General features: G+C 39.2%; 2 protein-coding genes across 5 annotated transcripts; both read left to right on the top strand.

Annotated features, from left to right (window-relative positions):
• Nucleotides 1-3,513: 3,513 nt before the first annotated feature.
• Nucleotides 3,514-22,547, top strand: hsf4 (heat shock transcription factor 4). 4 transcript variants are annotated; one of them, XM_057836913.1, is made up of 14 exons: nucleotides 3,514-3,638; nucleotides 3,858-3,997; nucleotides 4,498-4,606; nucleotides 4,693-4,820; nucleotides 4,911-5,035; nucleotides 10,884-10,959; nucleotides 11,442-11,509; nucleotides 12,210-12,309; nucleotides 12,860-12,978; nucleotides 15,840-16,067; nucleotides 16,136-16,256; nucleotides 19,796-19,861; nucleotides 20,023-20,116; nucleotides 20,574-22,547. In XM_057836913.1, the coding sequence occupies exons 2-13, from the start codon at nucleotides 3,872-3,874 to the stop codon at nucleotides 20,080-20,082; spliced, it is 1,326 nt and encodes a 441-aa protein (XP_057692896.1). In that variant the 5' UTR covers nucleotides 3,514-3,638; nucleotides 3,858-3,871; the 3' UTR covers nucleotides 20,083-20,116; nucleotides 20,574-22,547. The 4 variants fall into 4 exon arrangements, with proteins under 4 accessions (XP_057692896.1, XP_057692895.1, XP_057692897.1 ...); XM_057836912.1 differs by having other exon boundaries at nucleotides 3,531-3,997; XM_057836914.1 differs by having other exon boundaries at nucleotides 3,531-3,997; nucleotides 20,023-20,092; nucleotides 20,576-22,547.
• A 15,465-nt stretch (nucleotides 22,548-38,012) lies between these two features.
• LOC130915650 (guanine nucleotide-binding protein G(o) subunit alpha) lies at nucleotides 38,013-229,911 on the top strand. The gene is made up of 8 exons (XM_057835613.1): nucleotides 38,013-38,603; nucleotides 39,139-39,181; nucleotides 68,210-68,351; nucleotides 145,815-145,975; nucleotides 174,475-174,603; nucleotides 182,122-182,251; nucleotides 217,797-217,950; nucleotides 224,273-229,911. Exons 1-8 carry the CDS (start codon nucleotides 38,486-38,488, stop codon nucleotides 224,458-224,460), a joined length of 1,065 nt encoding a protein of 354 aa, XP_057691596.1. The 5' UTR covers nucleotides 38,013-38,485; the 3' UTR covers nucleotides 224,461-229,911.
• The last annotated feature ends 13,882 nt before the right edge of the window (nucleotides 229,912-243,793 follow it).

A 243,793-nucleotide genomic window follows, 5' to 3' on the forward strand; every position in this document is an offset into this window, starting at 1 on the left:
CTGCCATCTTCCTTTCCTGCTTTTATAGCTCTGGGTTGCTCATGGGTTGATTGGCCAATGTCTTCCAGCTGTGCATCGTTTCCATAGTGCCTGCATGCCGGTGATTTTCCAGTTGATGCCCTGGTTGTCTGCTCAATGCATTTTTGTTGATGTTTATCAGGGTTTGACTTTACAATGCGTGAAAAATCATTGTCCATAATACTCCCATTCCTCGCATGGGTTCTTCAATATGAAGAAGTAAGAGTTTGTAAAAAGAAAAAAAATTTGAAACAAAAAAGCACCTGTCTAATTTACTCCAAATGTAAACATTGGTCTCATGTGTGATGTGGGGAGAAAGTTTGTCGCAGCCAGTGACGTTTCCACAGTAATTCACCGCCATACCACTAGATTGGTGTGGCTTTGTCATTGTGTGGTTTTGGGGGACTCTTGTCTAATTCCTTTATTTTCCACCGGTCATTGACAGCAATGGCAATGGAGATGAAACGTGTGCATTTGCAGCTGCAGCTGATTAATATTAAACAACAAATGTTGTCAGTACAAATGTTGAAGCGTAGGCGACACAGATGTCGTTTAAGAATGTTTTAAAACGGTGTTGTTGTTGTTGTGCTGAACCAGAAACAATGTTCTGAGCGGACCAATCACAGTCCTTCGACGTTCACGTCAAGCGCGTTGTCGTGATGTGTAGTCAGGACTTTTTGGAGACTTCAGGCTATGGCGTAGGGCACAGGTGTCAAACCGATTCCAGAAAGGGCCTAGTGGGTGCTGGATTTTGTTCCAACCGATAACACGCAGAGAGTTTAACCAATGAACTTCCTGCTGAAACAAGCAGCACCTGACAAAGTTTAACTGATTACACATGTAAAAGATCGAATTGGTGAAAAGGTGTCCTCTGCATTGGTTGGAAAGTAAACCTGCACCCACTAGGCCCTTTCTGGAATCAGTTTGACACCTGTGGCGTAGGGTCATAATCGGGTCTGTGTTGATGGTGTAGGTCCGCTTTCACCGCTACACAGAAGCATAAATCAGCCTTCAGGCTGATGGAATACTACAATTTTTGGAGAAGGGCCAGTTTAGATCAGAGTGGGGATACAACAAGAAACATATAACATATGAGTACAATAGAATGGAGGCGACGTCAAATAATATAATATATCCTATAGGCCAACAGAACATCCAGTCTGGTGTTTGCGTCAATGTGATTGTTTTGTAGTCTGAGGCTCAACTCCCATACATCATCCGCTACAGCTAACGCTAATACATTTAGCTAACATTTGCAACATCAAAATTTAAAACTACTAACAATCAAAACATAAACAAAATACATATAAATATGAATAAATATATAAATTTATTAAATAAATAATAATATAAATAGAGAAACAATTAAAAATAAATTTTATCATATTGTAACTCCACTGTTGGATACATATGAGACACTCGAATTTTGCCTTTTTAACCGCTCACTGGCAAACACCTTTTATTCATTTCCCCAAAAAATTCACTTAGCTGCATCTTTTGCAAAACAATAGAAAACTGCCCTCTACTGGCACTCCAGAGGAATTAACATCAATATTATATATCGCTATCCAGCAATCCTCAGAATTTTAATTTAATATACAATAATTTAGTCAATATGAGTAAGACTTAATTAACTCACCGTTTATAAATTGGTACACATAAATCCCAATATAAGTTGAAGAACAAGCACTGAAGAGCAGCAAATGTCATCTAAAGTCATCCTCTGAAGAGTCTCCAACATCCAAATTATGGCTAAGTATGTCCTCCAGGATTTGATGGCAAATTATTTGCGGTGTCTAGTTATTTTAATTTAAATTGGCAAAAAACATAGTCTATATTGCCACAATGTAAAAGATGTCAGATTTCTGACCATGCTCCAAATTTCCAGTCAAAACTCAGTTTCCAAAAAATACGGTAGTGTCATGGAATTGAAACATTAACATACCGTTTACAGCATTTGTCTTGTTGCTTTAATGCTGGTAACCCACAATGCATTGCTAACTACAGTAACAAACTGTTAAACACAAAAACGGTATTTTTGTGTTCAAAATTGGCCGTAAATTTACAGCAATTTTTTACAGTATGATCCCAGTGTCTGACATAATACAAAATACGATGTTTACTCACTTCCTCGTAAGTCCAATGGTCCGACAGTTGTCAGATTTGTTTTGGCCAAGCTTGGGGTGGGGGGTTTTGAAACCCAAAACCTAGTGCAGCAACAAAACCCAGCAGCACATTTGGCTGGCGTGGTGCAAAAAATAAACAAATTAATCTGCAAAATCAGCTGAATCCGCAGTCCATCTGCATGCTATAAGGCAGGGGTCCCTAAACGTTTTCCTGTGAGGGCCACATAACTTTTCCCTTCTCTGATGAGGGACCGGGGTCAGTTTGTAACAGAAAAATTGTGACGATTGCAGGAGTGCCAAAACGTAGAAAATTGTTGTTTTTCAGAAAGCCACAATCAAATAACCCTTTCTGGATTCTTCACGGAACCCAAGTAAATAAAATAAAAATAACAATAATATATAATATAATATAATAATAATAAATAATAAGAACACTATTAATTAAATAGATAATAACCAAATAACCCTCTCTGGGTTCCTCACAGAAAAAAGCCAGGAAATAAATAACACTATGAGAGAAAAAAAAAAAATCAAAATGCTCTCTGGTATTGTTCAGGGGGCCGGACAAAATGTGGAGGCGGGCCGCATCCGGCCCACGGCTGTAGTTTGGGGACCCCTGCTATAAGGCAATGCTGTATTGTGAGATGCTGACCCGGATGATGTCCCATTCGCATTCCTCCTAAAAACAGGAAGTTATTCATTTTCATGGCATGGGATTCAAAAAATTGAATAAATAAAACAATCGCTTCCACACACATCCAAGCGGTCCATTTCATTCACGGGCATAAAATACCATGTGAAATATGAAATAAACATGCTTTTTGCTGTCAGGCATTTTAAAAATCAGAAGATAAATGATTACAGTTAATCATCAATACAGTATGTATGTATTTATTTATGTATTTTTATATTGACCTTCATCTAAAATTAAAAACTGTCTAAAGAAGCTCCATGTGAAATAAAAACCCTTTTCTTATGGATTATTAGTATATAAATCATTACACAAATTCATATTTAGTCCCAATCCTGTGGAGCCATAACCTCTCGTGACTCAGTTATAACTTGATATCTACTGTACAACAAGACAGAAGCATGTTTTCACATCTCACTAACACTAACTTTTATACAACTCTATTGACATTATACTATCTGGGGATTGGAAAATGGCATATTATCTAATCATTTGTATGGATGCTGATTGTTTTAGTTTCTACAGCAAATTGTTAGCTGGAGGCCAGGGGATTTCAAAGCTTGTGTGTGTGTGTGTGTGTGTGTGTGTGTGTGTGTGTGCGTGGAGGGGTGGGCACGTATTGTGCGTATGTGTGTCAGGGGTGTTTGGTGCTGACAGGGACCTTCTGTGATGACATTCAGTTGAATGATAATGGGGCAGAGAGAACAGAGAGGGGGCAGAAAAATTATGGGAATAACTGAAAACACCTACTGAGAGATTCATATAGTTATTTTGAGGATATTCGAAAACCCAGTCAAGGCAAGGTAAATACAAAGCTGGACTTAACAAATTAAGCTTTGCTTGGAAGGCATGGAATTACATAGACTCAAGCAAATTTGGGAATATCAGTAACGGATTTCCACAAGTGGATTTCTCCAACATGGACTAGTGTCAGGAATTGGCACACATACATATTGTATACAGGTGTTCCTCATTCTCAAGCAAAAACATCTGTTTTTTTTTGTTCTGACCATCTGTGGCAGTGGGCTCAGTCAGCATGCAGGAATCTCCAGGGGCTATGGGTGTAGATGGCAGTTACACCAGCAATGTTCCAGCTTTTCTCACCAAACTGTGGACTCTTGTGGAGGATCCAGACACCAACCACCTTATCTGTTGGAGTGCTGTGAGTATCCAAAAATATCTACTGGACAGTTGTAAACAAAGAACTAATATGCTGTATGCTTTTTGTGTACAGTTAATATAATTAATTCTAAAACTTCAATTTCATGTGACAACTACGGGCCACACAAATGAATAGTTGCTAAATACCAAAGAGGACAAAAAACAGTCAGTTCAAGAGATTACTGTAGGTTTTTTATGAGAGGGCATAATGTTTCCATCCTAATCCTAAAAATAACAATTGCGTATGTACATGTTAGTCTAAGAGCTACCTGGTAACGGCAAATATCTTGATTACCCAATGTGATATCGATTCACAGGTTACTTATCTGTCAGTGCATTCATGCATTACTTAATCATTATTTATTTGGTATTCTGGGGATTTCCACAATATAATTACCTTAAAAATAGAAATCGGAAAAAGCAATAGCATTAAAATCATACAGTAGATTAGATTAGATGAACTGAAATAGGAAATGATGACAAATTATTTGTCTCTTTCAGACTGGAACCAGTTTCCATGTGTTTGACCAGGGTCGATTTGCCAAGGAAGTTTTACCGAAGTACTTCAAACACAATAATATGGCAAGCTTTGTCCGGCAGCTCAACATGTGTGAGTCTTTGTTACTTAACCAGCCATCCCTTTCCCCCCATCTTATCCCCTAATGCATTTCTATTCTATTTTGGCTGTGTGTCCAGATGGCTTTCGTAAAGTTGTAAATATTGAGCAAAGTGGTCTGGTCAAGCCCGAGAGAGATGATACAGAGTTCCAACATTTGTACTTCCTCCAAGGGCATGAACATATGCTGGAACACATCAAGAGGAAGGTATTTTATGGATGTATAATGGTCAGAGAAAAAAAATCAGGACTACTCGTCCAAAACAAACCCTGTCTCATAGTATGACCATGTACGCAGGTATCAATAGTGAAGAGCGAAGAGACCAAAGTTCGTCAAGAGGACCTCAGTAAACTACTGTATGAAGTTCAGTTACTAAGAACACAACAGGACAACATGGAGTGTCAGATGCAGGACATGAAGCAGTAAGTAAACATCTTATGAGTGCCTCACATAATCACGGAGCAATACTGGTTGACTAATCCAGACAATATAACAAATCACTAAAAATGCAATTAAATAATTGATGTGCTTAAAATTATCTGATAGGCAAGATATTCCAATAATTTTTAAAAGTAAAAATAAATTATTTTACTGTCATTTAAAAGAAAACGGGGGGGAAAACAAACGCATGTTACTCCTGTGAATATGATAGAACACGTCAACCAGTACATTTCTATCTCTCTAGAGGCTATTGTTGTTCAGTTGCCGCTGTGTCCTTTGTGTGCTGCTACTTCATTGTACTCAGCATTGTTTGTTAATGTGAGCAGAGAATGTTCACCTGCTCACCTGACTAGCACACACACACATACATGCACATACACAAGTATAAACACAAATGCATGTGCACGACATTTCGTCGTACAATATATTCTTGTGACCAAACTAAAATGATGTTAGAAACAACGATGACTTGACTTCAACCATAGCCATGAGCTATTTATAGTAATATTAAGCTTGGCCAACATGCAAAATAATACAGCATAATTAAATATGCGCAAATGACTTCAAAGACCACATTTATAGGGGTGCACTGATCATAATTTTCTGGCCATTTTTTAAAAAGCCTTATCTGCCGATCCTGATTTTTGCTGATTCATGATTCAGATGTTTTCCCAAACAACAGCATACGCCTTTGATATTCACTCTGTCATCTTTTTAAAAATTGCAAAACACTGAACGTTACCTGTGAAATGAGACTACCGGTATTTTTTTTTTTCATTGATGTAATAGTTTTTTAAAGTAATTCAAAAGTTTAAAAAAAAAAAAAGTTTTTCAAACTTCTAATGTATAACTTCATTTAGTATCACATTTTTCACCTTCGAAAAACATGCTGTGCAAGTGGTACAGTGCTGGCCAAAAGTATCAGCACCCCTGCAATTCTGTTAGATAATGCTCAATTTCTTCCAGGAAATGATTACAATTACAAATGCTTTGGTAGTAATAGCGTCATTTATTTTGCTTGCAATTAAAAAAACACAAATGAGAATGAAAAAAATAATACATCATAATCATTTTACACAAAACTCCAAAAATAGGACGGACAAAAGTATTGGCACCCTTTGAAAAATAATGTGATGCTTCTCTAATTTGTGTAATTAACAGTGCCTGTTACTTACCTGTGGCACATAACATGTGGTGGCAAAAACTAAATCACAATTGCAGCTAGTAAAAAATGGATTAAAGTTGACTCAACCTCTGTCCTGTGTCCTTGTGTGTACCACATTGAGCATGGAGAAAAGAAAGAAGACCAAAGAACTGTCTGAGGACTTGGGAAGCAAAATTGTGAGGTAGCATGGGTAATCTCAAGGCTACAAGTCCATCTCCAAAGACCTGAATGTTCCTGTGTCTACCGTGCGCAGTGTCATCAATAAGTGTAAAGCCTATGGCACTGTGTCTAACCTCCCTAGATGTGGATGGAAAAGAAAAATTGACGAGAGATTTCAACGAAAGATTGTGTAGATGGTGGATAAAGAACCTCGAATAACATCCAAATAAGTTCAAACTGTCCTGCAGTTCGTGGGTACAACAGTGGATGTTCTCTGGTCAGATGAGACAAAAGTAGAGCTTTTTGGGATAAGGCATCAACATAGAGTTTACAGGAAAAAGAAACGAGACCTTCAAAGAAAAGAACACGGTCCCCACACTCAAATATGGCGGAGGTTCCCTGATGTTTTGGGGTTGGCCTCTGGCCTCTGGCACTGGATTGCTTGACCGTGTGCCTGGCATTATGAAGACTTCCAACAAATCTTGCAGCATAATGTACACTACCGTTCAAACGTTTGGGGTCTAAGCGACCCCAAAGTTTTGAACCGTCGTGTATCATATGTGATTTTTCATTATGTACACGACGGTTCAAAAGTTTGGGGTCGCTTGGACCCCAAACTTTTAAACAGTAGTGTAAGGCCCAGTGTGAGAAAGTTGTATCTCCCTCAGAGGTCATGGGTCTTCCAGCAGGACAATGATCCAAAACACACTTCAAAAAGCACTAGAAAATGGTTTGAGAAAAAGCAGTGGAGACTTCTAAAGTGGCCAGCAATGAGTCCAGACCTGAATCCCATAGAAGACCTGTGGAGAGATCTGAAAATGGCAGTTTAGAGAACGCATCCTCCAAATCTCAGAGACCTAGAGCAGTTGGCCAATGAAGAATGGTATAAAATTCCAGCAGAGCACTGTAAAAAACTTATTGATGGATACCAGAAGCGGTTGTTCAAAGTTATTTTGTCTAAACGGTTGTGCTACTTGTATTAGGCTGAAGGTGTCAATACTTTTGTCCGGCCCATTTTTTGAGTTTTGTGTAAAATGATAATGACTTTTTTTTTTTCATTCTCTTTGGTGTTTTTTCGTTGCAAGAAAAATAAATGAATATATTACAACCAAAGGATTTGTAATTACAATAATTTTCTGGGAGAAATTGAGCATTATCTGACAGGATTGCAGGGGTAATACTTTTGGCCAGCACTATAACTGTTAACTTGTTTTGAACTCTTCACCAAAAATATAAGTGTAGCAGTATTTTGCTTTGCAAAAAGAAAATCACATGGTTTAAATTAATTTTTTTATAAATAATCTAGAGAACTACAAAATTATATCAGGTCTATAAGCTTTTTAAGTCTTTGTTTTCTCACATCTGAATAACTTTTAATGCTGAAATAGTTTGAAAGTCCTTGGGGAATACTCCTCTTGTAGTAAAACTACTTTGTTTGTATCACGTCATGCAACACCAATTCATTTATAAGGTCTACAATGGCTTCCATGCAAAAGGTGAGTGCAAAATATCCATACAAAAACAGTTTTAACTATACTGAAAAATACAATACAATATCCAAAAATTATATCCTATAGGTTTATATTAAAGAACGTGCTGTAAAAAATCATTTTTTGGTCAGTAACACCGTGTCTTGTTTTAGTGCAGATTTTACAGAAAAACTTTTCACTCATAGAACATTTTAATAGAAAACTCAAAAACAATACTAAAAATATTAGAAAAATCTTTCAAACTACAATGAATTAGATTTTTGAAATGTTCATAAAGCCTACTAGTATTATTAATGCAAAATGTACATATAGTTGGTTTGTGAACGACCACGGGGCTGCCCCCCCTACAATCATGTGGAGAGTGTGGAGCTCTCTGGTTCTCATTCACCCAAGCATCATTAGACTCATGCAGGAGAAACCTCTGCGCTTTAGGAAGTAGACACGATCGGTGACAAGATCGGTTATATTTTTAAGGATCGATTGATCACTAATCTCCCAAAATTAAAGCGGTCATATTTAGTTATTTCAAAATGCTCTGTTTGGATGGCGGTAAAACAACTACTTTGAAGTACTTTAAAACTATTTGATCATCGATACCCAACAAATAACATGAATTTCGGAAGATACCGAAAATTACTGTACACCATTATAGCGATTGTGGCATTAACATAAACAGTTTTGCTGGTATATATAACATCGTCTGAGTTGTTAGTACATCCTCGTCACAGTTCTGAGGTCTTGGATTCATATCTAGCCTCAAGCGTTTTGAGTTTGGATTGCATGTTCTCCCTCTTGATCCGGAGGTGATTGAAAAGTAACTCCCGTTTTCAAAAATACTTATAATTTATTCAAATGTTTTAATATTGTTCTCAGTTGTTTGTGTATGTCCCTTGATTTAGTATAGCAGTTAAATCTGTGTTCTCATTTTCTCTCCAGATCTGATCATTTGTTTGAGATTTCAGAGACCTACAAAAATGACTTTTTCAGGCTACTGGTACATTTCTTGAACAATTTGCACTACCCTCAGGTCTCTGGAAATTGAAGGGCGACCGCTTCTTTGGGTATCAGCCACAGATCCTGTGGTTATGAGTTTTTATGACAAGTCCTAATCGTCTTAGTCTCAACTTAAGAATTTCTTCTTTTTAAATGTTCTCCACTATCTTTGCACTTGAACAATGGATCTCCAAACCACGTCCAGCCATTGCCGTAGGGCTTTGAAATCTCAAACAAATTAACAGATCTGAAAAGAAAATGAGAACATGGATTTAATTGCCATACATTAAGGAACATACCCCAAAAAATTGAGAAGAATATTACATCTAGATAAAGTATGAAGGATTATGAAATAGGGAGTTATTTTTCAATCTTTTCAATATGCTGGGGACAAGGGCGTAGGTTTGGTCTCAACATTGGTAGGGGCAATATAGCAGCATAACCGGCACGTACACTTTTTGCTGGGTCCGAGACATTAATAAGACCAAACAGATTGGGTGAACGGGGGTCAGGGCTACATTTCTCACAAATAAGAACTGAATTCATTGATAGGCTAAATGATCAATGCAAAATAAATCTGTATTGACTTATACTAAATTTCATGTGGATTGGTTCAGGTGGTACACCATTCGATTCAAACCTTTGTTTTCAAAAACTCTTAAAGAAACATTTTGAAAACTTCCACAGTAAATGTCTGGATGTATTAGCAAATTTAGATTGCAATATTTAAACATAGATTATATTAACATATACAATATACAGTATACACACTTGTTAATAATCTAACTAATCTAATCTAATCTAATCTAATCTAATCTAATCTAATATAATATAATATAATATACTATAATGTAATATAATCTATACTAATCTAACTATCCAGGAATTCAAAAAATAAACATTTGTCTTGAGACGCCTCAACATTAGCTCTCTAAATAAATATATAACTGAAAAAACTTAGGGTAATAAAAAAAAGTACTGCTTTTGTTCAAAAACACTGATAAACTCAACAAAAAATGAAAACTTTTTACCTTGACTATGATTAATGTATGATTTTCTGAAAAAATGTCTGCATAGGCTGCAAACAAAAATATTTTTAAATAAATAATGTAGAAAATACAGAAAATAAAAAAAATTAAAAAAAAATAAAAAAAAGCAAGCCATCAGCCAATCAAACACACGTTTGAGGGGAGAAAATGGACCAGCACATTCTGCAAGTGAAAAATGGTAAATGCACGTCTGAACATAATGAAAATAAATCACTTAATAATGGTATGGTCAGTTCTCTCCCTACAACATAAAAAAATCCAATCTAAATCACCTATATAACTGAACGCATTACAAAATGCAAACAAGGTTACTTAAAAGTTGGTGGGGACAATTTGAGCATCATGAAAAGTTGGTAGTGTTATGCCCCTACTGTCTCTATGCAAACCTACGCCCTTGGTTGGGGATGTCCCGATACAATCACATGATCGGAAATTGGGCTGATCGCGGCATATTTCAGAGGACCGGAATTGGGTTAAAAAGATCAGGTTTTTAAGAAAAAAATATGTATTTATGTTTTTCTGCTTCGCGCTCGTACAGCAGCACAGCTTCTACTGCTAAGCATTGCGGCCAAACTGCCTAGCTTGCGTTTGGTACTAAAGTTAACGATGAATTATAGGTTTATAACTTTGATCTTGCCAGAGAGGCTTGGTATCTTTTTTATCATAAGCACAAACGTGTCAATCATCATTAAACTTACATAATTGTGCTGTGGCAACTCATTGTGTAAGTGAGAGCATTACACCGTGAATTTTAGTGGACATTTTTTTTTTTTGGTATCGCATTGGGACTCGATATCAGCAGATTCTCAAAATCAGGTGACTAGGACTGGGGTGCAAAAATATGCGATCGGGACGTCCCATATATATGTACTGTATATGTTGTGTGCATATGTAATTTATATTGTGACATCCAAAGCAAAGCTCTATGTTTTATATACATGGTGATCAAAACTTTTTCCTGGACTGTTTGCAGGCAGAATGAGGTTCTGTGGAGGGAAGTGGTCTCACTCAGACAAAATCACTCGCAGCAACAGAAGGTCATGAACAAGGTCAGTCTGTAGGGAGGATAGGGCAATTGCTGAACTTGATGTTGATTATTCATAGGGATTTGACTAAACCTGTTTGATTTCGAGTGACTATTCTGTAAAATTATTAGCTATCTAGCAGATGAGTGAATATGTAAAATTAACTACATTAACTTTATTTAACTTTATGTTCTTTCTAAGACTGTGAAATTGCTTCAAGATGCCTTGACAAAAAAGTTCTTCAGTTTTAACTCACTTTAACCCGCATGGTATTCGAGTCCTGACCCATGTTGTGGGGAAAATGGGTCCCATAGACCTGTATACCTTACAAGTGTTATACCTGACTACAGTCGTTACTTCACCTCTGAAGTAAATATATTAAACTTTAATATCCATGGAGTATGTGAACGTTGTGTGTACTGTATATGAGAAAGCATGAGCAATAAAGACTGAACGCTTAGAAAGGATTGCTGATTCATGCTGTGCTTTTTTTTTCTCTTTGCCAGCTAATTCAGTTTCTGTTCAGCCAGATGCAGTCCAAAACACCCGGCACTGTAAGCTTGAAGAGAAAGCTGTGAGTACTGACACACACATGCACATGCACATCAGCGGGGTACCAATCAACAAAAGTCAGACAAACGGGGCCGCGGTGGGGCAGTGGGAAGGGCTGGCTCAGCTGACAAACTGAACCATCAAGCTGTATCAATGGTCACAAGTGCTGAATCAGTCAGGCACCCACACACAGAGATGGGAGGCAGAACAGAGTGCATGACCCTGCTACAGCCAATGTATGTAAAATGCTGGTTCAGCCTTGCCACAGCAGTGGGAAAGGCACGTTCTCACACAAAGGTGCCAACAGAACAGGCATTTCAGGGTCAGCATGCTACCTGGCAAAGTTGCAAGATGCTTTGCCACGGTTTGACTTGATTGGGAGATCACTGTTATCTCAGATGTGTATATAAAATATTTTTGTCAACTTTTCTGCTGTCATATTAACTACTTATACATCTGTAGGCTCTAATAATAATAATAATAATAATAATAATAAATAAATACATCTAAAAAACATGACATTTTCAGCTATATTCCCTAAATTTAAGACTCCTTCCACCCACCCTATTTCAAATATGACTGTCACGTACTGTCTTCCCATAGTCAATGCAAATAGACATAAAAAACAATATGTGTCTGCTTAGATGGAGATTGACAACATACTACGACAGCTGTGAATTAGATATTTATCATACTTTATCAAAACTTCATTATTTTTTCAGGCCATTAATGTTGGATGATGGATCTGTTAGCCCACCTGCCACCAAGTTCAGCCATAATAACCCGATGGAACCAATGCAGGAACCGTTCTACATCCAATCGGTGAGAGAATATGTACAGTAAAGCTTACGTAATACATTTCACATTAATGTTTTAGATTTTTTTCCAAAATTAAATGTGCTGGTACAAACATTAACATGTGTGGCAAGATAGTGTGCTATTGACACAAAAAAAACTTCTTTATATATACACCTACATGCACAATGCAAAAATTTGCACTTCAAATTTACTTTTCACACATAGACAGTATGCAGTATTTAATGTTTCTATAATGTCTCTTTTAAATGAACAAACTACAATAAACCCTTATTTTTGTGGCACATAGATTGCGCGCATGACCAGAGAAAATTTGCTTAAATCCTTTATTCTCTATTAACACATGCTGCAGTTGTTACTATATTTTATGTCAACACTAGATGGAAGCACTGCTTTGTAAAAGAAACATTCATTTGTTGGTGTGTGTCACCACACACACATCATCTCTGATCACTTTTCAAAGTTTCTTCCTTAGGATTTTGTTGATATTTGCAAATTGCTGGTAAAACTGAGGATTTTGTACTGCAAACAATCTTGACTTGACTTTCTTTGTCAGCCATCTAGTGATGTTGCTTCGTGTTCTACAACTGGGCTAACAAGTGGACCGATCATATCAGATGTAACAGACATGTCCCAAGCCAACATGTCTCTACAGATGCAGTCTGATGAGACCAGGTGAGTGTTCTTAATAAAGTGTATTACATTTGTTAACATAAACAGTATTGATGTCCCGATCACATATTCGATACTGAAAAAAAAAAAAAAAAGTTTTTGTTTTTTTTTGATTATTTGAACAAAAGTTCCAAACATATTACCGTATAGTACTGTACTTTTTACTTTTTACAGTAGCCTATTTCCTCTTCCGCCATGTGGTGTAACACAAATGTACCGAATAATCAGGGTGGAAAGCAAACACCCATTTTAAAGCATAGATAGCCCTCATAATCTGCCCAGAATGGTTTGCTTATACTTTACTTCTTAAAACCAAGCAGGGGCGTCACTAGGTTTTAAGAACAGGGGGGACTTAGCCCCCAGGAGATGCACAGGATGTAAGTGAATGTAGCGTAGAAGCACAAAACTTCACAAACAGATAACAAAGATTGATCATTTATTCGTTATTATTATTGTTAGTAGTATTGCTGTTGTTGTTTCAGTCTATTTCTTATACAGTAGAACAACTAGGGGGAAAATGGTTGCAATTGCAAGTTACTTGGTAGATGGAAGCATCGAAGAATGTCGACTGTTTTTGAGGGTGGCAAATCGGTCTATCACTCTGCTCTGACTCCTACAGGTCAATAAAGGTGGTCAATCGATTATTATTATGACTATCCACTGATGACAATCAAAAGTGAATGAGCTCAGCTCCTGTACTCATCTATGCGTAAAGTGAGAAACACAGCTGATACTCCAGAAGGAAGTCACCTTAAAGATAGTGATAAAAAGAGTGCGCACTTAACTCTATAGACAACCAGGACCTTCACAATGCATTTCAGACTAATTAGCTAGCTAAGTAGCAGCGTTATTTTAGAGATGGGTTTTAACTAGGTAAGACGTGCGCAGAGATTGTCTGTAGTGTGCGAGCCAGCTTTTTATTTGTCAAACACGGAGCAGTTGGCTTATTAATCACGTGGGACTTTCTGCTGTTAGTCAGGGGCTGGAGCTAACTGTTACTATCAGCAGTGATAAACACTCATTTTCTTGGAAAACCTTCTTATATCCATCCTTCATCCATCTATCAACGTTCTGCTCTGTGTGCGTCAGAGGTACACACACATGCCGGTAGTCTGGTACCAACTGCGGGCAAGATGACAGGGAAAACGCGCACTGGATTTTCAGTAATGTAGGCGTTCTCTATATGAACAAGTGGAATGGATAGAATAACTACGCACTAAAGGTTTTCTCTACCTTACTCTATGAAGTGAGGGGAAACTGATAGGTTTATGATTATATTTACGTTAATCATGATAGGTTATACAATTATTGATTTAAACTAATATCCTGGCAACTTCAAAGTGAAAACGTCAGCATTTTTAGTATTTTTTTTTTTTTTTTTTAAATAAAACATCAACAAATTATTCAGGGGGGGTGAAACCACCCTATAATACCAGTTTGTCCTTTAGTTAAGTACAAGTCAAACTGCATAGAAAGGTTTGCTGGTGTTTTAATGTAATATAAAGAAGCATGCTTATTGGGGTGAAGGAGTCAGTGTTCATGCCTATAAGAAACACATCCCACACGCTTTCTGAAGCGCATAATTACATGGCCATAAAATTACAAAAACCTGGTTTAAAAACGTTCATTTGTTTGGAGCATATTTGCATTGGACTAGATTTGGACTGCATACGAAAAGACTGCTCCTTGGGTTTATTTCCCCCTGAAGCATTTTTTAGCATTTTTAAGCAGATTTGCCCTTGGATTGCTCATCTCGTATCATATCATCTTTACACTATGAAAGACAGAAGTGTGAGATATGTAATGGGGTCTGCAAGAGAATTTGTTTGTGTTTGTTTATTCATTTTTTTGAACGGTGTCATTTCGCCACTCAAATAAAACATGACAATGTTGTAGAAAGACTTAAAAATGTAGCCTATATACAGTGGTACCTCTATATATGAAGTTATTTCGTTCCAGGACCTTATTAGTAAGTCAAAATGTTTGTTTGTCGAGCAGGTTTTTCCTATAAGAATAAATTATATTTCCATTAATTCGTTCCACAGCCTTAAAAACCCACACTAAATCCTGAATAAATACTGCTTGTACTATTACAAATGGCAATTACACATAGCAAAACAAATAAATTATCATAAAAATCGGAATAATAATATAATAATGCTAATAATTCCTGTAATAATGTAACGATTTGGGTTCTAATGTGGCGGACGTTTTTTGCTGTACCTGAACGCACCGCGTAGCTGACGTGACAGTGAGATAAGCAGTTCTATTTTACTTTCTCTTTTAATGTTTTTTTGCTGGCTGGCCGCTGGTGTCAACTGCAGCGGACAGTAGGCGTGTTGTGTTGCACAAGTTCATGGAATAAATGATTAGAAACCTGACAAAGCTGGCGATTTCTTTGGCGATGTTACCACAATAATATTGTCACCTTAACTTACAAAGACTTACGAACCGAGGTCAGTGGACGACCGTCATGATCGACATTCTACAGACGTATTGTCGAGCCAGTTCATGGATGCACACACCGTGCTCCTATTTTCTTTGGTTTCCACCTTCATTTCAATGGTAAGCGTCACCTTTTCCTCTTTTCCCCACCTGCACTAACCTTCTTGGACCCAATGTTGATTTCTCTCACAAAAAAAAAGATCTGCCGTGCGTCTGTCTTCCGGCAAAACAAAGAAGCTGCGGCGCTGTCATAAATTGTCGTATTTCGAGCATGTAATCAGATGTAGAAACAAATTGTGAGTCAGATTTTACGTCGGATGTCGAAAAGATTGTGTGTCGAAGCGATCGTATGTCGAGGTACCACTGTAGTTCACATACTAACTTGGTGGAGATGCTCCTAATTTCTTTTTAACTCATAGAGAAAAGTGCCTGATGCTAATCAAAGAAGAGCCTGTGAGCCCAGGAGTGAGAGGAGTGAAAGGAGGCAGTGTTGGTGGAGTAGACACACTAGCATTGACCTCCTCCTGTGAGGTCTGCCCCTCAGAACCTCCCGTCCTTCCTGTTGCAATGGTGCAGTCTGTCTTGGAGGGAAGAGTTCCAACTTCATCTATGACAGAGAGGAAGACTAAGAGAGCTGCTATAGAAAGGTAAGAGCTTTCGTGCCGTAGATGTTTATGTGCACACAACGCATCACTAAGGGTATTTGTGTTTGCAGAGTGGATTGTGCTACTGATGCAGTGGAAAATATGGACATGAGCCTGGAGGAGTTGCAGCAGCTCATACTCAGGAGCCATCCGCAGAGTAATATGGATCCAGGGACCAGTTCTGTTATTGATGTAAGGACACACAAGTATACACACAAATTTCATGCTTACATGACAGAATCACGTAATGTAAAAATAATTTATGTAAAAAAAGATGTAAAATATGAAACAAAGTTGCGTGATCTTAAAATAGTACCATATTGCCCGCAGTTGCCATTGTTGTCAGTCCGTCCGCATGCACAAATAGCTTGGTTAGCAAACCCCGTCAAGTACGGTGGGACAAAATCATACGCAGAGATTGAGGAGAGGCAGGTGGGGCAGTGCCCCTCCATTAGTGCCCGAAACATGTAATTGACTTTCCTACAGTGTACAGTGCCCTCCATAATTATTGGCACCCCTGGTTAATATGTGTTTTTTAGCTTCTAATAATTTTCTTAAAATTCAAATAATATGGGACCTTAATGGAAAAAAAGAGAAAAATGCAACCTTCCATACAAGTGCATTTATTCAGTGGGGAAAAAATCCCACATAAAGAAATAATTATTTGACATCAAATAATGTGTGTCACAATTATTAGCACCCCTGGTGTTAATATTTTGTACAACCCCCTTTTGCCAACAAAACAAGGGCTGGGGACTGAGATGGCCATGGGAGGAGCTTGATTTTGTGTCTGGTGAACCATTTCTGTGTAGATTTGGCCATATGTTTAGGGTCAATGTCTTACTGAAAGACCCAGTGACGACCCATCTTCAGCTTTCGGGCAGAGGGCAACAGATTTAATTTAAAATGTCCGGGTATTTCAAAGCATTCATGATGCCATGCACCCTAACAAGGTTCCCAGGGCCTTTGGAAGCGAAACAGCCCCACAGCATCACTGACCCACCCCCATACTTCACAGTGGGTATGAGGTGCTTTTAAGCATGCGCTTCTTTCGTGGCACGCCAGACCCACTTAGGCTAGGTTCATACTACAGGTCTTAATGCACAAACCCGATTTTTTTGTCATATCTGTTTTTTTGGCGTGCCCGTTCACTGTCTTTGTCCATTGAGACCATTCAAGTATTACGCATGCGCACTAATTCGCAGTCCGACACGCGCTGAGCAAGATGACCCGCATGCGCAGCACCATCAAAACAAATGACAACACATGCTGGCTATCATCCGTCATTCCAGGGATATCATATTTTGCTTTTTAAAAAGAGGACACAAATAACAGACATAAATAATCCCAGTTTAGGCTTATATTCAAAGCATGCACGCACTGTCCGTTCATGTCACACACACATATGGGCAGTTTGCCCCGACTCTCGGCTGCGTAAGCAATGTTGAAATATTGCTTACATGGAGCAGACAGAAAACTGATCATTCTCAGGCTTATCCTCAACCCATTTTTATTTTTTTATGACTGTTGTCAAGTCCGACCCTTCCTAAAAGCCATGTTCAAGGCAAGCTAGGCACTAATAACATATAGCTGCACCGCTACCGTAGCATCTCTTTTTCATCATCTTTTTGATGACGTAATTGCTGCATGAATTCCCGATTTGAGAGACTGGACAGTACAGACCGCCGCGACAGTCTGGAAAAATGTGGGCCAGATCGGATTTGAACCACATACGAAAGTGACCTAGATCAGATTTGAAATGGTCCAGTTCTATGCGACTTGTCACGTTCAGACCGTCAAGTTAATGCCTCACTCGAGTCGGAAAAACATGAAAAAATCAGATTCGTGCATTAAGACCTGTAGTATGAACGTAGCCTTAGAGTGTTTGGTTTCAAAAAGCTCAATCTTGGTCTCATCTGATCAAAGCACACGGTCCCAGTTGAAGCCTGAGGTTGTTAAAGCGACAAGTAATTAGCGTGAGCGGAGAATGGAGATGCTTATTCAACATAGCTAGCACGAGCCATGTTGACTGTTGTCAATGACTTGTTTCGATGTGTTTTTGGTAATTTAAAACTGGTTTTACCGCGGATTGGAACATATTCTCGGCTCTCCCGTTCGCCATCTGTGTTGTTGTAGAGACGACTTTCGGCGCGCAAGAGTGACGTTACTCGTTAAGAACACGTCACGCAAATAAACGAATCTGATTGGTTTTGTACCTTGCTCGAGAGGCCGTTAATGGGCTGGGTCCCAGACTATTTCTCACAGTGTTTGAAAAATACAGGGAGAAAAGTCTGGCTGTGCCAGGAAATATGTTGATGCCTTTTCCCAAAAAGCTCTACTTTTTTCTTCCAAAACATTTTTGGCTTTCTCAGGTAAGTTTTGGCAAACTCCAGCCTTGCTTTTTCATGTCTCTTGGTCAGATGTGGTGTCTTCCTGGGTATCCTACCATAGAGTCCCTTTTCATTCAGACACCAACAGATAGTACGAGTTGACACTGTTGTACCCTCAGACTGCAGAACAGCTTGAACTTGTTTGGATGTTAGCCGAGGTTCTTTATCCACCATCTGCACAATCTTTCATTGAAATCTCTCGTCAAATTTTCTTTTCCGTCCACATCTAGGGAGATTAGCCACAGTGGCATAGGCTTTACACTTATTGATGACACTGCGCATGATAGACACAGGAACATTCAGGTCTTTGGAGATGGACTTGTAGCCTTGAGATTGCCCATGCTTCCTCACAATTTTGCTTCTCAAGTCCTCAGACAGTTCTTTGGTCTTCTTTCTTTTCTCCATGCTCAGTGTGGCACACACAAGGACACAGGACATAGGTTGAGTCAACTTTAATCCATTTTAACTGGCTGTAAGTGTGATTTAGTTATTGCCACCACATGTTATGTGCCACAGGTAAGTAACAGGTACTATTAGTTACAGAAACTAGGGAAGCATCACATGATTTTTAAAAGGGTGCTAATACTTTTGTCCGACCCATTTTTGGAGTTTTGCGTAAAATTATAATGATTTTTTTTTTTTTTTTTTTTCATTCTCTTTTTTTTTTTTTTTTTTTTTTCATTGCATTGGCCTGATGGAATGTATTTTGCAACTAAAATAGCATGAACATTCCTTGTGTTTATCTGTTTAGAGTAGTTATGGAGCGAACAGATTTGGGGAATTTACTGAGTGTATAAAGTACAACAAACAAAGTGTAAGTATTATTAAGGATTTTACCTATAAGTACAGAAAAGTGTTGCCATCAAGCACTTGCTAACTTTTGGTTACAATTATTCCTCCTATTCTTGATTGCTGTTTTTGTTTACCTTACATTTGTTTAATGATCTTAAATATTTAAGTGGGGAAACTGCACCAACAAAAAAAAGAATTTTAGAAAGGGTATAAATTCTTTTTCAATGCACTGTACTGTATATTCAGTATGTTTCTTTACAAGACTTGTAGAATTATTTGTATTTCAAATAACTCACTGAAATGAACCAAAGTGTTTAAGTCAAAATCAGCAAATAAAATGTATGCATGCTTAGATATAAAAAATTGACCATGTGGACCTGAGCATGGGTTGAGCTATTTACATTGTTGTTAGACCAAAAATGTCCAGTTTGGCAGATAGTTCTTTGGCATTTTTGTTTTAAATACGGTACTGACAATGGACAGTATATCTCCTGTCACTATTCCCTGCCCTAAAAGCAAAAACACTCATTTGTCTTCCTTATGTTTCAGCCCTTCAGTGTTAACCTTCCTCTGCCTGAATGGAGCTTTAATGAGATGGAGTCCAACCTTAAATCAGTAAGTTGCTGAATGCCCATTTTGCCAGTCTTTACTAGAATAAAATTCTGCCCTATCAGGTGTCTAATGTCTGTTTCAGGGACTATCCAAGTCAGCGTTTCCATGTATGATTGAACATTGATATTGGCCGCATTGTGGTGCATATTTCTGTTACTTCACAGTATGTGTTCCAAAACCATGAACCTGAGGCTTTTCCAGCATCTGCTTGTGAAAAACAGTGATGTCTGTGCAGTGAGTTATCCTTTTTCAAATGGAAGTTAATAATGTTGCCATGTTATTTAATGATTTTTTTGGGTTTAGATGAATGTTGTTTATTTTTAAAATATTGTTCAAATATGGTGCCATGATTAAACTCCTAACAAAGACATTACGTTACTTTTAAAATGTAACATTTTTGCTGAACAGAATTGGATGAAGTAATGCAGCTCAAAACCAATAAATAAAATAGGCCTCCGAACTGTGAAGACTTCTGATTTTAATGTGTAATAAGCTACATAACATTAGAATTACAAAAATTGTTTTTCCATGTTGAAAGGGACTTCTGGTAAATATCTTGTAAGAACTGACTTTTATTGAAAGCCATATATTTTTACTTGTTCAAACACAGACATTCTCAAGACTGTTGTGCTTATACTATTTAAAAAGTTACAATTATTTTCAATATGATCGATCGTCTTTCTCTGTGTAACACTATTGATTATATTTTCTCTTTAGGCCGCAGATACATCTTACCCTGCATGAATTTGATCCTTCCGGCCGCCCAGGGTATTTATTTGATTAGCATTCTTTGCATAATATACAACGAAATGAAGACTTTTTCATATTTGTACCAGTTATGTCATTTTTTTCTTCAATGGGATTGATTTTAGCAAATCAAGATTCTTTTATCAGCTAGGTGCACACAGTGCATGCTAGACTCAAGCACTTTAGTCTTTCTGTGAGAGGGAATTCCTACTTATGGAAGTGACTTATTCCTTCTAGAATCAACTTATTACAACTGTACACAAGAAAGCATTTGTACTAAATACAAATCAGTGTGATTATCTGAGTGAGTAAACAGGATGTGACAGCGTCAATTTTTTTTTTTTTCTGTATTAGTATTATATTTTAATTTGGTCTGAAAAAAAAATTCAAAAATAACTTGTGTGTTAAACTTAATAAAAGGCAATTTGTCATTACTAAATAGGGATATTTTATAATGAAAGTATGGAATAAAGCCACTCAAAAATCAATTTTTAAACAATTTTAAGTTGTTTTACAGCATAGGAGGTTTAATAAACATCCAATCGATGTATTGTACAAGTATAGGTCTGACACATAGCTAGGGTTAGTTTGTCTCTTTACATGTGTGGTTTCAATGACTAAGATTACTTTTCAATTTGACTGAACCAACAAAACTACTGCATTTTTGCACAATCTACAAACAGTTATGGTCAAGTATTTGTTGATTCTTAATTAAGGGCATTCTCCACTTGCTTGTTTACTGTAGATTTGGACCACCTTAAGAATATGCATCCATATGAGACATTTAAACATTGCCTTTCCTAGCTTCCAAATTTCCTCCTGTATTTTCGTCTGGGTTTAGTGATATTCAGCATTTCATGACTTATACAACTATATATGAAATAGTTAGGGTATTATTTGCAATGAAAAGAAATCCTAAATTATACTCTTCTGTAAAACCATTCAGTTTAAAATACCAACAATGCATAATATATTGTATACTTTTACTTACAGTGGTAGTATACATAATTTATATGAATTGTGCAATACTGTACAGAATGCAATATGTGGATGACCATAGGAATGTAGGAAGAGCAACTGTTAGCGGTGGAGTGGAGCACACCAAAGTAAGATGCACAGCAGAAGGAGAATCTGCTTGTCAAAAAACACTCTGGTGTGAATGAGAATTAGGGGCTCCCTAAATTTGGCTAAAATTCTCCTGATTAAACTCTTACACTGATGATATTATGATGCCTTACAATAGATCATTTGTCTGTTTTGATTTGAACCTATTGGAAGTAAAATGAAGTGGTCTGTTTTTTGAAAAACCGAAAACAAGTTTATGGCTTCTCCTTTGAGAAGACAATAGTTATATCTGAGGTAGACCCTCCCTCCCTGTGCAATTTATCTTTGGTGTATGACATGTTGAATTGCACTAAAAAAAAAAAGTTATTTGAAAGTGTACGGTATATTTAAGACAGCATTTATTTTCTTGTTTTTCACAACAATTGAATTTTTTAAGGGGTGGCTCGATACGCATTAAGCTGCTGTTCTTTATTTATCCTGTTTTCATTTTTAATTATTTGCACTGGAAATGAATGCATGTGGGTTAAGTTGGATGCTGCTAGTATGAGTATGAGTATTTGTAGCAAACAAAGTCAAAATATGGCTGCTGTAAATGACTGCTGGTATCCCCAAAAAGCATTGTTACACTATGAAAAAGAAAACACAATTGAAATTATGATATCTCAACATTGGCCTTAGAAGCATTTTTAACTACTCCCCAAAATATATTATGGCCACCATTAAACACAAATTAGTGCTTCAATGCTTTTCAAAGGGGCCATCATCAGCTGCAAATGAATGTGTTAAATGACTTTCATGAAAAGACTAAAGTGCAATGTTACACAGGGTTGGGCTGAATATGTATTTCACATGTAAAAATCCGATCAAAATATTAATAAATGAAAGAAAAGAGATCTCTTGAATGATTCTTTTTTTTGTTTTGTTTTTTATCATGAACATTTATTAGTTTATTACGAATGCGTTTTTGTATGCCGTTGATCGTTTGAGCCTTGCTGTGTAGATTTTGCCAGTTTTCTCCCTAGTATCTGTTTTTCTTTTTTTTTTTTTTTTTCCTGTCTGGGTTCTCCAACTTGCATGATAACAAAGAAACAGGTGTGAATTTAAGTAATTTCTGTACCTGTTCTGAAAATATGTATCAATCCCAGCAATCTACAGACAGGAGGCGGGGTACAACCTGAAGTGGTTGCCAGACAATTGTTGGAGAAAACACTCACTAATACACAGTTCAGCTATTTTCTCAAAAGCAGACAGTGCGCCTTATAATCTGATGGGCCTTATACTGTATATGGATCAGTATGGTTGCTCATGGCATGAATGTCCCTTTAGTGCAGCACCATCTAGTGGATGTATAGGGCAACACCAACCATTACTACTACTACTATTGCACCTTACGATTCTGTGCACCCTATATATGAAAACAGTTTTAAAATAGGCCAATCATTGAAGGTGTGCCTTATACTCCGATGCGCCGTTTAGTGCAGAAAATATGATAGGTGTAACAATTGGTTTGAACATATCCATCCTTTTAAAATGTCATGTTTTTAAAAATTGCATTTTATAGTATATATAGTATACATATAGTGGTGTTTTAATTAGTATTGCACCGATATCAATTTTAGATATGGCAGAATACACAGACAAGACTGAAAAAGCAGTTTCTGCTCTTGCACTCCTCTTTAAAAGAAATTGCTGTATGTCAAACCAAAACAACTGCTGTGTTTGATAGAACAATATGTCTATATGCTGCCATAGCAGATTCATGACGCATTAAGCCCCCAAACTATTTCTAATTTGTCTGTTTTACCCTGGAAACACCTGTTTACAAACGTCGCGCAACCGCTTTTGTTTCAACCCAGCCATAAAATGAATCATATTGATTATTCAAAATGTCATTTTTAGCTTAGAATCATTAACTGATGTCCAATATTTAGTTTAAAAAAAAAACTTTAAAAAATTATTCACTCACATATTTTAAATTTTTAAACAAATTACATCACAATGAAAAAATTGGCGTCTGCAAAAAAAGTCACGAATATCCTTCTCATAACTATTGCTTATTTGTATTTTTTTCGTTACTGTCACATTTTCCCCAATATTTTAGATGATAAATAATCGATTCAAACAAAAAAAAAGAAAAAAAAAACAGTTTAAATGGGTAAATATATGAAAATATAAATTTCGACCACTCCTTAATGTCTGCAATTTCTGCATCGCGGCCCTTGTTAGATTAGCATGTTTCACCCAAAAAGTCCCCAAAAAATCCAGCTCTTGCCATCCATAGCTGTGTCTTGACACTCGGTGATACGTGCTACATGGAGTTTTTGGATCGAAACAAGGTAAGTACGTGATAATATCTTGTTAAAATCCTGGCGTCTGTAAATCTGCTCTCGCGTGCTCTCACCTCCAGATTAGATTAAGATGATACAATCTTTTGAAGAATTATAGCAACCTAAAACCACCAGTGACCATCACTGCAGTACACAGAGTGTGTGAAGAGGCTGTGCTATTTGTCAGAATGCACATGTGCCTATTAGTGTTTCTTTATATTTTCTTTTCCCATAAATAACATCCACGTTTCTCTAGAGACCACTTAGGCAGCTGCAGCTAAGGAAGGCTTGTCTACAACAAAGCGTTGTTTTTTTTTTTTTTTTTTTTAATTTATATCTACTTACGTCTTTGTAAAACCAAGGTTGCATTGTTGTAGGTTTTCAAAGCTGTCGTCGCTGATATGATGTAAACAATGAGCCGATTGGGGACCTGTATGCATGCTCACAAAAACGGTCCAAACCTTTGCAGGAGAAGTTTTTTAGGACCACTCATAGAGTCTGGAGTCTTCCTGTCAGCAATTCATCGCTACACATCAGGTGGCATGACGAATCTCGCGAGTAAAACCCAGAAAATGTTTGCAATATATGGCGAGGATAGCGTGATGCTATATTTCCGTGTTCAGAGTGGTGGCGAAGCTCCCTGGAAGTTACGTCATCAGGTAGTGGTCGGCAGGGCGGCGCGTCCCTCTTTGGCATTACTATGGCCATAACTCAAAAACTACGCGGTCAATTATTAGTTTTTTTTTTTTTTTTATGTGACTTTTTGAGACAGCAAATGATGCATTTAATACAATTCAACTGAGTAAAACACACAAGAGCGAAATCCGAAAAGCTCTTCAGTTGCCCTTAAAGTATTTTTATGGGACAACATTGACAAAATGACACTTTGACACTATGAAACGGTACACAAGAAAGCCTGCAAACAATTTGCTGAAGACAAATCATGTCAACAAAGCACATGGATTACTGGAACCATGTCCTATGGTCTGATGAGACGGGCAGGCTTTCTTGTGTACCATCTTGAGAAGATGGTACACACCCTGTCACCCCCTCCTGGGGTGACAGCATTGCACACCAATTTGATGTAGAGTGAGGCGTATGCTCTGAGCACTAACAGGCTGACCCCCCACCTCTTCAATCTCGTCAGCAATGCTGACAGCACTCCTGTAATGAGTCACATGACATTTTGGAGGGAAAATGTCAAGCAGTACTCAAATTGGACATATAGGGATGTACGTAGTTTCTATGGGGTGTACTCACTTTTGTTGCCATGGGTTTAGATATTAATGGCTATATTTTGAGTTCTTTTGAGGGGAAAATAAATTAACTGTATTATATAAGCTGCACACAGACTACTTTTCATTGTGTCAAACTGTCATTTTTGTCAGTGTTGTCCCATGAAAAGATATAAATATCTGCAGAAATGCGAGGGGTGTACTCACTTTTGTGATATACTGTATATATACACACACACACACACACATATATGTACACATATATATTAGGGGTGTCAAACGATTAAAATTTTTAATCGAGTTAATTACAGCTTAAAAATTAATTAATCGTAATTAATTGCAATTAATCGCAATTCAACCCATCAATAAAATATGCCATATTTTTCTGTAAATTATTGTTGGAATGGAAAGATAAGACACAAGATGGATATATACATTCAACATACGATACATACGTACTGTATTTCTTTATTATAACAATAAATCAACAAGATCAAGATGGCATTACCATTATTAACATTCTGTTAAAGCGATCCATGGATAGAAAGACTTGTAGTTCTTAAAAGATAAATGTTAGTACAAGGTGTAGACATTTTATATTAAAACCCCTCTTCATGTTTTCGTTTTAATAAAATTTGTAAAATTTTCAATCTAGTAGCCCGCCATTGTTGATGTCAATAATTACTTACACAAAGCTCATGGGTGCTGAAGCCTATATAATCAGTCGCACCCAAGCGCCAGCAGAGGGCGGCATAACTCCGAAAAACACAACAAGTACACCTTTCACTGTGCATTTTAATCTGTTTGAGCGGGGCATTTGTGCGTTAATTGCGTGAAATATTTTGACGGGATTAATTTGAAAAATTAATTACCGCTCGTTAACGCGATAATTTGGATATATATATATTAGGGCTGTCAAACGATTAAACGATTAAAATGTTTAATCGAATTAATTACAGCTTAAAAATTAATTAATCATAATCACAATTAATCGCAATTCAAACCATCTATAAAATATGCCATATTTTTCTGTAAATTATTGTTGGAGTGGAAAGATAAGACACAAGATGGATATATACATTCAACATGCGGTACATAAGGACTGTATTTGTTTATTATAACAATAAATCAACAAGATGGCATTAACATTATTAATATTCTGTTAAAGCGATCCATGGATAGAAAGACTTGTAGTTCTTAAAAGATAAATGTGAGTACAAGTTATAGAAATTTTATATTAAAACCCCTCTTAATTTTTTCGTTTTAATAAAATTTGTAAAATTTTCCATCAAAAAATAAACTAGTAGCCCGCCAATGTTGATGTCAATAATTACTTACACAGTGCACATGGGTGCTGAAGCCTATAAAATCAGTCGCACCCAAGCGCCAGCAGAGGTCATCAAAACTCCATAAAACACAATTAACAAGTGGGCATTTCACTGTACTGTCATTTAAATCCGTCTGAGCGGTGCATGTGCGTTAATTGCGTCAAATATTTTAACGTGATTAATTAAAAAAAATAATTACCGCCCATTAACGCGATCATTTTGACAGCCCTAATTATATAAATATATATATATATATATATATATATATATATATATATATATATATATATATATATATATATACTGGACTGTCTCAGGAAATTAGAATACACAATATTCTAATTTTTTGAGACAGTCCTGTATATACACAGGACTGTCTCAAAAAATTAGAATATTGTGTATTCTAATTTCCTGAGACAGTCCAGTATATAAATATATTTACAGTGCCTTGCAAAAGTATTCGGCCCCCTTGAACCTTGCAACCTTTCGCCACATTTCAGGCTTCAAACATAAAGATATAAAATTTTAATTTTTTGTCAAGAATCAACAACAAGTGGGACACAATCGTGAAGTGGAACAACATTTATTGGATAATTTAAACTTTTTAAACAAATAAAAAACTGAAAAGTGGGGTGTGCAATATTATTCGGCACCCTTGCGTTAATACTTTGTAGCGCCACCTTTTGCTCCAATTACAGCTGCAAGTCGCTTGGGGTATGTTTCTATCAGTTTTGCACATCGAGAGACTGACATTCTTGCCCATTCTTCCTTGCAAAACAGCTCGAGCTCAGTGAGGTTGGATGGAGAGTGTTTGTGAACAGCAGTCTTCAGCTCTTTCCACAGATTCTCGATTGGATTCAGGTCTGGACTTTGACTTGGCCATTCTAACACCTGGATACGTTTATTTTTTAACCATTCCATTGTAGATTTGGCTTTATGTTTTGGATCATTGTCCTGTTGGAAGATAAATCTCCGTCCCAGTCTCAGGTCTTGTGCAGATACCAACAGGTTTTCTTCCAGAATGTTCCTGTATTTGGCTGCATCCATCTTCCCGTCAATTTTAACCATCTTCCCTGTCCCTGCAGAAGAAAAGCAGGCCCAAACCATGATGCTGCCACCACCATGTTTGACAGTGGGGATGGTGTGTTCAGGGTGATGAGCTGTGTTGCTTTTACGCCAAACATATCGTTTTGCATTGTGGCCAAAAAGTTCAATTTTGGTTTCATCTGACCAGAGCACCTTCTTCCACATGTTTGGTGTGTCTCCCAGGTGGCTTGTGGCAAACTTTAAACGAGACTTTTTATGGATATCTTTGAGAAATGGCTTTCTTCTTGCCACTCTTCCATAAAGGCCAAATTTGTGCAGTGTACGGACTGATTGTTGTCCTATGGACAGACTCTCCCACCTCAGCTGTAGATCTCTGCAGTTCATCCAGAGTGATCATGGGCCTCTTGGCTGCATCTCTGATCAGTTTTCTCCTTGTTTGAGAAGAAAGTTTGGAAGGACGGCCGGGTCTTGGTAGATTTGCAGTGGTCTGATGCTCCTTCCATTTCAATATGATGGCTTGCACAGTGCTCCTTGAGATGTTTAAAGCTTGGGAAATCTTTTTGTATCCAAATCCGGCTTTAAACTTCTCCACAACAGTATCTCGGACCTGCCTGGTGTGTTCCTTGGTTTTCATAATGCTCTCTGCACTTTAAACAGAACCCTGAGACTATCACAGAGCAGGTGCATTTATACGGAGACTTGATTACACACAGGTGGATTCTATTTATCGTCATCGGTCATTTAGGACAACATTGGATCATTCAGAGATCCTCACTGAACTTCTGGAGTGAGTTTGCTGCACTGAAAGTAAAGGGGCCGAATAATATTGCACGCCCCACTTTTCAGTTTTTTATTTGTTAAAAAAGTTTAAATTATCCAATAAATGTTGTTCCACTTCACGATTGTGTCCCACTTGTTGTTGATTCTTGACAAAAAAAATTAAATTTCATATCTTTATGTTTGAAGCCTGAAATGTGGCGAAAGGTTGCAAGATTCAAGGGGGCCGAATACTTTTGCAAGGCACTGTATATATATATATATATACTGTATTTTGAATGAAGCAACTTTTTTTTTTTTTTTTTTAAATTGAAGCAACTTTTTTTTGATTGAATAATAAAGACACAAATCTATGTCCATATTGCTCCGCCCAGGGGATACAATTTTTGACTGGGGTAACTACATTTGCACGACTCCGGTGGGTGTACCAAATTCAATGGATGACGATTTTGGCGAAAAGTATTGCCTAAGCAGCCTGATTTAGAATTCCCCTCAAGAATGATGGGAAACAAAAAAGGCTCATTGTCAATTTATTATTTTAAATATTCTGGTAAGTTAATTTTATTGCTGACACTATGTTTTGGGGTCATCAACATGTTGTGTCCCCCCTGCTATGTTTTCAAGCCATAAAATGTGCTTTTTTTTTTTTTTTTTTTTATGTCAACGCATTGCACGCCACCTGTAGGTCTGTTGTACTTCCTCATGCCAAGTGAGAGTCAACCTTCCACTGAGAAGCACTCAAGCAGTTGAAAGAATTGGAAAGAAACCTGTAAAATGGGGACTAACCAGTTTAAAACACCACTTTGCCTAGATTTAGTCAGCGTCCAAAAATAGGGCCCTGCGTGTCTTAACCTTCACCGAACCCCTTAGACTGACTCATCGAACCCCTGGTGTTCGATCGAACCCAGGTTAAGAACCCCTGGTCTAAGGGGTTCGGTGAAGGTTAAGACACGCAGGGCCCTATTTTTGGACGCTGACTAAATCTAGGCAAAGTGGTGTTTTGAACTGGTTAGTCCCCATTTTACAGGCTTCATTCCAATTTTTTCAACTGCTAGCGTGCTACACAGTGGAAGGTTTACTCTCACTTAATTGGTATGAGGAAGTACAACAACAGTCCTACGGGTGGCGTGCACTGCGTTGACATAAAAAAATATATATACTGTATATTTGCATCACATTTTGTGGCTTGAAAATGAGGCTAGTGTGCGATAATATGAGAATATCCACATGAAAAGAAAAATGGAAACTAAAATGAGTTTAATTTCATTTTCCAATGTGAAAAGCAAATGAAAAGGCAAAATTATTTGTTGTAATTTAACACTGTTGTTTGTTTCTTGGGTTTTTTAAAAAAAAAAAATTAAACTTCTTTTTACTTTGTGTACAAATTTGGTGATCATTTTGTGCAGGGTGTTTCAGTAAATTTGATATTTGAGATATAAACAAGAAACTGCACGGTCAAGGTTAATGCAACCAAGCAGTTTGATGTTGAACGATGTAAGATATATTCCTGTTTTTTTGGTGAAATTGGTAGAACCAATGTGGGCATCTCGTGCAAAACTAAAGTGAATACTGCAGCCCAAAGTAATGGCATAAGAGTGGTGTTTCTTCACACATCTATTCAAGTAAAAGTATAAAGTCTGGCATTGTAAAACTACTCATAGAAGTACATTTTTCATCAAAAGTTACTCAAATGTAATGTTTTACTATACAAACTCATGGAAACTATCAACACGTGACGATAACGATATGGTATGATATGGATATGGAAAAACATTACGTTACGGTTAAGTTACGGTGATTGCCAGAATTTTACCGCTGAAAAAACAAAAAATGTAAAATACATTTAATAACCGTGCCAAAAAGTACACCAGTAACCATAAAGTGTACTGTAGATTTTTGTGATTTTTTCTTTAACCTTAAGATCGTGGAAGGAAAAATAATAATAAATATTTCATTTTGGGTTATATTTGTAACCAGTCTTTATGGTAGTAGTGACATCACTGCACTCCTTTTCTCAAGCTGCCCCCTCTCCAACATAATTCAAACTAGAGGTGTGACGATCACTATTTGCTGGCCGATCACCGATTTTTGAAAAGTCTGACTTTAAAAAACCTTCCTACATGAGATTTTACAAAAGTGTACTGGCTGCTCAAACTAGACTGAGCTATTGGCTCAATTGTCAGCATGCTTAACTTCCACGGTTATGGTGCGGATTCAAACGATGGTGGAAGTGGTGGGAGAAGGATTTATGGCATGCACATTTTAGGATAATCGAAACGTCAATGCTTTAGAGCCCTGCAGTAGTTTGACGTCAATAACTGACTTCACTGCCAGCTAGTTTGTATCTTCTCATCCTTTGGATATCTATAAAAAGATTTTTTTCATGAAAAATGCAAAAGTTCCATCTTGCTGCACCAGTCGCATTATAATTCCCGCTTGCACATTTAAATCCCTGATTTTCTAGGAACACGCATTTCAAATGCCCTCACAGTTATTCATCAGGTCAGACAAAAGCCAGAAATTTACAAACGTTTTTTGCTTCTGTAAAATGATCCTTTTTTTGAGTTGCTCTGAAACAATATTATACACAACCCCCTTAAAAAAATTACTTGAAATGAGATAAGCTTATAACAAGTAAGAACATTCTGCCAATGGATCAAGCCATTTTTTTCTTGGCATGAATTTAAACTAAGACGTCCATTCAGTTATATTAAACTAGTTTTATCTTTAGGATTATAATAAGCCTAAAAATAGTATCACAGTATTACAGTATTACATAAACCCAATACACAAGCTATAAATATATATATATCAGGGGTCGCGTTAACCTAATATTTTCCGTCGTTGACCGGTTTTTTAAAACGGTGACGGAAAAAACTGAAGTCCATCTGTCATTTTGACAGGTTGCAATTCACACCCCAGACCACAGGGCGGCGAGTGAGCATATTAATTAGCTATTGTCTCTCTTGATGCATGACGTCGTTGGCCTTACTCGGAAAAATGTCAAGGCAACTGAGTGTCCGAAGTTTCTTCAAAAAGCCCTAAAACGACGATGGTGTTGATAAAAGAGGTGAAAAAAGAGGGACTGATGCAGTGGAGGATGAAGGACAGCCTCTGCAGCAATCCCACTTGAGACATTTGATCATGCACAAGCGGGCACGCAATGGCGTACCGCACGCAGGCTATTTTTAGACCGTGACGTCGCATCGTAAAGCGGAAGTAAAGCCGAAGTGGGACATTATACTGTAGACCCACCCTCGCATAGACCCAACGTAAAAAGTGCTACTTTTCTCCGGTAATCTTTCAAAAATGAACATGCCGATCACGCATTGCTTTTTTGGAACTTGTAGAAACGACTCTAGACATTACGACACATGAAGGATGTTTTCTTCATACGTTTCTGGAACCAAAAACAAAGGGAGGAAAAAATGTGAAGACCGAATCAACTTGCGCGGACTTTAACAACAGCTTGGCGAATCCATTCACGTTTCATATGCAGTAAACATTATGTTGGGTTGGCATGGTCTTTCAGAGGACAAAGAGGTAAGCCATTTTTATATTTTTAATTAATTTTTTTAGCGTAACGTTGTGCCGTACTGCTTCTGTCTGACAATGAATGACCTGAAAAGAATTACAATGGTACTGTATTTGACTGCCACTGTTACCGTTTCTGTTATATATATAAAAAAACAACTTTAGTAAGGGGGAAATGTAAATAAATTATAGGATTAAGATATGTTATCAATGAAAAAATTACAAGTGTTCGTTGGCTGTCACTGAGTAGCATTTGCGATCGCTACACAAAGCTAACTAAATTACCCCCAAGAACGGTAAGAGACGTAGGACAACCAGAGGATATATAAGAAAGACAGGGCTGATGGTAAAGGATAGCTTGTTGAAACAGTACAATGTCATTGTCTGTCGCGCCGATACAAAAGCTAAAGATGTGCTTAGGTCGGCTCGTTTTTTTCGTCTTTTTCAACCTTCGACACTAAAGCCATCTCTTTAACTAAACATTTTTATGTGGAGAAAAAGTTACATATTCATCTGCTTGACGTGTGATGGCACACAACCAACCAACCAAGGTAGACAGAAGAGCATCTCTGAACGCACAGTACGTCGAACTTTGAGGCAGATGGGCTACAGCAGCAGAAGACTACGGAGAAGTGCCACTCCTTTCAGCTAAGAACAGGAAACTGAGGCTACAATTTGCACAAGCTCATCGGAATTGGACAATAGAATATTGGAAAAACGTTGCCTGGTCTGATGAGTCTCGATTTCTACTGCGACATTCGGATGGTAGGGTCAGAATTTGGCATCAACAACATGAAACCATGGTTCCATCCTGCCTTGTATCAACGGTTCAGGCTGGTGGTGGTGGTGTAATGGTGTGGGGAATATTTTCTTGGCACTCTTTGGGCCCCTTGGTACCAATTGAGCATCGTTGGAATGCCACAGCCTACCTGAGTATTGTTGCTGACCATGTCCATCCCTTTATGGTCACATTGTACCCAACTTCTGATGGCTACTTTCAGCAGGATAATGCGCCATGTCATAAAGCTGGAATAATCTCAAACTGGTTTCTTGAAAATGACAATGAGTTCACTGTACTCAAATGGCCTAGACAGGCACCAGTTCTCAATCCAATAGAGCATATTTGGGATGTGGTGGAACGGGGGATTTGCATCATGGACGTGCAGCCGACAAATCTGCACCAACTGTGTGATGCCGTCATGTCAATATGGACCAAACTCTCTGAGGGACACCTTGTTGAATCTATGCTACGAAGAATTGAGGCAGTTCTGAAGGCAAAAGGGGGTCCAATCCGTTCCTTGCATGGTGTACCTAATAAAGTGGCCGGTGAGTATATTTATATATATATACTGGACTGTCTCAGGAAATTAGAATACACAATATTCTAATTTTTTGAGACAGTCCTGTGTATATATACAGGACTGTCTCAGGAAATTAGAATACACAATATTCTAATTTCCTGACTGTCTCAGGAAATTAGAATATTGTGTATTCTAATTTCCTGAGACAGTCCTGTATACAGGACTGTCTCAAAAAATTAGAATATTGTGTATTCTAATTTCCTGAGACAGTCCAGTATATATTTTCAACCCCCAAAAAGTAGCTTAAATAAATTCTAAATAAATATATCCTGTGGGATAGCGCATTGTAGCGAGGTGTACACATAGGTCTATACATACAAATTGCTAGCTATGTCTAAGTCTGATCTTTTTTCTCGCTTTTAGATTCACTTTGAGTGAAGTGCTTGATATTTTGGGGGTCGGTGATGGTCCAGACAAGGCATGCAACATTGCAGTTATCCCTCAAAGTGTAAAAGATGCCATTTTTCTGTGATTGTGATGGATCTGATACGGATTATGAGGGAAGATGGGCCATTTGCCAGCACAGATGTTGAATGCATAGGCAGAACTTGTCGGCAGAGATGATGACAGCGACAATATTGATTGCAACCTCCACCTCCCACAAACTACCAGCATTACCTTACCACCTTTTGATCGAGGAGAATGTATGGCCTCTACAAGTAATGCCAATCAGCCTCATGATGTGACCAAAGCTAAAACAGCCGAAAGAAACATTATTTATCCTGATTGTCCTAGCATCACAAGTGCCCCTTCTCAAACATCCCACACTGTTGAAGAACTGACATCCTCCAGCCACCATAACATCCAAAAAGAACCACAAAGGTTTTCTAGCCGACTGCAGGCCATGGCAATAGAAACTGTAATGGTGTTTAGTCGCCAGAGGAGCGAAGAACCTCTGTCATCCATCCGCCAAAGGGACAAGACAGAAGACCCACCAAGGTCCTCTAGCCGACTGCAAGCCAAGGCTAAAGAACCTCTGAAGATCTTGTGAAGCCAGAAGAGATCATTTGAAGAATCTCTAAGGTCTTCTAGCTGCCAGAGGGTTGAGTCAGAAGTTCCACTGACACAGCTATAGTTGGTTAAAAATAAAGGCAGTGTTCAAACGATCAAAGAGACCAGCCACCTCCAGTCTTCCAAAACACACGATATACAGCCCAAATGCTGCAGAATGTGTCAAACAAAGCGGTCCCAATCCAATGACCATTTTCTTACTAATGTATCCACCCACTCTGAGACATCACCATTGAAATGTCCAATCTATACTCCACCCAGACCAAGGCCAAGCAACTGAATATGGGTATGGATGAACTCCTCACATTCAATGGGATTCTTTTGGCATCTGGCTACAGCACTGTTCCACCAAGACACATGCACTGGTCAGCTGACACTGATGTACATAATCTATGCATTTCCAATGCGATGCAGAGAAATCATTTTGGCGACATAATGGCCTCAATACATTTTGTGGACAACACAAAGATCACTGAAGATCCATTTTTCAAGGTTAGGCCAATCTTCACTGAACTGAACAAGTCTTACAAAGTCATGCCATATCCAGAATGTTTGTCAGTGGATGCATGATAAGATACTATGGGCGTCATGGATGTAAGCAATTCATAAAAGGTTAACAGATCCGTTTTGGCTACACGATATGGAGTCTTGCATCATCCAGCGGATACATGCATCATATGGAGCCACATGGGGGACGCCACACGCTTCTTCCAAAGACTGGCTTAGGCCAAGGGCCAAGTGTTGTTCTTGGTCTTGCAGAGCAGGGTGAGGTGCCTCCAGGTTGCAAATTCTACCATGACAACCTCTTTACTTCTCTATCACTCCTTGATGAAATGACAAAGAGGGGCTATGGGAGCTGTGGCACGATGAGGCAAAACCAACTCTTTGATGTTCCCTTCAAACCAAACAGTGAATTCATGAAGTTACATCGAGGAACCTCAGAAGTTTTAACACAAACCGAGAAGCTGTTGGTCCGCTGGAAAGATAACAATGTTGTGACTATAGCAATTGTTGAGGTAATTGCAGCTCAACGTTGCATTCGTAGGAAGAATTGACGGAGAATAAGTTGTCTTTTAGCCAAAACTTGGCGTGTTTAATTTCCACTGACATGCGGATACATCCTCTCTCATTGCGGTCTTCACAGGCAATCCCACAAATCAACGTCATCAAAGTCAAACACAAATAAGTAATAAATGTAGCAGTTTAGACAATTAGGTCCCATCCTGCCATCTTGTGGCGAAAAGATAATATGTCAATAATAACAAGCAATAGGAACATTATTTCAACATCAACTGAGGACACATTTATGAATACAAAACATTTCCTCCACCATTTCTCTCAACACCCCCACTTGTTCTCATGTTGATGCCTTTTTTTAACAACCAAATGAAATTTTACATTTCAAATTCCAAAAATAACACTGTCAAATTTCTTCAATTTTAACTTTGTTACAGGTTTTGTCATGATATCAGCTATCATGTCATCCGTTGTCAATCAGGTAGCACTCCGCGTCTCCTCTTTTGAGTGCGACTCCACTGCACCGGGTACCATCTGCCAACTCGACGCTGTGGTTCTCTGATTTGAACGTCTCCTGGAAGCTTTTGAATTTGGTCTCGTCAGTGATGATATGAGATGTCGCTCCCGTGTCCACCATCAGGCCTCGTTCCCGGATGCTATGTGTATCCTGCCACCTGGTGTCGGGCTGTTCATCTCTCACCTTGAATGCGAAGTCAGGATCTCCATCTTCAGCAATTTTTCTCGCTCCGTCCGGTTTTTCCTTGCGTCTGCAAGTGGCGTCTTTGTGCGTGTCAGTTTTACAACGACTACACCATGTCTTTTGTCGACATGATTTTGCACGGTGTCCTTTGATCCCACATTTGAAGCACACCAACTCTGTGTCGTCTTTGATCCGGTCACGAGCGTTTGCTTTTGTGGCTTGCTTCGAAGCTCTTGCTTTAGTCTTCATCACTCTGTCGCTTGTTTCTGCTGCATTTAACTTTTCCGTTTCTTCAAAACTTCGGAGTTTGGTGTTGAATTCTGCCAATGTCATGTTCTCATCGGTATGCGCCACATGACTTGTAAATGGCTTGTAACTTTCTGGCAGCCCCTTCAAGACCACTGCGATAAGTAGACCATCTGCCATTGTTTCACCTGCATTTCGCAATGCTGTGATGGCGGTCTCAGCTCTTATTATGTAGTCCACTATGCTTTCTTCTTTTCCCTTTTGAGGAGATTTTAGCATGGTGTACAAGTTTATAATCCTGGGTTTTCCCTTCCCAGCATAATATTCTCTTAATATTTTCAGAGCTTTTCTTCCGTCATTTGGTGCATCTCTCATTATTAACCAGAGGCTTTTATCATCAAGAAGTTGTATCATTTCAGCATACGCGTCCGCATTTTTTATTTCATCATTTTCTCTCTCGGCTTCAGTGGTTGGTCCTACCAGCACTGTCTTCTTTAGCCCGATTAGATGAAAATGTCCCAACATTTTAGTTTCCCAGAGTTCATATTTAGCTTCATCTCCGTCAAATGCCAGTCGAGGTAACCTACTTGTTCCTCGTGGATCCATTTTGCTTGTTAGCTTTTTCCGCTAATCAGCAGTCCGTGAGCACGCTGTCCTTCGCGACCTTCTACACAGCGGAAACTGACTTTACCTTCGAATGACTCCTGGGCCCATAACCTGTTGAGGTGATTGCAGCTCAACGTTGCATTCGTAGGAAGAATTGACGGAGAATAAGTTGTCTTTTAGCCAAAACTCGGCGTGTTTAATTTCCACTGACATGCGGATACATCCTCTCTCATTGCTGTCTTCACAGGCAATCCCACAAATCAAAGTCATCAAAGTCAAACACAAATATGTAATAAATGTAGCACTATAGACAATTAAGTCCCATCCTGCCATCTTGTGGCGAAAAGATAATATGTCAATAATAACAAGCAATAGGAACATTATTTCAACATCAACTGAGGACACATTTATGAATACAAAACATTTCCTCCACCATTTCTCTCAACAGCAATAAACACAAATAAAACAAAACTAACTGTTGACATATCTTCAGTTTTAGCCTGTGTTCACTTTCAGAGCTTTAAAGTGCGGTACAGCATATTATCCCACCGGTCACAATTGTGACCAATCATAAAACACACATTTTGACCTATGTGTCGATATTTCTTTAATTTTTTTATTACTGATTACTTAAAAGGGCTACCAATGACACATGATTCTGACTTTAATATGTCTGGGAAAAAATTGGGATTAAATGGGTTAATGTTAAACAATATAAGATATTTTCCTCCAAATTTTAATTCCAAGATATGCACATTAGGCCAGTATTAGTTTAGTGGTCTAATGATGATTCAGGAATAAAGATAAAACATACATTTTGGCTTGTCTAGAAGCATGCTGTCTAAATCAGAAGAAATTTGAATGGATATTCAGTTACGTTTTACCTTGCTAGCTGGGATATTTCGATTTTGAATATTTTTCTAATTCCAAAGGGTTCGGTTAATGCACGTGTGAAACTCATGGGGTTCGGGAGATTTTGCAAGGTTAAGAACCACTGATCTAATAGTTTCCTTGTGATGGTGTTCACGGGCAAAAATTTAGAACGCTCTGTACCTCAGCTGCGCCACTAAGCCGCGCCACTGAGAGAACCCAAGCCCCTCCCGCATCTCCCTCTCCCCTCATCTTCTTATTGCACCCCTCCTTTTCTGACGTCAGCAACCTGCAAGTGAACGAATGAAGTAGCGAAGCTCTGACTGAGCCCCAACGGGAGATACCGGGAGGTTGTGGCTTTCTACACATAGTGAGTCCCTGTCACCAGAGGATCCGAACGGAGGAAGGTCGACGCGAACAATGCAAGCAGCTCAATAACGGAGTGGAGACGAACCGAGCCGGCTGTGATTTAGAAGTGAGAAAAGAAAAAGAAGACGGACGGACAAACGGATCCATTGCAGTCCACGTTGAGAGACTAATAGGTGCGGAGGCTACGTGGGTTTGGTCCGTGGACCAAAACGTGTGGAAACGACATTTAAATGTTCTAACGGTATATCGCCGCTTTGAAAGCTCCTGAGAGAGAGGCATCATAGGAGAGGATAACGGGATTTGCAATAAGATTCCTGCCTTTTTCATCGCTTTCCTCTTTTCGTGGGTGCCAATCCCGGTTACGCTATCAAGCTGTGTTCTTTAACCATGGGATGTACTTTGAGCGCAGATGAGAGGGAGGCTCGTGATCGGAGCAAAGCCATCGAGAAGAACCTCAAAGAAGACGGTCTCACCGCGGCCAAGGATGTCAAGCTGTTGCTGCTCGGTAAGAGAACCACGCCGGGGCTTCTGTGGAACCACGACGTGGGTGGGGACAGGCGTCGTCAAAGGATCAGAGTCAGGGTCTCTTTTCATATTGCCCGATTACCAATTTGATAAAGTACATTGGTTTTGTTACTTGAGTACATCTGAATACACCCTAATTTGATGTTTTATTATGCATGCATTGAACCTGGGCCTGCGTGTTCATTATAAACCAGGTACATGGCAGAGCCAGCAACGTCATCTTGTCGGTTTAATAGATTGTAAATTGATTCAATGATTAGCCATTAATTATTCGTGCAGTGTCAAGTTCATGGAGATGATCTTGTAAAGGATGTTTGAGGAAAATGGTTGCACCCTCCTTCTGCCATCTCCACCCAAATCGTTCACTTAAAAGGAGGATGCGCTCTCTCTCTCACTCGCCTCTCCCCTCCCACCATTGCCCATTTCCATTCTATCAATTTTCCTCCCTCAAACTTGCTCACACAGAGGTGTTTAAATCCATACAGTTTATATTGTATTTTCTCTCAATTCCGCAGGGGCTGGAGAGTCAGGGAAAAGCACCATTGTGAAACAGATGAAGTAAGTCTCTTTAAAGCATGGTCAACAAAATCACTTCATTTTCCAGAACATCACAGACGCCATCATTTACAGCAGTCATTGAAGTGTAATAAAACATTTTACAATTTTGAAAGCTAGCCTTTTTTTTTTTTTTTTGACCCCACACTGCTCATTTCAACATTAACGTGAAATGTCAAACCTGTGTCACACACTATGAGCTTGGATTTGTGAGTAAAAGTAAAAGGCAGGAGATTTGATTTACACGTGCACCAACAGCAAATGTGTAGAATGTTACTATAATGTCACAAACAGTGCAGTAATCCACTCGCCTGAATTCCATGCATGCAGATGGCATGGGTTTGTTCGTGACAAGGAATGTCAAAGTGGCTGGTTGTCTGTTTCTATGTGCCCTGTGATTGACAAGATACAAGCCCAGAATTTAGTCTGATTTATGCCGGATGGCTCCCGACAGCTTCAGGATAATCGCTGAGTAATGACTAGTAATCAATACATGCTACTTGGTGCAAGCTTAGTGACGTTTTGAAAATTGAGTCGTAACGTTGCCTCATCTGGGTGAGGTCAATATTGCAGCCACACAAATTTATGACACGCCGGAAGTTAATCCAATCATCATACTGTAAAGAGATGCTAATCGGTCCTCACTCAGCCTAGTTTATTACATGAATTAGGACCCTGAAGATACTTGAAACCGGCATGAGGCACATTTGGAACACATGTCTGACAAGTATAGTAAATGTCTGACAAGTATAGTATAGTATAGTATAGTATAGTATAGTATAGTATAGTATAGTATAGTATAGTATAGTATAGTATAGTATAGTATAGTATAGTATAGTATAGTATAGTATAGTATAGTATAGTATAGTATAGTATAGTAATGATAAATATAGTATTCAAAAAAGTATAATCCGTGATCGCGGGATTAACTGCACATTTCAGTGCCATATGTGGAAATTCAAACAGTCCAAAAATACAGGGCCAGGTGCAGAATGTTTCATTTTACTTGTAGCTGCCTTAGATCACTTCTCAGTTTTTGCCTGATGATTTGGTCCCTTTTGAATGCTGGCTGTACGTTCACTTCAGTGATAGCATTAGAAGGAGTCTCAAAGCCACAAAAGTGTCTCAGGTGGTGTAGCTCACCCAGGGGGGCATATCAATGCAAGATGTGGCGTAGTGTCCAGAGCAACACCCTAATGCAAGACAATGCTAAACTGCATGTGGATGAGGTGGGTCATCAGTTCCTGCAAGATGAACGCACTGATGCTATGGAGTCTGGACTAATCTGCTTGTTCCCCAGACCTGAATCCAGTTGAAAATTTTTGAGGATACAATATCTTGCCTCAACCACCAAAGCAATCTTTCACCACAGACTATGCAAGGAGTTAGTGGATGCTTTAGTCCAGGAGAGGAGAACCCTCAGGAGACCATCCACTGCCTTGTTAGGAGCATGCCCAGGCATTGTAGGGAGGTGATAGAGGCACGTCTAGGTCTCACATACTAGTGAGCCTCATTTTGACTTGTGTTGAGGACATCACATAAAAGTTGAATCAGCCTATAGTGTGTTTTTCCACTTTTTGAATAAGACTCTAAATTCAGACCTCCATGGGTTAATAAATTTGATTTGAGTGATTTAGTTGTCAGCGCATGCAACTATATAAATAACCAAATATTTCGTAAGAATCAGATGATGTTATTTTAGTGTTCCTTTAATTTTTTTAGCAGTGTATATTTGAAAAAAAAAATCCTCAATTATATTTTGCCCAAAGGGTTTAGCTGTATTTTGTTGATTTATGTTTTTTTTGTTATATTTCTAAATCATTCAAATGACCATCCTGCTTTATTAACAATTCATTTATCCTCTAATCCAGTCTTATTGCATCACTTTACAGACACTTCAGTGGACATAAGCTGTTAATAGGCTTTGGATATGCCCATAGTGACACATGAACACATATCACTGGAATACATGATTCACTGGATCCAGATGAGCCTGTTTCTCAGATGTTAATGACCATTCTGGCAGTGCAGCACATTCTGCATGCTGAATGAATGAAAGTCCCATTGGACTCAAATGAATATACAGTATATACTAGTTAGGGCTGTCAAATTTATTCGTTAACAGGCGGTAATTAATTTTTTAAATTAATCACTTTAAAATATATGACGTAATTAAAGCATGCGCGGGATGACCCATTCATGCGTTGCCTCAAATAGTTCACAATGACGCCATTTTAGCACATTGAAGGCGAAAAGCAGGGTAATACGAGTGCACACAGGCACGCTTAACTGAACACAATGCAGAACATACCGTTTTGCAGCCACTACTGACAGTCATGGTTGCCCAACTTCCCATCATGCATTTGGGCGGAGTATGAGACGATCTTTTTCTTAACACGTCGAATTGAACACACTGCAGAACATACTGTATACCATTTGCAGCCACTACTGACAGTCATGGTTGATCAACTTCCCATCATGCATTTGGGCGGAACAGTTAAGTCGCTACAGTATCATTTAGTGAAAGCGCAACAAAAATAATATTCCTATCTCTCAAAAAAAATAATGTTCACAAAACGAAAAGTGCTCAATGCAAAGAGAACTGGCATTCCCAATAAACACTTTAATATAAAAAACTATAACTTGTGCTCAAATTTATCTTTTAAGACCTACAAGTCTTTCTATCCGTGGATCCCTTAACAGAAAGACTAGCCACGTTTACATGGAGCCAAATATTCCAATTGCAATCGGTTTAGATGTTCAAACCGAATAAATGTGTTCCATATAAACACCTCATTCGGAATGAACAGGCCCAAACCGAATGGAATTTCATTCCGTTTCACAGGGGTGGAATATTCCTTTTCCCAAACCGATTAGAAGTAAAATTATATCATGTAAACAGGGAAGCGGAATGGTGTCTGGTTGCGTTCTTTCTGCACATGCTCAGTACTGATGTGGTGACGTCACTTGGTGACGTAAGTAACGTCACTTGCAACATGGCTTTCAAGCACACGCACAGCGCACCTAATTGGAGTCCGGCGGAAAGTTTATATCCATGAATCCCTCCACCAGCCCACACAATTTTTTAAATGAACGGCGTGTCATTCTGAAGTTTTGTTTCCACTCGAAAAGTTAAAACAGCAGCTGATCTGACGATCGATCTCCATGTTTTGCAACATGACGCTTTGTTTTGATTAATCTGCGCATGTCAGACGGCAGTTGTCAAACGTCCTTTCGGAATAAAGGCAGACACATGTAAACGCTGGATCGGAATAGATGAAGTGACATGTAAACAGCTGATCTGAAATTTCCATTCGGAATTATTTGAATCAGTATGAATAAAAGTCAGCATGTAAACGTGGCTAATGTTAATAATGTTAATGCCATCTTGTGGATTTATTGTTATAATAAAAATTTTAAAAAATCCAGTACTAATGTACAGTATGTTGAATGTTTATGTCCGTCTTGTTTCTTATCTTTCCATTCCAACAATAATTTACAGAAAAATATGGCATATTTTAGAGATGGTTTGAATTGCAATAAATTACGATTAATTAATTTTTAAGCTGTGATTAACTCGATTAAAATTTTTAATCGTTTGACAGCCCTAATATTAGTATTTTACAGGCTACTCTTCTATGCATTGGTTTTAGTGTGTTTACTGTATTAAATTACTGAAGCAATTGAATTGTCTTCTCTACCGATAATAGAAATTCCCTTTGTAATGTTGTATTTTCAATTTGCGCTCATTGCGTACACATGGTGTAATAGGATATTAATATTATTACGCTTCTGAAGGTGCCAGTTTTTGTCATCTGATTCATTCCAATTTCCTCCAGCTAAGTTCCTAACATTTAAGGCCTGAGAGCATCATTATGCAGTGTTTCCCAAGAAAGTGTTTTAAAACATAATTGCTCTAGTTCTGAATCTAGGAGAGTGCTATGATGTATAGATACTCTTATACTGGACACCTGCAGTCAATGGTTTTGAGACAGTTCAACATTCAGTGTCTCAAACCCCTTGACCAAGGGTACTATACTAGTATACTTACTCATATTTCCCTTAAGAGTGACTCTCATCAAGTTCAGGGATTACATTCAATTGATATGCCTTGACCGCATTTTCTGCTGCAGAGATTTGAACATCTGGGGCACACTAGAGTGGCTGCATGTGTTGCACTGTGTAAGTGTATACTCCAGAGAGAGATAAGGTGAATATTTGATCATTAGATTTAGATTGAGATGTTATACTGTGTGTCAAGCGACACTGTGCGTTTCAGCTGCTTATGAGCTCAGTAAAGAAAAATAGGGGCCCAGAGAATACTATTACTGATAGTTTTGAGTGTTTTATTAGATTGAAGGTCTACTTGGACCAGGTTAAAACTTTTCTGCCACTGCAAGTTATGTCTCTTTGGAAACATATTGGTTCTTTGGTTAATGTAATCAGTGTGCGAGTGATGAGTGACAAGAGCTTGTGACAAAGCACTGATAACATCTCTGCCGCGGTGCACAGATGCAATATGATTCTGAGTATTGCTTATCATGTGATACAGTTAAAAGAGGGAAACTTAAGGTAATTAAGTCAAGTGATTAAATTGCCATTGGAAACCTACTCATGACAGCATTATGTATGTAATTTACCACATTATTTCTAATATCTGGGCTACTATATTATTCTGTGAGCGTGTTTGTGAGATGCTGCTGGATGCACCATCCATTTTAAATTACTGTGTTCATGGATACGGAGAGGTTCTGTGACAGGACAATTGACCACGCTCATAAAAAGTATGTTAAAATAACGTAACGTTGGAATTTGGAACTAAAGCTGCAATAACTAATCGATTAATTCGATTACAATCGAATAATAAATTGTTTGTCAACGAATATGTTGATAGATTTTTGCCGGCATCAATGAGCAGTCCCGTCTGTGTCCCTGTTTGTGTGTCATGTGACATGAGGATTCGAGGATTACTTTGAATCCTAGAACAAATCACTCCTGAGACAACCCATCCTGTTTGTATGAGGTACAGCTTTTGTACTTTTTCAAAAATCCAAGTTTAGGCTTGTAGCGTGTTCTGTCTTCAACTGACTATCACTAAATAAAGCGGACTTTGGTACAGCCCCCTACGGGAAGGCGTGACACAAAGAATGACGACGTGTCAATAGATTTTTTAAGTCTATGGACTAGCCTACTTTTCCCCATTTTACATGTATCCACTATTGATAGTATTGCCTAGATACTATTGATAGATTTAAAAAACGGAAAAAAAAAAGACTGCTAAAAAAGCAGAATAAAAACTCTTCTGCTTGGGTCAAAACACCAGATGACTTTACTCTCTCATTGGCCGTCTTACAAGAATATTAAACGAGTTTTAGCTATTCTTTTTTCTACCTTTAATGAATTCTTCTGTTTCTTCTGCTTTGTTTTTTTCTTCGTTTTGTTCTTCAGCGGCATTTGTAATCAGCAGACTTAGGAAGGACAACTGACGGTTAGAAACGAAGTCTCAAAGAGGACATATTGCGCAGTGTTGGTCCATTATTTATCAGTACTCACAATACCTGCATTTTCGTATTGCGTATCTGGGCCTCTCCGAAACTAGTATTGGTGATGCATTAATGGAATTATTGCTGTTTTGCCGATCAGAATGATGGGAGATAAGTTCTTTTTAGTAAAGGTTACAAAAAATTATTGTCTTATTTTCATTTCAATGAACACAATAACTAATATTTAACAATATATTTATGCCTTCGTAAGCATTAAAAATACATGTTTCTCAATAGAAATCATTGTCAATTTTGACAATATTTTCCAGATGATTTCTCAATAGAAATCATTGTCAATTTTGACAATATTTTCCAGAGCCAATTCCGAAGTGCATTCTGGGTAAAGTATTTTTTATTGAGATTGGTGTCAAAAGCAGAAGCAAATCCACCTGTCCCAAGGAAAAAATTCAGCCCACACCAGAATATGCAACAAAACACTTTAAGGAACATTTAATTATCCCCCTGTTGGACAAGTAAAGATTACCATATCCAGGGGCGTTACCAGGCAGGCAGGGGAGGGCAGTGCCCACCCGCGGACACACTCTGCCCACCCAAAGAAAACTGGATGTAGTACTAAAGGCAGTCTGGGCACCGCGTATGGTATCCATTCATATAGTACTGATGTGTTCTAAGTTTTAATCTTTGCGTTGTTACCTCCTCTTTCACCTTAAATTAATTTAAAAAATAAATAAATAAATAAAATAAAGAAATGAAATGTTGGTTTTGTTCCTACGGGGCGCTATGTTTTCACCAGTGTTCACCTGGATGTTGAGTTTGATGAGTTTTGAAGCATTCTGAGGGGCTCAAAGTAGGGCTCAAAGCGTCGGCGGGACAAAGAATGACTGTTAGGGGGTGCTACGTAATCTATTTGGAATTTGTCTTTACACGGTATCGAACATTGCACCGGTCTTGACCTGCCTGCCGATTTTGGTGCATTTTGAAGGATTCTAAGGGGCTCAAATAGAGCTCAAAGGGGCTGCTGAACAAAGAATAAGTATAATAATAATAATAATAATAAAACCGAGGAACCACAATAGGTTACCTAAAAAAAAACATTCTCCCCTAACATAACTATTATGTGATTAGACCAAATCACAACAACAGCTATCTCAAGGACAAAACAAAACAAAACATGTTTTAAGGTGCAGTAGCCCTACGGTGGATTACGACCTACTTGAGAATTTTAGCTTTTATTTATTCACCCCCCCCACCCCCCTAGGTAAGACTAATGCCCATTCACAAGTGGCATCCTGGTAACACCACTGACCATATCCCAACTCATATTTGCTGCTCGATAAAAAACAAGTTTAGAAGCTTCTTTTGTAAACTTGGTTAGATATTTTACTGGAGAACCCTTTCGGGAACAGAAACTGAAAATGTGGGCGGTTGAAAATATATTAAAATGTGTCATTTGTCAGAAAAAAATGTAGTTTGTGGACTGTATGTAGTGATATACTTTGATTCGATGAAATGTGCTTTAGTCTGACATTTGGGCGGCCAGTTTGCCTGTTTGCCATTTTGATCATTTCTCTGGTCTTTGCTTACTGCCTGTTAAAAGTTATTATGCCATGTTCAGGTGTAGCAGAATAAGGAAATAATATCAAGTACTCCAGCAGGCACTGCAGTAATATCCCCTGAGGCTTTTCCCCCAAGGTGTCACCACAGTGAAACAGACAATCCATATGATAGATTTGGTATGCAAGCTTTTACGCCAGATGCTCATCCTGATGCAACCCACAATCGGGAAATGAGCCCAGGCAGCGGGGCACTCAGACCACTGAGCTATGTAATTAACCTGTGTGTCTGAAGTAGAATATTACAGCTTGTTTAAAGACAGGAACGCCTACATCTACCGCAAATTATTCGGAATGGGGACTAGGTCACTAGTAGGGGTGTAATGAGGCATAATCTGGATATATGTATTGATTAATTAAGCATGATCCAAATTTATGGATCGATATTAAATTAATTGAAGTCACTTGTATCCAATCGAATGATAGCAGACTTTGTAATATCAGCATATATCATATTGTTGTACAAAAAATTGATATTGTATCGTATTATCCTGAAATTAGTGCTTTATACCTCTGGTTGTTAGACTGTAAATTACCATGTGATGGATGTGGTGTAAAGTGAACCAGCAGATTCTGTTCATACACAAGCGGACATACCTGAAACACCATCACAGAACACAGCTGAAAGTGGCTAGAGTCATTGACAAGGGCAATGAAGGGCAATGTGCTACTATGCCATCAGTGTAGTATTTCCTCTTGACACCTTCAATTTGGCTTTCCAAGGTATGTATGTATTTGCGTCTTGCTGACCAGATTAGAGGCGGTCACCCAGATGGAGAACAAACATTGGTCCCATACGGTTGCGATGCTTCCCACAGGCTTTTCCCACTGTGAAAGCTGTGAAGTTGTGTGTGTGTGTGGTTTCTCTAGAACAGGAGATAATTAGGTCTGGGCCTCAGAAGAGGACAATAAAAGAGAGGTTGCGGGGGGAGTTGAGAGAAAATGGGGCTGTGTTTTGTGCTGAAAGGCTGGGTGCTATAGAAGATGAGGCAGAAAGTGGGGCTGGGAAAGAGTTTTAGTGTCCACTGTCTAGAATGAGTGAGACAAGCAAGTTTGTGAAGACAGGGTCCAGGCTCTATGGACAAGTAAACAATTTGTTGTTGAAGCAGTGAAGTTGCCTGAGGGCTTGGGAGAGCTCACTTGTTCAGGAAAACCACAGAGGAGTTAATTGTTCAGACACCATACTAAAGTAACCAGGATTGAGATTTATTAATTGGAAGGAAAATTGATGTGGCATGTAAAAAGAATAAAGAAAAAAAAGAGTACAGGCTAGTACATGACTGAATTATTACAAAGTAAGTGTAGAAGGAAAAAAAAAAAACATTTTTGAGCAAGACACTAAGAGTAGCTATCTTCATTTTTAAATTGTGCGTGGCAAAATGACATATGACCAAGAACAGGGATGTCAGCTGGGCTTGCAAGGCCATGCCTTCAGTGGACTTTGCCCTCCTCTGATAATCATTAGCCTCTTGGTCTGTGGAGCAACTGAAACAAAAAAGCCATGAGGGTGGTGGTTGGAAATAGAGGCGAAGCGGGGCATGGGGGCTTGGGGGCGGGTTTGTTGGCACCAACTGTTGTACATCTTACTGGTCATCTGAAGGGGTCTGTCAGCCAGATAGTCATCCTTCATTGGTTAAATATAGCCTTGGGCGTTCTCATCACTGGAATGATTTGATTGGCCGCCTGAGTGGGCTGTGAAATAACAGCTTGTTATCAGTGCGTGTGTGTTGTTTTATGTGTATGTGTGTCGACTTAATTGGTGTTCGTTTGCACTCACCCCTTATAAATAAGCAGTTAGAGCAGTTAATTGAAATAAAAGTTTTTTTTGTTTTTTTTTGTTTTTTTTGTTTTTTTTTAAAATTATCATTAGTTTGTTTTATTTATATTTTAATTATACTGATATTATACACTATATTAAGTGGGGCAGTTTGGAAGTGATAATATAATGGTTTGAATTTTATTATTTATTGTTATTGTATTTACGAGTTGTATGCAAACAATACATGGAAGATAATAAAAGAAGTAGCAGGAAGAAAAAAAATAGAATACAGGATACATATTCATATAATAAGTGTTACAATTGCCTTTCATAATAACGTGCTTAAAGAAAAAGTTGATCAAATATTGTATTACTGAATCGGCTTCAGGTACCAGCAATCGGCTGATTTTTTTTTTTTTTTTTTAAATACCGTATTTTTCGGACTATAAATCGCTTTTTTTTTCATAGTTTGGCTGGGGGTGCGATTTATACTCTGGAGCGACTTATGTGTGAAATTATTCACACATTGATATATCATTTCACATGTTATTCTGGTTGTTTTGGAGTGACACTGATGGTTTCGTAAACTTGTTAGCATGTTCTTTATGCTATAGTTATCTGAATAACTCTTAATAGCTATGTTACGTTAACATACCGGCCACATTCGCATTCGTTGTTCATGCACTATGTAACATTATCATACTGTACACTTACTCAGCATGTTGTTCCCTGTTGTATTTTTATTTTAAATTGCCTTTAAAGATGACATACAGTATCTGTTCTATGTGTTAGAGTTAATCAAGTAAATTTCCCCCAAAAATGCGACTTATACTATGGTGCGACTCATATGTTTGTTTTTCCTCTTCATTGTGCATTTTTGGGCTGGTGTGACTCATTCTCAGTTGCGAACAATACGGTAGGTATCCGCATCGAAAAAAAACAAACCTTTAGAACTTTCCCCAATCCTTTTTATATGCTTATTTTGGGCCAATGGATAAAGGTTTGTTGAGCGCATAGGCGGACATTCGGGGTGGCTGTGCCCCCTCAGTGGCTGAAAATGTCATTGGGAAGTTCAGAATTTTTGACATAAGGCTTAAATCTTCGAGTTAGCGGGGGTTTACCGTATTTTTCGGACTATAAGTCGCACCAGCCCAAAAATGTGCAATGAAGAGGAAAGTCGCACCGGAGTATAAGTCGCATTTATAGGGGAAATTTACTTGATAAAATCCAACACATAGAACGGATATGTCATCCTTAAAGGCATTTTAAAATAAAAATACAATACATAAACACATACTGAATAAGTGTACAGTATGATAATGTTACATGATGCATGAACAATGAAATGCAAACGTGGCCGGTATGTTAACGTAACATAGCTTCTAAAAATTAATCAGATAACTATAGCATAAAGAACATGCTAGCAAGTTTACCAAACCATCAGTGTCACTCCAAAACACCAAAATAATAAGTGAAATGATATAATAATGTTTTAATAATTTCACACATAAGTCGCTCCTGAGTATAAGTCGCACCCCCAGCCAGACTATGAAAAAAACTGCGACTTATAGTCCGAAAAATACGGTAATTAGTCGGTGGAGTTCATTTTAAAAAACAACATATGCACGCTTGAGAATCACCGATGACCCACGCAATCAATAGTGTTGGCTATGTTTTCAGGATAAAGTTCTTAAAGCTTACATGTCGTTGTACCAACAGCAACATTTGTATTCCAGCAGCTCTGCAGGGAACAGGCTGTCGAGGCAAACAGGGCAGAGTGATATCATATCATATTTTTTTTTTTTTTTGTGGGAATGAATGGGACTCCCCAGCTGACTGAGCACGAGTGGCCGAAGCACTCCTTTCTATTATGGTTGCATTACGCAAAAAACAATCCCGCAGACTGAAATGAATTACGGTAGTTTGGTGTGACATTGTTTTGGCCGCTTGGGTATTTTGGACAATAATCTGCATTTTAAATCTATTTGTTAGATCTGTTAATATCATTTCTTATTTTTATAAATTCTTAACTTTCCCTTTATATATACAGTGAGGCAAATAAGTATTTAGTCAGACAACAGTTTCGCAAGTTCTCCTACTTGAAAAGATTAGAGAGGCCTGTAATTGTTAACATGGGTAAACCTCAACCATGAGAGACAGAATGTGGAGAAAAAAAACAGAAAATCACATTGTTTGATTTTTAAAGAATTTATTTCCAAATTAGAGTGGAAAATAAGTATTTGGTCACCTACAAACAAGCAAGATTTCTGGCTGTCAAAGAGGTCTAATTTCTTCTAACGAGGTCTAACTAGGCTCCACTCGTTACTTATATTAATGGCACCTGTTTTAACTCATTATCGGTATAAAAGACACCTGCCCACAACCTGAGTCAGTCACACTCCAAACTCCACTATGGCCAAGACCAAAGAGCTGTTGAAGGACACCAGAGACAAAATTGTAGACCTGCACCAGGCTGGGAAGACTGAATCTGCAATAGGTAAAATGGTCGGTGTAAAGAAATCAACTGTGGGAGCAATTATTAGAAAATGGAAGACATATAAGACCACTGATAATCTCCCTCGATTTGGGGCTCCATGCAAGATCTCACCCTGTGGCGTCAAAATGATAACAAGAACGGGGAGCAAAAATCCCAGAACCACACGGGGGGACCTAGTGAATGACTTACACAGAGCTGGGACCACAGTAACAAAGGCAAATATCAGTAACAATATGCGCCGCCAGGGACTCAAATCCTGCACTGCCAGACGTGTCCCCCTGCTGAAGAAAGTACAAGTCCAGGCCCGTCTGAGATTCGCTAGAGAGCATTTGGATGATCCAGAAGAGGACTGGGAGAGTGTGTTATGGTGAGATGAAACCAAAATAGAACTTTTTGGTAGAAACACAGGTTCTCGTGTTTGGAGGAGAAAGAATACTGAATTGCATCCGAAGAACACCATACCCACTGTGAAGCATGGGGGTGGAAACATCATGCTTTGGAGCTGTTTTTCTGCAAAGGGACCAGGACGACTGATCTGTGTAAAGGAAAGAATAAATGGGGCCGTTTATCGAGAGATTTTGAGTGAAAATCGCTTTCCATCAGCAAGGGCATTGAAGATGAGACGTGGCTGGGTCTTTCAGCATGACAATGTTCCCAAATACACAGCCAGGGCAACAAAGGAGTGGCTTCGTAAGAAGCATTTCAAGGTCCTGGAGTGGCCTAGCCAGTCTCTAGATCTCAAGCCCATAGAAAATCTGTGGAGGCAGTTGAAAGTCCGTGTTGCCCAACGACAGCCCCAAAACATCACTGCATGGATGAATGGGCCAAAATACCAGCAACAGTCTGTGAAAAGCTTGTGAAGAGTTACAGAAAACGTTTGGCCTCCGTTATTGCCAACATAGGGTACATATCAAAGTATTGAGATTAACTTTTGGTATTGACCAAATACTTATTTTCCACCATGATTTGCAAATAAATTCTTTAAAAATCAAACAATGTGATTTTCTGTTTTTTTTTTTTTCCCACATTCTGTCTCTCATGGTGGAGGTTTACCCATGTTGACAATTACAGGCCTCTCTAATAGTTTCAAGTGGGAGAACTTGCACAATTAGTGGTTGACTAAATACTTATTTGCCCCACTGTATATATTAAGATATATAGCGGAAAACACTCAGGTGACTTGAAGTTCCACTCTGAGACCCTAAATTTGGCGAGATTTCAAAATGTTCCTATATCATCATTGGAACGCTTAAAAATCTCAATTTTCTGGGGGAAGAAAAAATTTTGAGCATATAAAAAAATACATTTTAAAACCCCCAAATCCTAACTCGACGTGAGAGCATGAGAGAGCATAATTAAAGACTCCATGATTTTAACGAGATGTTATCACGTACTTACCTTGTTTCGATCCAAAAACTGTGTAGCATGTCGCACCCAGTGTAAAGACACAGCTGTGAATGGCCACAGTTATATATACAATATATTTGGGGGGATTTTATGTGTGAAACATGGTAATAAAACAAGGGTTGCCATGCAGAAATCGCTGACATCAAGGAGTGGTCGAGATTTTCTTTTTCAAACTTTTACCCTTTTAAACGCTTACACTCCCTTTAACCCCTTTTTTCCCCCCCCTTTTTTTTGTCTTTGTTTGGATGGATAATTATCATCTAAAATATCGGGGAAAATGCGACAGTAACACAAAAAAATACAATTAAGCGATAGCTATGAGTTAGATATCGGTGACCTGTTTACAGACACTATTTTTTTCATTGGGACCTAATTTGTTTAAAAGTTTAAAATATGCTAATGAATAATTTTATTTAGTCGTTTTTTTTTTAAACTAAATATTAGACATCAATTAATGATTCTAAGCTAAAAATGACAGGCATTTCGAATAATAAATATAAATACTTACCTTCTTTTTATGGCTGGAATGAAACAAAAGCGGTTAAGCGGTGTCTGTAAACGAGGGTCTCTAGGGTAAAACGGACAAATTAAAATTAGTTCGGGGGCTTAATGCGCCATGAAACTGCTATGGCAGCATATAGACATATTGTTCTATCAAACACAACAGTTCTTTTGGCTTAACATACGGCAGTTTATTTTAAAGAGTGGTGCAAGAGCAGAAACTGATTTTTTAGCCTTGTCTATGTTTTCCGCCACATGTATGTATGTATGTATGTATGTATATATGCATGTTTGTACTGTATGTATGTATGTATACCGGTATACATAGAAACATACATACTGTACATATTGTACATGTATGTATACCGGTATACATAGATACATACATACTGTACATACATACATACGTACATACATACATACATATGACTGTAGTCTTCTTGGTTACTTTTGGGGGGGCATGTTGACCCTAACCCTGCCCCCCCAAAAGTCAAACCCCGCCTATGTTTGAGTGGGGACTAAAAAATATGGAATTAATATTCTGAATAATAAAATTTAATCAATCCAAAGTTTGTTGTTTGTAGTTGTACAGTATGTTTACTAGGCATGTAAGTTTATTTCTAAATACATATATATGTAGTACTCATTGCAGACCCCCTCATCCACATTTGATTTTTATTACTGCACACTTTGATCCCTCCCCGTTAATTGATCTGATGAAACAAACTATAAAAACTGGATTTTGTTTTCTCGTGCTGTTTTCTTATGTTGTGCTAAGCTTCTTATTGTGATTACCTGGGATTCTCTTCCAGCAGCTATTTCCTCCTGGCTTTTCTGGCTGGCTTTGAGCCTTACTCCTAACACATTTGTTCAAAATTCTTTGTGAATTTGCCCATATTGGTATTTGTGTGCTAATTTTGATTTAGCCACGAGACTGTAGTCTTCTCGGGTTACTGCTTTGGACCCATTTGCCTGATTCAAAACCTGTCACACTGCTGGACAATGTAGACTTTTTATTTGATGTTGGACAGCTGACAGAAGTGCTTGTTTGGCTCGTGACTGGAAGAGCATCCATATGCATGCTTTTTTCTGGATTTGCCTCTCTTGTTGCTGAGATGTACAAAGTACACTCACGCAAAACGACAATGCAACTTTGTTATTTTTGATATTACAGTACACGAAAATAACAAAAATAATGTGCAGTTTAATATGTAAATAAACTGTATTAAACACTTCACCATAATAATTAACACTAAATCCCTGGTTGTCAGTTGGGAAATATATGGGTCGAGATGAAAGTAAATGTTGCTTTACTGATTAAAAAAAAAAAAAAATCTTTAAAATTGTTGCATGAGACAATTTTTTTTACATCAGGCATGTAGGGCATAGAGTCTGTCCTTATAATAGCAATGTCAATTTATAAAGAACAAAAGTCTGTGTTTAGTTCAGTCCTAAACAGTATAGTTTATCCTTTACAGTTTTAAATGTCAAAAATCTAAATCGATGCATCACAAAAGTTTGAATGTTTTCTATACAGCATGATGCAGTCCAGAGCAAGGCTATCTTGAAGTCATGTCTCGATATTCCCATGAGATGTCTTTTTAAATAGTTATTAGAACTCTTTCCTTGAATTGCACATCGTTACATCATATCTGTTCCTTTATTTCTCATATTTGCCGTCCCAGATCCAGAAACCCACATGAGCATTCAGTTTTTTTCTATGATAAATTGGATGCTGTACAAAAAGTGCTGGATTGTAAATTTGTAGAACTGAGTTCTTTTTTCTTTTTTTAATTACTTGATAAAGTTTCATATCATTATTCATGTATCCATCTGTGGATCACCTTTTTTCCTTCTTATCCTGGTGAGAAGGAGCTGGGGCCAATCCAAGTTGATCTATGATGAAAATGGGAAAACATTATTCTGATCAATCACAAGGCTTCTCTCTGTAAGTGGGTGCGCTTACATGCACAGTACATTTTGGTCGATTCCTGAGGGTTGCTTGAACTGTATTGCCATTTATGAGGACAAATATTTTTTGTGGATTCGTGTCACATTGGCAACGAAGAAGTTGGTCTCCGTTTGTCAGCCCCAGTTACAAACTGAAGTTGGGCGATAGCTCCCCTCGCAGTAACGGTTGAACATCTGCAGTGCACACATGCGCGTACCTGAAGTCTATAATAAGAGGATGTGGTTTAGTAAACACTACAGTAATCTGGGATATAGGGAACAAAATAAGGAAGTTAGTTTAGCATTTATGTGTGCATTTGGATGCAGAGAAGATGGCAAGTGGTAGCAGAGCTACATATTTACTGGTCTGAGACTAATTTTGTTTTATCCGAGATGAGGAATTAAAATGTCATTCACATAAAGATCGACAAAAATGTAGGAATTCTGATTTGCTAGAAGCCATTTTTCCATCTAAAATGTCAGAGGCTCACTTCTTCAAAGCGGTCGAGCAGTTCCAGAACCGATTTTGAAGTTCCTCCAAGGCTTGTAATCACAGTGTGGAGAACAGCAACATGTGAAGTAGATATATAGTGATCCCTCGCTACTTCGCGCTTAAAAACTTGGCGCCCTCAGTCCATCATGGACTTTTTATCCAATTAAAAAATAAATAAATAAATACAGATGAGCTGTCCGAATCCGATCACGTTGTTTCACTCTCCCTCCTGCTGCTTTCATTGACCAGGCATTGCACTGGAGTTGCTTATTAAAGTTAATGATGATTGACAGACGTTAACATTTGATCTTGGTATATAGACCCTACTCACCTACGTCACAAAATGACGTGTCGCTGTATCCGGCCGCCATATTGTCCGTATTTTTTAGACCTATTCTCATTGTTTTCAATTAGTTGTGCAAGTTATAGAGCAATTCATGGAAGCCCCGGTGTTATCTGACGCCGTAAACTCATTGAATGCGTTGCATAAAAGGCGTTATGTGGAAAAGCTTCAGTTTATCCATTCGCCAGATCCATATTTGATGGCTAAATCGATGTTTTTCGACCCGCTGTCTTCGCCATCTTTGCCTGACCCTGATATTTACAAATATCTTGTCCACACAAAATCAGCCTATTCTCACGAAAGTTTGAAAAACTTTAAGAGCTTGGAGGCTTATAAATGCTACGTTGCTGGTTGGGTGAAACAGGTCCTCGTACACGAAAATTCGGCAGGAATCTATCTTGTGCTCGGGAAGGTGAGTTACAAAATTTTCAATTCAAAATCTTTTGTTCTTGCTAACATCCACTGTCAAGTCTAATGTATTTCATGTCATTTGTCAATGGAGCTAGGGCTTTTAATGTTTATATGGTTTAGCGATAGCACTCTCACTACATACATATATAATATGTAATAAATTTGAAGTGCGATAGCTCCAGATTGTCCCTAGTTGAATTTATTTTTTGGCTTTTGACCTCAATAGTGAAATTGTAAATTAATTGTATGACAATTGTCTTATTATCCCCTTATAATTATATATTTTCAGGTAGTTCATTCACAACGTCTGAGTGTATGTTGTCGGCGATTAGCCTAGCAATGATCTTAATTGTGGTTGTCAGCCCAAAACCCTCTAAATATATATTAAATGCATCTTACCAGATATAAAATGACTACTACATAATCTGTGGTAGTCGTTTGGAGCCCAGTTTTCTCGTCGAATTGCAGCAGTCAATCTCGCTCTCCTCTCCGGGTCTCTCGGAATACGATAAAACTTCAAGTCTCTCCATCTATCTTCTCTGTTTTTGCAAACGACCGCCACACACGACTTCACCATTTTGATTATTAATGTTAACGAGCAGAAAAACACGCCATAATAGGGGGAATTTACGAAGCGCTAATGCATTAACATGACGAGTATACGGACAACATGGCGCGGGGGCGTGGCTGTGACGTCACGTGAGTAGGGTCTATATGCTTGGAAGCCGAAACAGAGTGCCGCATGCGTCAAGCATCGTTTGGCTTGTTAAACACTTGTTGTAGCAACTCGTTGTGTCTAAGTGAGCAGCTGGAGCGGATTTAGGTGGACTCACTCAATGAAGCATTTAATAAAGACAAGCATTTGTCTACGTTATTCTTGTTTAAAAATAATTCGGTAGGACAGTAACATGTTTAAAATTTATCATAATTATTACATTTGAAGTGCTTGTAAACCATTTATTAATATATATGTGTATATATATATTTGCATGGATCACACCTAGAAAGTCGATACTTTTTGTGCATGTAAACGCCCGTTGTGCATTGACTTAGAATTGACATAACAACAATTGTATAACTATTCTAATGCCACCATTATCATTGTAGGTGTTTGCTGAGTCAATTTTGAAAGGTGAAATGCACTCTTTTTCTGTTTTCATGTTGTGATTTTCATTTTTATTTTTGTTTGCAAAGGGCCTAAGCATCAAGATTTTGAATTTTACTCTTGCTCACATCATGTATTTTTTTTTCTCAAGGAAAAAAAAACAGCGTCCGTGTAATGCCCTTTTTTCATCCCCAAACCTGAAACGTCCCCATGACTTGGTATGACTTAAGTTACAGGACTGGATACTATCCAGCTCAAAGGAATATGTTACAGTAGTTTAAAAGAGCTCAGGTACACTAAATCCTAAATATTTATGCAATTGTTCTAATTGTTTTAAGTGGTTGTGAGGCAGTTATTGTAATAGTTTTAAGTGGTTGTGGTGGGATTGAGTAGACATTTTAAAACGCATTTTGGTGATGTTTGCTGTTTTTTTTTTTTTTATTATTATTATTTTTTTTATGAAGCCAAGTTAAGCGTTTTAGACAGGCGCATCAAACAAAAGTTATTTTTTTTATTTATTTTTTTTTTCTCCATTTGAGAGGCCCTTTATTTTCTTTTATTTTTTCGTATATCACTGTTCTTTAAATAAAAAAAAGCCATGCAAACTTACTCACACAATATACAGTATGAGACATGGCAGTTACTCTTATGTTTTATGTACATTGAGTAAATGTTATTTGACTGTCCCTGTGATTCCGATCCGTTTTTTTTTTTTTTTTTAACACTATGGTAATTAAACTGTATGACAGCGCTTTCTTTGATTGCTGTTATAAATGTCTAAAGTAAGTAACTGACTTTGACACTTGGGAGGACAGAGGAATTGAATAATTACAGTTTGACCTTGAATCTGGGACATCTGGGAAAAAATCTATCACCTAATGTCTGCCTCTTTATACAATAACTGCCTCTCTGGGTATTCATTGTATTATTCCCCACCTCTAATTATTCACATTGCCTATATCGTTAGAGTGTACTGTTTAGTGTTTCACCTATGACACTATAGTAGCACTATGCTGTCACTACTTCACAATATTTTAACCATGCAGACTCAAAATACCACCAACATGGACCAAATGGGTGTTATCCACAATGTATTTTATTAAGCATTGTATCGTTGTTATATTTTCATATTCATGTTTTTATGGGGTGACATGTACATAATAATCAGTAGAGATAATGGGTGAATAGATATCAAAATCTGATCATCTTAAAAAAACTGTGTGGCAATCAAAGGGGCTGTTTACATGGTGACACTGCGACACCAAGATGCGACGATTGTGTTGTGGAATGGCCACGCCTTTACACAGCGACGGTGAAAATGGAAGGCGAAGACGCAAAATTTTGTTGTCTTCCAGGCTGAGGAGGTTGTGGTCAAAGAAGTGCACCGTTGGCTGTCGCCTTGTAAAACTGCACTGCCCCCTAGGGCCTGGCATGAATAGTACATCATTTTCACATGGAATTGTGACATTGTTCAAAAGGAGACGAACCACGTAAATGCAAACATGAAATTTGTCATATTCTCGGAGCGTCACCATGTAAACGGCCCCAAAATTGAACTGTTTTAAAGACCTTGAAGACTTTTCCCCAAACTTTCCTCTTTGTTAACTCGTCAATGCGTTGATTATCATGGCACAAGCCAGAAACTATCAAAGTTCTAGGTGGCAGCACAGGTTGTTAGGCATTGGCCGATGTCAGATATTTCCAGTGGTTTAATCGGAATTTAATTTACCGTAATTTTATTCGAGTGATGTATCTGTAAACAGGAATTATTAGAAAACACTATTTTATATTTTTTCATGCCGCTTATTCTAATGTGGTCCCTGGGGGTGCTGAAAATAGATAACACCCTGAACTGATAGCCAGCCAATCATAGAGCACAAAGAGATAAACAATAATTCACACTCACATTGACATCTTTTGATAATATGAGGTAGTTCATCAACCTACCATGCATGTTTCAAATGGGGAAGATAACCGTGAAACCCAACACAGGCATTGCGAGAAGATGCAAGCTCCACACATGAAAGATTTAGCCCGGGATTGAACCCTTTTATTAAAAGAGGGAAAATTATAAAATTGGAAGATATATTTTTAGACCTTTTTTTAAACTCTATATTTGACCATGAAGAATTGACCCCATCATTTTATAATTTGTAAGACAAGACAATAGGCGTGTCTCAGGTTGTGGTTGTTCTCAAGTAGCAGTTTAATAAACAGTTAGGACAGGCGCTCTCTGAAACTGACCCTGTTCTCCGGGTTGAATACTTTTTAAAAAAACTATTTGATCATGCAGAATTGGAACAAAGCATTTTAATTTGTAAGACAAGACAATAGGCGTGTCTCAGACTGTGGTTGTTTTCAACTAGCAGTTGATTAAACAGTTACGACTGGCATTTTATGAAACTGTCCTTGTTTTCCAGCTTGAAGAGCTGTATTTATATCTTTAAATAACTTTTTTGAACAATAAAAAAAAAAGTGGTGTTAGTGACATGTGCTCATGAATTAAAATGGTATATTTAACACACTCTATGTAGTGTAAATTTTTAGGTTAAATCGAAGCAAATATCGAACTACACCGTATTGCCAATGTCAAGGGATCACTGTCGTCCTTTTTGTTCTTTGGAGAAAAAAAAAAAAAAAAAAACCCCAAACAATTATATCAAACTAAGCTTTTTCCCAACTCTAGTACTAAGGACACACAAAAGACCGTGTCACAAAATAATTAATTAATAAAAACAAAAAATTCTCACACCAGGTATGTCACCAAATACAGTGGTTTTAGAAATTCACTGCTCTGCCTGTTAGTCATGACCATAAAACCATTGGTTTTATTAAAATAAAGACATTTAAGAAAGCATTCATATTCATTTCCATGGCTATATAATTTAATGTGATGTTTTTAGTATACAACTACACATCACATTTTAGGATGGCTAGTTATTTCCCTCAACCCAACTTCTTACTTTATAAATGTCTATCAATTAGTCTATTAATTATTTAGTTCGAATAATCGAGTAATCGGATTACGAACATTTAATGTGTTGCAGAATAAATGATAGGATATGTAAAACAAATTAACAAGTGTTTATGCATGCGATAACATTTATTTCTGGCTTGTTAAGATACACTTCCAAAAGAGCATTAAATGCAAATACAAAATTCCGGAATGTTTCTTCAAACTATGCAGAATTGCACTTTCATTTCACAAGAGCACATTAATTTAATAAATTAAAATACTCGAGCCTAGCCTCAAACGATTTAAAAAAAAAAAAGAAATAAATGAAGATGTAAATACAACAAAAGGACAATTGGCTAATTTGGATAGCAAAAATCCAATAGCTGAAATGCTATAAAATTAGGGCTGTCAAACGATTAAAATTTTTTATCGAGTTAATTACAGCTTAAAAATTAATTAATCGTAATTAATCGCAGTTCAAACCATATATAAAATATGCCATATTTTTCAGTAAATTATTGTTGGAATGGAAAGATAAGACACAAGACGGATATATACATTCAACATACGGTACATAAGTACTGTATTAGTTTATTATAACAATGAATCAACAAGATGGCATTAACATTATTAACATTCTCTTAAAGCGATCCATGGAAAGAAAGACGTTTAGTTCTTAAAAGATAAATGTTAGTACAAGTTATAGAAATTTTATATTAAAACCCCTCTTAATGTTTTCGTTTTATTAAAATTTGTAAAAAAATTCAATCGAAAAATAAACTAATTGCTCGCCGTTGTTGATTTCAATAATGACACCATGCTCACTCATGGTGAAATCATAAAATCAGTTGGACCCAAGCGCCAGCAGAGGACGCCAAACACCAAAAAACAAGTAACAAGCGGACATTACACTCTGCTGTCATTTCAATCTGTTTGAGCGGGGCATGTGCGTTAATTGCGTCAAATATTTCAACGTGATTAATTAAAGAAATTAATTACCGCCCGTTAACGCGATAATTTTGACAGCGCTATATAAAATACAAACTTTGTTTTTTACAATGCTCTGAACAAACCGTTCAAACATTAATTCCCACAAAAACTGCTTAATATACTTCTAAATGAAATAACAAATGCACAAAAAAACATATTAGCTCAAAGAAAAACATACCTTAGGTTGGTGTTAACAGGGAGCAGCTGGATTCAGTCATGTTAGATGAGTAATGGCATATTTACTGTTGCCACAAGAGGGCAACACTTTCAAAAACAACCATTACAACGTCACTCACAGCAAAATTTGACTCGAAGTGTTTTTAATAATAGAATTACTTGAGTTAATTGATTAATCATTGCAGGACTAATAATATGATCCAAATTGTAATGGACACAATTGCTGATGTAAAATTTTGGAAGACATGTAGTCTTTTAGTGGGTGTGACTGGCATCTGCCTTTTCATATACAGGACTTATCTACAACACCTCAATCACATGCTCAGATGTGATTTTAATCACCTGTCTGTGGCTACCCCTAAATGGCCAAATACTGTTGAATGGAACATGAATCAAATTTGATTTATACATCTATTAGAGTATTTTTTTATTTCAGTTTTATAATTAATCACGTGCAGTGTTGTCACTGGTATTTATACCATTGTCAATGTGAACTCCCCAAAAATTACTGCCATTGACGGCAATAGATGTACAATTGATTTTGACTCGGATCGTACGATCACTGCCAACCCCCCAAATCAAATTGGTTTGGACGTCTATTGTTGTCAATGGAAGTGAAACATGAACACTCAACGTCAGTCTTCACAGGTGAAATATTTGAGGCAGACGATCGTTCGATCACTGCCAGCTTAACCCCAGTCTAATTGGATTGGATGTCTATCACTGTTGATGACAGTGAATGACTGAGTTATTTTTTATATAGTTCTTTTTTAATATTATGATTGTTTTTATATAGTTCTGCCTGAAATAATGCTTTGCAGGATATGTTTTTAAAAGAAAACATACTGTGCTCAGAGAACAGAGGTGTGTTTGTGCAAGTACAGAATGTGATGTTGCTGTTTGAACCTAATGTGTGACACCATTGAGTAATAGTGTATTTGCATCGGGGCCAAGAGCTGAATTAATGACACTTGTGTTTATTTTTGTCTCGTTTTTATAATCATTCTGTTGTACCATTCTAGAGATTATGCCCATTAACAATAATTCCCCCCTATAGACACAAACATGCATGAGATGTGGCAGTAACTCTGTCCAGAAGTGTTGTCAGGAGACCATCAGCATACACTTTGTCACAAAGAGCTCTGGCCACAAAGACTACAAACAATGGATATACTGGACAGTGATCCTACCTAAGAGTTGAGTGTGGTTTATTAGACTAAACATTGTTGTCAAGTGACAATGCAGAACAGAACCAAGATAAAGCCCTAATTGCACATTGTAGTGTGTAGGCTTGAAGTGTATGTGTGTGTGTGTTTTCACATAAGTAGGTGTAAGGATAAAATAAGAGTGGAGGAGATGATAGCAAATACAGTGACGAGAGGTTGACATCTGTTTAGTACTTCTCTTTGTAATAGAGTAGTATAATTGCACAGATTATAAGACAACATTACTCATGACTAAATCAGCATGTCCAAAATGAATCTGATGTTCTAAATTTGACTGATATTTGTATTTGACCAGCTTCATTTATCTTGATAGTGTGTTTCAGCTAAAACATTAAAAATACACAATAGCTTGATAATGTGTAATTTTACATGTTTTGTAATAACAGGCAATGTGCAAAGTTGACGTGGTCCGTCCTGATATTGTGTTGGCTTGAGGTAAAATAAAATAAAAACAGAATAGCTCTCTCTTGTATTTGACCGAAGAGGAGGAAAATGTATTTACCCATTATACCCATTTATTTCCGTAGATATTGTAGAGAGAAACAAATTCACTACTGGCTATTTAAAAACCTACAGGCAACAATAAGTCCGAAAAGAATGAATGTAATTTATCAGCCCTGAGACACACACACAAAAATCAGAAATCCAGATCAGAGGATAAATGCAAATACATCCCTAGAATATACCTACCAAATTTCTTTCTGGAATAATGGAGGAGCTATGTGGCCAGTATTTCTTGATCCTTGGAGGCTGATCCTTTTTTTTTTTTTTTTTTTAACAGGGCTGAATAATTACAGTAATTGCGGAACTATTGGTGCCTGCGTTGTGCCTCTAGGTTACAAGTTAGCATATAGAGGGCATGCACTCACTGTCTTCGGCCTGTAGTATGCTGTGGCACACTCATGCTTGTTAACTAGAGGTGTAGCGCACGAATTTCAAGGTGATACGGTTGTGTATCGATTTTTTGGACAACAATACAATATTTGCCAATATTACAAAGTCCGCCATGATTCGATTCGATACAAGGGCCTCGTTAATCTCGATGGTATATCATTACATCCCAAATAAAAAAAATAAAAAAAATCTGCGGTTTGCCAACTGGGCAACCTACCAGTTGTTCACACTAAGATTTTGGAATCATTTGATGCTGTGTTTGATTGGTATAGTTATCTACGGAGTAAAATCAGTTTTAAAAAAAGAGGGAAAAAAAACATTTAGCGAAGAAACACTCTGGTGACTTAAAGTTCCGCTCTGAGACCCACAATTTGGCCAACTTTCAAAATTGTCCAATATGCATGTGTGATACATCATTAGAAAGCTTAAAATCTCAATTTTCTGGGGGAAGAAAAATTTTGAACAGGAGGGCAGTTTTTGAAAAACAAAAAATATATATAAACAGCAAAACCCTAACTGGAGGCGAGAGCACGCGCGTGTAGAGTTAAAGACGCCATGATTTTAATGAGATGTTATCACGTACTTACTGTACCTTGTTTTGATCCAAAAACTCCATGTAGCATGTATCACCGAGTATCAGGACACAGCTGTGAATGGCCACAGCCGGATTTTTGGGGATTTTATGGGTGAAACGTGGGAATATAACAAGGGTCGCGATGCACAAGGGTTGCGATGCAGAAATCGTAGACGTCAAGGAGTAATAGAGATTTTCATTTTCATATAGTTACCCTTTTAAATGTTTTTTCTTTTTTTTTCAATTTTTCTTTGTTTGGATCGATTATTTATCATCTAAAATATTGGGGAAAATGCAACACTAACGAAAAAAAACACAATTAAGTGATAGTTATGAGGTAGATATCCGTGACTTTTTTTACAGACGCCAATTTTTTCATTGTGACGTAATTTGTTTATATGTTTAAAACATGTGAGTGAATAATTTTTTAAGTCATCCATCCATCCATCCATCCATCCATCCATCCATCCATCCATCCATCCATCCATCCATCCATCCATCCATCCATCCATCCATCCATCCATCCATCCATCCATCCATCCATCCATCATCTTCCGTTTGGTCCGGGGTCGGGTCACGAGGGCAGCAGCTTTAAAAAGGAAGCCGAGACTTCCCTCTCCCCAGCCACTTCAACCAGCTCCTCTGCCTGGATCCCAAGGCGTTGCCAGGCCAGCCGAGAGACATAGTCTCTCCAGCGTGTCCTTGGTCGTCCCTGGGGCCTCCCGCCCATGGGACATGCCCGGAACACCTCTCCAGGGAGGCGTCCAGATGCCCGAGCCACCTCAGCTGGCTCCTTCCAACGCGGAGGAGTAGGGGCCTTCCGAATGACCAAACTTCTCACCCTATCTCTAAGGGAGAGCCCGGAGACCCTGCGGAGGAAACTCATTTCGGCCACCTGTATCCGAGATCTTGTTCTTTCGGTCACAACCCACAGCTCGTGACCATAGGTGAGAAGAGGAACGTAGATTGACTGGTAAATCGAGAGCTTTGCCTTTCGGTTCAGCTCCTTCTTCACCACGACGGACCGGTGAAGCATCCGCATTACTGCAGACGCTGCACCGATCCGCCTATCGATCTCTCGCTCCCTCCTACCCTCACTCGTGAACAAGACCCCAAGATTCTTGAACTCCTCCACTTGGGGCAGGATCTCATCCTTGACCCAGAGAGGGCACTCCACCCTTTTCCGACTGAGGACCATGGTCTCGGATTTGGACATATTGTTCTATCAAACACAACAGTTCTTTTGGCTTAAAATACAGCAGTTTATTTCAAAGAGGGGTGCAAAAGATACTGCTTTACAGATACAGATACTGCTTTTTCAGCCTTCTCAGTGTTTTCCACAATATGCATGACCAGGCATTTGTATTAGTATTTTTCTGTCCATACCTGAGTCTGCTTTTGCATGGGATTACGAATTTAGTCTAGAATTGTTTTTAAGTGACTACACATCTAGAATGCGATTTTTGAATAGGCCTCAGACAACTTTTCACTGTAAATGATAAGCCCCATGGCCAAAAAGGTGAAGAAGCCTTGCCTTAGGACATATGTACAGGGATTGTGTTTCCCTCAAGTGCAGGGGTCAACAACCCACTGCTTTAGAGCCACATGCGGCTCTTTAGCAATGCCCTAGTAGCTCCCTGGAGTTTTTTATAAAATGTTTGAAAATGGAAAAAGATGGTGGAGGGAAATTTATTTTTTGTTTTAATATGGTTTCTGTAGAAGGACAAACATGATACAAACATTCTTCTAATTCATTAGTATTGTAATGAAGTTAAACTTGCGGCATTATACAACAGAATAGTCATGTGGTGCGTCATTCTGTATAGACCCTACTCACCGACGTCACAGAATGACGTGTCGCTGTATCTGGCCGCCATATTGTCCGTCATTGTTTATCCGTATTCTCAATGGTTTCAATTTGTCGTGCAATTTATAGTCCAATTCATGGAAGCCCCGGTGCTTTCAGACGCTGTAAACTCATTGGATGCGTTACATAAATGGCGTTATGCGGAAAAGCTTCAGTTTATCCATTCACCAGATCCATATTTGATGCCTAAATTGATATTTTTCGACCCGCTGTCTTCGCCCTCTCTGCCTGACATCTGCTACCCTGATATCTACATCTTGTCCACACAAAATCAGTCTATTCTCACGAAACTTTGAAAAACTTTAAGAGCAGCACTCTAAGCAACATTACCCCGTGTGACCCTTTCCTTCCAATTTTCTAAAATGGCGACAATCAAAAAAAAAAAAAAAAGTTGGAAGGTGGATAGGTGGATATTGGACTATTTCTTCAATAAAACACGCAACAACTGTGTCTGCTCATTTGCAAAGAGACAGTCGCTGTTTTCAAAGAGTTCGATGTGACGCGATAATGATATTACCGAACAAGACACGCTGACATGTACGACAACATTACAGGGAAGATACGCAGAGAGAAATTATAGCAACATGAAGCTAGTTTAATTTCACAGCAACAGTATTTCGCAAGAGCCAGAGTGCCGAAAGAGAACGCCACAAAGACGAGACTGTTGAAATTATGAATTAAAAAAAATATACAGCAAATATGACACACAGAAGGCCTTGCTAAAATTTGTTTAAATATATTGTTCTATGTAAATCAGTGAAGGTATTCAAGACAAAATCAGTCACCCCCCCGCATTTTTACCACACCAAATCTGGCCCCCTTTGCAAAAGGTTTGGACACACCTGTTTAACTGATGATCCGTAGACGAGGCCAGCTTCTTTCACTTGGTACCAGCTAAATATTATTCAAAATATAATGATGGTGGAAGAAATAAGCATCTTGAATTTGAAACTGTATGTTGTCGGCGATTAGCCTCGCAATGATCTTAATTGTGGTTGTCAGCCCAAAACTCTCTAAATATATATTAAATGCATCTTAAGATATAAAATGAATACTACATAATCTGTGGTAATCGTTTGGAGCCCAGTTTTCTTGTCGAATAGCAGCAGTCCATCTCGCTCTCCTCTCCGGGTCTCTCGGAATACGGTAGAACTTCAAGTCTCTCCGTCTATCTTCTCTGTTATTGCAACCAACCGCCACACACGCCTTCACCATTTTGATTATTAACGTTAACGAGCAGAAAAACACGCCATAATAGGAGGAATTTACGTAGCGGTAATGTGTCAACACGACGAGTTGACGGACAATATGGCACGGAGGCGTGGTTGTGACGTGATGTGAGTAGGGTCTATAGGATGCACATCAGGGAAAATAAACATTTAATCATGAAGGCTCATTATGTATTTGTAGCCAACTTAGTTATTTTGATAGTAGGCTAATATAGCTCATATAGATACATACAGTATGTATAGGCTTTTAATTTTTTTGCAGCTCCTGACATTTTTTTTATTTATATATATATATATATATATATATATATATGGCTTATAATATGGCTTTTTCAACATTTTGGGTTGCCGACCCCTGCTCTAGTGTAAGAGAATTGGCTCTTACAGTGTTTACCCGAAGCCAAAAAGACTACTTGCATAAGGTTCAGTGATACCCTGATACGATCATGGTGTAATATCTTGGCTAAATTGCCCATATGTCTCCATGTCTGTCCATCTGTCTGGCTCTGTATGAAATTAAACTATGTTTTAGGTCAGTGTGCATACTATGCCAAAGCAAAGAGAAGATGTACACACACACGTTGATGCTTGCACATGCAGCTCTTTGCTGACAGAAGGGCTTGCAGAGTGGCTAATGAGAAAAGGTCTTCATGCATGAAAACTCACATCAGCAGGCCAGATTCTCACGCACACACTTACACACGCACGCATATTTAGGCCATTGCTTCCTAGAAATGGTCTATGGTTTTCATTGTGCTAAAATTGAGGCAAATTATGTTAAGATGGCATTAAAACTAAAAAAATAGAAGACTCATCCATGACAACTAGAAATGCACACAGTGCATTAAATGGAGGAAATGCTTTTGGAAATGATTCATGTATGATGTGATAAATGGGCAATTCACTCCATCTAAATTTCCTCACAACTTTATTATCTAAGAACACCATAGATGAGTTGTTTCTGGAAAAAAAAATATACACAGTGGGAGAACAAGTATTTGATACACTGCCAATGTGTTTTCCCATTAGCAGTGTATCAAATACTTGTTCTCTCCACTGTATATATACATATATATATATATATATATATATATATATATATATATATATATAAATAAAGCCCAATCTGTAGCCTACCTATTTGGCTTTTTCTGAATTGTGTTGTTCTCTCAGTTTCCTTGTAATGGTCTGTCTGCCTGGAAAACTCTCTTTTGACTCGTTGTGCTTGTGTTACTGGAAGGGAAAGACTGCATGACATTTAAAAACAGACCAGGCTGCTGCTACCGCTGCAGCCGTTGTGGTTAAATGTCATATTTCTCCTTGCTGTTCTTTAATTGTTTATAGCCACATGTGTTGCTCTCACCCATCCTTATTGATGTATTGTTATTATTATTATTGGGACCCTAAACCTTTATGTGAGCCCAGTATACACCACACATTTAGATATCAATGTTGTAGTACTGTAAAACTGCATACGTTCTTTCAATAATATGCTGCATTTGATTGTTCTTACAATTTTTTTTGTCTGTGTTTAGGATCATTCACGAAGACGGCTTCTCTGGAGATGATGTAAAGCAGTACAAGCCTGTTGTTTACAGCAACACCATCCAATCTCTGGCTGCGATTGTCCGTGCGATGGATACTCTGGGCCTTGAGTATGGAGACAAAGAGAGGAAGGTAAGGCAATGTCCTTGTTCTAAAGTATATACAGTATATGTCTTAATCACACATAAATTGATGACATATTGTAGCTGAAAGCTGAATGCCATTATGTACCAAGCTACTGACTTGTTTCACAAACTGCCATCAAGTTTCATGTTCTTCCATGAGAAATAACGCTTTGGGTATTCCGGGTCAAATGTTCCTGCATCTCATAAAAGCTTATCTTGTTATATGATGACTCTTAACTCACAGGAGTGTGACTTCACTTACAGCTAGTCCATATCTACGATACAATGTTACATAAAATATCTAATAGATTTATCTCTGCCTTGTATAGAACATTGGATAGAGGGATTTTGTTTAATAAGTAGGATTTTGTTGTGCCTAATGGAAAACTACCTGGCTACTATGCAAATATAGTCATTGATATTTTTACTGGTTCAGGACTGTGACTTGTTGATTGGGCAATTCCATTTCAATCTTGAAAATATTCAAAATGGATCACGTTCTTCTTATTTGTAGGACATGGTCGGAATAGAAAAAAGTTAACAAAAAACTTCTTCTATTCTTCTAGTATGAAATTTTGAAATTGCATTGACTGTTAGTTTATGCTCTGTCCATGTGTTTTCCTTACTGTACACAGATCAAGATGCTGTAAGGTTCATACATTGATGACTCTGCTCAAATGCAGATATCTCATGAATGGTATTGGTTGCAGGATGCCCCCCCCCCCCAAACACACACACACTCTAATGAAGAAATATGTTGACTGTTATGTATGCATGAGAACATATCATACACATATCATACTGTGAAATATGCCTGCTTACCACAATGAGGACAAATGCTCCCCTAAGTGATCCACTCTCTATTGAGTTATATTCAATCATCTACCCACATGCAGCAATGTAGCAGAGAGGAGGGTGCACTCCCAATGCAGCCACCATTTGCCATAGGCTTACAGCGAGCACATGATTCAAGGAACCTTGTAGATAAACAGTACAAATCAGTTACATGTTGATGCACTTGCAATGTGACTAAGAAATCTTGTTATGCAATTTTGCCTGACTAAACTTTGAAATATTCATAACCTTTAATTATCATGAGAAATCATTTGATTGTTCATAATAGTAACACTTTCAGATATTTTATTACCTCAAGTAGAAGAAGCGGATTGAAATATTTGCCTCGTAGTTTAAAAGCAAACACTTGTAACTGTGATAAATTGAAATTGAAAGTGCTAAATAAGAATTTGTGACATGGCATTGTTGAAAAAAATCGAAAGTTGTTCAGCGAGATTTCGACATATGAGCCAAAAAGTAAGAGTAAAATAAGAAATAAATTGACATTTCCTCATTAAAACTTCCATAAATACCTCTATCAATTCAAAGTTTCATTATAGTGGAAAAAAAAAACATCGCAAAATGTTAAAAAAACACATTTTGTAAAATGTCTGCCACGATGTGAGATAATTTCTCATATTTCTACATGACATCCCCATCAAATGGGATCTGATCTTTGTCAAAATCACACAGATGAAAAAACAGTCAGCTTTAACTATAACCACACAAACATTTATAGGTTTTCATATTTTAATGAGGATAGCATGCAAACAATGACAGAAAGGGGAAAAATAAGTAAGTGAACCCTCTGCCTATGGAGACTTAAAGAGCAATTGAAACCAATTTTTACCATACAATTTAAGTCAGGTGTGTGCCCAATCACTAATGAGAAGTTTAAAGCTGCCCTGCCCACTATAAAACACACAACCGGTAAGAATTGTCTTGATGAGAAGCATTGTCTGCGATCAATGATTGTTGATTTGTATAAAGTTGGGGGAAAAAAAAAAAAAAAAACATCTCTAAAAGTCTGGATGTTCATAAATCGACAGTCAGAGAAGTTGTCTACAAACGGAGAGAGTTTGGCACTGTTGCTTCAATCCCAAGGAGTGGCCATCTACCAAAGATGACGCCAAGAGTTCAGCACAGAATACTCAGAGAGGTAAAAAAAGAACCCTACAGTGTCTGCTAAAGACTTACAGAAATCACTGGCACTACCCAATATCTCTGTGCACACATCAACTATATGTAAAACAATGGTCAAGAATGGTGTTCATTGGAGGACTCCACGGAGGAAGCCACTGCTTTCTAAAAAACATTGTTGCTTGTCTAATGTTTGCAAAAAGGCACTTGGACACTCCAAATCCAAAGAAGTTTTGGCAAAATGTTAAATAATATATAAAATATTTAAATGATGTTCACTTATTTATATTTCCCCCTTCTGTGATTGTTTGCATACTATCCTCATTAAAATATTAAAACCTATAAATATTTGGGTGGTTTTAGTTAAAGCAGACACTGTTTTTTCATCTGTGTGATTTTAACAAAGATCAGATCATATTTATTGGTGATTTTATGCAGAAATGTGAGAAATTCCAAAAGGTTCAGATACTTTTTCATAACGCGTACATACTTAAGTATCAGTATAAAGATAAAGATTCCCATTTGCTAATTTGGCATACATTTTAATAATTCTATGTTGTCATGAGCTAAAAATAGGCCTTAGAAAAGTGAAGGTATTTTTCAACAACTCTAGCATAAAGTTGTCTATCTGAAGATTCTTTTTCCAAAATGTTTGGGGGTCTTTTCTACTTCCAAATATATGGGGCAAAACCTATTCTTTGCACGTGCATTTTGGGATATTGTCGCAAACACGCTCTGTGACTTTTCTACAGATTCCCAACAGATTAAATATATACTCTGTATTTTAGTGGGCAATTGATTCTTCAGTGACATATGTTTATATCCTTTAAATTCCAAAATTTTAAATGCCAGATTGATTTATTCTATTTAACCGACTGCCAAAAACTACTATTATTCCCCAGCCAAAGGTCCATCCTTCCAATTAGTGTAAATCAATCATGCCTCTAAAGCCACTAAATCCTAGATCACACAATTTCAGTATATGATACACTCTTTGCGGATTATGAATGTAATCCCTAGAAAATTATGAATTCCAATGGCCTAAGAAGCAACGGAAGGATGGTGTTGTTTGGTCCTTTCTCGAAGACTGCACCTGTGGGCTGCGGCATAAAACATGTTTGAGTTGGTTGGGGTGGGTGTTTGTGGAGGTGGTTTTCAAATACCCATTTCACATTCTCCTTGGCCATTTCAAGTCATTTGCTTGTTATGTCTGCTTGTACTTCCTTATATCAAGTGCATGTCCACCATGAGAAACTGATTTCCATCAGGTCCATCCTTTAGAGAACCAGTGGCAGGCTTTAAAGGGAATGCAAGCAAGTGTCCGTCTTGCTGCGAATGAGTCAGATGTGTTCACACCTGTAAGTGACGCATTTCGCCTTTTATCCTAATCGTAGGATCGTCCAAGGAATTACTAAAACCTTAACTACAACATCCTTTCACTGGATACAACACAGTATGTGAACATTGGTCGCCCAAAAATATATATCTATGAAGTCGAAAATTCAATATGCACTTTATACATGTGGAATTGCTTCAGTTTTAAATGGCAGAGAGAACCTTGTCTACCTCAGGGAAAGTATAATAGATTTTATGTGGGAGTATGCATTGTAAGTATTCAGCAACGCTGGTTGCATATCAAGGACCCATATAATTTGAATATTAAAACAAGGTGAGATGCATTTAATTCAACAATACTATTAGTTATCCATCCAGATTTCTTCCCAGATGCTGGTTAACAATCAAATCAATCCATTAAAATTGTATCGTGTTTGTTTGGATTATGGTTTAGGTACAGAATACATGATCTAGTCTAATCAGCTTTCCAAATAGAACCCATTCTGTCTCGCTCCCACCCTAACTAGGGATGTACCTACTACATATTTACAAGATTACTAATCCAAATTACCTCATTTTGAGGATCTGCCAATACCGAGGCAATATTTTACAAAGGAAACAAAACATTTTTCCTTGTAGGTTCTGTTTGGTTTCTCCAAATTATATAACTTTGAGGATCTTTCGATACCGAGTCGTGATTCCTAGGCAAAATTTTACAAAGAAAAAAGTACAGTGGTACCTCGACATACGATCGCTTCGACACACGATCTTTTCGACATCTGACTTAAAATTTGCCATTTGTTTCTACATCCGACGACATGCTCGAAATACGACGACATGACAGCACCGCGGACGGACGCATGGCTGACTTTCTTATGACAGAAATCAACACAGGTTTTAAAAAGGTTGGTACAGGTGGTGAAACAAGGAAAAAGGTGATGCTTACCTTCTAAATGAAGATGCAAATTATAGAGAAATATGAGCGTGGGGTGCGCATCCGTGAACTGGCTCAACAATACGTCTCCTCGGTCCTCCTCCGACTACTGTTCGCCAGTCTTTATAAGTTAAGTTGACAATTATTATTGTGGTTACATCATCAAAGAAATCGCCAGCTTTGTCAGATTTTTATCAATTATTTCAGAACTTATCCAACACAAAACGCCTGCTGTCAGCCGCAATTCACTGTGTACTCAGGAAAACACTGAAACCGAAAGTAAGCTCAACTGCACCGCTCCTCTCTCTTGTCACGTCAGTCGCAGTCAGAACGCAGTGCGTTCAGGTACAGAAAAAAATCGCCCGCCACATTAGACCCAGATTCGTTACATTATTACAGGAGTTATTATTATTGTATAATTCCGATTTGTATTTATCATTAATGTGTTTTGCTATGTGTAATTGCCATTTTTAATAGTAACAGTAGTATTTATTAAGGATTTAGTGTCGGTTTTTGGGCTGTGGAACGAATTAATGGAATTATAATATATTCCTATCGGAAAATCCTGCTCGACATACGACCATTTCGACTTACAAACAAGGTCCTGGAACGAATTAACTTCGTATGTAGAGGTGCCACTGTACATCTTCTTCTTTAACTAAACTACTCAAACATTAGAGCCCTATAAAAAGATTTGTGCAGCAGTAGTTTAAACCAAGGGGGGAAAAAAAGACAAATCAATTTTTGTTCCACTTTAGTTCTGTAGCATAATGTTACAAAAAAATGTGTTTGAATATTGTTTCTTATATTACGGCGCAGGATTAGGGCCAAATAAAGGAGGGGATAAAAAGGACTCAGAGATTAAAGTCAAACTGGTAATATGAGAAAAAAAGTCGTATTATTACATAGGGTAAACCGCGACGCACTTTACGTACATGTACCTTAGCTGGGAGCTACAACGAAGCATCAATATAAAGCCATCTATTGATTACAATTTCATGTAGATGAGCCAAAAGATAAAGGATTTCCTTATTTATGAAGCAGATTGTAAAACATTGACTCAGGAGATGCACAATATTATTCCAATTCGCTATTACGTCACTTTGTCATATACCTACTACGTAGCTGGGAGCTACGATGAAGTGTTGGTGGCCTATAAATCGTTCTATTAATAATAATTTGATGTAGATGAGCCAAAATGTAAGGATTTCCTTTTCCTTACTTGTAAAATGGATTCTAAAACACGAGATGCATTCATTATTGTGGATTTTAACGGAGGCAAAGCGCTATGTAAAGTAAGTAGCAGTTTATTCAGCTACATTAGCACAACGAAATAATATGACTTTTAGAAAAAGGAGAAAAAAGGCATACTGTTACTACGAGAAAAAAATTCGAACTGTTACGACGAGAAAAAGGACGAACTATTAGTACGAGAAAAAAAGTCATACTATTTTTACAGAAGAGGGAAATATCTTAACACTTAACACTCCGCGCATCATCTTTCCTTTCTGTTTGAGCCTCCCCTCACCCAACCACGCCCACTTTCTGCCCGCAAACCGGGCCCCTTAGAGGCCCGGGTACGATCGCACCCCGCCCCTGCCGTAACCATATCTAGTCATTGTCCTTAACCTTACTGAAAGGCACTTTCTGCTTCTAATTGCAATGAGGTCATTGATACGGAGCAGTTAAGATTAAAATAGCACCGCTGCTATTGATTTGTACTTAACAGTGTGTGCATATATATGTATAATAGTGTAGTATTGCATTTCCTGATAGAGGTTAAGATAGATGATCTTGGCCTGATATACTGAAGGTTTGTTGATGCAAAAATGGGATGCTGCTCTTTTCATGGAGTGCACCTAGGATTGAACTGGCAATATTGCTGCAAAGTTTAATTTTTGTAGGTGCACAAGGAGGGGCACAAAATGTAAATCAACTTTCAAAGAACATTTTCATCTCATTTATTCCCTTTATTAATGAAGCTATGGAACCACTGGTCCCAAAAGGGGAATTTACCGCCTATTTCTATGACTGTTTCATTACATGACAATTTGGACCCTTTATCAGAATTTGTTTCCTCTGGCGCACTAGGTTTACAGAGCAGAAAGTAAACGCTGATGGTTCTCTTTACCATTGTTATTTACAAGAGTTATGTGAAACCTGTATGGTCAAGTCCTAAAACCAACCTTTTTATAGCCTGAAGTCCTGTCAAGTCGCTGTTCATGTTGTTGTTGGTGGTGTGTACAGTATTTTTATTTTTTTTTCCGTTTTTCCGTTTTTCATGGATGGATCACAAATCTGGTTGGTATATGGTAGGCTAGGGATGTACACGCATCGATCCTCAGAGTCCATTTTTTTTCACACATTACGCTGGCAAAGTTGGTACGAAGGTCTGTTGCGGCCGCTGGCCTTGTGCCACTGGAGCAGGAAAGCTGTCAGGTGGTGGACGTAGATCTTTTGCCGCCAAAGCAGAGATGTTGGGTGGCGCCCACTGGCTATGCTCTGTCGGAGCAGAGATGTCAGCCGCTGGCCATGCGCCGCTGGAACAGAGACGTGAAATTATAGGGACAAGAAACACTGTGAACATAACCCACAACATAAACTACAATAATATACAAATCACAAATTTCTTAGAATGAGGATAACGGAAAAAATGTTTGAACGCAAAATGAGATCACTTGCGCTTGTGCCCCCATTGTGTGACAAATGTGACAATGTGCGTATAGCACGTAAATGCTGATATACTCAAAAAGGGTAGAAGGTAGTAAGAAAATAGGTACACAGTTCCTGAACCTGTGCAATCTGTCTTTTTGTTCATTCTGGACTCAGGCGAAGTCTGCTTGATCAAAGCTTGTTTCTCCAATAGACACGCATGCTACAGTAGGTAGCCAATGTGTGACCAGTAGTCGGGACAATTTGAAATACTTGTATTTGATTAGCTAAAATAGTACTAGGTTTTAAAAATGTTTTACAACAGCTATTTTGCCCACTTCTTGGCTTTTATTTTATTTTCTCCACTATTACACATTATAAAAATGAATTTGCAGGGGTTTTTTTTAAACAAGATTATTTCTTCTTGGATGCAACCTCTTCTTATGCTTTAATACATTTGATTTAAACAATATCAAAAATAGCCCTACATTTGGCTGGCAATCAGTTCCAGGTGTACCCCGCCTACTGCCGATGATAATCTGGGATAGGCTCCAGCACCCTGCCATTTGTTCATACTCAATCATAGATATAAATTTTTATTTTCGCCTGTTCTTACCTTTTCCGATAACATCTCAAATCTGGTCCATGGCCTTGGCAAGTTGCTGTGGCAACCGGATGTTTTGCCTTGGTCACAACACATTCCGCAAGCCTGTGTCCAAGGGCAGAGTGACAAACACACACATGAACACCTCACACAACGACATAATGCTGTAAATAGACTGTTGTCACAGCAATCTAAAGCTGTTGTCATGGAGGTACCAAAAACGAAGGTTGAAAAAGAAGTTATGTTATGTATTGATGACCATAACATACACTTAAATTGCAATGCACCTTTACCAGACTTATGATAGAAGTTATAAAATTGGCATGAGCAAATTATTTATGGCCAGTTTTATGTGTGTATCCTTAATACAAGTTATCAGATATGCAATATTGATGCAATATTAGCCCAACTGAAGAAGCTACGGAAAGGGCGCAGCTGCAGTTAAATGCATGCAAGCATGCAGAAAATGACAACACAAAAACAATTTGTGTCTCAAAGGACTTGTGAAGGGAGTAATGACAAGAACAAGGAAAAGAAAGGGAGGCGAAATGGAGAGATGCATGTGAGCGAAAGGCAATGCATGTAGGGATTTCAAAAAAGAAAAAGGAAAATGTGGGCGAGAGCATGCGGGCAGGTGGATATTCCTCATGGGTAGGTTGTGTCAGCCTCAATGTGTTGTAGTTGCACACTGTGGGTACATTTTCCCCTCTACTCATTATATTAAAAAGCAACCTACACGTAGAAAGCCATTTTCTTGTTAAAAGTCTTAGTAATATGTAATTACAGGTTTTCCTCACTTGTTTTGAACATAAATTTAACTTTGCACTAGCACTTGCAAGTGCTGAGGTGCTCTGACAATGGAGAATGGTTTGGTCGATTTTTACATCATTCCACAGACTTGCTAATAGGGCTGTTCGATTTTGCCTAACAAGAAAATCACAATTATTTTCTCTCAAACCTGGTTTTCCGGATCGATTACGATTTTCTGGCAAAATAAAAATGGTGATTAGTAAAGTATTTGGATTTTCTTCTATCAAACTTGTTTTTCTTTATTATAGCTGAAAGTGCCAGTGAATTTAATTCTGTTAATACACAAAGCACAATCCCATGGGTTTAAGTGTTTTATTTTAACAGCAGACTCCAGCTCTGTTCTTAATTAAAGCTTTAATGAAAGAAGAAAGTGCATATGCCATTTGAAACAAAATCAAACATGAGAAAAGGTAAGCAGCCATGCTCAGGGTGATGTGCTGTCATATTTTTCTCTGGCCTTACTTGCATTAATTAATGATTAGTGGCAATCACCTTGTCTTAACGAACACAAATATGGACCCCAGTGAAGGTAACAAACAGAATGATCCCTTACGAGCACCTCATCTTTACAAAAGACGCCAGGTCAAACCCATTAATGGGCCAATGAACAAGGAGCATATAGATTCAGTTTTCAAATGTAGACCTATGCATCTTGCCAAAATATATTATTGTACTAAAACAGAGAAAAACAACATGGCATGCTTTTAGTTACTGAAATCTAGTAGCAGCAATCTTGACAGGAAAAGGAGACAGAGGAACAGACACAACCATGTAGGAGTGGGAACCTCAGGGCACCTCACGATACGATACTATTCGCGATACAAGGCTCACGATAACGATTATCGCACGATATCACGATTCAACGATTATCGATATATTGGTCAGAAATTGGATACATGATATTCTACGATACAACTGTTGAAACAAAAAAAAAAAAAAAGAAATTTCAAAATAGGAGAAAATACTTTTTAAGTCATTTATTAAAAACTGACACATTTTCTGTGCAACATTGTTGTAAAATATAAATCTACTGCAAATTGTGCACCTGCACATATAGAGGAAACAAACCACAACCACTGATATCTCATGGAGAGATCATGATGAATGGCACCCTTAATTTCTTTAAAGTTTTAAATCTTACAAAAAATAAAAATAAAAAAACTGTGCTGTAGGTGTCAGTCAGCAGTTGAGTTTGGAGTGGGGCAATGATAAAATTGGTGGGTCTTTTCTTCGTATATGACCTTTGTTGCCAAAAGCGTTGGTTTGAGCACTTCCACTATCTGCTTCAGCATTTCAGATGTCAGACTTGGTCAGTCACCTTCTTCCTCATCTTAAAAACTAAATAAAACAAAAAATATTAGCTACTGAATAGCTTTTGAGTTGAAATCCTGATATTTTTTTTGTTGAAAGTATTGAGTGAATTAAAAAAAATAGTTAAAAAAATATGAATTGAATGTATAGAAATAAAAAATGCAATAATTACCTATTTTTATGATGTAGGCTACATTAATTATCATGCACATCACTTTATATATCTTGGAAGCCATTCAAACCATTTTTGTAGCTTATTGTATCAAAATGGCAGTAATAACAGTTTGTGTAGTCAACTAGATGGAAAGTGGTTCTCAACTAATATCAAATAAATCGGTAAATTCATGTGGGCTTGTTCGATATTCATTTTCATCCAGTTTAGGGTCCTGGTTTATTTTATATGATTCAACACCAAATGTCATCAAAATAATACATGTAAATTAAAGATCAATTACATTGCAAAACTTTCTTACCTCAAGTGATGAAAGCGAAGCAGTGAAGAAATCCGCTGTGCACTTCGTCACCAGCTGCCAGTCAACCTTATTTTTGTTTGACAATTCTTGCATACAGCAAAGTCCTTGTTCACCTTACTTGTTTGTGTAAAATCTAAAGTGTGTCCCCATATAAGATTTGTAGCAATATTTTTGCCATTTTTTCCTCCACCGTTCTCACGAAGCTTTATTTTTTTCAACCCACTTGGAGCTTCCTCTCTTCTTCTCTAGACAACTTGTGCGCACTTTACCTTCACCACCACTCCCGAGCGCCCCTAGTGGACCGCCAAGAAATTGCTCAACAAACATTGAGCAGTTTACAGCATCCATACTCCATTGTATGGCCAATATGTTAAATAAAAGTATCGATACTTGGCGGAGCATATCGATAACCGATCGGGTTGCAAAATATCGTGATATATCGCTGTATCGAGATATTGTCACACTCTTACACCCATGCATACACTTTCATGCTTGTAGTATAGTGCAATATACCTGTACACTCAGCCGGACGTGGCGCTATTTTACTGTCTGTCATTGTGTTGTGCATGAAAGTGTGACAAAGACGAAGTAAATGAGGAAGTGTTGAGCGTTTCAATGTTGCAATCTGCTTTGACAATCCACTGCAATCCTTCTACATATACAACACTACTTTAAGTACATAATTATATGGGGCTTTGTATTGCGGCCTGGGTATTTGTCAGCTGCCAGTACTGAAGTGTAGCTTAGTGCAGGGTAGTCCAAACTATTCCACAAAGGGACGCAGTGGGTGCTGGATTTCATTCCAACAAAACAAGATGACACCTTTTCACCAATCTAGTGTCTTACAAGTATGATTACCCAGATAGCAAAATATAACTGGATCGGACATGGGCCAGATGTACTGCAAATTTCGGCCAAACTTCGTAAAACGGATCCGCCCCAGTGTCTTTTTGAACAATGGCCCAAACTCAGTAAGAAGTCACTTGCCGGATCAGCAACCAATTATGGCCAGAACTGGTCCAAAGTAACAGACAAGACATTAATGTATGGCCCGGATTTGGCACACATGTTATCCAATCTGGGCCATATTTGTATCAAAACAGTTTTCAGTATTAAATTTGGGGTTCATTTTGTTCATCGTATCATACCTTAATGTGTTTATATTGTAAATTAAATGTGTCTATTAAAAGCAATAGCAATGTCTTAATGCAAATATAATAATGCAACATACAACAACATAACAATACAACATTGTTTTTTTCACAAAATATTTTAATTGGAACAAGCAACTCCACATTAAAAATTACCCATTTTTAGACTGTAAAAAACATATGGCATTTGTTAAGGTTCTGGGGTAACAGCAGACCTAATTCAATTCGATGAGAGGTAGTGGTAGATAGTGTCCGAAGAATCCGGTGGGTAGTTTGGTGATCGAACAGGTGAACGGGCAGGCAGGCGTTTTGCCAGGAAAGGAGTACAGGATCAAGGTGGCACAAAAATGAGCTCAGTATCAGGATTACAAGATTCTTTGCTAGCTGAAAATCATACACCAGTAGGTGAGTAACGGGAGTTGTTGATCTGGTGATGATGTGAGGCCAAGGATCGGTTTAAGTAAGCTGCTGACGATGATCAGCGGCACATGGTCCCAGGCCCACCCATCTGTGCAATCAAAGCAGTGGCACAAATACACAAACACAAGGAGGAGGGGCTGAGTTTGAAAAATAGTATTCAAACAATAAAACATTTACCATTCAAACATTAAAACATTTACAGCAACACAGAGTAAATGCTTTCTCCCTCCATATGTTGCTATGCAACAAATTTTTAATTACTTAACTTGCAGACATGGCAGATCACCTAAATACACCGACCATTTTATTAACGCTCGATTGAATAACTTGTTTAGCAGTCAAGCAGTGACTTCAAAACGCGATTATGCCTTTGAACAAAGCACTTACCATACAAATTTGCCGTCTGCTGAGGTGTCGTGACTCCTGCGTGCTCTTCTGTTTAGTTGCCTTTCAGGTGCGCGCTTACAGTGACGTCACATGTCAACTGTTAAATTTCAGAGTTTGAGCGCGTCCGGTCTGCACGGTCCGCCCCAGAACAGTGCATAACCTATCATTTGGACTGTCGTAGTGCTGATCCGGGCTTGATCTGGTGCACTGATGTTTAAGCAAGTGTGATTGCTATGCGGATCTGGCGAGCTGAGGCCGGATCGGGCACGCAGTCGCCTGCTATTGGGGTAATTAATTGAAGTCAAGTGCTGCTTGTTTTGGCAAAAAAACTTCATTGGTTAAACTGTTTGTACTCGAATGGTAGGAACAAAAACCAGGACCCACAGCGGCCCTTGAGGACCGCTTTGGACACCCCTGGCTTCGTAGTTAGATAGCTCAACTCCCGACTGCACAGCGATCAGGGCTGCAGCTATCAAATAGTTTAGTAATCAACAGTGTATACATTAAACAGTGTTCGTCTTGGTCTTCAGCTTGAAATGCTCCCACACTTTTGATATTTTCTGCTTTTTCTTGGTGCCTTTGTCTTTGCTTTCGTTGGCCTCTTCGTCGTTACCTCTTTATTCATGTGTGGTTGAAATCAGATATATCTGCTGCTTCTCCCTTCCTTCTCTACACACATGACGTCAGCGCGTTGTGCCGCATTAAAAGTAGTCCAGGTAAAACATCATGGTTAGACCTGGCAAAATTTAAACGATTCCTTGAGGCGGAGAAAAGGCCTCGATCAATTTTTAAAATCAAGTTACTTGAATTATTAGAGTAATCATTTCAGCTCTAATGGTGACATCGCGGATTTGCAACCCAAGTGGGTTCGAATAGGACATAGCTCACTACTGATACACTGACACCGGTTAGTGGGGAAACTGTTGGTCATTCACACTTTTGTTTACACCATGGATGATCACTACTGCAGATGTTTACAGGACAGGCAGGCCTCATTCCAGACTGGTAGGAGAGATAGCTGGCTGGAGAGGAGTCAGTTTTGAATGAAAAATAAAGCATAAAAATACAAAATGACGTTGCTTAAATGAATTAGTTGTCGACATAGTTGCCGTGAATAGTTGACTAATCTTGGCAGTTTCACTCAGCACGAAGCAATTAGCTGATGAGCATTCTGTGGTACCCCAATTCAGACAGGACAGGCTCCAGCAAACCCAAGACCCCAGGATGATTATAAGTCATCTAAAAATTGGATGGAGAGGCATAAGCTGAGTTTAAGGGGGGACCAGGCCCCCCTTGTGGTCGAAAAGTGTCATTGCATGTAATTGACTTTCCTATATATAAAAGTTGTAAAGCAATAAAACAAACAATAAAAATGAATGAAATGAACAAGAAAAAGATATTTTCATAATGGGTCAAAGTTATTTTTCGAACAGATCATGTGACTAGCACCTCAGACTGTCATTTGCTTTGCATATTATTTTTAAAAAATGGGGGAGGGCAATTTTATTTTTCAAATGATTTTTTTCTTTGTTTGAATTTTTTTTTTTTTTTTTTTTTTTTTGATTGAAGCAACTTTTTGGGGGGTTGAATGGTTTAGACACAAATGTCCTACCCAAAATATGGCCCAAACACAAAAAGGATTCCTAAAATCAAACTTTTTTAATGAAAAATTAAGTGTACAAATGCAAATATTTAATATAAAATATATTTGCATTCAAAAACTTTTTTTTCTATGTATGAAATTTCTCTTATTTTGATTGAAGTGATTTTTCTTTTTGCTTCAATCAAAAAATAAAAATTACTTCAATGAAAAAAAAATTAAAATCATAGAAAAATAGCTTTCAAATGCATTTTTCAGCTTCAAATTTATGTTTGCATTCAAACATTTTTTTTATTGAGGTGACTTTTTTTGATTGAAGCAACTTTTTGTTGATTGAATAATGGAGATACAAATCTACCTCCATATGGCTCTGCGCAGGGGATACAATTTTTGACTGGGGTAACTACATTTGCACGACGTCAGCGGGCGTACAATATTCAATGAATAACGATGTTGGCGAAAAGTATAGCTGTCCTAAGCAGCCTGATTTAGAATTCCCTGCAAGAATGATGGGAAGCAAAAAACACTCATTTTCAACTTATTATTATAAATATTCTTGTAAGTTTTTTTTATTGCTGACACTGCGTTTTGGGGCCATCAACATGTTGTACCCCCCCTGCCCCAAAAAGTCAAACTCCGCCTATGTGGAGAGGTGACCATTGCATTCCAGCTGCACTGATCTTGCTTTGATAGCCCTGTTTTTTTTTTTTGTTTGTTTTTTGTTCACCCACCTTATTTCAGCTTCCTCTCTGTCACTTCCGCTTTCCTCTACAGTGATCTCTTATTTCAAAGCATGAATGTCATCATCACTTACTTCCTCGTTTCATTGTTACTTTATTATTTGTAGTCCTCATATGTGGCTTCACAATTTGTACTTTCCTATTTATATACAGACTTGGATTTTTTCCGTGGCCTTTTTAATCGGTTCCTGCCTATGCCAAGAATATAGTTGGTTTTTTTCTTCCATGTTCCATTTTGAAGTTCCTCCACACAATTAATGTAAAATACTAAACAAGTTGCTTTAAGGGCATACACAGAGGGGCCGGGATAAATTTAGTAATCCAAAAACAAGTCAGATTCATAAATGTCAGTGAGAATGAACTGTATCCTAGCAACAGAAAGAATCGTGATCCTACACCTGAAATGCATCGATTTGTGTCGGTGTCTTGGAGTTAACATGGTTTAGGTTTAAGATTTAACCAAGACATAGTGTGTCAGCGTTTACAACACATGCAAGATGGCAATTATTTATCTACAAGAAGTTTCAGTTTGAAGGCCTTTTCGTTTTAGCCAAAACAATGCTCAGTGCCAGTTGACAAACCATTTACTGAGAATGTGGTGAGAGGGCGGTATTTAATGCAAAGGAGGGTTGTGAGGGTTTATGAATGACTTGGCCAGAGTAGATTTGCATAGACGGGAGGGTGCACAAATAAAAACATGTTTTATTCCAAAGTGGCAATACTCTGGCCTCATAAAACACCACCAATAGGAGAGGGACTGGCAGAGGGATACAGTATTGTGCTGTTTTGGTGGACGAATTCACCACGGGGCAATGGAAGAAGCCTTGATAATTGCGCTTTATTAAGCTTTCCTCCAGCTTTGGAACACTATGAAAGAGGCTTTCACAGTTCTCCTTGCTCAGATTGCTCGAAATGAGTGGAACAATCGCTCGCAAATTGGTGTTATACTTGTATAGCGCTTTCCACCTTTCAAATGATATTATACTGCGTAATATACATATTTATGTATAAAATATATACATGTACATAGACTTATGTATTTAACTCATTTGCTCCCAAAAACGTATAAATACGTTCTATTTTTGCGTCAGTGTCCCAAAAACATATTTATATGTCTTTTGCGTTTTTTATTTTTGATTTTTATAAAATGCATCTATAGGTTCCGATGTATCTAAGATACAATGCAAAAAGCTCAAAACCCATTTTAAAGCAATAAAACTGGCCACTGGAGGTCAGTGGCGCATTTGGTAAGAACTCATTTTGGGCCAAGAAAGGAAGTGAAGGAAAATAGTCAGGAAACGGAAGTTGGAGAGATCTTTTAAAGACGCGTGTGAATTTGAGAAAAAAGTGGAGAGCGATCAAAAAAAAAAAAAAAAAAGGCAAAAGACACTGGAGGAGTGTTTTGAAAAGAAAACAAAAACATCGTCAAAGAAGGATTAAAAAAAATCTATCTTGTTGAGACGGACTGTGACGTCCACAACAGTGTCAGGTTCCACACGCGTTCTGCGGAGCTCACGTTGCATCACTCCTTATGCCGAGGTTGAAACCAACGATGAAGATGATGAAAAAAGTGAAACCGATCGTGATCCGGACTCATCAGATTACTGAGCCTTCCCCGTTGTTATGTGCGCAAATAGTTCAACAGTTCAATAGTTTAGTTATGTGTAAATAAATTGTTCCTTTGCGATCAAAAGCTCTATTTGTCCGTTTGTTTGTTATTTTGTAGAACGAAAACATTCTTCAGATGTTTGGGATGTCACAGAAGCAAAAAATAGCTGTGTTTCATAAAAAGCTCAATTTCTGTTTTTTCATCAGAAATTGGAAAATTGCTCAAACTAAGCTATTTTCTAATGCTGATTCCTAAAGAATGGAAAAAGATATGAACTTTTTTTTGTCTCCTGAAAGAAGAGAGTCTAATCTTTCTTTTGGTGGGGTCCATGTTTATTTAGCAATAAAACAGAATTTTCTGTGGGCCTTGCAAAATCAGTCAAAATCCAGTAAAACGGCCGGGAGCGAAAGGCCTTGCTCCGGTGAAAATGGCTTGGAGTGAATAAGTTAATATACTGTATGCATTTAACTGACAGCCATATATCAATTAATCGATTAAATGGTCGAAAGGCTTATGTCATTTTTAAAAAAATTTAATCCAATACAATTCAACTGTATTTGTATAGCGTTGTATAGCGCCTTGCACAACAAAACATGATTAACCCGTACGTTCCCTGGTCTATTTTTCTTGGCCTTTTTTTTTTTTTTTTTTTTTTGCTAGAAACCCCAGCAGCAATATTGCATAACAAAACATAATTAGAAGTGACAGAAAGTGATTAGAAAGCTTGTTTATTTCATATTACACGAGGTATTTTATGCTCCTGAATGGAATGGACCGCTTGTATGTGTGTGGAAGCGATCGATATATATGAGAATGTGTGACTTCCGGCTAGAGTCTCAAGTTTAGGATGAAGGCGAATGTGACGTCAATGAATGAGATCATCTCCACTATAAAGCCATACTACTGTAGGCAGAAGGACTGCGGATTCAGCTGATTTTGCGGATTAATTCATTTTGTATTTGCGTCACGCCAGCCCCATGTGCTGAAGGCTGTTGTTGATACACCAGGGAGAGAGGAGTGAGCCTTTCTGGGTTTCCAAAAGATCCTGTTCACCTCGAAAAATGGGCAAAACAAGTCTGACAATCAAGGGACCATAAATAATGTTTTATATTATGTTGAATACTGGGATCATGGCATACGTTTTAATAAGGAGGTGGCTTGCATTTTGTGGGTGACAATGTTCCCTGTCCGCCGAGAAGGCGGGAGTGGCCGCCTCCCTCGGCCAACGACTGGCGACTTGTCGCACAACATGGTCACTGGCCAATGAAGGCGGGAGCACCTGTGCTCAGGCAGCCACGCGTTCTTGTCTCCGGTTCTCGATTGTGTCGAGAATTCGAACCTCTTCGCGTGCCCGCCAATAGAGCGCTATCCTCGATTTGGGCCCGTGGATCACCCCACTCCCGTCTCCGGTTCTCAATTGTGTCGAGACTTCCACCCTCCTCAGCCCTCCTCTCGTTCTGAATCTTCCTCCTCCTCCAAATACGACTCAAACATATATGGCTGCCATAGGCTTCTTCTGGATAAAAAAATTCACCTGCAAGATCCACACTTTCACCAAAATTGCTAAAAAATGCTTCCTCCTCCATTGGGTTCAATGCTAAATCCACTGAAATTGCTCATTCTCTGACGTCATCACCAAGATGGATGCACCCGAGCGCTATAATGACAGGAGCTAAACGGCTTATTTCAAGCCGCATTTCTCTCACCCGCGCTTTGCCAAATTGTTGAATATAGTTTAATCGTCTCTAAATATGATTTTAATTCCAATAATAATGCTATTTAAGATTTTTTTTGTCATGTCACATACACTTTTAGCCTTTTGATGCCCCTATCTACCCATTATAGCACTGCAATCGACTCGTAGATCATGGTCAACGTAACGAGCACCCCTGGTCTACACTGTGCGATATGTCAGCTTTTGTGACTCTGTACAAGGTAGAATTAGAAGAGAATAGAAAATCTTTTAATTGATGACCGCATCCAACATTTACTCAATTTGTGGTATTATTGAACTGTTCTTTGTTTTTTCTCAAGCCTTTTGTCCAGACTGAAATCCTACAATAATTACAACATACTTAAAAAGCCCTGGAATTTGCAAAAACCCTCTGAGCCATTGGAGGGAAAAAGAGTTTAACGTCACTCATCCCATGACTTTGTCCACAGCACAGCTGTAATGTTTTTTTGCATGGGCTGTTCTTTTACAAGCTGATTTCAACCCTTACCAACACTAATCATGACTACATAATTAGTTGATTATTTGTATTTAATGGTGTTTCGTAACCAGCATGTTTTTGCTTGATGTTCAAAATAGGGTGACAGCTTTTTCCTAATGTGCCTGGGTGTGTTTGTGTGTGCGTAAGTGACATAGAGAGAGAGAGAGACCGAGAGCGAGAGACACTGAAACCATGCATAACTTGGCCCGCCCAATTTACTCAAAAATGCGCGCACACACACACGCTCAAAGTCTCGTTTACTTCCCTCCCTGTGTTTACCAGACTGGCGCTCCTAGTGTCATATGACTGGCACATGGCTCTGCCAAGCTACTGTCCTATTGAGAACAGGAGTGTGATGCATTGGTCCTGTCGCTACAAGGCTGGTTGAACTAAAATGCTGTTTTGCAAAGCATGGTTGTCAAGGAATAAAAATGCTTTTCCATTTACACGTTCCCAGAAAAATGAAGTCTGCACGTCACAGCTTTTAGCAAAAGGCTTCTGTCTCTAGCACAGTCAACTAAGAGGGAGTGACTTTGTTGGGGGAAAAATATATTGATGAGGAAAAAATTTTGCGATAAGCATGGGTCTTTCTGGCAATCATTGATTGAGCTGCTAACTGTTGATTACACTATCACTAACAAGTTAACCAAAATGGTGTAATCTGTCTCCAGTGTTGTTAATAACGGCGTTAGAGTATAATGGCGTTTTTTAACGGCATTGTCTTTTTCAGTAGTAAGTAATCTAATTAATTACTTTTTCAATCTTTGCATCGCTGTTACCATCCCTGAGGATGTGAAGGGGCACGTTACGGGAGAGCGTAGAGCAAGAGGGGGGATGGGAAGGGGACGGCGACGCCGTTGCAAGCATGATAATGATTGGCTAGGTGGCTCGGAGCGTTAGCATAGCATTCCTGTTCTTGTTAGTATTGGCATTTAGCGTGGCGAGCGTCATCTTACACTCTCGGGCAACTTTTTTTTTTTTTTTTTTTTTTTTTTTTTTTTTACATACAGTTCGTGGCATTCAGGTGGGTACAATTATTTGAAAATAATGTACTATTTTCCTGCTGAGTGTGCATTATCATCACCAAGTTGATGTTGTCCTTGTAGATGCCACAATATAATATATATTTATATATATACATTGCGGAAAGCATTCAGGTGACTTGAAGTTCTGCTCCGAGACCCCCAACTTGGCCAAATCTCAAAATCTCAATTTTCTGGAGGAAGAAAAAGTTTGAACACGAGGGCATTTTAAAAAAAAGAGAGCATAATTAAAGACGCAGCTGTGACCACAGCCGGATTTTTGGGGGATTTTATGGGTGAAACATGGTAATATTACAAGGGTCACGATGCAAAAATTGCAGACATCAAGGAGTGGTCGAGATTTTCATTTTCATGCATTTACCCTTTTAAACTTTTTTTTTTTTTTTTCTTTGTTGGGTTCGATTATTAATCATCGAAAATATTGAGGAAAATGCGACAGCAACGAAAAAAATACAATTAAGCGATAGTTATGAGATAGATATCCGTGACTTTTTTACAGACGCTAATTTTTTCATTGTGACGAAATTTGAATTGTTTTTTTTTTTTTTTCTTTTTTGTTTTTTTTTTAAATATTAGACATCAATTAATGATTCTAAGCTAAAAATGACAGACATTTTGAATAATAAATACGATTACTTACCTTCTATTTATGGCTAGGTTTAAGCAAAAGCTGATGGGCGATGTCTGTAAAAGGGGGTTTCCAGGGTAAAACCAGGGTGGACCATGTTTGATGTTTTTTAATCAAAACAACTAGAGCAAAGATAGAGGCAGGAGATTCAGAGCTTCACCTGCATATTGGAAATATGTCTTTATATATTTGGGGTGTGACAATGCACACAAGTCACGGTTCAGTACATCCCTCGTCACGGTTCGGTACGGGTTCAGTACAACAGGAAAAACAAAAAGGCTTTTTTTCTTACAGCATTTGAAAGTTTAAGAATGTATAACATTACACTCCTATTTAGGTGAATTTAAAAAAGAAAAAAGAAAAAAAAAGTAAAATGACCTACATTGTTTTTTTCCCGAATGAAAGAAATCAGTTCAATTCAAACAGTTAATATAAACGTTTTTCATGTAAAAGATGTTATAGAATGTATAATATAATAAAGTGCAAAACATGAAAAGTAACGACAGTCACTTTGCTGAATAAGCCATTACTTTTAAGCCTAATTTATGCTTCTGCATTGCGTTGAGAGCGTGGCGGCGTGTAGAACATTCATCGTCAACGAGCATTTGAAGTTCTGCATCAAGTGAACGCATTGCTCTGTAATTCACCGCCAAGCCACTAGAGGGGTGTGGCATTGTGTTGGTACGGTTTTGGGGGAATTTTGTCGAATTCCTTTAAGGGCCGTTTACATGGTGACTCTCCGAGGATACGAAAAATTTCAAATTTGCATTTGCATTTGCGTCTCCATTTGAACAATGTCGCAATTCCGCATGAAAACGATGTAGTATTCATGCGGAGGGGGCAGTGCAGATTTACAGGGCGACATAGAATGATGCACTTTGACCCCACCAAGCTCCCTCAGCCCGGAAAAAAATATGCCCGCCCACTCGAAGCAATGGCATTTTTCTTTTGTTCAAAAAGGCACAAAAATTGAAACATTCAACATATTTAATTTGAAAATATTATTAAAACAGTAAATTAAAGCCGACATTCCGCCATATTTGCTGTTTTTAATGTTTAGTAGCACCGCTGCGCATGCCCAATGTGACGTTTACGAGTGCTGACGTTAACGGCACGGTCTCGCACCGCGGGAGCCTTTGATATGCATGCCAAGGAAGCCCTCCTCAATCCCTGGCAATCGGATTCTTCCACTTTGGAGGCAGGATTCAGAATTTTTCGTCTTCGCCGACACCATATGCACGCGAGGCGAGTCCGCTACTCAGTCATTGTGTCTTTTTGTCGCAGAGTCGCCATGTAAACTGCCCCTTAGTTTTCTTCTGGTTAGACAACAATGACAATGGCGATGGAACACTGAAATTTACATTTCCAGCTCATCAACAATGAACAACAAATGTTTATCATACAAATGTTGAGGCATAGGCAATGCAAAAGATGGTTGCGGAGGTGGTCTGTCTGACTATTGATGCCGCACAGAGACTGGCAGTCACATTAGGAATTCTAGCTTCGGGTGCAAGCCAGCAAGCTGTGGCGGCTAACTTCAAAAAATGTTTTGTCTGAGGTCTGCAAAACATTGTTGACAGCCCTCAAGCCCGATTTTTTTCTGTGTCCTACAACAAGAGAGTGCGAAGCCATAGCGGCTATGGAACCCCCCAAATTGTGTTGGAAGCCTTAATGGTAAACACATTATCATAAAAGCACTCAATCAGTGATCATGTATGAAGTGTGTAAACTGTCTTTTAAAATTAAACATCAAAACTCTAGACCACAAACCTGTGCTTAATTCTTCATATACTTGAAGTGTAAATATAAGTCATACACTCACAGCAAACATTATTGTATTGACCAAATACTTATTTTCCACCATGATTTGCAAACAAATTCTTTAAAAATCAAACAATGTGATTTTCTGTTTTTTTTTCCACATTCTGTCTGTCATGGTTGAGGTTTACCCATGTTCACAATTACAGGCCTCTCGAATATTTTCAAGTGGGAGAAGTTGCGCAATTAGTGGTTGACGAAATACTTTTTTTCCCCACTGTATGTACAAAATAAAAGGTAAGCCAACCAAAAATACGACCTCAACTGATAAAAAGCTGGCAGTTTTTGGCCGGCTGGGTCATCGCTTCGTGTGGGCATTCACTTCCGAACACGCACATACTTGTCTCGGTGGTTCTTCCATTTTTTTTTTTATGCATTCGCTGACCTCCAGCTCCGTATTTCCAGCAATCTTCTTCCACGAATTGCTTGCCATTTGGCAATCTTACATAATGCCTTGACGAACTCAATTACTCAACTCAATAACTCAATTACTTTTTGGGGAGTAGTAATTTGTATCTGTAACTAATTACTTTTTAAAGTAAGATTACCAACACTGTCTGTCTCATGAGCCATTCTTGTGCATTAGCAAATGAGAAATAGAGGAGGAAAAATAAATGACTTCCTAAATCGAAAGGGAAGTTAGCAAACAAAAAAAAAAAAAAACCTTTTTGTCACATTTGTTAAAATAGTCATTATGACCTGATAGCCACAAATGATCAACATGCTCTGTGAAAAATCAGATGTCTTCTCTAATCCTGTGCCATTGATTTGATGTACATGAAACCCCTGAGCCAGAGGAAAAACAACCAATCAGAGAAAGAAGGCCTGATTTACGAGGTGTCAGTTGTTTTTATCTTGCTGTCGTTGTCACAAGCATTGCAGGTACAACCCTGCAGCTGTGCGCTGACCGGTCACTATATTACCACAGAAAATCATCCTACAGTGTATAGAATGGTATATTACTGTCAAATGTTATCAATTTGATGTTTTGGGAAATATGTTTTCAAGGCTGTGTGCATATGTACACAATGAATGTGTGGAGGCTGCAAAAAATGATCAACAGCATTAGTGGTGCCTACTGTCTCAGATTGTGCCATGTATATCAAATTAGAGCCAAAAGATGGACAAGTCTCAGCTGAAATGGATGGAATTTATGAAAATGAAATCAAAATTGTTTGAATGAATAACTGAAATGACAAAGATTGCTTTATTTTAGAGGTTTAATCACAAACTCCCTCTTTGAATGGCAACAAAAATAACACTGTGTATCAGTGCAACAATATTTTTCTCCAGGGTTGTGTGTTACCTCTGGGACTGAGCGCTTGGGTGCTGATAGACTAAATGCAGACTGTAATCGCTTGTGAGAAACACATATGAAATTATTTTCCTGATGTGTAATTGTGCTAAAATGATGGAGATGCAGGATAGGGGCTCAGGGAGAATCATGGATATATCAGAGATTGTGTCCTATGTGTCCTTATGTCCCTGCTTTAAAGGTGAGAAATGCACAGAATGTCCTTTTTCGGACCATTAAATTTGGTCATTTTTGATTGCAGTTCAGTTACAGTTCATAAATAGGTGGCTGACTGGATCAGATTCAAACAAACTTCAACCAGGTAACACACTTTTTTTTTTTTTAATCAATATTATACATTAATAAAAAATGAAAACAAATTTGGAATTCCATGCAAGGTCTCCTTTAAGGAAAGAACTGAACATCATGTTTCATTCTTTCGTGTAGTGTGCACAAGTATAGTGGTACCTCGACATACGATCGCTTCAACACACGATCTTTTCGACATCCGACGTAAAATTTGACCCGCCATTTGTTTCTACATCCCACGACATGATCGAAATACGACACGTCAGTGCCGCAGACAGACGTGCGGCGGATTTTCTTGTGAGAGAAATATACACAGGTTCCAAGAAGGTTAGTGCAGGTGGTGAAACAAGAAAAAAGGTGACACTTATCACCGAAATGAAGATGGAAATGATAGAAAAATACGAGTGTAGCATGCACATCAGGGCACGTCAGCTAAACAAGAGGGCCATAGAATGTCTACGATCTCCACTGTCCTCCTCCGTTCGCCAGTCTTTATAAGTTAAGGTGACAATTATTATTGTGGTAACATCGCCAAAGAAATCGCCAGCTTCGTCACGTTTTTATCATTTATTTCAGAACTTGTGCAACACATCGCCTACTCTCTGCCGCAGTTGACGGTGTTCTCAACAAAACATTAAAAGAAAGAGTAAAATATCAACAGCACCTCTCCCTTTCTCTGTCACGTCAGCGACGTGGTGCATTCAGGTACAGCACACACGACACATTAGAACCCAAGTCGTTACATTATTACAGGAATTATTATTATTATAATTCCAGTTTAGTTTTTATAAATAATTTATTTGTTTTTCTATGTGTAATTGCCATTTGTAACAGTAACATCAGTATTTATTAAGAATTTAGTGTAGGTTTTCGGGCTGTGGAACGAATTAATGGAATTATAATGTATTCTTATGGGAAAATCCTGCTCAACATACGACCATTTCGACTTACAAACATGGTCCGGGAACATATTAACTTCGTATGTAGAGGTACCAATAGGGATGGGAATTAATAAGATTTTTACGATTACGATTATCCATTATCGATATTGCTTAACGATTCGAATCTTTAGCGATTCTCTTATCGATTCTAATTTGGACTAATGGACTGTATGAGGTTCTGGGTTCAATATGTTTTATGGATCATTCACCTCGGAGTGTCGGTTAGAACACAAGGAGCGGATAGTGAACTTGGTCTTTGGAACTTTTAATCCAACTTGGCAACAGGCACAACTATATGCAGGCAATGGCACTTGATATGACAATCACTCAATGAGCAGATGAGAGCATGCGTAGACAGATGTTGATGTATTTGTATGTGTGTGGAAGAAGACTGGAATGTGTGGGTATATGTGTGGTTCTGAAAGGAAAGAAAATTACATCATATTAGTGCTGATGCAATAAACAATGCAAATTGACTGTAAAGCAGTCAATAACACACATACATAACTCGTAATATTATAATGACACAAAGGTGGGGGGCGCGAGCGCAAAACCCGGAAGCACGCTGCGTGCACATGCAGTCATCATGGCTATAAAAGTGGCGAAAACTAAGCACTTTACACTCATATGGATGTACAACATCATCTTAAGATGCTAAACTAACACATTCCATCTCAACACAAATGTGCAACGCAAATATAATGTAAACAACGCTCTCCTTGACGCAGCGAGAACGAGCGGGAGCAACCAGCCGACGTAACAGTAAAAAAATGAAACGGTCGCGCTGATAACAGCTCTAACTTATCATAACAACTTTATGGCATGAAGAGGACGCACACAGATTAATACATCCTCTAACAGGTGGCTGTCCTCTGCTCGAAATGCGCACCTTACGTCTATTCTCGGTCCCAGAATTCTCAGCGCGCATGACGTAGGACAATAACAGGAACTAACTGACTGGTTGCTATGGGAACGAATGCATACCCATGGAATCTTTCTAACAGCAGTATTAAAATTGCTAATAAAATCGTTTAGGATTTCTTTAGATGCATATATGTTATATTTTTCTTAGAGAGTATTCAACGAGGAATACGATAGACCCATTAATAGACTTTTTTGGAAAAAATCAGCATTTCTTTTAGTAGTCTCATGAATAATGACTTGGCCTGTAAAAGTCAACGCAAAATCACTCGGTAACAACTCTGTCCAGGTTACACTTGATGACAAGGCTCTCCATGGGAAATTATATCGCCGTGCTTGCCGAATCGAACGTGTGTAACATGCGTAAATTTCAAATCGCAAATCGTGCTGGTTAGAACTGATAAGAGAATCGTTAGATAAAATGCCAAACGATTCCATGAAATCTGAACACTTATAAGAACCGGTCCTCGATTCCCATCCCTAGGTACCACTATGTTTAAGTTAAAAAAAGATGATTATAGTATTTATCCACTGCAGAGACTTCATTTGGTTCATCTGCACAAATCTGACGTAGAAGCTGTTTTAGAGAAAAAATTCCTTTACTAGAATGACACTCAGTCAAATACTTGAGCGCAGACCTCTTCCATCTATCAATGCTCACTAGGGCTTAGATGAGTTTGAGCTGATTCCAGCTGACTTTGGGTGAGAGACAATGTGCACTTTGGCACCTTGTGCACCGGGCGCTCTTCTTTTGAATCAGAATCAGCATTCTCAATAGGGCTCACAGACAGAAAGAAATTACTTTTTTCTATCGTAACAATTCTTTACAGCAGATTTCCTCCTCTTTTCATGTGGTATCTTGCAATATAATGTCATGCAAATAATAATTGTACCCATTGTGACGTGACCAGAATTCTGTGGTTTGTAGGTTCTGGTAATAGCAGAAGAAAATGTAGTCAACTCGTTAATTATACAGTACTTCTCTTAAAATAGCTACTAATGTAATTACAGCATATTTGTGTGGCTACTTGGCAGTTTGTGCTGTGGTAGAAAAGTATGTTTTAAGCCTTATCTAGACCCTGAGATATTGCATGTATGCAGTTGACAAAAATCATCATCATTATTAAATGAACATTAATTACTTTACTACTTATTTTGTTGAGCATTCTACACAATAAGAGATTACTTACTAATTTTTGTTGAGTACAGTGGTACCTCGACATACGATCGCTTCGACACACGATCTTTTCGACATCCGATGTAAAATTTGACCCGCCATTTGTTTCTACAGCCGACGACATGCTCTAAATACGACGATCTATGACAGCACCGTAGTTTCTTTGTTTTCCCGCAAGGCGGACGCATGGCAGATTTTCTTGTGAGAGAAATAAACATGGGTTCCAACAATGTTAGTGCAGGTGGTGGGAAAGAAAGGAAAAAGGTGATGCTTACCGTTACCACTGACACGAAGACAGATATGATAGAAAAATATGAGTGTGGGGTGCGCATCCATGATATGGGTTCACCCAACAATACAGCCGTAGACGGTCTTTGACGGTCCTCCTCCGTTCGCCAGTCTTTATAAGTTAAGCTGGCAATTATTACTGCGGTAACAATGCCACAGAAATCACCAGCTTCGTCAAGTTTCTAATCATTTATTCCATCAACTTGTGCCTAGTGTCCCCTGCCCGCAGCAAGTAACAAAAAGAAAGTGAAACTAAAAAGGCTCGGGTCAGCCATGCGATGCGTTCAGATACACCACACAAACACATTCGCCACATTAGAACCCGGTTTGTTACATTATTACAGGTATTATTATTATTATTATTATTATTATTATTATTGCTATTTTTATATAAGTATTCCGATTTTTATTCATAATGTACTTGTTTTGCTCTTTGTAAATGATATTTGCAATAGTAACACCGATATTTATTGAGAATTTAGCGTTGGTTTTCGAGCGGTGGTTTTAAATTAATGGAATTGTAATGTATTCTCATGGTAAAATCCTGCTCAACATACAACCATTTCCACTTACAAACAAGGTCCTGGAACGAATTAACTTCATATGTAGAGGTACCACCGTATTCTACAAAATAACAGATTGGGGTAGACATTTTTCTGTCACAGTATCTCTGAGCACAAGGACAAATAGCAAAGTCTGTGTTTGGATGCCTTTAAATGTGAAAAAACACTAATATCCTGCCTTAGTCTGAACTGTTTAGCGATGGTTACGTACAGTTCCCTTTTTGTTCTAATATTTTTCCCACATAGTTAGTGTACAGGATGTACTGTATACGAGGGCTGAGGTTTGTCCATTTCACTTCTGTTAGACTATCTCGATAGATTGCTCAGCTGCTTTAACCGCATGCTCCACTGTACGGTAATAGCTATGGACATAACCGTCACAACTGCACACTAACAAAACTGTAAATATGAAGACGGAGAGTGACTTTGTTGTTGCGCTTACCAAGCACTAGCCCAGTTACACTACCGCTGCACGCAATTGTCTTTAAGACTGAACCTCATTGACAGTGCAGAGTACACAGTGAACTCGCAACATAAAAGTACATGAGTCACCTGTACAAGTTGGGTGAGAAAAGGAAAGGTTTTGTAGCTGCTGGGAATAAAAATTGAGACAGTTTAGAGACATGCACTTGGACAAAAAAAGGGTTCAGATTTCTTCTAGATCTGTCTTCAGTTCCCCTCTCCGTTTTTTTTTTTCCCGATTCAATTTTTTTCTTCTTAGTGATGTACAAATTTTCACACATGCGGTATTTAAACAAGAAGCTATAGTGTTCGGGTTTTCTCTGCGTATGTGTATTCTGTTCCTGCTGTGGCCTGTAGATCTAAATTATGAAGGACGTTTAATCTATATTTGATGAGTACCTCTTATTTAGACACCAGTCATTTGGAAGAGTACTGTGGTTGGTGTGTGCATGTGTGTGTTGATGGTGTCGGGCTGTCTGTTGTCTGTCCCTGTATATTTTGTTCTTAAAGGAAATGAAAGGGGAAAAGGTTACAAGCTATAATTGAATCGCGATTGTGTGTTGTATTGCTTATATTGTGTTGTGACATCAGCGCTCTGGATTGGTGCCTGTTTTTTCTTTGTTAAGAACAAAATTTCCATTATTTGATGATTGGTTCAAAGCTGCTTGCAGAATAATTGGTTTGCAGGACATGCACACTAACAACATACTGTACTGTAGCCGCACGGAGCTATTTTCCATAAGAGGCACAATTTTGTCAGATATTTCATTCAGGTTTGTATCGCCAGACAATGGACATAAAAGGAGCCCAGTGGAAGGCAATCAAGACACAACAATTGCAGTGCACAGACATGGCAGGGATTTTAGCACAATGTGTTACAGTTCAAGTATATTTTTCGCCTACCCACGCCTGCGTGACAAGGAAATTGCCTTTTTCTATTATTATTTTCATTATTATCCCAATTTATTTTTGTTACTTGGACCAGCTTTTGGAGATAATGTAGAAATGTACAAGTATATAGCAGTAATATCGTTTAAATGATTAGAAATATGAATAGGGATGTCCCGATCTGATTTGTGTGAAGTCAGTGGTGATTGACAGGTTTGGAGCTTTGATCTTGCCAGAGAAGCTTGGTAGCTCTACGATCAAAAACACAAATGTGTCAATCATTGTTGAACTTGTAGCCCAGTCATAAGTGTGCTGTGGCAACTCATTGTGTAAATGAGAGGCTGTTCTCAGCAGCGTGAGTGTCAAGGCGTGAGTGGTTTTGAGTGGACTCACTAAATGTATCTGAACCTTTTGGAATTTCTCACATTTCTGTATAAAATCACCATCAAATGTAATCTGATCTTTGTTTTGACACAGATATAAAAACAGTGTCTACTTTAATTAAAATCACCCAAACATTTATTTATATTTATTTTTCATATTTTAATGAGGATAGCATGCAAACAATGACAGAAGGGGGGGGGGGGGGGTAAGTAAGTGAACTCTCTGCCTCAGGAGACTTAAAGAGCAATTGAAACCAATTTTTACCAAACAATTTAAGTTAGGTGTGTGCCCAATGACTGATGAGTGCTTTACAGCTTACCTGCCCACTATAAAACAAGCACCTGGTAAGAATTGTCTTGATAAGAAGCATTGTCTGATTTGCATCATGGCTCTTTAGCTGTCTGAAGACCTGCGATCAAGGATTGTTAATTTGTACAAAGCTGGGATGGGATACAGTCAGAGGAATTGTCTCTAAATGGAGAGAGTTTGGCACTATTGCTTCTCTCCCAAGGAGCGGCAATCCACCAAAGATGACGCCAAGAGTTCAGCGCAGAATACTCAGAAAGGTAAAAAAGAACCCTAGAGTGTCTGCTAAGGACTTACAGAAATCACTGGCACTGTCCAATATCTCTGTGCACACATCAACTATATGTAAAACTATGGCCAAGAATGGTGTTAATGGGAGGACTCCACAGAGGAAGCCACTGCTTTCTAACCAAAAAAAAACAACAACAAAAAACATTGTTGCTCGTTTAATGTTTGCAAAAAAGGCACTTGGACACTCCACAGAAGTTTGGGAAAAATGTTTTGTGGACTAATGAAACCAAAGTTGAATTGTTCCAGAGTAACACAACGTCATGTGTGGAGGAAAAATGGAACAGCTCACCAACATCAACACCTCATCCCCACCGTGAAGCATAGTGGGGGGAGCATTGTGATTTGGGCTGTTTTATTGCCTCGGGTCTGGACAACTTGCGATCATTAATGGAAGAATGAATTCCAAAGTTTATCAGGATGTTTTGCAGCAAAACCTGAGGCCGTCTGTCAGACAGTTGAAGCTAAAAAGAGGGTGGATGCTGCAACAAGACAATGATCCAAAACACAGAAGTAAATCAACTTCAGAATGGTTTCAGAAGAAGAAAATACACGTCCTAGAGTGGCCAAGTCAAAGTCCAGACTTGAACCCCACATCAAAAGTGTGTGGTCAATGCAACCTCAACCTTTTGAACCTTAGTGTATCATATGAGATTTTTCCTTATGTACACTACGGTACACTCAATACCTGCACAAGGTAGAGGATCACAAAACAAAGTCAGCTGACGAACATGATGGCAAATACTAAGCGACTCGAAAGTAGTATGTGTCAAATGGCAACCAGCAAGCTAATATCCTGGCACCGTTGTCTTGGATCGCCGGCGTTTATATACTACTGTTGATTAGCTGTAATTAGACTCAGGTGCGATGTCAGGAACGCCCTCACAGCCGGCTCTGTGACGAAACAAAATCTAACCAGCAGCAGAATGTGACAGTTTACTTACATTACAAATATGTTTAAAATTTTACAAATTTTGTATAAATAGATAAAGGTTTCAAATTATTTTGAAAGAACATTGACAGACGAGCGCATTTTAGCGTCTACAAGTACAGTGCCAATGCAGTGATAATTCACACTCAGCAGGAAAACAGTACATTATTTTCAATTAATTATACCCACCTGGAAGCCGTGAACTGTATGTAATAAAAGTTGTCTGAGAGTTTAAGAGGACACTTGGCATTAGCATTAGGCTAATGCTAATGCATTAGCGCATAGTGCTCAGCTTATGCTACGAGTTATAGTACATTTAGTGTGTGATGATCACTCAGCACAGGCCTTTAAAGGCTAAAGCAACATTGCATATTCTTTCCGGGCAAAGATAAGAAAACAAACCTGACACTGTGTGTAAGCCTTGAGAGGAGAGGACACTGGCGAGTTGGGAGCGGAGTGGGGGATGGCGCTGCACATCACATGAGTGACACAACTAGACACTGCAAAGATACATACGACACATAAAATGTCACACATTGCGAACATGTTGCGAACATGTGACTGTTACTCTTGTGCATTTTCGTCTCGTTCTCGTCTCAACACACAAAAACTGGCACTCGTCTTGTTATGTTTTAGTCTACCAAAATACGTTTTTAGCTTGTTATGGTCTCGTCATCGTCATGAAAAAAGTGTTTGTGGACAAAATGTTTTCCTTTTTGTCATCATTGACGAAAACAACACTGTACATATCCAATTCATATCCACATAAGAACTTTTCAGGATGCCCAAATTGTCCCCACCAACTTTTAAGTCACCTTATTTGCATTATATAATGGATTCAGTTATTTTGGTAATTTAGATCGTCTTCCCATATGTTGTAAGGATAGAATAGTCTCTACCATTCTTAAGTGAGCTATTTACATTATGTTCAGACTTACATTTATCCTTTTTCGCTTGCTGAATGTACTGATCCATTTTTTTCCCCTCAAACGCATTTTTGATTGGCTGATGACTTGTCCCCCTGACCACTCGACGCACACTCACACAACCCCACTGACAGATATACAAAATGCCGCCAAGTTTTTTTTCGGCCAGCACAAGCCACTGTAAGTAATGTAAAAAGACATCAATATTGTGGAGGTGGGGGAAACACCACTAATTTTACTACTAAAATCTGACCTGCATCAGACTTACCATAGACTTTATCTCTGTGACTTTACTAACATGCAAAAGGCCAGCCTCCGCAAGGAACAACGAAGACAAGCTAGCCGTCCTTCATTTGGATCATTGTTTGCTATATATGCATTACCATAATGCAACGCGGTGGCTTCAGAATGCAAGTTCCAAGAATTGGTCCACTTCAGATGGACACTGACATGGACATGAACTGACATGGATAAAAAATATGTGAAATGAAATCACACGTCAGAATTTAATGGGAGTACTTTGGTTCAAGTCTTGAGGTAGTCTAGGATGCCTCAGATGTAGCTCGGTCCTTGGATATCTCAGATTTTTTTCATGATTTTTTTTCCCAAATCGTTTTTACATTACAATACTTTAGTTTGAGTCTTGGGGTACTCCAGTGTCCTTCAGAAGTGGACCCATTCTTGGATAGCTCCCCATTTTTTTTAATAAAGGGACTTGCACTTCAAAATGTTTCTTTAGTACTTTTTGAAAACAAAGGTTTGAATTGAACGTTGTATCACGTGAACCAATACACATAAAAGTTATCATAAGTCAATACAGATTTATTTTTCTTTCATCATCATTTCGCTTACCATTTAATTAGGTTCATATTGGTGATAAATGTGGCCCAGAACCCTGTTTAATAATCTGTTTATTAATGTCTTATTAATGTCCTGTCCCCAGCAAAAAATGTACATGCAGGTTGTGCTGTTACTGTATATCATCCCCACCAATATTGAGACCAATCCTACACCCTTGGTGTGATGGTAACCAATACTACACATTAATGTAGTGTGGAATAAAAATCTTATATAAAACCTATTTGATGAAATGGCTGCAGAATGAATGTTATCTTCACTTGTGGGGAAACTTGTGACACCAGCATATAATGCTATGAAATTCTTTTTGTGTGTGTGTGTGTCTGTGTGTGCACGCTTGTGTGCAACAGTGTGCCTGTATGAGCCAGTATGCTGTGTTTGTCATTGTGTTGTGGCATTTAAAAGCTAATCAATTCCCTGCTGGCAACCGCTGCTTAATTGAAGGTTAGCCGATAACTATCAGCATGACACACTCTCTCGCTCCCTTTCTTTTACTTTTTTCCTGCCTTTCTATTTTGCATCTATTGGTGGAAGCCTAGAATAAAGGGCTACGAAAGTTAACATTAAGGAATCGGAATCTTGAAGATTAATTTCAGATACCAGAATCAATTTATCTTTTGATCAACTGCCACTGCATATGTGATGCATTTGTGTGGCTAAACATAAATGTTTTGTTTTCACAATACATTGCAATGTCAGGCTTTCACAGTGTGCACATGTGTCCTCCTTTGTATGAAAGGAAAAATGAAGCATTCTCATTGCTCCTGCTGTTGCTACGGTAACAGGAACACCTGGGAAAAAAGACGCAAAGGGAGGGACACCAGCTGTAGAGAAAGTGAAGAGCAGATATTGGGAATAAAAGTAGGCCAACGGAATATGAATGATAATAGTTGTAGAAATTGGTCCTGGTTTTTTGTGTTTAAATTTTGGCTATGAATTTACTGTATGCTTCTCTCCTCGCTCTATAAACATGGCTTTTCCTCTGCTTCATTTTGCTTTAATTATTTACTTCATAAAAATCCACATCTCTCTGTGCATAAATAATTTAGGCTCAAATTGGATGTTCCCTGTGAAGGGTGCACAAGCAGGGTGCTTTAGATAGAAGGCCTATATTCCATCTTGAAAAGATTACATCCATCTTACTTAATATTTCTATGCATCCTCATTTATCTATCCTTTCTGTGTAAGGATTATTCATTATTTATTTATTTATTTATTTATTTATTTTTACTTGTATATATGTAGCCAACTGTTTAACTATGACGACACACTGATATTTGTGTTTCCTTCATTGGTGTATTTACAAGATTTTTTTTTTTTTTAACCTTTCCTTTTGCTGGTGTTGCAGGATGATGGAGCTGTGCGCCTTATTATGCTGGCGCAAAATGCCATACAACATCAGAATTTGAAATATTCCAAATATCTGTACTTGTTTATATTGTGATATTTTGAAAGGGTTGGTAAAGGGAACTAAAGATATAAACCAAGACAATAGCTGAATAATCGTGATAAATGCGGTAGTAAATAACATTTGATTGGAGTCACAATCTTAATTGTAGTTCTGTGAAGGGACACGCTGTGAAGACGTGATGCAATAGCTAACCAGTATGATGGGATGGGGAGGGCAGGGCAGGAATGATGGGGATAGTGAACAAGGCACTCAAAACCTAGTATGTCTGTAGTGTCTCATCACCTGTAACAACAATGTACAGCGGGCGCTCATATTCATTTTTGTCAAAGGCCACATGATAGTTATGGTAACCCTCTGAGGGCCTTTATGACCTTGAACCCATATACTGTTAATATTGCCCTTGCATAGAAAAATACTTGGTGATGAAATCACAAGCCAGTAAACACATTTTGTTCAATAAATAATCAAAAAGGGGATTGGTAACAAAAACATTTTTGCAGCAACTCAATTTGAATGCTGCATTGTGCTATTTTTACATTTTAGCAAGAAACATGAAGTCAAAACACATGATTTGCTATTGCAAGGCATGCAAAATGGTGGGTTGGATCTGGCCCCCGGGCCTTAAAGGGATCCTCGAGCTCAAAGACACGTAGGCTCTAATACAACACAATTGTTCTCTTGTACTAAAATATATTGTTAGAAACACATAAATGTTAAATCAATTGCAATATTTTATAATATTTAGTACATATTTTGACCAATAGTTGGCGCCATGTTTTGCGGGCTCGGAGTGATGACGTAATTGGGACGTTTCCAATTGTGTACAACAATTGTGTATTGCGGCCTAAACTCGCTATGTAAAATGCCACGTTGTGCTGCTTTTGGATGCAATTTCCAGTCAAATGGAAACAAGGGGAGTGATGTGAGTCCCCACAGATTTCCTATTGACAAGAAGAGGAGAATGGTTTGGGAAAATGCCTGTAGACTGACAAAACTTCCCAAAGACCAAGGGCTTTGTTCTCTCCATTTTTCTCCTACCGCGTTTGAGGCTTTTAGTTAACAACAACTTATGAAAGAGCTCACCGGAGCGGCTGGATATAAGCGGAGACTAAAATCAAATGCTGTTCCAACTATTTTCCCTCACAAGAAGCCTCAACGCGCTCGGATAGCGAGTGAAATGCGCGCAATAAAGCGCCAAAGACAAAAAACTCTGGCCGCTCCCTTAAGCAGTCAAGCCACTCCTGTCGCTACAGCGGTAGGCAAACCGCTAGTCACAGTGGAACCTAATAATTCCCCTCTCCTCTCAGTCCATCAGGCAGTAAGTGTGTCTGTTCAGTATTCACTAAATATGAGTGATGCTGTCACTCAAACTGATCCAGACACGTCCGATGCAGCGGTACAGTGGCCAGCTAATGCTCGCCGAGCACTTAATATGGACCACCCTCACGTAGCTAAACGTGAGTTGGATTTACAAGTCATGGAGGACACTCGATCCCAGGATCCGTTCCCGTCAGATGACGAATTTAATGAGGACAGTCAGCCACGACACAATTCCTATCCTGACTATCACGTGTGCATTCATAGTTTTATTACCTTCAGTGAGAGTTTATAATGTCAATAGTCATGAAAATAAAAATACATGAATGACAAGGTGTGTTCAAAGTTTTGGCCTGTACTGTATGTAAAGCACACGACAGCTCTGGATGCTAACAATCTACATAATTATATTGGAATAAGTTTGATCACGCAATAGCTGACCTTGAAGATCTGCTAACAAAAACCTGAGTTCTCGATAGCATACACTCTCTTGCTCCGTTGTCATTGAGACGCACTTGCCGAAAGTACACCACCAGTTTTGCCCAACTCTTGTCTCATCAGGTCATTCCTGCTCTGCATTTTGCTTTTGCTGCTCGTCTTGTGAATGACCGACAGTGCTATCCCGTTCTTCACTTTTCCGGTCTGGTTCAAAATGAAAAGGCAGAACTGACGACATGTTGGGGTAGCGAATGAGTGACACGCTGGAAGTTCAGCGGTGGGCAATGTGACGTCACCAGACTGCGACGTTAACAAGAATGGCGACCTATCAGTTAGAATAATTTTACAAATTTTATTAAAATGAAAACATTAAGAGGAGTTCTAATATCAAATTATTATAACTCATACTAACATTTATCTTTTAAGAATTGCATGTCTTTAAGTTCGAGGGTCCCTTTATCTTTGACATGTGACATGTAGTATATTTTGAGACATCAAGTGTGCCTATGGAGTTAGAATAATGCCACAATTCCATGTGCGCAACGTGAATTTCCGCGTATGTAAACTGTGTTTGAAGCGCACAAGTAGTTGTTCTTGTACAGAAGAATGTTTTATGTGCATGAAAGTGTGATTTCTTGAATAAATTCACAGTTAAGTTCTGTGTAAAAGGTTATTTTTTGCGCTTGTGTTGCCTTTTTCGCTCAAGTTGCGTATAACCAGTTTTTCCCGTGCGTTGGATATGCACTTCACTCACACTTGTTATTCATTTCATGTTAAAAGTCGGCCACTGTTCTCAATCAATCAGGAGTCAAGATTCAGGGAAAATTCTGATTGGCTGCTTACTATACAATCATATCAAAAGGTGGGAACATTTGTGAGCATTTATTTCCAACAACATCAACAGAAACATCTTCTTCTTCTTTTCCTTTCGGCTTTTCCCTTCAAGGGTTACCACAGCAAATCAGTTGTCTCCATCTTACGCTATCCTCTACATCCTCACCCCATGATCATATGTTTCATGCTTTCTGTTTCTTGTCCTCACTTGCTCTCAGCCCTTCAAAGCAAAACGACCTTTTTATATTTTCATTCAAGGCTACTCAAATCTCGTGTAGCCTAAGTGGAACAACCAGCAGTATGTCGAGGCAAGGCAAGGAGAGGAAGGCAAATTTATTTGTGGAATATACAAATCAAAAGAGCTTTGCACAGTCAAACAAGATTAATTTAAATAGCATTAAATAAAAGAATAAAAATAGAAACCTTAAAATAACGTGACATATGTAAAATGGCAAACGCATGATTGTGATAAATGAAAAAGGAGCAGTACAATATAAGTTTTCAGGACTGATGTAAATGTGCTATCAGTTTGAGCATCCAGTATCTCAGCTGTTTAGGAGGCTCCATAGTTAAGGAACTGTACAGTAAGTCTAATAGGGAACTAAGCAAGCGTGAATATATTTAAGTCTTAATATTTAACTCGTAACGCTGGCAGGACTCTTCGTTCTACCGGCCAGCTTCTTTTGCAAGATCGAGGTTGAAACTTAAAACAGTGGGGAGACCGATCTTTTGCGTTTGCTACCACCAGGTTGTGGAATACCCTTCCCCTTGAAATCCGCACCATTACTAATCTAGGCCTTTTTAAATCTCGGTTAAAAACACAACATTTTAGACTTGCCTGGTTTTATTTCTTTAGGGGTTTTTAATGTTTTCGGATTTAACTGTTTTATTGCTTTTTTTGCTGTTTTAACTTACAGTGGAGCAAAGAAGTATTTAGTCAACCACCAATTGTGCAAGTTCTCCTACTTGAAAAGATTAGAGAGACCTGTAATTGTCAACATGGGTAAACCTCAACCATGAGAGACAGAATGTGAAGAAAAAAAAAAAAACAGAAAATCACATTGTTTGATTTTTAAAGAATTTATTTCCAAATTAGAGTGGAAAATAAGTAATTGGTCACCTACAAACAAGCAAGATTTCTGGCTGTCAAAGAGGTCTAACTTCTTCTAACGAGATCTAATGCGGTCTAACGAGGCTCCACTCGTTACCTGTATTAATGGCACCTGTTTTAACTCATTATCGGTATAAAAGACAGCTGTCCACAAACTCAGTCAGTCACACTCCAAACTCCACTGTGGCCAAGACCAAAGAGCTGTCGAAGGACACCAGAGACAAAATTGTAGACCTGCACCAGGCTAGGAAGACTGAATCTGCAATAGGTAAAACACTTGGTGTAAAGAAATCAACTGTGGGAGCAATTATTAGGAAATGGAAGACAGACAAGACCACTGATAATCTCCCTCGATCTGGGGCTCCATGCAAGATCTCACATCGTGGCGTCAAAATAATAACAAGAATGGTGAGCAAAAATCCCAGAACCACACGGGGGGACCTAGTGAATGACTTACACAGAGCTGGGACCACCGTAACAAAGGCTACTATCAGTAACACAATGCGCCGCCAGGGACTCAAATCCTGCACTGCCAGACGTGTCCCCTTGCTGAAGAAAGTACACGTCCGGGCCCGTCAGCGGTTCACTAGAGAGTGTTTGGATGATCCAGAAGAGGACTGGGAGAATGTGTTATGGTCAGATGAAATCAAAATAGAACATTTTGGTAGAAACACATGTTCTCGTGTTTGGAGGAGAAAGAATACTGAAATGCATCCGAAGAACACCATACCCACTGTGAAGCATGGGGGTGGAAACATCATGCTTTGGGGCTGTTTTTCTGCAAAGGGACCAGGACGACTGATCTGTGTAAAGGAAAGAATGAATGGGGCCATGTATCGAGAGATTTTGAGTGAAAATCTCCTTCCATCAGCAAGGGCATTGAAGATGAGACATGGCTGGGTCTTTCAGCATAACAATGATCCTAAACAAACAGCCAAGGCAACAAAGGAGTGGCTTCGTAAGAAGCATTTCAAGGTCCTGGAGTGGCCCAGCCAGTCTCCAGATCTCAACCCCATAGAAAATCTGCGGAGGGAGTTGAAAGTCCGTGTTGCCCAACGACAGCCCCAAAACATCACTGCTCTAGAGGATATCTGCATGGAGGAATGGGCCAAAATACCAGCAACAGTGTGGGAAAAGCCTGTGAAGAGTTACAGAAAACGTTTGGCCTCCGTCATTGCCAACAAAGGGTACATAACAAATTATTGAGATAAACTTTTGGTACTGACCAAATACTTATTTTTCATCGTGATTTGCAAATAAATTCTTTAAAAAATCAAACAATGTGATTTTCTGGGGTTTTTTTTTTTCCACATTCTGTCACTCATGGTTGAGGTTTACCCATGTTGACAAATACAGGCCTCTCTAATATTTTCAAGTGGGAGAACTTGCACTTAGTGGTTGACTAAATACTTATTTACCCCACTGTATATCGCAATGCACTGTTTTTGCTTTCGTTTTTTTTTTTTGTTTTTTGTTTTTTTTTGCTTTCGGTTTTGTTCTTAATGTCACTGTATAATACTTTCCTGCCTTTTTTTTTTATTTTTATCATGAACCATGTTTGTGTTTGTTGTAAAGCACATTGAGGACCTTTCGGGGTTTTGTAAAGGGCTAGATAAATAATTGATTGATTGATTGATTGTTTTATATTTAAGTTTATACTTAAGTTGGTAATTTGTAAACCAACAGTAGCAATTAAAAAGTGACTATTTGACTCACAGACAGTTAGTGTAAAGAGTTTAGGGGCTCAATGATTTTCTGTAAGTTTCCAGTTTTTACAAGGTACACACATACAGTGTATCATGCCTCTTCTGAAGACGGAACACAAGAAAGCCCGCACCGCAAACAGTTTGCTGAAGACATGTCAACAAAGCACATGGATTACTGGAACCATGTCCTAAGGTCTGATGACATGGGTGGGCTTTCTTGTGTACCGTCTTCAGAGGAGGCTTCCTCCTAGGGTGACAGCCATGCACACCAATTTGATGTAGAGTGCGGCGTATGGTCTGAGCACTAACAGGCCCCCCACCTTTTCAATCTCTGCAGCAATGCTGACAGCACTCCTGTTACGAGTCACATGACATTTTGGAGGGGAAATGACCAGCAGTACTCAATTTGGACATTTAGGGATGTACGTTGTTTCTAAGGGGTGTACTCACTTTGTTTCCAGGGGTTTGGATATTAATGGCTGTATTTTGAGTTATTTAGAGGGGAAAATAAATTAACTCTACTATATAAGCTGCACACAGACTACTTTTCATTGTGTCAAAGTGTCATTTTGTCAGTGCTGTCCCTTGAAGAGATATACTTAAATATCTGCAGAAATGTGAGGGGTGTATTCACTTTTGTGATACACTGTATTGATAATTGAGTATGGAGTGTGTCAGTGATTTACCCCCTGCTTTCTGATCTGCTCAGAAAGTTGCCGAAAATAGCTGTTGTGTTTTGTACAACAGGGGGTACAGCAAGTATATTCTTGACATTTTTTATCCAATAATTTCATCTTTCTTTTCTTGCTGTGTTTTTTATTATATAAATTTCTTTTAAGATATGTCTTTGTTCAGGCAGCCTCTCATTGGTCAGTGTATTTTATTCACTATTTAGTCTTGCTATATCACCCTAATATATCTGTATAGTGTGTTTCCAGATATTGAGCTCCCACTCTCAAGGTTGCAGTCCCTATGCTGCTGAGTCAAAGTACTGTACAAGTGTTAAGTACAGGACATTTTTCATCAATGCAGGAAGTGCTGCAGGCCACAGATCAAGATTTAATTACTGTATACTTTGTAGTGTTCTTTGTGAGCACAGTGCTATATGGCAAATCTTGTATGAGTCCTGTCATGCATACGATAATACGCTTCAGTGCTCGCAGCCCCTTGTGTGTGCGCGCGTGTGTGTGTATACGAGCACTTCTGGCGGCCCATAGCTGCTCCACTTTGCAAGCTGACAGTTCTCAGGGAGGGAAGAGCAGAGCAGCTTGAATAGACTAGTAACAGGCTGAGTGGCTCAGAGACAAAGGGGTTGTGTGGGAGTCTGTGTGCATGTATGTGCATGTGTGTGTTCCCAAGAATCTAGTCAACCAGGCTATGAGAGTGTGTCCGCTGCTTTCTAGTCATACTGTAAAGATTTTGCCCAAAGCCATATTGAAATACCCTCACACACGGAGACTCATACACAATACATTTATGACATGGTGGATTGTGGACTTGCACTTTCGACATTTATGCTACATCGCCATGACATCCATTACTTCTAATGGCTTTTGAGAAATCTGACTAAAGGAATTAATCTACTACAAATATGTTATAACAAAAATAGCAATAATAATACTGATAATAATACATTGGGTTTTATTAAGCGCTTTTCAGGACACTCAAAGACACTTCACATTGCATTATTCATTGACTCCACACCAGTTGGTGCAACAGCTGCCCTGGGGCAGACTGAGAGAAGCGAGGCAGCCAACTTGCCCTCTCGATCCTTCTGATCACCACCAACCACTCACTCTACTTTCATACAGACAAGTTAGGTGACGTGTCTAACCCAAGTGAACAGTGACGATATGCACAAGCAGTAGCCAGATTTAAATTCCCAATCAAAGGACGACCCGCTCAACCACCTGCACCACCATCGCCCTGAAAATAACAACTAAGCTTTTGGGCTGTGGTACAAGAGTGGCTTCCCTGATTCTACTTGTACTAATTTTCAAGCAAATTTAATTACGGTTCCCTGTGACTTATTTTGTCACATAAATGGGCTCAGGTGCATGGAAAGGCTTTATTGTTTTGCCTGTCACTAGATGTTGCTGTCTTAAATTTTCACAAATTATTAACTAATTTTCAAATTTACAAATGAATATATTTAAAAAAAAAAAAAAAAAAATCAATATGACCATCTACATATATAATAAGGACACCACATTTACCTGTTTTTCAGAACCAGCGTTGGTAAAGCCAGTAACATTTTCAGAGCTAAATGTGTTTGTACAAGTACAGTGCATGTGAAATCTGTGGATTCACCTATTTGAATATTTAGAAAATAAATATTTTACACACAAAAAATAAATTTGTTCAATATTTTCCCATTTTTCCTCAAGATTGTGCTCCTTCTTTTGTGAGGTGCATGTAGTATACAGCTGAATCTTGACCAAAGGAGTTTGTCAGTATTTTGCCATGCAGGGTTGTGCCTCGAACCTAAATCATAAATTGCTGAGTTTCCACACCAATTCCCTGTTTGCTGACGTCCTAGCTAAGCCTTTGTATGTATTGTTGAAGCCTCCTTTGATGTAATGCAAAATATCTACTCCTAAAACAACCAGGACAATCTAGTTGGAATCGATTCAATGGTCAGAATTTTTCTTTGTAATTATTATATTTTGGTCGGAGAACCAACCTCTAGAAAACGCTTAGCATTGCTATTATTCAAACAATTATTGGCACAATTATCTTTCCCAATGCATTTTTAAGAACCACCAATTATTCACTGATTTTATTGGTGAGCTATTTTTAACACAGACGTTCTAGAACGCAACGTTGTGCAACTACTCAGTACAGTACTGCAATTTTTCCTTATCCATTGTATCCGATTTCCTTTGTGCTGATGTTCAAAGCTTCATCCTGAAATAAAGTGTATTTTTATAAAAGCAAATTAGGGTATCCTTCACCCTCCAATGAGCCACAGAAGGAGGTAGTGCAACCTGGATACACTCTTGTGCAGCCCTGCTTAATACTTTGATGCCAAGGAAGTCACAGACCAATAGAGATGTAATGGATTATTGTGTCATGTCTCATGAAGTATTATACAGCCAGTGAGCTTCAGTAATGGCTTCATTCCTATTTACCAGCAAGAATAAAGCCTGTTTTATCTCTATCCTTCATAGCCTGCTTTTTGCTTCTTGTAACCTGAATTAAAATGTTCTGGTCCTGCAATTCCCTCTCATTTGGGGAGCATCGCACTTTTATTCCCTCTGATACTCATCTCACTTTTATTCCCTCTGATACTACGTTTAAAACTTAAACACCATAAACTCAAACCCAAACCTGAATAACCGATTAAAGCGGTTATGAGTATTTCTTTCTTTCTGGTGTGCTGTTCTTCTGTAGGAATGTCTGTAAGAGTTCCTACAGACAGACAACTACAAATAGTACTTTGTTGAAAGATTTCTCAGAAAATGCTCTTAAATTGCTTAGAGATGACCATCTCCTCAAGATCAGGGATGGGAACCCGGTCCTTAGGGTCACAGTTGATCATGCTCTTTGTTACAACTGATCCAGCCAGTGTTGTTAATCCTACTTTAAAAAAGTAATTAATTACAGTTACAAATTACTTCTCTCAAAAAGCAATCGAGTTAGTAACTCAGTTACCGCAACGTGAGAGTAATTAGTTACTCGGCAAAGTAACAGTCGTTATTCCTCATGCTCTACACGTGATTACATGATCTACAGTATTAAATAACGTCTTTCACATGAAATATGTCCATAGTTACTACCGTATTTTTCGGACTGTAAGTCCCAGTTTTTTTCATAGTTTGGCTGGGGGTGCGACTTATACTCTGGAATGACTTATGTGTGAAATTATTAATACATTATTACCGTATTGGCCCGAATATAAGAGGGTGTTTTTTGCATTGAAATAAGACTGAAAAAGGGGGTCGTTTTATATTCGCGGTCTAGACATTATACCCATTCACGATGCTAGATGGCGCCAGATATCAATAAAGCGATGTTCTGTAATGACAGATCTCAGCTACTCTACACTTTAGGGGCCATTTACATGGTGACTCTCCGAGAATACGCAAAATTTCAGATTTGCATTTGCATTTGCGTCTCCATTTGAACAATGTCGCAATTCCACATGAAAACGATGTAGTATTCATGCCAGGCCCTAGGGGGCAGTGCAGATTTACAGGGCGACAGAGAATGATGCACTTTGACCCCACCCAGCTCCCTCAGCCCGGAAAAAAATATGCTCGCCCAGTCGAAGCAATGTCATTTTTCTTTTGTTCAAAAAGGCACAAAAATTGAAACGTTCAACATATTTAATTTAAAAAATATTATTAAAACAGTAAATTAAAGCCGACATTCCGCCATATTTGCTGTTTTTAATGTTTAGTAGCACCGCTGCGCACGCCCAATGTGACGTGTATGAGTGTTGACGTTAACGGCGCGGTGTCGCGCTGCAGGAGCCTTTGATATGCATGCCGAGGAAGCCCCCTTCAACCCCCCGCAATCGGATTCTTCCACTTTGGAGGCAGGATTCAGAATTTTTCGTCTTCGCCGATACCATATTTACGCGAGGCGAGTCCGCTACTCAGTCATTGCATTGCGTCTTTGTGTCGCAGAGTCGCCATGTAAACTGCCCCTTAGTTTACATATTTAAATGTTCAGATATTAAGATTTGAATGAGGCAAAATAACATGCTTTTTCTCTCAAATATATTGTTATAATCATTTGTTTCAGATGTACTGTAATTATTTTCTGTATAAAAATTTATTTGGTTTTCAAAAAGTCTTTTTTCAAACTTGAGTCTTGAAAAAGAGGGGGTCGTCTTATAATCAGGGCCGTCTTATATTGGGGCCAATACGGTATATCATTTCACATGTTATTTTGGTGTTTTGGATTGACACTGATGGTTTGGTGAACTTGATAGCATGTTCTTTATGCAATAGTTATCTGGATAACTCTTAATAGCTATGTTACGTAAACATACCAGCCACGTTCGCATTTCGTTGTTCGTGCATCATGTAACATTATCATACTGTACACTTATATAGCATGTTGTTCTCTATTGTATTTTTATTTTAAATTGCCTTTCAAGATGACATATCTGTTCTATGTGTTGGATTTTATCAAGTACATTTCCCAAAAAAATGCGACTAATACTCCGGTGTGGCATATATATGTTTTTTTCCTCTTCGCTAGGCATTTTATGGCAGTGGCGCCTCCAGAAATTTTTCATAGGGGTGGCCAGATGGTGCCACTTAAAATCTTGGGGTGGCACACCAAAACTAAGGTGCCGTTTACATGGTGACTCTCCGAGAATACGAAAAATTTCAAATTTGCATTTGCATATGCGTCTCTATTTGAACAATGTCGTAATTTTGCATGAAAACGATGTAGTATTCATGCCAGACCCTAGGGGGCAGTGCAGATTTACAGAGCGACAGAGAATGATGCACTTTGACCCCACCAAGCTCCCTCAGCCCGGAAAAAAATATGCCCGCCCACTCGACGCAATGTCATTTTTCTTTTGTTAAAAAAGGCCAAAAATTTGAAACGTTCAACATACATAATTTAAAGCAGTAAATAAAAGCCGACATTCCGCCATATTTGCTGTTTTTAATGTTTAGTAGCACCACTGCGCATGCCCAACGTGACGTGTACGAGTGTTGACGTTACGGCGCGATGTCGCGCCGCGAGAGCCTTTGATATGCATGCCAAGGAAGCCCCCCACAACCGGATTCTTCCACTTTGGAGGCAGGATTCAGAATTTTTCGTCTTCGCCCTTGCAAGGCGAGTCCGCTACTCAGTCATTGCGTCTTTGTGTCGCAGAGTCGCCATGTAAACTGCCCCTAAAAGCCATAATTTCAGGTTTTCATTATATTATTGCAGTAAAAAGGTCAGGGGAAAACTATCTGAAAGACTTAAGGACACGGCTACTGATATACTTTGGTGTATTGTGTAATATTTGATGTTACTAATGATTTCATGTGCATTGTCCATAACTGTCCAGTCAACATTTTGAGTTCCACAACAATTCTGTTTTATTGTGTTATGTATATATTAGGCATAAGGTGTACATTTAACAAAACAAAATAATTACTGGGGAAAAGCAGGTGCTGGCAGATTTGCATTTGGGATGAAATGCATAACTGATGCTACAACAATCTAGCGATATACTGGCAAGCGGGGTGGCCAGTGGGGTGGCCAACAAATTTATAGAGGTGGCCGTGGCCACCCCTGGCCACCCCCTGGGGGCGCCACTGTTTTATGGCTGGTGCGACTTATACTCAGGTGCGACTTATAGTCCGAATAATACGGTAATTGAATTGAACTTTTTCATTCCCCCCCAAAAAAAAACATAGGTCACCCTTTTTACATTTTTAAAAATTTCAACTACCGTATTTTTCGGACTATAAGTCGCACCTGAGTAAAAGTCACACCAGCCATAAAATGCCCAACGAAAAGGAAAAAAAAACATATACAGTATGAGTCGCACCGGAGTATAAGTCATTTTTGGGGGAAATTTACTTGATAAAATCCAACACATAGAAAGGCAATTTAAAATAAAAATACAATAGAGAACAACATGCTGAATAAGTGTACAGTTGGATAATGTTACGTGATGCATGAACAACAAAAAGCGAATGTGGCCGGTATGTTAACATAACATAGCTATTAAAAGTTATTCAGATAACTATAGCTAAAAGAACATGCTAACAAGTTTACCAAACCGTCAGTGTCACTCCAAAACACCAAAATAACATGTGAAATGACCTGTTAATGATTTCACACACAAGTCACTCCAGAGTATAAGTCGCACCCCCAGCCAAACTATGGAAAAAACTGCGACTTATAGTCCGAAAAATACGGTATATAAGAGTGTAAGGGTAACCAAACTTCAACTTTCAAATTCTATGGGAAAAAAGCCTTTTCCCTGTTGTACTGAACTGTGACATGAGCGTACCGTCACACCCCTAATTTACCACAATTTTCGCACTATAAGGCGCGCCTGACTACAGGTATATGCCGCCACCCACCAAATTTTGCATGAAAACAGCATTTGTTCACAGATAAGTAGCACTGGACTATAAGCCACAGCTATCTTCACTGTTTAATGGGATATTTACACCAAAATATATTAACCGGTAACACTTTATTTGACGGCATCATACGACTGTCTTAAAACCAAATCAACCACCACGAAGCACCATGCATTGCTTCAAAAAGCTTAACTTGGCTATCAGTGCTCCCTTGGGGGAGACAGTTTACCTGTAACCTGCTGTCAGCACTGTTGTTGTCCAACATGCCTCCTACCATGCATTGCAGCCCTACAAATATAAATAAGAATCAAAGTTCATGTTCTGTGCTAATTATTTTTTCGATTACTGTTCCCGTCAAAATTCATGTTCTGTGCTAATTATTTATTCAATTACTGTTCTAGTTGTTTCATTAATTGCTAGTCATGGTATTTAGTAACACTTTATTTGTCATTAACCGACAAATTGACAGTGGTGCCATAATACGACTGTCATTAGACAATTATAATTATGACATGACACTGTCATGAGCATTAATTAATGCTTATAACAAATGTCATTTAGTATTATCCGGTAAAAAGTATCTCTTTTGAATGGATGCAAAAGATCCACGCTGGACATAAATGGAGTTAGTGACATAATTGGCCGGATGAAACTTAATGACTCCTGTAATAAGCATTCAGTAATTCCCATGATAGTGTCATGTCATAATTATGACAGTCTTATGACACCGCTGTCAAATAAAGTGTGACCTATTAACCCAAATAAATCCACAAATAAGCCGCACTGGACTATAAGCCACAGGATTCAAAAGGAAGGAAAAAAGTAGCGATATATATATAGTCCAAAAATTGCGGTATATAAATATTAGTGTTGCACCGATACCATTTTTTGGCCCCGATACCGATACCTGGCTGTGCAGTATCAGCCGATACCGATACCATACCGATACCACCCTGATTTTATATGTATATATATATATATATATATATAATATATAATATTATATTTTTTTTTTCTTAATTTTTTTTTTTTTTTCCCAAAGAGCTACATAATTGGATGTGAAATCATTGCTATCAAGGCTTTGTCAGGCTGTTGCTTACCTTTGCAAAATAGGAAAAAGTACACTAAACCCTAGTAGACAATAGCTGAATAAACCTTCCGCTCTCAAAGGCCAAAATAGTGCTAAATTTGTGCTCATCAACGCAGCATTTAAGCACGGGTGATCTCAGAGAAGGCTGCCGAGATATTTGCCTTGCGGATCGCTATTTGACATCTGGCACAATAATCTCGCTACATTTGCTTGTTATGCCCCTGCATTGGGTTTTTCTGTTAGTGTGCTGCTCTCGTTTGTAACCGCTGCCTATCGTCTTAGTTTGTCCGTCGACCTGCTGTCACGGACTCCTTTTGTTATTTCTACTGTCCCGCGATCGCGTGTTATTTTTTTGTTTGCAATCATTAAACTCTTTTATGTATCCCCCGCTTGTTGTCTGCTTCGAGGTTCAACCTTGTTTCCGCATTTGCGGACGCTAACAATTATAAGTAATAATAATTGACCACAGCATCCCGTCTCTCCTTTTTTTCGGGAGGTGGGAGTCCCTTATTTCTATTTCTGAAAGGTGGCAACAATACTTTGGAAACACTTCCCAAATTACTGCGGCATTTCTTTCAGTAAAAGACAATAAAAGTAAAGTAGACGAAGTGAACTGACCAGAAATTGTTGCTCCGGTCCAGCGGCCTTCTTCCTCTGGATAGCAGTCCTGCTCTTGCAGGCTCAAACTCGTTGTGTTCGTTCACGTTTCGTCTTCAAATGTTTTATCAAGTTCGAGGTATTGAAACTGGCCGATTTAACTCCTCATCTCCAAACTTTCAGGCCGCAAATCTTGCATGCAGCCATTGATTTTAATCGACGGGATTTCTATTTGGAAATATTTCCTGACCGCCGCAGCGCCGCCATATTTCCTGGTTTGTTTTTCGTCCATATGAAAAAGCCCCCTTTTAATTGGTCAGGAGTGGCTATTGGCCCGCTCTCATTGGTCTGGAGCAGGCCAATAGCGATAGCTGCTTGGTGTTCACGTGTCATCACACAACACAGAGATAGAATGTAGTGAGCGCCAGGAGGAGAAAAAGGCTGTGGTCAAATGTTATAATAATGGACCGGTAAATGGTATCGGCGCCGTCTTTGTTGGTACTCGCCGATACCACCATTTCGGGCTGGATCGGCGCCCCCTGCCGACACTAGTAACAAAAAAAAACACAGTTTATGGATACATCATTCAAGAAGAGTTTAGGGTGACTATTTTTGTTGATAAAAAACAAATTATTATTATATTGTAGCATCTACAAGGACAACCCCTAGTCCAGACAGTCCATGATTTTCAATTCATTGTACCCACCTGAATGCCACGAACTGTATTTAAAAAGTTTCCTGAGCGTTTAAAATGACGCTCGCCACGCTAAATGCTAATGATAGCGAGATCAGGAAAGCTCCGAGTATCGCGTTTGCAACGGTGTCACAACCCCCTTCCCCTCCTCCCTTCTAACGCACTCCTCTCTCCATGTCACTCAGACATTTCTCGTGTCATTCAACTGATGTAGTAACGCATAGTAACGCACGCCTTTACATCCTCAGTAACGGTAACGGCGTTGCAAAGATGGGAAAAGTTATTAATTCGATTACTCACTACTGACAAAAATAACGCTGTTATACTCTAACGCCGTTATTAACAACACTGGATCCAGCACAGGCTGTTTAACCAATGATGGGACCAGGGGAAACAAAGAGCACCTAAGTGGAATAAACTGATTTTTACTCGTAAGACACCAGATTGGTGAAAAAGTGTCCTCTTGATGGGTTGCAACAAAAACCCGCACCCACTACGGCCCTTTGTGGAATAGCTTGCCTACCCCTGCTCTACAGTAGATGTAATAATCAGGTATACTCATAGTTCTTTTTTTTCACTAAATTGTTAGCGAGGAAGGGTGGTTGTCTCTTATTGTATGTACTGTATATATAATTACCTTGCAAAAGCAGAGCAGTCCAAGCTGTGAACTGTCAATTTGAGGTCTAAAACAACAATTTGAGAAGCTGTGTTGAGCTATGTTTGGTTTGAACTTAATAACCTCTCTGCTTTTCTAAATTCAACAAAGTAACATCCTTCCGATGTTTTATGTGGGCTTGCATATTTTGAGCTGTGTTCTGTGTGTATGTGCTTTTCACAACTGCTGGGCGATAGCTCACTGCTTCTAAGTTTAGACGTTAACTAAAGAAGAAAGATATGCTAAATGATAAAGTGTTTCAGGAGATTTGAACATATAAAGATAAACTGCAAGAAAGAGATGAAGCTTTTCCCAAATCCTGACAAATATAAGAAAGATATTTTTTTTTTAAATGTGTTGCACAATTCTGATAGGTTGTGTATGTAGCCCAGGTGTATAATTGGGCATATACCAAAACATCCAGAATAGTATGGGTTAATATAATCCATTACATCGTTTTGCTACACATCAGGTAAATTAATAATTAATATTAATTGTGACCTAATAGTTAGTTCTGCAAGTATTTTATTATTTCTTTTTATAAACTGTTGGTTTAGCCAGAAAGAATAATAATAATATTTGCTAGGATGACTATGAGGTTTGATGCACACAGCTTACATTGTTATGTATTTGTGAAAGCATTTTGTGTGGACGCCATTGTTTTCATTGTGAATTGATGGACATTTTAAGCAGACGTGAATGCTATTGCTTAAGTTCCGTTGCCATGGAGACAACGAGGAGAACTGTTGATTTCTCTCGCGAGAGGACGCGAGCGAAGCGAGTCGACCGCTGATTGGAGGATGGCGATTCTCGGAGGGAAAGAGAGAGAGAGGAGTTCGAGAAAGTTCGGAGAGACGAGAGGACGCAAGTGTGGCGGCTAACGGTTTTGTTCACGTTCGGGACGCAGAGTTCGCGGCAAGTTGGACTGTATGCCAAGTGCTTTCTTTCCATTATTCACGGATTGCTCGTCGACAACGCTGGGAGAGTGTTGTCAGTTGAATGCGCGTCTGTTTGGAGTTGGAGGCCACGAGGAGGTCGACGGAAAGGCGTTAGCGTGACTCGTAGCTAATGCGAGGCTAACGAAGACGACGACGACGACGTTTGAGCTTACCCTGCGACGGTCCCGCTCGGAAACTTCCCCGTGTGAAGCCACAGCCAAGGTTTCGCCGCTCTCAAAAGTTTCACCGCACTCAAAAGCCCCACCGCACTCAAAACTTCGCCGCTCTCAAAGCTCCACGCTCTCAAAACTTCGTCGCTCTCAAAGCTGCGGCGCACTCAATCCGGCTGTGCACACAACGGGTTGGGCAGGCCTCAAGCAGGCCTGGTATCGGTTTTTGGGGACGCTCCGGAGCGTGAGTACTCAAGACAGAGTGTGTGTGTGTGTGTGAGTGTGGGCCCACTTAAAAAAAAAAAACAAACAAACCAACAAAACAAACTTGTTGTTATGGAACGTTTTGTGGATTGTTGATTGTGATTTTTGTGCTGTTAATTGTTTATTGCTCAGTTGCATTTTGGACATTTAAAAGACAATTTAACAAGCATATATATTATTTTTGAGTGAACAGATTTAAGTTAATTTTTAGTTAATCCAATTTTGCACAGTTTGTAAATATATTGTATATAGTTATTAAAATAGTTCTATTTCCTTACATTTTTACTACGTCTCTGGGTCCAATTTATTTAGAATTTTCCTTTGATACAAACGAACCCAAGCACCCACCATTCTCTGGTTAGTTGCCAAATAGAAAGGTAGCACGGGTGCTACATAAATTGGAGGCACTGCTGGGATTTATTTATTTAAACTACAAATAGTTTGAAGTAGTGTTTAATTTACTAATACGTAGTTGACCCAGAGAATTAAAATTAACAGTGCTTTGTGAGAAGTTAATTTTCATAAAAGTAGCCTTTTGAAGAAAAATACATTTTTGATAGCGTTATATAATTTTCACATTTATAACGGTATCTGTACAACGCTTTGGGATGGCTCAGTTGAGGAATTGGTGCATTGGTGAAGGCATCGATCAAGCTTATGCATTGCTGCTGAAAGATGTTCCTCCAGAAGTGGAAGTGGAAGCCATTGAACAGACCATGCAGACAATAAAAGTCCTTGGGAGAGTTCGTGTGAGAGGAAGAATGTATGACCAGGATTCTCAAAGTTTGACTGTGCTATGTGAGTGCAGAGAGAAGGTCAATACAAATTTAATTCCTGTGGACATTCTGCCTGAGGGATCTGCTGTTTCATGGAGAATCTTTGGACCTTCTGATCAGGAAGAGGAACCCTCTGATGAAGTAGTAGAAGATGATCAAAGTGTGTCGCCACCAGATTTCAATTTCCTGTCAAGCCAAGCATCTAGTCCTGAAGCTATTATTCGAGCTATGGGGGAAGTCCTACAGCAGGTCAGTAAGCCCAGTAGGAATGAAAGTACGCCATACAGAAGACTGCGAACCTTCTCAGGGGTCACACCGACACCTGCTGGAGAAGAACAGTTAGAAAATTGGCTCGAACAATCTCGACTCATGATTGAAGAATGTGAACGATCAGAACGAGAGAAGAAAATGAGGATTATGGAAAGTGTAAAGGGTCCTGCGCTGGAGGTCCTACAAGCTGTCCGATTCAATAATCCAAGCGCAACATCTGTAGAATATCTTGACATCCTTGAGAGCACATTTGGCACATCTCAAAGTGGTGAAGAACTTTACTTCGCTTTCAGAATGCTATATCAACATCCTGGGGAGAAACTATCACAGTTCTTGAGACGTATGGAACAAGTCTTGAACAAAGTAGTGAAGAAAGGTGGACTCCAGGGCACAACTATTGATAAAGCACGTCTTGAACAGCTCATAAAGGGGGCCACCCAATCTGATTTAATGATTCTGAACCTCAGACTGCGAGAGAGATTGGATAGTCCGCCAAAGTTCCTACAGTTGTTAAACGAGATACGTCTTGAAGAGGAACATCAAGCTTCACGTTACAGACTACATCAGCCCAAAGATGTTTATGTAAATCGTGCAACAGTAACTACTGAAAATGAGCTTAAAGACTTAAAAGCAGAGTTCGAGCAACTCCGAACTCAAGTAAGCGAGATTACTAGGCTTCCTGCCATGACAAGCAACCCGCCTATTGTTCCTGCTCCTGCTGCTGACAGTTCAGAAGACAAGAACGTCCAAGCTCTAAAGAAAGAAGTCGTCAAACTTCGAAAGCAGCTATCTGTCATGTCAGTCAAGCCACAGTCCAGTTCCGGTGCTGAGCCGCAACAAAGATCATCGTTGTCAAAGCAACATCAGCCAAAAGTCTACACACCCCGAAACACAAGTGACTTCTTTTGTTATCGTTGTGGGGAAGATGGGCATCTGTCAACACAATGTACAGCTCCAGAGAACTACCCCAAAGTTATAAAGAAATTGCTGCGAGCGCAACAGAGGTTTAAACCGCCTCAGAAAGCTGAAGAAGCCAGAACTAAGACCACAAATGTCAACGTCAAGAGGAGCGCTGTCAATGTTCAAAATCAAACTTTGCCAGAAGGACTAATCGGTCCACCTTCTCTTGCACAAGTGAAGCTCAACGGCAAGTACTGCACTGCACTGATGGACGGAGGGTCACAAGTGACGATAATTTTCGATAGTTGGTACTCCAAACACCTGTCACACATCCCGCTGAACCCTGTTTCGGGTCTTGACATTTGGGGACTAAGTGAGTCAGAGGACGGTTACCCTTACCGAGGTTACATTCAAGTTGATTTGGAGTTGCCAAAATTGTTAAAGTCTCACAGAGTAAAGTCTATTCCTGTACTGGCTCTCGTGTGTCCTGACACCCGTTGTTCTGAAGACGTACCAATTCTCATTGGCACAAATGTCAAAAGAGCTAGGCCTTCTCATTTCAAAGCAACAGAAGGAAACCAAGAAAATGTGTCTGTAGCTCAGGTTCAAGCATGGTCAGAAAAACCATTACCCGGTTTTCCCACCAAAGCCACTACAGACAAACATGACGTAATAATGGCGGAAGTTCAGTGGACAGGGCCTGGTCCTCTCATCATTCCGGCTGGAATGGAGCACATTGCTATTTGCAAACTAAAACGACAACAAGACTTGGGAGACAGTATTGTAATCACTGAACGTGCTTATTCACCTGCTCTTCCCTCAAGTGTGCTAATCCAACCAACTGTTTTGTTCTCAAAAATACTAGACCCTAACAAGTTCCTGGTACTTCTGCGTAATGAGTCCATGAAACCAACTGCCATCCCGATGGGGACTGTGATCGCTCATCTGCATGTGGTTGATATGGTGACAGATACTCCCAATCGGAACGACAAAAGGGTTAAAGCTATGGACCCCTCACTATTTGACTTCAACGACTCCCCAATCAGCAATGAATGGAAAAGGAGACTAAGTCAAAAACTCGCTCAGCATTCAGAAGTGTTTTCTACTCATGAGTGGGATGTAGGACTAGCCAAGGGAGTCGAGCATCACATCCGCCTAAGCGACAATACTCCGTTTAGAGAAAGGTCCCGCCGTGTTGCCCCAGCTGATTTGGATGACCTACGGCGTCACCTTCAAGGACTGTTGGCCGCTGGCATCATAAAAGAATCAAGGAGTCCATATGCTTCACCCATCGTTATCGCTCGCAAAAAGAATGGCCAACTTCGCATGTGCATAGACTACAGAACTCTGAACCGCAGAACCATCCCAGACCAGTACACTGTGCCACGCATCGATGACGCCTTGGATTGTTTATCCGGCAGCAAGTGGTTTTCAGTCCTGGATCTGCGCAGTGGCTATTATCAAATCCCAATGGCCGAAGAGGACAAAGAGAAAACTGCTTTCATATGTCCCCTGGGATTTTTTCAGTTTGAGCGGATGCCACAAGGGATCACAGGGGCCCCTGCGACATTCCAACGACTCATGGAAAAGGCGGTCGGAGACATGCACCTGCTTGAAGTCATTGTCTATCTTGATGACTTGATCGTGTTTGGTAAAACCTTGGAGGAACACGAACAAAGACTCCTCAAAGTCATAAATCGTCTAGAAGAAGCTGGTCTCAAGCTATCCCTCGACAAGTGCCAGTTCTGTCGGCCACAAGTAACGTATGTTGGCCATATCGTTTCAGAGCACGGCATTGCAACAGACCCGGCCAAAGTTGAGGCCGTGACAAGGTGGGAACAGCCAACAGATCTCTCTTCTTTGCAATCTTTTTTGGGTTTCTGTGGGTACTACAGGCGATTCATAAAGAATTACTCCACCATAGTGAGACCACTCACAGAACTATGCAAGGGATATCCACCAACCCAGAACAGAAAGTCCACACCATCACCAAGCAAGACCTACTACAAAGTTAAAGAGCCTTTTGGTGACCGGTGGGACAATTCTTGCTCAGAGGCATTTCAACAGGTAATTCAGTGCCTGACAAATGCTCCTGTGCTGGCTTTCGCAGACCCCACTAAACCGTACATCCTTCATGTTGATGCCAGTTTGCATGGTTTGGGTGCGGTTCTCAATCAAGAGCATCCAGAAGGATTAAGACCAGTTGCTTTTGCAAGTCGTAAACTAAGTGCTTCTGAGAAGAATTATGCTGTACACCAGCTGGAATTTCTTGCACTTAAATGGGCTGTGGTCGACAAGTTCCATGATTACTTATATGGAGCTCAGTTTACTGTGAGAACTGATAACAACCCGCTAACATACATTCTCACGACAGCCAAACTCAATGCAACTGGTCATCGCTGGCTTTCTGCCCTCTCTTCTTATAATTTCACTCTGCAATACAGACCAGGCAAGAACAACATTGATGCAGATTCGCTGTCACGCAATCCTCTTCCTACAACAGAAGAAAATTGGCAGACAGTCCTGCCCGAAGCTGTTAAAGCTCTGTGCAAACAAATAAGATGCAATGAGACTCACAAGACAGGGATCACCACTGTAGCAGAATCACTCGGTGTGTCACCTGATGGAATCCCTGAATGTTTTTCCTATCCAGTCCGGTTGGATTTGGGTTCACTAACACAACTTAGTCACAGTGAACTCATTCAAGCTCAAGACAGCGACCCCACTATAGCTCCAGTTAAACAGTCACTCAGTGGTGGTCAACCATTCTCATCCAATGACAACTCGTCAGCTGCATTGCTCAATAAAGAAGCAAGTAAACTATTGGTCCAAAATAACCTGCTATACCGAAAAGTGGAAAGAAATGGCTCTGAAGTGCATCAGTTAGTCCTACCCAACAAATACATCGCCATGATCTTCAAGTCTCTGCATGACGAATCTGGACATTTGGGAATGGACAAGACTCTTGAACTCATTAGAGACAGATTTTACTGGCCTAAAATGGGATCTGATGTGGAGCAGTACATCAAAAATTGTGGACGATGTATCACTCGCAAATCACTGCCACAACGAGCCGCTCCTTTGCACCAGATCACGAGCCAAGGCCCTCTAGACCTCGTGTGTATTGATTTCCTGTCACTTGAAACAGACTCCAAAGGATATGCTAACATCCTTGTAGTGACAGACCACTTTACTCGATATGCCCAAGCTTTTCCAGCCAAAGACCAAAGAGCAACCACAGTAGCCAAGATTTTGTGTGAAAAATACTTCATACACTATGGTCTTCCTGCCCGTATACATTCTGACCAGGGGCGTGACTTCGAAAGCAATCTCATTCAAGACCTATTGAAGATGTTGGGCATTCGCAAGTCAAGAACATCCCCTTACCATCCTCAAGGAGATCCTCAACCCGAGAGATTCAATCGTACACTTTTGTCAATGCTGGGTACGCTTAATCCAAAACAGAAGCAGAAGTGGAGTCAAAACATCAGCCTGCTGGTACACGCCTACAATTGTTCCCGCAATGAGGCAACTGGTTATTCTCCCTATCTGTTAATGTTTGGCCGAGAAGCACGTCTCCCTATTGACATCTGTTTTGGCATTGTCGATGAAAGCCACAAAACATATTCATTCCATCAATATGTTGCCAAGCTCAAGAAAGATCTCCAAAAAGCATATTCTCTGGCCAGTGAAAGGTCAGACAGAAGCCATCAACGAAACAAGAAATCACACGACAAGTATGTCAAAGAACAAGCCCTCGACCAAGGTGACAGAGTGCTCCTGAGAAACTTTGGAGTCCAGGGCAAACATAAATTGAAATGCAAATGGAAGCCATCACCATTTGTTGTGGTGGAGAAATTGTCTAACTTACCTGTTTACAAGATCAAACCAGAAAAAGGTTTGGGTCCCATGAAAACAGTCCATCGCAACCATTTGTTACCCATTGGCTATCTGGTACGACTTCCTATAGAAGAGGATGAAGGATCGCCACAAAGACCTGTTACTCGAGCACATCGACGAAAGACCAAGGAACCACAACAGTCGACCCAACATGACAATGGAAACTTTTCAGAAGATGATTCCCTCTGTTCGGAAATGGAGGAGATGCAATGGAATAGTCCAATTGTCATTGACTGGGACAAGCTGTTGGCACAACCTGTTGAGACGTCCACCGAGGAACCCCAGCCAGTTGTTGCCGAAATGGAAACACAAGATCCAGATCTGGCTGCTCCTGATGTGGTGGGTCAAAACATTGCAAGCCTGCCTTCCAACACTGTTCCTGAGCGTAATCGTCGGGAAGGGAGCACAAAAAATGCAACACATGATGTAGAAGTGGACAGTCACCAAGTTGAACGTGCAAAGAGAATCACTCGTCCAGTGGTAAGACTGAGCTACGATGAACTTGGAAATCCATGTGATCACCCTGTTACAGTCCTGAGCCGTGGAGTGTTAATTGGAAGTGGAATGTACAACGACTCCCGAAGAAGTCATTGCCAAACCTTCTGGTGCCACCCCATGGCGTTGTGCTCTGTTTGTTCTAGTTCGGCATCTCCCCGTCGCATTGGGTACGTTAAGATGCACTAGTTTAATTTTGATGGGGTCATCAAAACGTTTTAGAAGGGGGAGGGTGTAGCCCAGGTGTATAATTGGGCATATACCAAAACATCCAGAATAGTATGGGTTAATATAATCCATTACATCGTTTTGCTACACATCAGGTAAATTAATAATTAATATTAATTGTGACCTGATAGTTAGTTCTGCAAGTATTTTATTATTTCTTTTTATAAACTGTTGGTTTAGCCAGAAAGAATAATAATAATATTTGCTAGGATGACTATGAGGTTTGATGCACACAGCTTACATTGTTATGTATTTGTGAAAGCATTTTGTGTGGACGCCATTGTTTTCATTGTGAATTGATGGACATTTTAAGCAGACGTGAATGCTATTGCTTAAGTTCCGTTGCCATGGAGACAACGAGGAGAACTGTTGATTTCTCTCGCGAGAGGACGCGAGCGAAGCGAGTCGACCGCTGATTGGAGGATGGCGATTCTCGGAGGGAAAGAGAGAGAGAGGAGTTCGAGAAAGTTCGGAGAGACGAGAGGACGCAAGTGTGGCGGCTAACGGTTTTGTTCACGTTCGGGACGCAGAGTTCGCGGCAAGTTGGACTGTATGCCAAGTGCTTTCTTTCCATTATTCACGGATTGCTCGTCGACAACGCTGGGAGAGTGTTGTCAGTTGAATGCGCGTCTGTTTGGAGTTGGAGGCCACGAGGAGGTCGACGGAAAGGCGTTAGCGTGACTCGTAGCTAATGCGAGGCTAACGAAGACGACGACGACGACGTTTGAGCTTACCCTGCGACGGTCCCGCTCGGAAACTTCCCCGTGTGAAGCCACAGCCAAGGTTTCGCCGCTCTCAAAAGTTTCACCGCACTCAAAAGCCCCACCGCACTCAAAACTTCGCCGCTCTCAAAGCTCCACGCTCTCAAAACTTCGTCGCTCTCAAAGTTGCGGCGCACTCAATCCGGCTGTGCACACAACGGGTTGGGCAGGCCTCAAGCAGGCCTGGTATCGGTTTTTGGGGACGCTCCGGAGCGTGAGTACTCAAGACAGAGTGTGTGTGTGTGTGTGAGTGTGGGCCCACTTAAAAAAAAAAAAAAAAAAAAACCAACAAAACAAACTTGTTGTTATGGAACGTTTTGTGGATTGTTGATTGTGATTTTTGTGCTGTTAATTGTTTATTGCTCAGTTGCATTTTGGACATTTAAAAGACAATTTAACAAGCATATATATTATTTTTGAGTGAACAGATTTAAGTTAATTTTAGTTAATCCAATTTTGCACAGTTTGTAAATATATTGTATATAGTTATTAAAATAGTTCTATTTCCTTACATTTTTACTACGTCTCTGGGTCCAATTTATTTAGAATTTTCCTTTGATACAAACGAACCCAAGCACCCACCATTCTCTGGTTAGTTGCCAAATAGAAAGGTAGCACGGGTGCTACATGTAATTCCTTGACTGGTTACCAGTCTATGATAGAGTAATGCGTTACTGGCATCACTGCCTAAGTCCACAATTTTCCTTTACAAGTAATTTAACATTGTTACGTCCCAAATCGTAGGCTTGCTAAGGGTGCAACATAAAACGAGCCACACATTTCCAAGTGGACACAAATCAATTTATTTACATAGGCTAAAAGAATCCAAATACAGAGAAGCTTGCTTTCAGGGTAAGCCCAGGCCAAAACAACAAACAAAAGGAATCTACACTTAAACCCCACCCACTAACTAAAACCTGATTGAGAAAAAAAAAGAAAAAGACAGCCACTACCCTGGCATCCTACATTAAACGAAACAGGAGAGAACGGGTTGAACAAAAATGGCAGCTTACCCCGACTGCTTTGGCGCTCTTATTTACAATGGTGAACAAAAACGATCCAATAACGAACAAACACAAAAGACCTTACTGAAAAAGTGGGAGTGTAACAAACAAACGATCGAATGCGAAGGCAAATGTATGATGAGCAAACAGCCGGCGAGGATGTACGCGAGATGAGTGCTGTCAATGTGACCTCCTCTGTCTGTTGACAGCTGACTTTTTAAGCTTGGCACCCTTCCTTTGTGGCCAATCAGCGGTGGCGACGTCGTCTGCCCCTCTGTCGTCTACATACAGTGATATGAAAAAGTATCTGAATTTCTCACATTTCTGCATAAAATCACCATCACATGTGATCTGATCTTTGTCAAAATCACACAGATGAAAAAACAGTGTCTGCTTTGACTAAAACCACCCAAATATTTATAGGTTTTTATATTTGAATGAGAATAGTATGCAAACAATGACAGAAGGGGGACAATAAGTGAACTATCATATTTCATATTTTGTACAACCCCCCCCCCCCTTCCTGCAGCTGCAGATCAGTCTGGCACATCAATCAGGACTAATCTTGGTCCATTCTTCTCTACAAAACTGCTGTAGTTCAGTGAGATTCCTGGGATGACTGCATGAATTGCTGTCTTTAGGTCATGCCACAGTGTCTCAATGGGGTTCAAGTCTGGACTTTGACTTGGCCACTCAAGAACGTGTATTTTGCTCTTCTGAAACCATTCTGAAGTCGATTTACTTTTGTGTTTTGGATCATTGTCTTGATGCAGCATCCTTGCTCTTTTTAGCTTCAACTGTTTGACAGACGGCCTCAGGTTTTCCTGCAAATTAATTTGTCTATTCTTTTAAGTTTTATTTGACAAAAGATGAATGGATGTCCATGGCAGAAGTCTTCTCTCTGTTTTTATCAGTAGTACAGTTTGAAACAGCAAGGAAACTGATGCTTTTACATTTACTTCCGGTTCTGGCTATGTATTTATGAATTAATTTTGCATCAAATGTAGCCTTAATTCCATTCCATTGAAAGTAGATTTTTAGGGGGAACGTGGTATTCATGTATCCCATACAAAAACATACTACACCCACACTCTCTTAGCCTGCAAGTGGACCTAAGGTTCGTGGATCTAAAGACACGTCTCAAAACATTTCTTTTCAGTATCCACCCATGCTTTTCCCTGTCCACAGAAACCTGCTGGGACAGTGTTATTTGTTTTGATTTTGTTTTTTTACTTTCTACCCATTGTAAAATTAAGCCTGGTGTAATCAATATTTACTGCAAAACTATTACAGCAAGCTTACATTTTGGACACCCAGCAGATGATTAGCAAGTGAGGAATGAATAAACAGACCTGCTTGGAACAGCCACCATTAGTGTCAAAGTCACTGCCAATATCTATATTTTGCATTGACAGTAAGGCTTTCTACAAGTACTACTAAGTGTTTGAAAATCGTGATGCGTATTTAAAGTGCCTGTGACACCATAAAAAATCTTAAATAGCATGTGAATTACAATCATATTTCGAGACGATTCAACTATATACAATAATTTGGCAAAGCGCAGATGACGAGAAATTAGTCTTTCAATCTGCTGTTTAGCTACTCCTGTCAATACAGCGCTCTGGCGCTGCCATCTGGGTGATGACGTCAGCAAAGTAACGATTTCAGCTGATTTAGATTCAGCCCAATGAAAGTGGAAGATTCAGAAGAGGAAAATGCAACAGAGCAGCAAAATGTCATCATTGTTATTATCTCTCTACTCCAATATTTTTAAAGGATATTCTTTGTATCTAAGTATTTTTCCGCGATTGCTAAATAAAGTGTATGGTGATGACAAATAACAGTCTTGCTAAATGGAATATGAAATATCAAAAATGCATTTATTCAGTACGACGGGGCTAAATTACTGCATAACGGTCAAAACTTCCTAAACCTCCCGGACAGTATTTTATGCCACCGGTGTTAGTCCGGCTTTTGTCATTTCCATGACCTGGCTTCGGAGACTGAGGAAAGAGCATAAACAAAACAGGAGGCGTGAGAGCTCGGCGACATGCTAAACCGAACCTTCGAAGTCTGTTCCTCACCTTTCAAAAACCAAAAATCCCACAAAACAACCCGACCCATGTCACACATGGCGGCAGGGGTGATTGTCTTCACCAGTCGGCAAGCCCCCGGCAGCGAGCAAGTTTCGGCTTGTCGTTCCCCTGCTGCAGCCCGGCAGGCAGACAGTGCTCGTCGCCGGGGACGCAGCGGGGAATGAACGCTGAAAATGGCACATTTACCTCTCGGTGGCTGACGTCGGAGCGCGTGGCTGCCTGAGCCCAAGCCGAGTATAACGCTCTCCAGGCGGGCACGGTTCATTTCATTCAGGAGCATAAAACACTGCGCATAATATGAAATAAACATGCTTTTTTTGTGTCACAGGACTTTAAGGGACTAGCGCACCTAACCCTGGCTGTGCACTGAGTCCCGCACCCTCGGCCATATCATCATGGCCAAACACAAATAATCTTCACAACTAGGACGCCTGGGAATGAGATACCATGACTGAATCACACACCTCAAAAGCAGTTTGCACCGGGTGGGTCGCTTATCCACTCTAAAATTCATACCAAATGGTTAGTGTTGATTTTCCTTGGCAAACCGTAGTTTTACCAATTTATATTAATTTTAGGCATTTTCTTACTGTAGCAATCACTATCAAATAAAATATTTCTTATAATTAATGGGGAGAGGCGTCTTTCAATCAATCTGGACTGGTTGATTCCCGTGGTGATGGTGTTTCCTGGTGGTCGAGACGGAAACAATCCTTTGTTTCTGATTCAAATATTTTTTTGCGGATTTTTGACACCATCTCTTGACCACTCGCTTAAAAATATAAACGTGTTCTTCCTCTGCCCAAACTGCACCCTTCCAGCAAGTTTGACAACCGTGCAAGTCGTAGTCTCCAAATAAAGCCAGACAGACTGTCAGATATGTGGTGAATAGTACTGTATTATTACATATACCCTCTACATCTAATCTATTGAATGAAATGTTAGCTAATGGAAATTATTAGCTTCAACTCCTAACACATGCACGTCCCTTTTTCATATTGGAATCTTCACATAAGACCAAAAGAATTCATTTTTACAGCATGAGCACTATAAAGTGTATTTTAAATAACTTCTCAAATGATGAGAATATGCATGCGATGTATCCGCTTGCTCCTTGTTCTGTGCATGGGTGTGGTTCCTGGACACGATGTGAGTACGCAAACATAAGCCTCAAGAGCTAAGCCAGGGCCAAACACCCACATTCGTTTGACACATGTAGTGTCAATGCATCTGCATGGCAGGCCTTAGGAGAGTTCAGCAACAATTAAATATTTAATCACTCCCAGCATATGGAACTTTTCTTCAACGAAGGGGGAAGTGTGAGAGACCACAAAAGACAAGATAAGGATGTCTTTGTCTCAGAATTGACACACAAATGTAAATAAACAAGCCAGAACCATGCAGTAATCATCATTTTTTTGTAAATATACTTATATAATAAGAATGTCTCAGGATTGACACACAAATGTAAATAAACAAGTCAGAACCATGCAGGAATCATCAATTCTTTGTAAATATACTTATATAATATTATGTGATTAGCACATAAAGGATAGACATATAGATGAAACATTGGAAAAGGTGACAATGGCAAAGGAGTGCAGCCCTGAAGGGCACAAGAGAACGAAACATGGGAAAGATAGAATTCTTGGGAGATGAGCATGTAACCATGGCAACTGCAACTGAGTCACATGATGCGGAGGAGTGAGAGAGTGAAAAGGGGAGGTAGAGTAAGAGGGTGGGGCGTGCCACCAGACAGAAGAGGAGAGGGATGATAATGAGAAATGATGAAGTAATTGAAGTGGATTGTCTTTTTAGGTGACTATATGAGTACAGTCATGTCATGAAATGGAGTTAAAGGCGATATGACAGAAGCCAATTTCATTATTAAGATAGATGAAGCAGATAGTTGAAGGAACAAGCGCTTATCCAAAATGGAGTAGAAATGGTGGTGGAGGGGAGGGTCAGCTTTTTTCTTTTCATAGATATCTAGTTGGTTTATATTTCATGTAGACATGCTCCCTCAATAATTAACCGTGAATGAAACAAATGAACGAGCTTTCACAAAAAACAAAGTCTTTAAAATGTGGCTTTTGATCACTTGACAGACCTTGTCCAACAAGACCATGCACACTGTAAAGGGCTCTATTGGTTTGCATTCAGTTAGAATTATCAAAGGTGACATTCAAATTATCTTCATATTGCGTTTAATAGTCACCCTTTAAGTGTAGACTTGAGAAATATATTGTTGATTTATAATTGTAATCATTTTAATCCAAATTAAGGTGATACTTTTGAAGTTCATTAAATAGCACTGTAACAACAACTGCATCTACAGTGGTATGAAAAACTATCTGAACCTTTTGGAATTTCTCACATTTCTGCATAAAATCACCATCACATGTGATCTGATCTTTGTCAAAATCACACAGATGAAAAAAACAGTGTCTGCTTTGACTAAAACCACCCAAATATTCATATTTTTTTTAATGGTTTTTATATTTGAATGAGAATAGTATGCAAACAATGACAGAAGGGGGACAATAAGTGAACTATCATATTTCATATTTTGTACAACCCCCCCCCCCCCCCGCCCCCCTTCCTGTAGCTGGAGATCAGTCTGGCACATCGATGAGGACTAATCTTGGCCCATTCTTCTCTACAAAACTGCTGTAGTTCAGTGAGATTCCTGGGATGACTGCATGAATCGCTGTCTTTAGGTCATGCCACAGCATCTCAATGGGGTTCAAGTCTGGACTTTGACTTGGCCACTCTAGGACGTGTATTTTCTTCTTCTGAAACCATTCTAAAGTTGATTTACTTCTGTGTTTTGGATCATTGTCTTTTTGCAGCATCCATCCTCTTTTTAGCTTCAACTGACTGACAGATGGCCTCAGGTTTTCCTGCAAAACATCCTGATAAACCTTTGAATTCATTCTTTCATTAATGACTGCAAAGTGTCCAGGCCATGAGGAAGCAAAACAACCCTAAATTATAATGTTCCCTCCACCATGCTTCATGGTGGGGATGAGGTGTTGATGTTGGTGAGCTGTTCCATTTTTCATCCACACATGATGTTGTGTGTTACTCCCAAACAATTCAACTTTGGATTCATCAGTCCACAAAATATTTTGCCAAAATTTTTGTCAAGTGCCTTTTTGCGAACATTAAACAAGCAACAATGTATTTTGTAGACAGCAGTGGCTTCTTCCATGAAGTCCTCCCATGAACACCATTCTTGGCCATAGGTTTACACATAGTTTATATGTGCACAGAGATATTGGACTGTGCCAGTGATTTCTGTAAGTCTTTAGCAGACACTCTAGGTTTTATTTTTTTTTTATCTCTGAGTATTCTGCGCTGAACTCTTGGCGTCATCTTTGGTGGATGGCCACTCCTTGGGAAAGAAGCAGCAGTGCCAAACTCTCTCCATTTGTAGACAACTTCTCTGACTGTCGATTGATGAACATCCAGACTTTTAGAAATGGTTTTGTATCCTTTCCCAGCTTTATCCAAATCAACAATCCTTGATCATATCTCTTCAGACAGCTCTTTTGGCCGAGCCATGATGCACATTAGACAATGTTTCTCATCAAGACATTTCTACCAGGTGTGTGTTTTATAGTGGGCAGAGCAGCTTTAAACCACTCATCAGTGATTGGGCACACACCTGACTTAAAATGTTACGTAAAAATTGGTTTCAATTGCTCTTTAAGTCTCCTTAGGCAGAGGGTTCACATACTTACTTTTCCCCCTTCTGTCAATGTTTGCATGCTATCCTCATTAAAATATGAAAACGTATAAATGTTTAGGTGGTTTTAGTTAAAGCAGACAGTTTTCTCATCTGTGTGATTTTGACAGATACCAGAGCACATTTCATGGTGATTTTATGCAGAAATGTGAGGAATTCCACACATACATAAATACCACGACATATACTGTATAACATAAAACTATACAACGGAATGTAATTTAGACACAACACAGAGTTCCAACAGTCAAATAAAACGCAGAAATGATTAACAGCTTTAGTAGTTTTCAGACTAAAAGGCGCACCCACTAAATTTGACAAGAAAATTATACGTGTTGATAATGTAGAAAAGCTGCATGAGGACACTAAACTGCAGGGTTCAAAGGTGGGTGAAATGTTATAGTCCAAAAATTATGGTATTTCTTTTTAAATGTCTCTAACATTTGAAAATGTTAAAATTGGGGCTATTAACTGAATTTGAACACATTAGTTCCATTTTACTGCTTCCAATGCAGTAAATAAAATACCAAAAAATTGGAGGTGAACTTGAATGTATTTTGTTCAGTGTGAGAGACAGGTTTGTAACTAAAATTGGTTGTGTTGGTGTTATGAGCCATTTTACAATGAATAAAACATGCACAGGGATTCTGTGAAATGCCATGTAATTCATTCACCTTCGGTTGCCCTTTTTGTGGCCTATGTTTTGCAAAACTAGTACAGTGGTACCTCTACGTATGAATTTAATTTGTTTCAGGACCTAGTTTGTAAGTGGAAATGATCGTATGTCGAGCGAGATTTTCCCATAAGAATACATTATAATTTGATTAATTCATTCCACAGCCCCAAAACCTACGTTAAGTCCTTAATACTGCTGGTACGATTATAAATGGCAATTACATATAGCGAAACAATTATGAAAACAAATCGTAATAAAAATAATAATTATAATGTAACGAATCGGGGTCTAATGTGGCAGTTGTGTTCCCCCCCCGCCCCCCATGCTGTTCCTGAACGCACCGTGTGACTGACGAGAGAGAGAGAGACAGACAGACAGAGAGAGACGTTGTGTTGCACAAGTTATGAACTAAATGATTAAAAACAAAGTGGCAACTTCCTTGCCGATTTTACAATAATAAAAATAATGCATCGAAAATAAAATGGGGTTTTTATTGTCACCTTAAGTTATTGAGACTGGCGAACGGAAGTCAGAGGAGACCGGCCATAGTGTCAAGCCAGTTGACTCACATGCACGCCTCGCTCATATTTTTCTATCATTTACTTCTTAATTTCAGGGGTAACTTACTTTTTTTCACCCCTTGCACTAATCTTCTTGGGACCCATGTTGATTTTGTTGCGGTTCTGGGTGAGTGGGGGACACAAGCGCAGATATGACAGGCAAAACTGGCAGTGACAACACTTTATTGGCAGGTTTGGCGGAAGGTGTTGAAATATTCAGGTGAGTCTTTGTGATGGAAGAGCAGATGGGCAAGCAGGTGTTCAGGCAGGCAAGTATCACAGGATCTAGGGAATAAAAGAAAAATTAGCTGAATAGTATTTTTACAGGTTTTCTGAATAAGGCTGGAGTCACCAACTCTTTGAGCCGAGTTGTTGATCTGGCGATGAGAGGCCAGGGACCTACGGGCGCCACCCGGCGCACGAGTCAGACGACCGGGGTGCTGACGATGAAAGTCACGGATAAGCGACCGGCATAGCACATGGCGAGCAGGGACCCAGCTGCGCTCCTCAGGCCCATAGCTGTCCCAGTCCACTAAGTACTGGAGACCCCGACCTCGCCAACGCACGTCCAGCAGCTTCCGGATGAAGAAGGCAGGATGCCCATCGATGAGCTGAGAAGGAGGAGGGGCCGGCACTGGTGCAGACAATGGACTGGATGAGACCGGCTTTACCTGAGACACATGAAATGTGGGGTGGACTCTGAAGGATGCAGGGAGTTTGAGGCGAACAGCACATGGGTTCATCACTGCCGCGACCTCGTAGGGGCCCACGAATCGTGGTGATAGTTTTTTGGACTCCACCTTGAGTGGGAGGTTACGGGTGCTGAGCCAGACCCTCTGCCCGACGGTGTACGATGGAGCTGGTATGCGTCGGCGATCAGCTTGCGTTTTGGAAGTTGAGGCCGCACGGAGCAGGGCATCGCGAGCAGTCTTCCAGACTCTGGCACACTTGCGTATGTGGGTTTGCACTGATGGAACAGTGCATTCACTTTCCTGCGATGGAAACAAGGGGGGTTGGTATCCCAAGGAGCATTGGAAGGGGGACATACCTGAGGAGGCGCTCGGTAACGTGTTATGCGCATACTCGACCCAGGCGAGATGTGAACACCAGGAAGATGGGTGTGTGCTGGACATACAGCGCAAGGCAGACTCCAGTTGTTGGTTGGCTCTCTGCTTGCCCATAAGTCTGCGGATGGTACCCGGAGGACAGACTAACCTTGATGCCCAGGGCCGTACAGAAAGCCTTCCAAACCTGGGAGATGAACTAGGGGCCACGGTCAGAAACGATGTCGACAGGGATCCCGTGTAGACGGATGACATGGTGTACCAACAGATCCGATGTTTCTTTAGCTGATGGAAGCTTGGGTAGTGCTATGAAATGAGCAGTCTTTGAGAACCGGTCTATGACAGTGAGTGACTGTGTTGCCCTTGGAATGTGGGAGACCAGTGACCAAGTCGAGGGCTATGTGCGACCATGGGCGTCCAGGAACAGGAAGTGGCTGGAGAAGGCCGGAACTGGGCTTGGAAGAAGTTTTATTTCGTGCGCAAACTGTGCAAGCCGCCACGAAGGCTCTTGTGTCTCCTATGGAAGGCCACCAAAACCACCGCCTAATAAAGGCTAGGGTTCTGTGCATACCAGGGTGGCATGTCAGGGGAGTGGAGTGCCCCCACTCCAGCACCTGGGCTCAGACTGAGTCGGGCACAAACAAACGGTTCCTGGGCCCACCTCCGGGATCTGCCTGCTTTGCTTGAGCCCGCTTCACCACGGACTATTTCCCAATTCAGCGAAGCGACGAAACAGGTAGAGGGTAGAATAGGTTTCGGGTCTGGTACGTTGCAGTCAGGCGAAAACTGACGGGACAGGGCATCGGGCTTGATGTTCTGCGACCCTGGGCGATAGGACAGGGTAAAGGAGAAACGGTCAAAGAAAAGAGCCCACCTAACCTGCCTGGAGTTCAACCTCTTCGGATGTATTCAAGGTTTCGATGGTCAGTCCATACGATGTATGGGTGCTCTGCCCCTTCCAGGTGGTGGCGCCATTCCTCCAGGGCCAGTTTCACTGCCAGGAGCTCCTTGTCGCTGATACTGTAGTTGCGCTTTGCTGCAGAAAGCCTTCGGGAGAAGAATGCACGGGGGTGTACCTTGCTGTCCCGTGAGCGCTGGGAAAGCACTGCGCCCACTCCCAGGTCTGAGGTGTCCACCTCGGCAATGAACAGGCGAGATGGGTCGGGATGACACAGGATTGGCGCGAAACTGAATCGCTTCTTGAGGTCACTGAATGCCGCCTCAGCTGCGCCAGACCACTTGAATGGGATAGATGGCGAGGTCAGGCCTGTGACGGGGCGGCCACCCGGCTGTAGTCCCTGATGAATCGCCTGTAGTTATTAGCGAAGCCCAAGAAGCGCTGCAACCCTTTCCGCGTGGTAGGTCTGGGCCAATCAGCGACAGCCGTAACCTTGGCAGGGTCCATCTTTAGCTTTCCCTCAGCGACGACAAAACCGAGGAACGTGGTCTGGGAGACGTGGAATTCACACTTCTCTGGTTTGATATACAGCTGGTTTTCAAGCAGTCTCTGGAGCACCTGCCACACGTGGCTTACGTGAGCTGCTGGGGATTCTGAAAAAACAAGTATATCGTCCAGGTAAATGAACACAAATTTGCCTATCATGTCCCGCAGGACGTCATTGACCAGGCACTGGAAGACGGCAGGCGCGTTAGTCAAGCCAAAGGGCATCACCAAGTACTCATAGTGGCCACGATGAATATTAAAGGCCGTCTTCCATTCGTCCCCCTCACGAATGCGGACGAGATTGTAGGCTTGGCGCAGGTTGAGCTTAGTCAATATTGTGGCACCATGAAGGGGAGTAAAGGCAGACTCAATTAGAGGTAGCGGGTACCTGTTCTTGACAGTTATGGCGTTGAGGCCCCTGTAGTCCACACAGGGTCTTGTCCTTTTTGCTCACAAAGAAAAACCCAGCCCCCACCGGCGAAGAGGAGGGACGGATGATGCCGGCAGCCAAAGATTCAGTGATATATTCCTCCATAGCTTGCCGTTCATGGCGTGATATGTTGAACAAACGACCTACTGACAGAGGCGCACCTGGCTTCAAGTCGATGGCGCAGTCGTAGGGTCTATGGGGAGGCAGCGTCTTTGCACGTTTTTCACTAAAAACAGGAGCAATATTATGATAACAGACAGGAACAAGAGTCATATCTGCTTGCTCGGGAGCTGGAGGTGAGACTGCAACACCGGTAGCAGGCAGTTGCTGAGGCAAAAGTCACTCCAGGCCGTTATGCTGCCTTCTCTCCAGTCAATATTGGGGTTGTGGGTCTTTAACCAAGGAAGGCCAAGAACTAAGGGCACTTGCAAATTCTCAAAAACAAAATCTCGTTACCTCTCTGTGGTTGCCAGAGAGCACTAAGGATAACGGTACAGTCACTTGGTAAACACAATATAATAAGTGACCATTGAGGGCCCGAGCTTTGATGGGGGTGTCTAGAGGTCGCAGTGTTATTCCTATCTGGTCCACCAGGCTGCGGTCAATCAGGTTGTCATCTGCACCGGAATCAACAAGAGCATATAACGGCATCGACTGGTCCCTCCAATTAAGCGTAGCAGGTAGTTTTAAGCGAACAGTGGTTGTGGTGTGGTCATTACTCACCAGGCTGTCCGTATTAGAAGGGGGTGTGGCCCTCCTTCCTGACCGCAGTGGACAGTTGACAAGAGTGATTCTCTCCCCCGCAGTAAAGGCACAGATTGGCATCCCGGCGGTGCTCCTCCTCTTCACTGGAGAGCCGGGCGCGTCCCAGCTGCATTGGCTCGGTTCTCACACTAGGGGGCAACGCAGATGGGGAGTCGTTAGCCTCGTAGAGCGATGGGGATAGAGGGCCGTGCGGCAGGGTGGCCGTCGAAGCCAGTCGCCCCTGGCGTCTCGAGCGCTCCCTGCGACGCTCACGGAGACGACAATCAAGCCGGATGGACAGGTCGACAAGTTGGTCGAGATTGGCGGGCTCGTCGCGGGCGGCCAACTCATCTTTGATTGAGTCATTGAGAGCACCCCGGAAGACCTCTTGGAGTGCCTCATCGTTGAAGTGGCTCTCTGCGGCAAGCGTCCTGAAGCGCACAGCAAACTGCCACGCTGTCAGAGCCTTGCCGGAGCGACATTAGACGCTTTGCTGCTTCTCTGCCACGCACTGGGTGATTGAATATCTTTTTCATCTCCTCTGTGAAGGCATCATAAGAGGAGCAGGTAGGAGAGCGCCCCTCCCACGTGGCCATGGCCCATTCAAGTGCTGAGCCCCGAAGGCAGCCTATAAGGTATGCTATTTTGGCGTCGTCAGAAGCATACATGTGGGGCTGCTGTTTGAAAACAAGCGCGCATTGCACCAGAAAGGCCCGGCACGCCCCTAGGTCACCATGATAAGGAGCCGGTGCCGGAACAAACGGCTCTCTGACGGCATAGGGGACAGTGTTAGATGGCCCGGCAGTAGGGGGTGTGCGCTCGGAGTTAAGAAGGGAGGAAAGCCCAGTCTGGAGGGGAGTAAGGGTTTCAGCAAATACACGAACCTGACTCATTAGGGCTGTGATTGCTTCGCCGTGCTGCTCCAGAAGATCGTCCTGTGCAGCTACTCGACGGCGGAGCGGGCTGGTCTCTGCTGGGTCCATAATGTGGCCAATCAAGCTGTTGCGGTTCTGGGTGAGCGGGGGACCCAAGCGCAGAGATGACAGGCAAAACTGGCAATGACAACACTTTATTGGCAGGTTTGGCGGAAGGTGTTGAAATAGTCAGGTGAGTCTTTGTGATGGTAGAGCAGATGGGCAAGCAGGTGTTCAGGCAGGCAAGTATCACAGGATCTAGGGAATAAAAGAAAAATTAGCTGAATAGTATTTTTACAGGTTTTCTGAGTAAGGCTGGAGTCACCAACTCTTTGAGCTGAGTTGTTGATCTGGCGATGAGGAGAGGCCAGGGACTGGTTTAAGTTGGCTGTTAACGATGATCACCTGCACCTGGTCCCAGGCTCACCCATCTGTCCAATCCTGCAATCAAGGCACGCACACACACACGGACACGAGGAGGAGCAGGCCTCAGGGGGCAGGATTCCTAACAGATTTCTCTCACAAGAAAATCTACCTTGTGTCCGTCTTGCAGGAAAACAATTAAAATGCAACGCTGTCATAAATCGTCGTATTTCGAGCATGTCGCCATATTTCAACACAAATGACGAGTCAAATTCTACGCCGGATGTAGAAGGAATCGTATGTCGAGGTACCACACTGTATTTAGGGACGCAGTTTATGGTTTAGAATTATATTGTAAAAGGATTATGTTGTTTTAGAGGACGCACAGGCCACACACAGTCTGTCTTTTTGGACTGATAGAATATAAACAAAAACAAAAAAGTACAATTAAATTCCTTTGTCAGCACGATAAAGCCTACATTTGTCTGACTGGGTATGCAGCGTCATGAAAGAATCACTCCAGCCTGAGGCTAATACTTTATATTTACTGTGCAGTATGTTTTTAAATTGTTATATTAAACATCTGTATAATGAGGAGTTCATGTGCAGTAATGTACTGTAAGCATGAGGAGGGAAGAGAACGGAAATGAATGTATGATGGCTCAACAAAAAGCCCATCAACATCAGGCACACACGTACATACTTCTGACCCTGTTCAATATGATCTGTTTGGACGTTACCCATTGTCTGCTCTGTGCTTTCTAAGTGTGTCTGTGGCCCTCTGCCCAGCACTTTAAAGTGGAATGTATGCACACACAAATAGAAAACAGGTTTGGTTTCACTTCATTCGCACATATCCAGATGAACACACACTCTCCATATCAAGCGCTGGGTGGCTGTGAGGAGAGAGCGGGGTGCATCAATCACCAGGAGGAAGCTAAAGCTCAGCTTTATCCGGCACTGAAAAAAAATCATGTTTATATCAAATCAAATCCATTCCACTAGGATAGTTGCCGAGTAGAAAAAGCCAGAGTCTTGACAGTCTATCGAAGGAGGGCATGTTCATGGTGTCATGGTGCCGCCTCAGCTGTAAGAGGAGACTGTAGATTTGATTATAAGCCTATTACCAGCGCTTCTTTTTTGTGCTCACATTCACTCACAATAGTAACACTTGTAATAGTGTACAATATGCTCCCCTCCAAAAGAAATGAAACAATGTTAATTAGTCTGAAAATGTGCTCATTCACTGACAATATCGACAACGATAGACGGTCGGTCCATTTTAACTGGCAGTGAATGATCACCGCTAAGCCTCACAGTTAAAATGGATTGGACGTCTATTAGACCTCCACAATACAGTATATTGCTTGAACATCACCATCGTAATGTGCGCATGCTCAATAGTCACATCGCAGGACGTGCAATTGTTTTTTGGTTTTTTTTAACATGCAAACTTTTGTTTTACTTCATATAAGCAGCAAGTGAGTCGATCTCGGATACCTTTTATATACAGCAAGCCTGGATTAAACAGAATTATATAAATTAGGAATGTGCCCGATCCGATCACGTGATCAGAAATCGTGTCGATCCGGCCATTTGTAGAGGATCGGAATCAGGTGAAAAGGATTGGGTTAATTAAAAAATGTACAGTACATTGATGTTTTTCTGCTTCATGCTCGTACAGCACCACTGCCTCTCACCCTCCTTCCTGCTAAGCAGTGTGACCAAACTCTTTTACTTGGTCAACAGTGCAGCTGGCATTACGTACTTAACGTTAAAAATGATTGACAGGTTTGTAGCTTTGATCTGGCCAGAGAAGCTTCAGTAGCTCTACGATCAAAAGCACAAATGTGTTAATCATCATTAATTCATTTGCTCCCAAAAACATATAAATACATTCTATTTTTAATTGTTTCAGTGTCCCAAAAACAAATTTATACGTGTTTTACGTTTTTTTTTCACAAAAGGCATCTCTAGGTTCTGATACAACTTCGCTCCATAGCACAATGGTCAAATTTCATTTTAAAGCAATAAAACTGGCCACTTGAGGGCAGTAGCGCATTTGGTAAGAAGTCATATGTCAGGAAACGGAAGTCGGAAGAAGCAAGAAGTGTGAGAAAAATGTGGAAAACGACCCAGCCGGAAACGCGTACGGCCAAAACAGTTTCCCCCAGGAACACAAGATGTCCCACACAAGCTCCCCAGGTGAACTCTGCCATGAGGCAGCGGTCACCACACAGGTCCCCCCCAGAATCCACACACACAGGACGCCAGGCGCAACCCAATTTAACGGAATGAACGGTCGGGCCGCACGGCCGGTGCGCTGGTGGAAGACGACCAAACGGACGACCATGAGGGAGGACGTAAAGGACGCCAGGCGTGGGAAGTCCGAGCAGGACGACCGGGGGGACGTCCGGGACGGCAGGAGGCGGACGACCAAGCAGAACAATAGGGAGGACGTCCCGGATGCCAGGCGTTGGACGACCGGGCAGAACGATCGGGATCACCAGTGTAGCAGATGATGTTGTTGAGTCTGTGTTGCTCCTTGAGTAGAGTTCGCTTTGCCGTGTTCGGCCGCTCATGTCTCTCGTGACTCACTAGTGTCTCGTGACTCAGCCGGAAACGCGCACAACAGCGTCATCTCTCAGTTGAAATAGTTTAGTTATGTGTAAATAAATTGTTACTTCGCTATCAAAAGCTCCATTTGTCTTGTTGTTTATGTTATTTTGTAGAAGGAAAACCTTATTTGAGATGTTTGGGATGTCACAAAAGCAAAAAATAGCTGTGTTAAAGTTATCTTTGAAATGTATGCTTTCACAAAAAGCTCCATTTCTCTGTTTTTTCATCAGAAATTGGAAAATTGCTCAAACTAAGCTATTTTCTAATGCTGATTTCTAAAGAATGGAAAAATAACTAAAATGTTTTTCCTGCTGAAAGAAGAGAGTCTAATCTTTCTTTTGGTGGGTCCCATGTTTATATAGCAATAGAACAGAATTTTCTGTGGGCCTTGCAAAATCAGTCAAAATCCAGTAAAACGGCCGGGAGCGAATGAGTTAAGCTTGCAGCCCAGTCTGAAGTGTGCTGTGCCAACTCATTCATTGTGTAAGTTAGAGGCTGTTCTCTTTAGCGTGAGCGTCAAAACGTAAGTGAATTTGAGTGGACTTACTCAATGAAGCATTTAATAAAGACAAGCATTTTTCTACGTTATTCTTGTTTAAACATAATTCACATTATGAAGGCGGCACGGAGGGACAGTGGTTACCCCGTCGACCTCACTGTTCTGAGAACGTGGGTGAAACTCTGGCTCTGGCCTGCCTGTGTGGGGTTTGCATATTCTTTCCGTGCATGTGGGGTTTTCTCCTTGTTCCTGCCACATCCCAAAAAAACCTAGATGGTATGCTGATTAAACAATCCAAATTGTCCACAGGTGTGAGTGTCTACGGGAATGGTTGTGTTTCTATATGTGCCCTGCGACTGGCTGGCAACCTGTACAGGGTGTACCCCACCATCTGCCTGGAGTTACAGTAGCTGTGATAAGCTCCAGCCCCCTCGCAACCCTCATGAGGATAAGCAGTTCAGAATATGAATGAATAAAGGAATGAAGGAATTATATGACTGTTATGGATTGTGATTAAAAGTATGGTGTTAAAGGTGATGCAATGAAAAATGTGGGTGCGCCTACATTTTGTGATGGTGCACCTTAAGAAAAAAAGTTTGGTGCAACCAGTGCAACTGATGCAAAAAGTAAGTGTGGAGCCTTGGCAATATATATATATATCGCAATGTTAATTTTTTCTAATATTGTTTAGGCCTATCCCAAACAAAGCTATTCCAGTTATCTGGGGAAAATTCTTCTAGTTTTGATATGGCAAGCCCCCCCCCCCCCCCCCATCCTAAAATCGCAATGATGTTTTTTTTTTCAATATCGTTCAGGCAGACAATTACTTAACATATAATATGTATAACGTTTGCAGACTGATGTAAAAAGAGGGGATGACTCACAGAGGTGATTTTTTTTTTTTAGATCTGTTGGCGGCATTGAATTTTATATCAACATGCTTTTGCCTGCCTACACAATTGAATTTTTGGTGTTTTTAATCATATTTTGTTGTTATTCCCTTGTTAAAAACACATCCGGAGTGGTTTTCTGAAGCATTCAGATATGTTAAAAAATTGTCAAATTTTTCCTGTCTGCCAATGGGAGCAGCTGAAACGCTCGGTTCTACATACTGTAGGTCTGCCTTTTAAGCATAGCACGTCCCCTGCCTTAATGTGTGTACTGTTCGGCTACTCCCATGGCATCACATACAAGTATTTTCTCAGATTAAATTTTTGACCTGTCATGTATGTTCTAATCTGGATAAAATATTGCTACAGTATTTGGCACTTCCCCTTTGTTGCATTCAGTTTTTTATTCACAATTTGTATAACTATGATGGAATCAGATTTAGATTGTGGACACACCTCATTCAATGCGACAAAAATGAAGGTCCCAACCCCATTGATATAGCAATAAATTCCACTAATCAACCTTGAAAAGGTATACCTGTGAAGTCAATAACCATTTTAGGTGACTACCTCTTGAAGCTCATCAAGAGAATGACAAGAGTGTGCAAAAAAGTAATCAGAGCAAAGGAGTGGCTGCTTTAGTATACTAGAATACTGTACATGTTTACAGCTATTTCACGTTTTTTTTGCTAAGTAGATAATTCCACACGTTTTATTTCATAGTTTTATTACCTTCAGTGAGAATTTACAATGTAAATAATCATGAAAATATAGAAAACGCACGAATGAGAAGGTGTGTCCAAACTTTTGGCCTGTACTGTATATACGCGCACTCAAACACCCCCCCCCACACACACACACACATTGATATTAAAGATAAAGGAAGGGGCATGCAGGTTAGGTGCACAATGAAAAATTGAGAAAAAGCTTAATTGTTAGAGAGAGAAAGCGCAAATAGACCAGATATGCATGGATGGAGATTCCGGTAGTGGAGACAGCAGAAATGATCATCATGACAGAGGGAAGATTCATGACAAAAGGATTACTTTGTGACAGGAGGATGTGTAGTCAACAATAGTTTTGTTTACAAGAGGAAACAAGATCCCATGGTAAAGAAGTAGAATGGAAATGAAACAGAACATATAGTAACTGTTTCTTCAGCAATAATGACAGGGCATGACTTTCAGCATCAAATCAGAATCTTTTCTTCGGAACATTTGTTTTACAAAATATAAGCATGTTTCAATTTAAAAATTAGAGAGGATAGTAGGAAAGAAAAAGGGATGGGGCTTTTCTATGACCATATCAATAGATGGCAGCAAGTTGAAAATGTTTTTAAACCTGCTGTAATTATGCAGGACAACAGATGGAGTTCAATTGTGACCTCAGTTTGAGTAAAAAAAATGCAAGGATTCTCAGCAGTTTTACAGTTTATGGACACACTTCATAACTCCTTAATGAGTTCGGATTTTATCTGTTTTATTCGTTGCAATGACTTTTAGTGTCACGCATTGTTGTTTTTTCTCTCATTTATATTGTATAGTACTTTCCTGCCTTTTATTTGTCATGTACTATATTGTAAAGCACTTCGAGGACATTTGATGTTTTGCAAAGGGGTATATAAGATGGTTTGATTTGAAAACAACATTTACCAATTTCTTGTTCTACTTCACTTTAAGTACCATAGAGGCATTGGGATGACCAGTGTGTTGTCTTCCAATATTACCTTTTATTTGCATGTTGTATGACTTTGATTAGCAAAACTCCAGTTTTTTTAAATTTTTGTTAATAGTGAATAAGTAACCACAGACGGTTCTTCACTCATTCATTTTCTGTCCTTCTTTAAGGGATCCACGGATAGACAGATTTGTAGTTCTTAAAAGATAAATGTTATTATGTGTCTTGATGTTTTTGTTTTTATACAATTTGTAAAATTAGTTTCACTAGCAGGTCGCCATTGTTGTTGTTGCAGGGCGGTGACGTCACATGGTTATGCTGCTGGGCTTCCACAGTATGACTCTAGCAACATAAACTTGTGATCTGTTCAACCCTTTTAATTTGAACCCAAGAGGAACATTAATCAGCATGACGGCACTTTCGACATTTCACAAAACGTGCAGCAAAAGAAAAATGGACAAGAAAGACGGGATGAGACGAGACGATGTTAGGGGAAAAAAACGGTGTTCTGCCAAAATGTGCTACACCGGCAAAACATGGTTTAAATACACTACGTGACAAATGTGATCAACAGATCAACAATCTGCTTTAAAGCTACCACAAGAAAACACTTATTAAAAGTATGAGAGGGAAACACATGCAAAAAGTATTTTGAGGCAATGAAAAGGTAATAAAAGACTCAATAAAAACACAAATAATAAGCATGGGGCGCTTTTAACCGATGAGCGTATAATACCACTTTTTTTTAAACCAACTATTTGCCTTTCTAGACCAATTACTGTTTGATTTTTTTTTTTTTTAATGTTATAGTGTTTGAAATAGTCTGACATATTAACACTCATGAGATCATCTCATGCCATTATTCATTATATCCTCTCCTTTCTCTCCATTTAGGCGGATGCCAAGATGGTGTGTGACGTGGTTAGTCGTATGGAGGACACAGAGCCTTACTCCAGCGAGCTGCTCTCCTCTATGATGCGTCTCTGGGCCGACTCGGGCATCCAGGAATGCTTCAGTCGGGCTAGGGAGTACCAGCTCAATGATTCAGCGCAATAGTGAGTCTAAATGTGTGTTTTGGGTGTGGTTGTGTGTGCTTCAGGTTGTTCCAGGTTGTAAAGTTGGGAAGGGAAAATTAACATTACATTTTTGCGAGGCACATTTTTTTTTATTTATTTTCATATTTTCTTCATTTCCTTTTATATTTTTAATAACCTTTAATGTCATTTTATCAGATTTGCAAGATAATTTGCTTTGAAAATGCCCATAATGTCCTTTTGTAGGCTATTTTAGTTGGTCTTTTTTGTGTTGTTCTGCAAACAGCCAGACCTCATTATTTTGTGCCTGACTGGAATCAATTTGAATTAATGTTTGAATTTAAACTCTTCGCTCCGATCAGCCATTGGCGGGCAGGAGTGTCAGTGGGAAATTGTGTATATCTAGACCCGCTTAGCCACTAGCGAGTTGGTGGGTAGAAACAGGGCAGGAACAAATTTGATATCTGCTTGTTTGCAGACGGGTTTGACAAACAAAAAGCGATTGTCATCAAATATAAAAAAACACAGAGATGAAATACTTCAACCATGTCACACATTTATTTTCACATATTTAATGCATGAAAACTGAAAAGAATTTCACAAACACAACCATTAAAAGAACAAATATCCCATCATTTTCGGACTATAAGGCACACCTGACTATAAGCCGCAACCCACCAAATTTGACAAGAAAACAACATTTATTCATAGATAAGCTGCACCGGACCATAAGCTGCAGCTGTCTTCACTGTATTATGGGATATTTTCCCTCAAAAGTTATTAACCAGTAACACTTTATTTGACAGTGGCATCATAAGGCTCATAAGACCAAATGAACCGCCATAAAGCTTTGAACCAGTTGGCTTCAAAGCTTCATTGCTTCAAGAAGCTTCATTTGGCCGTCACTGCTCCCTTGAGGGACACAGTCAATCTCTGCCGGCACCTGCTGTCAATACTGTTATCGTCCAACATGCCTCCCAGCATGCATTGCAGCGTTAGAGATGTAAATAACAATCAAAATTCATGTTCTGTGCTAATTATTTCTTCAGTTAATGTTCCAGTAGTTTCATTAATTGCAAGTTATGGTAGTTGGTAACACTTTATTTGACAGTGGCGCCATAAGACTGTCATAAGACCATAATAATTATGACATGACACTGTCATGACCATTAATGAATGCTTAAACAGATGTATTTTAGTGTCATCCGTCAAATTATCTCACTTTTGAATGGATGTAAAAGATCTGAGCTGGACATAAATGGAGTTAGTGACAAAATTTGCCAGATGACACTGAATGACATCTGTTCCAAAATTGTTCAAAAATCCTCTCAGGCTAAACAAACTACTCTTTCAGTATCAAGTTAACGGTTAAAAACAGTAGATAAAATACTCAAGTCCCCATTCTGTATCGGCAGCTTTAAACTACATTCAGTTAATTTAATGCTGTGAATCAACCGTTAAAGTTGTTAAAATGTTTCCCGTTATTCCATAATTTCCACTCTGTCTACTTTCGACGTGAAAGTTTTAAAACTGTTTCATCATTTAAAGATAGATTCAAGTCAAGATTTTTTTTTTTTTTTTTTTTTTTTTTTAGATAAAAAGGTTCGCTACAACAGAGCCTTCTAGAGAAGTCTACTGCTTTAAGATGGCGCCTGTTTACTAGCGCGGGAAAGTCTGTCATTTCGCATCTAGTTCTTGGTATATGATCTAACACGGCCGTCGTCAGTCATTTCACATCTAGTTCTAGATATATGTGATATCTACCATAGCCGTATGTTGCCGTATATTTGTAGCAACTAGCAACTGGGCGCTATTTGTAGCTAACCCTAACCCTAACAGCCGCAGTCAGGTATTATTGTTGTTTTTTTTTATCTAGTGGCATGAGTTGAACATGATATTTACTCTCAGTCTGTTCCTCATTGCGTCCTGAAGACCGCGCTGACTGTGTTTTATTTCCGCTTTACCTGGTATAATTCAATAATCGGAATTTGGATGTTTGTGAATCGTTCTCGAATCTTCCACGGCCAAATCGTGAATAATCTAAGAATCGGAAATTTTGCACGCCTCTACAGGATAGTGTCATAATTATGACGGTCTTATGACAGTCTTATGATTTCACTGTCAAGTAAAGTCTTACCCATTAACCCCCAAAAAATCAACAAATAAGCCGCACTTGACTATAAGCCGCAGGATTCAAAACGAGGAAATAAAGTAGCGGCTTATAGTCCAAAAGTTACGGTACAGGTAGTCCCTGGGTTACAAACGAGTTCCGTTCCTACGCTGGCGACGTAACCAGAATTTCCGTGTTAGTCGGAATTATCCCTTTAAGTACCCCTAATTACCCTCTAAATCTCAAAATAACTATCCAAAAACATGTAGTATATGTCAGTGGACAATTGCCTAGCCATCCATTGCCAAGATGTTATAGTTGTTCAAGTTGTTAGAGTTGTTGATGTTAAAGTCCTAGCTAGACAACGAGCTAAACTCTGAAATGACGATGTCAGACGTCCGTGTGGTTTGCTGACTTCATTCAGCTGCTCATAGCATCAACATTTGTTGAATGAAACTAAAATAAAAATTAAATGAAATCGGGTTCATCTTCAATAACAGCAATTCAAAGTTTTATAACTAGCTGCTGATACAGCAATAACAATCCAAACGATTAGTATGTATCAGCGTCCGCACATCATCAAAAACAATCATATAAGCTTGCCCCAAGTATTTGACCACAATTGAAAACGCACAATAAACAGTACAAAAGCTGTTATATACAGTTGTTGTCTCGATGGATGCGTCACACGCAACAAATGTGCTTGCAGTTGTAATCTTTCCCTCGCTCTCTCACTCATCTGCACCACTTATTTATGGGACCAAATGTGCTCTTCTTCTTGGACGCAAGTACATTCTTCCTCGTGTGGACATTAGCTCCAGCTACCTGTTCTGCGCTTCCTGCACCAAAATCAAAGCATGCATCACAAAACAAAAGTCAACATTATATTGTATATTAAAGTGCCTGTGACAGGATAAAAAAAAGTCTTAAATAGCATTATTATGTAAATTAAAATCATATTTTGAGAAGATTCAACTGTATACAACAATTTGGCAAAGCGCAGATGACGAGTAAATAAGTCTTTTAATCTGCCGTTTTGCCCCGCCTGTCATTATAGCGCTCTAGCGTCCCCAGCTGGATGATGACGTCAGCAGGGTAACAATTTCAGCTGATTTAGAATTCAGCCCATTGAGGGGGAAGATTCAGAAAATGAAAATGCGACAGGGAGCTGAAAAATGCTATCATTGTTTCAATCTCTCTCCTCCAATATTTTAACAGGATATTCTTTTTAAGTGTTTTTCCCCATTTGCTAAGTAAATTGTATGGTCATGACAAATAACAGTCTTGTGCTAAATGGAATATAAAAGATTAAAAATGCATTTATTCAGTACAACAGATAGGCAAGGCAAAGGCAAATTTATTTATATAGCACAATTCAACACAAGGCAATTCAAAGTGCTTTACATCACATGAAGACCATAAAAATCACATTTAAATCAATACAACGTAAAAACCAAGACAATCAAAATTGGAAATAAAATTATACATAAAAATCGCATTTAATCAAAAATAGAATAAAAACTAGGGATGTCCCGAACCAGGTTTTTGCACTTCCGATCCGATACCAATATTGTTTTGCACTTCCGATCCGATACGAATACTGGCCGATACCGATACCGGCCTATCTGAGCATGTATTAAAGTTATTTAGCCTCCTTACTTAGTTGTCAGACTCATGTTGAAAAGGGTTTTAGTACTCTTGATAACAACTAGCCAGCTGAATTAGGTGAGTTTGAATAACACACGATGGTTGGTAACAAGAATATGACCTGTTTATTCAGTGACAAATACAAAAGATTATAAATAACAAACAGAAATGGCATAGTCAGTCAGTAAAACGTGCAAATAATATTGTAAACCGTCAGTGGAAAATCCCACAAATCCCCCAAGCTATTAGATGCTTTTAATGTTTCGTGCATTAGTTACAAAAATAGTATAAAAAGCCTCTCAGGTTTAAATAAACGACTATTGCAGTTTCAAGTTAACATTTTAAAACAGTAAATAAACTACTCAAGTCCCCATTCTGTATCAGCAGCTTTAAACTACATTCAATTAATTTAATTTTGCGAATCAACTGTTAAAGTTGTTAAAATTGCTCCCGTTATTCCATAATTTCCCTTCTGTCTACTTTTGACATGTGAAAGTTTTAAAACTGTTTTGAAGATAGATTCAAGTCAAGATTTTGCCGATTTAGGAGTATTTTACATAAAAAGTCAATTAGGTTCGCGTGGAAGGTTCACTACAACAGCCTACAAGGGAAGTCTCCTGCTTTAAGATGGCGGCTGTTTACTAACGCACCTACTTTTCAATGCATGTTTTGCTCACGCTGTCGAGTCTGTCATTGTGCATCTAGTTCTACGTACATATGATATCTATTAGATAAGCATGTTTACTCTCGGGACACAATGCGGTCCGTTTCTCATTGCGTCCCGAAGACCTCGCTGTGTATTAGTTTCGCTTTACTTGACATATTTCAATAATCGGAATTTGGATGTTTGTGAATCGTTCTCGAATCTTCCACGCCAGAATCGCTCAAGGATGGAATGACGTCTGGGCATGTTGTACCGTGGTTCTAATGCTGCGTTCCAGAAAAGCGGGATGTCGGACTTTTCCGACCTCCGACTAGGAAAATATCATTGGAACACCACTCGAACTGGGAGGTCCAAGTCGCGAAGTCGGAGAAAAAATAACTACCCCGACTTCCAAGTTTTTTAAATCTGACGTCACTGGACAAAATGGCGCTCAAGAAAACGAATGATAATACAATAATGAAGTAAATCAAGTTTATTTGAGACGCCATGTATTTTTTTCCTCATACTGTGAATTATCTTTGTTGTGCTATGTTTTTATATTGACGATCAGCAAAGGATGGAGCTTAAAAAAGGCAGTTTACAGTGTGGGCTATAACGCAGCCGTCGTTTTTCCTCTACTATTTGATCGCTTATAGGAAGGCAGGTTCGCTGGAGGTCAAAATGTCTTTGGATGGCCAAAATAAAAAACACCTCGTCGTGATCAGCCATCTTTGTTGTTTAAATTTGCTTGGAACGCTTTAAGGTCGGAACTGGTACCATCCGAGTGGGATAAATCCGACTTCTCTGGAATGCAGCATAAGTGTTATATGGTGCGTCTTTACTCACGAGAGATAATGGCTCGTCATCCAGAATGAATTCTTGATTCTTCTTCTTGTAATGACTCTTGTTATTCTCTGCGCTTTGGTACCGTCGAGTGCCAGTTTGTCACGAATAGCAGAAGTTTCTGCCAGTGTTAGTTGCAAAGGACCTTTCTTTTTGTCTTCGGTTTTCTTAACATACTCCTCATGGTATTTCGCTAAATGCTTGATTAGGTTGGTTGTATTAAAACGTCTTACAGCTTTACCACCACGCTTGACTTTATTGTGGCATATGTTGCACTCTGCCTCGTCTTTGTCGTCCTTTAAGGTGAAATGATCCCACACAGCTGACATTTTTACCGATAAAGTCTCTCGGTAAATTGGGAGACGGTAATGTAGTGTGTTGAAGGTGTGCCGTAAAATGCGGACCGGGTTTTAGGGAAACCGAAGCAAAAACTGGAATGGATTATGTAAATCGGTGCGCTGGAAAACCCGGACCGGAAAAAAACTGGATCGGAAGTCTGGATCGGAATTTTTCCGTGTCGGCCGATCCGATACCGATGCGCATTTTTTGCCCATATCGGCGTCCGATCCGATCCAAATATCGGATCGGGACATCTCTAATAAAAATAAATAAATAAAAACAAAAACTACTACAGCTAATAATAATTGAAATCAGCAATGGAGATAAGCACAAGAGGAATAGAAAGCAAGTAGATTGAAATATATAGACAGTTATGGATATGCAGTGCTAAACAAAAGCGTTTTTAGCCCTGATGTAAAAGAGCTAACAGTTTGAGCATACTTCAGACGTTCAGGTAACTTGTTCCAGAGGTGAGGAGCATAATAACTAAATGCTGCCTCACCCTGCTTGGTTCTTGTTCTTGGAACATGCAGGAGACCGGTTCCAGACGACCTTAGGGGTCTAGATGTCTCATAGGAATCTAACAAATCAAGCATGTATTTTGGTCCAAGGCCATTAAGTGTTTTGTAGGCGAGCAGTAGTATTTTATAGTCTATCCTTTGACTCACTGGAAGCCAGTGTAGCGATTTCAAAAAACCCGGGGTAATGTGGTCTAGCTTCCTTGTATTTGTGAGGACTCTGGCTGCAGCATTCTGTACTAGCTGCAGCTTCTTGACTGATTTTTTTATCAAGACCCGTAAATATACAGTTGCAATAGTCCAATCTGCTGAAAATGAATGCATGCATACGTTTTTCCATGTCTTGTTGAGTCAGAAAATAGTCAAAACTGCCGACTTTTTCCCCTACTGAACGGTTTTTTATTCCACCTGAGTTAATCCGGCTTTTGTCATTTCCCTGCCCCGGCTTCGGAGACGGAGAAAAGAGCGTGAACAAAACAGGAGGCGTGACAGCTTGCCGACATGCTAACCCGAATTGAGCAGCGTTTCCAAGTCTTTTTCTCGCCTTTCGTAAACGTAAAATCGCACAAAACAACCCCTACTCATGTCACACACGGCGGTGGGGTTGATTGTCTTCACCGATCGGCCAACCCCCAGCGGCAGGAAAGTTTCGGCTCTTCGTTCTGCTGCGGCCACGGTAGGCTGGCAGTGCCAATGCCGAAAATTGCCCATTCTCGGTGGAGAAACCTGCGGACGTCGGAGCAGGGAGTTGCTCGTGGCCAAGCCGTGGAAACCTCATTCTCGGCGGGCACGCGAAGAGGACCAAGTGGGCTGGATCGGCCAGCCTCTGGTGGCCAGCAAGTTACTGCTCGTCATTCTTCTGTTTACCGTGTGGCTTTCTCAGTGGTTTGTCACCCACAAAATGCAAGCCGCCTCCTTACTAAAACGTCTGCCATGACCCCAGTATTTGACATAATATAAAACACAAAGCTTACTTCCTTGTCCATCCAATGGTTCCTCGTTGGTCAGACTTGTTTTGCCCATCGCGGTGAACAAGAATCTTTTGGAAATCCAAAAAGCCTCACACCACTGGTATTGCAACAAAAAAAGCCTGCGGCACATTGGGCTAGTGTGACAAAAAAAAATAAACGAAGTAATCCACAAAATCAGCTGATCGGTAGTATAATCCGCAGTCCTTCTACATGCTATAGTGATGGCTGCATTGTGAAGATGATATCCACCGCTGATGTCACATTCGCCTCCTTCCTCAATCCAGACGCTGGCCGGAAGTCACTCATTTTCATGGCGCAGGATTCAAAAAATTGAATAAATATATCAATCGCTTCCACATAAATCCAAGCGGTCCATTTCATTCAGGAGCATGAAATACTGCGTGTGATTTGAAATAAACATGCTTTTATGTGTCACCGGCACTTAAAAAAAAAAAAAAAAAGACTGGAGACGAAATGTCAGATGTGACTCCGGCGTCATGAAGTCGAAATCCCGTAAGTTGGGTACATCATAACCCAGGGAGTACCAGTACTATTTATACAGTATATTCTGTCCTGTGGACTTTAAATACTATGCCAGTACAAAACAGTGTCCAAAATAAGAATCAAGGGCGGTGTGCACTCAAACACGCACCAGTAATTATTTATAATTTTCTGAATGTGATCATACACATGCTATTATTGCACACAGTCAATTACCATTACCAGTACTGGGCCTGATTTATGCTGAGTGCCCATGCGTGGGTGGAGATGGAGACAGCAGGAGAAAAAACAACAAACGAGCGGGGGAGGGGGAGCCATTTACGTTAAGTGCCATGTTTGTGCATGCACTCCTTGTTCAACTGAGCGCCATAGATCCTGTGGAATTACATGCAGCAATGGAGGGAGTAGTTTGATGGCAGTTTTGATTTTCATTTAATCGTAGATTCATGAAACAAATTATATCATTTTGACATCTGTGCAAAGACATTAAAGCATAAGTGTGTTACTGTCAGAAATGTTGATTTATCAGTTGAGAGTAATGATAAAATGAAAGACATCTGACTGTGAATGTGCTCATGAACTTTATTTGCTCTTTGACTAGGAGAAAATGAATGTTTTGTCCTGGTTTATAGTGATTTGTGGCATTTATTAAGACTAGACCAGTGAACTGATTGTGTAATGGTTACGGGGAAAGTAATCCAAATTTCAAAAAAGAAAAGACTAATTAGTAGGAACTTTACAAATGTTGTTATTACAGAATTTCTTACTTGGGGCAATGTGGCAAATTAGTTGCTAACATTTCAAGTTATCATAATATCATACACAGAATATAGAAATGATGGTGGTTATTATTGTGTAAAAAGTGCAGGCACCCATTGCTTTATTAATGACAAATTTGAGTTTCACCATCTGTTGTATAAATCATGTCATGTAATGTCTAATGACCTGGTAACCCCTTCATATAAGGTTAGCTACTTTCATAAATGACAAGTTGACAACAATGTAATTGAATCAGCTGTTTTAACTGAAATGAGTGATGGTGCAGTGGTTTACTTATTGTCGGTGTGAATTATTGTCTTACTCTACATGTGTCCTATAATCGACTAGCAACCAACGTAGGGTGTATTATCCCATTTCCCAAAGTCAATAAAATAGGCTATTGCTCTCATGTCCCTAAGCAGGACAAGCAGAGAGGAAATTAAAATTCATGGACAGTTTTAAGAGGCTGAGATATGCCGATGCCAGTTTGTAGGAGATGCCTAGTGAGCTTCGCTTCCTGACACAGAGGGAAGGTTTCACCCTGTGGCAGCTTCGCACTGTTTGAGATGGCATGCAATTAAACCTCGAATGCATCCTTTCATTGCTGATGTTTCACTCCTCTATGCTCATGGGGGCCCTCTATTGGCACTATTGTACAAGATTGTTGTCATTGGAATCTGACCTGAAGCCTCACATGAACGTAAATGTGCCGTATTTTCTGTCCACTTTTCGTTCAAGCCACATCAATAAAATCTTCTGATCAAATACTTGTCTTTAAAGACACCGTCCAAAAATATCCAATGAAAAAGAATCTGAAATGAAATGAACATATTACAAGTCAAAGTAAAAAAGCAGAGGATTTGGAAAAAGTGCAAAGGAACATAGAAACAGAACATAATAACTAATAACAGCTATATCTGAAAGCCACTGAGTTAAGATGACAAGATTTCGTTTAGGAACGTTAACCATTACGTGTGGCCAGTGATCAATTGAAACAACATTTACACTCGTGTGAGCATTTCTGCAACATTAACATGAGCTCACGTGCACACCGTTCGTGTGTGCTAAATGTCACATTAAAGATTGATGGCAGCTTCCTGTTGTGTTCTGGCCTGCGGAGTCTCTGTGTGTGTGAGACTCATATCTAAACAAACTTCTTTTGTCATGCCCTGTGCTTTCAACAATGTTATCAGTCACTTCTTGGTTTGGGTTATTGGAAGATTCTGTTTAAATTCCTAAAGATGTTCATATCGTATCACACTGTCGAAAGCAGAAAGTGCTATTCTAAGAGACCTGCCTGAAGCCTCCTCTGGCTTTCTCAAATGATTGCATGTTGACCTATTTACCACAATGCACATATGCTTATGTATATTGTTTCCCGTTATACTGATGCTTGAGTCCGAGGGATGTTGACCATATAATAATCTCTTGAACATTTAGTTTAGTGTCTTAGTGACCTCACAGTCACCCTTATACCTTGCAATTTAACTAACATATATTATTACACATGTAGTACCCGGGTTACATACTCGACTAATGTGATTGTGATCTCAACTTTACGACGCTGGAGTCCGACGCTGGAGTCTTTTTTTTTTTTTTTTTTTTTTGTCTCATAACGTTCTAGAGCAGGGGTGCCCAATCCCGGTCCTCGAGAGCCCCTATCTAGCTTGTTTTCCAGGTCTCCCTCCTCTAACACACCTGAATCAACTAATCAGGATCGTTATCAGGCTGCTGCAGAGCTTGCTGATAAGCTGATCATTTCATTCAGGTGTGTTAAAGGAGGGAGACACGGAAAACAAGCTGGATTGGGGCTCTCGAGGACCGGGATTGGGCACCCCTGGTCTAGAGTGTGTGTTTGAGCTCCTTATTTTTCTCAGCAGAACAGTTGTCAAATTTCCCTGCAAATATTTGTTTCGCCGTTAAGAAGAGTCTCACTAATGTTAATTGGAAATTTACATGATGCGCAACTTTTTTCTTTTTGCATGCAGTGTTTTTGTTTTCTTGTTGTCATTGTACAGTTCTTGGGACTATATTGTTAATAATAATTTCATCACAAGTTAGATTAAAATGGTGAAATTTATAAGTTTAATCACAGTGAGCGCAGACCCAATCAGGTCGCTTTCTATTTTCTACTATGAAAGTAGACTCCGATGCATCAAGCGACGGTGTAGTATAAGCAGCTCGATCGTATCTAACTTGCTGAAATCAAGTTCTGAATAAGCTTCATAAGTCACATCGACTTACTTATTTGTGATGTGACTTACTTATTTGTTCACTAGTAGGCCAAAGTGTTCTACGGTGTGTCTGTGGTTGAAAAGTAAAACAACAGTAAAAATATGTTGTTTTACAAGAACTCTTGTTTCTCCAATTGTGAAGAAGTCAGCATTCTCAGTGTAATTTTTTCACCATCCACCAGCATTCATGGTAAGTACCGTGTCTTATTTTTTTAATATGACGTGTAATACATATTTTTGGATAGTTATTTTGAGATTAGGAGGTATTTAGGGGTACTTAAAAAGTTAATTCCGGCTTGTACGGAAATTAGAGTAACAGTACCAGCGTAGAAACAGAACTCCTTCGTAACCCGGAGACTACCTGTAGTCCTTTTTTTTTTTTTTTTTTTTTTTACATTTCGATAACCTTAACCATCCTGTGTTCAGTTATTTCATTCCTCGTTGCTGTATTAACAGTGGTTGTGGTATCAACCTTGTACCGTAATTTTCGCTCGATAAGGTGCACCTGACTATAAGCCGCCACCCACCAAATTTGACACGAAAACGGCCTTTGTTCATAGATAAGCCGCACTGGACTATAAACTGCAGCTTATTAAGGGATATTTACACCAAAACATTAACTTGTAACACTTTATTTGACAGCGGCATTATACGACTGTCATAAGACCAAATGAACCACCATGAAGCTTTGAACCAATTGGCTGCAAAGCTTCAATGCTTCAAGAAATCAAGAGACAAATTACTGGGATTATACACTTAGCCAGTAGGTGGTACCATGCATACATGAAGCGCCGAGAAATTAACCCTTTCTCGAACCAATTGGCTCAAGTGGTTCAATGCCTCATGAGGCATCATCTCACCATCACTATTATTACCATGATTTACGCACTATAAGGCGCACCTGACTATAAGCCGTCACCCACCAAATTTGACATGAAAACGGCCTTTGTTCATAGATAAGCCGCACTGGACTATAAGCCGCAGCTTATTAAGGGATATTTACACCAAAACATTAACTGGTAACTCTTTATTTGACAGCAGCATTATTTGACTGTCATAAGACCAAATGAACCACCATGAAGCTTTGAACCAATTGGCTGCAAAACTTCAATGCTTCAAGAAATCAAGAGACAACTTACTGGGATTATACACTTAGCCAGTAGGTGGTACCATGCATACATGAAGCGCCGAGAAATTAACCCTTTCTCGAACCAATTGTCTCAAGTGGTTCAATGCCTCATGAGGCATCATCTCACCATCACTATTATTACCATGATTTACGCACTATAAGGCGCACCTGACTATAAGCCGTCACCCACCAAATTGAACCAATTGGCTGCAAGGCTTCATTGCTTCAAGAAGCTTCATTTGGCCATCACTGTTCCCTCGGCACAGACAATCAACCTCTCCTGCCACCCGTTGTCAACACCGTTGTTGTCCAACATACCTCCTAGCATACATTGCCGCGCTAAAGATGTAAATAACAATCAAAATTCATGTTCTGTGCTAATTATTTCTTCAGTTACTGTTCCAGTTGTTTCATTAATTGCTATTTATGGTATTTGGTAACTCTTTATTCGACAGTGGCGCCATAAGACTGTCATTAGACAATCATTATGATGACATGACACTGTCATGAGCATTAATGAATGCTTATAACCACTGTTGTTAATAACAGCGTGAGAGTATAAAGGCGTTATTTTTTTCACTAGTGAGTAATCTAATTAATTACTTTTCTCATTTTTGCAACGCCGTTACCATTACTGAGGATGTAAAGGCATGCGTTGCTATGCATTACTACGTTGTTTAAAAGACGCGAAAAAAGTCTGAGAGACACTTAGAGAGAAGAGCGGAAGTGGGAAGTAGGGAAGGGAGTTGTGACACCGTTGCAAACGCGATACTAGTCTAGGAGGCTCCAATAATACCTGACTGCACCCGACAGCCCACAAACTACGCCCACATGATGCTACGCTAGATATCACATGTATATAGAACTAGATGCGAAATGATACACTCACCGGCATTAGTAAACAGCCGCCATCTTAAAGCAGTAGACTTCTCAGGAAGGCTCTGTTGTAAAGAACCTTCCTCGCTAACCCTAGTAACTTTACATCTAAAATACTCCTAAATCGGCCAAATTTTGACTTGAATCTATCTTTAAATGATTAAAGTTTTAAAATGTTTCACATGTAAAAAGTAGACAGAAGGGAACTAATGCAATAATGGGAGCAAGTTTAACACTTTAACGGTTGATTCATAACATTAAATGACTTCCAAACATAGCAAAGGTTACTATCTAGTTATCGCAATAGCCTCAATATCCCTGTGTCTAATTACCTTAAGTTACCCTAAGTTACCCTAAGTTTAGGGTAAAGAATTGGACTTGGGCCAGTTGTCCCAAAAACCCTTTGAAATTCACATAGTATGACCTATGTTTTTGTTTTGTTTTTGTTTTTGTTGTTGTTGTTGCTTTTTATTTTTTTAGTTTGTTTTATGAATGGGGAAAAAAGCATGAAAATTAACACCAGTTACTTTGCCAAGTAACCAATTACTCTTACATTAAGGTAACTCAGTTACTTTTTGGGACGAATCATTTGTAACTGTAATTAATTAATTTTTTAAAAGGTAAGAGTAACAACACTGCTTATAACAGATGTCATTTAGTGATTTCCGGCAAATATTCTCACGTTTTAATGGATGTAAAAGATCCGAGCTTGACATAAATGAAGTTAGTGACTTAATTTTCCGGATGACACTTAATGACTCCTGTCATAACCATTCAGTAATGCCCATGATAGTGTCATATCATAATTATGGCAGTCTTATGATGCGGCTGTCAAATAAAGTGTTACCTATTAACCCAAATAAATCAACAAATAAGCTGCAATGGACTATAAATTGCTGGATTCAAAATAAAGGAAAAAGTAGCGGCTTATAGTCCGAAAATTACGGTATATACTGCCCAGAAAAAATATTTTACATCCCAAATATCATTATCAGGGTTAAGATTTCAATCAATGTGTGAAAAACTGTTCAGACTTCATACACTACTCTTTTACAAAGAAGAACCAAATGAAAACTTACAGTCGCCTCAATCTCTTGAAATGAGAATGTGAAATATGGAAATGTTCTTGCTGCTGCATTACAGCCCAGTATGACTATTCTTCTCATTCTTCTTGCTGATTCAGCAATGCAGTTATTCATTGTCTTTGATTTATGCAGGTCAATATTTTGGTCTTCCAGGGGAATGTTTCACAATAGTGCAACACAGTATCACTGCACAAATGGTTGTTTGATAAATGAGAAGCTGCTCACTCATTAGTTAGGTTGAATGACTGGGTGAGACAGAGCATCGTAGAGAGCAATAACAATATCAAGTCATTTCACGAGGATTACCTGCATTGGTGCAGTATTTTACAGTGTAACCAACTAAGTATAACTAACTAATGTAAAATAAAACATAGATAATATAGTCAGTGTTTTTCCACTCACTTGTAGGGGACTGCGCCAGTCAATATTTTTTAAGTCTTGATTTTAACAGCTATTTTTGTGAACTTTATGTACTGGTACTTCCTTTTTGCCTATTAGTGACTTGACAAAAAATTAATTCATCATGTCTATCAAATATTTGCATGTGTTGACAAGAAACCCAGTGTTAGGATATTGTATCTTTGCGGTTCTGTCCATGTGCGTAAAGTTACAAACAGCCGCAAATGCATGTTGTCTGACTGACTAGTGGTTAATGGTTACCAATACAAATTGTAGTCATCGACAACCCTTGCAAAATTATGGAATCACCAATCTCAGAGGATGTTCATGCAGTTATTTAATTTTGTCAGGAAAAATGCAGATCACAGACATGACACAAAAGTTAAGTCATTTTGAATGGAAAGTTTCTGGCTTTAGAAACACTGGAAGAAATCAAGAAAAAAAGATGTGGTTGTCGGTAACAATTACCTTTGGAGCCGAAGGGAAAAAATTATGGAATCACTCAATTCTGAGGAAAAAAATATGTAATCATGAAAAAACAACTACAACAAAACAACACTTAACACACCACTAGTACTTTATAGCACCATCTCTGGCTTTCGTAACAGGTCGCAGTCTCAGAGGCATAGACTTAATGAGTGACAAACAGTACTCTACATCAATCTGTCTTCAGCTCTCTCTGATTGCTTTTGCTAGATCAGCTTTGCAGATTGGAGCCTAGTCATGGACTATTTTTTTCAACTTCCACCACGGATTTTGAATAAGATTGAGATCTGGACTATTTGCAGGACATGACATTGGCTTTATGTGTCTAACTTCAAGGAAGGCTTTCACATTTTTTGCTCTATAGCAAGATGCATTGTCATCCCATTCCTGAGAAATGATTGCATGAAAGATTATTAAATATGTAATGGCAGCCATCGCCATAGTGCCTTTTTCTGACATTCAGCCCTATAACAATGATGACTGTAGAGATGTGCATGTTTTCTTCGGCAGTTGTCTTCATAAATCTCACTGGAACGGCACCAAACAAAAGTTTCAGCATCATCACCTTGGCCAATGCAGATTCTTGATTCATCACTGAATATTACTTTCAACTAGTCATCCACTTAGGCTATTGTAATGTTGTTTTCTGTTTAGATGTTAACGACGGATTTTGTTTAGCGTTCCTGGATTTAAATCCTATTTATTCCTCATTTGTTTTGTTGTGCTTTTCTGTTTTCAAGACATATTTCTTTGAAATGTCTGTCTTGATGCTGTGGTGTATTCCTCGGTCTACTGGTATGCTTGCTTTTAACAACCTTCCCATGCTGTTTCTACTTGGTCCAGATTTTAGAGACATCTGTCTGTGAACAACCAGCATCTTTTGCAACACTGCGTGATGTTTTACCTTCGTTAAGAAGTTTGATAATATACATTTACAAGGTGATTCCATAATTTATACCTCAAAATGGAATGATTCCATAATTTTTCCTTTGGTTTGGTCGAAAAAAGTTACTTTTACCGACTACCACATCTTTTTTTTTTTTTTTCTTGATTTCTTTTAGTGTTTGTTAAAGGGATCTACAGATAGAAAGACTTGTCGTTCTTAAAAGACAAACGTTATTATGAGTTAAAATAATTTGATGTTGAAACCCTCTTGATTTTATAGTTATTATACAATATGTAAATTAGTTTAACTAGTAGGTCGCCATTGTTGTTGACGTCTCAGGTCATGTCACATGATTACGTTACCGGGCTTCCAGAGTATGACTAGCGACATAAACATGTCATCTGTTCAACCGTTTAAATTTGAACCCGAGAGGCATGATAGCACTGTCGATATTTCACAAAATGACCAGCAAAAGCAAAATGAACAGGGAAGGCGGGATGAGATGTGACGAGAGTAGGGAAAAAAACGGTGGTCTGCCAAAATGCGTTACATCGGTGAAACGTCCAACAAGAGGCGAATTTGACACCCACAAAGTAATGCCGTGCACTTTCAGCTTGTTTTGCTTTGATGCATACAGACAGAACAACCTAAATATGCCTTAATAAAATACTGAAACATAGTAATATCAAATAAGGGTGGTTGAAATGCACAACGTGACTAATGTGGTCAACAGATCAACAATCTGCTTTAAAGCTACCACAAGAAAACACAATGCTTAAAAGTATGGGAGGGAAACACATGCAAAAAGAATTTTGATGCAGTGAAAAGGTAATAAAACACTCAATAAAAACACAAATAGTAAGTACTCGCCACATATAACCGGTGAGCGCATGTGATGTACATCTCGCTGCGTAGAAGGAATTGCTTTAACCCGGTAGTATTAGCCAAGTGACAGTGACAATCTACATAATCACCCCGAGCGTCCATAAAACTTGGCCTCCTCCGTAGGTCAAAAGATGTACTATATATTATAGATTTTTAAATCAATGGCAATATTTCATGTGTTTCTAATAACATATTTTAGTGAAAGAAAACAATTGTGGCGTATTAGAGCCAACAAGTCTTCAGTCCGAGGATCCCTATAAAGCCACAAAGTTGCCATTTAAAATGACTTTAGTTTTGTGTCATGTCTGTGATCTTTTTTTCTACAAGATTAAACTACTGCATGAACATCCTCTGAGACTGGTGATTCCATAATTTTTGCCAGGGGTTGTAGTCTTTCACCCACTCAGCAATGCTAGGTACCCACTCCATGCTTAGATGGATGGCTCTGACCTGCATAAATCAGTACAGTACATCTCTCTTGGCCTTATTAAAAGGTTACCGCCTTAAAATTGTCCCATACTCAGAACAGTTCTCCGAGCTGCTAAAAGCACATCTGCCAAGTTTGAACAGCAAAGAGAGGACCCAAAGTACAAGGAAGCAAGGCAAGAGAGGAATAAGGAACTGGTGAGAAGTTAAAGTATTTATCAACTAGTGATGTAACGATATGCGCCGAGGCTTCAAAGTGGGAGTTGAATAATGAAGGGACATTTCAGCAAAGTGCGTACCGAGGCTTGCTTCATTTTGGGGAGGTTCGTAAAACAATGACGCTGCCCAACTGTACCACTTCATTGCTTCAGGGAGTGCTTTAGATTTTGCCACGCGGTTTTTGCTCGCTACAGTATATAAACACCTCAGGTTACATTCAAAATGTGGGTGTTTGAAGGAGAGTTTTTGATAAGGTGAGAGTTTGGATAGTTTAAAGTCAATTTGGAGAGTGAAAGGTTTAGGAGTGAGGAGAGAAGGAGTGGTATAGTTGTTGATAGGATGGAGCCAGCAAGAAAGAGGACATCCTCTGTGTGGAAAAACTTTTTTAATAAAACTGGATGAAAATCCCCACCATCCTGTAGCTACATCAATGTCCAAATTACACAGGCATAATCTGTGCCCTTTTTTCAAGTCAGTTATGCTCATGCCATTTTCAGAAAAAAACATTGCACAACCTGACATATTATGCTAATAGCATTTATGGAATCATTTTCACACATACACAGACTACATTTTTTTTAAATTGTTGGTTTTACTTCATGTGTGATGTACTGTATGTTGCCGCTCCTCCTACAGGACCAAAAAGTTCATAAGTTTATACTGTATGTATAATTCGTTGTAGGTTCGATATTAGGCACTGCCGACTTACAGTAGACATTGCCATATCATATATTTTCATGACTGTTGAGGTACTGTTTGTACAGTGGGGTAAATAAGTATTTAGTCAACCACTAATTGTGCAAGTTCTCCCACTTGAAAATATTAGAGAGGCCTGTAATCGTCAATAAGGGTAAACCTCAACCCTGAGAGACAAAATCTGGAGAAAAAAAACAGAAAATCACATTGTTTGATTTTTAAAGAATTTATTTGCAAATCATGGTCGAAAATAAGTATTTGGTCAATACCAAAAGTTTATCTCAATACTTTGTCATGTACCCTTTGTTGGCAATAACGCCGGCCAAACGTTTTCTGTAACTCTTCACAAGCTTTTCACAAACTGTTGCTGGTATTTTGGCCCATTCCTCCATGCAGATCTCCTCTAGAGCAGTGATGTTTTGGGACTGTTGTTGGGCAACACGGACTTTCAACTTCCTCCTCACCCCGTGGCGTCAAAATGATAACAAGAACGGTGAGCAAAAATACCAGAACCACACGGGGGGACCTAGTGAATGACCTACAGAGAGCTGGGACCACAGTAACAAAGACTACTATCAGTAACACAATGCGCCGCCAGAGACTCAAATCCTGCACTGCCAGACGTGTCCCCCTGCTGAAGAAAGTACACATCCAGGCCCGTCTGCGGTTCGCTAGAGAGCATTTGGATGATCCAGAAGAGGACTGGGAGAATGTCTTATGGTCAGATGAAACCAAAATAGAACTTTTTGGTAGAAACACAGGTTCTCGTGTTTGGAGGAAAAAGAATACTGAATTGCACCATACCCACTGTGAAGCATGGGGGTGGAAACATCATGCTTTGGGGCTGTTTTTCTGCAAAGGGACCAGGACGACTGATCTGTGTAAAGGAAAGAATGAATGGGGTCATGTATCGAGAGATTTTGAGTGAAGATCTCCTTCCATCAGCAAGGGCATTGAAGATGAGTTGTGGCTGGGTCTTTCAGCATGACAATGATCCCAAACACACAGCCAGGGCAACAAAGGAGTGGCTTCGTAAGAAGCATTTCAAGGTCATGGAGTGGCTTAGCCAGTCTCCAGATCTCAACCCCATAGAAAATCTGTGGAGGGAGTTGAAAGTCCATGTTGCCCAACGACAGCCCCAAAACATCACTGCTGTAGAGGAGATCTGCATGGAGGAATGGGCCAAAAAACCAGCAACAGTTTGTGAAAAGTTTGTGAAGAGTTACAGAAAATGTTTGGCCTCCATTATTGCCAACAAAGGGTACATAACAAAGTATTGAGATGAACTTTTGGTATTGACCAAATACTTATTTTCCACCATGATTTGCAAATAAATTCTTTAAAAATCAAACAATGTGATTTTCTGGGGTTTTTTTCCACATTCCGTCTCTCATGGTTGAGGTTTACCCATGTTGACAATTACAGGCCTCGCTAATATTTTCAAGTGGGAGAACTTGCACAATTAGTGGTTGACTAAATACTTATTTGCCCCACTGTATGTATGTGTGTGGTTTTTGTTTGGTTTGGTTTTGAGTTTGATCCCATTGCTGAAAATGTATGCCAAATTTAACTTCGGTGACTGAAAACAATAAAAAATAAGTGTTAAGGGAAAAAAATTATAAACATATGTGATCATCTATATACATAGATGATTTGGTCAGACAATATTTTGCAAATGAATTCCTTCCAAACAGACACACACACAAAAATCGAGACAACTTACTGTGATTATACATTTAGCCAGTAGGTGGTACCATGCATACATGAAGCGCCGAGAAATGAACCCTTTCTCGAACCAATTGGCTCAAGTGGTTCAATCGTTAATGAGGCATCATCCCGCCATCACTATTATTACCATGATTTACGCACTACAAGCCGCCACACACCAAGTCTGACATGGAAACTGCATTTGTTCATAGATAAGCCGCACTGGACAATAAGCCACAGCTGTCCTCACTATATTATGGGATATTTACACCAAAAGATATTAACCGGTAACACTTATTTGACAGTGGAATCATACGACTGTCATAAGACCAAATGAACCACCATGAAGCTTTGAACCAATTGGCTGCAAAGCTTCATTGCTTCAAGAACCTTCATTTGGCCATCACTGCTCCCTTGGCGGAGACAATCAACCTCTCCTGCCACCTGTTGTCAACACCATTGTTGTCCAACATGCCTCCTAGCATGCATTGCAGTGCTACAGATGTATATAATGTAAATAACAACCAGAATTCATGTTCTGTGCTAATTATTTCTTCAGTTACTGTTCCAGTTGTTTCATTAATTGCTAGTTATGGTATTTGGTAACACTTTATTTGACAGTGGTGCCATATGACTGTCATTAGACAATCATAATTATGACATTACACTGTCTTGAGCATTAATGAATGATTATAACAGATGTCATTTAGTGTTATCCGGGCAAATTAGCTCACTATTGAATGGTTGTAAAAGATCTGAGCTGGACATAAGCAGAGTGAGTGACATAATTTTCCGGATAACACCTAATGACATCTGTCATAAGCATTCAGTAATGCCCATGATAGTGTCATGTCACAATTATGACGGTCTTATAATGCCGCTGTCAAATAAAGTGATACCTATTAACACAAATAAATCAACAAATTAGCGGCATTGGAGTACAAGCCGCAGGATTCAAAGTGAAGTCAAAAAGTAGCGGCTTATAGTCCGAAAATTACGGTAACCAAAATTTGTTCACTCTTTCAAGAAATGTAGTAGGCTACAAACAAACAAAAAAAAATCAAACCTATGATCCAAAGAAACTTACAACAGCAGGGAAACACAACGGTACTGCAAACAAGACATAACATTGACAAGGATCTGACAAGGACTGAGAAAAAAAAGGGATCTTATTAGAAAAGCAGCAGGCAACAACAGGTGAAATCAATGAGATAATGAAAAGGACCAGGCAAGGAGCAAGACACATCAAGGAATTAACCCAAAATCGTAAAAAAGCAACACAATCAAGATCAGTAGTTTGATACTGAATATCCTCAGGATGATAAAACAGATTTTCATATACACACACATATGCTCATTGGCCTACATCATTATCACTTCACAGGAATCCATTTTATCTGACTGCCTGTTGATTTAAATTACATTGCCATGTGTGACACCTTCTGAGGACATATCACACTATCCACCCACGCCGAAGGTCATAAATCAAGTCTGCCTGCTTACTGTACAGCATCTTGCTACAGAAATGCTGTCTGCTAACATGCAAACATAACTTCATATCACAAATATTATCCCTACTTGACCATTGACACAATGTGGCAAATGATATTTTTATAAAGGCAAAGAGGAAAGTGCAGAATGAGCTCTTCCAGCCAAGCATAATTTGTTGTATATTTTCATTTTGCTGACTAAATGGTGCAGTGCAAGATGAAGTTGTTAAATTGCTGTCTGAAAAAAACTGCATGTTTCTAATCATTTTCATCTTCAAACAGAGAAGTTGAAAAGGCAGTGCTGTTCGTGGCAGGCTCAATGATTTTGACCAACGGACAAACTTATAGATGGAAAAATCGGCACCCTGTCTTTAAGGAATGTTAGATTTATTACGTACTTATTTTATATTTATAGACAAGTTTCCTGAGCAAAATATGGGTGGTGCCATCTTGGAAAATTTCTGCTCCGAACTTCCGGTTTAGAAAGAACAACATGAATTGTGTTTGAAGTAAGCAGTGTGTTGACAAAGTTTAAACTGCAAAATCAAGCCAGAGGAACCCACAGAATCTCCAAAATGGATTCAGCACGACGTAGATGAGACGTAGATGATATTGTATGATTGTTCTTTTCACTTCGTTCATCATTCGTGTTGACCTGAGCTATATAGATTGATATACTTGAGTGACCAAAATGAGGTGAAATTACAAATGATATTACATTTGCCGAACGCAGAAGGGCTGACACAGATTTTGTTGTTACAAGGAAATACTACAAGGTATGTACATATAAACAACAATAGTATGTCATTCTTTCTTATTGCGATCATTTGGACAACATGATTCCATTTCATGTTTTATTTCAAACGATTGGTGCATGTGCAAAACAGGTCAATAAATCATCATTTATAAAATTATTGGAAAAATAGCACACGAGAATGTGATATCAGACAGCAGAGCTTCGGAGCCTCACCAAACTTTCACCCGACATTACGGCCTCCAGACGGGCTTTCTCCTGCTGCCCTCGGTAATTCCAGCTCCAATAACGTATGTTAAAGTTGCTGCAGTAGCAACTGTCGTTGAATATCAGGATCAAGCTGACGGTCTGCCGCGAGGCGAGCCACCGCCTCCAGCCCCAGCCTCTCGGCCACCATCGGGTAGAAAGACATAGTCTCGATATATGTCTGTCAACGTACAGTAAGTGTTGTTGTGAGGCACATCAACTTATCTTCTCTTGCCTAACAGCGTTTTCCACCTGTAAACAAACGAACAAAAAACTTGTAACACTTGCATTTATGCGTTGACATAAGTGTGCCACCCTACACGTACTGCTTAGCAATAGGCTAGCAGCAGATAGCATGTATTGGAGCCACAGTAGTTGTAGTAAATAATATTAAAGATCATCTTAATTCCAATCATAATCGTAATAACAATATTAAAGGCAACAAGTCGTTTCATGTGCAAGATTTTAGCTCTAGTATTTTTTGAGCACCGGACACATGAAAATGCAGGGATAGGAAAAACATACCTTCCATAACACGGCGGCAAAATGGCTACAAAAACACCCAGTCTTTGTGGTGACACGAACTTGGTTCCACATCTGCCTTCATGAACATGTTGTCCTCCCCTGTCTTGATGATGGCAGATGGATGCGGTAGTTCCAAATTGTCTTTTTTAAGGGATTTTGATGTTACTCCAGCTCCACTGCTGTTTTTGATGGAGAAATTCTAAAACAGAAGTTGCAAGCAGACATAAGGAAGTAAAGCAGAATTTCCTCCGAAACTTGTCATCTCTGTTTCAATCAAAAAATAATACTGTCATCCAGAGGTTGCGCTAGACTTTTTCGTTGTCTGTCATTTTGACTGACAGGGTCATAAAAATCCGGTCATAATCTATTTCTACCCGTCACTTAAATTTTTTAAATGATGATAATGACATTGTGGTGATCCTTTGTTTGGCATAATTCACCTTCCGTATTTGTGTGTCCATTTGGCCGAGCGCGTTACCGGCTACGACAGTCACGTGACAGAGACACTTAAAAGCCGCGCGCGGTCCCCTCACTATCCTATGATAGTATGATATGCACCGGGTCCAGGCTGTGACAACATTACAAAGACTGTTCTGTCCCAGCAAAAGCCGGGGCCCTATGGAGTACAGTCTGTATGCTCAACAATCCCAGTGGTGATAAACAACACAAAAAGGGCTAGATTGGTGAGAAATAAAAAACGTTCAATCAACTCTGCCAACCTGTTAAGCATAGTATGTCATTCCCAAAACTCACCAGTGAATCCAGTCTGGCATCTCCAATTGGCTCTGCTAAATATAAGATCTTTAGCTGGCAAATCTTTCTTAATTAATGATTTTATCAGCAAACATAACCTTGACATGATGTTCCTAACAGAAACTTGGTTAGATAAAGATAAGAGCTCGACAGTTCTGATTGAGGCAACCCCCACAAACTTCAATTTCTTTAGTGCGCCAAGAACCCATAAGAAAGGAGGTCGGGTTGCCAGTCTGATCAGGGACAGTTTCCAATGCACAAATATTTCATGTGGTCAGTTTGATTCCTTTGAATATATTGTCATTCAGCTAAAAAGCCCTTGCAGAGCTGCCTTGGTAACACTTTACAGACCACCAAAGTATGACACAATGTTTTTTGATGAGTTTACCAAAATGCTGTCTTCTGTCTGCATGGACTTTGATTGTGTTGTTCTAGTGGGTGACTTTAACATTCATGTTGATAATCCTGAAGAAGGATGTGCTATAGAGCTTTTAAATATTTTGGATACATTTGGTGTATCTCAGCATGTCACAGTTCCAACACATAACAGAGGGCACATACTGGATTTAATAATATCCAAAGGTCTTAATATCTCTGAGGTCAAAGTGAATGATGTTGCTCTGTCTGATCACTACTGCATTATGTTTAAAATGACCACCCCTGTCCATCCTCTGAAAAGGGAAACAGAGGTGATTAGGAAGCGTTACATAAGTGATAACACTTGTGCGTTATTCACACAGGCCTATGCATCACCATTAACCCCTACAATAGCTCCAGTGGAAGAACTTGTAAATAGTTTCAGTTCCAGTGTGATGACTGTAATTGACACTATTGCCCCGATTAAGACAAAATCTTTGTCAAGAAAGAAGAGGTCACCCTGGAGAAATGCCATACTAGCTATAAAACAAAAGCAAGTTTGTAGACGAGCAGAACGCAGATGGCGAAAAAACAAACTCCTAGTTTTTTATGATATCTACAAAGACAGTCTTTGCAAATACAACCAGGAACTGAAAAATGCTAGACAGTCATATTTTTCAGAGATCATTAGTACAAACACTAACAATACCCGCACACTATTTTCTGTTGTTGACAAACTGACAAACCCACAAGCGTCAATACCTCAGGAATTGGCATCTGAGGTGTCCTGTAATAATTTCGCAGCATTCTTTACACACAAAGTACTAAAGATTAGACAGACTGTGTGTAACTCCAGATTAACAAATGTTACACTAAATGCCTCCCAAAATGTCCCCCACGTCAATCTTAGACAGTTTAGCCTCTTGGACTATGCCACTTTAACAGAAATTGTGTCGAAATTAAAGCCCACAACATGCTGCCTTGACATCCTTCCTTCAAACTTTTTCAAAACTTTTTTTCATTGCATAGCCCCAGACATACTTCAGATTATAAATACTTCTCTCCAAACAGGAGAGTTTCCTCAGACTTTAAAAATTGCAGTAATAAAACCTCTCCTACAAAAAACCTAATCTGGATGCCTCAACCATTAGTAATTACAGGCCAATATCAAATCTGACATTCCTGGGGAAAATTATCGAAAGGGTTGTGTTCGAACAGATCCAGAATTATATGATGCAAAACAATCTTTTTAACTCCTTTCAGTCTGGATTTCGACTACAACACAGCACCGAGACTGTGCTTATCAAAGTCCTAAATGATATTCGTCGGAATACCGATGCAGGCAAATCATCTGTTCTGCTACTATTGGATCTCAGCGCCGCATTTGACACGGTTGATCACAACATACTACTCAGCAGATTGGAACAGTGGGTAGGGCTTACTGACACTGTTCTTCAGTGGTTCACATCCTGTTTACATGATAGGGATTTCTTTGTGTCAATCGGAAACCATCAGTCAGAACGAACCAAATTCACGTGTGGAGTCCCTCAAGGGTCAATTCTTGGACCACTCTTATTTAACATCTAAATGCTTCCGTTAGCTCAGATAATGGAACAGTATGACATCTCCTATCACGCCTATGCAGATGACACACAACTGTACATTTCTGTGTCCCCACATGATTATAGTCCCTTAGTCACCATGAGCAAATGCATTCATCAAATCAATGAATGGATGTGCCAGAATTTTCTCCAGTTAAATGTGCAGAAGACAGAGGTGATTATTTTTGGGCCAAAAAAGGAAAGGTCAAAGATAAGCAGCGAACTTAGCACAATGTCACTTACAGCTACAAATCAAGTCAGAAACCTTGGCGTAATTATTGACTCAGACCTAAAATTTGATAGCCATTTAAAGTCCGTCACTAAATCCGCTTATTACCACCTAAAAAATATAACCAGAATTAAGGGGCTTCTGACTCAACAAGACATGGAAAAACTTATGCATGCATTCATTTTCAGCAGATTGGACTATTGCAACGGTATATTTACAGGTCTTGATAAAAAATCAGTCAGGAAGTTGCAGCTGGTACAGAATGCTGCAGCCAGAGTCCTCACAAATACAAGGAAGCTGGACCACATTACACCAGTTTTGAAATCGCTACACTGGCTTCCAGTGAGTCAAATGATAGACTATAAAATACTACTGCTCGTCTACAAAACACTTAATGGCCTTGGACCAAAATACATGCTTGACTTGTTAGAGTCCTATGAGACATCTAGACCCCTAAGGTCGTCTGGAACCGGTCTTCTGCATGTTCCAAGAACAAGAACCAAGCAGGGTGAGGCAGCATTTAGTTATTATGCTCCTCACCTCTGGAACAAGTTGCCCGAACGTCTGAAGTATGCTCAAACTGTTAGCTCTTTTAAATCAGGGCTAAAAACGCTTTTGTTTAGCACTGCATATCTATAACTGTCTATATATTTCAATCTACCTGCTTTCTGTTCCTCTTGTTTTTATCTCCATTGCTGATTTCAATTATTATTAGTAGTAGTAGTTTTTGTTTTATTTTTATTTTATTTATTTATTTTTATTCTGTGATTAAATGCGATCTTTTGTCTTCGTTTCTACGTTGTGTTGATTTAAATGTGATTTTTATGATCTTCATGTGATGTAAAGCACTTTGAATTGCCTTGTGTTGAATTGTGCTATATAAATAAATTTGCCTTGCCTTTCCTTGCCTATCCACTCGCTCTCGCTATATGATTGGCCGAAGAGTCGAAATGCTCTCCCGTGCAATGCCTGTTTAAAAATGTTCCCGTTGTTACTTCTTGCGTTCGCTTATAAGTGCCCATTTAAAAAGGAAAAGCGATGGATGATACTACACACAGAGCGTATTATTAACAAATGTTAAAGTTGTATAATCATATAGCGAGAATAAGGAACGTCACTTTCAAGTGCAGGCCCCCGCGAGTGGATAGTGAGGGGTCTAAGATAGTGCGCCTACAGCTAACAAGACTCTTAACATTGCATACCGCTTCAACATATTCAATAGTATTTAGTTTTCATTCATTTTAAATTAATATTCTGTCCGAACAAGCTTAACAGAGAATCCACACCGTGCCATCACACATCAAGCAGATGAATATGTAACTTTTTCTCCGCAGTGACAAAAACAGCTGACTGTGGCCCCAGTAGTTAGGTAGCCTACCATATGTAGCATATGGAACAATGAAATTAACAGTTCACCTGCTGTGGCCTGAACGTCGTCTCACACTTTCCTCCTGGTGCGCATGGACTTGAATTGCGTGCCCGCTTGTGCAGTCCCTGTTTTTTCACCTCTTTTATCAACACCATCGTCGTTTTGGGGCTTTTTGAAGAAACTTCGGACACTCAGTTGCCTTGACATTTTTCAGAGTAAGGCCAACGACGTCATGCATCAAGAGAGACAATAGCTAATTAATATGCTCACTTGCCACCCTGTGGTCTGGGGTGTGAATTGCAACCGGTCAAAATGACGGATGGACTTCAGTTTTTTCCGTCACCGTTTTAAAAAATCGGTCAACGACGGAAAATATTCGGTTAACGCGACCCCTGCTGTCATCATCATCAATAGACCTGAAATACTTTGCCCACAGACATGAATCACACTGCTAGCATCAATTCTTTACCCTTTATCTTGTGCTCTCATTTTTCGAAAAGCATTGATGCGAACGTACTGAAGCAAATTTTTCTATCACCTTATTTTTTGTAATATAAGTTTTTTTAGGTTTTTTTTTTCAAAATTTGGCCGGTAATGTGGTTGCAATTTTGATATTGTAAGCAGAAGAACAGGTTTACATTAACTTCCACAAACAGTAACAAATAAAGGCTGGTCTTTCCCTCAAACGTCATGCACAGTCCCAGTGCCATAACGAAACTGATATTACCAAATAACAACAAACTAAATAGCATAACTAACAAGTAATGAAAGAACTGGAACAGTAACTGAAGAAATAATCAGCACAGAACATGAGACTGTTCTCATTGGTCTGTTATTACGGGGCCATTACTGAGAGTAGTCTTGTAAACTCATGACCTCTTGAGTGATTTATAGTCTGAAAAATATGTTAATTTTATAGACCTATAGACAAAATATGAATGGATATGACTTTGTTTCCGTCAGTTACAGCTCTTCTATCTTCCTGTTTAACTACCTGTCAGCTCAGAGCAATGACAACATAAAAATATCTGCATTAGCAGCAAAGACTAAGAATTTTATTGGTTTGCATTGACAATTTTTCATGATGAATGGAGTGGATTTTACTGGCACTGATAGTATTGTGTATATAATATCACATATCTACAATTGTGTATGGGAGACATGGCTGAATCAGGTTTCCCACTTCTCTTCTCACTTTTTCATTGTTTGGACTTCCTTAGATGGGAGATATCTTTTATCCATTTCTAGTTTAGCCAAAAACTAACAGCATAACTACTTAATATTGTTAGAATTGTTGCCATCTGAAGCATATCAGTCATTCACCACGATAGTTAGCCAATGATTATCTAATGGACCAGACTTACACAGTGGCTTGGTTCAATCTTTTTTGTTGATTTTCTACCTATATATCTCACATATTTTGAATATTGTTTAGTATGAAATACCATTTAGAGATCGTGTTGTGTTGTGTTGTCTTGCATTGTATTATATTATATTGTATTAGCATATTTTAAAGAATAATGTATAAGTATAGTATATTTAGAAAGATGTCACCAGTCATCAGAAGAGATTCAGAGAATTGAATGCTTTACTACATGTACTGTCAAGTAGTTTGATTACATTCTCTTTTGTAATGCTATTTATCCGTCGCTCATTCACACAAGCAAATTATTGTGTATATATGTATTTCTGGGATTATTTAAATTAATTTTGTAAAACCAATTGGAACAACTGATATTAACTTTGCTTGTTTGCCCCTCTGTTTGGTATGCATAACAGCAGAAATACTGCAATTTAAAATATTGCCAATGAATAATATATTCTTTTTTTCTTACAGCTATTTAGACAGCCTAGATCGGATTGGCGCTGCTGACTACCAGCCAACAGAGCAGGACATTCTAAGGACTCGGGTGAAGACGACAGGCATTGTGGAGACACACTTTACCTTTAAAAACCTTCACTTCAGGTACACGCACAAAATAATTGGTTGTATTCTATTGTGTTGTATTGTAAATATTGTATACTGTAATATCTATATAACCTCTTAAGTGCACACAGCTGCGCATTGCAAGTTTTATTGAGAACTAGTCAAATTCCTTGTGTGGCACATCTACTTGGGGAATAAAAATTAATCTGACTTTATCCAAAGAGGTAGTCTGGTGGCAAAACGTCAAACAGTGGCGTACCTAGCCTACATGGTGCCCAAGGTGACAAGATTCTTTGGCGCCCCCAAATTCTACCATTTCTAAGTCGAAAGAATACATATTCATTATACAACTAGGTTAGATATTCAAGTTTAAAAACAAGAAAGATTATTTGCACATTGCAGCTTTTCTCAATTGCTTTGGTACATTTCTCAGATCAGAATTGAAATTCTCAAAACTACTTGTTCAATCCTCAAAACATCGTATCACTAGTGCACATCAAAAAAGCAGTTCATCATTTCTTTGAGCAAGTTGCAGATGTTTTTGTGCATCCATGCAAATGATTTTGTACAATTTTCTGCTGTTTCCTACATTGTCAGTTGCATCTGTCATGATGGTCAAAATGAATGATCATGGGTCTCTCTTGAATAGTCTCACCACCCACATTTAGTCATTACTTCATTGCATAAGTCTTTACATGCAAAATGCATGAACATGTCAGAATATGTCAATATGTGTGTGCTTATTTCTAAGCATTTTCATTACTTATTTTACGTAAGTTATTCTAACCTGCCAAAATTTGTGATAGTTTGGGACAATGTGGGTTTCCACCACTCCAACATAATCGGGGAATGGTTTGCAACCCACAACAGAATGGTAATGGATTTCCTCCCACCATACTCCCAATTCTTCAATCCCATAGAATAATTTTTCTCCACATGGAGCAAGTGTATGATTGCCAGCCTCACACTCAGATGACTTTTTGAGATGCCATGAATGCAGCATGCAGTGACATCACAGCAGATGCCAGCACAGGCTGGATAAGGCATTCAAGAAGATTTCTTCCATGCTGTATATAGCAAGAGAGGACATCCATTGTGAAGAGGATGAAAATGTGTTGCCCTACAGGGAGGAACGTCAAGATGTGTAGAAAGAATGGGGGGGAAATCCTGACATGTCATCCTGATTGTCTTATGTTCACATTTCTAATTTTGCCTTTATTTTTTTATTCTTTGTGATACCCAGTACTGTCTTTTGCTTTCTGTATCGCATTGACATGGTCTGTTGAAAAATTGTAAAAACAGTAAAAAAGTAAACTGAATCTTTTCCAGTCTCTTGCAATCAGTCTCCCACACACAAAAGTGTGATTTGCAATTTTCATCAAAACTTACGTACACTATCTTCAGCTTCAGGGCCTTCCACGAGAGTAACTGTTCAATTCAGAGCATGACTAAGCAATTTGACTGTCTTGTCTGTACACAATGAAACAAGGACTTGTCATTCTGACAGCACTGACATGTTCATTGACACCGAAATTTAATTTTGAGACAAATATGAGACAAACAGACAAATATTGGATGACAAATATGAGCTTAATGCACTTTCTGTTTATGCACATTTTAAAAATGCTTATACAGGACATGATGATTTTGTTACGGTTCTGGTTTAACGGGGGACCCAAACACAGAGAAGAGAGGCAGACTGGCAGTGAAAAGAAGAGTTTATTGACATGGAGTTGAGTTGTTGATCTGGCAATGATGTGAGGCTAAGGACCGGTTTAAGTAAGATGTTGATGATGATCACCTGCACCTGGGCCTAAGCTCACTCATCTGTCCAATCCTGCAATCAAGGCCTATACACGCCCACACACACACAAGGAGGAGGAGGAGCAGGGGGCAGGAGCCCTAACAGACTTCCTGTTGAGGGCAATAAAATTAGCTCAATGTTGGACTGAGCGTATTCTGTTAAAAGACCTAAATTTTTGATGTTTCAATTGCTTTTACTTGGGATGAAGGCACTTAATAGAGAGCCTCAGTATTTGTGTTATGATCTTCAACCCATCAACCTCTCAATTAGGACTGCAGCTATCGATTACTGTAGTAGTTGATTAATCGATGAACTAGTTAGTTCGAATAATCAAGTAATTGGATAAGGAACATAAAAAATTGAAATACCTTAGCTGAGCCTCAAACGGTACAAAAAATAACTAAATAAGAATCTAAGTACAGCAAAAGAACAATTGGCTAACTTACATGGTAAAAGTCCGCTAGCTTAAATGCTATAAAATACAAACTTTTTTAAAATTTATTTATACAATGCTCTAAACAAATGGTTCGGACACATATTCCCACAAAAATTGTCTAAATATACCTTTAAACTGAATCACAAATGCATTATAAAAACAGTAGCTCAAACAAAAACTCAGCTTATGTTGGTCTTAACAGGGAGCTGATGGATTCAGTCATGTGAATGAGGCAGACTAGAGGGCAGTGTATTCACCCAAATCAATAAAACTAAAGGCAAACACTTTCAAAACAAACCATTATAATGCCACTTTAATTAATTGAATACTCGAAGCAGCAAAATTTAATTCGAATATTATTTTCTAATCGAATACTCGAGTTAATCGTTTAATCGATGCAGCACTACTCTCAATCATTACAGTCTATCAATCTAATACGCATATGCATGGTGAATGACTGGCACAGCATAGGCCTATAGTGAACTGGGATAGGCTCCAGCACCACAGCTACCCTCATGGAAAGAATCGCTACAGAAAAAAGATGGATAAACTGTATATAACTGGTTAATTCACAAGGGGTTACATTTCCTCTCAAGGAGGATAACTTATAACTCTGCTTGAAGCACAAAAATAGATGTGAGTGAGCATTCCCAAATTAGACTTCAGGTAACATACCCACCCACCCTCAGACCATTACTGTCTCAGATTCAGAAGTGAGAAAGGAATGTCAAATATCTTAAGTGAAGCTTGAGTGTTACAATCAATACTAAATGGTTCAAGAAGAAGAGTGGTTTGAGAGAAAGATTAAACTAAACTCTACATCAGGCATCCCCTATACATTTTCAGACTTACTCACTTATAGAATGTTTTTTACATTTCACTGCATTATTGATAGGAACTAAAATAAAATGATCCACAAAAAACAGCTACCGATATGAAATGGTCAAACATGTAATTTGATTACGAAATGAAAGTACAACCAATTTCAATATAAAATTCAACAAAAAAATTTAGATCTTCAGTTGATGTAGCAGTCAAGGCAGTAGTCTAGACTAATTTATTTTACTATGAGCACAGTAGCCCTTCACCTAAAATTTTAGGTAAGCGAACAGGCCAAGATTCCTTGTGAACAGAGCATTTTGAAGGGTGCTATACTGAAAGCAGGTTTACATTATACAGTGGTACCTCGACATCAAAATTTAATTTGTTCCAGGACTTTGTATGTTGAAATGGTCGTGTGTCGAGAAGGATTTCCCCATAAGAATACATTATAATTCGATTATTTTGTTCCATAGCCCAACAACCTATGATCAATCCTTAATAAATACTGCAGGTACAATTACAAATTTCAATTACACATAGCAACACAAACAAATTATAAGTAAATCGGAAATAAAAAGTGTTTTTATTATCACTTTAACTAATAGAGACTGGCAAACGGAGGTTGAAGGAGGGTGTGGAGGTAGAGGTGGATACGGTGAGCCGTGTTCTAATTTGACAAATGCATTAAATTAGACACATGTAAAACAAATAAATTATAACTAAATAAGACATTTTAAAAAAGCGTTTTTATTGTCACCTTAACTTACCCACGTTGTTAGCCGTATTGTCTAGCCCAGGGGTGTCCAAACGTTTTGCAAAGGGGGCCAGATTTGGTGTGGTAAAAATGTGGGGGGGGGCAACCTTGGCTGACATCCTTTACGTAGAACAATATATTTAAGCAAGTTTTAGCAAGTCATTCTGTATGTCACATTTGCTTTATTTTTATTTTTTTATTAATAATTTGAACAATCTCGCAACTAGCCTTTGTGGCGTTCTCTTTCGACTCTCGAGCTCTTGCGAAATACTACTGATGTGAAATTACACTAGCTTCATGTTGCTTCAATTTCTCGATGTGTATCTTCCCTCTAATCTTGTCGTACATTTCAGCGTGTCTTGTTTGGTAATATCGCCCCACATTAAACTCTTTAAAAACAGTGACTGTCTCTTTGCAAATGAGGCACACACAGTTTTTGCATCTTTTAGTGAAGAATAATCCAATTTCCACCTATCCTTGAAGCGTCGGCCGTCGTAGTCAACTTTCTTTCTTTTTGTTGAATATCACCATTTTAGAAAATTGTAAATAAAGGGTCGCATGGGGTAATGTTGCTTAGAGTGCTGCTGCCTTTTACTGGGTAAATGAGGAGCAGCATTTAGTATGTAAGCTACTTCATATTCTGGTAGCAGTACTGCTGTTGATTTTATGACAGAGGCTGGGGGCCGGATGAAATTTGACCACGGGCCACATTTGGCCCCCGGGCCGAACTTTAGACATGTCTGGTCTAGCCAGTTCAGTCACACGCACACCATGCTCAGATTTTTCTATTATTTCTTTCTTCATTCCAATGATAAGCGTCACTTACTTCCTTTTTCACCACAACTACGACCCGCACTAACCTTCTTAGGAACCATGATAACTCTCTCACAAGAAAACTGTGACATCTGCCGTCTTGCGGGTAAACAAATTGCAATGCTGTCGTAAATAGTCATATTTCAAGCATGTCGTCATATGTCGAGACAGATGTCGAGACAGATGACGAGTCAAATTTTACGTCGTATGTCGAAAGAATCATGTGTCAATGCCTTCGTGTGTCGAAGTACCACTGTATATCATATTATATACAGTGGGGCAAATAAGTATTTAGTTAACCACTAATTGTACAAGTTCTCCCACTTGAGAGTATTACAGAGGCCTGTAATCGTAAACATGGTTAAACCTCAACTATGAGAGATAGAATGTGGAAAAAAAAACAGAAAATCATATTGTTTGATTTTTAAATAATTTAAATGCAAATCATGGTGGAAAATAAGTATTTGGTCAATACCAAAAGTTCCTCTCCATACTTTGGTATGTACGATTTGTTGGCAATAACAGATGGCCAAACGTTTTCTGTAACTCTTCACAAGCTTTTCACACACTGTTGCTGGTATTTTGGCCCATTCTTCCATTCAGATCTCCTCTAGAGCAGTGATGTTTTGGGGCTGTCGTTGGGCAACACGGACTTTCAACTCCCTCCGCAGATTTTCTATGGGGTTGAGTCCTGGAGACTGGCTAGGCCACTCCAGGACCCTCAAATGCTTCCTACGAAGCCACTCGTTTGTTGCCCTGGCTGTGTGTTTGGGATCATTGTCATGCTGAAAGACCCAGCCACGTCTCATCTTCAATGCCCTTGCTGATGGAAGGAGATTTTCACTCAAAATCTCTCGATACATGACCCCATTAATTCTTTCCTTTACACAGATCAGTCGTCCTTGTCCCTTTGCAGAAAAACAGCCCCAAAGCATGTTTCCACCCCCATGCTTCACAGTGGGTATGGTGCAATTCAGTATTCTTTTTCCTCCAAACAAGAGAACCTGAGTTTCTACCAAAAAGTTCTATTTTGGTTTCATCTGACCATAACACATTCTCTCAGTCCTCTTCTGGATCATCAAAATGCGAACCGCAGACGGGCCTGGACGTGTACTTTCTTCAGACACCTCTGGCAGTGCAGGATTTGAGTCCCTGGTGGCGCATTGTGTTACTGAGCCTTTGTAGCCTTTGTTACTGTTGTCCCAGCTCTCTGTAGGTCATTCACTAGGTCCCCCCGTGTGGTTCTGGTATTTTTGCTCCCCGTTCTTGTTATCATTTTGACGCCACGGGGTGAGGAGGGAGTTGAAAGTCCGTGTTGCCCAAAGACAGCCCCAAAACATCACTGCTCTAGAGGAGATCTGCATGGAGGAATGGGCCAAAATACCAGCAACAGTGTGTGAAAAGCTTGTGAAGTGTTACAGAAAACGTTTGGCCTCCATTATTGCCAACAAAATGAACATAACAAAGTATTGAGATGAACTTTTGTTATAGACCAAATACTTTTTTTCCACAATGATTTGCAAATAAATTATTTAAAAATCAAACAATGTGATTTTCTGGGGGGTTTTCCACATTGTGTCTCTCATGGTTGAGGTTTAACCATGTTGACAATTACAGGCCTCTCTAATATTTTCAAGTGGGAGAACTTGCACAATTTGTGGATGACTAAATACTTCTTTGCCCCACTGTATATATCAGATATATTCTTTAGATCAGGGTTAACCCAGGAGGAGAATAAGGTTTTTACACTGCTTACTGCCCTGTGTTTGCTCGTTATTGTGGTTTTCTCCCAATTTCCCTGTGTCTCTGTGTCTCCCTCTGATCAGCTTACAGTGTACCTTGTCAGTTATAATGAGTCATTTTGCCTACACTTATAGATTAATCAAAACGTTTCTTTAATCCCAGACAATAGTAGGTGATTTAATTACCCCTAGCAAGTAGCACTCTATGACAGCCAGTTCCTCTCAAAGTGGGCTTGATTTTGTTGTTTCCAATTTTTTTTTTTTTTTTTTTTTTAGGTAGGTAAGTAGGTAATTAAATCACCTGCAATTGTCTGGGATAAAAGAAAAGTTTTGACTAGTATATCTTGTCATTTTCTAAGCGCTCCTATGTCTTGGTTTAACCATTTTTACAACAGTCGAGTTTCCTCTGTTTTCTTAGTGATTTAGCCTGTAGTCTTTGCCGAGATTTTTTGTTTCTTTAATGTATTTTTCCCGATATTCTCAAACTCTGATATCTTTTAAAACGAAACCTAAATGATTAAATTCTCAAAGTTTAAATGTACACAAAACCAAAAGCTGGCCAAGCATTTTGGCTCTCGGGAAAGACTGAAATACACAAAATATGTATGATGAAGTAATTCATGCCACAAAGTATATAGTATTTTTTTATGTGTGCTCTGAGCCAATATTTGCCAGAATGATATTACTGTTCTTGTGCAAACAATGGGCTGACCACAGGTTTCTTAAAAAAAAAAAAAAAAAAAAAAAAAAAACTTTGAATAAATGTGGTACTCTCTGAATTTGATTTCAACAAGCACACTTGCCAATATTTCACTAATTACCATATTTATAAGCAGCACTGTCTTACCTGCACTGCAAAATGATCAATAACTGAGCTTGTCTGTAAACTTGTAATTGTACTGTTCTCCATTTAATGTGATTTTTATGTATCATTTTAGTTCTTGTTTCAATTGTTTGTTTGTCTTTTTTTGGGGGGTGGGGGGGGGAGTTATACAGTATTCATTTTCTACTTTTATTGGCATTTCCTGTCGCAATTGTTTTTGTTTTTAACTTTCTTGATGATTAAATGTAATTTTTACATATTTTATCTCTGTTTGTGGATCTTCATGTGATGAATATCATTTTGAATTGCCTTGTGTTGAATTGTGCAATACAAATAAATTTGCTTTGCCTTGCCATCAACCAGGCTGTTTGATGTCGGAGGACAGAGGTCAGAGAGGAAGAAGTGGATCCATTGTTTTGAGGACGTCACTGCTATCATTTTCTGTGTCGCACTAAGTGGATACGACCAAGTGTTGCACGAGGACGAGACCACGGTAAGTGCTTTCTCGCCTGAGTATCTCTCACTGCTTTGTGTCAGTTACGCTGGATTAACACCACATTCTTCAGGTGACCGATCCAAATCAGATCACTTTTATGTGGACATGGGTGTTATGGATATGGGGGGGATGAAAAGAATATTTAGGAGTTTAGATCTGATTTACCTTACCTGTTAATTTTGACATCATTAATTAGCTGTGTTCTTCAAGTTACTTTTGAAAAGTATTATAGTTACTTCTCTGAAAAAGTAACTAAGTACTTCACTAGTTATTCAATTATGAAATTAACTACTCTAAGTTACTTGATTTTAAAATATTAATGATAGAAACAAACCATTTTAAAAAAGCGTTTTTATTGTTTTGTCATATAGAAAGAGAAAAGCCAACTCCCTCATAACACTATGAAATATACGTGCAGAAATTTTAACAGGCACCTTTATTTTCACAAACTTGCCCTCAAAACAAAAGTTGCTGTGCAGTATGAATTAAACAAATCATAATAATAATCAACTGCAGACATCATCAACAAGACCCGCCCTACCCTTGTTAGACTGTCTCTGATTGGCTTACCCTGACATATTGCCCTATGTTAGCCAATCAATAACCTCTTTTGGGATGTGCTGTGTTCAAGTTAGAGTGATAAGAGCCATGTGGACTCCAAAACGTGTATGAGAGCACAAAGCTGTCAACAGAGAACACAACAGATACAGAGAGCAGCAGAGATGTTTGTAAAATGACAGATCACTTGGATCACGTAAGAAAAGTAACGCGGGTAACGCTCGTACAATAACTATAGGGCCATTGTAGAATGAAAACATGAACGAGTTATGTTAGATCAGGGGTGGGCAAACCGGTCCTCGAGGGTCACAGTGGGTCCTGGTCTTTGTTCCAACTGACCCAGCACAGATACTTTAACCAATGCGGTTTCAGCAGAAATGAGAAGCACCTGACTGCAATCGACTGATTGCACTTGTAAAACAGCAGATTGGTGAAAAGGTGTCCTCTTAATGGGTTGCAACAAAAACCCGCACCCACTGCGGCCCTTTGTGGAATTAATTGCCCACCCCTGTGTTAGATGTTACAGCAAAAACTAGTTTCGTTATGTAACCTAACAAATGTATGGGCGTTAGTCCCAACCCTGTTAATTAGGCAAGGTTCATACCGCAGGTCTTAATGCACAATTCTGTTTTTTTGTCATATCTTTTTTTTTTTGGCGTGCCTGTTCAGACTGCCTTTGTCCATTGAGTCTGTTCAAGTATCACGCATGCGCACTAATTCGCTGTCCGAGAAAACACATGATGCACACGCACACACACATACGGAAAATTTGCCTCGACTCCCCGCCGTGCAAGCAGTCTTGAAATATTGCACATTTCGAGCAGAGAGAAAACCGAACATTCTCAGGCTTATAATCCTCAACCCTTTTTTTTAAATTTTTTTTTTTATGACTGTTGTCAAGCCCCCCCATTTCCCCAAAAGCCACGTTCAAGCTAGGCGCTGACGCTAATGCACAGCTACACGTCTACCGTAGCGCCCTGTCTCTCTCGCTCTTTGCTGACATAATTGCTGCATGAATTCCGATTTGGGGGACTTTACAGTACAGACCGCAGTCACATTCTGGGATAATGTGGCACAGATCGGATTTTAACCACATACAGAAGTGACCTAGGTCGGATTTGAAATGGTCCGCTTTCATGCGACTTTTGCCGTTCAGACCGTCAAGTTAATGCCTCACTCGAGTCGGAAAAACACGAAAAAATCGAATCCGTGCATTAAGACCTGCGGTATGAAACTAGCCTTATGCCCCTTTTCCACTGAAACTAGTGGGTCAACGCGCGTTTTTCCAAGCCGATGCAACTCACTAGCAATTGGCATTTGGCACCTTTCCCATTGACAAAAAAAAAAGCCGTGTCTTTTTTTTTTTTTTTTCACCCGTCTAACCCCCCCACCCCTCCTCAGCCGTGCGTAAGGCTCGTGACGTCACCACGCTAAGATGCGCTCCGACAAGTGCGTCCGAATTCATTCAGTTCAAGGAAGTAAACAATGCAAAGCAACATAGAAGTCTCCATTCCGTTTGTGTTCTCTGTTTTCATGCTTTTTACTGCCCTCAAAATGGTCGAAATGCAGCAAAGGATCAACACTCTGCTTGTGCTGAGGCAACGTAGGCGACGTGAATTTTGGCTTGAAATTGAAAGGAGTCGTGCACGTCACAGAAGGAGGAGAAGAGCCTTTGTTTCATCTGTTATGGCTATTGCTAACGCTGCTACACCGACTGTTCGCCGTATGTGGATCCGGGCTAGAGCACATGGTTTTTGTTTTTTGTTATGACGCATCACGTACTAGCCTACGTCACCACGTAGATTAGCGTGTTGACTGTTGACCTGGGGTTTTGCTTTCACACTGCATGGCGATCAGAGCCGAGGTGATTTTAACGCGGGTCGCTTGACAGGTTGATTGACACGGGTCGCTGCACCTTTCCCACTGCCACCAAAAGCCGATTGTTAGTGGGTTGACACGGGTTTTTTGGCCAGTGGGAAAGGGGTATAAGAAACTCAAACCCACCAGGCCAGGACAGGCAGAACTACCTGGCATGCAGTGTTGTTTTTGGCAGCCCTTTTAAATTTCATTTTAGGCTAGGTTCGTACTGCAGGTCTTAATGCACAATTCCGATTTTGGTCATATCTGTTTTTTTGGCATGTCCGTTCAGACTGCCTTTGTCCGTTGAGCTCATTCAAGTACCACGCATGCGCACTACTTCGCAGTCCGACATGCGCTGAGGAAACTGGCCCGCATGCGCAGAAGCATCAAAACAAATAACTGGGCACTGTGCGAGCATGACGCACACACCTAAGCCTCCCGACTCGGCATGTAAGCAATAATGAAATTTTGCTCATTTGGCGCACAGTAAAAAATTGAGTATTATCAGGCTTATCCTTTTCTTCATTGTATTTTTTTATGACTGCTGTTAAGCTCCTGCGTAGTAAAAGCCGAGTTCAAGCAAGGCACTTACATTAATTAACAGCTACATCGCTGCCGTCCTGCCTGCCGCTCTCACTCTTTGCTGACGTAATTGCTGCATGAATTCCGATTTGGAGGACATGACAGTTCAGGCCGCCGCCACATACTGGAAAAATGTGGCCCAGATCGGATTTAAAATGGTCCCCTTCTATGCGACTTGTCACGTTCAGACCGTCAAGTTAATGCCTCACTAGAGTCGGAAAAACATGAAAAAATCGGATTTGTGCATTAAGACCTGCGGTATGAACCTAGCCTTAGTCTTAGTCTTTTAGACGGTAAAACTTAGTTTTACTCATATTTTAGTCATCACAAAATGTCTTTGTCTTCGTCTAGTTTTTGTTGACAGAAACCCAAGACTAATTTTGTCTAGTTTTAGTCGAGCTTGACTAGAAATGTTTTCGTCTGTAAAATTAAACATTTTTACTCCAAAAATAAATGAATAGATAAAGGTTTCCAACTATTTCGAATGAACATTGAAAGATGAGCACATACTGTGGCGTCTACAAGGACAACGCCAACTTCGTGATGAACATTCACACTCAGCAGGAAAACAGTACATTTTTTTCAATTAATTATACCCACCTGGGCACCACAAACTGTATGTAAAAAAAAAATTGTCCGAGAGTTTAAGAGAACGCTCGCCTTTAGCATTAAAATGCTAACGCGTAGGCTATGCTAGCACTGTTAGTTACATTTAGTGTGTGATGATCATTAAGCGCAGACCTTGAAAGACTGAAGCAACATTGCATATTCTCTCTGAGCAAGATATGAAAACTTACCGTGTGTGCAAACCTTGACTGGCGTCGCCTACCCGACTAGTAAACTTTTGGCGGTGGAAACGCAAGACATACCTACTTGAGGCACATCGGACCGCTCGGAGGAATCGCGGCTGGTTTGACCACAGGAAAATGATGATTATGAGGCAGAGGGCAGGGCGTGCAGGGTGTACAGGAATCACCCACCACACAGCCATTGGCTGGCACAATTCGTTTAAAAAAAAAAATCACACATAATTTTGCAAGCGTAAAATACGTATTTCCACACACAAAAAAATATTTTTGCAAACACAAAAGTAATTTTTGCATTTTTTTTTTTTTTTTACTGGAACAATCATATTTATTTATTTATTTATTTATTTATTTATTTTTGCGAGCATGATTTGACTCCATACAGTATGCTGACTTTGCAGTGAGCCCTAAAAGCTGATCCCATGTGACCTAAAACACACAATTTTAAATACGATATGTACTGGATAATATTTATAGGGCCCAAAATACAGTATATTGTCTGCCAACATTCAGTAGCTGCTGTATTCAAATGTCTTTCTGCTCCCATGTGAGTTAGGAGTGCTGCATGGTTTCCTCTTATGTGAATCTGTCATGGCTTTGATGTAGACAGTAGCAATCTGTGCAGATGTCAACAGCTGTGCTATTTTTAACACAAGTGTGATCGTTTTTAATAGAGGACGTGTTAGTGATCTGCTACAGAATCCCCAAATGCCACAACCCTTCTCAAACACAAGATAAGGCCCTTACTTCTTAACTCAAATTGTCCAGTATTAAAAACAACTACACAGTGACAGTTTGTTTCAACTCCTAGCAATCTCCTTTCAGCAAATCTGTCCGCAGCGTTTCACCTAGAAGGTGTTAAATGAGCGTCCATTTTCCCATGAGACTGATGTGCAGTATATCACAGCCTGCTTTAATGAGAAAGTGTGCTGATGAAAACAATGTATTTAATAAGGTACAGTGGTAGCTCTACTTGCGAAATTAATTGGTTCTGGAAGTAGTTTCCGTAAAATTCCATAAGTAGAGACGTGTTTTCCCTGTAATTGCCCTAATCCATTCCAAGCCCCCCCCAAAATTCAAATATACTATACATAAAAACATTTAACAAATACATGATACAATTAGATTATTTCACATTAAACATTGCCTGGTATACCAGACTCACCGCTGTTCCAGCGATTGAGTCTGGCGACCGTCCGGCGGATCAAATTCCGAGGGCGGAGCAAGTCACAGCAAACAGACAGCGGAGTAGACCAATCAGCGACGGGCAGTTGTTAAAGCGACAAGTAATTAGCGTGAGCGGAGAATGGAGAAGTTTATTCAACATGGCTAGCGCGAGCCATTTTGACTGTTGTCAATGACTTGTTTCGATGTGTTTTTGGTCATTTAAAACTGGTTTTACCATGGATTGGAACATATTCTCGGCTCTCCCGTTCGCCATCTGTGTTGTTGTAGAGACAACTTTCGGCGCGCAAGAGTGACGTGACTCATGAAAAACACGTCACGCAAATAAACACATCTGATTGGACGGTTGATTTTGTACTTGTTCGAGAGACCGTTAATGGGCTGGGTCCCAGACTATTTCACACAGTGTTTGAAAAATACAGGGAGAATAGTCTGGCGGTGCCAGGCAACATTAAGCGTGAAATGACAGTTGTGCACAGTATAAAAAAACACAAGAATAAAGAATTAAAGTTAATACACTCATGTAAAGCTGTCGGAACACCAGCGGCGAATTAAGAGGACGCACATACACATACAGTAGAGGTCCCTCTAAGCCAGGAGGGTGATTGGCAATAGCCAATGGCAGAGCAGCTATAATTATTTTACATTCAGAAAACTGTAAGATGTGAATAGCAGCCCATACTGCGTTTTTGCCTTTCGTATCCTAAAATTACTTTCATGACAAGAGACAATATTTTCCCAATGAGGTGTGTTGCAGACTTGTAACCTAAAAATTCTGTATGTAAGGACATTCGTAAGTAGAGCTACCACTGTATAAACTTTTTTGAGTGAAACTGTTCAACTCAATAATTAAATCTAACTATACAAGTGGTTTTATGAAAGTCAATGCATACCACAAAAAAAGAAAAAAAAAGAAAAAATCGAGAAACGTGAACACAACAAACCCGTAATAGGATTTTTGGGATTTTGTTAACGATACCCACCCCAAACAAATAACTTGTGACTTTATATTTTAAGCATCAATTAGAGAACTGGGATGTTTTGCATCAGTCACTCATTTACAAGACACTCTCACACGCACAGTATTTCTGAGCTTCAGAAAGAATAAAGCGAATTCACAATGGGATAAACACAACACCTCACCAATAGTGGGAGAGTCTCAAGGATATTGACGTGAAGAAACCAACACATATTACTTTTACTTTCTTTTTGAAGTAAATGCAAGATTGAATTTTTATGGTTATAGCAAGTAGTCAATCCTTTGGGTGAAACATAACATTGGAAAGGGAAGAAATTGTTTCACTTCCCCACAGTATAAAGTTTTGCTGATTTGTATACTCCTGTTGGAGTTAGGGTAATCCAAATGGTCAGGGATTTTTCTATGGGACAGGTCCTTTTATGACATGGACTGTCTTGGATATGTCTACTGGTGCAAATATGTACAGGTGATCAGTGTTGGTACAGATTACTTGAAAAAGTAATCATTGTAAAGTAATTACTGATTACGTCTTTAAACAGTAATCTACTTACTTGACTGATTAATTTATTATCAAAGTAACCAACTTACTATAACAGTAATTTATCAGTTGCTTTTTACCAATTTTTCTCCCATTGCTGCCTCAACATAAGAATGACAACAGAAAAATGTTATCGCATGGAATTGAATTTTTCACATAAGGCTTAATCTTCGAGTTAGCGGGGGTTTGATTAGTCGATTAAGTTGATTTCAACCACCATTGACTTGCACTAGATTAGCCACTCCGGAGCCCTGAAACTAACAAATAACTGACAAATTGCACAGAATTTGTTCAAATCAATTCCAATGACTGATTAAACCATCGCTAACTCGAAGATTAAGCCTAATGTCAAAAATTCTGAACTTACCCTGCAAATCAAATACCATATTTTTCGGACTGTAAATTGCAGTTTTTTTCATAATTTGGCTGGGAGTGCGACTTATACTCCGGAGCGACTTATGTGTGAAATTATTAACACATTATTATATCATTTCACATGTTATTTTGGTGTTTTGGAGTGACACTGATGGTTTGGTAAACTTGTTACCATGTTATTTTTGCTATAGTTATCTGAATAACTCTTAATAGCTATGTTACGTTAACATACCGGCCACATTCCCATTTCGTTGTTCATGTAACATTATGTAACATTATCATACTGTACACTTATTCAACACGTTGTTCTCTATTGTATTTTTATTTGAAATTGCCTGTCAAGATGACATATCTGTTCTATGTGTTGGATTTTATCAAGTAAATTTCCCCCCAAAATGCGACTTATACTCCGGTGCGACTTTTTTTTTTTTTTTTTTTTCCTCTTCGTTGCGCATTTTTGGGCTGGTGCGACTTATACTCAGGTGCAACTTATAGTCTGAAAAATACGGTACCTAGCCGTTAAAATGTTTGCTGTAAAAGTTGTAAAGCAATAAAACGAACAACAAAAATGAACGAAATGAACAAAAATCCTTCAAAGCATTTCATTATGGGTCCAAATTATTTCTCGAACCGATCACATATCTAGCACCTGAGAGACGGTCCTCTGTTTTGCTGAGTCAAAACTACAGCTGAGGAGGTAAGATGAATATTTAGAATTTCTTTAAACCTAGGCTTTCAAAAGCCTCAAAAACTGAGCTTGAACCGAGGATTGAACACAAACAGTGTCAAGATGTATATACTGTATATAAAGTAGAGACCAAAAAGTTTGGACACACCTGATTCAATGCAATACAAATGATGGTCCCAACCCCATTGAAAAGGCAACAAATTCCACCTATTAAACCTGATAAGGCATACCTGTGAAATGAAAACCTTTTCAGCTGTCCATATCTTGAACTCATTGAGAGACTGACAAAGGTATGCGAAAAAGTAGTACGAGCAAAGGGCGGATACTATGAAGAAAGTAGAATATAAAACCTGTTTTCAGTTATTTCACTTTTTTTTTTTGCCAAGTACATAATGTCACATGTTAATTCAAAGTGTTGATATCTTCAGTGAGAATTTACATTGTAAATAGTAGAGCACACAGGATGCGGATGAGGTGTGTGAATCAACATGCCCCCCCCCCCCCTTCACACAAAAGTCAAACTTCGCCTATGGTTACAAACGATAACTATAAAATGTACGTAAAGGCTGGGTACAAACTGTAGAAGTGTTCTCTTTACCTGTAGGTTGTGCTTCGAGTTGTATAGCACTGTGCTGTAATTCCAAGTGGTTCCTTGAATTAGATGTGAAATTTTTAGCGGTCGACAGTCTTTTTGAGCCAGCGCAATGTTTGCAACGCACGGAGATATTTTGCCATCTTTACTGGACAAAAATGTGAAATAATGGCAATATTTCCTGTGAGAAAAATCCAGCCGTTTGTGGTATCTGTCCTGCCTAGTTTAATTGTTCGCGTCCTGACGAGGTAGCTAAGCTATGTTGTTTTGGCCGCCGCAGACAGCACTCACACAGCATGGTAATACAAGTGACCCATTTTCTTGTCCTGCGATTAGAAAACGTGACATGTGATGTCACTCCTAAACTCAAAAGGAACATTTCTATTCGAAATGCTCTTCGTATGTGACTACAATGTTCTTCATTCTACAGTGTATCACAAAAGTGAGTACACCCCTTGCATTTCTGCAGATATTTAAGTATATCTTTTCATGGGACAACACTGACTAAATGACAATTTGTCAATTGACAATTTCTCTTCATGTAGTGTAACTATACTATGGGCAGACGTGACGTTGTTAAAGCGACAAGTAATTAGCGTGAACGGAGAATGGAGAAGTTTATTCAACAGTCAACATGGCTCGCGCGAGCCATGTTGACTGTTGTCAATGACTTGTTTCAATGTGTTTTTGGTAATTTAAAACTGGTTTTACCGTGGATTGGAACATATTCTCGGCTCTCCCGTTCACCATCTGTGTTGTTGTAGACACGACTTTCGGCATGCAAGAGTGACGTTACTCGTTAAGAACACATCACGCAAATAAGCGAATCTGATTGGACGGACGGACGGACGGACGGACGGACGGACGGACGGACGGACGGACGGATGGATGGATGGATGGATGGATGGATGGATGGATGGATGGATGGATGGATGGATGGATGGATGGATGGATGGATGGATTGATTGGATTGATTTTGTACCTTGCTCGAGAGGCCGTCAATGGGCTGGGTCCCAGACTATTTCTCACAGTGTTTGAAAAATACAGGGAGAATAGTCTGGCTGTGCCAGGCAACAACAATACGTCTTTTAAGATCCTCAGAGAGTTCTTTGCCATGTGGTGCCATGTTGGAACTTCAAGTGACCAGTATGAGAGAGTGGGAGCTGCACTACAAATTTGAACCCCCCTGCTCCATATGCACACCTGGACCTAGTAACACTAATGAGTCACATGAGATTTTGGAGGGAAAAGGACAAGCAGTACTCCATTTGGACATTTAGGGATGTAGTTTCTAAGGCGCATACTCACTTTTGTTGCCAGGGGTTCAGATATTAATGGCTATATTTTGAATTATTTTGAGGGGAAAATATAACTCTATTATATAAGCTGCACACAGACTACTTTTCATTGTGTCTAATTGTCATTATATCAGTGTTGTTCCATGAAAAGATATACTTAAATATCTGCAGAGATGATTGGAGTGTACTCTTGTGATACACTGTACATACAGTACATGATAAGGCATTCACAAAATAGTCACGCACAGGCACTAAAGAAACTAAGGGGCAGTTTACATGACGACTCTGCGACACAAATGACTGAGTAGCGGACTCGCCTCGCGTGCATATGTTGTCGGCGAAGACGAAAAATTCTGAATCCTGCTTCCAAAGTGGAAGAATCCAATTGTGGGGGTATGAGGGGGGCTTCCTCGGCATGCATATCAAAGGCTCCCGCGGCGCGAGGCCGCGCCATTAACATCAGCACTCGTACACGTCACATTGGGCATGCGCAGCAGTGCTACTAAACATTAAAAACAGCAATATGGCGGAATTTCGGCTTTAATTTACTGTTTTAATAATATTTATGAGTTAAATATGTTGAATGTTTCAATTTTTGTGCCTTTTTGAACAAAAGAAAAATGCCATTGCTTCGAGTGGACGGGCTTTTTTTTTTCCAGGCCGAGGATAGCTTGGTGGGGTCAAAGTGCATCATTCTCTGTTGCCCTGTAAATCTGCACTGCCCCCTAGGGCCTGGCATGAATACTACATCGTTTTCATGTGGAATTGCAATATTGTTCAAATAGAGACGCTAATGCAAATGCAAATTTGAAATTTTTCGTATTCTCGGAGAGTCACCATGTAAACGGCCCCTAACTTTAATCAGATTACTGTTTTGGGAAAATTTACGCGTTAGATTGCTCATTACTGAAAGAAAATAATCAGACCTGCAGACAACACTACAGGTGATAATAGTGCATTTTAATGCATTTAGTCAAACTGTAAAATGTTTAAATAAAAGAGTCTGTAAATGATAAAAGCTTTTTTCACATCTACAATTTTATAGTGTTTTGAAAAAGGGTTGCAATTGTACTGGTTTGTGTTCAATGTGTTATGTTGTGGCTATGCTCTCTCTATAAACACACACACATTATCCTCTTTATTCTCTTCTTGTTGTTGATGACAAGTTCCTCACATTGACAAGCAGTCACACACATTCACAGACACTCTTTCTTCCTTCTGTGTGACAGCCGCTTTTGGGGAACTAATCCTCCCTCTTTCAGTATTAGAGGTGTGGTGGGGGGGTGCGTGTACGTCGTGTGCGTGCGTATGAATTAAAGGGGTATCACTCTCAGCCTTGGATATGCTGTCTGTGGCCATGTCTACACGTAGCAGGGTATTTGGCAAAAAGAACAAATTTTTATACAGTTTGGCCTATCATCCACACGCACACGCACATTTTGGGCATTGAAAGTGAGGGTTCTTAAAAACTACGTCCAATGTGAAGATGTGCGAACTCTGCGTTTGTGGCGCCAACATGTGGACACTGATAACCGAAGATTTAACTGTGGGAACATCACTGACTGCGACAAACTTTGTTCCTACGTGACACATGAGACCAATGTTTACATAATTTACATTTGATTAATAATTAATTAATAATTATTAGACAGGTGCTTTTTGCTTCCATTTATTTACAAACTTATGCAATGTGTCATATTGAAGAATACATGCGAAGGATGGGTGTATTTTGGACACCCATTTTTTTTCACGAATTGTTATGAATGTACTTAACTCATTCACTCCCAGCCCCCTGCAACCCCCTTCGCTCCTGGCCGTTTTACTGGATTTTGACTGACAAGGCTCACAGAAAACTCTGTTCTATTACCATATGAACATGGAACCTACCAAAAGATTAGACTCTCTTCTTTCAGCAGAAAAAAAAGTTAGTTCATATCTTTTTCCATTCTTTAGAAATCAGCATTAGAAAATAGCTCAGTTTGAGCAATTTTCCAATTTCTGATGAAAAAACAGAGAAATTGAGCTTTTTGTGAAAGTATACATTTCAAACATAACTTTGACTTTAACACAGCTATCTTTTGCTTTACTTATATCCCAAACATCTGAATAATGTTTTCCTTTTACAAAATAACATAAACAACAAGACAAACTGAGCTTTTGATAGCAAAATAACAATTTATTTACACATAACTAACTGAGAAATGACGCTGTTGTGGCAGCGACAGCCGCGTAAACTTTTCCCTCATCGCCGCCTGTCTCGTAAAGATGGATTTTTTTGAGTCTCTGCGGGGTCTGCTCGGCCAGCAGCACGGACTCAGCACTGTCCGCTGCAATGGTGGTCCCGGTCGTGCTGCATGGTCGTCCAGCGCCTGGCATCCCGGGCGTCTTCTAGGTTGTTCTCCATTCGGTCGTTTTCCGCCAGCGCCCCGGCCGTGCGCCCGGCCGTTCGTTGCCGTTGAATCGGGTTGCAGGTCTTACCAAATGCGGTACTGCCCTCCAGTGGCCAGTTTTGTTGCTTTAAAATGGATTTTCAGCTTTGTGCTTTGGAGCTAAATTGAATCAGAACCCAGAGATGTAAAAAATCATAAAAGACTGTAAATATGTCTTTGGGACACTGAACAATTAAAAATTGAACGTTTTTATACATTTTGGGGAGCAAATGAGTTAAAAATGATTGCGGTTAGCTGTGGAAGCTTTTTTTCTATAAACATGCTGGTGTGGACGTTTTTTTTTTTTTTTCTGGACGTATTAGGGCAGGATCCTCGGTTTTAAAAAGTCCTGCTAGGTGTAGACATGGCTTAGGCCATCAGCAGTCAATATTCTAGAGAAGCCCCGCCCACCAGCAGGTATGATGCCCTCAGACAAGTGGATAATTTTAACATAATTTCTCTATTGTATAACTAGCAGTATGGCCTGGCGTTGCCGGGCATGCTACTTGTGCTGGGTTGTTGGGGCCGAGGTTTGTTAAATTGACATGTAAGAAACCTCAAAATGTGGGCTTTCCCATGTTTTTTTTTAAATATAAATCCTGGGTGGCTTTATCAAGCAATATGGTCTGACGTTGCTCAGGTGAAAAGTGAAAATTGGCATTTTTAAATGACTTTCCCACACGAAATGGAGGCCTACTGAGATCAAACCCATCTAAGGACTCTCCCAGACACATAAAGTACAACTGTGTAAAATTTGGTCATAATCCGCACAGCCGTTTCAGCATCCATAAAACAGGAACACACAGACAGCCACACAGACAAACTCGCTTCGGCTGAATTGAATCCCTTATTAATATTCCGGAAAATTGATTTTTATTTGTTTTAAATCCAGAGTCTTCATGTGGAGTACTCAAAGCCACAACATATCATCACAGCAAATTTAAATTTGTACATCAAACCGTAAAGTATGAAAGCCAATTGCGACATTGCAATCGCAAAAGACGCATTATTGGCCCAAAAGCTGTCGCTTTCGTCTCCACAATCAGGTCGCATCTTCTATGCTAACTTTTGGAGTTTCTAATTAATTTGCTGCACTAAATGGAGGTCTACAAAGATCAAACCCATCCAAGAACACTCCCAGTCACATAAAGTACAACTGTGAAAAAATGTCATCGAAATCCGAGCAGCCGTTTCGGAGTCCATAGGGAGTGATACATAAGTATAGAAGTGTCTGCTTTAACTAAAACCACCCAAACATTTATAGGTTTTCATATTTTAATGAGGATGGCATGCAAAGAATTACGGAAGGGGGGAAAACAAGTGAGTGAACCCTCTTCCTAAGGAGACTTAAAGAGCAATTGAAACCAATTTTTACCAAACAATTTAAGTCAGGTGTGTGCCCAATCACTGATGAGTGGTTTAAAGCTGCCCTGCCCACTTTAAAACACACACCTGGTAAGAATTTTCTTGATGAGAATCATTGTCTGATGTGCATCATGGCTCGATTAAAAGAGCTGTCTGAAGACTTGTGATCAAGGATTGTTGATTTGTATAAAGCTGGGAAAGGATACAAAACCATCTTTAAAAGTCTGGATGTTCATCAATCTACAGTCAGAGAAGTTGTCTACGATTTTGGGGCTGTTTTGCTGCCTCGGGGCCTGGACAACTTGCAATCATTAATGAAAGAATGAATTCAGAAGTTTATCAGGATGTTTTGCAGGAAAACCTGAGGCCGCTGTCAGACAGTTGAAGCTAAAAAGAGGATGGATGCTGCAACAAGACAATGATCCAAAACACAGACGTAAATCAGCTTCAGAATGGTTTCTGAAGAACAAAATACATGTTCTCGAGTCACCAAAGTCAAAGTCCAGACTTGAACCCCATTGAGATGTTGTGGCATGATCTAAAGACAGCAAGTCATGCCAGACATCCCAGGAATCTGACTGAACTACAGCAGTTTTATAGATAAGAATGGGCCAAGATTCCAGTTCGATGTGCCAGACTGATCTCCAGCTAAAGGAAGTTAGCTAAGCTACGTTTGAAGTTATTTCTGCCAAAGGCGGTGCCACAACATATTAAATGTGATGGTTCACTTACTTATTTTTCCCCCTTCTGCCATTGTATGCATACTATCCTCATTAAAATATTTAAAACCTATAAATGTGTGGGTGGTTTTAGTTAAAGCAGACACTTTTATTTTAATCTGTGTGATTTTGACAAAGATCAGATCACATTTGATGGTGATTTTATGTTCCAAAAGGTTCACATAGTTTTTCATACCACTGTAGATATCATTCTCACCATGAATGGCTTTTTTAATACACGTTTATTAATCTTATAATTCACTTTTAACCGTTTTTCTGTTTTTGTCAATTGCCGGATAACTTTATGGGTTTGTCTGCAAATCATTCATTTTCTGACTATACTACTCTAGGTGCATATATGAGACCATTTAAGCAATGTTAAATGTCTTCTCTGTCTTTGAAGACGTTTTGTTTCCATTAGCAACAACAATTGGTTTTAAAAGACCGCCATCATCCTCTTCATTAGCAAAAAATACGTTTTTGAGCAAAAGATCAGTAAGTCTCCGCTGTCCACCTCCTTGCCTAAATATTCAGGTACAGTGCGGCAAATAAGTATTTAGTCAACCACCAATTGTTCAAGTTCTCCTACTTGAAAAGATTAGAAAGGCCTGTAATTGTCAACATGGGTAAACCTCAACCATGAGAGACAGAATGTGGAAAAAAAACACAAAATCACATTGTTTGATTTTTAAAGAATTTATTTCCAAATTAGAGTGGAAAATAAGTATTTGGTCACCTACAAGCAAGCAAGATTTCTGGCTGTCAAAGAAGTCTAACTTCTTCTAACGAGTTCTAACGAGGCTCCACCCGTTACCTGTATTAATGGCACCTGTTTTAACTCATTATCGGCACTAAACACACCTGTCCACATCCTCAGTCAGTCACACGCCAAACTCTACTATGGCCAAGACCAAAGAGCTGTCGAAGGACACCAGAGACAAAATTGTAGACCTGCACCAGGCTGGGAAGACTGAATCTACAAAAGGTAAAACGCTTGGTATAAAGAAATCAACTGTGGGAGCAGTTATTAGAAAATGGAAGACATACAAGACCAGTGATAATCTCCCTCAATCTGTGGCTCCATGCAATATCTCACCCCATGGCTATCTTGATGATAACAAGAACAAAAATCCCAGAACCACACGGGGGGGATCTAGTGAATGACCTACAGAGAGCTGGGACCACAGTAACATAGGCTACTATCAGTAACACAATGCGCCGCCAGGGACTCAAATCCTGCACTACCAGATGTGTCCTTTGCTGAAGCCAGTACACGTCCAGGCCCGTCTGCAGTTCGCTAGAGAGCATTTGGATGATCCAGAAGAGGACTGGGAGAATGTGTTATGGTCAGATGAAACCAAAATGGAACTTTTTGGTAGAAACACAGGTTCTCGTGTTTGGAGGAGAAAGAATACTGAATTGCATCTGAAGAACACCATACCCACTGTAATGCATGGGTCACATCATGCTTTGGGGCTGTTTTTCTACAAAGGGACCAGGACGACTGATTCGTGTAAAGGAAAGAATGAATGGGGCCATGTATCGAGAGATTTGAGTGAAAATCTCCTTCCATCAGCAAGGGCATTGAAGATGAGACGTGACTTGGTCTTTCAGCATGACAATGATCCCAAACACACAGCCAGGACAACAAAGGAGTGGCTTCGTAAGAAGTATTTCAAGGTCCTGGAGTGGCCTAGCCAGTCTCCAGATCTCAACCCCATAGAAAATCTGTGGAGGGAGTTGAAAGTCCGTGTTGCCCAACGACAGCCCCAAAACATCACTGCTCTAGAGGAGATCTGCATGGCGAAATGGGCCAAAATACCAGCAACAGTGTGTGAAAAGCTTGTGAAGAGTTACAGAAAACGTTTGGCCTCCGTTATTACCAGTGACGTGCGGTCAGGGGAGGCAGGTGAGGCAGAGCCTCACCTGTCATCATGACAAAAAAATAATAATAGCATCAAATTTATATTAATATTTGTCCATTGCTCTTTATTTATGACTCATTTCAAACATTTTTTATAGTCAAAATCGCTGAATTTGCCTATTTCCTGTTCAAATAAAGAAATGAAACGAGAGGTGCGGCAGCAATGAGTAAAGCCTCACCTCTGATTGCGCAATCCTTAACAAACTGGGTTGATACATGGAATTGGAGCGTGCTGGTTGCCGTACATCTGCATGTCGCCCTTATAATGTTTCCAGATACGTTTATTTGACCTGATTTTCCTCAGTCTGGCTAATGTCTTTAACCCTTAAAGTTTAATGTTTGTTAGCGACATATTTAGTTTTGCAGATGGGAAATAAAACCGCAGTGAAAAGACACAGGCTGCGGCAGATAGTACTCTGCCGCACTGCAAGGGGGCGTACGTGAAACTGGACTTTCCGTTAAAAGTGGACGCGGTTAACACAACGCCGGTGTTGTCCGGAGCTCAAAGGTTTGCTTCAAACTACGGGACCGAGGATAACTCGCGCTTTTCAAACGGACTGGTACACCCGAAAAGACTGTCTATGTGGCTGTCCTTCGAAAAATCGCCTTTGCTGCTTTCCCTGCCTTTTCTTCTCAACTTGTGCCAATGTCTGGACTAACACGAGATATTGTGACATTAAAAAACTACCACGAAGCCTCAGCAAACATGAGAGCTCGACCACTCACATTCAAAGCCTGTTTGCTTTAAAAACTTTTGGAAGCTCAAGGATCGATTTGGCTTTGACGAACAGCGGAAGCTCAACGGTAGCATCCTCAAAAGCTAAGGTAAAGAAAAAGAGTTTGAAAGACCTCATTAATGCAACCTGCATCCTAGCTAAACAGGAGTTAACATTAGGTGGTAACGATGAGCGTGTAGCTCTTCTAAAAGTGGCATATATGTAGAACGATTACATGGTTTTGCTGAGAAAGATGAAAGGTTAGCTAGACATTTGGACACATCCACTGTGTTTTCTGGCTTGTCAAATAGAACACAGAACGATCTAATTGAAGCAATCCTCTCCATTGAGGCGGAGAGATTTTTTTTTTTTTTTTTTTTTAAAGTAAAGGAAAATAAGGAGGACTTTTACTAAAAGGGCGTAGGTTTGCATAGGGAGGGTAGGGACATAACACTACCAACTTTTCAGCATGCTAAAATTGTCCCCACCAACTTTTAAGCAACCTTACCTTTTTTGCATGATATAATGTTCAGTTATATAGAGAATTTAGATCTTTCAATAGTTCCGTATGTTGTAAGGATAGAATTGACCCTACCATTATTAAGTGAATTATTTTCACTATGTTTATGTTTGCTAATAAAAAACAGACATTTATTCAGGAAGTTTTCAAAATGTTTCTTTAGTATTTTTTGAAAACAAAGGTTTGAATTGAACAGTGTATCATCTAAACCAATGCACGTAAAAGTTATTATCAGTAGATAAGGATTTATTTTGCATTGATCATTTTGCCAATTAATGAATTAGGTTCATATACATTAGAAATGTGGCCCTTTGCCCCCTTCATCCAATCTGTTTGGTCCAATTAATGTCCCGTCCCCAGCAAAAAGTGTACCTACATGCAGGTTATGCTGTTATATCGTCCCTACGAATGTTGAGACAAAACCTATGCCCTTCCAAAGTAACGCCGGTTTTTGTGGTGAAGGACAGGCGCAAGACCACAAACAGTTTTCATTTCAATCTTATTAAAAAAAATTTTTTTTAAAAGAGCTTGGACCAAGAAAAATACAATAGAATATTTAAAAACTAAATTTTGGCCTTAAATAAAATATTATTTTTCTTTTCACACTTTTTGTTTAGCAATCTGTAATAAATTGATTAAAGTTTCAGAATTAAAAGTTTTAAAAACAACTGAATATTTCACTAAAGGTCAGAATTGAATTCTGTGGTTTTGTACACCACTCTTTACTCTCATTTATGTTGCATTAATTATAGAATGGTGACGGCCAACACATTGAGGGTGTAGAGCAAATGCATGTTATTTTCTTACTTTTACGTATCGATAATATGTACCGTGTGTGCCTGTTTTGTGAAGAATGCTGATGAGATATGAAATAACCAGTAGCCAATTGAATAAGCTACCCTTTTTGGTTTATATATTTGGAAATCTGACACTAAAGGAGTCAGTGCCTCACCAACCATGAACCTCACCGCACGTCACTGGTTATTACTAACAAAGGGTACATAACAAAGTATTGAGATGAACTTTTGGTATTGACCAAACACTTATGTTCCACCATGATTTGCAAATAAATTCTTTAAAAATCAAAAAATTTTTCCTCATTCTGTCTCTCATGGGTGAGGTTTACCCATGTTGAAAATTACAGGCCTCTCTAATATTTTCAAGTGGAAGAACTTGCACAATTAGTGGTTGACTAAATACTTATTTGCCCCACTGAATGTTGTATGTCCACGTATTAAAACAAAACTATGATATTTTTGAGTACCCTTATCTTCACGTCATTTTAGGCTTTAAGTATGTTTGCCACTCTTTTTATTATGGTATTGTAAGTTCCTAAATGTGTTAGGGAGTGGGCAGTACGTCCAAACTGTCAGCATGTCAACATTACGTTCTGTCTGTGTTCTACTCTTACACACAGTTTGACTTCATTTAGATAATGCATGGCAAAAGTAAGGGTTAAGTGCTAAGAAGAGGGGTTAGGGAAAGAACTGGGATGCCCCAGTGTCTCGCGGCTGGCCTGGAAACGCCTTAGGATCCGTCTGGATGAGATGGATGAAGTTGCTGGGGAGGGAGAAGTCTGGGCTTCCCTTCTGAAGCTGCTGCGACCCCAGGTAAAGTGGTAGAAGAATTATGCTTGGATGGATGAATTTAACCAGTTATTTCTCCTGTCCGTCAGAGGACGAGGAACGAATAATGGCTTCTCATTGGGTTCAAATGAGTTTGCAGTGGTCACTCCCGTGTCCAGTGAATCCTCCCCTCTTTCTAAAATGCAAGCTTGTGCATGTCCACAAAATGAATTAAACTTGGTCTAAAACAACCCTTTGTCTGGTGCAGATGTTGGTCTAGATTTAGATGGAGAACCAAAATAGGGCCCCATGTGTGTAGAGGAGGGAAACTTTGGGAACAAATAGAAAAAACAAGATTGTGGGAACGCAGTATTGAGAGTGACCGGAACAGCATGACTGTGAGAAAGCAAATTAAAATTCTAATCACTCCCCTCTTCCTTTTCTTCGTCTTTTGGCATCGAACGACTCTGCATGTACGGATGGTGTTGAAACTGAAACAGACAGACAAGCCACAGAGCTGCCAATTACTGAAAGCCAGCTACGTTGGTGACACTTGGCCAAAAGATGACTCTACTCACCACCATCTGACTCAATTGAACAGCACTTTCATATGTGAAAAGCTGCAAATCCAGTGCTTACCATAATAAGTGTCAGAGTTGATTATGAATGTTAAATACGGGGCATGCAGTGGATTTGTGAAATAAATCAATATTCACGATGAATTGTGGTTGCTGCCTTTAAGCCGCTGTTCATTTGCAGTAGTGCAAGACAAAAAAAGAACATCTACACTTTGTGATGTCATTTTAGAAATGAACCTCCTTTTGTAGTTGGGATTCTACAAGGAAAGTAAAGAGCATGATTTTTGGCAAATTCTAATTATCCGGTTTTGAGTGGACAAAACCAGTGGAGTGGAAAAGAAAATCTACTCCAACACTCTAATAATATGACAACAAAGGCTAGGTTCAAACCACAGGTTTTAATGCACAGAGCCAATGTTTTTGTTTTTTTCCGCCTCGAGTGATGCATTTAATTTGACAATCTGAACGTTACAAGTCGCATAGAAGTGGACTATTTTAAATCTGATCAAAGTCACTTTCATATTTGGTTTTAAAACCGATCTTGGCCACATTTTTCCAGAACGCGGCTGCGCTCTGAACTCTCAAGTCTCCCAAATCAGAATTTGGGCGACCACTAATGATGTTAATTTGAATTGTTTAGCAACAGGTGAATTCGCGCAATGAAGTATTGTGGGAAATAAAACCAAACATGGAGGTCAAAATAGACGGTGGTGTGCAGCGAAGGGAGAGTAAAGCAAGCATTCACTACTTCCATAGCTCAACAGATTTAACATAAATCCACAGACTTACATGTTAATTATGATGGCATATGCTGGCACTTCTTGTGACGTATTTTTCTACATCGGCGCATGCAGGTCAATTTACTCTGCACGATTTTGTGACATGTCTGTTATTGGTCTTCCCCGCTTGTGCAACACTTTTCGGTCCGCAATTGAAAACAATAATATGAACGGGCATGCATAAAGACCAGATATGACAAAAAATCGGATTTAATATATATAAATATACGAGGGGCATTCAAAAAGTAATGCACTCAAGTGCATTGCTCGTACAGGATTTTACCAATCTTGTTTCTATTTGGCACAAATATGATAGCACACACCTTTTTGCGATTGTTATATGTGTTTTTCTTATTTTCAGATTTTTAAAGCTGAAACTAGCTTTCAAAATGGCTGCCCCTCTTGAAGCTCGTCAGAGGTGGATGGGCGACCACTACGGGGCTTATCGTCTATGCTGGCTTCTCCCATCTCTTCATGGTCTTCAGTACTGTTTTTAAATCACTGTACCCATCTTATGACAGTACTATAGTCTATGGTATCATCCTTGTAGACATTTTCAAGCCGGTTGTGAATCCTCAGAGGGGTTTCTCCCTCTGCAACATGGAATTTGATTACAGCTCTTTGTTTCTGACGAGCTTCAAGAGGGGCAGCCATTTTGGAAGCTAGTTTAAGCTTTAAAAATCTGAAAATAAGAAAAACACATAACAATCGCAAAAAGGTGTGTCCTATCATGTTTGTGCCAAATATAAAAAAGATTGGTAAAATCCTGTACGAGCAATGCACTTGAGTGCATTACTTTTTGAATGCCCCTCATACCCTCATATATATATATATATATATATATATATATATATATATATATATACAGTGCCTTGCAAAAGTATTCGGCCCCCTTGAATCTTGCAACCTTTCGCCACATTTCAGGCTTCAAACATAAAGATATGAAATTTAATTTTTTTGTCAAGAATCAACAACAAGTGGGACACAATCGTGAAGTGGAACAACATTTATTGGATAATTTAAACTTTTTTAACAAATAAAAAACTGAAAAGTGGGGCGTGCAATATTATTCGGCCCCTTTACTTTCAGTGCAGCAAACTCACTCCAGAAGTTCAGTGAGGATCTCTGAATGATCCAATGTTGTCCTAAATGACCGATGATGATAAATAGAATCCACCTGTGTGTAATCAAGTCTCCGTATAAATGCACCTGCTCTGTGATAGTCTCAGGGTTCTGTTTAAAGTGCAGAGAGCATTATGAAAACCAAGGAACACACCAGGCAGGTCCGAGACACTGTTGTGGAGAAGTTTAAAGCCGGATTTGGATACAAAAAGATTTCTCAAGCTTTAAACATCTCAAGGTGGACTGTGCAAGCCATCATATTGAAATGGAAGGAGCATCAGACCACTGCAAATCTACCAAGACCCGGCCGTCCTTCCAAACTTTCTTCTCAAACAAGGAGAAAACTGATCAGAGATGCAGCCAAGAGGCCCATGATCACTCTGGATGAACTGCAGAGATCTACAGCTGAGGTGGGAGAGTCTGTCCATAGGACAACAATCAGTCGTACACTGCACAAATCTGGCCTTTATGGAAGAGTGGCAAGAAGAAAGCCATTTCTCAAAGATATCCATAAAAAGTCTCGTTTAAAGTTTGCCACAAGCCACCTGGGAGACACACCAAACATGTGGAAGAAGGTGCACTGGTCAGATAAAACCAAAATTGAACTTTTTGGCCACAATGCAAAACGATATGTTTGGCGTAAAAGCAACACAGCTCATCACCCTGAACACACCATCCCCACTGTCAAACATGGTGGTGGCAGCATCATGGTTTGGGCCTGTTTTTCTTCAGCAGGGACAGGGAAGATGGTTAAAATTGACGGGAAGATGGATGCTGCCAAATACAGGAACATTCTGGAAGAAAACCTGTTGGTATCTGCACAAGACCTGAGACTGGGACGGAGATTTATCTTCCAACTGGACAATGATCCAAAACATAAAGCCAAATCTACAATGGAATGGTTCAAAAATAAACGTATCCAGGTGTTAGAATGGCCAAGTCAAAGTCCAGACCTGAATCCAATCGAGAATCTGTGGAAAGAGCTGAAGACTGCTGTTCACAAACACTCTCCATCCAACCTCACTGAGCTCGAGCTGTTTTGCAAGGAAGAATGGGCAAGAATGTCAGTCTCTCCATGTGCAAAACTGATAGAAACATACCCCAAGCGACTTGCAGCTGTAATTGGAGCAAAAGGTGGCGCTACAAAGTATTAACGCAAGGGGGCCGAATAATATTGCACGCCCCACTTTTCAGTTTTTTATTTGTTAAAAAAGTTTAAATTATCTAATAAATTTTGTTCCACTTCACGATTGTGTCCCACTTGTTGTTGATTCTTGACAAAAAATTAAAATTTTATATCTTTATGTTTGAAGCCTGAAATGTGGCGAAAGGTCGCAAGGTTCAAGGGGGCCGAATACTTTTGCAAGGCACTGTATATATATATATATATATATATACTGTATGTATATATTCTGTCCTCAATGTGTGTGAGTACACAAATTGACAGATAGCGAACATGAGAAAAAGAAATCAGACGGTGTGGCAAAGTTGCATGGGCTTTACTGAAGTCATCTTTCTTTTTGACAGGAGCACGTTTCTTGTATTTTTGTAAAACTGAAAATAATAAAGCATTGTATCAATAACTTCCCAAATAATAATAAATCACAAAATAATATAAAATGTACACACACGTGTCCATTTGAGCAGTAGCACTAGTCAATTAGCTCACAACTATCTAACAATGTAACTGCATTTCACCATATATGTGAACAAATTCAAATACACATCACCAATAACTATGCAATGCTCATGAATATAAACAAAGGAGGAATATAACTCACAAACGATGCATGTATAAGACACAAACAACGTGACGAGACTGTGAATACTGCCACTGAATACTGGATGCAGACGTTAGCTGGTCTGAATAGCACTGTCTATTAGTATGAGTTTGCGTCGACATATAATCACGTCAGAAGAGCGTGCTGAAACCCATAAAATCAGTTGCACCGAATCGCCAGCAAAGGGTGACAAAACGCCAAATAACATATGCAAGTAATAAATGGACATGACAGTATATGAACTGTTATTATTATATCACTATAACATATTACATAACCATGTTAAGCTAAAGAAATACAAAAAACAAAAACCTTTGAATTCCGGCGAGGTGAAAAAAAAATACAGAAATTAAGCATTATTTGTCCAAAGAGCATCAGTGCCTTCTAGTGGGGAAAACAAATTTCCTATTATGAAACGAAAAGGATCATACCGCCGGTTTTCCGTGGTCAATCGATGCCGAATAAAAACTGAGAGAGATATTAAAATCTATGCTTTTGAGTCGTGCTGACGGCGGCGCATACTTCATTTTTTACAGTGCTTTAAAGACGCCACATGATTGAACAGGCCGGCGTGATCATAGGATGGAATGCTTGAGCCTGGTTGGTTTAATGGAGTCATATGATTATTGTTGCGATGTCTTACTGGTGAAGCTGGTTGACCCAGTGTTGGCGTATCTGGCAAAAAAAGAAGTAAAATCTAATACAGTGGTACCTCAACATTCGATCGCGTCGACACACGATCTTTTGGACATAAGACGTAAAATTTGACTCGCCATTTATTTCTACATCCGAGGGCATGCTCGAAATAAGACGATTTATGACAACGCTGCAGTTTCTTTGTTTTCCTGTTAGATGGACCCACGGCAGATTTTCTTGAGAGAGAAATCAACATAGTTTCCAAGAATGTTAGTGCAGGTGGTGAAATGGGGAAAAAGGTGAAGCTTACCATTGAAATGAAGATGGAAATGATAGAAAAATATGAGTGTGGTACACGTGTCCGTGAACCGACTGAACAAAACAGCTGTAGAATGTCTGCGATCTCGGCGGCACCTCCTCCGTTCACCAGTCTTTATGAGTTAAGGTGACAATTATTATTGTGGTAACATCTCCAAAAAATCACCAGCTTTATCAGGTTTGTAATCATTTATTTCAGAACCTGTGCAACACAACATACCTACTGTCCGCCACAGCTGAACAAAGTGAAAGTAAAACTCCCTCTCTCACTCTGTTAAGTCAGCCACATGGTGCTTTCAGGTACACCACGCAAAACACACCCGCCACATTAGAACCCGATTCATTACATTTTTAAAGGTATTATTATAATATTATTCCGATTTTTATCCATTATTTATTTGTTTTGCTCTGTGTATTTGCTATTTGCAATAGTACAAGCAGCATTTATTAAGGATTTAGTTTAGGTTTTCGGGCTGTGGAACGAATTAATGGAATTATAATGTATTCTTATGGGAATATCCGGCTCGACATCCGACCATTATTACTTACAAACAAGGTCCTGGAACGAATTAACTTCGTATGTAAAGGTACAACTGAATGTAGAATAAAGAGGGAAAATGTAACAAAAGTTGCAGGGTAAGAGTAGTAAGAGTGTGTTTCTTCCTCACAAATCTACCCAAGTAAAAGTAAAAAGTATTGCTTAGTAAAACTACTCTTAGAAATAGAGATACTGTAGACCGATTACCGGCCGGGGCAATTATCGGCGCCGATAATTGGAAATGTGACTTATATTGGTATCAGTGTTGTTTTTTTGTTTGTTTATTTATCTGACCGGCCGATATGAAAAAATCAATTTAAACCTGGGTTATTTTGGCTCAGATGCAGCCGTGCCTCTCCTGCACTTGTATTTACCCCATCCTCTGATTGGTTAAATGGTTATGGTAAATGGAGTTACACTTGTATTGCACCTTTCCACCTTTTTAAGGCCCTCAAAGCACTTCACATGATATCCTCATCTACCTACTGGTAACGCAGAACCAGGAGCAAAGCAGGGTTTAGTATCTTGAATCATGGACAGTTAGACGAGGTCATCAGGGCAGAGAATTGAATCTACAACCTCTGAGTTGGGGAACGACTACCACCGAATACCCCCCCCAAAGCAACAGAGGCAGACCCGCCGAATAAAAAGATGTCCTCACACACACTGGAGAATGAGAGGAAAAGTTTTGCGTGAGAAGCTCTGGACAGTAAACTTAAATTCAGGCACTTCTGGAGTGATTATTTTCTATTTGTGTGATTCAATAAACATGCTTGAGGCATTTCAACGACGTTCAGTGTTTGTCTAATTACATTTTTTTAACGCTAATTTTGACGCTTTTACTGCAAATGAATATCGTCTCCATAAATCGGTTATCGGCCCATCTAACTACAGTGGTGCCTCTACTTAATAACGTCTCTGCATACAGAATTTTCAGGTAACGACACGCCTCAACAGGACAATATTGCCTCGTGTTAAGAAAGAAATTTGCCGATACAAAAGAGTTTACTGAACGTAACATACAGTATAGGCCACACCTCATTCAATGCAACACAAATTAAGGCCCCCAATAGCGTACCGCACGAATGCTATTTTTAGACCGGGACGTCACATCGTAAAGCGGAAGTGGGACATTATAGACACGCCCTCACATACAAACCATTGTATTTCTGCTAGTTTTCTCCGGTAATCTTTAAAAAACGAATATGCCGATCAAGCACTGCTGATTTGGAACTTGTAGAAACGACTCTAGACATTACGACATATGAAGGATGTTTTCTTCATACTTTTCCTGAAACCAAAAACTCAGAGGACAAAATTGGAGGAATGGATCAACTTGCGCAGACGTTTGACGCCAGCAAGGTGAAGCCATTCAAATTTCATATGCAGTAAACATTTTGTTGGGTTGTCCTGGTCCTTCAGAGGACAAAGAGGTAAGCCATTTTGATATTTTTTAACTTATTTTTTAGCGTGGCGTTTTGCTGTACTGCTTCTGTCTGACAATGAATGACCTGAAAAGAATTAAAATGGTATCTGACTGCCACTGTTACCTTTACTGTTGTAAAAAAAAAAAAAAAAAAACACACAACTTTAGTAAGGGGGACGTGTAAATAAATTATAGAAGTAAGATTTGTTATTAATGAAAAAATTTAAAGTGTTTGTTGGCTTTCAACAAGTAGCATTTGCGATCGCTACACAAAAATAGCAATGTAAATTGCCCGAAGAACAGTCAGAGACGTAAGACAACCAGAGGATATAATATATAAAATAGACAGGGCTTATGGTGGTAAAGGATATATTGTTGAAACAGGAGAATGTCATTGTCAGCGGCGTAAGAAAAAGGTGTCGATAAAAATCTAAGGCTAAGCTTAGGTCGGCTCGTTTCTTTTTTCCGTCTTTTTCAGCCCTCGACACTCAGTGCATCTCTTTAACTGAACATTTGTATGTTCTTCCACATCTTTACAAGTGAATTTGGCACCAAGGACATCATATTCGGACAGAATTGGTAGGTTTATCTGTGTAAACATCTCCTTCGTACACTATTTCCATTCATTTACTATTGGGGAAAAACGGGAGCTTGTCCCTCCTTAGCAACAGTAGCTAACGTCATGAATATTAATGAGCGGAAGTGACGTGTAGCATGTGGCACACGTCACTAAAGCAATTAATTCCCCTAATCAACCCTTTAAAGGCATAGGCCTACCTGTGAAGTCAAGAACAATTTTAGGTAACTTCGTCTTGAAGCACATCAAGAGAATGGCATGAGTGTGCAAAAAAGTATTCAGAGCAAAGGTTGGCTACTTTAAATATACTAGAATATTATACGTGCTTTTAGTTATTTCACCTTTTTTTGCTAAGTACATAATTCCAAATGTGTTCATTCATTTTTTTACTAGCTTTAGTGAGAATTTACAATGTAAATAGTCATAAAAATAAAGAAAATGCACTTTTGGCCTTTACTGTACTTATAGCTGCTCTGCCATTGGCTATTGCCTCGCATCCCTGCCATCCAATTGTGTTCCGACAGCTTTACACGAGTGTACTGTATTAATTTTTTTATTTATTACTTGGTTTTTTACATTATGCACCACTCAAAATTTGTTTTTTTGTGCAATAATCTAATTGTAACATGCATTTGTTACATGTTTTGATGCATTTTTATGCATTACAAAAGATTTATATCTGAATTTTGGAGGGCTTGGAAAGGATTAGGGCATCTACATGGAAAACTCGTCTGTACTTAAAATTTTCAAGTTAAGAAATTACTTCCACAACAGTGACGTGCGGTGAGGTTCATGGTTGGTGAGGCACTGACTCCTTTAGTGTCAGATTTCCAAATATATAAACCAAAAAGGGTAGCTTATTCAATTGGCTACTGGTTATTTCATATCTCATCAGCATTCTTCACAAAACAGGCACACACGGTACATATTATCGATACGTAAAAGTAAGAAAATAACATGCATTTGCTCTACACCCTCAATGTGTTGGCCGTCACCATTCTATAATTAATGCAACATAAATGAGAGTAAAGAGTGGTGTACAAAACCACAGAATTCAATTCTGACCTTTAGTGAAATATTCAGTTGTTTTTAAAACTTTTAATTCTGAAACTTTAATCAATTTATTACAGATTGCTAAACAAAAAGTGTGAAAAGAAAAATAATATTTTATTTAAGGCCAAAATTTAGTTTTTAAATATTCTATTGTATTTTTCTTGGTCCAAGCTCTTTTAAAAAAAATTTTTTTTAATAAGATTGAAATGAAAACTGTTTGTGGTCTTGCGCCTGTCCTTCACCACAAAAACCGGCGTTACTTTGGAAGGGCATAGGTTTTGTCTCAACATTCGTAGGGACGATATAACAGCATAACCTGCATGTAGGTACACTTTTTGCTGGGGACGGGACATTAATTGGACCAAACAGATTGGATGAAGGGGGCAAAGGGCCACATTTCTAATGTATATGAACCTAATTCATTAATTGGCAAAATGATCAATGCAAAATAAATCCTTATCTACTGATAATAACTTTTACGTGCATTGGTTTAGATGATACACTGTTCAATTCAAACCTTTGTTTTCAAAAAATACTAAAGAAACATTTTGAAAACTTCCTGAATAAATGTCTGTTTTTTATTAGCAAACATAAACATAGTGAAAATAATTCACTTAATAATGGTAGGGTCAATTCTATCCTTACAACATACGGAACTATTGAAAGATCTAAATTCTCTATATAACTGAACATTATATCATGCAAAAAAGGTAAGGTTGCTTAAAAGTTGGTGGGGACAATTTTAGCATGCTGAAAAGTTGGTAGTGTTATGTCCCTACCCTCCCTATGCAAACCTACGCCCTTTTAGTAAAAGTCCTCCTTATTTTCCTTTACTTTAAAAAAAAAAAAAAAAAAAAATCTCTCCGCCTCAATGGAGAGGATTGCTTCAATTAGATCGTTCTGTGTTCTATTTGACAAGCCAGAAAACACAGTGGATGTGTCCAAATGTCTAGCTAACCTTTCATCTTTCTCAGCAAAACCATGTAATCGTTCTACATATATGCCACTTTTAGAAGAGCTACACGCTCATCGTTACCACCTAATGTTAACTCCTGTTTAGCTAGGATGCAGGTTGCATTAATGAGGTCTTTCAAACTCTTTTTCTTTACCTTAGCTTTTGAGGATGCTACCGTTGAGCTTCCGCTGTTCGTCAAAGCCAAATCGATCCTTGAGCTTCCAAAAGTTTTTAAAGCAAACAGGCTTTGAATGTGAGTGGTCGAGCTCTCATGTTTGCTGAGGCTTCGTGGTAGTTTTTTAATGTCACAATATCTCGTGTTAGTCCAGACATTGGCACAAGTTGAGAAGAAAAGGCAGGGAAAGCAGCAAAGGCGATTTTTCGAAGGACAGCCACATAGACAGTCTTTTCGGGTGTACCAGTCCGTTTGAAAAGCGCGAGTTATCCTCGGTCCCGTAGTTTGAAGCAAACCTTTGAGCTCCGGACAACACCGGCGTTGTGTTAACCGCGTCCACTTTTAACGGAAAGTCCAGTTTCACGTACGCCCCCTTGCAGTGCGGCAGAGTACTATCTGCCGCAGCCTGTGTCTTTTCACTGCGGTTTTATTTCCCATCTGCAAAACTAAATATGTCGCTAACAAACATTAAACTTTAAGGGTTAAAGACATTAGCCAGACTGAGGAAAATCAGGTCAAATAAACGTATCTGGAAACATTATAAGGGCGACATGCAGATGTACGGCAACCAGCACGCTCCAATTCCATGTATCAACCCAGTTTGTTAAGGATTGCGCAATCAGAGGTGAGGCTTTACTCATTGCTGCCGCACCTCTCGTTTCATTTCTTTATTTGAACAGGAAATAGGCAAATTCAGCGATTTTGACTATAAAAAATGTTTGAAATGAGTCATAAATAAAGAGCAATGGACAAATATTAATATAAATTTGATGCTATTATTATTTTTTTGTCATGATGACAGGTGAGGCTCTGCCTCACCTGCCTCCCCTGACCGCACGTCACTGTTCCACAACGAATTAATTTCGTAAGTTGAGGTACCACTGTACTAATAATCGGTATTGGTCCTAAAAACCCATATCGGTTGACCTCTATTTAGAAGTACATTTTGCTCAAAAAGTTACTCAAATAAATGTAACACCTTACAACTCCCCTCTGCATTTAAGTTCAACAGTAAGAACAAGTCATCAAATGAAGCGCTTTACTCCCATGTGACCTACGCGTCAGATACCAACAACATGCAATTTGTCTTTAACGCTGGTGCTAATGCTGATAGCCTACGGCGCTCTGGCTTAGCCTGATGTTGTTGGGACCTTAAGGTCATTTTATAACAAGTGTATTCTTGGTTTAATCCAAATATGGATGTTATCAAATCTTGGCTAGGTGTTAGTGTGAGTGATTCTATGGTTTAACAGGGTCATTTGAATCGACTGCTGGATCAATATATGTGACCTTAAGGTAGCCTGTGATATTATTATGTGATCACATGATATTGTTTCAAATCAAGTCCTAATATATTAGAAGACCTTGTTGGCTGCGCGACTTAGTGATTTATTTATATTTATTTATCTTTGACTTGGCTAAACCTTCTTCCTGCCAATACTATGGGAAACAACGGTTTTGTGGAGTTAGGTCTGACAGCTGGTTTTAACAAATTTTTGGGGTGCAGAATCCAAAACTAATCAGTTTTTCTTGATCATGTCAAGGTTTTTAATTATAGCTGTAAAGAACAGTGACTACATTAAATATGACGGAAACAGCCTTGTCTGCATTGTTTATCTAAAAATAGTTTGTTTTTACAAAGTTGTGTGCAATTAGCAAAAGCATAGTAAGTAGTTACAGTGCGAAGAAAACTTGACGTCCTAGGAAAAAAGCTGCGTATCAGCAAACCAATTTTTGTTTTAATTAGCATATAAACCTAACTCAACATAATTTTATTGTCCTATTTTTTTCCCCGATATAATCAGAAGCACACTGGAATAACCCAGGCTGGACCCTACTACACTATTAATTTGTTTTCCCAGCAACTTATTTTGTTTTATCATCTCTATTTATGCATATTTTTTGGACTAGAGAAAAAGCATGTTTATTATAGCTCATTATACAGACGGGAGCCATCCTAATCTTGAATGGGCCTCCATAAAACCAATTGAGACTAAAGCATGAGCAATAGCGTACCACAACTCAGATCACACTTCACTGGAAGAACTGACTTTACAGGACCCCCGGGGGCTGCGTCCCCAAATTGTGCACTACATATTTTGCCTTTACCATCTACAACTGCACCCTAATAAGTCAAACTTTAGCTTGGCAAAGATGGTACAGATAGTCCTCGTGTTATGACGTACCCGACTTACGTGATTTCGACTTTACGACACTGGAGTCTCCAGTAGTTTTTTTTTTTACTTTAGTTTTGTGATGCATGCTTTTATTTTTGTGCAGGAAGCGTACAGCAACACTTCCGCACGCGAGTAAGAGCGCAGGTACACAAGAAGAAGAACGTATCCGCGCACATGAAGAAGAGCGCATGTACACACGAAGAACAATGTATTTGCACGCGCGCACACACGAGAAGGAGCTATTTGCACCCACGAAGTAGGCAAAAGAGCTGCAATTTTTGCAAGCTGCACATTTGTTGCTTGTGAAGCATCCACAGAGGCTATGCCTGTGTATATAATACCTTTTGTACTGTTTATTGTGCGTTTTCAATTGTGGTCGAATACTTGGGGCGAGTTGATGTGATTTGTTTTTATTGATGTGCGGATGCTAACTAATACATGCTAATCGTTTGTGTGGATTCTTATTGCTGTAACAACAGCTAGGTATAAATGCAAATTTGAATTGCTCTTATTGAAGATGAAACTGATATAATTTCATTTTTATGTCAGTTTTATTCTGAAAATGTTGATGTCATGAGCAGCTGAATAAAGTCAACAAACCACATGGACATCTCACGTCGTCATTTCGGAGCTTAGCTTGCTGTCTAGCTTGGACTTAGCTCCAACGTCTTGACGAGGACAGTACGATTAGGTACTGTACAATACAGTGTTACCTCTACATACAAAGTTCATTCGTTCCAGGGCCTTGTTTGTAAGTCAAAATGCTCGTATGAGGAGCAAGGAATACATTGTAATTTGATTAATTCGTTCCACAGCCAAAAAACATACACTAATCTTTCATAAATACTCCAGGTACAATTATAAATAGCATTTACACATAGCAAAACAATTAAATTATACATACAAATCGGATTAATAATAATAATAATAACAATCAGTAATAAAAAAGCATTTTTATTGTCATCTTAACTTAGAGTGGCGAACGGAGGCGGAGGAGACAGCGGGTGTGTAGTTGCAGGGGGGAGGATACGGCGAGCTTTGTTCTAATTTAACAAATTAATTAAATTAGACACATGAAAAGCTAAATTATTAAAAAAGTAAATAAAAATGAATTTTATTGTCACCGTATCTTAGAGACTGATGGATGGAGATCGGAGGAGACAGCGTGGATTAAGATAGAGAAGGAACTTGAACATTTTAACATCGGAACAACGGCAGGATTGCTTGAACTCTCCCCTTCCGATTTCCCTTCAGGGGCGGTCTTTAAGTCATGATGAATAGATTTCTGACATATTATTGCTTCCGTGACCGAATCACCAGCAATCTCTTTATCCTTAATCCAAATTGGTAAAAGGCGTTCCATCTCCTCTAAAATAACGCCACAACGTCTCGAAATAATAGTCCTCTTGGATGCTCTTACCATCTTTATAGCTTCCGGCTGCTTGATGACCGTCAAGATTGTTGACATATTCCGGCCGTAATGTTGAGCAAACTCACTAATGCGTACACCCCGCTCATATTTTTCAATCATCTCTTTCTTAATTTCAATTGTAAGCATATCCCTTTTTCCTTTACCCCCACTTGTACCAACCATCTTGGGACCCATGCTGATTTTTTTCCAAAAGAAAACCCGCCGTGCTGCCGTCCTGCAGGAAAACAATTCAACTGCGACGCTGCCTTAAATGGTCGTATTTCGAGCATATCGTCAGATGCAGAAACAAATGGCGAGTAAGATGTCGAAAAGATCATGTGTCGAAGCGATCGTATGTAGAGGCATAAACTTCATAATATAATTGATGGGACACGGGGTGCGGGGCCGATAAATAGGGGGCCTGCATTGTTGGCGAGGCCGTCAAAGCTGACCGAGTGGAATCATAGACAAAGAGCTTTTTTTGTTGAAAATTCTTGTGAATAAATGCTTAAATCCCTGAATTCTTTATAGATACAGATGTAAAATGTCTAGATTCTTGGTTAAAAGCAAAAAGAAACGTGCAGGTAGCATTTATTTTACGTAAATATGTCGAATGTGCAGCTCATCTTTAAGTTCACTGTGGCACCGCCTTACCACAAGTCCACAACAAAGAGCTTTCTACGTTGAATTTCTTGTGAATAAATAGCTTAAATCCCTGAATTCTTTATAGATATAGACGTAATACAGTCTCGATTTTGGTTAAAAGCAAAAGAAATCGCGCAGGTAGCATTTATTTTACGTAACTATGTCGAATGTGCGGCTCATCTTTAAGTTCACTGTGGCCGCCGCCTTACAACAAGTCCACAACAAAGAGCTTTTTACGTTGAAATTCTTGTGAATAAATGCTTGAATCCCTGAATTCTTTATAGAAATGGACGTAAAACAGTCTCGATTCTTGGTTAAATGAAAAAAAAATGTGCAGGTAGCATTTATTTTATGTAAATATGTCGAATGTGCGGCTCGTCTTTAAGTTCACTGTGGCGGCCCCTTACCACAAGTCCACAATAAAGAGCTTTTTAGGTTGAAATTCTTGTGAATAAATGCTTAAATCCCTTAATTCTTTATAGGTATGGACGGTAGCATTTATTTTACGTAAATATGTCAAATGTGCTTTTGAGTTCACTGTGGCGCCGCCTTACCACAACAAAGAGCTTTTTACGTTGAAATTCTTGTGAATAAATGCTTAAATCCCTGAATTCTGTATACCGGTAGATATGGATGTAAAACAGTCTCGATTATTGGTTAAAAGCAAAAAAAATGTGCAGGTACCATTTATTTTATGTAAATATGGTGCCAATGCCTTAGCGGGTAATTTCTCAATTTTTTTCACAACATTTCAAAATGCACGCATTGCACAAAAAATATAATAATGATTACCTTGAATCCTTGAACAAATCACTCCTGAGACAATCCTTCCTGTTTGTATATGGTAAAGCTTTTGTACTTTTTAAACCGAAATCCATCGTTAGTTGATGCGCGTTTTTGAATAGCTCTTCTTGATATGGGCAGCCCCCTGCTTGAAGGAGTTGCGCAGTGCATGGCCGAGCTGACCATAAATAATGATGATGTCTATGATAGCGGTACCACTGTACATTTTTCTCGATAGTTAATATGACATTCAGGGGGTATCTTGGGGTACTTAGGGTTTAATTCCTATTGACGCGGAAATCAGGTTACGTCACCAGCGTAGGAACGGAACTCGTTCGTAACCTGGGGACTACCTATATTATATTTGGGCATTCTGTGGTGATATTGTCAACCTATTCCTCTCATTAATTGCTGCTGGCAGTGCTGTGTCCCTAACCTATTGCATTACATATTCAATTAGAGACTTCACTTTGTCATGCACCTAGAAAATAGTTTTATGATCTTTAATCCTCTATCTGCTGTATTAAAAGTATCATACAGAAAATAAATTGGCCTTGGCTGACAAAAAAAAAACCTGTCTGCTAAGATCCAAATTCCTATTTTAAGAATCAGGTAGATGTCGTCTTCTGCTTCCATATATGGCATGTCCTAATTAGAGCCACTGAGCTGCCTCAGGCTGTTGATCAACCTGCTTTGTGCATGTGTTTGTGGTCTGAGTGCTGAGCTTGTGTGGAGATTGTTTAGAGGCCAAGTGTGTGTGCGCATGTGTGTGTGTTTTTGTGATTGAGAAGCACTTTAAAGTTGTGTGGAACACATCAGGAGCTCCGGGGTGCAGTATTGCAGCCGGAATGAGGGGATTAAGTACCCAGAAGACACTTATCCATCTTTTCCACACCTACTGGCTCTTGACAAATTCATGAACACAGTTCTGTGGGTTAGAAATGTCACAACAATGTTTCTCATTAAAAAAGAAAATTTAAAAAAATGAAGATTGTTCATTTCATACACAATGCATAAGTCAAAGAAGCCTACAGCCCCTGCGAGTAATGCCATGAAGCATGTACACTGCGGTTAAGATGTTACCAGGAACAGCAATGCAGCTTCTCGTCGTCATGTACAGTATGTGCAGCTGTTATCTGTCGTCAAGTGTTGGCTTGAGTGTTCTGTGGTTCATTTAATATAGCAGTGCAGCAATTGTTTTCACTTCCTGTTTTAACTGCTAAAGAAGCAAAATTGCTGTAGATGAGTCAGGAAAATTGTCTAGCCTACATTTTTATTTTCCCTTTGGAGGCAACCCTCTGCTTTAACTTTGTCTCGCAGCTTGCTTTTTTTTTTTTTTGTCGGAAGCGCTGTGACATAATAATCACATGTAGTGGATGCATACTATTATATACAATTTGGGGAGAAATATCGCACAATTTTGCTTCATTAATTATCATCACAGTATACAGTTGCTTGTGCAATGAATTGATAAAAGTAGGGATGCATGTTTGTTTGTTTGTTTGTTTGTTTGTTTGTTGCTTCTCGATCCAGCACAATTGTTCAACTCAGCTCCTCATGTGCAGTATTTCCTAGGAGTCACCATTGCCCAAGTTGTTACACTCTAAACCCCCTCGGCTCACACACTTCCTTGCAGGCAAATTTTGCATGTGAGCGATAAAAAACATCATGAGTAATTTTGATGTGTTGATATTACTTTTTTTATTCAGAAATTGAGAGGAGGAATGCCCGCAGCACACCATTCTATTATCACAATGCTGCTTTTATTTTTCACTTGACTCCGGAAGATAATTTTTACATGTTTTCCTACAAGGGTTTTATTTTTATCTGTCTGTATTTTTAGTTCGGAAAACTAAACATCCTCTTTTCTTCCCTCTTTACTTCCTTAGAATCGCATGCATGAGTCTCTGATGCTTTTTGACTCAATCTGCAACAACAAATTCTTCATCGACACTTCCATCATCCTCTTCCTCAACAAGAAAGATTTGTTTGCAGAAAAGATCAAGAAGTCAGCGCTCAGCATCTGTTTCCCTGAATACACAGGTAAGACTCCTTTCTGCTACACTGCTGGCCAAAGGTATTGACGCCCCTGCAATCCTGTCAGATAACGTTCAATTTCTCCCAGAAAATGATTGCAATTACAAATTCTTTGGTAGTAATATCTTCATTTGTTTTGCTTGCAATGAAAAAACACAAAAGAGAATGAAAAAAAATTTTGAATCACTATCATTTAAACAAAACTCCAAAAATGGGCCAAACAAAAGTAATGGCACCCTCAGCCTAATACTTGGTAGCACAACCTTTAGACAAAATATAGTAACTGCGAACAACCGCTACCGGTGTCCATCAATGAGTTTCTTACAATCCTCCGCTGGAAATTTAGACCATTCATCTATGGCCAACTGCTCCAGGTCTCTGAGATTTGAAGGGTGCCATACTGCTTTCTCCAAACTGCCATTTTCAGATCTCTCCACAGGTGTTCTATGGGATTCAGGTCTGGACTCATTGCTGGCCACTTTAGAAGTCTGCAGTGCTTTCTTTCAAACCATTTTCTAGTGCTTTTTGAAATGTGTTTTAGGTCATTGTCCTGCTGGAAGACCCATGACCTCTGAGGGAGACCCAGCTTTCTCACACTGGGCTTACTTTTTACTATTCTTCAGACCTCATAATGCCATGCACACGGTCAAGCAGTCCAGTGCCAGAGGCAGCAAAGAAATCGCAAAACATCAGGGAACCTCCGCCGCGGTTCTTTTCTTTGAAGGCCTCGTTTTTTTTTGCCTGTAAACTGCTTGTTGATGCCTTTTCCCAAAAAGCTCTACTTTTGTCTCATCTGACCAGAGAGCATTGTTTCAAAGCGTTTTTTTGCAAACTCCAGCCTGGCTTTTTTATGTCTCCGGGTCAGAGACATAAAAGGTCCTGGGTATCCAACCATAGAGTCCCTTTTCATTCAGACGCCGACGGATAGAAAGGGTTGACACTGTTGTACCCTCGGACTGCAGTAGAGGTTGAACTTGTTTGGATTTTAGTCGAGGTTGTTTATCTACCATCCGCATGATCTTTTGTTGAAATCTCTCGTCAATTGTTCTTCTCAGTCCACATCTAGGGAGGTTAGCCACAGTGCCATGGGCTTTACACTTATTGATGATACTGCGCACGGTAGACACAGGAACATTCAGGTGCTTGGAGATGGACTTGTAGCCTTGAGATTGCCTATGCTTCCTCACAAGTTTGCTTCTTAAGTCCTCAGACAGTTATTTGATCTTCATTCCTTTCTCCATGGTCAATGTGGTACACACAAGGATGCAGGACAGCGGTTGAGTCCAATTTAATCCATTTTAACTGGCTGTAAATGTGATTTAGTTATAGCCACCACCTGTTATGTGCCACAGGTAGGTAACAGATGCTGTAAATTACACAAATTAGAGAAGATTCACATGATTTTTTTAAAGGGTGGCAATACTTTTGTCCGGCCCATTTTTGGAGTTTTGTGTAAAATGATAATGATTTAAAAAAAAAAAATGTTCCATTCTCTTCTGTGTTTTTTCATTGCAAGCAAAATCAATGAACAAAGCATTTGTAATTGCAGTCAATTTCTGGGAGAAATTGAGCATTATCTAACAGAATTGCAGGGGTGCCAATACTTTTGTCCAGCAGTGAATATGAACTGAGTGAATTTGAACTAGAAAATCACTTTCAAATGTGCATGTTTGCATGTGTCCACAAAACTACCAAAACCTGCTCTACAATGCCCCTTCACTTGACTGAACTTCACACTGGTCTCGCATTTTGCAGCGTGTGAAATATCCCAAACCCTTTGGAATTTCACAGTGAAATATTGGAAGCTGTGGATGCCAAAATTTTACCATAATTTTTTTTTTTTTTAAATTAACTAAAATACACACGTAGTTTAGGGCTTCGTTAACCATAATTTTTACGGAAGATTTTTTTTTTTTAAGTGAAAGTCCTGGTAGTAAATAATTATTATCGCCATTTTGTATACTTTTGTAGCGTGTTTATACTGTGACACCGCACCTTTTTCTCATCCTGTACGCTTTCCAATTCGTATTTTAACCCACACCATTATCATTGTCAAACGTGATTGCTCTGTCACATCCAGAGGTGGGTTGAGTAGTCAAAACGTTTACTCAAGTAAGAGTAGCGTTACTTCAAAATGATATTATTCATTATTATAATATTATTCAAGTATTTGTACTTTGAAATACTACAGCAAGTGTGTTTAAAATTAAAACAAACCATATTTTGGACACAATCCATCCAAAACTTTGACAAAAAAGGCTTAAAATTGAAATTAGATCCTAATTAGTCTCACATTCTCAGCTGAACAGAAGATGATGTCACACCCAGAATGAGCTGCAGATTTTTGCAGTTTGCTAGCGTGCTATCCATAGGCTTTCTATATTCTTGTTGCCATCTTACTTTTCTGTCATTCTGTCAAAATGTACCAACTAGCGCAGCATTAAAGGCCTTAAAGGCTGAGTAATGCTTCAGACGGCAGACCTACGCCGTCAAGGCAGACCCGATTTAAGACCCTGCGCCGTAGCCTGACATGCACATCCACAGAATCCTGACTGTGCGTCACGTAATGCGTGGTGCCATGACTGTTATTGGTCCGCTCAGACTGTTGTTTCCAGTTCAGCGCGAAATTGCAGCCATTTACAAACATTTTTGAGCTACACTCAAAAATGGACCAAGCCGACAAGAGGATCACTGAAGAGGTCCGCAAGTACGACCACCTGTACAATGTTTCGTCAAGGCATTATAAAGTTTGCCAAATGGCAAGCAATTCGTGAAAGGAGATTGCTGAAATTACGGAGCTGGAGCTCAGGAAATGCATGAAAAATGGAAGAACCGCCGAGACAAGTATGTGTGCGTTCGGAACCGAATGGCCACACAAAGGGGGGACCCAGCCTGCGAAAAACTGCCAGCTTTTTATCACTTTATGTCGTATTTTTGGTTGGTGCACATTACCATTCATTTTGTACATATGTTTGCTGTGACTTACTTACATTTACATTTCAAGTATATAAGAAGAAAGCACAGGTTTGGAGTCAAAAGAGTTGTTTTATTATTTAATTTTTAACTACAGTTTACACACTTGATTATTCATCCCTGATTGAGGGTGCCTCGGTGCTTTTATAATAATGTGTTTACCATCAAGGCTTCCAAGGCAGTTTGGGAAGTTGCATAGCTTCCTCCACTGGCTGGTTGTAGGACACGGCAAAACAAATTGGACGAAACGCTAGACAACGCAGCTTGCTGGCTTCCACCCGATACTAGAGTTCATAATGTGGCTAAAAGTCTCTGTGCGGCATCAACAGTCAGACAGACCACATCCGCAACCTTCTTCTGCGTCACCTGCACCTCAACATTTGTATGATCAACATTTGTTGTTCAATGTTGATGAGCTGAAGATCCACATTCAAGCGTTCCTTCTCCATTGGCATTGTTGTGTAACCGGAAGAAAACTAGAGGAAGTCGACAAGAGTCCTTCAAGCGTTCCATCTCTGTTGGCATTTTTGTGTAACCGGAAGAAAACTAGAGGAAGTCGACAAGAGTCCTCCCAAACCGTACAAACACAACGCCACACCCTACTAGTTGCTTGGCGTTAAATTACAGAGCAATGCGTTCTCTTGCCGCAGAACTATCGAATGCTCATTGACGCCGTAGGGTCTACATCAGACATGTCCAAAGTGCAGCCCGGGGGCCAAATGCGGCCCGTGGTCAAATTTCATCCGGCCCTCAGCCTGTGTCATAAAATCAATAATGTCTGGCCCGCACACAGACCTACTAAATTGGTCAGCAGTACTTCTACCAGCATATGAAGTAGCTTACACACTAAATGCTGCTCCTCATTAACCTGCTAAAAGGCAGCAGCACTCTAAGCAACATTACCCCGCGTGACCCTTTACTCCCAATTTTCTAAAATGGCGACAATCAACAAAAAAAAAAAAAGAAAGTTGACTGTGATGGCCGACGCTTCAAGGATAGGTGGAAATTGGACTATTTGTTCACTAAAATACGCAAAAACTGTGTCTGCCTCATTTGCTAAGAGACAGTCGCTGTTTTCAAAGAGTTCGATGTGAGGCGATACTAAAAAAGACACGCTAACATGTACGACAAGATTACAGGGAAGATACGTAGTGAGAAATTGAAGCAACATAAAGCTAGTTTAATTTTACAGCAGCAGTATTTCGCAAGAGCCCAAGAGATGAAAGAGAACGGCACAAAGGCTAGTTGCAAGATTTTGTGGAAATTATTCATTTTAAAAAATAATAATAAAGCAAATGTGACACACAGAATGGCTTGCTAAAATATGCATAAATATATTGTACTACATAAAGGATGTCAGCCAAGGTCGGCCCCCCACATTTTTACCACACCAATTCTGGTCCCCTTTGCAAAAAGTTTGGACACCCCTGGTCTACATCGTCGCTACGCCGTCACCGCAATGCAGAAGCATAACTCAGGCTTTAGAAAGCTAGACAAGGTCATTAATTCTGGATGTCACAACCAGTGTTGTTAATAACGGCGTTACAATATAACGGCGTTACTAACGGCGTTATTTTTTTCAGCAATGAGTAATCTAATTAATTACTTTTCTCATCTTGGCAACGCCGTTACCGTTACTGAGGCGGGAAAGGCGTGCGTTACTATGCGTTACTAAGTTGGTTGAATAAAAAAAGTCTGAGAGAAACGGACTCACCGGGACGAGAGCAGAGCAGCAGTGGGGAAAACGCCGTTGCAACCGCGATGCTAGGTGGCTCTAATAATACCTGACTGTAGCCATAGCCGACAAACTACGCCCACATGACACGGTAGATATCATATTATAGAACTAGATGCACAACTGACACAGCTGCATTGCCAACATGTTTTAAGGACTACATGCGTTAGTAAACAGCCGCCATCTTAAAGCAGTAGACCTCTCAGGAGGGCCCTGATGTAGAGATCCTTCCTAGCAAACCTAAGTAACTTTTTTTTTTTTTTTTTTTTAATCTAAAATGCTTCTAAATCGGCAAAATCTTAACTTAAATCTATCTTTAAATGATGAAACAGTTTTAAAACTTACACATGTTTAAAGTAGACAGAAGGGAACTAATGCAATAACGGGAGCAATTTTAACAACTTTAACGGTTGATTCACAACTTTAAATGACTTCCACACATAGCAAAGGTTACTAGCTAGTTATCGCAATACCCTTGTGTCTAGTTAAGTGGAGGGTAAAGAATTGGGCTAGGGCCAATTGTCCTCCAAATCCTTTAAACTTCACATTGTGTGACCTGTTTTTTTGTTTTGTTTGTTTTTTGTTTTTTTTGTTTCTTGTTTTTTTTTGGGGGAGAAAAAAAATATATATCACTAGTTACTTTGCCAAGTAACTAATTATTCTTACATTCAGGTAACTGAGTTACTAACGCAATTACTTTTTGGGAGAAGTAATTTGTAACTGTAATTAATTACTATTTTAAAGTAAAATTAACAACACTGCATATACTGTATATAGCTATAACTAGATGCAAAATGACAGACACGGCACTAGATGCGTTAGTAAACAGCCGCCATCTTAATGCAGTAGACCTTTTATTACGGCTCTGTTGTACAGAACCTTCCTAACGAACCTAAGTAACTTTTTATCTAAAATACTTCTAAATCGGCAAAATCTTGACTTGAATCTATCTTTAAATGATGAAATAGTTTTAAAACTTTCATTTGTCGAAAGTAGAGAGAAGGGAACTAATGCAATAATGGGAGCAATTTTAACAACTTTTAACAGTTGATTCAGGGTGAAGGGTAAATTAGGGTAAAGAATTGGGCTCGGGCCAATTGTACCAAAAACCTTCACAAAAAAACTTCACATAGTGTGGCCAATGTTTTTTTTTTGTTTTGTTTTGTTTTTTGTTTTTTGTTTTTTGAGGAAAAAAAAAAGTAATTATCACCAATTACTTTGCCAAGTAACTAATTACTCTTACATTCAGGTAATTGAGTTACTAACGCAATTACTTTTTGGGAGAAGTAATTTGTAACTATAATTAATTACTTTTTTTCAGTAAGATTAACAACACTGGTCACAACTGGAGTTGCTGAAAAAAATTCAATGTTCCCTCATGCATTGTTTTAGGTGGAATAACTATGAAATGGTCAAAAACAGCCAATTCTGAGCGCCAAATTCATTTAGTTTAAATTACATCAGTTTAGTCGTTTTCGTTTTTTGACATGGTCACCATTTCATAGCCTATTACTGAATTGTGTTATTTAAAAACTGCAAACTCCCTCTTTCATACATGGAACAGCTAAAATTAAGGATCATAATGTCTGATCTCCGTCTGCCTTTGTTGTCTTCTCGCAGGACCAAACACCTATGAAGATGCAGCAGCTTACATCCAAGCACAGTTTGAGAGCAAAAATCGCTCCCCAAATAAAGAAATCTACTGTCATATGACCTGCGCAACAGATACAGGGAACATCCAGGTGGTGTTTGATGCCGTGACCGATATCATTATCGCCAACAACCTCCGAGGATGTGGCTTGTACTAAGCAGACCCCATGTAACACCCTCAACCACCCTCTCCTCCCTTTCTCCTTCCTTTTCTCTTGCACCTCGCCCTTCTCCTCATTTCTCTTCCTCTGACACTGCTGTGGAAATGATGATGGTAACGATGCTGATTATTCAGAAAAAAAAAAAAAAAAAAAAAAGAAGAAAAGAAAAATGCAACTAGGTACATATTATTGACGATAACTTTAAAATACTAGGCATACGTATATATATATATATATATATATAAATATATATATATATATTGTTTTTAGTTCTTGTTTCTTGCTCTGGCTTTTCCCCCTGATGTTCTCTGGCCTGCTGCCAAACAGACAAACGTGTTTTAAAAGGAAACACGACACTCTGCAGCCTTGAAAACTTCTCGAACAAAGTTGATGAAAGTCTGTGTTCTAATCTATTTCCTTTTCCAGTCGTGTCTTTTGTTGCTAACAAAATATCGTTTTTTCTTTTGTTTGTTTGTTTGTTTATTACATTGGATATGGATTGTTTTATTTTTGTGTTGATTATATCTATATTTATTACATCAGCCTGTACACAGATTTGTATCCACATTTTGTCTCACCAGACACATTTGTTGTATGTTTTTTTTTTTTTTTTTTTTGCAACAGTAGTGTTTATGTAGGAATGATTTTAAATAAATATGTGAAAATGTCTGTCGCTTAAAAAAAGAAAAAATCTGAAACAGGTCGGCCGATCATAACCTTTGAAATACAATCAAGACCTCCTGAAAGTGTCAAACGCAGATTATTTTACCATTTGTCTTTTGTTTACATTAGCAGAGACACTTTGGCGACCTTAGTTGCACATTTCTTTTTCAAATTGTATGGCTTTACTGTTCAATGAAATACAAAGTACTGACATGGACAGGAAGTGAGATATCTTGTTTCCTCAATTGGCTTTTTAGCCTGACAGCCAACGGAAAGCAGTGCCAGGTGACACATGCAGGTACTGTAATGTAGATAGCAATGCCTTTAGAAGCGAGGGTGCGTTATAACTACCTTTCTCACTATTATAACCTCTACTAATAGTCTCGGTGTTAGGAAGGTCGGTCTTGGTTTGAAAATGGTCGATTAATTTATTTATTTATTGATCACATCCTGTCTTAGACATGCTGTATCTATCAGTCCCCCTTTCTGTACTTTACATTTACAGTAGACACCGTCAAGCCTTTTATGTCTCTCACCTCCATCCATGCATGGCACCCTGGCATACGGCTATTACTGGAGGTGGGGCAAGAGGGTGAAGTTGCCATAAAGGGTCCGAAGCCCTTTCTCCCTTCTTCCTCCTTTTAAAATCCCAATATCTATAGCATGATAGTACTACAGCCTTTGTATAAAGTTGCCAGTTACTCCAAAACTGGAAGAAAAAAAAACGATCTACATAGATATTTTTTAAAAAGTCATTAAAAATGGAAAAACAAAAAAGCACTTTGAAAAAATGTTTTTTAAACAAAAAAATACAACCGCAAAAAGAAAGCACTAATTGAAAGAGAGACAGATGTGAGAATTCTCATTCATCCAGGTCATTTCACAGTCAAGGCGTTTTATGGATTGCAACTGGACTGTTCTCATTGTCTCGGATTTAGAGGCAGTGGTGAGAGGGGGGCAAAAATGTCAAATAAAAAGCTCCTTTTGGCCTTAAGAAACAATGGTATGAAAAAGTATCTGAACATTGTGGAATTTCTCACATTTCTGCATAAAATCAATATTAAATGTGATCTGATCTTTGTCAAAATTACACAGATGAAAAAACGGTGTCTGCTTTGACTAAAACCACCCAAACATTAATAGGTTTTCATATTTTAATGAGGATAGTATGCAAACAATAACAGAAGGGAGAAAAATAAGTGAACCATCACATTGAATATTTTGTACCCCCCCCCCCCAATTTTGGCAGCAAAAACCAGACGCTTCCTATAGCTGCAGATCAGTCTGGCACATCGATCAGGACTAATCTTGGCCCATTTTTCTCTACAAAACTGCTGTAGTTCAGTCAGATTCCTGGGATGTCTGGCATGAATCGCTGTCTTTAGGTCATGCCACAGCATCTCAATGGGTTCCAAGTCTGGACTTTGACTTGGCCACTATAGAACGTGTAATTTTTTCTTCTGAAACCATTCTGAAGTTGATTTACTTCTGTGTTTTGGATCATTGTCTTGTTGCAGCATCATGATGAATCATGACATATCATGATGCTCCCTCCACCATGCTTCACAGTGGGGATGAGGTGTTGATGTTGGTGAGCTGTTCCATTTTTCCTCCAAACATGACGTTGTGTGTTACTCCCAAACAATTCAACTTTGGTTTCATCATTCCGCAAAATATTTTTCCAAAATATCTGTGTAGTGTCCAAGTGCCTTTTTGCGAACATTAAATTAAATTGGAGCCTCCCATGAACACCATTCTTGGCCATTGTTTTACATATAGTTGATGTGTATACAGAGATATTGGACTATGCCAGTGATTTCTATAAGTCTTTAGCAGACACTCTAGGGTTCTTTTTTACCTCTCTGAGTGTTCTCCGCTGAATTCTTGGCGTCATCTTTGATGGACGGCCAATCCTTGGGAGGGAAGCAACAGTGCCAAACTTTCTCCATTTGTAGACAACATCTGTGACTGTCGATTGATGAACATCCAGACTATTAGAGATGGTTTTGTTTCCTTACCTAGCTTTATACAAATCAACAATCCTTGATCGCAGATCTTCAGACAGCTCTTTTGACCGAGCCATGATGCACATCAGACAATGCTTCTCTTTAAGGCAATTCTTACCCAGTGTGTGTTTTATAGTGGGCAAGGCAGCCACACACCTGGCTTAAAATGTTAGGTAAAATTTGGTTTCAATTGCTTTTTAAGTCTCCTCAGGCAGAGGGTTCACTTACTTAATTTCCCCCATTCTGTCTTTGTTTGCATGCTATCCTGTAAATGTTTGGGTGGTTTTAGTTAAAGCAGACACTGTATTTTCATCCGTGTAATTTTGACAAAGATCAGATCACATTTGATTGTGATTTTATGCAGAAATGTGAGAAATTCCAAAAGGTTCAGATACTTTTTCATACAACTGTATCTTATTTTCAAGAATGTTAACAAGTGATTCCATTTAAATTATTGTTCTTGGAGGACAGGGGCGTTGCTTCAATGCATCTCTACGACTCATTTTGCATTCCAAGAGACATTTGATGTTTGTTTCTAATTTAAGGGGATAATGGACCTATCGCAAAGCCCTGCCCCTTTGTAAAACTCAACCCCAAGCTCAAATTCTCTTAGTGACAGTGATTGAGTGAACGAACGATTTATCGATCATGGCGGGAGTTCAAATTTCTAAATTTGCACTACCACAGCTGGCAATAAACCAATTTTTTTTTTTTTTTTTTTTGTATCGTCTCGAAGCAGACAGAGTGTTGTAGTATGCATTGGAGCGGTATAGCCATGGTTTTAAACAGAAAGGAGACCATTATTATAATCGAGACAAAATGGTACCACTCACAACTTAAAACGAGAAACCCCACAACGTTTATAGCGTTAGCTACTTAGTAACGTTATGTCATGTCTTCTGTCAGATTTGGCTCCCGAAGCTTTTGTGGCGATAAATGAGCAGTCTTTTACATTCACTTGGATTCTCAATATTATCCAGAGGTGCTAAGAAAAAACGACTTACATCATACACATACATGTGAAACAGGAATATAACGTAAATAAATGTTCAACTTTGAGAGAGCGGCGTGCATTCGGGTTGACCGCGGCCAAATGCTTTCCTTCGTGTGCATCCGCGACTAAACGTAAGTGCATCTTTTTTTTTTTTAATATATATAAAACATTTGTGGTGTTTACTTTGGACTTTCAGTGCTGAGGTCTTGACGGTTTATATTAGTTATATTTTGTTTTATTTGTGTAGTGATAGGCTAGTAAACAAATAGGCAGTCATATCTTAGCAAACTGACGTTAATAATTCAGTCTATGTTTTTACTACATACTATCATTTTGGGTTTTTTTTTTTTTTTTTTTTTTACAAATTGATTATTAACTTCCCTTTGAGCAAGCATACAGTGCTGCTCAAAAGTTTGTGAACCCCCTCAACATTTTGGAATTTTCTATTATTTCAACCTGATTTCCTAATCAATCAATTCAGTAGTTTTTTTTTGTGTTTTTTTAACAGTTGTGTTGTCGAGACTAAATTAAAAAGAGTTTTCATCAACTGATGTAGGTGCAAAATTGAACTGTTTGGTCACAACCAAAACCGCCATGTCTGGCGAAAAGTCAACACTGCATACCACCAAAAGAACCTTCTCCCAACAGTGAAGCATGGAGGTGGGAATGTCAAGATCTGGGCTTGCTTTTCATCCTCAGGACCTGGACAAATCCACATAGTCCAGGGAATCATGAATTCTGAGGAATATTGTCAAATCCTAGAACATAACCTGACGCCATCTGTTTTGAAGTTAAAGCTTGGCAGAAGGTGGATCATGCAACATGATAATGATCCAAAGCATTCCAGCAATACAACCAAGGAATGGCTGAAAAAGAAGAAGATTCGTGTTCTGGACTGGCCCAGTCAAAGTCCTGACCTAAATCCCATTGAAATGCTGTGGCGGGACCTGAAGCGAGCAGTTCATGCCAGACGCCCATCAAACCTCTCTCAACTGACTGCGTTCTGCAAGGAAGAATGGGCAAAAATCCCCCAAAGTAGATGTGAGAGGCTGATTAGTCACTACAGAAACCGTTTGGTTGAGGTAATCTCTGCAAAAGGAGGCGCAATATCCTATTAACTGAAGGGGTTCACATACTTTTGCACACATGATATCTGAGTTTTTCTTAAATCAACCACTTTTGTTAAATAAAGAATGACAATATAACTATTTCTTTTGTTTCAGTCCATTATTTGGAATGTCAGTATTGTGGATTTGGGTATAACTTAACATTTAATAAGGTTATTTTAGTTTTTTTTACAAAAAATCTGACCATCGCTGTGGGGTTCACAAACTTTCGAGCAGCACTGTAAGTGTCTTTGGGTGACTGTCTTGGCGTCAGTTGTTTATGTGATCGACGACAGACCCTTATCCATAGCGTGTATTCGCCGAGGCTTCTTTTAGGGTTTGAAAAAGGCCCCCCCCAAAAAATCGTCCCCCCAGTCTTTCAGGGTACCTGGCGTCGGAATTACACGTACCCAGCATCAAACCATCAGGTTATTGCTATTTTAAAGTTAGAAAAAAAGATGTTTTAAAAGTCACGACCACACAGTATTCTTATGCAACTCTATGGCTAGGTGTGGTATGGCTTTTGTGATTCGGGGGCGTGGTTTTGTGATAGGTCCATTGTATGGACATGAACTGATGAAGCCTGTTTGGATGAGGGATAACACCTTCTGAGGTCAGGTTCACACCGCCAGGCGTGATGCCTGATTCACTTTTTTGTGTGTGTGTGTGTGGGGGGGGGGGGGGGGGGGTATTGCTTTTCATATTGCAAAAACATATGCAACTTGCAGCGTGATTTGAAGACATCCATGACCTCACACTCGGTGCCCACTGTAACATGTTGTCCCGTGTCGTGCCGCGTTTGCGGCAACGTTTTAGCGTTTTATGCTTCCGAAGCGAACATTTTTTTTAAAACTTGATAGTTTCACGTTTGGTATCAATAAGGAAAAGGTATGTTGTGCGCAGTCATTTGCCATTGCTGATTCGCGTCTGTTGTTTTGTTTTGCACTTGTTGATGATAAGGGGCGTATTCATGTGGATATGCGTTCATAATTCAGGGGTCTTGGATAGTCATCCAATTTTTAGCCCCATCCAAATGTACCCAGGTTGTATTTGGAGAAAAAGCGGAATTGGACTGTTCATGCTGTTGCAAAAAAATAATAATAATAAAAAAGTGATATCTGTCGCCTATGGAAATAGGAATTGGAACTAGCCTGAAGTGTGAAGGTAACCAAAGACAATCAGAAAAGTCCAGTGGTGATCTTGTTACTGCCCTGAGAATGAAAGTGGTGGTCTCGTTTTGGATGTGACCAACTGCTGTATAATCGAGTCAGACAATTAAAGTTTGGAAAGTTGAATGGCAATGTAGGACACCGTTGGAAAGTCACAAGCATACCTTTTAGAATTCTTGCAGTAACATCACTGAATTTTTTTTAGCATAATTGAATAAAAATAAAACACACCTTTAACAATAATTTGAACCACAAAAATAAACAAGAGTATTACATTACGATCCTGTAATATTCTACACATTTTTGGTTTGTAGCTACACAAATTTTTCCACTTCTCTATTATAATCTCCTTTTTTGTAAAATAAGATATGTTTTGCAATTGGTTCCTGATAGACAGCAAGCCAATTTGGAGCCGCAGTGCTCTCAAAAGAAAATATGTTGTAATGCTTTGCCTCTCTTCTTGTTAATTTTTTGCCTGTTTCCCTGCATTAGGTCGCGTTTCCTCACTTAAGCCTGACTCAGACCGATATAATTCTATAATGACAATATTTATTTTTATTATTTCAGAAAAATAAAATTGTTTTTGGGGAGGGAGAGCACATTTCTTGCTGCGTCCGCTTGTTAGTGAGGCTGCATGTTCACACATCATCGCTGTATAAAACCATGTTTTTCCGCTTCTGTTACTAATAAGTTTGACAAACACCTTTCAGGTCTACAATGAAAAGCACAGTCCTCACATCACACACACGTACACACTTTCTTACACTCACACAATACGTAAGTATCAAAATGTCATATCTTCATTAGCCCTCATCAATTTAAGGAAACTGTAGCCCTTTCTTGTCGTCTTGATTTAATTTGTGAAAGAAAGCATATGTATATGATGTCATAATATATGTGATTTTGTTTGTTTTTTCTGCCATTCTCTTGATACTTCCATATTTTTACGGTACATTGTTTTAAAATCTGTGTTTTGTTTTGTTTTTCTGTGCAGCTTTATCTCTCTCACCCTCCCTCTTAAGTGAATGGGTTTTATTTCATGTGGGATGTCTGTGATGGAAAAACAATAGAATGTAGTGTTTACATTAAAAGCCACTGTTTTCATGACTATTAAAAGAGCAAGCTGATTTGTCTTTTCTCTTTAAAAAAAAAAAAAATTCTTAACTGTTGTCACCTCACATTAAATTACTCCATATGCACATATGTACAGGGATACTATGCCATATACTATATACACGAGTTAAAATTGAAAGGAAGTATTGGTTCAAGTTTTAGGTCATGACTTATTGCCAAACTTATACGTTCATTGTTGAGAATGAGATTAGTTATGAGAAACCAACAAAAATCTGATTTTTTTCCCAATTAAAAAATAAATAAAAATAATTCAAGCATCCTTTACACATCCTATTTCTTGTCTGCTGAAATAAGCCTGTTGGAGACTTTCTCTCATGCAGGTGAGCAAATGCAAGGGCGTAGGTTTACATAGGGAGGGTAGGGACAAAACACTACCAACTTTTCCGGATGCTGAAATTGTCCCCACCAACTTTTAAGCAACCTTATTTGCATAGTATAATGACTTCAGTTATAAGTCATTTAGATTGTCATGCCATATGTTTTAATTGTTGTAACTGACCCCACCATTATTAAGTGAATTATTTTCATTATATTTAGACTTACATGTACCTCTTTTCACTTGCATGTACCTCTTTTCACTTGCTGAATGTGCCGGTCCATTTTTTCCCCTCTGAAATGCTTATTTGATTGGCTCATGACTTACAACAAACACACACACACACACACATTAGATAGCAGGGATATTAGAAGTGTGTTTTTTTTCCCAGCCAGTAGCAGCCACTGTAAGAAATGTAAAAAAAAAAAAAAAAAAAGACCTCAATGTTGTGGAAATGGGAAACACACCACTAATTTTGCTTCTGAAAGTCTGACCTGCATCAGAGTTAGCATAACATTAAAACGTTTGAACTTGCTAACCTGCAAAACTCGAGTAGGAAGCTGCTTAGAGAAAAGGGTCCTCCTTTACGTGTTTTCTACTGTTAGCGTTAAATTAACTGTGAGAAATGTAGTGGACCGAGGTCCACCCCCTTCTCCCCAACTTTTCTTTTTATTTTATTTGTGTGGTCTTAAAGCAGCCCACAAGAGCTTTCATTTTTTGTTGAGTTTGGCTGTGCTTTTGGACAAAAGCAGTAGTGTTTGTAGCACAGCTCAATTTTATTTTTTTTAATTTTTTTTCTTATTGCCTGACAAAGATTATTTTTCAGTTATTTTTAATTTCTTTATTTAGACAATGTTGAGTGGTCTTAAGAAAAATGTTGTTGTTTTTTTTTTTATTAATTCCTGGATCGTTAAGAGATGATTAACAAGCTTGTATTTATTTTGTATGTTAATATAAGTTATGCTATTTAAATTTGCTCTTAACTAATTCACTCCCAGCCATTTTCACCGATGCAACCCCCTTCACTCCCGGCCGTTTTATTGGATTTTGACTGATTTTGCAAGGCCCACAGAAAATTCTGTTCTATTGCTATATAAACATAGAACCCACCAAAAGAAATATTAGACTCTCTTCTTTCAGCAGAAAAAAAAGTTAGTTCATATCTTTTTCCATTCTTTAGAAATCAGCATTAGAAAATAGCTTGGTTTGAGCAATTTTCCAATTTCTGATGAAAAAAAAACAGAGAAATTGAGCTTTTTGTAAAAGCATACATTTCAAACATAACTTTAACTTTAACACAGCTATTTTTTGCTTTTGTGACATCTCAAACATCTGAATAATGTTTTCCTTCTACAAAATAACATAAACAACAAGACAAATACAGCTTTTGATAGCAAAGTTAACAATTTATTTGCAAATGGCTGGACTGTTGGGCTTAGAGATGGCGCTGTTGTGGCCGCTGCGGCTGTCTCGGCGGATGTGGTGGGCTTTTCCCTCGTCACCGCCTGTAGTGTCTCATCAAGATGGATTTTTTTGAGTCTTTCTTTTGTGGTGACCACTGTTCTCCTGGGAAACTTGTGTGGGGCATGTTGTGTTCCTGGGAGGGAACTGGTTTGGCCGTGCACGTTTCCAGCTGAGTCGCGGGACACCGGAGGGTGCAGGGGATGCAGGCGGCTGAGCACAGCAGCGCGGGCTCTTCTCAGTGAGCAGCACGGACTCAACGGCATCGTCCGCTGCTCTGGTGGTCCTGGTCGTTCTGCTTGGTCGTCCAACGCCTGGCATCCCGGGCGTCCTCCCGGTTGTTCTGCTTGGTCGTCCGCTGCCTGGCGTCCTGGACGTCCTCCTGGTTGTCGCACTTGGTTGTTCGTCGTCTGGCGTCCCGGACGTCCTCTCCGTCGACCTGCTCGGACTTCCCGCGCCTGGCGTCCTGGACGTCCATACGGTCTTCTTCCGCCGGCGGCACGGCCGTGGGGCCTGGCCGTTCGTTCCATTGAATCGGGTTGCGGGTCTTACCAAAACTGCTACTGCCTTCCAGTGGCCAGTTTTATTGCTTTAAAAGGGAATTTCAGCATTGTGCTTTGGAGCTAATTTGCATCAGAACCTAAAGATGTCTCTTGTGAAAAAAACGTAAAAGACGTATAAATGTGTCTTTGGGTCACTGAAACAATTAAAAATAGAATAGAATATTTATACGTTTTTGGGAGCAAATGAGTTAAAATCCGGACATTTTTTCTGGAAGTTTTCAGATGTTTCTTTTGTAGTTTTTGAAAACAAAGGTTTGATTTGTCGGCTGAACCAGTACACATTAAAGTTGGTATAATTCAATACAGATTTATTTTGCATTGATCATTATGAATGTCCTGTCCTAAGCAAAAAGCGTACATGCAGGTTGTGCTGTTAAATCGTCCCTACCAATGTTGACACTAAACCTACGCCCTTGAGCAAATGGACTCATATACTGCTGGACCAAGGCTTGTGGGAAGGGTGGTAATTGCAAACCAGTTCTGACCCCAACTATTGTTGTTAACTATTCTAATATCCAAATAAAATGAGGCTGCTAGATTGACAAGCTATGGTTAGTTTACTCCTTGAGGTGTTTAAAAAAAAATCAATTCAGAGATATATCGTGATATTACATCATGCAATCCTCTTATAGATTCAAAATCCGTCTGCATCGATCCTCACACGTGTGTTTTTGGTGGAAATAAACAATTCAGTGGCTGCACTTCTACTCCTGCCCACTACTTGCAAGCACACAGCAGCATTGCCTTACAGCCTGATGAAGAAAGAACAACATTAGACTAATCTGAGCAGAGATTTGTGTAAGTCGTCCTCTAGCAGGTGGCCACCATTACTGGGGTGTTTATATAATATAAATAGTATCATTAGCTGCTGTTGGTTGTGTGATGCGGGCGGCATGCCTCAGTAATGGCAGACGGGGTACTTCCAGTCGTTTTGTTCGGATTAGACATCTGAAATTTGGGCTCATTTTGGCTTTTACTGAAAAAACAGGCAGGGGGTTTTAGAATCCTGCATTTAAACAGGTTTGGACTAAAGCAGGTTTGCTCTAAAAATGAGAAAATGTTACAATGAAAGACATGTTATTCAAACATAAAGTAAACACTTTTACTTGAGTGCTGGTGCTACTCTCATTTTTACTTGAGAGTAATAGAGGGTTGAGTGTCTTGTCCAAGGAGACTTCAACAGTGGGCAATCAGCATTAGGTACTTGCTTTAAACCGCTTCACTCACTCTACCAGCTGAGCCAAAGCCATTGTTTTCGTATACCATTACACAAACAATAAGCTCATTTTCTAAAATGCAACATAAAAGTTAAGTGTCATATGGAATTTGATTCATGATATGCATATTTTGTGTCAGGACTTGTTTACTGTTTATGTGTTTTCCCTTTGGATTATATTGCAGATGTAGCCTCACGATATCAGAGGTTCCACATACGGAGAGAAAGGCCTGATTCTTGTTTACAAACTTGATGGGGCATTGAAAGGTGGAAAAGCGCTATATAAGTGTAACACCATTACCATTACACCATCTGAGTCTTCAGCCCGCCCCTCCTGAGCCGAGTGTTCCATTTACCGTCTATTTTCCTACTTATGTCATGTTCATAGGTATACATAGTCTGTGCCAGCAACTGGAAAATCTTGGAATCTGGAATTCTCGGATGAAATTTGTGTCTCTGGTGATGACATTAATAATTGCTAGCTAAATCACCACCACCAGCTAAAGTGGTCACAATCGTGGCATCAATAACTAACAGTGAAAAAAACACGTGCACCCAGACCGGATCCGGAACTGTAGTTGGAGTCCATCTACAGTCCATCTCATCTAATCCATCTGCAGAAGAAGATTAGAAGAAGATCAGGATTTTACAACACTGTGCGGTAGTCCTCATGGAAAACGCAGTCTTCCTTAAGGCAAAAAAAAAAAAAAAACCTTTTGTGATCCTGGATCGCTAAAATCGACCAAAACTGAAAAGTTACCTAGTGCTGCTTTAATTAATGAAAATAAATTGATTATAGTACAGTGACATGAAATATGATTTATTAATTATTTGCACACTAGATTACATTTTTAAATCAGTATTTTTATCAGTATTTCTAAATCAGATTTGTAATTTATTAGAACTGTGGGACTGTTCCTTAGTGTATTAGTGACCTACAGAGTGAAGGCTTAGTGCCTACACACCGGCAAAACTGTTTTAGAATTGCACCCCACCTGTCAGGCCAATAGGAGGCTTCCTGTCACCTACAGGCAATCATTTATTTATTTTTTGGGGTGGGGTCGTAAGCTACATTGTTGTTGATTAAATCCGGTCTGCAGCTAGATGTGCATTTATAATGATGATCTGTTCTTCTTTGCCTATCAATAAAAGTTAAATAAATATTTTTGTTTATTAAATTTTTTTATCCCACACCAAATCAAGTCCATTTCTATTGTACAGTAACTTTTTTATTTGAGTGGGCATACTCAGCACACATTTAGGTTTTTTTTTGTTTTCTTTTTTTTTGTCATACAGCAGGTTTAGTTTAGGACCGTGCACTTGATGGAGTAGATTTAGAGTAACTCTTCAATTTTTTTAATTTGAAAATTACTGCTGTTTTCTCATGCTTTAGAATGAGACAACACGAACATTTATACCATGTATACCTGTAATATGTTCTGTAACACTCTGCATGGCGGTAGATCACAGGCCTCACCGTTTGAAAATCAAAACCCCATCATTTTAGAAATTAACATTGACAGCATGTCTAAAAAAAGATTAAGGATCATGCCAGATGAACTTAATGAAGGACTACTGCTCTTTAATTGCATTTTAATGAGCGCTTGCTGTTTTCAATTGGGCTTCCTGCAGTAGGCAAAGTGACCCTGCTGCAATGAAAGCTGGACAATTATTTGTGTTTCAAGGTGGAACTTTTCAATTAATACACATAAGTCAGTGATGGTGTAGTGGTTCTCTTTTCTGACTTCTAGCTACTGTGAATCTGGATGCGCGTCGTGGTACCCTGGACTAGACATCACAGGAGCTTCGGGCTTAAAAATAACCGCTCATACCGACTGTAATTGACAATTTAGTTGGAACCTAGCATTCATAACACTAGACAACACAATTTTCATTGCTTTAGGTCTGACACCTGTATTTTTAACTAATTTCGTGGTGCCGAATCGAAAAATGACCTCACTTTTTCTGTATCATCTTTTTGAAAAATAGGATCCCTGTTTTTTAAAACATACAAAAACACTTCACTTAACATAAGTTTTTTTTTTTGTTTTGTTTTGGGTTTTTTTACTCTTAGACGTACTTAAAATAGCCTATTTTGCCAAAATTTGACAGTGTGTTTTACAATCTAGTTCAGGAGCGGCGCTTACAGGGTGGGGTGGCACCTGGGCCCAGGGCTCTAAGACAGTGGTCCCCAACCTTTTTTGCACCAATGACCGGTGTTCGGGGAAAATGTCCAACCCCTGTAAAACATCTGCCACAAAACCCTGTGCTAAAAAAAATCACAGGCATTTCCAAGAGAAAAACAATCTACTAACGTCAGATTACATTCACAAGCATAACATAACAACAAGCATAATAAAATGCTTGTGTAGTGAAGGAGTACCTTTTCTCGTAGGCACCGTCTAACTGTTTGCATTACTCTAACACACTTAATCAATCAGGGAATAGTATCGTTTCTCGTATTTACTGTATGACTGTTTGTATTAGTCTAACACACCCAATATGAAATAAATAGCACTTATACCATAGTTTAAAAAAACAAGTAGAATATAGGGCATAAGAGATAAACAACGTCTTCTTATCACGGAAGCCCAGCGCGTGCGTCATACAACTAACTGAGCAAGCGCTGACAAGCCCACGTCTGCACCACCAAGTCTCACAACCAGTTCTCCCGGACTGTCCACGACAAAGGGCAGGACGGTCTGTCCTAACACGAGGAACACAGGAGAACACCCGATATCCAACTGATAACACAAATGACAAGACTCCAAGGGCCCCGTTGACGCTGAGGTGGCAAAATCCACATCCTCGTTGCTCGGACAACAGTAACTCTCGAATCCTCCTGTCCAATCCACAAACAGACAATAATCCCAAACACACCCATCTTCCTGCCCATGGCCCGCCCCGCAAGAGCCTTCAAAAGACTGAATGTTTAACTAAGCGTTGTCATTTTTCTCGGGAACTTCTGATATGGTGACCTTGGAATGAGTTTGCCTACTTGCCTAAGTTTCTGTTTCACCTTGCCGTTTTGATCTCTATCGACCTGAATAAATGGCCAACTTGTTTTTGATGAGCCTTCTTTAAAACTCTCAAGATCGAGTCAGTACAAAGGGTTAAGACTAAGGTGAACACGCGGCGTTTGCCCTTCTGGCTGGATTGCCGGGGTCCCCCCGGCCTGGACCGTTGGATCTGCGCCAGCGTGGGTCCAGCTGTTCTGCTGGCGTGATTCCGGCGATCCGGCTAGAAGGTCAGGTTCCTTCCGTAGCGTCATCTGTTTCCACCGATATTTATTATTTATTCATTCCACGGACAGCACGGAGTTCTACCAGCGTGTGTCTAATGTGTTGTGTCCATGTGTGCATGCGCTCAGCTAAACACCCTCCCTAGCCAGGACTCCAGTTGCCGGTTCAATATCGTACCGAACGAAAGCTATTTTTAGACCGCAAGGCTACGACATCACCATCGTAAACCGGAAGGGGGTCAACATAGAAGCGCACTCGCATACAACCAATGCTAGTCCTGCTTGTTTTCTGCCGGTAATCTTTCAAAAAAAGAGTAAACACTGCTATGGAACTTGGAGAAACAACTCTAGACATTACGACTGTCCACATATGAAGGATGTTTTCTTCATACGTTTTCCGAAGGCAAAAACTCATCGGGAAAAAATATGAACAATGGATTAACTTGCGCAGACGTCCAAAAGACCAGTTTAACGCCAGCAAGGTCAACTTCATATGCAGTAAACATTTTGTTGGGGGCCATGGTACTACAGATCGACAGTCCTGCCCCGAAGAGGTAAGCCATTTTGATATTTTTACTTATATTTTAGCGTGGCATTTTGCCGTGCTCCTTCTGTCTGAAAATGAATGACCTGAAAAAAAATTCAAATTTTATTTATATGTCACAACAGTCATGTAGACCTATTTGTCTATAATACGGATGTTTAAATAAATTAGATATGTTTGGCCTTGGTCAATTGTAAAGTAAGCCTGTTCATGCCTACAGGTATATCTTTTCATGGGTAAACACTGACAAAATAACACTTTGACACAATGAAAAGTAGTCTGTCGCAGCTTATATAATAGAGTTAATTTATTTTCCCCTCAAAATAACTCAAAATATACCCATTAATATCCCAATATATATTAAACCCCTGGCAACAAAAGTGAGTACACCCCTTTGAAAAAACGTACATCCCTAAATGTCCAAATTGAGTACTGCTTGTCATTTTCCCTCCAAAATGTCATGTGACTCGTTACAGGAGTGCTGTCAGAATTGCTGCAGAGATTGAAGAGGTGGGTGGTCAGCCTGTTAGTGCTCAGACCATATGCCGCACTCTACATCAAATTGGTGTGCATGGCTGTCACCCCAGGAAGAAGCCTCTTCTGAAGAAGGTACACAAGAAAGCCCGTCCGTCTCGTCAGACCATAGGACATGGTTCCAGTAATCCATGTGCTTTGTTGACATGTCTTCAGCAAACTGTTTGCGGGCTTTCTTGTGTACTTTTTGATGTTTGGGCTTACTAAGAACAAATAGTAATGTTACTTAAAGTAAGTAGAATAATTTGACACATTAATCCGTAAAGTAGTCTTTAACAGTCAAAACCAGATGGAGAAAATTATTTGACTAGAAAAGAAGAAAAAGAAAAAAAAAATCTGATTAACATGTTATAAATTTGCAGTATAGACGGCAACGTACACAAATCTCTACTCGGATTAGTCAAGGGGTACAGGCCAGATTGCGGTCATTAAAAAATTATTTATTATTTCTCTGTGGCCTGGTAGCAAATGCGCCACGGACCAGTACCTGTTTAGTGGTTGGGGATCCCTGCACTAGGGGATCTGGTTTGTGGGCATAAATGTGCGTGGTTGAGCAAAGGGAGGGTCAAACAGAAAGGTAAAATGATGCGTGGAGCTGTAATATCGTCTTTTAAGTGTTAAGATATCTGTAATCCCCCAACGCTTGGCTGGTTGTTTGAAGGGACCTACAGAAAATGTTCTAATTGCACCACCCCACACATTGGATGTTTGAATTGAAGGGCCCGCGAACATGTGGAGGGGCCCACGAATATTTATCCACCGGACGTTCACCTCAGAGAGCCTGTTTGTACTCATCGCACCCGGGACCTGTTCACATTTGTTCTGCCACTGATCTAGTGAACCTTATGGATAGACTTCATAACATATATAATATCATGAAGTCGATGCCATATGTACTGTCTGTATTCTGGTTGTGCCAAATGACTGTTAGAGCAGTCTACCCACTGTAGTCAGATCATTATTATTTTTGCAGTTAACAGTGTTGAATACCACTGAACATCGAAAATGTGTTCACAAATAAAACAATTTACAATAAAATTATTTTAATATTATATTATATTAATAGCATTTTAATAGTAGTGAATAAGTAGTAATTGAAGGTAGTTTAATTAGCAATTGTAGTTTAAATGTATTAAGTTTAAATGTATTCATTTCAGTAGAACATCAATAAAAATTGACACATGATAAATTAATTCTAAAATTCAAACAGTAATAATAATTCTGAAAAAGAACAAATGACAAATGCAGATGATTAATGCACTGATGCACCTTTCAATCTGGTGTGTTCCATATATGAAACAAACTACCGTAATTTTCGCACTATAAGGCACACCTGACTATAAGCCGCCACCCACCAAATTTGGCACGAAAAAGGCCTTTGTTCATAGATAGGCCGCACCGGAATATAACCCGCAGCTGTCGTCACTGTATCATGGGATATTTACACCAAAACATATTAACCGGTAATACTTTATTTGACAGCGGCATCATGCGACTGTCATTAGACCAAATGAACAACCATGAAGCTTTGAACCAATTGCCTGCAAAGCTTCATTGCTTCAAGAAGCTTCCTTTGGCCATCACTGCTCCCTTGGGGGAAATAGTCAACCTCTGCTATCAACACTGTTGTTTTCCAACATGCCTCCTAGCATGCATTGCAGCTCTACAGATGTAAATTCAATCGAAATTCATGTTCTGGGCTAATTATTTCTTCAGTTACTGTTCCAGTTGTTTCATTAATTGCTAGTTATGGTATTGGGCAACACTTTATTTGACAGTGGCGCCATAAGACTGTCATTACACAATCATAATTATGACATGACACTGTCATGAGCTTTTTTAAATGCTTACAACAGACTTCATTTAGTGTTATTCGGAAAATTATCTCACGTTTGAATTGATGTAAAAGAGGCAATCTGGACATAAATGGAGTTAGTGACATAATTTGCCGGATGACCCTTAATAACATAAGCATTCAGTAATGCCCATTATAGTGTCATGTCATAATTATGATGGTCTTATGACAGTGTTATGACGCCGCTCTCAGTGTTATATTTAATTATATTATTATTATTTATATTATAAAGTGTTACCTATTAACCCAAATAAATAAACAAATAAGCCGCACTGGACTATAAACCGCAGGATTCAAAATTAAGGAAAAGAGCAGCGTCTTATAGTCCGAAAATTACGGTAGTTCATTGATGGAGAGCCTCATAGCTTGAAAAAGATATGTGCTTACTTTTTTTTTTTTTTTTTTTGTTATATTGACAACTCGAGGAAATTAAAAAGAAACCAGCATGACAGCAATATTTATTTTACACTGTTATGTTTTTACAAAGGATATGGTTAGTTGTGTTGTGCATGTAGTATTGACATAGTAAATCGTTCAACTATGGAGAATAAACTCCACCCAGAACAGATTCTTCGGTCAGTAACACAGAATAACTATGGAAAAGTTAAGTTTTCAGTGGACAAAAGATGCAACAGAGTTCCGCAAAAGATACCCAAACAAGTGCAGGGCGAGCAGAAAAACCTGTGATTTGAACCAAAATCTTTCCTCCAGTGCGCTGCAGATCATATAAACATCTAGCGCAGCCCACAGATGAGAAAGAAGCCTGGGCCTGACAAACAGAATAGTAGATGATGCTGGGCAATAACAGGCAGCGGTAGGGCGGATATGTCTGACAGAATTCACTCGTGCATGAAGACCATGAGATGGGAGTGTTTCATCATCCCTGGTCTAACACTTTTTGCAAGAAGGTTGGTTCACGGGCTTCAAGAGAGAGACAGAATGTGAATGACAGAGACAAAATTAGAGAATGTAGAAAGAAGCACTCACAATAGCATTCAGTGTTCTTCGTAATTGCTTTGGAAATGTTACACTGTCGTCTCATTTTTTTCCTTCATTTTTAACCTTTGAATGTTCCTGAACATTAACACCCAACCATTTTACAGTATTCTTATCCTGATTGTTGCATTATTACCACACAATCAAATGAAAATGTTGACAAAACAACACAGTCAACATTCATTTATGGACCCAAAATAAATCATTGTAATCATGAATTGCATTCAATTATAGTCGTCAAGATGATAATGGTGATGATGACAATCTTCATCCATTTTCTCTGAGCTTTTCCTCATCAGAGTTGTTAATGAGCTGGAGCCTAGCACAGCCGACTCTGGGCTCAGGGACTGCATTCCGATAAGGCTGCAAGCATAGAGTTTATAGACAAGTACGGTATTCAAAAATGTTGATTATTAATAACATTGTACTCACTAATATTAGTATTTTAATTCACTATTAAAGTGGACAGCTTATCAAAAGTTGATATTTACTTTTTTAATACCAATATAAATGTTAATATTTCTATTGTTTTTTTTTTCTGTTTTTTTTAATCATTAATAATTATTCTATTTTTCAAAATTAAAACAGAAATACACTCTGGTTATGGCAACCAGTACCATTCTAAAGTATTTTTTTTTTAATAGTACCGTATTTAACTCGTTGCATGCCATTAACAGCAATAGATGTCCAATTTGTTTAAACTGGGAGGACTAGCAGTGCATCCATAGACTTAACTATCAGTTGAAGGACACAGGGCTCGGGGCCTATTTTCAAAAACTATAAATTCAAATGTTTTCAAAACCAAAGCCGCTAGCAACCTAAAACCAAAACAGACACCTCCCTTAGCAATATATGAGTCTCCCTGAGCAGCGACATCAAAAAATTCAAGGTCGTTCCCTAATAAAATCCTGATTAATCATAAGAATAATAAAACTTATTATTGCTCTAAAATTCCAAAATTTTATGCTAGATGCACAAAAATCACCAAATGCATTTAAATATAAATGCATATAATGCAGAAAATCGCCAATATATTCAGAATCAATAGCAATATTAAACATCATATACGTTTTTGCTGAGAATAGCAACTTTTTTTTTTTTTTTTTTTTTTTTTTAGTGCAAGTTTTCAACAGCTAATGAATTTCTAGATTTTCACATCAGAAACCTAATATTTGAGGAAAGCATGCAGAATCATCATAATTTTACTCAACAAAAGCAAAATTTGCATTTTTCTATATACAATCACAACTTATTTGGGTTGAATTCCGCTATTGTGTAGAGATACAAAATCCAACACGGCGGCCATCACAAAACAAAGAGCTTTTTAAGTAGAGAATTCTTGCAAATAAATGCTTAAATCGCGGAATTTCTGTAGATGTGAACGTAAAACAGTCTAGACTCTTGGTTAAAAACAAAACCCCAGGCAGTTATCATTCATTTTACATACAGTGTATCACAAAAGTGAGTACACCCCTCGCATTTCTGCAGATATTTAAGTATATCTTTTCATGGGACAACGCTGACAAAATGAC

The sequence above is a fragment of the Corythoichthys intestinalis genome, chromosome 5, assembly GCF_030265065.1.
Source record: "Corythoichthys intestinalis isolate RoL2023-P3 chromosome 5, ASM3026506v1, whole genome shotgun sequence".
Classification (NCBI taxonomy): Eukaryota; Metazoa; Chordata; class Actinopteri; order Syngnathiformes; family Syngnathidae; genus Corythoichthys; species Corythoichthys intestinalis.

Excerpts from the sequence above, each read along its gene's own strand:
- LOC130915650 (XM_057835613.1), top strand. The coding sequence starts at position 38,486 with ATGGGATGTACTTTGAGCGCAGATGAGAGGGAGGCTCGTGATCGGAGC. Across the intron at positions 38,604-39,138 it reads TGTCAAGCTGTTGCTGCTCG|GGGCTGGAGAGTCAGGGAAA; the intron begins GTAAGAGAACCA and ends TCAATTCCGCAG. Across the intron at positions 39,182-68,209 it reads ACCATTGTGAAACAGATGAA|GATCATTCACGAAGACGGCT; the intron begins GTAAGTCTCTTT and ends GTCTGTGTTTAG.
- hsf4 (XM_057836913.1), top strand. The coding sequence starts at position 3,872 with ATGCAGGAATCTCCAGGGGCTATGGGTGTAGATGGCAGTTACACCAGC. Across the intron at positions 10,960-11,441 it reads AACAGAAGGTCATGAACAAG|CTAATTCAGTTTCTGTTCAG; the intron begins GTCAGTCTGTAG and ends TCTCTTTGCCAG. Across the intron at positions 12,310-12,859 it reads AACCGTTCTACATCCAATCG|CCATCTAGTGATGTTGCTTC; the intron begins GTGAGAGAATAT and ends TTTCTTTGTCAG.